Source organism: Chenopodium album, chromosome 13 (assembly GCF_948465745.1).
Source record: "Chenopodium album chromosome 13, dcCheAlbu1.1, whole genome shotgun sequence".
Lineage (NCBI taxonomy): Eukaryota > Viridiplantae > Streptophyta > Magnoliopsida > Caryophyllales > Amaranthaceae > Chenopodium > Chenopodium album.
Genome location: NC_137846.1, coordinates 4,804,084 through 5,048,680, shown reverse-complemented (window position 1 = coordinate 5,048,680; position 244,597 = coordinate 4,804,084). Strand labels below are relative to the sequence as shown.

Genomic DNA, 244,597 nt, shown 5'->3' with positions numbered 1-244,597 from the left:
AGTAAATTGAAATTATTAGAGCTGAACTGAACTAAACTAAACTGAACTGAACTGAAAATAATATGATGAGAACAGGGCCTAATTGTGATTTTTTTTTCGAATAAATTAAATAGTAATTGTGAAATTGTTAATCATGTACATTTGACAAATTATTATAAAAGAATCATGTAGATTTGACAAAAGTTTTAGCTTGTGTCTCCGCATTTGCACCCTATGGGATAAAAGGAACAATTACAACTTTTGCATGTTTTTAAATAATTAATATAATTTCTCCTGATTTTAAATCTTGCTACTCGTAAGTAATAAGTAATAATAATAATAATCATCCTTCTTCCAGACTGTATTCCTTTTTCTTCCTTCAAAATTTCATTAAAGGTTCATAAATTTATATAGTGGTCATGCCTTTTTGTGGGGTTAGTTGATATAGATTGTACTAATGGATAAATTAAATAAATAATGGTCATCTTTAATAAACTATTAATATTTGTTCTGTAAAAAAAAAATAATAAAAATAAAAAAACTAAAAATATTTGTTTATTATTATAGATTGGATCTGTAATAATAGTATTTGGAGTGAGAGCGTGAGATTGTCGTGTCATTTTTGTTTTAAAAAAATATAATTTGGGTCACTTTATATCATTTGAATAGATTGATTTCAAAGAATTATTAAAAAGTCAAAGACTTAGTTTATAATGGGTAGCAAAGTTCTAATCTTCCCTTGATTGTAGGTACAAGACTATGATAACTATAGGATTCACAATGATTAGAAGGTCTTTCACTTGCTAATCAAGCTTTAATTACGTACTTTATAAAATTAAGTAGGAAAAGTAAAGTTGATTTCACTTTATGATTTTGGATAAGATTTTTAACAGGTTAATTATGGTTGGTTCATAAATAACTCTACCAATATATTTAGTAGAATTTGTAGTGCAAAAAAGGAACAAAAATGAATTCGTTATAGACTTATAGTGCAATCAAATTGTAATAAAAGGAATAAGTTAATTCTTGTTATAATAATTAGGGTTGTTCAGAGTACGGTTTAGACTGTATCAAACCATACAATAATTAAGGTTGTTCATAAACGAAAAGTATTAACGTTCTCTCGATCTTAAAATATTATAATACTATAAACCATGCCATATCACAAGTTACTAGCAAAGTATGTACAATTCTAATAAATAACATTTATATTTACGATAAAGTACATAATGATGAGATTGTTGTTTTTACTTAATTTTCAAAACATAATAGATCTAAACTAATTTTTGATAAGATTTGAACTTATTTCTTTTCAAATTTGATTGAGACTAGACTTATGTGAGTGTTAAACAATACAGTGGATTCAAAACCGCCAACAATACACTAATAAAAACAATGGTTGTGATCGAGACCCTTTCTGAAGTGTCAAGTTTAATCTTGGTTGGAATTGGAGCAAAATTTGCTAAGGATATGTGGCCCAAACATGAAACATCACTTCCAAAGTTGTAGCAATAACTCCTCCAAAAGATTGAGACTATCAATTCATAGTTAGTCTCCGTCATTCGTTACATGGTCCTTACTACATCTATATTATTGATTAATCTATCTACACATACTTTGTTTTCAAACCCATATCCCTACTTTGTTACACCAAATAATGTTCCAATAACAAAAACATTTTATCACTATTAATGGTCAATGACCTAATTTAATATGTTAGAAGTATAGATCAAGTTATTCGATATGAAGTTAGCTAGGGCTAATATGATACTTGAAATTCATCAAAGTTATATTCTTAACTATAATGTCACAAGTATACACTAGAAACATAAATTAACATTCAAAATATACATAATTTTGATGAATGGAAAAAATTAATTATGTAAGAATATATTAACATTACTTGATACGACACTCTTTAGATCTTGGAATTTCCATCTTTTATTTTAACTAAATCGATCTCTATCATTTTATATACCACATACATTAGAGTAACATTTCTTTTTATCATTTAGTTACGTTTGTACTTTTCTCTATATTGGTATATTCGGAGCTCAAAGCCCCTACTTTATTTTATCTCTAGACTTTAGTAGCCGGGGATGAAATAACAAGCAAGGGTTATGCATGAATTCGATCAATTGCTAGTCTAGTAAGATTAGAGCGAACAAAACATTCACTCTCACATCACATCACATAGATTACTCAAGCAGAACATTATACGAACTAGGAAGTTATACTCTTTTCTTATTGTAGATTAATTTGGATTTCTAAATTTAAGAATTGAAACGGCAAAGATTTGGGATTATATTAGGTCAAATAGTTAATTAGCAAAGGATATGTGAATAGACTATGTGACAAAAGTAATGCCGTGCCTTAATTTACAAAGTGTTGGAATCATGGCTAATATATTTTATATCAATTTTCGAATCAATTCATACAAGGAAAAAGAAGATAAAGATAAACAAAGCATAATTTTGTTTTCAATAATTTGCAGACACCAAATCACCCCCTTTATTATCTAGGATAGATGTCATAGATATAGGACCCATCGACCAACAAATGAAAACTATAGATAAATGTTAATATGTTACTGTTGTAAATAATTACTATTAGTTTTACAATAAAGTTTTTGTTAACTACAATTTCAGCAAAATAAGAGTATAGTTTTATTTTAATAGATTACATTTAAAAGGCTGATGGTTTCGATTATTCTTGCGAGATGACAAAAATGAGGTTTATGGGTATGTTCTACTCACCTTATATACATTTATATATATATTTCACATATAATAAATTCACATAAGTTCTGTTTAGTTACGATAAAATAAGTTTAGAAAAAATAAAGTTTGATAAAGATTAATTAATTACTCAATTTTAATTACAACTAAAATAAGTTCAAATAGGATAACATAAGTTCAAATAAGTGAAAATCGATCAACTGAATAGAACAAACTCTAATTCTTACATAGTGTGATATACATTTAAGGCATGAAATGTTTGAGCATGCATGATCAGAATTTTTAGTCTAAAGTAATATTCTTTGGTTTATTGCCCTAGTTTGATCGATATATTTGTAAATAAAAAATGTATTTTGAGAAGTTATGTATTGATTATTAAAAATAATACATGGAAAGATTCTAACAAGTACAAATATAAATTAGATTATACAGAGTGCGGAGTATTTAATTTTGTGTTGTGTATACAATATAGCACAAATATTAGCCAAAGTATAATACTCTATAGTATATTGTATTAGTATATGTAATAAATAATGTAATAAGTCATCTGAAAAACCTAAACGTGTGGAGCCTACAAAACGAAGAGGAAAAAGAAGTTTACACGTGGTACCACAGAAGCCAAGTAAGAGATTTTGAAGGTACTTTGATGAAGTGTGCAGGTGTAGCGCATAAGATGAGGACCAGAGCAGCAAATCAAAATTTCCTCTTCTGTTATTTTGTGCATAATGAACAAAGATGTTGCTTCGTCTTGTCATGGGAATTTAAAGGAACTTTCCAACTTAAGCCATGTGATCATATCTTATACGACTATTGTTTTTTAGCCCTTTCTTTTTCATATTTATATTTATTTTTAATTTTATCCTTTCAAATTTCTCGAACCAACTTGTATCACATAAATTAATATCTGATTCAAAATATGTGGTGTTACCGTTACACAAAAAGTTTGCTCTTCGTAGAATCAAATCAAAAAAGTATAAATTCATCGATACCGACAACCACATTATTAGTTAACCTAATAATATACTTCATAATATAATGTATAGTTTCAAGATATATTATGAATTTGCCACTTTTCCCTCGAATATTGTTTTACAACCACTAATCAAACATTGATATATGTAAGTTTCACTAATTGATCATTGTTATAATCACTCTTTGAGAATGGTGACTAATTTCAAGTATGTTACTATGGAGTATTATTTAAGGTGATGATCAATTTTTTAAAAAATTAATAAAATAGATAAGATGCTGACATTCTATATACATTATGTACTAATCATATTAACCATTTCCACTTTGCTTAACATGCTAGAGATGCTAGCTAGGATTTATAAGTAATTTATTATCCTATTGATACTAGTTGTATAACTGTATTTAAAAAAAAAAAAAAAAAAAAAAGGTATGAATTTATTGCTTTTTTTTGTTATATCATTTTTGGATGTATTCACCTCCCAATTTCTTAATTCAAAACAAAACGAGCAACATGCGTGTGTAAGTAGAGCATTATTGCATGCATGAGCTTCATGCGACCGTAAGTACATTAAACTAACATGCATATTTCTCATGCACGTCTCGCACACACTTGCAAACTTATGCCACCATTAGAACAATATTCAATACCATAACCTAATGAGTCTCATTTTATTTCACGTACTTGTCCCAAATTCCCAATATATATGTCTCTAAGCTAAATAAACTCGCAAAATTAAACAAACTCATATAGGCCAGGCCAAGTAGTTTCATTTTGCATAGGGTTTATCTGTTTTTTCTCCACTAATAAAGTAGAACGAAATTAATAATATACTACGTATATAGAATAACTTAAAAATTTATTGTGAAATTCAATTAGTCAATCGGCCTTCGTATACCTCATTTGCAAGACGATGACCACCACTTCTGCTTATCCATTGCACTCCATATCAACACCAAGCACCTAAATAGTGGAAACCTAATGAGCTCGAGGACCACACATGGTCGTGGACTCGTGGTATATGGTTGAATTATACAATTAATTATTATACACGATGTTACAATTTAAATTTCTATGAACAATCTAAAAATATCTTTTCCTAAACAATATTCATCTATGGCAAGGAAATTTAATTGTGACTATATCATATATACTTGAGTACATAAATAATTATCATAAAGCTGGACGGAATAGATAGCTATTACATTATATTGATGATCCGATGAAGAGGTTCCTCACAATAAGATGGAGAAAATTTACGTTTAAATCATAATATTGATGTAGATTTGAAACATGTCAAGTTCTTATTTTCAGTTAATAATTTGTCATGTATAATTTGTTTGTTTAAAATTAAACATTATTTCTTCTTTAGTATTTTTTTTATTAAAGCATTATTTCTTCTTATTTTAGCATGTTTCAACTACATATATATTTTTTATTTTATTTGTAAATGGTATATTTGAGCTTGACTATCTTTGTTACTTAATTTGTCGTACATTGTAAAATTCCTCTCCACCAAAACCTATTTTATTTCATTGATTTTTTTCTTCAAAATATGTTTAAAAAGTCAACTAAAACAAAAATATATTTTCATTATCATTATATAAAGTGAAAATGTTGAAATATATTTTGTCTTCTTCCTTGATAGCAAAGTACCTAGGAGAGAGAAGGGGAAAAAATAAAAGTGAACGTGATGTTCACGTGAGTAAGGTAATCTTTTGCTCAAATATAACTTCATAAGAATATTGTAGGATCTTATGTTCATGTGACTAATTTATAAAGCCATTTTTTTTGTCCCAAAACAACTTTTGAATTGGACCGCCCACTTATATAACGTCTGTCCTTTAGGGTTACTAATTTTACAAAGACAATGACAAGTGAATTTAGGAGACTTGGCATTATAATGTGTTATGTGTATATGCCTTCTTAATTAATTAATGTTTTGAAAGAGACTACCGTACTAGAGATTCCTTCAATTCCATCGAATGGGAGATTATTATAATGGTAACTTCTAGATCTATTGTTCTTGTGTTTATTTTCTCCTCTCTTGAGCTCATCCTAGCTAGTTTGATCTAACATGTTACCAATTTAAGAGACTGATGTAATGAACAACCCTAACGTACAATGGAGTTGAAGTTGCAAAATTTTGTAATTGCGCATGTCGTCTGAGTAAGATGTCAGTTTAAGAGCGTTAATAAAAAGATAAACACAAAAGTTTTATTAACATATATGTGTTGGCATTTTGACAAGATAAAATAAAGTTGAGTTACGACACTAGCTAGGCCAGATAACGTTAATTAGCAGCATGATGACACTTAATCTGGATTAGCTACAGAGAAATTTGAGTTGATGCATTACTATGCCAGGTGTAAGTTCATAATGGGACGAGAGTTTAAGTACATGCCAAGTGTAAGTTCATAATGGGACGAGAGTTTAAGTACATACAAGTCTAATAAGGTTTCACCTTTAAACAACTTGATGATAAATTAATAAGTGGTGTATGTACCACCCCACTAGAGTGGCCAAAGCTTATATGTTACTCATCTTAAATCCACGTACTCTAGCTCTTCCATGCATATGAGATAGTAAATTTGAACTCGTATGAATGTGAGTTACTCAATAATTCACACTATTCCCTTCACATATATGATCTCTTTTTTTAATTGCAATTTATGAATAGCTCTTTTAATTTGAAATTCTAGCATGAGTGAAATGACTCCTACTTGGGACAATTACTTTACTATTATTAGTTTAAATTACTTGTTCCCAGATAGATCTTCAAATTATCTCCATACAATTTTGAGATCAGTCTATTTAAATATATGTTAGGATTGGAAATGATTATTACTTGCTCTAATACCTTAATTAATAAATCTTTAACATACCAATCATAATCCCACAATAAAAGTGATGATGACTATATGCTAGATCAAAACCATTCCAATTCTCTCTAAAACGAGGATGTAAAAACTCAAAGGTAACTAATGAATATATGTAAATTAAAGTTGTTTGCCACAAATTAAATACAAAAATTTAATTAATTAAATCAGTTTAATTAACATGCACATTAACCTGGTGATGAACTAACCAAGTAACCAACCATGCATGCATTTCAATGTACTTATTACTTTACTAAAATATGGAATGTGTTTCTTTTATTTTACCCCTTTTGAGTTATATTCCAACAATTCCAAATACATGTAATATTATGCACAAACTTACATGGCTTAATGAGATGAGCTGAGGCACCACTATGACTTTACACTACCCATATCAATTAATCAATTATTCTTTTTCCTTTTCTTTTCCTCTTTTGGGAAGGATTATGGGGTGGCAAAGGAAAGAAATGAGCACCAGAAATACATCATGTAGATGAATAGATCCACGTAGTTGCATCGATCTAAATTCATTATATCCCTTAATTAGTATGTAATGTCACTTCTCCTAAAGGCATTGACAATTTACGTAATATAGATAAATTCAAAAAAAAAAAAAAGAGATGTATCACACTTTCTGATACAATACATATGAAATAATAATAATGAAGCGATAATAAAGATATATATAGAATTAAGTCATTAAAAATGCTATTAGATCAGATCAGATGACGAAATCCTTGTATTAAACCTGTTACATTCTTAATTATGAAAAGTTAATAAGAACATCATTGAAATTCGAGCAGAAGGCCAGAGTGCATATGTGTATACAAAGCCAGAGAATTTAACCTTTCAAAACTATATATGCCATATTGCCATGCAATAATAATAAGTAATAACATTGGAGGTGCTTTAATTCATGAAACATACTCATATCCAATATGAACTATTCTTGGGAAACAATGAGAAAGACAGCTAGAATTTGCACAACCCTAATTATGGCAAACACTTTGCCACGTACTAGTCGTGGAAGCTTCTTAATTCCTACGATATGATAAAGTTTGGTCCAATCAATCCTAAGATATATATTCAAGGGTTTTGAGGCCTTGGATTTTTTACACTAATAATAACAGGCTATATTTCCTTTGCTTGTTAAATCAGTTAAAGCCATGCAAGAATATAGTTAGCTTAGTACGAACTAGTTAATTTAAAATTTAAAGCTAGAATAATAAGGTATGTCACTTTATATATGTGTTCTAAAATAAGCCAAATTGGCTATGTTTTTATTATAAAGTAGAAGATTCTTTAGTATTTTTGATCCCACTAAGTTTTAAAGTATGGTTGGTGGCATTAAAGATTTGAACAAATAGACCATGATTTGACTTGATTTTGCGTTTCTTGGTTATGCATGCTCTTTAATTTGCATAGCACCACTCATTCAAATGTATACTTAGTACGTATTTAGGTATATACAAGGATCTTGGTACTTAATTGTTTGTACTACATTTAGGTATATCAATTAAGGATCTTAAGTCTAATCGCTAGATTTAGATTAGATTGTCTATTATACTATATACGTTGTTACACAGACATGTGGTTTTAGAGGGGATATATAATAGAATAGTAGCGTAAGAAAGCAAATATAATTTTAGGCTTATGTAAATCTCTGCAAATCACATTTAATTTGTGCGATCATGTTCCTATATGAAACAAATCCCGACCCTTTGCAAGCTAAGGGTATCGAACTTCTAGGCTTGCCTTTTTTTCAACCCAGTTCGGGTTTAGCAAAATGAAGTGAACCGGACTAAACGTGTTACCGAGATAAAAAGGGGAAAGGACGTTCAGTTTTAAATTTAAACAGGGCTGATGCTGTGAAGAATCATCAGTTGTTTGTGGAAGTCCCACTACATAGAGGAAGGCTAACCCACTGCAGCTGACGGCGGATTGAGGCTTAAACTATTATTAAAATTAGGCGCTTGGGTGGGGCTGGGGGGTCCCTCAGGGAAGTACTCCAGCCTCGAGAAAGCGCCTTTGCTCGAGCGATATGCAAGGCGCGAGATGTACCTTGTGGGGGGGGGGCAGCGGTCCCCAGACATAGTCCTTTTAGGCAGTGGTCGTTGGTGGAGCTTGCGTAATGTAGTAGTAGTTAAGGCTACATTGAAGTCTTTCTTTTCTTTTTTGGAGGGGGCGGAATATTGAACTAAGGTAAGGCGGGCATGAATTAACTTTTTTTTGAGTTTAAGCCTCAATCCACCGTCAGCTGCAGTGGGTTAGCCTTCCTCTATGTAGTGGGACTTCCACAAACAACTGACTCAGCCAGTTGAGAGCCCATGGCAACCATGCCCATGGACACATGAATGTACAAAACTTTATATCTTAACTTAAAACCCTTTTTTTGGGCACGTACATAGTGCAAATGCTCACTTAGAGTAAATCCAAATTACAACCACAAATTTATTGTTCTATGAAAAATTAAATTACATAATATGGGCTTATGGACGTTCCTCAATTCAACGTCAAAACTAATTTTTCTCTAACTTTACTTGTATAAATCCTTTTAATTTCCTAATTTGAGCTATGTTTGAAAACTTTTATTACATAAGCAAGTAGTTAACCTTTGAAACCAAAGCATAGGAAAAAATTAATTAGCTAGTTTATATAATAATAATAATAATAATAATAATAATAATGACTACTAATTGACGACCTTAGCAAAAGTATTTCCGTACAAAAAGATATGTACACTTGCTTACCAAATTAAAAAAAAAAAAAAAAAAAAAAAAAAGAGAGAGGGAGAAATCATATATAAAAGACAAACTTTGGCCAATCAAAAGAAATGAAGCATAACAATTAAGTAGCCATTATGGTACGTAGCATTTCATATTGTTAATTTGTTACTCCCTCCATTCTCAAAATTTCGACCCTTTTAGCTTAATTTTAGTTCTAAAATGATCGACTCATTTGCATTAAAATTCCTATTAATTTATAATAATATTTGTGCAAAATTAGTTTCTCCATATAAAATTTTGTTTTTCATGTATTCTTAATATTTTATTCCTCTACTTTTTTACAAACCCCATGTAAATTTATCTTTCCAATATATTTTTATTTCTTTTTATTTAAGTTTCTCAATAACCGCGAAATGAACACGAAAGGGTTGAAGTTTCGGGGACGAAGGGAGTATAAGCTATAGTTGAGATTTGAATTACGAGTACAAAGTTTTTAGTAAGCGAAATAATTAATGACAAGTCCACTAGAACCACCATATTAATTATTGTGATCGGCTGAATCTAAACTAACACGCATGGAATTCCTTTTATCAGCCAAGATAGGTCACTCGCAATATACTACTCCCTCCGTCTTCAAAACTTTGACCCTTTTAGCTTAATTTTACTCTCAAAATGATCGACCCATTTGCATTAAAATACCCACCAATTTACAACAATATTTGTGCAAAATTAGCTTCCTCATATAAAATTTTGCTTTTTCATTTATTTTTAAAACTTTATCCCTCTACTTTTTTACAAATCCTATGTAAATTTATCTTTCCAATATGTTTTTATTTCTTTTTATTTAATTTTCTTAATAATCGCAAAATCAACCCAAAAGGGTCGAAGTTTTGGGGATAGAAGGAGTACTTATATATCATCAATGAAATAAAAAAGGCAAAATTGGCCTCAACAACACGAACTTTTAACAAGGTGCATGTAGCAGCATGAACTTTGACTAGTTGACGTAACAGCACCAACTTCTTCATTGGGTGCACAAAATATCATAAATGAAACCTAGGACCAGAAATTTTATTGAATACGTGGAATCTTTAATATTTTATTAACTTTTTGCAAATTTTGATATCATATTTAGTCCTCAAGGTTTAAATTGACCCAAAACCCTAAACGAAACATTTTTATAGCACGGAAATCGATGTTTTTGTAATTTTTTTTAATAAATTTGATCTCAAAATTGACTAAATTGACCTTTAAAACCTCATTTGATAATTTTTTTCCACATACAAATCGAGGCACGCAATACCAGACGATTTTTTATGATAATAAAATGTTAGATACCATGTCTTCGGTAAAATTTTTGGTATCGGGCTTCATTTATGATATTTTGTGCACCTAACGAAAAAGTTTGTGTTGTTATAGCTACTAGTCAAAGTTCATGCTGCTATTTGCACCTTGTTAAAAGTTCGTGTTGTTGAGGCCAATTTCGCCAATAAAAAATAAGAATAAATTACCAAAAGGATACTTTATAATTGTACCATTACTAGGTCTTTGTCACAAAGGATTTTTTATTTTATTTTATTTTTATTTTTTAAAAGTGGTAATAAAGGATCTTTTTAGAAATTTTCTCATAAGAGAGGACCTTTAACTAAATTATTACTATAACTCTGTAACTTGCACACGACCTTTAAGAAACATCCCAGTACGCCATATCATATTTATCTGATGATTTCCTCGTATATAATCCTTTCTTATCTCGTTTCCCCCAAATGCAGAGACAATTAGCTACATGTAGTTATAATTGTTCACCCTTGATTCATACAAGCATATATCACCATATGGTTGTAGTGTTTCCTATGGCCCTATGGGCAAGGTTCATCTATCTTTATTGTAGTGTATTTTAAAAGAGAGGGGAGAAATTGCTATTATTGGATATATTTTATTCACCTTATTCGGTATGCTACGTACGATAAGTTAAATTAAATAAGGTCTAATAAGAATTAATAAGAGTTACTTAAGTTCAATTCGGTATACTACGTACGATAAGTTAATTAAATAAGGTCTAATAAGAATTAATAAGAGTTACTTAAGTTCAATTTTAGAGTTAAAATAAGGTCTAATAAATAAATTCAGATAAGATAAATTCAAATAGCTAAAAATCAGGTGGATAAAATACACTTATAAACATCAATTTGGATCCTAGGCGGGACTTGCAAATTTGAAGAAATTCCGGTATAATTTGCCAGAATTTTTTTATTTTTTTATTTTTTTTTTTTTAAAAAAAATGCCAAAAAAAAAAAACAGAAAAAACAAGTAACATGAACAAGAGAACAAGCAATGTATATGACAAATTAGCAATAATAGAGCACCTGAAAAAGAAATGCGGGAGATAAGAGGAAAGGATTAGTGTAGGATAGAGATACTCCTATTTGTTAATTGTAACTTTTGTCCAATTCATTTCCAAAGAGATAAGGCCACTGACCTCACTAAATACCTTCCTTATTTGTTCTCTTCCTTCTTTTAGATGATCACCCTCTTTTCCAATTATTATTTTTTTTAATTTGAAATCGATAGCTTGAAATAAATATTATAAACTAGACGTAAAAATATAAAAGATGAAAATGCACAAAAAAAAAGAAAACCGATCATGAATGAGTCGCTTTTCTTGGGAGGTGATTAGGTTAAGGGTCTGTTGGCTCAACTAGTGGTAGATTTAATAATTTAAAAAACTGTTACAAAAATGCTAACTCTAACCTTAACTGTTATCAAATTCACTACTTTATCAACAAGTTGTTACCACAAATTCCATCCCAAAAACCATTTATTTTTGCATTTGGCAATTATTATTAATTAAGTTCAACGAGTAGGGATGCTTATGAGAAGAGATAACTCGTGAACTATTTTAGTTCGACTAGGTCAAAACTCAATTCGAGTGAGCTTAACTCGAGCTTGAGATTGACTTGAAATGTTAATGAGTCGAGTCGAGTAGCTCCTTACTCGACACGAAAGCTTGTAAGAAGCTCGAATTCCTTTATATAATACTTTGTATTGTATTCATTAAAATTTAAAATATTTTGATAAAAAATAAACGTTTTTTATATTAATATAATTAATAAAGTAGCATTATTTTAGTCCTCGTACAATCATATCATCATATGTATATTTCTCAAATGATAAAATTAAAGAGGACAACGAAATGTTACACTAAATAAAAGTTTTACTACGACGGATCAAATTGCAAGATACACAACACCAACTCGGTCAAATTTGATCAAAGAATCGATCAAAGCTCTTGGTCAAAACTCAAATTCATATCATAAGCACCCCTATCAACGAGCATTAGGACCTGTTCAGTTCAGCTTAATTTCAGTTTGGCTCAGCTCTAATCAGTTCAGTTCAGCTCCTAATTTTCTTCTCTCATAAAATATTCAGTTCAGTTCAGCTCCAATCAGTTCAGTTCTCAGTCCTTATTTGTTTATTGAATTAAAAAGAAAAGCACGAGGCAATAAATCAGGTGTAATTGTTCACAAACTCATACCATGCTCAACATATTTGTATTTATGCCTCCTGAAAACCTGCACATGACCACTCCTGCCAAAACAATCTGGCAGGGACCTGCATTATCATTATTTAGTTCCTACTCGTATTAGTTGTGCAATACACTACTCCATCCGTCCATTACTACTCCATATTTCATTTATTTTCAGTATTTTATTTAAGGCCGTCCATAAAAGATTATCTTATTTTTAATTGGATTAATAGAAGTATGATATTTCTCCTACATACAATTTGTTTGGTTCAACTTCTTTTCTTTTTTTATCAACTTTGACAAAATATTAGGAAAATTTATACATTGCAGCCATTTAAAGTTAGTATTTTGCAAATTGCAGCTATTTTAAATTTTTTTTGCAAATTGCATTTCAAAAGTTGTTATAAATTGTAAATTGCAACCTAATTCAATTTTTCATTTGTTTGCATGTCGAAAAATGTTCGGTTAAGGTTTTAGCAGCCATTTTAGTTCTTAAAGAATCAAATTGAGCTCAGAATTGACAAAAAATTAACGCAAGTGCCTCGTTTTTACAACAAAAAATAGTTGCCCACAAATTGATACATTTTGTTACACAAAACGAGACACTTATGTTATTTTTTTGTTAATTTCGAGCTCAATTCGGACCCTTAAGAACTAAAATGACCCCTAAAACCTTAACCGAATATTTTTTTGACACGCAAACCGATGAAAAAGTAAATTGGGTTGCAATTTACAATTTATAAGAACTTTTGGATTGCAATTTGCAATTTATTTTTTTTAAAAAAATGGCTATAATTTACAACTATAAACTTTAAATGATTGCAATTAACAAATTTTCCAAAACATTATTAGGTAAAATATCACCAATCATACGTCGGGTGCATTTAGCAACACAACATTTAGCTAGAGCAATGCAAATCAACACTTACAAAGGATGGGTGCATTTTGTACAAATTTTAAAATGAAATGAAATCTGGCAATTAGTAATCCTATTGGAGTTACTAAATAGTTTGATGGCAAACAATTGGAAACAGAGAGAGTAGTATAGTACGAGTATAATAGTATATTATCAGCATATTATTCATATAAATGCCAATATGCCTACATTATGATTTCACAAAATATAAAAAAAGTTATCTTAAAATTTATGCTCTAAAACCCTCCCAAAGCAATGAAGCTACTGTCTGGTCCCAGGAAGCTCGTGTTGAGTGTTGACCACCTCAATTATAAATTTTTATGGAGTAATTGCTCCCCAGATCAACCACCATCACCACTACTACTCCAAAGTCCAAACTTATGATGTACATGTTCAACTTTTTTTAAATGAGATTTTAGTCATAAAGAAGGTTCACTTTACTTGTCACAAGACTCACTACCAGACTTGTTCAATGGATCAAGACCCCTTGACTTGGCCGATTGGCCCGATAGTAAATGAGTTAGCCTCGTTTACACCTTTTGCAATCCAAACAATCTAAAGACCAATGTTTAACAAAGACTAAATGGACCTAAAATTGACATTGCATGAGGCTTATGTGGTTCGTTGATAACATTTTTTTAAAAGATGTTAATAGAGAAAAGATGACATGTCAATACTTAGTAGAAATGTAACAACATAACACGAAGGTATCGTTTTAGACTTCAAGGGTAGTCATTCTCAATTAATGCTCTTGTGCAGTTATGTACACCATGCTGATGTGGTCAATGAGATATATAATTTACTCTCCTATGTGCTAAAAAAAAAAAAAAAAAAAGAATGCAACTTGTACAAAGTATGTGAATATTATAATTAGAATTAGCCAACCAACTTTAAGAAAAAAGAGGAATAATGAAGGCCAAATGATTGAAACAGCTATACATACAGTGTAGAAGAAATAAGGGAGTATACATCATCTGGGACAAGATATCCAGCCACTGTAAAATGATTGCTTATTCCTGCAGAACAAGGGAACCATTAAAGGTCAGCTTTCAGTTGGCAGGTATTGAGTTATGCCCATACTAGACTTCTTTATCATAGACAAATATATATTAGGTCCACCACCAAGTTGTGAAGGGCAAGTGTAACTTTTGTAACCTGCATCACATAACCAGGCCACTAATGAGACTTATGGAGATTCAGATGTACGCAACTTTACCCCTAGTCAGTATTCCCCCAAGAAAGCATATACATACTTTGGTGAAACTATAAATCTAGTCCACCTTAAATGGACTCACCAAATGCACAATGTTAATGAGTGAATTATTGACAAAATTTGCATTTTCCATGACATTTTGATTAAAACGCCTATAAGATTACAACCCTTCAAACACATGCAATAACATCCAAGTCCTAATTGGAGTTTGATCAAATAATGATTCTCCTTATTAAGATAAATAACGAAGTTATTGTAGTAATCTTTTACTTAAGGCTCGTCGTAGGAGATATTTTAAAGACCAATAATATCATCCAAAGGCTTGAAACAATATTCATTTCATCAAAAGAAAGCAAGAAAAGAGTGTAAATCATTCTTGATAATAATCATAAGCTACTTGTCCCACATGTAGAGAATGATAAGGAGACCAAATTTGGGGTTTACACAAGACATCAACTCAATTACAAAGCCCATACCCAATACCTTGTCCTTTGCACAACAGACACAGATCTAGTTCCTGCCTAGGCTTTTAGGTTTTTCAATTCATCTCCCTTGGTAATAAAAAAAATATCCAATGGAATTGTATAAATAAAAGGTCCCCTTTTATTTCTAAATCCGGACCATCTATTAAGTCAGATTATTTAAATGAAATATCATCGTTACGTGCATATCTTGAGATTAACCTATCATTACGCCATGATACATTGATGTAAGATAACACGATTTTTTTATCATAATGAATAATGCATTAACAAGTCTTATGAGGAAGAAGCTCAGCAGGGTAGGCCAGCAAAATATAAAATTATTAAAGTAATATAATGGTTTCATTTCATCCTGTACCTAGATTATCTTACAGTTGATAGAACCATAAAGAACTAATTTCATTAAAGCAAAGTAGAAGATTGATACCATACATGTCAAGTAACTGGGTCTGTTGTGATGGCAACTCCTTGTTTTCCCAATCATGCAAAGGATACACGAGTTCATGAGGCGGACAACGGTTTGGTTTCACTTAGCTTGATATACGTACTTCGTGATGGAGCTTAAGATCAAGCGTAAAAGCAGCTATGAAAACTGTAAAACTAGAGGATAACACATGCATAAACAAGTCAAAACACAGATGAAAGAGTAAAGGGGTAGAAAGAGATTTACTCAGTGATGTTTTGCTTGAATCTGTGTTTGATTAATTTGATATTCTGATTCACCAATAATCTTTACAGGAACAACAGCCACCAGAAAAATGATGAAACCTATTGACATCTCTAACTATGATCTCTCTATTGAAGATTTCGGAAGCATACTTCATAACTGTATGACAATCTCCACAAGTCCTCATATTCTTTTTTATCCTAATCGGAGCCCCAGCAGGAAGGGCCAGTAGCCCAAATGCAAGTGCTATTTTCTCACTGTGAAGCCACAAACTCTGCTCCTTGTTCTGCTCTGAGTCATTTGTAGCGAATTGGGTCTCAGATACATAGCCTCTTTTCTTCAATAGTTCCTTAAACTTTCTTAGTAGCGCATAAATTTCATGTGTTCTTGAATGTGACTTGTCATTAGCAGTAAATACAAAGGTGGTGTTGTTCACATCAATCCAGCTGCATCCATGCTCCTTTCTCAGCCCTATAACTCCCATTTGTCTCCTAATTTCATTGGCTTCTTCTGATTTTCCATTACGCATGTAAATGTTGGCAAGGATCACAAAATTTCCTGGGTTAGTAGGTTCAATCAGAAAAAGCTTTTCAGCTGCTTCTTTGCCAATTTCAAGATTCCCACGATTCCTGCAGGCCCCAAGCAATGCTCCCCATACAGATGGACCTGGATTTATAGGCATTGATTCTATAAACCTCTTAGCTTCTTCCAAACGACCAGCACGGCCTAGCAAGTCAACCATGCAAGCGTAGTGTTCATGACCAAGCCTCACCTTGTGGACTGATTCCACTGAATTGAAGTAATCAAATCCCTCCTCCACTTTACCAGTATGAGCACATGCAGAAAGAACACATACAAAAGTTCTATAATCAGGCCTTATTCCCTGCTGCAACATGTTTTCGAACAATTCAATTGCTTGGTTTGAGCATCCATGCTGCTGGAAAGCTGAAATTATAGCTGTCCAACATACAACATTTGGGTCATTTACTGCTCGAAACACCCTGTGAGCATCCACCAAGCTCCCACATTTGGCATACATTGAGATCAATGTGTTAGCTAGAGACATGTTTTCCTCAAACCCACTTTTCATGATCAAATTATGTATCATTGTCCCCTGATTCAGAGCTGCAAGACTGGCACAAGCATTGACAGCAGTAGAGTATGATGCCTCATCAGGCAATATGGCTTGGCTCCTCATGAGCACAAAATACTTTAAAGCTTCTTCAAAGTTATTATTTTGGAGGAACCCTGTCATTATCACATTCCATGTAACCACATCCTTTTCAGCAAAACTCGTAAACAACGTAACAGCATCTTCAAATGATCCACACTTGCAATACACATCCATAAGAGAATTCTTAACATAAGGCAAAGTTATTAATCCGCACTTAAACACAACACTATGGACTTCCTTTCCAATGTCTAAACCACCATCCATGTTAGCACAAGCAGTCAAGGCACTCGAAGCAGTAACTTCATCCGGAGTTATTGATTTCTCACAAAGAACCCCCTTGAAACTTAAAAGTGCTTCGTCATAGTTCTCATTATCTAAAAACCCAACAATCATAGAATTCCAAGAAACTCGGTTTCTTTCAGGCATTTCGTCGAACACCTTCTGTGCACACAACATATCACCACATTTTGCATACATATTCACCAATCCAGTCCCAACAAAAACATGATTATCAAACCCATGTTTACTAATCAAACCATGCATTTGAACCCCAGAAAAAAGGTCCTTTAAATTAGCACAAGCAGATACCATTGCAGAAAAAGTAAACTGGTTAGGGTAAACCCCAGAAATTCTCATTTGATTAAACAATGTTAAAGCTTTAATGGGTAAATTATTATGTGATAAATGAGTAATTAGGGAAGTCCAAGTGATTACATTTTTATAGCAATCATCAACATTAGAAAACAAGATTAAACTTTGAATAAAATGCCCAGATTTAGCATATAAATTTAGGAGATTACAAAGGAGGAAAGGGAGGGTAGTATAATGGTTGATTATGATCTGGGTATGAATTTGAGTAGCTTGTTTGAAGCATTTCTTGTTCTGGGTTGCTGTATTTAGTAGAGAATTGAGATGGGTTGGAGTTAATTTCCATTGATTTTGATGATATAATCTGGGTTGCAAAGTATAGAAGATTGTAGGAGAAAGAATTTTGATGTATTTGTGTTTAAACAAGAAGCAAAATTTCATAATACTATTATTTGTAATAATGTAAATGTTTTTTTTTTTTTTTGAGGAATGTAATAATGTAAATGTCAAACATTCAAAATTAAGCAAATTTATAGATTTTGAATGGTTCTTAATGTTACAAGGTTTAAATATTTAATTGACAATTTGACATTGTTATTTTGAAATTTTGATATGGGGCTTAAAATTAGAGTGTGAAAGAAGCTAAGAACTATTGGTGTATTGTGAAGGGCCTGAACCTGACTATTGTCCTTGGCTAACTGGGCTGAGGATATGAACCCACAAAAGGGTGAGTTTAAGAGTGTTTATGTCTTAATGTCTAGAGTTGGTAATTCGGGCCAACAGTACGTGTTCATATTTGATTTAAGCATTATTAGAAAGCTCGTAAAATAAAAATCACAGAGTAAAGAACAAATATATACGCTTTCACTTATATGATCATTGTGTTATGTTGATTAGATTGTTTTGTGTTCATGTCATGTCACAATGTTGAATATGAGTTTCCGTTAAATATTTGTGCTAATTCTGATTATTTTGTAATGTCATCTTTAAGCTTAATTGATAAAATGATAGAAATGCTTAGATTCATCAAGTGTGTGCTACATTTAGATAAAACGCTAATATAATAATTGTATTTTTGTTCACTCTAGTTTTTTCCAAGTTAAGGATTGCTAATTAAAATAATATTACTTTCTTAATCACATAGTTAATGATGTGACCTCTTGATATCTGAAAACTTCTAATAACATGAAATGTCCTCTCAAAGTGTTATATCATCTTGATTCTTGACTAAGATCACCTTAAATTTTTCACTTATTTACTTTTTTATTTTAAGAAGCTTTCACTAGAAATTCGGAAAAATTAAGGGATGATTTATATATTCTTAACATGTCACTTAATACAAATGTTGTCACTAGATAGACCCATGAAAATAAGACATTCAAATCTTGTTTTATTGTTCTTCTTTTGTTTCACACCAGCAAGTCTATCCATTTAGTTTTGGAATAAGAGATCTACTTCAATCAATGTCAACCAAATTCAACAAATAGACTAACTTGTCTTTTATTGTCCTATGTAAAGTTTTAATTATGGTATGTGTTAAACGATAATAACCTCGTCTCATAGATAATCAGAACTATATAATAATCTTAGGGTCCATTTCAAACCGTTGATATTTATCTCAAAGATACATGTAATAAATCATGTTTAAATTGAAAACTAAAGACGATGACCACAAAAAAATTAGGTTTTTTTTTTTCCTTTCCTATGAATTGCGGAGTATGTAATAAAAATTCATTGGACCAAACTAAGCTCATGTCAATGGTGATAACCACAAGTCCTATATACATATATATAATTCCATCTTAGCTACATGAAAATCACGAACTATATATTTTATCATGCTTATATGTTAGTTATCTTCTTTTTTCTTTTTTCTCTAAAGTTGGACAATTAGTCACAAACGACTCACAAGAGTCACAACATACGTACATACACATTACTACATGAGTTCTCTTCACACATAAAACAAGTTATGTATCAAGAATTTCTACACTTAGCTAGTGGTATAGATGATGAACAGTTAAATGTTACGTATCGATAACATATACTAGTAAGTAATTTAATCGTATTTTTAATCATCATCTTTTCCTTAAACTTCTCTTTAATTAACATGATTACACTTGCTTTCCTTAAACACAGGACAATTGTCGAATAGCAAGTGAATTGATAAATAATTTTGTAAAAGTCAAAAGCAACCCTCAGAAATCGCCATGTTACACTGAGACTTGACACTTGAAAGGGGCTTCTATACAAAGAATTTTCAATTTTGTACAACATTAAATTTTGGACATTACATCTTTCCCAAAAACAAATATATATGTTGAATGAATAACATGTTATTGTATGAAATTATTTGATATAACTTGGTCGGTTTTGGATAGTATTTGAAAATTGATTTAGGGAATAGGAGTCTTTACTCCTTTGCGTCAATTGCGTCGAATTTAATAACATTTAGGGGTGTCCATAATTCGGATAAAAACCGAAATCCAATCCAATCCAAACCGAATTATCAATTCGGATCGGATCCGAACTTTAAATCGGATTGGATCGGATTGAGATTTTTTGGAAATTCGGATTTTCGGATTGGATCGGATTTACCCTAATTGGATCCAATCCAAACCGAAAACCGAATTGTAAAATTAAGCTTGTATAAATATGGATTTCTTTATTTTTTGAAGTTTAGCTCAAATACTTACTACTACAAAAAATAAATTAGGGAGACTTTGTATTAATTAATTAATGACTTGACGTTGAACTATTTATTTTACTCATTATTTTAAAGACTTTTATTTGTATTAAAGCTTTATTTTTATAATTGTATTAGGAGGTAAAAAATAATGCATTATAATTCGGATTTTCGGATCGGATCCAAATAACCGAATTTTAATTCGGATTGGATTGGATTGGATCAAGAGAGAAATTCGGATCGGATCGGATTGAAAAATTGAAAACCGAATTATATTCGGATTGGATCAGATTCGGACTAAATCCAAACCGAAAACCGAACGGACACCCCTAATAACATCGTCCACGTTGTCTTTCATTGCCTTAGCTTAGAACTTAATCCATAATGCATGGTGTATGTATGTCATTAAACCAACATATGATTATGATCATAATTATATATATGGCCATATTGTAGGTTTAATATATATGAATACTTGTAATTGAAATGATAATAATGCATGATCGTATTCAATTAAGAGTGTAAAAGATTGTGTTTCAATTCGCTCTATAGGTGGAAGTGGACCATATGTACAATACATATACTATGTCCAGCTTAATAACATCATGATCTGAATTAAGTCTCATAATACATATACTCATACTACGTCCAGCTTAATAATATCATAATCTGAATTAAGTCTGCATTATGAGAATTAAGTAAATTGAAACAAAATTACAGGTAGAATTAGGATCGATCACAATACCTCTAGCTCAATTAACTAGAAAACACAAAATGTGTTATTTCGGGCCTATTCTGATTTATTAGAACCGAGCTGAACTGAACTGAACTGAACTGATCAGAGCTGCACTGAACTGAACTGAACTGAAGTGAATATTTTATGAGAGAAGGAAATTAGAAAGTGAACTGATTGGAGCTGAACTAAACTGAAATTAAGCTGAAGAGAACAGACCCTTCGTATTAAAACTAATCAGTACGTATCACTTTAATTTGTATCCAATTAAGTATTGTCCGTTAGAATAATCTGGGTGCATGTCTAGTGGAACCAAATTAAACATACTTTTTGGCTATAAACATAATAGTAATGTACAAGATCAAGATAAAAGTTATAGATTTGAAAGAAAGCAATTATATAAGTATGATATTTGTAGATGATGATGAGTTGGGGAATAAGCATCTCTTTATTTGACATAATAATGAAGAAAAATAGGAGAATCCACTTGCATTGCAAGATACTCTAATAAACAAAAATATATGAGGCAGAGCATCAGCTTGTTGCTTTAATTTGCACCAGTTGCAGCATGTTTATATGAATGAAGCTCACTCGATCGATCTTAGCTTTACAGTTGTGTTTTTGGATTGTATACGTTTAATTATATACAACCTCTAGATTGCTTAATTTCTTCAATTCACTCCACTATGAAAAAACTTTTGAGTATGAGCTATATGTCATGTGTTATTATTGCATTGATATGCATGCAATGCAACTTACACAACTAGCTAGCTTACAAACCAATCAATTAACTACTTTTGTCTTAAATTAAATCAACTATAAATAATACGGAGTACAAATTATTGATGGGTATGTGTGATTTTATTATGAATTCCTAAACTAAAACCATTTTTGAAATATATCTCTATTACAGCTTATAGTTGCCTTATGAAATGCATATAATATTGCACCCTAAACTAAACGCAGTTATTTTGTAGTTACCCAATCAATATTATAGAGTATTATAAGGGGTTAATTGGCCAATATTACAGAAGTTACTCGGTCAGTGTCACAAGGGTTACTTAGCACCTGTTCTCTTCAGCTTAATTTCAATTCAGTTCAACTTAGTTCAGTTCAGCTCACTTCAGTTCCTAATTTCCTTTTCTCATAAACAATTCAGTTCAGCTCAGCTCAGTTCAATTCAGTCAGCATAATTCAATTTAGTTCATCTCAATTCAGTAAATCAGAACATGCCCTTGATTCTTTTACGACACAAAATGCCATGATCGACAGTTCGGCATGATACAAAGCTTATACTTCATAATCATTTTTTAAAATAACTAAAGAAACTATCACTATAAGTCTATACTTTTTGAACGGTTGTTTTGGAGCGGATTTCAAACGGATATATATGTCCATTAATTAATAAAGTTAAAATCACACTTATGACTTATCATAATCATAACAACGATTAATCCCACTTTACTTAACTGCAATAGACCCAGGGGGCCAAATGACAAGTTGACATGCGGTGCACTGCACTTTCTATGACTGTTTCCGTCAATATATAGCAGCGGGATTAGAGATAATTAATCAATAATCATTGTCATTATACTTAACTCTCTTACTCATTCTCCTAATTAATCAAAACATTCTAATCAATTAACTAAACAAAAAAAAAAAAAAAAAAAAATGACAGACGAAGGCACAGCAACATGCATAGATATCATATTAGCCATATTTTTGCCTCCTCTTGGTGTTTTCCTCAAGTATGGGTGTAAGGTATAATTCCTTAATTTTCTTGCTCGTGTCTTTGCGAGTGCCCTGTCTTATCTTCGCTTGATTTTTATTGAACTGGACTAGTTAAAGGATATCAACGAAATTTTTGATGAAAGATCAATTAATAGTCATTGTTTATATACTTTTGTTCAAAATTCAAGGCCTTTAAGACTAGTACCAAGTATATTATATGTATTTGCTAGAGTTGGATTACCAAATTATTACTTAATTTATATATTTTTTTTAAAAAAATGATTAAATGGGCTTGTTGGTTATATTATTGAAATAATTGTTACAGGTAGAGTTTTGGATCTGCGTGTTGCTGACATTATTGGGATACATCCCTGGGATTCTTTTTGCTATTTGGGTCATCACCAAGACCAAATGATCACTTACTCTTTGTATGCAAGTAAGATTCAACCATCCAATCTTTACACCTTTTATTTCCTTGATTTCCTTTCTAAATAAAATCACTTTTATGCATTTATGTGAAAATATCGGAACTTCGTAATAAATGTTAAGAGTACTCTGCAGTAATAATACAGATAGAGTACTAACAATTTTTCATCTAAGGATCTGTTCTCTTCAGCTTAATTTCAGTTCAATTCAGTTCAGCTCCAATCAGTTCAGTTTAGTTTCTTCTCTTATAAAATATTCAGTTTAGTTCAATTCAGTTCAGTTAGCTTAGTACTGTAAATCAGAACAGGGCCGAAAATACGTTATAATAACAATAAACAACATCGATAGACCTACTAGGTGTGGCGATGAGTTGGTTAGGATTCTAGTGTCTAGGAGTCTTATAAAAATGTATATAAAACAATTTCTTATACAGTTATATATCTACTTTGATTTCATTCAATTGTACACTCTAATACTCTATATCCAACCAATCCAAGATATGAATCCTACCTAATATTAATATCTTAAAGCATTATTGAGTATGTTATCATTAAAATTCGATATTTCGATTCTAGTCTTCTTATTCTACTAATACCGACATCGATCGCACCTAATTACTGTTGGCTACTATGCGTTGGATTGATTTGATAATTACTTTTTTTTTTTTTTTTTGAAAACGATTTGATAATACTCCGTACTTGATTAGTTACACTCCACTTTTAAAATTAAAGGAGCAACTAAAGTATAACACGTTATCTACAAAATATATGTGGGGTTATTATTTGAGAAAAGCATATTAATTAATTAAATACTATGTAGAAAATTATACTACCTTCATTTCATGTTTTCTGCAACTTTGGAATATTTTATATCTCACAAATAATGCCCAAAGTTGCAAAAAACATGAAACGAATATAATACGTATTTCTGATGTTATTTTCTTCTTACCTTTAAAAAAAATAAAAATAACTGAATTAGTTGAGTGATAGATACTACTCCCTCCGTTTTTTATTGTTATTTATGTTTGGAATCTTTTTCTGAGAAATAAATGTTCAACACCTAACACGTAAAAAGGAGTAGAGAGAGTACGGTAATAATTTTGACAAGTTTTAAATTATTTTATTTGATTTTTGAGCAGGTAAGATGTGGAAAAGGATCCTCGATCTCATTGGTGATTAAGATATGCTGAAAGTCGTAAATTAGTTTGATTGGTTATTCATTGTATATATATATATATATATATATATATATATATATATATATATATATATGTATATATATATATATATATATATATATATATATATATATATATATATATATATATATATATATGTATATGTACGTATCAATTACATCCACCTTGTTTGATCTTCAATTTAGCGTGAAAAGTATGTTTTTGTATTTGTAGTGTACTTTACTTTTTATAAAACCTCAGTGTATAACTGTATGTATTTCTAGGTGTATATTAACTAATAAATAATGTTGCTTATAAATTTTGCCTACTATTAATGTTTAATAATCATTTTTCATTATTCAAGTCTAAGAGACTGATATATCAAATTACCACTTACTTCTTACATTACGTATAAATATGTATACAACGGGTGTTATCATTTAGTTCGTTAAGAAATTAATGTGTTTAGCCACTAATCGGCTCATCATAAATTGGGGAATAAGCATCCATCGTATGATGCACAACATATCATATCATAAGAAAAAATATATAAATGTTTTACATTAATATTAAACGAGTATTCCACTAGGTAGCTTTTGCAAGATACTACAGCTTGTACACGAGCCCAGGCATCTTGTTGCACCATGTATGCACCGGCCCAGTTGTTGCATTTATGCAGTATTTCAAGTTATATACGGAGTACTACTTTACAAGTTAACTCCATAACTCCATGTCATATTAATTATATTACGTGTATTTATAATAATATACATTTTTATTATTCGTATAAATTTCACTAGATCCTATATAAGTATGTTTTTTCTTATATACTATTTCTGTATATTGCATCAATGTATACATACTCGTGAAGAAAACTTCACTATATTTCAAATAAATTTTTAGAGTCCACTTCTATTCCATTCTACAAGTGAATTACCTAGAAAATTCACTTTAATTTTCACATAGAATTTTCAATAAAATTGGAGATGGTAGTATAAAATTAGTTGTCACGTAAGTAAATAACCCCTGACCTTATTATTTAAATTTTAATGTAAATTATATTGAGAGTTGTGACTTTGGGGAAGGAGATTGTCTAATAATTGTACCAGTTTTAGTTAGAGAAGAGTAAAAAAGAAGTCAATCCTAGGTATTATTATTATTATGCTACCCATTGACATTAACTAGAAAATTTACTCCATCATATAACAGGCAACATGTCTATTTACACAGTTACACTCGCCTGACTTTAGAGTTACGTTTATGATAAACTCATTTTAAATTTCATGTTGTGCTGTTTTTGCACATATTAGTGGTCACACATTGGAAAAGAAAGACCTATTTGTATTAAACATCTGGTATGTAGTTTAAAATATTATCTCTCTTACTTTGGGATAAAACTTCCCTATCATAAAAAATCTAAGCTGATTTTCAATTTAATTTTGACTATCTAATCTGATCTAATTTTCTAATATGACCTTTTTTTTTTAATCACGTAATTAAATATGTTTAGCGTTATAACAACGCACATATAACGATAAATAATATAAGAATTTATTTTTTCAACTTTCATAAATTTCACATTACAAGTAATAAAAGTTACTAAATATAAAAAAACTCAATCTCATTAAAATACATATAAATTGAACAACTATAACTCTTATACTCAGTACGTAGTTATATATATAAAAAAAAAAAAAAAAATGAACCAAAATGAATTTTATAAAATGAACCAAAGTGAGTTTTATAAATAAAATTGATCAACAACAATGAAAAGAATTAGTGTTCAATTATAATTTCCTTTAACAAGTAATTTTTTTTGTTTTTTTATTTTTTTTTAATTTTTTTTAATTTGCAAATATCTAGGATCTACCAACCAATTGGCCGACATAGTTTATAGTTTATTAATTTAAAAAGAACTAAAATTTTGAAAAGGGATAACGGTTTAAAGGCCCTTTACTTAACCGTGTTAAACCTAGTTGGACAAATGAGCTGTAGACACGTGGTGCATGTCAGTTTTTCTCTATATATACCCACGATTCTAGAGATATTGAGATACTTGTATCAAATATCATTTCTCATAATTATTCTTTTATTAAGTCTATTGTTTAAAACTCTCTCGATCTCAAAATCCAAAAATGAGTACAGCAACTTTCATTGATGTCATTCTTGCCATCATTCTCCCTCCTCTTGGTGTTTTCTTGAAGTTTGGCTGCCAGGTATATATATTTTTCGCACCTACTTTAATTTGTTATGCTCTATTCATTCTCTTAGTCTTATTATTTCGTAAATTGTTTTAAACGGATTAGGTGTATAATTAATGAATTTTGTTTATAACCATAAATTTGAGGAATTAATTGTCTTTGATACATGACACTTTTGTCAATAAGGTTCCAAATTTCTTCTTTAATAATTCTTATGTGATCAGTATTAAGATACTTTCAAAAAAATTATGTGTGTATTGATTGTAATTTTTTAATCATGTTTTGGTGGTTTTGAATGATAAAGAAAAAAAAAAAAAAAAAAAAAAAAAATTGATAAAGGAGGTTATTACTATAAGAAATGGGATTTTAACTTATCTTAGAAGATATCATTCATATCTTAGAATTGAAGATATCATTTTTATTTTTTTATTGGAAAGGAAGAATTCAAAGAAGTAGGTGTTGTAGTGATCTATGAAGTAATTAGGGTTTTTTAATAATACGACGTGTGTCTTTTAAATTATACGAAATACTAGGTTTAACATTTTGTGGTGTTGAACAAGTCATAATTTTTTTAAAGCTCTTCTATTTCAATACTTGCTTAAATTTTTAAAGATAAAAATACGTGATTGATAAATTAAGAATGAGTTTTAAAAGGGCATAAAATTAAAAACCAATACGGAGTATATAAGAAAAGGATAAGTGGCACTCTTTCAAGATTTCTTGTTTAAATATGAGTACCACGTAGTGTAGATTTGATTCATTTGAATCCTTCAAAAGAAAAATAAATACAGATTAATTTTTTGTTTAATTAATTGTTAGAGATTAAATGATTTTGTGAAAATATTTGGCTAAGCCAAACTAATGTTATATTTATTTGATTGATATGAACAGGTTGAGTTTTGGATCTGTTTGGTGCTGACATTATTGGGGTACCTCCCTGGAATTCTCTATGCACTCTATGTCATTCTCAGATGATCTCTTCACTCCTTGTACGTATTTCATTTCCTCTTCTAGCCAATTATGCTTTTATTCTTTGCCTTTTTGGACTTAAGTACTATTTATCACTTTTTTTTTTACCATATAATATGATTTATACGTTAAACAAAATGTAGACCTTAGATTCATCATTGCCTCAAAAAAAAAAAAAAAAAAAAAAAAAAAAAAAAAACCTTAGATTCATCTCATAAAATACTTTCATAATATCAAAACATATCCTTATTGCAATATTATTAGAAGAAAAGAAGTATATAATACAAGTATACAATTTATAATCCATCATATACAATTCCACACGCATCTTAATGACTTCCCCAATCCCCATTAAAGGCATTAATTAATGGTTAGTTCATCAACCGTACCAAAGAATCCCCAAGTTTGCTTACATGTGTATGTTACATTCTTACCAATTCAATTAAAAAGAGGAAAAAAAAATAGGAGTATCTAAAAACATTTTTTATTAACATTAAACAAAAATAAATAAATAAATAAATTACTATAATACGGGTGTACATGATTTCTGCCTATACCGACATAAGCACCTGATGATAAGTATTGGCCACTAGTGTGTCGTGTGAGGGATTTATTTGATGATTAGTTAGTCCACTCTTTTAAATAGGAAAAAACAAAATAATACAAAAGAATAATAAAAACAAAATTGTAACACGCTACATGCAAGATAAGTAGGGTTATGACTCTTATGTGTTATGACTTTGAAAGAAAATGCATTAAAAGATTACAAGAAATCATTTCTTCATTTTCATCAACTTTACTGATATGAGTGGATATAACAAGGACAGCCAAAAAAAAAAATAGGCGTTACTTAAGCATGTTAGATAGCTATAAGTATCTTACGCGTTCATTGGTGTAACCATCTTACAACCCCAAAGTAATAAAAGATCTTTTTCTAATAGGATGTAGCTTTTGCTATGTTTTTCTTATTAATTAATTTAATAATACTTCTAGTTGAACATACATTGACAAGAGGACTATTGTTTTTGAGCAGAAATGGTGTGAAGGATGCTCGTTGTCGATGATGATGAGTATGCAGCAGAAGTTTCTTGTTTAGTTTGATTGGTTATTCATTGAATCGGCCTTGTTTTTATTTTCAATAGTACTTTTTTTTTTTTTTTTAATGTATGAAATTGTTCACTATTGATTTGCTACATGGATTTCTTGATGTAATTAAAGCGAAAATTGCTGATTATGAAATGGTACTTTTATGTAACTAGTTATGTTTATCTAGTCTTGATTTTCTAATTTATTGGCACAAAAATTGGCCAATTGAAAGTTTGAAATCATCGACTTTAGCTTCAAATCCCCATAATTTTAAACGAAGTAACCTCACTAAATCAGTACAAAGTTATAGTTAGTACAAACTTTGAATCAGTCCTCTTTAACTGTAAATCAGGTCACCTTCCCAGATCATAGCAATTGGTCATGTTCTTGCTCATTTTGAAACTGTCTAAAGGTTTCATTTGACTATTTGAGGAAGCTATGACTGGTATTGTAGATGGAATCGATCTCAGGTATCATCCTCAAGCCTAAACAACTAAACATACTATCATCCACGAGATCACGACGAGTCTAGGATTATTTAGTATCTCAGCCATCTGCTACAAGTACAGATAAGTAGTATCTCAGGATCATACAACAAGAACCTCCCTTACAACATCAAGTCACAAAAATAACAAAAAAATATTGCTTGTCACGTCATATTCTTCCCTGTACAGAGAAGACATAAAGAGAGGAAAAAACCAAAATAATATTTACAAACATAGAGAAAAGGACCCATATGACCATAGTAGTATACTTGTTCACAGCATTTACAGGTACAATTCCTCATCTACATGGATTGAAAGAGACTGGGCTCCAATTTTTGACACTTAGTTCCAATTACAGCTCAAATTGGGTAAGGTTTGTTGGCTAATTGATTTTGATATTGATTTTCCATCACTCCATTATGCCACTTGGCTCCTCGTGAATCATTAAACTATAAGAAATTTAATCATGATCAACAAAAAAAAATGTGCAAACTAATATGATGACCTGTAAATTCAATCATCTACCAAGTTCAATCACGTCATTACACCAAGTTACAGAGAAGTTTTGGAATAGCTAACTAAAGCAAAGATTGTGAGTTGTTCCACAAAATAAGATATTGTAATACAAACCACTTGCGTCACATGAACAAGATTGAGTATTGAAGCTGAAACAGATATCACCACGTAAGAAAGGTTAAGAATTGTACCATGGTCATTGCAATAATATGCCTTTTTTCACCAGACAGTGACAATTGAGAAAAGAATGGGTGAAGAAATGATATCAGTCCTTGAAATGCCATTCCCGACGACACATAGGACAATGAGCTTGAGAAGTTTGTGAATTCACCCACTTCAAGATGCAGTGTAGATGAAAAGCATGGTTGCATTGCCCCCAAACTGCAACCATTAAACTTCATTAGACCTCGTAATTGTAAAATTTCAAGATAAGGACACCACTCAAGCCAAACACCCCACACAGAGAAATTGGGCTTACAGAAAACCCATGCACACATGTAAAATGTTACGACAGCTCAGACCACAAACACAATTGGGCTTACAGAAAACCTTGCCTTTTCTTTTTATTCACAAAAACAAACAGAGAATGCTTTACAAAGTTTAACGCAAAAGCAGTTAGTGGTAGGTTCAAGTCCTCAACTGGAACTTCAAAGAGTCTAGAGCTCTGGGCATCGAAGTTTGGTTTTCTTCTAATTAGCCGTCTGACATGGATAAATTCCTCTTCTGGTGAACACCTAACACTGGTCACAACTGATCCCAACTGTCATCCTCAACATGGGACGGGATCCTAGTACTTACAGTTCTCTCCATAATGGAGAAGGCTTGTTCTAGTTCTGAAACTGATATCGAGAAGAGAGGTTGATAAAGGACAAAACACTAGATCAGGCGCATTGATGTCTATATACACATAATGCACTCCATCAGCATATCTATTTGCACTTTTAGGTCTCCTAACTATTCAACAGGACAATTAGAAAATAATGATGTATCAAAAGAAAATGTTTACGCAAAAATATAAAGAAAGTCACATACTTAATGGGCAGTCATCACCAGGTAGTTTGCAATCTGGACAACAACCATCAAAGGCCATTCTACATATTCCGCATGTTTCATCCTGGGCATCCCAGGTCCATGAAGCTACAGCATGCCACTGTAAAATGTTAACTTTCATCCTCTTTACTCTGGGAAGAAGCAAAAACTCAGAACAGTTAGCATAGTGTGCATACTGTGCAATTAACATAGTCAAGCAGACTATAAGCATATATTTTAATTGAATAAAATAAACCAAGAGATTTCCAACCACCCGTCTCGCAATAGAAATAAAGAAAAGGCAGACACTAACCATATATGCTTCAATTGCCAAATACACACAAGTAATTTGGGAGCATCGTAAAGAAAAAATATTCTCTCTTTAAATTGTTGTTCAATATTTAGGGGGTATTTAGGGCCTATTCTCATTTACTGAACTGAGTTAAACTGAACTGAATTGAATATTTTATGAGAGAAGGAAATTAAGAACTGAACTGAAAATAAGCTGAAGAGAACAAGCCCTTAGTCGTATAGCTTGGAATGGAGTTTGTCCCATTTCAATGTTTGGTTGAGCTTTTTTACCCTAGAATTTGAAACCCGACAGATAGAAACGCCCACAATTCCTTCTTTCCTAGTATAATCAATGACAATGGAAGAAACAGTCTTCTGGGTATGTCTAAAAATAAAGCTCCTAACATATTTTTTTCTCATAATAAACCATTTCCGTACAAACTCATAAGAGATATAAAGTACTACACTGACAGCATCAAAAGTACCAAGTCCAACTAAATCATAATAATACATCTAATGAACTTAATGCTACAATAAGGCATAGGTCAATGAGTGATAAATAAGTTAAATACTCACTAGTACAGCGAACTATATTGGTAACAAAAATAAATGTCAGCAACTTATAGTCAAAGATCAAAATCATGATTTGCTAAACTTCAAATAATATTTTCCCTCCATTAGATTTTACAACACCAATCAATCACTGCCACCCACACCTGCATCAAATGAAGCATTTAGAAATCAAGATGATGGGCACACATAAGTGGCATAACTACAATGCAACTATACACTATGCCCAGCACCCCCACAGCTTCCAGCACCTGACCTGCCTGGTTGCAAACACATGCTGCACACCTGTAGAATCAACGGCAGCACTTGCAACAACAAGCACCTGCAATATGCTACCAAGGCCTCACACACACATAAAACACACTTGCACCCCCAGTATCTGCCTAGTAGCTGCATGGTGCCGAGCTGCCTACCCACGCAACCTGCTTGACACTGCTGCAGCCCCGCAAGGGCCACAACCAAAAGCCTCCACCAACCAACTAGAAGCCACCCACTATCCCCTACACTGCAAACCACGATCTTTAGCAGAACTTGACAGCCACCCATAAGGCCATGAACTCAATAAAAATATTACGGAGTAAAATAATTCAATAGGGAAAAAAAGAAAAAAGAAAAAAAAAAAAAAAAGGTCAATACCAAAAAGAGTTTAAATAATTCGTATTACTAATCCATCTTTATACTTTATGAGCTTGAATGAAGTAACCATGTTCAACCAAGACATTCATGATGGCATTATACGACATGACTAACGGTTCACATTCATAAAAATCCATCTTCTCAAACACATCCTATTAAAGTTTCCCTTACTCTAAATAATTCTTCATGCCAATGTACACTCTTTGTACAATCCTATAATCAATATCCATCATATCCGAAAGCAAAGTCGGCATAGCTTGGAATTTCCCATGTGAACTAAGCTTATCTATCATGCATTCATTTTTCAGCAAACTATGCTTAAACCCCTCCTCTATTTTGACTGATTTAAATGTTTCGAGCGCCTTCAAAGAATCTTTCTGATATTTTGTAACAGCTTCTACATGTTTTGCTAGTAAAGGTCTACTAATTACAAAGAACTACAAAAACTAACATACCCCTCCAATCTCCTAAACTTTCAAGATATACTCTTTTCACCATTTAAAACCAATACCATGAAACTGGGCAAAACATGACTATTGTCATTTCATTGAACAAATGGTGGGCATAAGTCCATATAGGAAAAGTCAAGGCATTATCGGCAATAGAAATTTTAATCAGCAATAGCCAGAACTTATTTCTTCTTGATTAAACATTAAATTGAAACTGAACTGATTTTCTTCGGATAAAGAGTTATAAAATGATCAGGAGACAATAATCTATTAATCTAACAGCTAATTCAACTACTCACTTGAAAAAACTAAACTAATTCAACCAGATATTAGCTATATAATTTATTAGTTTAACAACTAGATAATAAAAATTAAAAATTGAAGAAATTAAAATGAATGGAACATTGAATACTTGAAAAGTAAAAAAAAACCAATGTTTCAAATGCAAATCCAGTAGTTTTCTCTAATAAATTAATCATACAAGCATGTACCTCAGTGTACCACTGTACCCCCTTTGATCCGCCATTGCGAATTCAAATGCAGTAGTTTTCTCTAACCAATTAGGGTCTGTTCTCATTGACTGAACTGATGTGAATTGAACTGAACTTATTAGAGCTGAGCCGAACTGAACTGAACTTATTAAAGCTGAACTGAACTGAACTTATTAGAGCTGAACTGAACTAAACTAAAATGAATATTTTATAAGAGAAGGAAATTAGGAGCTGAACTAAACTTATTAGAGCAGAGCTGAACTGAACTGAACTTATTAGAGCTGAGCTTAACTGAAGTGAAAATAATCGTATGAGAATAGGCCCTTAATCATCCAAGCATACACTAAATGAAATAGGCTATTTCATTTTTACCTTCAAATTAATTTCCAGCAATATCACAATAATAATATAGAGCAGAAAAAACCCTATTGGAAAACCCACAGTAAGAAATTAGAAGGAGAATACATACCGTGATACACTAATTCGCCGCAAACACCACCGTTTCTAGTCTTTCTACACAAAATTGAATGATATTATTAGAAAATTTCCGCTTATAATTGAACAATATAACCCAATTCTAAAACTAACCTAGGAATAAACGAAAGTGGAAATGTGTTTGGAAATTGAGAATTCGACAAAGCATATGGTAATTTAAACTACTGTGATATTGTTAGTAAACAATTGACCAAATTAGAAACCCTAACATAAAAACAACCATCACAAATTGGCGAAAATGATCGAAAAGAGGAAATCGAAGCAAGGAACAAATTTGGATAACTTGGTGCATTTCAGCCATTAATAACATGGAGATGAAGTGCTGAATTCAAGCGATTGATAATTCATTTCACAAAATTTCTACATAAAATTGAAATAGTTAAGAAGAAAGCTAACCTTGAAATTTTTCGGAAAACCCTAAAAAAAATTGCTGCGTATATTGCAATTCTTGAAGATATTGAGAACCCAATTGAGTGTTGATTATCAAACTACAAACCCAATAATTTTTTCGACAAGTGGAAGAGTCCCAAAAATGAAGCTCAAATTAAGAACATCAATTTAACAACCAAGAATTTGGGAATATCTATCGAGGAGAGAGAGAATGTTGGAGGGAATGACAATTTTGAAAAGGCTGGGCGTGAGTCAGTGACCATAGAGAGTCATGTACTCGTGCCCCAGTGGTTACGTATTCTCTTTGTCCCCGATTGTTACATATACTATTTTGGGTATTTAAATATAGAAAAATTTGTAAACTACCACTTAAAAAGGGGACAAGTTTTAAAATTACCACCCGTTAAAAATTTTATTTTAAATTACCACCCCTTAAATTAAAAAATATTCAGATTACCACTTTTTTAGAAAATCCGGTGGAATTTCCGTTTGAGGGCCCCACCTAATTAACTTCCCTCCTTTTTTTTCTTCCTTCCCTCGACCTAACCCTCTCACTGACGTATTAAACTCATAAAAGAACTCCAATCATCAATTCCTTCAATTAATTGCTCAAACAGCATCAATCTTTTCCCCCTTTCTTCCTTCCCCTCGACCTAACCAACTTATTCTCCTCCATTTCTGCAAGACATAATCCAAAAACAAAAAAGGAACTAACTTACAACTTGATCCAACAATCAACCATTCAAAACATTCATTGAAAAGAACAACACTACCAACATGTTTGAACTCGAACATGAAAACACAACACATAATAAACAATTAATTAATCAACAAATTGGACACCATCAACTCGAATCAACTCAAATTTAAGAGAAGTGTCCAATTCAATTGCCCCAATAACCCTAATTCCTAAATATAACCATTTGCACCAATTATTGTTGGCAAAAACCCCTAAATTAAGAACAAGTGGATTCATACCTTGGTTGCGAATTGAGTGTCTGCACTTGTGAGGATAAATTCTTTAAACACTAACAGGCGAAATTTGAGAAAATTTGGTTGAAATTGGGGAACAAATTGTGAATTGAAGTTCGAAACTTTATAAACAAAAAAAATGGGGAGGGAGACAGTAAAAAGAGTCAAAGTAGCCGTTACTAGCCGTTGAGTGGGGCCCTCAAACAGAAATTCCACTGAATTTTCTAAAAAGGTGGTAATCTGAATATTTTTTTAATTTAAAGGGTGGTAATTTAAAATAAAAATTTTAACTGGTGGTAAATTCAAAACAGGTTCCCTTTTTGGGTGGTAATTTACAAATTTTCCTTAAATATATACCATTATTTTTATAAATAGTGTGTTGTCAATTATACCCTTTAAAATGTGTATTTGAATATATACGTTCATTAATATGTACAATTTTTTTTTTAATTATATCATTCAAAATGTTTATATATATATATATATATATATATATATATATATATATATATATATATATATATATATATATATATATATATATATATATATATATATATACACACCCTCATCATGTACAATTTTTCTTTTTCATGAATAATGTTTGGACAATTATATCCTTTAAAAAGTTTATTTACTTATTTGCTCTTATTAACATTATTAGTTTGCCTTTTTTTTAATTCTAAAGAATAGTGTGTGGACATTTATACCCCTATAAGTATTTAATTTAATACGAGTATAATCTATCATTTATATTATCAACAACAAGATTTGTGATTTAAGCCCAAATTGATAGAGCTTCTCAAATATAGCGCCCTAGCTATAGCGTGTATCACTTGTGTTAACTGCCCTAATATTTAGATAAATTCTTTATTATAGTATGTAAAAAGAAAATTCATTGTAATTGGCTAGATGAAAAAGATTACAAGGTCGAATTAATGAGAATCAAGAATATATATATATATATATATATATATATATATATATATATATATATATATATACACACTCTTTCATTTGATGGTTTTGCGACTTTTGTTGAACACATATTATGTGGTGATGATTTGATGGCCTTCCTTTATTTTCACTCAATTTCATTTTGTCTGTCTAAAACCAATTAAAAAATAGCGAAGATGCAAATCACCAAAAGTAACCAATTTTAAAGAATTTTCTCTCTTTTTTAAGCTTTGATTTGTGATTGGTTTCGTCACATTATTTTTTTTGGGTTGTGTTTTTGCTTGATTAAGACAATATACATATAATTATGGTGTTAAAAGAATCAAGACAGCTATTTCCCAACTAATGGGCTTAATAGACTTAATAATTGGTACATTCAGACCTACAATTTTTTTAGCGGTGGGCCGTTGTAATTCTCATTAGGACTTAGGTGAGGGCAAATTTTACATGTCAACAAGACAACAAGTCCTACGTGAGGTCGTGAGGGCAAAATACAATAAATTACACGGCCATTCTTGTGGGCATACCGTGTGACCGTTTACAAAATAATAAAATAATTTTATATAATAAAGTAACCTTATAATTCTGACTGAATAACTCTTTTAACAATGACTGAGTAACTCATATAATACTTACAAAATAACCTCTTTAACACTGACTGATCGATTAACCCCTATAACACTAACGAAGTAATTCCGTATGGCTAACCACATATAAGAATTTGTGAAAATCACAAAATATTACAAGTAATATTATTACTTATAACGGTATGGGTCGTTCAACTTTTTTTTTTTTTGGTAATTATTTATACATAAGTTTTTTTTATTCAAAAAATGATCGGATCAAATCATTTTATTTGCGTTTACTTATTGCTAATTTGCTAGATATATTTAAATTTGTAACTGATAAAAAAAAATGAAAAGTTCATGCTCTTAAAATACACATTTATGCAAATCTAATGACATGTCATTTGATAATTTTGTATCATAAAGATTAGAATAATGTCAAATTTTAGTAAAATTTGTAGAAAAAATTAGATCAAATCAAATAAAAAATCCAAACTAAATTAATTGAAATGAACATACTATAAACCATTAAAGTTATCTTGATTCGTAATAAATGGACATTAATCATAGTAGCTAGTGCCCTGCACAAACTAGATTAGTTATTCACTTATTTGAATGAAGGTGATAACCAGTACGTAAGATCAAATTCCCGTATACATTATTTGAACTTTAAAATTTATCGCCCGTTAATACATACCCATAAGACAAATGTTTACTTGCATAGGCCTTATAAAAGATTCTGTCTGTCTATTGTTTAAGCATGTGCCTTTCAATATGATATGCCAAAAGAATGGAAAAGTGATTGGCAGTGATGATTATAAGAAAGAAAAACAGAAAAATATAATCTTCTACTTTGTTGATTTATACTCCTATATGGTCTAAAAACTAAGGGGAAAGGACAGCCCTTCTTGCAATGATGCCATACCAATAAAAATAAAAATAAAATAAAAATGATGTGCTCCTTTCGATTTCATTTTATTCATTTAATTTTGGCAAAATACACAGCAAAGTTTTAATTAGCCCTTTGGTTAACTTTAAAATCATGAATTTTTGCCCTTATTTCCTTTATTAAATAGTGATTTGTCATTTAAATAATTATTACCTCACTCTTTAAATGCCTTTGTAATCTAATACATGATTCTTCAAAAAAAAAAAAAAAACAAACAAATCGAATAGTACATGATTACATATAGTTATAATAAGAAAACAAAAATAGCATATAAGAAAAAAAAAAAGTATGATGAATTAGAACAATTGTTATTACGAGTAAAATTGTTGCAAGTAATGATAAAAAGGAAAGAAATAAAATTATTGCAAGTAAGTGAACCATCCGTTTTTGGTAATTGTTGTAAGTAACAAGAATCGGAGGTAGTATAAGACTATAAAAGGGTATAGACCTTTATTGATAGACAAGGTCGGCCAAAAGAAAGTCTTGGATTATTAGGTTGAGCCAACAAAACATGGTGATTGCTATACCGCAAGGTATGGATGTACAATCATGTACGTGGCTAAGCTATGTCTAGGTGTTGTTATGACCTTGTGATTGTTGTGTAGGTAGATCTTGCTGTTGTTATGACTTTTATCGAGTTATTACTCCGTTTTAGCCACTCCTTTTAGTAGATCTTAGGCTAGATTGGAAGGTCGTGAGATTACAATCATAATAAATATTATTTTGATGTTAGTTAATTGCATTTAGGCTTTTCTAAAGCTATTTTAGAACATCTAGGTTTCTCTAAATATAGAAGCTAAGTATAGTTATTTAGTATTGTTGTGAGAGAAGAGTATACGAAGTGTTTCACGTTTCACTATCTACGTGTGTTTTCAGCAACAACTTTTAAAGTACGGTACCGGACTGTTTAATGTTCAAACTAAGTTAAAATGTTATTTGATTTAGATAAATGGTGGGTGATATATACAGACTAAATTTTATCTTCTAAAGAAGAATAATTACATAAAAGGTAATAAAATTAGTCTAATTTTGCTTGTTGTTTTAGTCTAAAAACAAGCCCCGTAGACTAAATTATTCAAGACCAAGCAATTTTGTATACTTTCTCCCGATACTTATTTCCCGGACCTTGACTATTCAACGTTTTTAGTTTACAATAACTTTGAACCCTAGTAAGAATCATTCCATTCAACATAAAAAACATTCAGATTCTTGTGAACAAGACACATTATAAGATTCCCTTCATTTGGTTAAAAAAATTGATTAAGACTTGACTCTTTCAATCTTGGGTTGAAATTAAATTCATATCATTTGAGAAATCAAGAAAAAGCTAGGCAAAAAAAATCTCAATTTGTTACAAGTTTGTCTACCATTGACTAGCTGATTAACCATTAGAACATTTGATAAAATGGTCCTTTCATTATTATTCATTTAGAATTTTTGAACATGGGAATGTGAGATACCATTCAAAAGGAAATGAACGTTCAAAAATTTGAATTCTTATGAAATAACCCTAACTTTAATAGAGCACAACATAAAGTTATTAGTTTCCTTATTTGGGGTAGCTAGCCTTTATTGCTTTCTTCCTTCGGTCAATTTTATGACCCAAAAATCAAATACCAAAGGGAACACAACGTAATCAATAAGAATAATAAGACATTTAAATCTCTTCATAACGGTATATATTGTCCACTTTAATATTTACGACACTAAAACGATTAAAGAAAGTACTTGTATATGTTTTATTTATGTCCAAAACCAATACATAAAAATTGTGCCGCTATTCATTCCGAAATGGAGGAGTAGAAGGTATAGTCCAACGAAGAACCAAAGAGCGCAAGAACCAAAATCATTTCATTATATTCTAACCTCTAAATTAAGATGATTTCTTAGTTATATGAATTATTTATATACAAATGGAGAACGTGAATCACACCAATAATAAATTAAGAATATGCTGGAAAAATATCAATTAGTATAAGTAATTAATCTATCTAATACCTGTATTAATCAACTAAAGAGAAGTATAAAGATTAGTATACACTTTTAGCTCCTCTAGTGGCATACTAGCAGAAAAATTGTTGCTGAATGGATGGTTTAAAGAGTATAAAGTGTTAAAATAAAAAGCTTGTTCAAGCTTTTTAATACTATAATAATAGTTTGGAGAATTGGGGTTGATCAATAGTGAAAAGGGAATATCTCTTTTGATATCAGTGGAGTATATGGCAGACCTATAAATGTAACTATTGCTAGGGTGGAATTTATTTGAGTTTCATCCAATACCTACTTGTATCTTATTAAAGAGTATAACATGATTTAAGTTGTTAATTTTAGTGTAAGATTCAAGCAACTTCATATACTTTAATTTACATGTATATATGAGAATTTCAGTACTTATATTCATTGAAAAAGAGGCTGAAATTTCGAAGAACTAACTTTGTAACAAAGTTTTACATTTGGACATCACCTTCTATTGATTAAAATGAATACATGACCTAAATTTTTGGTAGGTGATGCCCAAACTAATAAATTAATTTCAATTCAATACAATTTATTGAATTTAGGTGAACTGAATAAGGGACTTAATACTCCAAAGTTGCAACTAAAAAAAAATCGGAGGTAGTAGTTTTAATCCATATTCTCAAAGAGTAAGTGTAGCAACAACTTTTTTAACCAAGATAAATAAGGTAGTAAGAAATAGTTTTTTCTATAATTTGCTGTATTAGTATGTATATCAAAATATTAGCTATATAAGTTGTTCATAAAAAATACTAGGTATAAGTAGAAATTTATATTGTGTTTGAATAGTGATATTGTTCGAATAATTTTATATTACAATCCAATTAATCCATTTTAGAGATGAAAGAAGCCTTTGTCTAATTAATTAATTAGTGTACATGTTAATAAAATCTTAATTTTATATGCTACATTCAAAATAAATTATCTAATATATGCTCAAACAATATATCTGAAGTAAAACTTAGAATATCAACAATTTGTGGCTTAACATTCTCATTCATCCCCCTTTTCCTAGTTAAGTCATAAACTCTTTATATATGCTTGGTTCACTGCCTTACTATATATACATAGTTACATATACACATTAGTTGTTCCAAAACGATTGTCGTGTATAACTTGTGGAAATTTTTTAAACATGTTATTAGCATGTGTGTTAACGACAATTCTAAACATATATCTAAATGTGTGTATATGAGCATGTGTGTTAACGACAATTCTAAACATATATCTAAATGTGTCTAAAGACAATCACACAAACAAATTAATTATATGAGAATATAAAAAAAAAAAAAAAAAAAAAAGAAGTTAATTTTTTGCAAAATAATCTTAAAATGCACTTTGCAAATTTAATTGATTGAAGGAATGGCTAACATATACTCAATGCGTACCACTCTTTACGGCTAAGAATAATATAACACCCTAGAACAACAAACCACTAAGCTAGCTATATACTATAGGGTTATTAGTGAGCTTTAAACCTTGAGCTAGCAAGCACAACTGCACAAGGAAGGGTATAAACAATTAGGTATATATACCTCGATCTTATTCTCTATTAGTTTGTATATTTTCAAATTCATAACACTAGCTAAAAGGGGAAAATATGTATGCTTCATATATTTTTAGGTGTGAAAATCCTAATTGAGGTCTCTTCTTATCTCATCAGTTATTATTAGGTAATTAAAAATGTAACACTATATTTTCCGATGTATTAAAACATCAACAATATGTGGCTTAATTAACATTTTCATCCTCTCCCTTATCCAAGCAGGTAAGGTAACTCTTGATGTTTGATTATGTACACATTAATTAGTCGTTTTAAATTGCTTGTCGCATATACTTGTGGAAACTTTTTAAAAGCATTAACAAGCATGTGTGTTAACGACGAATTGTTCTAAACATCTACGTGTATGTGCCAATCAAAGACATCATATGAGACAAATTATTAATAACATGCACGAGAATAAAAAGCGATTTGTCGCAATGCACTTTGCAATTCAATTGGTAGAAGGAAGGGTTATTATTCAATTGATAGAATAATGTAACACTAGAACAACAAAACCACGTACTAGCTATACACATACATACAATATCTAGGGTTAGTGAACTTAAAACCTTGAGCTAGCAAGCACAAGGGTATAAAAATTTGGGAAGCAACGAACAACAAATTAAAGAAAAAGGATCAAATCGAACGAGGATCATTCAAAAAGTTGAGTCTTCAAATTATTTGAATGGCTCTCCTTCAAAAGCAAAAACAAATACAGCCTGGCTATCTTTTTTATTCTAGTAGAGAATATTATTGTAGTACGTTTTGGAAGAGAGTGCGAAAGAAGTAATCAAAGAAACAAGTATCTTTAGTAGACATCTATCATATTTTTTTTGTACTTTGGACTAGATTTTTACTACATATAAGATGCAAAATTCTTTATAAACATGCATGATAGGTTGAATTGAGAGTATTTTTGTGCACGTAAAGTAGGTTTAGTAAGGTATTGTACATAAGAAAAAAGAGAAAAACAACATGATTTGATCTACCATACCTAAATCTTTGGTGTAAAGGTAGTCAAGTCTTATGCATGCTTCTTATCATTATGATTCATGATATAGTTGTGGTTATAGTCTTATAGATACATTTTGCATATTTTGAATATTGATCGTCTTGACGTCCTGGTTCAGCGAGTTAATATAATGATTATATGTAGAATTGTAGAGTTAATACTCACTTGACAGTCATGTTATATACGAGCCAAATAATTACACCTCTTTAAGGCTCCTAAATAAATATGGAGTAATTAAGATAGGTCGATTTAAATGGGTCGTGTCAAGCTAGACCTAATTTGCCATTTAAAACAATTATAGCTAGTATGCATCCACCCAGAAAGTTGGCTTGGAAGGGGTCACCTACAAACATTAATTTTTTACAACCGTTATAAATTTGGTATCCATATCATTTCCAACTGATGATATTTGTAAAAACTTCCTTCTCTTGCAAACTATACATATTTCCTCTATGTCTAAGGGCCGGGGTTGTGAGAGAGTTGTATAACTATATGACTCAATCGTTTTACTAGGAATTTACTTAGTCCATATTGACGTTGTGTCCATGCAATTACATTCGTGGATTCAGGATACAATTACATTCGTGGATCGGAAAATCATATGAATAAAACGCCATTGGATTTACAAGGAGGATAAAACAATGAGGTTGTATTTTATATTTTAATTGATTGAAACGTTAGATGAATTGTAAAATGTAGTAGGGAATGAGATGCTAAATCTACTCGTCTTGTATGATTCAGCTAAACACATTGAAGGTACAAATGGATAGAGCCTCATCAAGTCATCCTGCAACTTAATTAGTTTAATATTGTTATAGATGATATGAAATCTTAATTCACCTAAAGTCATTAACTTTCCATGATTACAATCTTAAGCTATCACTTAATTAATTATATTACAATTTCGGCTCCTTTATCTCTAAGATATGCTTAGCTTTTGGTTCTTAATCTTAATTACCTTCACATCATTGAACGTGACAAATTCAATAAATCGAAATATTAATTCCATCAACTTGTCTAATATAAGCAAAGTGAGTAACAAAAAGGAATTATTTGTAAAGTCAAATAGTGAAAGAAACATTGGAAAACATAATAATAAAGGATTGTTGCATTGTTTTAACTAAGATTTGAGGTTCAACATTTAAAGTGAGGTTGTCAATTACGAATATTAGTATGTACTTTAAGTACAATCACATAATGTATGTTCCTAATGAAAAACATCTCTTTAACATTTGTCTTAAGATTCTATAACCTAAAAAGCTACTTTTCTGTGTTTCTAGCATGAGAGTGAAGCTTTTCGTTTCACTAATACGCAATGTAATAATTAAATTACAATTAATTTGTATATGAGCTTTGGACAATAAAGGTGATTGATGAGTTTCAATCGCGAAGTAGACAATGGATCCGAGTTGAGTGCCTACGAAAGATCGAGGAGATGTATGTGTTAGCTCCACAACCCCGTGGACAACTCGATCAAGCTAGCTATATATCACCACGTCGTACTATTTGATAGGAAAAATAAACTTCATAAATTTAACAAATGACATTAACTAGAAATTAAATCATACGTACATGACATGAATGTTATTATTACTAATATATTTCAGTATAATTAACATCTACATTAAGACAAGATAATAAAAAAAGAATACTTCTATTTTCAAGAAGACTAGATTATCTAATATATAGTACAAGGAATAGTACCGTATTATTGAATACGGTCGTTTAAGTTTAAGTTTTATAAGTGGTTATCGTAAAACAGTACTATATTTAGCAATGTTTTGCAACTTCCAAATATTTTACAAACTTAATCATTATTAGTTATTAGTAGGAATCGCCATAGATTGAGTTTCAAACCTACGTGCTTCATGAAATTTAGCAATGAAAGCCGATGCTTTACGGTCAATCCCGGGCTCGGCCACCCAATAACCTCTATCTTCGTCGCTAGGGAACACCTTTCGCCGTGGTGTAGGCTCATCCCACATGTTTCTTGTGTTACCCTTCCTAGATTGCTTGCTACTACCGCCGCCCATTTTAATTAATTAATAATCACCTTCTAATTTGTTATGTATAATATGATTATTGAAGAAATAATCAAGAAATAGTTAATGAAAGTGTTTTGAAATGTTGAAGAATGAAGTTTTTTGGTTTAGAATTTGCATGGGTTGCTACATGTATTTATACTAGGGAGAATGTTAAGAAAGAGAGGTATAGTAGAGAATCTAGAGATGTGGACCGTTGGATCAATCATTGTTTGACGGTGGAGATTGATTGTGCTTAATTTGTTTAGTAAACATAATTAGGTGGGCAATAATATTAAATTAATAAATTAACCAATACGGAGTACTTTGTTATGCTTCTACAATTGTTATTGGAGTATTCTCGAACAATTTATTGAGTGGGTTGTTTCAATTAGGAAAGTGGTGAAGAATTTTTTCTATTTTGCATATTTTTTTAGTTACTATTTTTAGTATATAGTACTCAAAAATTATTAAGGACTTTTTAAGTTTTGTGAATTTTGTTGTTATTGTAAATAGATATCTATGCTTAAAAGAAATGTTATTTTTGAAAGGAAAATTAAATTTAATTTGATTTTCAATTTAGAATTGTCATTAAGTCTTTTATCGATAATTTAATCCAAGATAGTAACCTTTACTAATTTTCTTTTTTACGTAGTCAAGTTTGATTAAAATTTGTGATTAGCAAGAAGAATAATATTCGATCTTATTATTAAAAAAAGTTACCATATAAGTAGAAGAATGTAAGATGGTGTAAAATTTTACATGAGTACTCAGTATATATATATAAGATAAAGATTAAAACAGTGATAGAATTGTGTACAAAGTAATTGCTATGGAGTAATTTTTTGCTTATTTTGTGTTGAATGTTCTCTTAGATTATTATCGAGGATAACTTTATCCGGTAGACCTAACACATTATATTCTTTATCCTAGCTAGCCAAATTTAAACTACTCCCTCCGTCCCTAAATTACATTCCTCCTTTCTATTTTTGGTATTTCAAAATTACATTCCTCCTTTCTATTTTTGGGTAAGTTTTTTTTAGTAAATCAACTCTCTTTTTCTGTTTTATATTTAATGCTTTCTCACTCATCCTTACTTAATCTCACTCATAATCCTTATCCCAAGTTACAATGAATATGATTGGTTAAAATTGTTTAATTAAGAGCATGTGATTGGTCCTTGTTTTTTGCAAAGGATTGATGACTTATCATGAGTAATAAATAATCTATTTTTGTACTTCCCATTGCATTATCTAATTATTGTTATTTGTCTTATTCTTCCCTCCTTAATTCCCGTGTAAATTTCCAAAGAGGAATGTAATTTAGGGACGGAGGGAGTACCAGTTAAAGGAAAAGCCTATATTATACAATTAATATATATTAATCTTCTTATTATACGTCCTAATTGATGATTAGCTACGAATCTAATTAAAAATATGTTCCTTGACGTGGTGAGATTTAATTAGGGATTTATATTTGGTGAATTAGAAATCCGTGTCCCCTTAAGCTAGCTAGCTAAAAAGAGTTATACTTGGTATAAACTAGATGAAGCCCGTGCGATGCACGGTTTGTTTGAATTTTTTTTTTTAATTTTTTTTTTGTATTTATGAGCTAAAATTTGTTATATATTTAGATAAAATTCCTAATATTAAAAGATAATATTTAATATTTAATTAATTTAAACTTAAAAATCTCATTCGCCAATTTTGCTTACGTGGCATTTGAATTAATTAATTCTAAAAGAAATTAATAATCTCTTATTTAATTGGCTAATACTAAAATTTATAATCCTACATGGCGCACTGAGAAAATTAGATCCTACGTGGCTCTCTAAAAACTCGGGGAAAAACTCCCCTTTATATATATATATACTAGATGAAAGCCCGTGCGATGCACGGTTTTTCATATATAAATCTCAAGAAAAGATATTTTTGTATTTGATTATTTTACTATATAATAATTTCAGACAAAAAGAAAAAAACACATAATAATTTAATTAAAGTTTTATTGCCTATTACAAAAGTATAATTTTTTTTGTATATGTAATTTATAATGGACTTTATTTATTGTTGTTTTGTATTTTATTTGTGTTTGTTAGTTATATGTCAATTGAATTTAAAAATATGAATAAATTGTAAATATGATATCTTAAAAAAAAATGTAAATATGATAATTTATTAGTTACATATTATGATAAAATTTTTAATGTGAAAAGATATTTTTTTGGTTTACATATTTTAATCCTAAATCATTATTGGTTGGTTTATAAAATAGAAATATTAAAAAGTAATAAAAATATGTATACAATTTATTTCTATTTCTTCATTCACACCCATATCTTTTCCATCTAATAAAACTGGATAAATAAAACATATGTTAACAAAATAAAATTTATATAAAATTAAATTTATAGTCTTATAAAATAAATCACTACATTTATCATGAGTGATTTTTTTTTTGAAATTGATCTAAAAATTGTAATTGTACAAAATCAAAGCTATGAATCGAAATTTTTATTAGTTCCCAATCGCCGCTAAAAATTAAGTTAATTTGATGACTTGAATAAGCTACCTAAATCACAAAAAATTGTTTTAACCATAAAATTAATTAATAAAGACTAAAAAGGTATTAAAAAAAATTAACAAATGTAAACGATTTATACAGATGTAATACCTCCTCGTACTTGAATTTTTCAATCATTTTTGCCTTAGTTTTTTAAATAAATTAAATCCTTATAAATCGCTCTTCGTAAAAAGATAATTTTAGTTTTTTTTTAAATAATTTCGTGGGAAAATTCTTTAATCTTATTCGTCAGTTTTACCTAGGTGGCAAGTGAATTTTTTAATTTTAAAATAAAATAGATATCTAATTTTTAATTGGTCAAAAATATACCTTTGCTTATGTGGCGCGCCGAATGCTCTCCAAAAATGCCTACTTTATTTATATATATTAGATTAGATTTATTAATTTGAGGGAGTATAATTGATATAATTAATAAGTATTGGTCAAGTACCTAATCTTTCTAACTCCTTTTTTGTAGGAGGTAAACAATGCACTTAATCAATTGAAAAAAAATGACATATTTATTTAATAAATGTCATTTTCATTGAACTCTGCTTATTAATTAAAAGAAGAAATTGTCAATAAGACATTTTTGTTGGCACAATAGTGATTAGGATTTTCATCCTACATTCAAATATAAGTGACAACATGAGCGTATAAGGGCAAACGTGATAAATGAAAGGGAGTAATGTCACTTATAAATGCCAAGTTTAAATTATAGAAAACACTATATACAAATGAGTTCATATAGTCATAGTATAAATGGTTATTAATTATCTTGGGTCGTTTGGATCCAATTAAGGTCGGACAGATTAATAGTGAGTCATGTTTAGGGTGAAGAATCGTTCCTTGCGTTAGTTTCAAGTTCAGGCTAGTTTATTAATTAATTTATTAGGGTGAACTAACCAAATTAAATACTAGTACACACATTAAAAGTAGGTCAATTCAAATAAGATCGATCAGATAGATCATGTTATTTAGGGTACGCACATATGTATAATTTATGCTAAAGTTGGGTTATGTTAAGCTAGGCTTATATTGTATTGTTAGCTTCCTATTGGGCTTATGTTTAGCCCCATCTTAGGTTGTATATATATACCCTTACACCGTAATACAAAGACCAGGGATTCACATTCTTGACATGGTATCAGGCCAAAACCTCAAAAACCCTATTTTTTTAAAAAAAAAAAAACCAAAACAGAGCAGAACACTCTGCTAATTTCACGCTCGATCAACTTCATCAATGGAGGAAGGGAAAATTGATCCTGCTTCACCATATTACCTTGGCGCTGGTGATCAGCCCGGAAACTTGATTACTCACGTAATCTTGACAGGAGATAATTATTTGGCATGGTCGAGGGCTATAACTTTGTCTCTACGATCTCGCCGGAAATTTGTGTTTGTTGATGGAACCATCACCAAACCCACCGAGAAGAAGAAAATACTTGATTGGGAAACCGTCAATTCGATGCTTGTTTCCTGGCTACTGCGCTCAATGGACTCCAAAGTGGCTGCTTCAATCCCGTACTTTGAGGAGGCGAAGCGACTTTGGGATTACTTGGAGAAACGCTATTGTATCTCCAATGGACCTCGCTTGCAACAATTGCGAGCAAAAATAACCGATTGCAAACAAACCAAAGGCATGACTGTTGAAGGCTATTACACTAAATTGATGGGCTTGTTTGATGAACTCACGCGAATCAAACCCCTTCACGGTTGTGACTGTGGGCTTTGCACTTGTGATGTTGCTGGAAAATTCGCCTTGGACAGGGACGAGGAGATTTTGCACCAATTTTTAATTGGTATTGATGATGACTTATATGCGGCTGTGAGAACAAATTTGCTCTCTCAACAACCGGCTGCTGATTTGAATCGAGCTTACCAAGCGCTTCTTCAAGAGGAGGAGTCAAGAGGAATTGCTAGGGGGAAGGCCGAGAAGGAGAAAACCAATTATGCTCATGCGTTTGCAGTTCAATCAATTCGTGGGAAGGGGAGTATGGAGCGTCGAGACAAGTCGAAATTATTTTGTACGCATTGCCAAAAATCGGGTCATGATAATGATGGATGCTTTGAACTCCACGGATTTCCTGAGTGGTGGTTCGAATTGAAGCGCAAGAGGTCTGCTAGCTCTTCGAGGCAGCCCACCAAGGCCTCCCCTGCAGCGTTCAAACCTGCTGCTGCTGCCACTCCCTCCCCTGCTCGTGCTGCCCCCTCCCCTGCTCGTGCGAATGCAGTGACAGGAACCCCGCAAGCCACTGATTTGTCCTTGGCAGACCTCAAACCTGATGATGTTCAGGTTTTATTAAATATGGTTAATAACCATAAACAGGATCGTATGCAAGGTGAGCTTCTGTCTTCTTGGATAATAGATACGGGGGCGTCACATCATGTAACCGGTCTTGAATCTTGTCTCATGGATGTTTGTACGATCACGCCGTGTCCTGTGGGTCTTCCTAATGGTGAACAAGCAGTGGCACTTAAGGAGGGTCGTGTACAACTGGCTAATGATTTAATTTTGGAGCATGTGTTATTTGTTCCTAAATTGAAATGCAATTTAATTTCGGTGTCCAAGATGATTGATGACTCGCATTGTTTTGTTCGTTTCACTAATTCTTTATGTGCTATACAGGACCAACATTCGGGGAGCCTGATTGGAGCCGGTGAACGGAAGGACGGACTCTATTATTTCCGGCGTGTTCCTACAGTATGTGCGGTGCAAGTTCCGGAATTGACAGAGTTCGAGCTATGGCATAGAAGACTTGGGCATCCGTCGGATAGAGTTGTCAAGTTAGTTCCTGCTATTCGTCATAGTACTACTAAGTCAATTTTAAATAAAGCTTGTGACGTGTGTCCTCAAGCTAAACAATCTAGGGACCCTTTTCCTAATAGTGATAGCAAAGCTAGTCGTATTTTTGAATTGATTCATTGTGATCTGTGGGGGTCATATAAAACTCCCTCTACTTGTGGTGCACATTATTTTTTGACTCTAGTTGATGATTTTTCAAGAGGTGTCTGGGTTTACTTGTTGAATTCCAAAACTGAAGTTTATTCCGCATTCTTGTCATTTTTTGCTATGATTGAACGTCAATTTGAAACAAATGTCAAATTGGTGAGGAGTGACAATGGAACCGAATTTAATTGCATGCTTCCATATTTCAATGAACATGGCATTCTTTTTCAAACTTCTTGTGTTGGGACACCTCAACAAAATGGCCGAGTAGAACGAAAACATCAACATATATTGAATGTGGGGCGTGCTTTGATGTTCCAAGGAAATTTGCCTATTGGTTTTTGGGGTGAGTGTGTTCTTGGGGCGGTTTATTTGATTAATCGTACACCATCTCGTTTATTACAAAATAAGACACCATATGAGGTTTTGTTTCGCAAAGAACCTAGTTTTGATGAGTTACGGGTTTTTGGTTCTCTTTGTTTTGCACATAATCAAAAAGCAAAGGGGGACAAATTTGCACCTAGGAGTCGAAAATGTGTCTTTGTTGGCTATCCTAATGGTAAAAAGGGTTGGAAACTTTATGATCTTGAGACGGGTGAGATATTTGTGTCGCGTGATGTAAAGTTCTTTGAGAATGAGTTCCCGTTTGCTAATGAAAAATTATTGAATGAGGGCTCTTCTAATGATTCGGCTGCTGCCATGTTGAATGAGGGAGAGATGGGAGTTGATTTTGACTTCTTGGATGACTTAGAGTTGGTTTTGGAGGTAAGGGAGGCCGTGCAAGACCCCCTTGGTGATGCTGCTGCTCCTGCCACGCCTTTGGGTGAGGGTGGCAGCCCACACCACGACCAGGCCGTGGCCAACAGCAACTGCCACGACCAGGCCGTGGGGTCTACTGCCGCTGCTGCTGCACATTCCCCTCCACAGCACAGCACGGCAGCAAGCAGCATGGTAGCAGGCAGCCCCCTTGATAATGCTGCCGCAACAGCTCATGACCTTGGTACTCGACCCCGTCACCCTCCGGGTTGGCACAAAGATTACGTCGCACATACTGTACAAGCAACGAGTCCTCCTAGTTCACTCTCTCCATGCTCCTCAGGTACTCCCTATCCTATAGCACATTTTGTTAATTGTGAAAAATTTTCCTTGCGACACCGTACTTTTCTTGCAGCTGTGTTAGCAGGCACAGAACCCCGTAACTTCAAGGAAGCAATGACTGATGCAGGGTGGAGAGAAGCAATGCAAAAAGAAATCACTGCCTTAGAAGATAATCAGACTTGGGTCATGGAAACTCTACCTCCGGGAAAGAAAGCTCTCGGATGTCGTTGGGTTTATAAAATCAAGTACAATTCTGATGGAACTGTCGAGAGGTTAAAGGCTCGTCTAGTCATATTTGGTAATCACCAAGTAGAAGGCATTGACTATAATGAGACATTTGCTCCGGTGGCAAAGATGGTTACAGTGCGTGCTTTCTTAGCCGTCGCAGCGGCGAAAAATTGGGAATTGCATCAGATGGACGTCCATAATGCATTTCTCCACGGGGATCTTGATGAAGAAGTGTATATGAAACCTCCTCCCGGATTTCATGGTAACAAACCAGGGTTGGTGTGTCGGTTACTGAAATCGTTGTATGGCCTTCGACAAGCACCGCGGTGTTGGTTTGCTAAATTGTCTTCCTCTCTCAAAAGGTACGGTTTCATCCAGTCGTACTCTGATTATTCCTTGTTTACTCTGCAACACGGGAATATTCAACTCAGTGTTCTGGTGTATGTTGATGATTTGTTGATCTCCAGCAACTCTGCTTCTGCCATTTCTGATTTTAAATCTTATCTGTGTGTTTGCTTTCATATGAAAGATTTGGGTGTGTTGAAGTATTTTCTAGGCATTGAGGTTGCACGGAGTCCCGAGGGGATTTTTCTCTGTCAACGCAAGTATACTCTTGATATTATTGCAGAAACAGGCTTATTAGGCGCCAAACCAGCCGGATTTCCGATTGAGCAGAATCACACTCTGGCTCAGTCCCAGGGTGCTTTTCTTGATGATCCCGAGCAATATCGACGGCTTGTTGGTCGTCTAATTTATTTGTCTTTCACTCGTCCTGACTTGGCTTACACAGTTCACATTTTGGCTCAATTTATGCATCAGCCTCGACAGGAGCATTGGGATGCTGCTCTTCGTGCTGTTCGATACTTGAAGGGTTGCCCGGGCCAAGGTATTCTTTTGGGTTCAGACTGTGATTTGCATTTGACAGGTTGGTGTGATTCGGACTGGGCTAGTTGTCCTCTGACAAGGAGATCCATAACCGGCTGGTTAGTTTTTCTTGGTGGCTCTCCGATCTCTTGGAAAACCAAGAAACAGCAGACTGTTGCTAAATCCTCTGCAGAGGCAGAGTTCCGTTCTATGTCTTCTGTTACTGATGAGTTGAAGTGGTTGAAGGCTCTTCTTGGTAGTCTGGGTGTGTCTCACCCACGAGCGATGAGCTTATTTTGTGATAGTCAGTCGGCTTTGTACATCGCGCAAAATCCGGTGTTCCATGAGCGTACCAAACACATTGAGGTCGACTGCTATTATATTCGTGATGCAATACAAGATGGTATTATTAAAACTTCTCATGTGCGGACGACGGAACAACTAGCGGATATTTTTACGAAGGCTTTGGGTAAACGACAATTTACATATTTACTAGGCAAGTTGGGCATTTGTGATTTGCATGCTCCAACTTGAGGGGGGGTGTTAAGCTAGGCTTATATTGTATTGTTAGCTTCCTATTGGGCTTATGTTTAGCCCCATCTTAGGTTGTATATATATACCCTTACACCGTAATACAAAGACCAGGGATTCACATTCTTGACAGGTTAATTGCCCAAATGGGGTAGCAAGAAGTCATCTTTGCCGGTTAGTTCTATTGAATCCATAATCATAGGTTCATGGTGGGTAATAAACCTCTCATTGCTTATGTAATCAATGCATACCTCATCACTGCTTATGCAATCAATGCATACCTCATAATATATCAATGCATACCTCATAATATTGCTTACTTCCTATGTTTGTTTTAACTTAACCCATTTTATTTATCACTATTGTTAATTCACATGTATAATCATCAATATCTTTTATTCTTATTGAGTAAAAATTATAATAATATTTGTTAAAATGATTTAAATTAGATCACACGTGATTATGTTTTTTCCTTCCAAATCACTAAAAATGATAAAAAAGTGAATATATGAGTAACACAAAAGTCATCAAATTTTGTCAAGTAAAAAAGAAAGAAAGAAGAGTGTTGTTAATTGATGGTTAGTAAACTCACATATACATTGTTAATAATCTCATCATTTGAATCATCAATTAATGGCATATATAGTGTGTAAAATGAAAATTTTGTGTAACAAAAAACTCATTAAGATCACGATATCTTAATTCCTATTAAGGATTAATTAAAGTAGGTAAATAAAAAGATAGAATTAACAAGCACTAGTGCTAGTGAATATTGTGATAACTTAGACATGAACAATTAATTATAACTTTTATCTATTCTACGTGTAATAAGATTCACAATAATATCATTAGCACTTTTACAAGAACAAAATTACTTTTATACATGTGGAATTATTAGCAATATATAATTAAACATTTGTTCGTTCTACTTACTCTTTTAGGAATAAATTACAAATTCGATCTTTAAATTATACCACTATCAAATACATTGTATTAATTAAAGAAGTGTATAATATAATAATGCTTCTCGAAATATAAAAGTTCTTAGTAGTACATAATCTCTTTTCATATAGTACTCAAGATCACAACCAAAATATTAATTTTAAATTAAGATATCTTTGCTTTTCTCATGTTTCTTAAGATTTCCTGCTGTATTCACGTTTATTAATTTTAATTAGTATTAGAAAGAATCCCAAATCTTTAATGTATAATTATTCCATAGTTTTTGTTAGATTGATTAAGACGAATTTTGGTTCTAAACGTGTAAATTTTTCTACCTAATTTGGTCAAAAAGATGTTAATGTATTTTTTTTTTTTTTTTTTTAGTTTCTTGACAACTACAAAGTACTATGTATTATTCAGTACGTAGTATGAGTTAGCATGTATGTTGATGAAATAATTCTAGATTCCAACATAAATTAAGGTGTTAGGTCTTAAGAAACTTCCTTCAAGATTTCAATGCATGCATCTAGCTTTTGTTCTGCAGGACCAAATTATTACAATGACTCGATCTTATCTTTTGAATTCGAGTCGAATTATCAACACTAATATTAAAATGTCAAAATGTGTTGGTAATTAAGTAAAGTTAGTGCTGATCTCCGGCGTTATGGCGGAGGAACTGATTGAAAAATGCTCCTCTCTACGATTGGAAGAGGAGGAGGGTAACCTGATTGACTTAGGGAACGTTGAAAGTACAGAATCGGAAGAAAACCTTGCTCTGCTTTTGGTGGGACGATTATGTACTGCTAGACCATACAATATTGAGGCGTTCAAACGAACGATGCTAAAGTCTTGGGCGCCTAAGGAAGGGATGATTGTTAGGGTTTTAAGCCCTAATCTTTATGGCTTCCAATTTTTCCATTGGCGGGATAAAGAAAAGGTTCTTAAGGGACGACCTTGGTGCTGGGACAATCATTTAATTGTTCTTAATGAAGTAAGGGGCGATGAATAGCCGGACAAGGTTGAATTGCAATTCTCACCATTCTGGATTAGGGTTAGCAAATTGCCTTTTAATTGCAGAACAAATAATTATCTCAAAACCCTTATTGTTGGACTTGGAGAAGTGTTGGAAATAGAGGATGATCTCCTGGGATTGAATCGGTACAGAAGAGTTCGTGTATTGATTGATGTATCGAAACCCTTGCGCAGATACCAGTGGGTGAAGGACAGAGGAGGCAACAAAGTTAAGGTGGAGTTCAAGTATGAGCGATTGCCGTATTTCTGTTTTGCTTGTGGTGTCATAGGGCACTCTGAAAAGGACTGTTTGGTAGTGACAGAAGAAGAGAAGGAGAGTCAGTTAGGGTGGGGTTTGTACCTTCGAGCCTCTCCTAGAAAGGGGTATGCGAAGGAGCTTGAGGAGGTGTCACAGGCCTTGAAGGGAAGGAAGAAGCTTTTTGTGACTAAAGAAGGGGAAGTGAGTAAGAAAGGGCTGCAAGAACATGGAAGTGCCTTAGTTCGTTACTTTGACCAATACTGGAGTTAGTGGAGAGAAAGAAGATTCGGTGGGGGCGGGGGTGAATGTGACTATTGACCAAAGAGAGATGGAAAGTGTCAAAGATCCTACACTGCCATCCTTTTCCTTTAGTGCTAAAAATGAAACTGCGATTGCTCCATCGGGAAAGAAACCTTGGAAAAGGATTGAAAAGGGAGTGAAAAAACAGGGGAGTGGGGAGGTAGAAATTAATCAAAAAAGAAGGGTGGAGGATTTGATGACAGGAAATTTGGAAGGGGTTGAGAGGGAGCCAGGGAGGAGAAGAGAACTAAGGTTTTCTTGAATGCTTACGAGGATGATATTATGGCGGAGGTTGGCGTGAACCAACCCCGCCAAGGCCAATGAGTGTTCTATGTTGGAACTGCCAAGGGATGGGCAACCCTTGGTCAGTTCGAAGGCTCCGAAAATGGAGCAATCTTTATGGCCCGGATATGGTTTTTCTGTCGGAAACCATGATCAATAAAGTAGCTATAGAAGGAATAAAAGAAAGGATTGGCTTCTCCAATGCCTTTGGTGTGTCTAGTGTAGGTAAGTTTGGAGGTATGTGTTTGTTTTGGAATGTTGATAAGGTGGATTTCTCCCTTATTTAGTTCTCACAAAGCCATATATGTGGGGATGTGGTGAGGCAAGGGAAGAAATGGAGATTTGTAGGTATTTATGGGTGGCCAGATAGTGCTAATAAATGTCAAACTTGGAGGCTCATACATCACTTATGTGGTGAAGCTCATATTCCAATAGTCCTTGGGGGCGATTTTAATGAAATACTTACTTATGAAGAGAAGGAAGGAGGGTCGGGTCGAGAGAGGAGGGAAATGGCTGGGTTTCGTGAGGCAATGGATGTGTGTCAGTTGAGGGACTTGGGTTTTAGAGGTCAATGGTGGACTTGGGAGAGGGGTGTGACTGTTGCTACTCGAGTCCGAGAACGCCTTGATCGATATATTGCCACTTCATCTTGGATACGATTCTACCCGGGTGCCTATGTTGAACATCTTTTGAAAAAGCAGTCAGACCATACTCCTATTTTGCTGAGGTTGGAGCAACAAAATAAACGAAAAAAGAAGAAGAAAGGCTTCAAGTTCGAAACCGCATGGATGTTGGATGCAAATGACAGGCTAAAGTCGTATCACCTAATCAAAAGTATTACCTAAATCCTCTAACTAAAGTAGATAGGGAAGTAGGGTCGAATCCACAGGGAAACTGGTCTTTCTACTCCTAATTAATTAATATAGTCTAAGTTATCAAGGTAACCAAATTGTTGTTATAATATGAAACTATACTACGAAGATTAAGTTTAAGGCGAAAATCAGATATAAGAAGGCCTAGGGTCACAGGTTCACCAATAATTAATATTCCGGGATAAAACATAACAATCAATCAATCAACATTGCACAAATAACATGATTAACAGGCTCTCGCAATTTATTAACCAGCATAGATCTAACAGGCTCTCGCAATTTACTAGATCTAAGTTCCTATTGAAAATAGCCTTTAATATCAAATTAACATCTGCTCGATTCATCAATTCAATATTGCTAAACATTCACAATCAAATTACATCTGCTCGATTCATAATCTAATTGCAAAGAATTAAACAATTCAATAAGAAATTACCATGCAACATCAATAATCAATAATAACAAATTATCCCTTCATATTAATTATGGATCCCCATAAACCCTAGAAAAAGAACTACTCACACATAATTAAATCTAAACTAATCAAAGCAATAAAATAAAACATGATAGAAGGAATAAAATAAATAACTGAGATTAAGAGAAAAGAAATCGTTACCAAAGTAATCAGAATAAAGAGTTAAGTAAAGAACAAAGTATATAGTGTAGAGAGAGAAAATAAGCTTAAGTAGAGAGAGAAAATCTAAGAAAAAGAATTACAAAAGTAAAGGAAGAATAACGAAGTGTCCAAAAAAAAGAAGATCCCCAACTTGCTTAACAAAAACATATTTATAATAAGCAAGAATCCTAAACTAAAACAAACTAAACGATGCTTAAAAGATCTATCAGAGACACGCGCCCGACCGGGCGCCACACCGCCCGACCGGGCGCGCCTTTTTGTTGCGATATAAGTCTTCTTTGCCCGATCGGGCGGACCATCGGGCGGACCACCGGGCGGACCATCGGGCGGACCATCGGGCGGACCACCGGGCGGACCATCGGGCGGACCACCGGGCAGACCACCGGGCAGACCACCGGGCGGACCATCGGGCGGACCATCGGGCAGACACCCTTGGGCCGCTTGGACTCCTCGTTTAGGCTCGTAACTTGGCCCAAACCAAATATCCTCTTTGGGGCTTTAATCATTCGGTCCAAATGCAACGTCTTCACACAAGTCGAGCCCTTATTCACCGGTTTGATTACTCTAACCGATCTTGGGCTACGAAAGATGGCCGTGCTCCTCCAATGCTCGTAGTTGCTCCATAAAATCCCGAGAAAGTACTCCAAAGGTGCAATTCCCTACAAAACTCAACCAAAACTACGAAAACACTAGAAAACACATATTAGTAATAAAAATGGCTCTAAAGAGCCAAAAACACTACTAATAATGACCAAGGGACGGGGGTAAAATACTACATAAATTAGACATATCAAACTCCCCCAAGCCAAACCTTTGCTGGTCCCTAAGCAAAGAGCTCATCAATGAACATATAAAACATGCCTCAACCCAATAATCAAATCAAGCACAAACGATTCAAAGCAAATCTAATGAGCATGCTTGAATATCAATCAATCTCATTCATCCAATCACTCTTCCTCCCCAACAATTGTCAAATAGAGCAAACCACACGAGCATATAGAATTCAAGACTAGTGCTCACACACTCAACTCTCATTTATGTGGCGAGTAAAAGATGTACTCGATCGCTCTCCAACCACCTTTTTATGTGAACAATGCCCTCCCAAACTCACACACTCGTGTGTTTAAAAAGATAAGCACTCAACCTAATAGTCGACTCGGAATATGTCAATTCATAATTTGCATTGATAAACAACACTTTCACATCCACACAACTCTATGCACAAGGTCAAAAGGTCTTTTAAAGCTTGTAATGTAAGGCTAGGGTAAAGGGTAGGATAAATTTGGGAATATGTGAGAGAAAAGCCTTGCTAAAAGGGAGCCATATCCTAATAAACCCATGACCAAATATAATGATCATACACATCTCCAACAAAACTAACTCCAACACAAATCCACCAAATACTACTCCAAACAACATAAACAATCCCAACATTTACAATCTCACTCATAAAAATATGACAATGTAGAACTTGAGTGAATAAACAAACTTTGAACTCATTCTTTTTTCAAACTTGATACTTTTTTTTTCTTTTGAATTTTTCTTGGGCAACTTTCATATAGATAATTTGAACATATAACAATTTTTTCTTTTGCTTTTTTTTTTTTTCTTTTTATTCCACATTGGAAATTTCAACTTTGAAACACAAATTCTTATTTTTTCCAATCACAAAAATCAAAGAACAAATTACTCTTCTTATACCTCCACATTGTGCAAATAATGCGCACACTACAAATCCCTCACCTCACTAACTATAGCTCCCCCAAGCCAAGCTTGGGACTAGTAACCAATGGGGCTAAAAAGCTTGTAATGTGGCTAAATAAACAATAAAAGGGCACAAGCAACAACATGGGTAGCAAGAAGGGAACAAATGTTATAACAAATGTATCTAATATCGTCTGAAGGCTACCTAAAAGAATGAACGCCTTCGTCCTCCTCATGTGCATAATAGGTGAGTCATGAAATACTACTCATAGTTGCAAACCAATACTCAAATTCATTGACATACTAGGAACTAAACACACATTCCTAACCAAATCAACTAGTCAAGCACTATATTCACAAGTAGTTGGACAAAATTGACGCATGTTTAGGCATCCAAGCAATTAAACTTCAAATCATGACCAACAAGTCCACAATGCTTATCATCAATAACCAAGAATCAAAACAAATTTTCTCAAGTATGGGGGCATAGAGAAGCATGATTTACAATTCATTGGAACGTATTTTTGGATTTTTTACTTTTTCAATTTTTTTTGTATTTTTCTTATAGGAAAGCAATAAAACTACACTAGGAAAGCAGTAAAACTACACTAAAAAGAGAGAGAGAGTGAAAGATATACCATATGAACACGAGAACCTCCCCCCAAGCTAAATCAGACAATGTCCTCATTGTCTTAAGGGGAAGCAAGTAGTCAAGGTGACTACTCTTCATCATCACCACATTAATGTCACCAAAGCCTCAAGATTGCAATGCATCTCTTTGGAACAAAATTGGGCAACAAAGTGTTAGTGGAAAAAAGATAAAAATTAAGTCAGGTGCACTATTCTGATCATAACTTTTGATGTATAATTGATAATTCAATGATTCCAATTGCATTGGAAAGTAGACTTGAAGAGCTTTCCAACGATAGGTCACACGCCTAAATCCGATAAGAAACACAAAAGTTATGGCCTGTCAAAGTTGAGCAGTTTTGCCGATCCGCTCTCGCGCCCGGTCGGGCATCACTCCGCCCGGTAGGGCGGTATAAACCCTCTAAATTCTCTTCGTTCTCGCGCCCGGTCGGGCGCCATACCGCCCGGTCGGGCGGTCGAAATGTCCGTACTCGTCAACTCTCGCGCCCGGTCGGGCGGTCATTCGCCCGGTCGGGCAAAATTGTCAATTTTTCACCCTTGCTCTCGCGCCCGGTCGGGCGGTCCTTCGCCCGGTCGGGCCCGAAGCAATGTTTGGTACGAGAGACTCCTTCTCTTTTTTTTCCAAATTTGACTAACTCTTTTCCTTCTAACCTGTAAAACTCAATAAACTCATTAAACTCTCTCCTCTCTCCTCTCACAAGAAATAGAAAGAAGACTAAAAAAAACAAGAAAAATACGGGTTGCCTCCCGCAAAGCGCTGGTTTATTTAGGTCCCGCACGACCCTCTTACCACATGTCAGGAAGTTAAGCCCCTTGGCCTATCGCCTGGTCGGGTGGTTCTTCACCTGGTTGAGCAATTTTTAAACCACGACTCGGCTTCCTAACACGCCCTGTAAGGCGCCAATTCACCTTATTGGGTGGATCCTCATTGGCTTGAACTGGTGGTTCTTTGCTCTTGTTCGATTGAGAACCCTTTTTGACCATTGATTGCCTCGATTTATCACTTTGTTGAGCTATTACAACACGATCTGGTGGAACTCTCACTATAGGCTTAGTTTCCGCAACTTGTGTACTCATTTCCACCTTCTCATCTTCAAAACCAAGACCTTCACAGTATAAGGCTTTCTCTATTGCGTCCACTTCCTCTTTCCATTGGTTAGTTATACCTGTAGAAGATGCAACACACGATACCGCCTCCAAGGGATCTTTAACAAAAGCTTGGGGCTTATTAGAACAATTACCAACCACATCAATTTTATAACACTTCTCCTCTAGCATGGGGCTTTTAGGGGTATTATTCAAATTAAAAACAATTTTATCATCCCCTACTGATAGTGTCAATTTACCACATTTCACATCTATAATTGCTCCAGCAGTATTAAGGAAGGGTCTACCCAAGATAATTGGGGTATGCAAATCCTCAGCCATATCAAGAACAACAAAATCCACAGGTATATAAAATTTACCTACTCTAACAGGGACGTCTTCTAGAATGCCTATGGGGTATTTAGAAGAACGATCAGCCATTTGCAGAGTAATATTAGTAGACTTTAATTTACCCATTTTTAGCTTTAAACACACAGATAATGGCATGACACTAACACTAGCGCCCAAATCACACAATGCATTATCAATCATTAAATTGCCAATATGACAAGGGATAGAAAAACTACCGGGATCTTTTAGTTTGGGTGGAGATTTATTTTGTAGTACGGCACTGCATTCAGCAGTAAAAGCGACAGTCTCTACCTCACTAATAGACCTTTTCCTAGTCAATATTTCTTTCATGAATTTTGCATATGAAGGTATTTGCGTGATTAATTCTGTAAAGGGAACTGTTACCTGCAAATCCTTCACCATGTCAAGGAACTTACCAAACTGCTTATCCACCTTGGTTTTCAAATTTCGATTTGGGAATGGTAGTTTGATAATTGGTTGTTGCACATCATTACTCCTGTCTTGAGTTACAACCTTCCCTGGAGTTTTACCCTGCAATATAACATCAGAAATATTAGTACTACCCTTTAGCCCTGTAGGGCTAGGATTAATATCCCTTGGTATAAAGGAATCAGGATTAGCAATTTCTGTTGAAACAGGTTCATCTTCTTTGGGCATAGGAGGCCCATCATAGTGTGAACCACTCCTGAGGGTAATTGCAAACGCCTGATCTGTGGGTTGTACTGGTTGCGATGGTAGGGCTCCTTGTGGGCGAACCTGAAGAGCAGCGGCTAACTGTGCAATTTGAGTATCTATGACTTTATTGTGGGCTACAATCGAGTCAATTTGTGAGTCTCTACTCTCCATATGCTTTTGCATACTAGTTAACATCGCTCTAATTTCTGATAAAGCTGGGTCAGAAGGTGGTGGAGGAGTTTGCGGTTGGTTTTTCTGGCCAGCATTGGGATGGTAATATTTCTGCTGAGGTGGTGGTGCTGGTTGTTGTGGAGGTGGAGGTGTGGGATTTTGCACATTACTGCTCCTATAGGAAAGGTAAGGAAGGTTCCGATACCCGGGATTATTATAGGTGTTGGAGTATGGGTTATTTTGCTTGATGGACTGAAAAGCATTGACCTGCTCCATAGAACTCCTACACTCATGTTCCCAATGACCTACAATTCCACAATTTTCACAGAAAGCATCATTAGCATTATTATCAATTACAGAAACATTTGTTATTTTAGAATTAGCAGTAGTAAGGTTATCCAATTTCTGACAAATAGAGGTTAATTGAGATTGCAAAAAGGATACAGAATCGACGTGGTGTTTTCCCTTGTTTGCAAAACCTCTAGGATTCCCATATTGGGAATTATGGATCGCCATATCTTCAATAACCTGACCTGCATCATCAACATTGAGGTTCATAAACCTCCCATTAGCTGCAGAATCCAAAATTGCTCTAGAAGAATTTCCGATCCCATTGTAGAAAGCTTGTATCAACTGCCACTGTGCTAAGTTATGATGAGGGCACTCTCTCTGCAGGTCTTTGAATCTCTCCCAAGCTTCATATAGTGACTCATCTGGCTCTTGGGCGAAATTTTGAATTGCGCTTCTCAATAGAGCTGTTTTCTCTGCAGGGTAATACTTGTTATAAAAATTCAAAACAAGAGTCTCCCAATTAGTAATGCCAAGTGCAGTTCTATTTAAACCATTAAACCACAGTTTAGCTTTTCCACATAAAGAGAAAGGAAAGAGAATCTCCCTTATTTGGTCTTGCGTGACCCCAGCTTGCCTTATAGTGTTACAATATTGACAGTAGTCAGCAATGTGTAGATTTGGGTCTTCACCCTTAGCTCCACTAAATTGCTTCCTTTCTATCATCGTGATGAACTGGGGCTTGATCTCGAATTGAACTCCCTCAAGATCTGGCGTAGGAGAAAGGTGGGGAAAATGCGCCAAAGATGGCTGAGAATAGTCGCTGAGCTTTTTAGGTGGATTTTCTCCCATCTCTAATTCTGATTCTGAAGAAGTGTCTGGATCACTAGAATCAGATGAAGGGTCTCTAGGAATTTCACCACCAGAACTCGCCAGTATTTGCTTGTATAAATTCTTTTGCCTATGGAAAGAGCGCTCGATCTCAGGATCGAAAGGAATGTAGCCTGATCTGGAACACCTGGGCATAAACAAAGAACTAGACAACAGATATGAGAACTGTCCCAAAAAACTTATGTTCTCCGGGACGAAGGAAAATAATCTAGACTACAAAAACAATTAGAAATAAAAAATATAACCGTTTCCCCGGCAACGGCGCCAAATTTTGACAGGCTAAAGTCGTATCACCTAATCAAAAGTATTACCTAAATCCTCTAACTAAAGTAGATAGGGAAGTAGGGTCGAATCCACAGGGAAACTGGTCTTTCTACTCCTAATTAATTAATATAGTCTAAATTATCAAGGTAACCAAATTGTTTTTATAATATGAAACTATACTACGAAGATTAAGTTTAAGGCGAAAATCAGATATAAGAAGGCCTAGGGTCACAGGTTCACCAATAATTAATATTCCGGGATAAAACATAACAATCAATCAATCAACATTGCACAAATAACATGATTAACAGGCTCTCGCAATTTATTAACCAGCATAGATCTAACAGGCTCTCGCAATTTACTAGATCTAAGTTCCTATTGAAAATAGCCTTTAATATCAAATTAACATCTGCTCGATTCATCAATTCAATATTGCTAAACATTCACAATCAAATTACATCTGCTCGATTCATAATCTAATTGCAAAGAATTAAACAATTCAATAAGAAATTACCATGCAACATCAATAATCAATAATAACAAATTATCCCTTCATATTAATTATGGATCCCCATAAACCCTAGAAAAAGAACTACTCACACATAATTAAATCTAAACTAATCAAAGAAATAAAATAAAACATGATAGAAGGAATAAAATAAATAACTGAGATTAAGAGAAAAGAAATCGTTACCAAAGTAATCAGAATAAAGAGTTGAGTAAAGAACAAAGTATATAGTGTAGAGAGAGAAAATAAGCTTAAGTAGAGAGAGAAAATCTAAGAAAAAGAATTACAAAAGTAAAGGAAGAATAACGAAGTGTCCAAAAAAAAGAAGATCCCCAACTTGCTTAACAAAAACATATTTATAATAAGCAAGAATCCTAAACTAAAACAAACTAAACGATGCTTAAAAGATCTATCAGAGACACGCGCCCGACCGGGCGCCACACCGCCCGACCGGGCGCGCCTTTTTGTTGCGATATAAGTCTTCTTTGCCCGATCGGGCGGACCATCGGGCGGACCACCGGGCGGACCACCGGGCGGACCACCGGGCGGACCATCGGGCGGACCACCGGGCGGACCATCGGGCGGACCACCGGGCAGACCACCGGGCAGACCACCGGGCAGACACCCTTGGGCCGCTTGGACTCCTCGTTTAGGCTCGTAACTTGGCCCAAACCAAATATCCTCTTTGGGGCTTTAATCATTCGGTCCAAATGCAACGTCTTCACACAAGTCGAGCCCTTATTCACCGGTTTGATTACTCTACCGATCTTGGGCTACGAAAGATGGCCGTGCTCCTCCAATGCTCGTAGTTGCTCCATAAAATCCCGGGAAAGTACTCCAAAGGTGCAATTCCCTACAAAACTCAACCAAAACTACGAAAACACTAGAAAACACATATTAGTAATAAAAATGGCTCTAAAGAGCCAAAAACACTACTAATAATGACCAAGGGACGGGGGTAAAATACTACATAAATTAGACATATCAGCAAACTGTAAAGCCACTATTAGAAGCGCTTGGGAGGAAGCAGCAGGGGCTGATATTATGATGAAATTGATGACAGTTGGGAAGAAATTGATCTGATGACCTGGAGCCGAGAGAAGTTTGATGATATAGGCACTAAAATCGAAGAGAAGAGCAGGCTCTTAGAGCAGCCCATCAATTGCCAATTTCTCAGAGTAGTTGTGATACTTGCGTGAGATTGGAGAAAGAGTTACAAGAGTTGAATGAGAAGCAAGAAGCTCATTGGTTCATGAGGTCTAGAGTTGCTGAAATTCGTGATGGAGACCAAAACACGAGCTACTTTCACCATAAAGCCTCCCAGAGGAAAGCTAAAAATGCAATTCATGGGCTGTTTGATTCGAATAATTTTTGGCAGACAGATGAGTTGCAGATGGAGAAAGTTATCACTGAGTACTACAAAGACCTTTTCGATACAAATGGGTCTTCTGCCGAGGCTCTTCAGGAAGTACTACAACATGTGCCGGTTTCTATCACTCCGGAACAAAATTTGGACCTGACAAAACCATATACAAAGGCGGAGATTCTTGATGCTCTTAAACAAATGCACCCCTGCAAGGCCCCGGGACCGGATGGTATGCATGCTATTTTTTATCAAAAATTCTGGCATATTGTTGGTGATGATGTGACTAATTTTGTTAGCAATGTTCTAAATGGTCGGACTAGTTTGGATCATGTTAATAGAACTAATATTGCTTTAATACCTAAAATAAAATCACCAACTTCATGTTCGGAATTTCGACCCATAAGCCTTTGTAATGTACTTTATAAGCTAGTCTCGAAAGTAATTGTGATGAGATTGAAATTGATTTTGCCGGGAGTTGTAACAGAAAATCAAAGTGCTTTTGTTCCGGGCAGATTAATTACTGATAATGCGCTCATTGCTATGGAATTATTTCATACTATGAAAAAGAGGAGTAAGGCCAGAAAGGGTACGATTGCTTTGAAACTGGACATGAGTAAGGCTTATGACAGGGTAGAATGGGGTTTTTTGAAGAAATTGTTGCTCACTATGGGTTTTGACGAGAGATGGGTTAACTTGATTATGAGCTGTGTCTCTTCGGTTAAATACTCTTTTATCATCAATGGAAGAGTATGTGGTGATGTGACTCCTTCTAGGGGTCTAAGACAGGGGGATCCCCTGTCCCCGTATCTCTTTATTCTTGTTGCAGATGCCCTGTCTTTGATGTTGAGGAATAAAGTGATAAATGGAGAGATACATGGAGCTAGAGCTAGCCGCAGGGGCCCGGTAATATCTCATCTTCTTTTTACAGACGACAGTCTACTTTTTGCTAGAGCTAACCGACAGGAATTCCAGAAAATAGTTGAAATTCTCAACCAATATGAAGCAGCATCCGGTCAGAAAATTAATTATGAAAAGTCGGAGGTGTCTTTTAGCAAAGGTGTTAGGCAAGAGCAAAGAGAAGATTTGATGAATGTTTTGAGTATGCGGCAAGTGGATAGGCATGAGAAGTACCTTGGCATCCCAACTGTTCCAGGAAGATCAAAAAGGGTGGTGTTCGAAGCCTTGCTTGACAGAATTTGGAAAAAGCTACAAGGATGGAAAGAAAAACTCCTCTCTAGAGCTGGTAAAGAGGTACTCCTAAAAGCTGTAATACAAGTCATCCCAACTTATTTGATGGGAGTATATAAATTCCCATGCTCGGTGATTGAGAAGATTCATAGTTCCATGGCACGGTTTTTTTGGGGTAGCTCGGATACTCGTCGAAAGACACATTGGAGAAGTTGGAGTGCGCTTTGCACCCCCAAGTGCTTAGGAGGTATGGGCTTTAGAGATCTAAGTGTGTTTAATGATGCACTTTTGGGTCGACAAGCGTGGAGATTGGTTCATAATGAGAGTTCGCTCCTAGGCAAAGTTATGAAGGCGAAGTATTATCCGAATTGCTCTTTTCTCGAAGCTTCACTTGGGTATGCAGGGAGTTACTCGTGGCAAAGTGTGTGGAGTGCAAAATCATTGGTGAAAGAGGGAGTGATTTGGCGAATAGGGACTGGAACTCAAGTGAACATATGGCAGGACCCGTGGGTGGCGGATGAGAGTGGTAGGTTTGTTACTACTGCTGAATGTAGTGAAGTTTCTCATGTGTGCGACCTGATTAACTTTGAGTGCATGGACTGGAACGTTGAGTTGATTTCTCAGATTTTTAATTCGAGAGACCAAAATTGCATTTTAGCACTTCCATTGAGCTGGAGAGAACCGAAGGATGCTTTGACATGGGCTTTCTCCAAGGATGGACTTTACTCAACCAAGAATGCATACATGTTGGGTAAAGGCTGCAATTTTGACGATTTTCATCAAGTGTGGGTTTTTATTTGGAGCCTTGAAGTATCACCTAAGGTGCGCCACTTTCTATGGAGAATTTGTACGGGTACTCTACCCACAAAGGCTCTACTTTTGGCGCGGCACATGATTGATGAAGCTTGCTGCCCGTGGTGTGGAGAGGTGGAAACTGGTTATCATGCTATTTTTGGGTGTATGGGTGTTGAGGAGCTTTGGGAAGACTGTGGCTGCTCCCCCCTTCGTGCTAATAATGCAGGAGATCCTTGTGAGCTTGTGCTCAGTTGGAAGAGTGCAAATGTGAAGCTACAACAAAGGGCTGCTTACCTGGCTTGGTGTGTGTGGGGTGACAGGAATAAAAAGGTGTTTGAAGGTACATGGACACCAAATGGAGTGCTAGTGGCTCGAGCTTGCAGACTTGCTGAGGAGTTTGGAAATTACAGTAAGAAAATCTACACTTCAGCCTTGCCGAAAGAGAAGAGGAGCAGTAAGCACTGGAAGCCCCCCCTGCTGGTGCAGTCAAAGTTAACGCTGATGCATCTCTTGCCACTGAGGGATGGGTAGGAATAGGTGCGGTCGCAAGGGACAGTGAGGGGAAGGTTCTTTTCGCAGCAACAAGAAGAGTCCGTGCTTGTTGGCCGCCAGAGATAGCTGAAGCAAAGGCCGTGTGTATGGCAGTAAGGCTTGCTAAAGCTCATGGGTTCAATGATATAATAGTGGAGACCGATTGCCAGGTGCTTGTGAATCGCCTAACAAAAGCTGATGTTTTTCTCTCTGATTTAGATAATGTGTTAGAAGATGTTCTCTCTTTAAGTTCTAGCTTTAGTTCGATTGCTTGGAATCATGTTAGAAGAGATGGCAATTTTGTTGCTCATCATTTAGCCAAGCTTATGCCTAGCGGTGTAGAACAAGTATGGGTGAATATTTGCCCCCCGGAGATTTCACCTTATGTACTCTCGGACACTTTGTCCTTTAATTAATTTATACACCGTTACGTTCAAAAAAAAAAAAAAGTAAAGTTAGTCTTAAAAAAAAAAAAAAAAAAAAAAAAAAAAACCTTAATAACTTGCTTACATTATTGTTGAAATTTGTACTCCGTAATTTCCTCGAGTTGGAGTATTCTCCTAAAATTAATTTAATATATGTGGTGTATAATTAGACCGAATTTGAAGTCCAAGAATAATTGTAAAAATAATTAGAAGTCAAAGAATAGTTGTAAAAAAATTAGACCGAATTTGAAGTCAAAGACTAGTTGTCAAGAAACATCTGTCGTGAAAAATATCTATATCAGAATAAAAAGCTCAATTGTAAATTGTAGTGCAAATTAACTAACCTTTGAATAAACAAAGTAAATACCCGTATCAACAGAGTTTGTGTTTCTTATTTATGAGAAAATATAATTTAGACTAAATAATTCATTCTCTTTAAATAAAATAACAGATTTTAATTCATTCTCTTATTTACTCCTTATCAACCTTTTGTTAGTGGTAAATTTAACTTGGATAAGCCTTATTAACCTTGCTTTATCAAAACTTAAAGAGTATCTTGTACTCTTTCCGCCCCTTAATACAAAACCTCTTTCTAGCATTTATTACACACATTATAAAGAGAAAGATAGGCTTTTAATTTAGAGACAGAGGGAGTATAGAGAATACTTTATCCGATTTAAACTTATGTTTCCTATCTTATCAGAACTTATCATTACAATATATTTTTTTTATTATTTACATACTATCAATATTTATGCTTAAATAATGAGTACATAAAATCAAGTATATCATACGTACATGTTGAAATTGTCCCAACATAAAATTTCAAATACCTTATATTGATAATTAACGTATTCCTCTTCCTATCATTGATCAAAATTGGCACTAACAAATTAAGGTATGATTTATAGAACTGAACTGATGGAGCTGAACTGAACTGAATAGAGCTGAAATAAATTGTTTATGAGAGAAGGAAATTAGAAACTGAACTAAACTGAAATTAAGCTGAAGAGAACAGGTCCTTAGAGGAAGTAATTCTTCCTAAACCTTTTTTTTTTCTCTTGAAATAAGATGAGAACTTTACCAACCCCCCTGTGTATCTTGTTGGCATCAATCATTTGCACGTTGGTAAGAAAAGGAAGGGATGTGAACAAGATGGAAACACTTTTTTTTTTTTAAAAAAAGAAAGATAGCAAAGTGTCACATGTTGATAGTTTCTCCGATGTCCTGTCACAACAAGTCCCATATGAGGCAACCTCCCTATACTTGTGTGTCAACTAATGCTTGTAATTGTGGTGTTTCCTCTATTTATTAGCTTGTTGCGCATATGAAGAAGGCTAATCAGCAACAAGTCTTGTAGATTCAAACGCTGCATGCCTACATGAGTACATGTCAGGAGTGAAGCCAGGATTTGAAAACCGAGGAGGCCGGAACATGACCCATATATATATTAAGAAAAAAAAAAACCAATTCTAGTTAACTTATATATAAGCTTAAAATAAATATCTCTATAGAAACTTTAACAATAAATTCTTTTTCTGTAAGTTGAATTTTAAAAAATAATATAAAAGGTGTTAAATTAGTGATACAAAGTAAGAGAGTAAAAATAAAATAAGACCATGTGCAAGGGATTAGCATCAAACTCATGACTTGGGCAATCAAGAGGTACTAATTTAATCATTACAACCACCTGAGCTATTAATTCTAGCTGACCTAATGCTAGCAAACATTCACCTTAATATATAATCTAGGGGGGCCTAATACAAAAATGTAAAGAGCAGGAAGTTGGGCCGCGGGGGGCCGGGCCTCCACCAGCCCCCCGTGGCTCCACCCCTGGTACATGTGCGATTTGCGCTCGTCTCGTGACAAAGGGGTCTATTGAAGTAAATCAATTTCCACAAGGGTTAAAATGCCTTGCGAAAAAAACCAATAACAACATGTTTCGAACAACCTTTGGACGCCGTAGGGGTGTCAATTCGGATGATCGGATCGGGTCTGATATGGTCGGGTCAAGTCGAGTTAATTTTTAAAGTTAAGTCATATTAAATTGTTATGTCCACGCAAGTCTAAATTTAAATCGGATATTTTTCGAATTAGATGTGTTTTTAACACCTACACTTGGACCCTGTCCCTTGGTATCCCACCTAGCCATAGTATGAGATACGGAGTACGCCAATACGGACATACAAAATTACAAACCCGTTTAACTTAGCATGCGAATAAGATGGAAAACAGACTACAAAAATTGAATATTTTCTGAAACGCTGAGTTTGAACAAATACACACCGTCTCAAAGAGAGAGAACGAGCAAGACGTTGGTCGTTGCTCTTCTGGTAACTTTTATCTCTTACCTACTAATTTTGTTTCTTTTTCATGAATTTCTTCGAATTGTCAATTTGATTTTTCCCTAATTCTTGTATATTGGTAAGATCTGAAATTGTTTAAATTAGGGTTTTTCTCTCGACTACTGTGATTTTTGTTTAGTACTTACTTATTTAGAAGCTGATTCATGCTTGATTTTGATTTGTAGTTAAATCTCAGCTACTTTTTTGCTTAATTATCTCTTGGTTGGAAATTGAATTACCCATTTAGTTTGTTGTTAGTTTTCGTTGCAAAATTTTGACTCTTTTTGATTTGATTGGAGAATTGATGGGTTGAGTATTGATTTTACATCTTATAAAGTTGGTATTAACAACAATAGCAAGTGGTTTGCTGAAAATTGAGGATATATTCTGAGAAATTTGATGGTATAATTTTGAAGTTTTATTATTACTTTATTAGAGTGATCACTGAAGAAAAATTAAACAATTTAAAAGAACTTTAGCTTTAAGCAGAGTTGATTTATGTGTTTCTTCATGCTTTTTTTGTGCTTCAATACATATGAAGAGCAGTATTTAGACTGTAGAGGGGAATATTATTCTTTTTTTCTGGGTATGAGAATCAAGTTTTGATCCTGATAATTGATGGCACGTATTGTTGAGTTAGATGGTATTGTAAATTGTGAGTGGATGGATAAATAAATGGAGGTCATCGTATGTTTGTGTTTTTATTCCAGCTCAGGGATATGTTTGACGACTGAGAACTGCCTTTGATTATTGTAAATTGCGTGATTCAATTAGTTAAGTGTTTGTGACTGGAAGAAGTAGATATGGATAACTTGCACTTGGCAAATCGAAATGTTTCGTATGTTATTTGAAATTGTAGGAGCAGGTTGCTGTGAAGCAGGATTTTCAATTAGGTTTTCAACTGAAACCAAGTAATACCCTGCTTCTCCCACTGAAAGGCATTCTATCACCTGCATATGTTTAATACACATCTCCTTATTGTTGGTACTTGGTAGAGTCTATGGTAGCTCTAGAAATTGACAATATATATGCGAACCAAAAATCCATGGAATATGGCTATACAAGAACTTTTCATAGCTGTCATCTGACTGGCAAGTGTAATGATCTTAAAGAAACCATCTAGAAGTTTAATTTACATTCCATTTTGGGACTAAGGGTTTGTTGCTGTTGGGTTCATATTCCATTCATTGCTTGTTATTGGTGGATTTTAAGAAGGTATTTTATAATGAAAGTGAAAACAGTACAACTTTGTCGGACTATAATCATCACAGGAGTGAATTTCTTTGTATTTTGTTATGATACAGATACAAAATGGATCGTAGATGGAAATACAGTGCAGCAGAGTCAAGCATGCGAGACAAAAAAAACAATAGGGAAGAGGTAAAGAATTTTCTCATATGAGGTTTAAATTGTTAGGGTATTTAGTGTGCTCTGTTTTAACCCCACGTTGATTAATTACGACCTAAATCATGAATGATTATTCCTCAAACCAATAACTGTGTCTAGATCCTTGATAACTTTTTTAGGACCACAGTTAATATTTGTTGTGCCGCTTATATTAGTTATTAATTCCTAAGAATTGCTATTGAGGACTTGATATCTGGTTGAAAAATGTTGGTGTTTAGTGTCCTTTAGGTTGCTGCTGCATGTGCAGCATATCCTTTTCTTCATGCTACTGAGGTATCATTTTAAAATTTGAATTGTTGTTTCTAATTGTTTACCAGGATTTATATGGTGATGATTTCCGTGAAGACTTTCGCTTGTCAATCAACCACAGGCCTACTGAGAATGTTGATTTAGATAATGTTGAACAAGCATCAGAGGACAGGAAAATGTCATCATCTAATATTGGATTCAAGCTTCTTCAGAAAATGGGATGGAAAGGAAAGGGACTGGGAAAGGATGAACAGGGTATGTGTTCCTTCAGATGTACCAATTGTGTGTTTGTGTATTACTATGTGTGTGTGTGTGTGAGAGAGAGAGAGAGAGAAGTCATAAGTCACGAGAATTGATATGTCTACGATTGATGCTGGTGTATGCCTGTTAGGTGCTTAGGTCCTGTTCTTTACCTTAGAAAAATAAGATTCGGGTTAATCTGCACAAGGTGAAAAGAATAGCTCCGACATGATTCATTAAGTTATACTGGATTCAGATTTATAAATCTCCCATAAGTTCTGTTTAAGTTATCTGACCTATTGACGCCACCTTCAAAGACTCATTGAGACCTTATTATTGTCAAGCATTGTTGTACTAGGTAGATCATACTCGGTGACATTTTTTTGCATGGAATGGATGATAGCTTGTTGCAGATTTCTCTCTATTCCATAAACTAAGTAGAGATCTAATATATCATCTGTATTTTCCTTATTGCAAAGCATCAATGATAGAGAATTCTTGTCACAAATGTAGGAGAAAACGTTTTAGTGGCTCTTTATTAATTTCAGTCTTCCAGATGATAGCTTTGGTGCTCGACTATTCTCCCTGAAAAATCTAAATCTTAAGATGGTAGTTTAATTAGGCATGATATACTATAAATCTTATACTTTGTCAAAAGAAGAGACAATTACCATTTTGATAATCATGACTCCAAAGCACTTGGCATGATGGATTACATTTGAGGTTTTTAGCATCTAGAACTTTGTGCAGCAAATTTGTGGTTTTCTGAAATAATTTAATGCTCTGAAAAGATTTGCCTTTTTGTCTGTCGAACTACTGCTGTTTGTCAACGTAAGATTTTATTATCCTTTGACCTCTTCACTTCAGGTATAACCGAGCCAATAAAATCGGGTATGAGAGATCCAAAGCTAGGGATTGGAAAGCAAGAAGAAGATGATTACTTTACGGCAGAAGAAAATATACAACGCAAAAAGCTTGAAATTGAGTTGGAGGAAACAGAGGAAGTTGCAAGAAAGAGAGAGGTATTCCATCATATTGTTAATTTAGTTTGTAGTTTTCCTAATGCAAGTAATAGAGTATAAGATAAAGTGGTTTGATTCATTACTTTTTGTGAAACCTATATATATTAGCAGAAGGCAGCATATAGCATATATGCATGCCTTTTGAGGGGAATGTTATAGGATAAGCGAACATCCACTTTGGAAGCTCTTGAGAATTTCGTGCAGTTTTATTACCTGGTGGGTTCTTCTGCCTGCTTCGTGCACATATTGAAATCAGGTGTTGGCAGAACGGGAGCAGAAAATTCAGACTGAGGTGAAGGAAATACACAAAGTATTTTTCTGTGATCTGTGTAACAAACAATACAAGTTGGCTATGGAATTTGAAGCTCACCTGAGCTCCTATGATCACAATCACAGAAAGGTAAACAGTGAATCCTGCAAATATTTGATACATTGCACTTCATCTCTGTGCTGGTTTCCCAAATATAATCTGTTATTGTGTTTTCAGCGATTTAAGGAGATGAGAGAGATGCATGGCAGCAATCGTGATGATCGGCTGAAGCGAGAACAACTACGACAAGAGAAGGAGATGGCCAAGTTTGCCCAAATGTAGGTTCTTGCAAGCTTTATTTATGTATTTATTTTAAATATGGTTGATCAGCTTTTTGTTATTATGTGACTTATACTAGATCTTTTGTTTATCAGTGCTGATGCTCGCAAGCAGCAGCAAACACAAGAACAGGAGCAAGATCATCCTGGAAGTATTCCAGCAAAAGCCGATACTGCACCTGTTGATATTGATCAGAGAAAAGCATTGAAGTTTGGCTTTTCAGCCAAAGGTGGCACATCTAAAGTATGTAAATTGCTATATATTTGATACATTGCATTGCACTTCATCTCTGGTTAATTCCTAATATCTTTATATGAAGTCTGAATCTGCTTTATATCTTGACAGAGCTCATTCAGTGGTGCTGCTAAGAAGCAAAAAGTACCAGTGGCCTCTATCTTTGGCAATGACAGTGATGAAGATCAGTCATAATGACTTTATATTGCAGTGGAGCAAATACATGGCTGTCTGAATGATGCTGATCAGATAACATTTTCCCCGCTTGTTTCAGTTTTTTCTTTTCTGTTGTTTGGGATTTAGAATACAAATACATGTGTGTGAGACAGAGTTTAGTATCATCAGTGAATGTTATTTAGCTGTTCCAATTGTTGTCGACTTCACCAAATCATGTGCCTTTCTAATATCCATAGTTGTTGCTGAGTTTGTTTGCATCAAAATTACGAGTCCCTTTGTCCAAGATATAGCTACTGTCTTAAATACTTTTATCATTCTATCTGACCAGCTGCCTTATCCAAAATTGGTCAGTAGAATGACTATACTAGAAAGGAAAATCGGCTATATTATATGACCTCAGATGCAAAAATGATATGTTACCAGGGTAGGAAAGTAAGTAAATAGTCTAAACACCTGAGATATTATTTGTAATATTTTACATTTATTAAATTAACAGCCCAAATCTGGAAACTACTCCGCAGTTGTTACAGTACTTGTTAAGCTGTTGCCGAATACTTGAAAAGACAAGGCGCTACAGCCAGTATTGAGCAGAAATGAAGACGCTTGAATTTGGTTACATAGATTATGAGTCTAATAAACTGCTTCAGCAAAACCCACTCGTGGTTTGCTAAAATCAAAAACTGAATGGTAAACTCCCATGAATACATTTCCAAAGATCCTGTGATAAAGGCAACAATCAGAAAATTTGTAGGAAAATTCTATTACAATCAGTAAAACAACTTATATTATAGCTGGCAAGGTAAGCATACCATGCTTCTGGAAGTGATGGTAGATCCACCGCGGAAAACTGGCTCCGGCAGGTCATTTTACGGTGCTTTCTAGTTGTACGTATATACTGAAATTGAGGGTGAAACACAAATACAAGAAACAATTCAAAAAGAGGCATGGCCAGGATTCGCTTATACAAATAAACTAAATGAATGATTAGCGCCCAATAAGTACCATGATCAAATGCTTCTAAAGAGGCATCTATCTAGGATGGGTAGGGAGGTCATAAATTTGCAAATTTACTTTCACTAACACTGTAAGAATTAGATTCTTTGTCATTATTATTTGATCCGTTCTCCATGATTGGCTTCTAATTTCTCGCCTTGTTTATCTTAACCCAAAGAACCAATCGTACCTGTTGAGGAGTGAATGTGAAAGGCTTATTTCCTATTGTGAGTGTCAAGTTTGGCATGAGCGGGATGTTGTCACAAGGAACTTCTACGTCTCCTTGAGGACCTGGAAAGCTAAAGCATAGCTGCAAGGAGTAAAAACCAGATAATCAGATATTAATCCTATTATGGACGAAACTTCAGAAGTTTAAATAAGCAGAAAGTAATCTGCAAAAAAATTATGACCTTTCTAACGTATCTCAGTATTCCGTTCTTTGTTTTTCTCTGTTTCATCTGCTTCTGAATCCAAATCACTATTTTCTGACAGGCACTGCATAGCAACTCATCTGCAAATGATAAAAGTTCTTTTCTGTTTATTCTTTCTTGAACTGTCTTGAGATTGTTCCTGCAGATCAGTTGGGTTATTGAATATGAACTCTTTAGTAGAACAAATCTGCATTGCTCGCTTGAATGTTATCAAGTATAGATTCAGCTAATATCTTGCCAAACTATATATCGTATAATTGTATCTAACAGTAGAAGAAAAGATTAGTGAATGCATTTTCCGAAGTGAAAGTTGTATCCTCAGCTGTCAGCTCTTTGGATTAAGTTAGGTTTCATGTAAGGTTTTTCCAAGTGACTCTGTGGTCCTTATCTAAGTGTATCATTTCGTTTGCAAGTTTATCAAAACATTGTTTCTGAGTCCTTCATATTAATGCTGTTTATTTCAGACATTTGGGTTTTATACGGTTTTCTAACCTCATATGCTGAGCTCCGTTGTTGAGGCACAAGCTGAGTTGCGTACATATATCATCAGGATTTACCTGCAGCATTAAAAAAACCCGAAGTTTTAGTAGGTAACTTAAAATCTTCTCTAACACCTTTTATGTATTGGGTGATTCAGATGAATCAGATCAGAAGCAATTCGGAGGGATAGAAAGGGTAGGGAGATAGACCCCTGATGCTAAAAGATCGTATATCGCCTCTCCATTGTGGGAGACTATTTCTTTGCATTCCTTGCTTTTGACACCTTTTGCTCCTATTGCATGGTTGATCTCAATCACAATAACCTGAAATTTTACGAAAATTCAGAGTAGTTTAATAATTCCTAGTTATAGAATGGGGAAAACGAATGGAAGAGATATATGCAAGGGCATAAGATGTTCAATGCTTTATATCAAATGGATGAAGGTTGCGAAAACATACCGCAGGGCCTGAAAGTAATGGTGATCCTGAGTCTAAAACAGCAGGACACCCGTCCTGACAGTAGCCTATGTAGTATGAATGGAAATTTAGAGTTGATGAGTTTATGATCATAAATTTAGCTTAATATAACTCACTGCATATTATTTGAAATTGAATAACGGTATGATCGTTGAACTATACCAGATGATTGGTTGCCAATGAAGAGTTCTCCGATTTCAATCTGAAGCCATGGTGAACAGAAACTCAAGTCATCAGTATCGTATGTTCCGGAAATCTGAATTATTCATGTTAATGCTGCATATTTTGTCTTTCCTTTACTAACTGGCCTGCCATATACCATTCTGGTTCGGCATCACAGGAACATAAACATGTTTTCCCTTGAAATGATTAGGATCAACTCCTCCAAAAACAACTTCTCCTCCTGATTCTGCTTCTGAATCTGTGTTAAACCAGATCGAGAAAACTTTCTTCTTTAGTAGTTTTTGTTCTTCCATTGTATTCCTGCATGATGATAGTATGTTGATGATGACTTAACATGTTTACCATATAAGATAAGATCAGGAAAAATGTATGTAAAAATTCGTAAGTTTTGAGTTGTTGATCATAATGTTTACCATATAAGATTGGCGTTCCCTTCTGAATTATCTGGAAATGCAAGCCCTACTACACCATCAAATTTAGCATGTACCAATGTTATGCTTTCTTCACTTGTTACTTCGAAGAATATCTACGTGCATAATTTTAAAAACTCATCATTAGGGCAAGCTTAGCGAAAATGTGGTAAAAGCATCAAAATTTGAAGTAGAAATATACTTGATTTTTGACAAGTAGACCTCCAATTTCAACACTATCCTGGCTAAGAAAACCAGTGAGTTTTGCCTCTGTTTCATAAATGATTTCATGTGGTGAATCTGGAATAAAATGTCATATTAGTTACATACTTCGTATTTATTATATCATGGTATAAAATTATACAAAGTATGTCAATGAATTAAAGATAATGAAGCATGCAAATTAAAGTGTTACCTATCTTTGTGTATGTACTTGAGTGGCTTGATTCATATCTTGAATGTAAATGGCAAGCCTCCTACAATGAAATAATTGCTTTAGGTTTTTTTTAACATATAATTATAATTGTTTTCCACAACATTTCCATCACTTTTGAATAAAAAGTGAAGTAATAAAAACTATGATCACCAAAAAAAAAAGTAATAAAAACTATGGAATATAAAACAAAGAAAATATAATTACTTGAATAATCCACATTTGTTCACTTTTACTTTTCCATATCTTATCTTTTCAACGGCCAAACATAACAAACAAAGAAATTTTCATATCTACATCACCTTATTTCCACATTAAAGTTGTTTTAATCTCACAATATGTTTTAATTACACAAACGATCCTTAAGATATCGATAAGAAGTAAAATTGTTAAATCGCAATACAAAATTTCTTGAAAGCAAGCTCCATGGGGAATAATGTAAGCAAGTTACTTTCCCTATTTTGTTCTTTGTGAATTTTTAATAAATCCCGTATTTCATGTATGTCAACCAAATGATCACCAACTCGAACACCAATAGTACATGTACAAAATTGTTATAAACACTTTATCTACAAATTTTGAAAGCAAGTTAGAAATGCACTTACAGAAGAATTGCACTTAGAAGATGGAACCCAAAGATAGGAAACAGCAGTATCAAAAATGACAGCAAACTTTTGAGATGGTGTGCCAATTCCAATCTCTCCATAAAATTGGGAATTCATGTAATTCTTCAAATATATAATTTCTGCACGTTTTCCCACTTCAATTGTACCCAACTTTCTTGCAAATTTAATACTATTAAAAATTGTTTCATGTTGTTGATCAACTCTTTTGAGACTGATTTTCACCAACCCATAAGTTGTTATAGGAAGAAAACAAAAATTTATTAATGCACAAAAACATAAAATTTGAGAGAAAATTTTAGTACCCATTTTTATGGACAAAGACTATAATAGAAATTTCATAAATTTATTAAAATAAGAAATCTTTCATGCAAAATCATTAAAAAGGAATGAGACAATTTTGCAATAATAGAGTATAACAAGAAAAGATCATAGAAATTTCGTAGAAATGGAATAATATGATAGTCAGAAAAACATTAGTATAGATACAAATGGGAGAAATTACAACAATAAATACAAGGAGTATACATTGCAATATTGCATGGCCCAATTCCATACGCTTATATTTGTTGGAGATAAGATAAGGCTGTCTCTCTTAGGGGTACATACTTCGTCCCACCACCGATTTATATTTTGATTTTATAAGAGCCACAAGTACAGGATGAGAATTGATCCCATGATCCCTTGAAATTAAGTGTGAAGCTCGAACCACTTAAATTATTCCTCACTCTTTCCACCCCACCATTTGATTGGCTTAGAATTTATGTAAAAGACCAAGTAATTTTTTTGGTGGGTAAGAAAATGAAGGGGCCTACCAGCTAGATCGCCATTCGCCAATATGCAGATACTACCATACATGAACAAAGAAAATTGTTAAATCAAACGAAAAAACTTCTACTTGGAGCAGAAAATTGGTGTTATGTATTTCAGCATCAACAGGTTTCACTGATAGCCTCATAGTAAAGAGGAGCTGAAACGAAAGACTTTCATCAGACCAGAAAATGGATCACAGAGAATAATCTTAAAGACGATAGTGATATAAACTATCAGAATACACACAAGAGAACACAAGCCTTCACAGGATACCAAGACTATGTGTTCAAGAAGAACGCACAGACTTATAAAATATTCACAGAATTGCTTGGTTCAGTAAAAATAATTTAATCCTATACAGTAATCCTCATCCAATTCAAGCAGAATTGACATATTCTTGTACAATTAGCCAAAATTTATACCGATTTATCCTCAAGAGTTCATGTGAAGTTATGAAGGCAGTGAATTAAGCTTCTTTTCCATTTGTTTGGATCGACGAAGAGCATCCAGTGCCTCAGCTTGCTTACCAGAGCGTTTCAGGTTCAAAGCCTTCACTTTTTCAGCCTTAATTTGGGCTTCCAGCTGAGTTCTCTCTTGATTGAAACTCTCATTCTTAATGGAGTTTGATGTGGGCAGCTCTGCCTTTATTGGGGTCTGTGAGACAACATTATCATCTTGGAGACCAATTGCTTTAAGGGCCGATAAGAGCTGAGGGTCAAAAAGATCCTCAACAGTAGCATCACCACCGGGTCCTTCGTCATTAAATGTGGGAATGGTTGGATTAGGAGGACTAACTTCCTCAAGCTGGGCTTCAAGTTTCTTGGCTATTTCAAGTTCAGCATCTGCTTCTTCAGTTCTACCTTCTCTACGTAGCTTCAAACCATTGCGTTTGTGATTGAGGCACTCGCGCTGTAATTTAAAACGCTCATGGCTGGACATTGGTTTTGGGGCCACACGGGGAGGATCTCTTTCCTCAGGTTGGGTGGAAGTGCTATGCTCCTCCCTAGTAGTAGACATTACAGAAGACGAGACTTCCATGGGTACAGGACCAGTAGGATTCTGGGGTTTGCCATCCTCCAAATTTCTTTCCAACTGCTTTGCTTTCCTAAGCTCTTCTTTCGCTTCAGCCATTTTCCCCTCTTTTTTCAATGCAAGTGCTTTCCTTTTATGAGAAAGAATCTCTTGCTGCACTGGACTTTTTGGGTTTTCTGGCGAAACACTTGGGGAAAGGTTAGCTCCATGAATAGCTGCCTGCACCACTTGGCGTTTATCTGAGGCATCATTGGCTTCAGCTGGTCTTTTCAGAGGTGTTTGGAAAGTTCCTCTATCCATAGGCTCAGAATCTTCAGGCAGATTTCCTTGTATTGCGGCTTCAACCTCAGCCTGGCGTTCAGAGAAATTAGCCAGTATTTCTACTTTTGGTGCTTCCAGTTCAGCCAACTCTTCCTCCAATTTTTTGGCAGTTTCAAGCATTTCTTCAGCCTCAGTCTCCTGTCCTTGACGTCTAAGGGCCAGAGCCTTCCTCTTTAAACCTAAGAGCTCCCTCTGGATCTCAGATTTACTCTTTCTTCGTTTATCAATTGTATCAGTAGCTCTACTTTCCACCAAAGCCTCAGCCTTTTTATTGGATACCTCAGCAGAGGGCATCATACTTGCATTGTCTTCATCCTGCCAGCCTAAGTTCTTCAGGAGAGAAAGATATGCCGGATCATGCAAATCCTGTTCTGTCACATCACCGTGTTCATCCTCAGGAGCAAAAGGGGAAGATAAATCAAGGGGCTCAACTACTGGCTCTGATACTTCATAGCCTATATTTAATTGAGTGTCCACGCTAGCAGGGTTATCCATCTCCTCTAGTTGCTGCTCAAGGACTTTTCCTTTCTTCAGTTCATTATCAGCCTCCTCTAGTTTCCCTTCCCTTCTTAAAGCAAGAGCTTTCTTTTTCAGTGCTAGAAGCTCCTTCTGAATCATGAATCTACTCTTCACCGGTGATTTTCTGTTGTTATTGGGAATTATGTTAGAAGTTCTAGTGTGCAATGTACCTGATTCATGATCTTTTTCAACGCTGAAATCATGTGCGTCTGTGTTAACATTAGACTTTTCAAGGTCTTTTTCAAGAGCTTTGGCCCTCTTTAGCAGTGACATTGCCTCTGCCATATTCCCTGATCGTTTCTGGCTAACAGCTTCTTTTTTCAACTTAAGGATCTCATCTGAAAGTGCTTCTCTATCAACAGAAGTGGACGGGAACACAATGTCATCAAATTGAGTAGGCTCCTCAGTCCAACCTAGTGATTGCAAGGCAGCAGCCATTTCTGGATCGTGTATATCATCATCTGTAACTTCAAAGTTCTCATCAATACCAACATCACCACCAAAGACCGAGAGATTACTCAAGTCAAATGCAGAATCCATATCAAAACCAGCAGAAAAATCCTTTTTCTCATCTTTATCCAAACTACGCATCAAAGCAGAGAGTTCATCATCAGATTCATCAGCATCAGCCAAGAATTCCTGTTCCTCTAGTTGCTTCTCTAATATTTTTGCTCTCTTTAGTTCTTCCTTGGCTTCAGCAAGTTTCCCCTCACGCTTAAGCATGAGAGCCTTTTTCTTCAGGGCAATAACTTGAGTCTTATCAAAACCAGAAGATACTTTACTGCGACTAGTATCACCAGAGTCCTGGATTAGATTAAAGAGCTCGCCTTCTAAGCTAGTTGGGGCTGGGTTCTTACTAGCATCATGAATATCCACATCAGACCATCCAAGTTCTTTGAGTTCTGCTGTGAGATCATCCTTTTCCTTAACGTTGGTGGATTTATCTCTTTTACTTGATTCGGGAGACGTGCCTTGGTTTTTCTGTGTCTCAGATGAGCTTCTAGAAGCCAAAGCCTTTTTCCTATTCTTCCTCAACTGGAGTTCCAAAGAAGCTGCTTGACGTTCAAGTTCCTTTGCCCTTTTAAAGGCTTTAAGAGCTTCAGCAGATTTTCCTTCTCCCTTGAGGGTCTTATAATTGTTCTTTTCATCCAAAGCTTGTTGACGCAATTCTTCAGGGGTAGCAGAATCCATCTCGCTATTACTGCCATTAGATGCATTACCAAGCAGATCTACATCCTCATCTTGGCTAGCAATTTCTTTACCAGATCCCATATTAGCAGATTCTTTCCCATCATTCATCAAGATCTCATTCATAACTTCATCCACACTCCTTGATGCAACTTTTGAGGATCCTGTTCACAGGCAATTGACATTAGCTGAAAACACACCTTTAAGCACCTGTTTGAAAAGGCGAGAAAGAACCTCCAACGAAACACGGTACTTTACTACTTGTCGTTTTATGGAACAATTTCAAATTTGAATCACAATTCACAGTTGAATATGTACTAAACATATAACTAATATAGGATACCTAAGGTTAAGCCATAGCATGTTTACAGAATATCTCATCAGACTGTCCACAGAATTCTACATTGTTGTGAGTCTTGTGATCCGAAACAGCTTTTTAGCATACAGGTATTTTCCCCCCTCCTTACTCAGCAGGAACTACTACGCTTTTGATGATTCTAGTATCATATGTTATGGTATTATGATATTATCTAATGTCAAATCGCCTAAACAAAGTCACTATGGCAATTATGCTAATATCTAAGCTTCTCCCCCCCCCCCCCCCTCTCCTCCCTTGGCTCCCTAAACCCCGAAAAAATAAAAACTCGATTTTTCCATAAGAGAGCCTTGCCACAGGCCCACAAGCATGTCAATAAGAAATGCAAAGCAACACAACTATCAAAACGAAGGAAAACGCCAATCCTACACTAGTTTCATCTGCAACAAACATGCAAAATGAGAGCTAATACCTTTCCCAGCTCGATTCTTATGTCCATGCCGTAGCTCAAACCGAGCAGACTCCTCTAGTTTCTTACAAGCTTCACATATACGAACCGGCGAATCGCCTTGTCCCCTCAACACCATTCGACTCTGAGTGCAACTATTGCAAAACAATCCTCCACATCTTCGACAATGATGCTGGAATAAAAAATACAACAGCACCCTAATTCAAAATAATGATCAACAAAGCTGATACACTATATAACCTAAAACATCATATACAGAATTACAGATAATACAAATAATTGATTTTAATGATCAAAACAACACATAATTAATAACTGGGTATATCAATTATCATCAAACAAAAAAATCATTGAAATTAATAAATTACACAGGATCATATCCAATTTCATCAAATTCAACAAGAAATATCCTATTTGGGAAATACCCACATCAAAGATTCAAACATAAACACAAAAGAAATTGTTGAAAAACATTCAAATAACACAACAAATCAGGATAATCGAATGAAAAGGAAGGACCTTGCGATTGAGGAAAGTGAACTGGGAAGAGCAAGATTGGCAATGAGAAGCATCTAGAACCCAAGTATTACCCCGTAAAGAGGGTTTTGGAGGTAATCCAATCTTCTCTAACATCTTTGTTGATCAAAGGAGAGAGAAGGGAAAAGGGTACTAGGTGCAGGTTTTAGCACTCTGCAACTTCGCGAGATCTAACTTGTATTATCAATGGACTTTTCTCTTTCTTTCTTTCTTTTTTGGGGGGTCTTTGGTTTCCTGTAATCCTGTGGGACTGTGTTGAGTCTAGTCTTTGAGGACTGTGGGACTGGGTCACTGGGATTGTGGATTTGTGGGGGTAGGAGGCTCGGTCACTCGGACCACAAGGTGCCCATACACAAACCCGTTAGTCGCTATAAGGGGTGTTCGAAAATCGGCCCGGACCGAAAAAATGACCCAGGCCGACCTCTGACCGGACCAGGCCGAATTAACTGGTCCGTTCTCTAGGTCTAAAAATTAATTTTCCCCGGTCTTTGGCCAGATCAGATCCAAAACCCCATAAAAATCGGTCTTAGATCGGGCTGATTTTTTTCTTAAATTTATGCATAAAATCTTTGATAATGGTTAATATTATTTTTAATAACCTTTGAAATTTAATTATATGAGCTTTTTTGTACTTAACATAATAAAAAAAGACCCTAAAGTAGAGTTTTTCCCATACTTTAATTTTTTCGAGATTTCCATAATATTATTAAAATTTTAGCATTTTTAAAATAAAATTCTTTAATCTGTCAAAAGCAGCCCGGTCCAGGTTTCGGACCCATTTTTTCGGTCTGATACGGGTTTAGTCCTAGCTTAATCGGTTCGGTCTTCGGTTCTTTGAATTAAAATTTTCAGTTCAATTCGATCTTGGACCAATAAACAACCCTAGTCGCTATGGTTGGATTAGGTTTAACTTGGATAATTTTGAATTCGTGTTTATTTGTTTTTGGATAGAATGACATACAAACATTATAAAGCAATCACCTTTGCCCTTTGGCCTTGTTTGGTTTAGCATAATAGATTAAGGGAATTTAAGACATTTATCGGTTTTTAGTTCAACATTGACAATGCTAAGTAACTTTAAAACATTATTATGAATCCAATTTAAGAATTTAAATTATTTTTATTGATTTCTATTTTTTTTTTCCTTCAAAATTACTGAATTTTACAAAGCGGAAATTATTTTTTATACTTAATAATATTTGTTTAGGGTGAAAAGTTTAGGGTCTTATGGATTATTTTAAATCTAAATACAACTTTATTTTGTTTCAAAAAAAAATACAACTTTATTTGAACTTTTTTTATTATTTTATTTTTTTAAAGCTGTTTAGTTCGTAATCTTTATATTTAAGCAGGTTTCAAATCAAATTTCTTTTATCATACTCCTATCTTTTTAGGTACGGTTTTTTCATCATATACCCCTGAGTTTTTTGTTTATTCACCATACCCCTAAAAATTTTCACATTCACCATATACTCCTCAGTTGTTACAAAAATTCATCATATACCCCTAATGACAACAAGATGAGTGAAATTTGGTTAATTAAGCATTGAAACCACCTTAGATCTCTCCCCCTATCCTTGAAACCACTCCTCTTCTTTCTCCAACCCCCGAAACCACTCCAAATTTTCTTAACCACATCCGTTGTATGATTGATTTTGAAGATGAGAAAAGGAAGTTTGGGGTGGTTTTGGGGTGAAAAAAAAAGGAATGTGGGTGGTTTCAATGGGCTGGGAATGTATTTAAGGTGGTTTCGGGTCATAATTAACTCTAATGACCGACGAACTTAACAATTATTAGTCATCAAGCGTATATGGACATATGGTGTATTTTTGTAAAAAATCGGGGGTAACGTATATGATGAATTTTAAAAAAGTTCAGGGGTATATGGTGAATAAACAAAAAAACTCAAGCGTATGTCGTGAAAAACCCGTTTTAGGTATTTTTTATTTTTTTTTTTTAGGCATACGCATGTGTGTAACTTGTGTTGCCTATTTTCTAATTTATCTTCTTACATCATAATTCATCAATTTAATTGTCTAGAAATTTTTATACTTGAACTATTTCGAAAAAACGTTTTCAATGAATTTTATTTTCGAACAGTTATACGAAATTTGTTTCATGGAAAACTATTATGAAATATATTTGACACTGTATGATGTTCAGTTCAGTATGTTCTAAATTTCTACAATGTTTTTCCGAATCGGCCACATTCCACATGAGCATAAACATTTCTTAAATTCTACTTTTAAAAGTTTGAAATATTTAAAAAGTGCAATTATTCCAAGTCTGTTGTGAATTTTCAATATAATAAAATAGGAAATCAAACACATTAATTTTAATTAAACTGATCAAGCACGCAATATTGAATCACAATAAATATATCAGAGGTTTTTCAGTGTGGCAGGCCACATGGTGCGGCAAGGATTACTTGTAGGGTGTTACTGGTTTTGTCAAAGGATACTTGTAGGTGTTACTTGTATTTTAGGGTTACTTGTAGGTGTTACTTGTATTCTGAGTAACCACTACAAGTAACCCCGGACCAAACCCACATACTAAACCAGTATCACCTAACCAAAACCAGTAAGACCATATAAATACAAAAATTTGTATAAATATATATATTTCAAATATTAACAAAATTAAATAATTTGATTTCATTTGAATAATTTTTAACTTATCGATAAACTTATAATTCATCAATCTATATAAAAATTAACAAAAACAATCCGTTTTTAACCAATCATTCACAACGCAATTATTTTTACCAATAAGATCTTTATTACTCATCACAATAGCATCCATACAAACCTACATAACTTGACTTCATCAAACAGTCATCTAGTAAATCACAACCCTAATTACCTTCATTCTTAAAAAAATTTCTTATTTAACTTTTTTTTATTATGAAGTAGATTAAGAAAATCATAATCCTCAAAAGTTTTTCGAAATAACTTAATAACATTAATTCGATCTTTCACACTCTATCCGACCACCAAGGATTAGTTTCAATTCCTATTCAAATATCATTCTCTAGAATACTATCACTTAACGCAAATATAAATATATCATACAGAGTATTAATTAGTATCACTTGATATTATCTTTTTAATATTATTTTTGTTAGATTATATTATTAAGAAAGATTATTATTGTTGTAATCTTCTACTTATGCACCATCTAAGTTATGCCTTCTCCATTTAACATTTTTAAAGATATTAGATAAAACAATATGCTAATTCACTCAAATAAGTTTTAATATGGAGTAAATATGTGGTTAGTTGCCAAAAAAAAAAAGTTTTAATACAATTTTAAAACTTGTATGTTTTCAACTAATGAAAATACTAATTGATTATCCAATCTATTGATAATACATTTTCTTTAGATGAAATTATAGGTTATATAGTTGGCCTTTGTAGGTGATAGTAGCAAGTGGCTTAATATGATGATAGCATTCACCTTGTTATCTTTATGCAATAAAATGTAAAGGACAAGTGTATGATAAGTCACATCTTCAAATTTCCTACCCCGTTAACTTGTATAGCCCTTGGCTCATTTGAACCAAGAAAAACATGTATAAAAAATATAGACATAAATCTTGATTATAGAGCATTTAGTATAAAATTTTTTTAAAAAAAATAAAAAATTGTAACCATAGCCTATTGATAAGTAGTATATTGTGCGTGTTTTTAGAGTCCATTTAGGTAGTTTTTGAGTCTAGAATAGTTGTTCATAGCTTATTTAAGCTTGATTTGATTTGGTTGCAATCATATTATGCTTTTATGGGTAGTTTTGTTGTTTTTGATGTATTTCAGGATAAACGAGACTAATTTGGATGGTCACAAGAGTTTGTTACGATGAAGGAGTAGTATCCCATGTCCGCCCTGGCAGGGCAACATTACCCTGGCAGCCAGGGCGAAAGAAGAAGAAGAGATTAGCAAAGTAGTACATAGATGTTTCTTACCCCCATCGCCTTGGCTGGCAGACCGGGCAGGTGAGATTATCAACATTATAAGATTCGAAAGTAAAAAAATCTACTTGTTGCTTCTCACGCCCGACCCAGGCGGAGATGCCCTGGCTGCCTGGGAAGAGTTTTGCGAAGTGTATTTTCACTATTTTTCGGGTTTCTTATTTTAAGGGATATAAATACCCTTTGTAAACCCCGACTGAACGGACTTAAAGCCTGTTCTGATTTACTGAACTGAACTGAATATTTTATGAGAGAGGGAAATTAAGAACTGCACTGAACTGAACTGAACTGAACTTATTGGAGCTGAACTGAATTGAACTTATTGGAGCTGAACTGAAAATAAGTTGAAGAGAACCGACCCTTAGTTATAATTTTCCAGCTTTTAAATCTTCATTAGAACCCTAATATTCTCTCTAGATCTAGATTAATTTGCACTTTCAAGTTTTGATCTTTGTTCATCAACAATTGGTACTTTTCTTCATTCAAATAATTGGTATTCATTTTTTCTTCTTCTTTTGCTTTTATTTACTTATTAATCATGTTTTCTTCATTGAATATCGTTTTTGTTTCCATTATATGCGTGAGTAGTCTCTTAATCCGGGATCTTGCGGATCCCGAATATGATTGATGCCTGAATTAAATCTTTAAATTCTCCAATAATAATCCTAATTGGCATGCTTAATTGATTGTGCTTATGCTAATACTAGATTAGTTAATTAGTGTTGTTATTTTTCCTTTGTTTTAATCGCAACGAGAGTTGGGTTTTAACGGAATTGAATAGATTAATTAAGGGTTTGAAGTTCATCATGAGAATAGTTGAATGAATGGTTAGGAATCTAGGTAATATGCTTAATGTCTCTAATTTGCATGACTCCATGAGAATAGGTATGATTGTGATTAGAGAAGCCATTGATAACTCGAGAGAAACCTTTGGTATTATCAAGGGATTGCTTTTCCTCTTGTTAGATTTATATATATTGGGCGTAGAATTATTATTGCACTAGGTTAGGTCCCGTGCCATGCACGGTAATATTCAATAACTGTTTTTAAAATTAACACTATATGAAAAAATTCTATTAAGAATAATCAATATGTGTTGTTCTTCGCAAATCTTATTGAAGTATCCATAGAGTATTAATTGATTGAAATTCTAATCATAAATTATTCAAGGAAATGACAAAAATATGTATTTCCTAAAAAAAAAAAATACTCCATATGTCACAAATTATGTTAAGATTTTTATTTTTATTTTTATTTTTATTTTTATTTTTTTATGCTTAAGTTATAGTTGTCAATATGTTTTTTTTGGGAAAATTATATCAATTTTTTTTTAATCAAATCTTCTACGAAGTATTATACTTTGTATGTAACTATTACGTATATGTAGAAAGGTTTAATTTATTTCTTAAATAGATTTATTTTTTTTTAAAAAAAAAAAAAAAAAACTAAGAACGCATCATAAGATGACACGTGTCATTGTTGGTGTGTCTTTTAGTATATAACTTATTGATGATTGATTGTATTCGTGGTAATGCTTCATCTTAGATGTCTTTAGTATTTGATTTATCATACTCCCTCTGTCCCCGAATGATAGTCACTTTTGCCATTTTTAGTGACCCAAAATGTTAGTCATATTTGCTTTTTTCAAGTACCATTAATATTATTTTTTTTATCAAAATTCTCTAACTTTTACAAAAATATTTGTGCAAATTTAACTTTCCCATGTAAATTTTAATTTTCCATGTACTTTAATTACTTTCTCTCTCTACTTTTTTACATACCCAATGTAAATTTACTTTTTCGATGTACTTTCTTTAATTCTCCTTAATTTCCGTGATTTTTCTTCAAAAGTGACTATCATTTGGGGACGGAGGGAGTATTATTTAGTTTAATCGTCATTCTTGATATTTAGTTTTTAATTCTCAGTTATTTGATTTGGTTACTTGCTTAGTAGTACTTGAGTCAATTTAAAGTTGATCATAGTCTCTTGGGATCCGACCCTTACTTGCCTATCTACATAGTTTTGGTCTAGTTAGGTTTATTTTTGTTAGGTACGCGACACGCCTATCACCTATAGTATCATTTAGTTAGTATTTCAACAAGTACATTTATACTTGATTTTTTATTAATTGCTGTGACAATTTGATTAAGCACTTTCTTAACATTTTTTACCATTAATATCTTAAGTTATGCTTTTATAAAATTTATAGTAAAATATAAATTAAAAACTAATACTACGTATATTGAGATCAAACTCAATAACTAAAAAAAACTTATATAGCAGTCACTAGTCAGTATTAGTATACGAAATTAGGAATGAGGTAAATAGTTGAAAGGATTTAGCTATTTATCAGGTATTATTAACTTGATGAACCCAAACTTCACCTCTAAAGCTTACACTTTTTTAGGCTTTGGCCAAAATTTGACTCTTCAATCTTTAGGTTAGCTAAAAGTGTAAATATTAAAGTATTTAACCATAGCTCCACACCAATTGTTGGAGATAGTGCTACTCAGACAGTCAGCAAGCAGCAGCTAGAATCGACTTGCCTTCAAAAATGTGTAGGCGAAGAACAAATTAAGGCGATAGGGGGGGGGGGGGGGCTTCAGCGCTCCTGCTCGGATGAAACCAACATATAACCTATTTTTGCTCAAAAAAATGAGCAGCAACTTGCCAACTTATGATAAGTGGTGCCATTTATTGGTGTCAGCAGACTAAATTTGCATCAAACTGCATTGATTTATGTTACATGAAAGGGTGCAGAACACCAGCAGCACATAATAACTATAAGTGCTGTATTCTCCCATCCTTAGTTTACAACATCTAAACAACCACTAATACTATTACACAGCTATAATAACATGTAACAAGCAGGGATTCGGTAAGCCAATCAAGCAGCTTCAGCAAAACCTAACTGAAGATTACCGTAGTCAAAGACAGTGTGATAAGCTCCCATGAAAATATCTCCAAGGATCCTGCAAAAGAATAAGCAGATCATTGTAAGAAAGAAGCAATGGAAAGTCCATGCATTGTTGTATGATGATCTAAGCAAAGCATACCACAGAGGACCCCTGGGAGGAGCCACATCAAATGCCATGAATCCGCTAAGACAGACAGTTGCAAAACCTTCTCCGGTTTTCATGATGTACTGCGAGTTCAGAATATGGTGTCAGTGATGAGTTTAGGACTTCATATGTCAGTGTTTCTTAATAAAATCATAGAAATACATCAACCATTCAACATCTTTAGGCCAATTTACACGAAACAAGACCTTATCATATTCTCCTAGTAATCAATGCTAAATTTTGATTACAAGCTCTCACCACTCCAGTATGAAATGCTGTATCTAGTACAATTAAATACCGATTGACAAGACAAAATTGCCATTGTTTGAGGTTGGGAAATTTTAGACAATTGTTGCTGACATATATATATACAAGTTGTCCCACATTAAAGGTGCCATTAATTTTGTCAACAAAATTGATAGGTCACCATTAGTTGGGTTTATGTGTTAAATTTTTAAGAAAATTAAAAGATAAAAGTACAAACGAAACCAAACCTGTTCAGGAGTTAGGTTGAAAGCTTTATTAGCAATTGTGAACGTCACATTTGGCAAGAGAGGGATGCTGTCGCAGTCGATAACTGATTCTTGGTTTGGACTTGGCAGGCTATTGCAAAGCTGCACAAGTAAATATTTTGTTCAGAGTCAAGTCTTGTAAAAAGGTAATAATGGATAGTGAGGCAGATTAATACTTCAGCAAACGGTTTGTCAGGAACACATTACCTTGTTCACATAGTTGAGTACAGACTCCTTGGTCACTTCTTCTCTCAATTGGTTCCTAATCCAAACCACAGTCATCTGACATGCAGTGCAGAATAAGGGATTTAAACTTGAGACATCCTTCTCGTTCTCTCTTTCTACAACTGATTCAATACCAGCACTGAAAATAAAAATGGTTCAATATGATGAGGACTCATTAATTTAAAGAGTTAACTGTCCTAACTGAAGGAATTTATCTTTCTAAATTCTTCTACTTAAAAGGCTTAATCATACGAATCTGATATTGTGACTGGAAAGTTTGCAAAGACAAATGATACCAATAGTGTCTGTCATCTGAAGGGATGCTCATTAAGTGGATTCTCATGGTTTTGGCAGATCAGAAAAAAAGAAACAGTAAAAGGGTAAAACAGTTCCAAACTTGTCAACAATCTTTCTAAGATTTCTTTTTATCGTGAGGTCAATAGTGCTCAGGGAGTCACAAACAGCAGTGATGTAAATAATAATCAATCCCAGGTCTTGTGCATCCTAACTTAAGTTTGATGCTGATAATAAGTAGTGAGTAAAAGTCATGAATATGTTGGTTGAAATATCCTAACCTGTTTTGCATGGTGCACAGGTTAAGCTGAGAGCATACTTTATTTGGATCTACCTGCACAACCAATGCTCCAATTAGGAATGTTTTCAGGTTATAAGAAATTCTCCAAACCAAGTTAAATAGAAGGGAAACGGTGAACAAACCCCTGCCACCAAAAGATCCCAAATCATATCTCCATACTGAGCCACAATGTCTTTGCATTCGTTGCTTATAACACCTTCAGCCCCAATCGCATGGTTGATTTCAGTAACAACATGCTAAAATAAATAGACTCATGAGGGAAACTGATTCAACAAAAAAATAGCAGCAATAAAAGTTTCTGAAGGAGATTTAGATTAAGTGGGGGAAGGAAAGCAATAACCATAAGAGTTTAACCAAGACATAATAAAGGCTACTCCCCCCCAGTCCAGTATTCAAGATATCTACTTTTTGTAGGGAGATGATGGAGAGTGAAAAGGCAGGAACAAAATATATTAGTATGGGTCCTGAGTTAATAAAAAAGTAGAAAGAATCAAACAGCCAAAAGTAGATGGCTTAAATATAAAAATTCAAAATGGAAGATGTTATTTTAGATATGGGACAAAGGGATACTTTAGAGCAAAATATATTACCGTTGGTCCTGCAAGTAGTGATGTTCCTGAGTCTACAATAGCAGCACAGCCCTTATCACAGAAACCTGAAGAAATGAACCATAGAGTTTACCACGATGCTAAAATATTTGAACATTCAAGAACGATAATAGTAGGAAGAACTCTTTCTCCCAAAATTTCCTTTTAACCCACTAGACGTGTAAAAAACTAATTGTACCATATGGATCATAGCATCATTTGAACTTACCTGTTGAGTAGTTTCCAATCAAGAAATCTCCCATATCAAACTGAAATGACGAAATGGAAGTGCACGTATTAAAAACAATCAAGTATACATGGCATAAGTCATCATTAAAAGAAATATGTAATGAATCTCAGTTATTTTTCTCTCTTACCTGCCAGTAACCTTTCTCAGTTAATGGCACGTAAGTATGCTTTCCCTTGTAATGTTTCTCATCAACTCCTCCAAAGACTAATTCCCCGCCAACTTCTGCTGTTGTGTCTCTATTGAGCCAGAATGAGAAAACTGGGTCTTTTACGAGTTCTTGTTCCACCATATTATACCTACATCGAATTTTGTAATCAAGACATCCAGTAACCCACCAGAAGAACGAGAAAGAAACGCTATTTTTGGCTAATCCAATTTAAGACATGGGAGCTTAGTGTCGAAGGCATTAGTCTGTAGTTTAATAGAGGTTGGCTTGCAGCTTACCATACAGGAGTAGCATTTCCAACTGAAATTTCTTGAAACCCAAGCCCAAATATGCCATCAAATTTTGCAAGTAGAAAGGAGATACTTCCTTCTCTAGTTGCTTCTATGAAAATCTGATCCTTAACAACTTGGTCTCCAACTTGTACATCATCCTGACTGAAGAAACCAGAGATAGAACCCGAACCATACTTAATATGGCAAGATTTACCTATAATAAAATATCTGTCAGACAAATGATGTACGTACTGAATGGGACAAACTTGGACACTATGAAACATCAAAAATACCAATGGCAGTGTATGTCCTTGACTTCCTAGCACTGTACTTGGAATGGAAATAGCAAGGAATCTGCATGATTATAGTGACATGTCATAGTTCAGAAGTGTTATAATAATAGTAGTAGACTTGCAGTAGTATTACTTATCTTCAATACTTACAGAGAACAAGCATTTCGATGATGGAACCCAAAGGTTAGAACTTCCTGTATCAAATATCACAGAAAATTTTTGTGGAGGTGTACCAATACTAATCTCTCCGTAGTACTGAGCACCCAAGTAATCCTTCAAATACACAATGTCTGGATCTGGACTGCCATAACGAGATTGAAGTGGATTCCTAGCTTCTCGATCCAATTCCAACTTCCTTCCAATTCTCATTGCATTTAAAGTATCACGATCAAGAGCACGCCTCTTTAAAGCCATTCTCATCAAGGCTTCAGTGGATGGAAAAAGGTAAGGGCTTATGAAAGCCAAACAACAGAGAGCTACTAGTAGCTTCTTGAGACCCATTGTTGGAGTAAACTCCTAGAAACCTGGAAAAAAAAAAGGTTTTAGCATTCAGATTAGAACAAACCATAGCAAATTTCTGAATATGTATGAGCACGACAGACAAATGTATAATATGGAGTATATGCTTTGCATAGCAAATTTTTCGAAACCTCATATCCATCAGCCCACCAATGAAACAAGTAAAAACCCAAAGCCATCAAGAAATGAGTACAGCTAATTCATCATAATCATTAAAACCTTCATAATTCATCACAACCATAGCAAATTTCTGAATATGTATGAGCGCGACAGACAAATGTATAATATCGAATATATGCTTTGGACAATCAAATGTATGAGCTTTGATTCTTATGTTAACCAACCTCAACAGAAAATTAGATACCGGAAAGAAACACATAGAAGCGGAAATTGGCATTACCAGCAATTTTTTGCAACCTCATATCCATCAGCATACAAATTGTAATAAAGGCTCCAAGGACTAAAAATCAGCCCACCAATGAAACAACTCAAAACCCCAAACCATCAAGTAATTTGAACAGCTAATTCATCATACTCATTAAAACCTTCAGAATTCATCACAATCATTAAAACATTTTGCCCTTTACAGAACATTTCCTGATCACCTCCCTTAGATACACCACGTGGCTATGCAACCCTCTCGCAACCAGAGCAACTTACACACTACAGTCTACAAGTCCAAGTAACAAAAAGAGGAAGAGGTCATGGAATTTGACCATTCACAGTAATGAGTTCAAAGTTCTGACTCCATATAACTCAGGGTTTCAGTGTTCAATTCTTATATGCCCTTTGTTCAATTCCTAAACCGAAAAAAAAAAAAAAAAAAAAAATCTTTGTAAAAAAATCCCTAATCGTATTTGAATTAGTCAATGAAATTGAACAATTTCCAACTATTTACCTATTCACACTTCACAAGAATCACAACAATAATACTACACCATTTACCTAGATCAAATTAAGAATGAAAATTCTGAGAAATTACTTATCATATTTCAAATGAACTTCACCCCTACAAAGTATAAGTTATTAAAATTCGATAATATTACAAGTATATTTTTGGGGTTGAAATATTGAAAAACACAAGCTTTCTGAATTTCTGGATATTTTCACACAAACCCAATAAAAAGGAAAAAATAATTATTACATGAAAAAGCCATGAAAAGCTAATAATCGAGTAATAAAGTTAAACCTAATGATCTTAATCAATAATTGCGAGCTATAATTCATTTAAACATGATCAAATATACTTATAGAAAAAGAAAAGAAAAAAAAAAAAAAAAAAAAAAAAGATTCAAAGGAAAAATGAACAAAATTATTTGAAAGGGTAAAAAAGGTATAATACCTTCCTCAGCTAATCAGCTTGCAACAAGCTCTCCAAAGTTGTCTAAAAAATCCAGGAAAATGGGAAAGAATCAAAGAAGGAAGAAGAGAAATGATATCCTTTTGATTGTCTTTCTTCCTCTGTCTTAAAAAGAGCGGAAATAGTCAATAACTCTACTATTATACTTGTATTGGGTCCCACTTCCGAAATTTCCCCCTTTTTTTTTCTTTTTTTTTTTCTTTTTTTTTTTTTTTTTTTTGTAGAGCCTTGTTTCTTGTGGTAATTTTGTCTATTTGACACCTTATCTATTTTTATTCGTTCAATTGTTGTAACGATAAAAGAATCCAAATTTATTAGATTATATTACAATGTTACAATAATCATTTATGAGTTTTTTTTTTTTTTTTAACAAACTATGTGGATAATTCTATTAAATTATCTTAAAACAATATTTTAGTTGCCTTTTAATTAGTGAATAGAGCTAGTACTCAATATTGGTACGACTTTAAGGGTCTGTTCGGCATTAACTTTTAAGGTATCTGTTAGCTTTTAGACCTATTCAAAACACTACCTTAAAATAATATTAATGTTTGGTGAATTAGTGTTTTAACTAGATGTTAGAGGTAGAGGTAGCTTTTAAGTAGCTGTTGTTGAAAGCTAAAAAAGATAGCTTTTGAAATTGTAAAGTAACGTTCAACCCTTTTTTTTTTTTTTTTTTTCCTAATGAACTTTTTTTTTCTTTTCTTTTTGACTCAGTATTATTTGTTTCGGTCAACCATAATATCAAAATTTTCTATTCCATATCCTTTTTTTTTTTTTTTTTTTTTGTTTCCTTTCATTATGAGGAGTATTTTTTTTTCTATCTTATTTTTAAATTGATTATTTATTAGCAATATATGTTATACTATATAATATTTGAAATTATCAAACATATGATACATAACACGTCACACTAACTATATCTATAGTTTCAATCGCTACTTTTACCGAACACTCATAATATGAACCGCTACCTTGACAGCTAATCTCTAACAGCTACTACTTGACAGCTCACAGCTACCTCTACAGCTCACGGCTACTCAAAAGCTAACAGCCAACAACTACAGCTAGTTTTGCTGAACAGACCCTAAGTGATCAAATGATAATGTAACTTTCTTCATTGTATTAGAATATTATTCTATTAGACGTATTAGTCAAATGTTCATGTGAGTTCTTTAATAATTTTTAAAAAATAATAATGATTCTTGTGAGATATCTTATCAATTTACTCTTCAATCTAAAGATATTTAATTAATATCGATGCCAACAACGATATTATGGAGTACTCTTCTTGAAAATACTATGGCCTCTCATTTTTACTATATTTAAGCACATTTTTATCTATTAATATCTTTGATAATGCAGTTTATAAAAAATATAAATGTTCTAAAGTTATACATAGATTAAAATTTATTAAATCACGTTTTTTTTTTTTTATCATATACTCATATTTTTTTATATATATAATTATATACTCTTTTAGTTCCTTTTTGTTGTCTCATTTTTATTTTATCTTTTAACACATTTTTCAATTCGTATATTAGAACAATAATTCACCTAAGCCTTATAAAAATAATAAATACATAATGAATGTTTTTTTTTTTCTCTTCTCATATTATGAATTATGAAATGGTTTTTAAAATTAAAGTTTGTTTCTTTTCAAATTGAAGATTTAAAATAAAGGAAAATGAGTACTATCCACATAGAAATTGAAACAATAAATAATACTTCGCACGAAGTACTTCAGAAGTAGTAATAACACTATCAAAGCTAAGGAAGATAATCCATGAGAATCACGAGGGACAGTGTTAATGGTCCCATTAGTAACGAACGATTTACGAACATGAGGAAGCAACGTGGAACTTTCTTTATTCCTACTTTCTAGTTTTGCTTTGCCTTTCTTAATTTGATCTTTTTATTTTTGGTGGGTAATTCATAATTCAATAGAAAGATTGCAAGATATTTTGTCCCCTTACGCTTTATTTGGATAACAAACTAGGAAGGAAAGGTAAGGAAGGGAGAAATTAAAAGAAGGGAAGGGGGGGAGATAAATTCCATTTTCCCTTCAAATCTCTCCAACTTTAGTGAGATTATGTTTATCAATAATGGAGGAAAAATTGATCACACTCTCTCCTTTCATGAGAAAGTCCTAATACAACACAGTTAGACACAACTATTGAGAATGTTCAGTATACTATATTACCTCTCAGTATTACTCTCAAAATGTCACTATCAAAATATCACTATTTACAAAGTTATCATTGTTATGTATTTGCTTGTGTCTAACGGTGATGTATTAGGATTTTCTCCGCCTTTCAATCCTTTACCCAAATAAGAGAATTTGTTCCCTTCATTTTCTTTTTTCTTTTTTTCCTTTCATTTACTACTATCTAAAATAAAGTGTAAAAGTGTCTTTTTTATTTACAAAGATAGCTATAACATATAGTGACATAAATTTAGGGGTTGTTTGGTTGACTAAATAAAAAAGGTGAAGTGAAAAATCATGGGATTTTGTAATTTGGATAGTTGTTTGGTTGACACAAAAAAACAAAAATGGGAGAACTTGAAATTCATGGGAATTTCCACATCCCACAAAATATAGGAAGTAAATTACCTAGCCCACCGTTGGTCATTCAAAATTCATGGGATTTCCAACTTCCCATTGCACAACCAAACAAGTTAAAGAAATATATAGGAATTTTATTTGGGAAATAATTTCCCATGAAATACAACTTACTACGGAAATTTATTTCCCGTATCAACCAAAGGGACCGTAGTTTAATTTTGATCCTGAGCCAACTCAAAATATCAGATATAAACAAAATATGTTTATGTCACCAATTCTTCCTCTAAAGCACAAGCAAATACAGTTATACAGTCTTCTTCATCCATGAAGGCCACTAACGTCGTTCATCCACCATACACATAACTATTTTCTTCTCTCTCCTCCCCTCCCATAGCCATGTCGACGATCGACTATTTATATAAACTGGTTGGCCAGCCTGTTGAACAAAAGACATCCTACAAAGTATGTAAAGTGGGCCCTATTAACCCCTTAGGAAAAGGCATTTGCTCTTGCAGTTGAAGACGATGAAGCAAACTTTTTTTTTTTTAAACTGCAAATTAAACAAAACTAATGCACATAATGACATTAACATTTCCTAAAAGCTTCAAGTTTACATTTCAATTAGTTTCAACCAAACCAAATTTATTTATTTTTTTTTTTTTCAATCAACTAATATCAACTCCAATAGTTGTAGATAGAGGCTTGCTTGTAGTTTTAAATAATCCTTTACTACTAGCTTGAATTGACGCTAGAAAATGCAATTATTTTGGCCAAGCAAATTAGTTTTGCAAACTAAATATAATAAATAAATTGAATTATAGAAAAGTTAATTAAAAAATTGGGATTCATTATAATAGTAGGCAATTTTTTTTTTTTTTTAAACCATAATAGTAAGCTACTTTAGCCGGTGGTGGGGCTGGGCCGGTGCAAGGTAGGCGACGGAATAGGGCCCTCCAAAAAAAGGCTCCGAAAATTAGTATATACTCCCTTCATTTTTAAATACTTGCTCCATTTCTATTTTTTGCACTATTCATTTGTTCTTCTTTGGCTAATGTTTGTGATTTATACATAAGAAAAAAATATAGCCTTGTGGGTACTTGTTGGAATCGTTTCAATGAATAGATTATTAATTTTTAATTGTTAGAATTTATATTAAAGATAAGCATCGGCATACATGCCCAAGAGAAATGAAGCAAGTATTTAAAAACGAAGGGAGTATACAATTTCTTTCACTGGCGTGTTCGGCGTTAGCTTTTGGCGTGTTCGGCAAAATATAGCTGTGAAGGTAGCTGTTAACTGTGAATGTAGCTGTTAGCCGTGTAGGTAGTTGTTAGCTGTTAGCTGTGAATATAGATAATTTAAGGTTGAGTGTTCTTTAAAGTAGAGGTTGACTACCTGTTACATATAAAAATCAATATTTTATTTTTAAAAGTATAGATTAAATTTTCAACAGCTACCTCAAAAGCTATCTTTACTTTCAAAAGCTAATAATACTAACTTTTCATAAAAGCTACTTCTACCACTAAAAGCTACCCTAACAACTACTTTGCCAAACGCTAACATTTTTTGTTAAGTAGTGGTTTAACCAAGTCAAACCACTAAAAGCTACCTAAAAGCTAAAAAACACTAGTTAGATCAATGGTCATGTTATATTTATGATAATTTTAAGACTAGGGTTCAAAACTCAATTGAGTCTATTTGAACAGGACCCCCAAAATTGTAGGCATTTCTAGTCCCACCCCTGACTTTAGCTAGTCATTAAAGCTCAAGGTAACAAAATTGACAATTAATAACTTTAAAAACTTATGATGACAATTAGTTTGCCATTAGAGTTACTTTAATAAAACTCTACCTTTAAACATGGGTTCTTGTTCGTATATTACAATTACTATACAATATCACTTTATAATAAGGCATTTAAGAATGGATTGCAGTATTGCACTACCATGAGACATGAGTATTGACATAATTTTTTTTTTCTTCACAAACTTACTTATAAAACCTGAAAACCATTATATCCCCCATCCTAGAATTATTGACATAATCAAACTTGAAATACGGAGTACATGCCAGATACATTAGTTGACTTAAGATATATATAATTAATAAATTAAATATTAGTGTAAAATATTAAAAAAAAAAAAAAAGTTAACGTTGTGAAAATTCATATTAATACCTACTTAGATCCTGTTCACTTCACCTTAAAAAAAATAATATTCAGTAAAAATAAGTTCAGTTCTGTAAAAATAATTTTGATTCAGTAAAAATTAGTACAGTTAAAAAAGAAATCTAATAGAAAATCAGTAAAAATAATTTCAGTTAAGTAAAATTAATTTCAATTCAATAATATTAATTAAAGTTCAGTAAAAATAATTTAATTTAAATAAAAATAATTTTTAATCCATAAAAATAATTTTACTTTAGCAATAGAGCAGTTAATGGGCGGGACGGCCCACTAAGCCTTCCCAACCCGGCCCGCAAAAAGGGCGGGCTTGGACAACCTTTTTGAAAAAAAATTGGATATTTGGGCGGGCTAGGCCCGACCCATTAAAATAAATGGACGGGTATGGACGAAAAAATATGTATTGCGGGCTAGCCTGCCCAACCCGTTTATTAATATAATAATAATATTTTAATAATTTTATTTAGTTAGTAATTATGACAAACTTTGTGTACTTTAGAAAATAAATACAAAGAGACTATATGGAACTATAAGTTTTTATGAGTTACAATTATTTATTTTAATTTTATATTTTATCATTAACACTTACTCCCTCCATCCCCCCAATTGATAGTCCCTTATGGGCATTTTTTACGGGAATTAATAAACACAAATAAGAATAGTAAAAGTACATTGAAAAAGTAAATTGACATTGGGTATGCAAAAAAGTAGAGAGAGAGAGAGAGTAATAAAAGTACATGGGAAAACAAAATTTATATGGGAAATTTAAATTTACACAAATATTGTTGCAAATTGAAGGGAATTTTCGTAAAAAATTAATATTAGTGGTTGTTGAAAAAAGCAAATGGAGTGAACATTTTGGGACTAAAATTTGCCTATAAGGGAGAAAGTATTAAATAAGTTTTTTTCTTCATATATTTATAAAATATGTCATAATTTCAACCTTTTTGTTAATTTCTATTATCATTTGTGAACAAAAAATTTTAAGACAATTCTACCAAAATAATTTTAGCAAAGGTAAATAATTAAAAAAAGATTAATTAGTATTATAAAAAATTTTAAAAAAATTTAAGGCCCGTTAGCTCATGGGCAAGCCCGGCCCGTTTAATAAGCGGGTATGGACAAAGTATCAAGCCCGCATAAAAGGGTTCGGGTTTGCTACATAAAGCCCGTTGGACAAAAAAATAAGCATAAGCTCGCCCCGCTACCCGTTCAAGCCCGCAAATGATCACCTCTATTTAGCAATAATAAGGTAAAGTAAACGGAGCCTTATATAAAAACATACGGAGTATTTCTATACAAAATTTGCTTTTAATAAGTTAGCATAACATGAGGTCAAAGTTAGTATATAAACCGTGATTAAAAAGTCAAAGGTGTATAATGGACTATCAAATGGGCCTTACGAGTTCATTCTATACACCGTGGTCTTGATCGGTATCGGGTATTGCTTCCCATTTATTTTCCACTCCCCACACTCTCTCTATGTCCAGTTCTCCATTTGTTGAGATCATTTCTGGAGGTAGAGCTTCTTCTCATTTCAGATTTTGTTGAGATCATGTCTTTTTCCTGTAATCAATTTGCATTTTTAGTTGCATGCACTTCATATTTCCTTTTCTATAATTTGCAATTACAGAGGACATATTCTTTGATTGAGAATCTGGTGTATAATTTATTAATTTTACTAGTGTATTGCTAATTGAATGATCAATCTTGATTTTAGGATGAAAGAAATGAATCTAGCATAGGTAATGAGGTGTTAACTCTATGGTTGTAAACTTATAATCTGTGCTATTCCGAATTATTGAAAGGTGAGGTTTTGTAGAATGCACGACAGGTGTTCGATGAAATTCCCCAGTGGAAAATGAAATTATGTGAATATGAATATAGTGGCAATTGCTTCTGTTAATTTCAATGAAGTCGTATTATTAAGGAAATATTAGGTTACACAACATAGATTTTAATTGGAAATTCATGTAGCTGACCTTAATTATTGGTTGGTGATTAATTTAGTATGATGTTTGATTGTTTGTTTTAGTCTAGCAATCTTAAAGTGGACATTTTTTTGATGGGGAGATGTATAATGCATGATCAGGTACCTCAAAAGACAAAATTTTGAATGAACAAATCAATTGACGAGTTGGGATTAAAAGAATTGATTAGTTGATGGCGTTGAGACGAGCACTTGGTTGGTCTGATGGTGAGCTGATGCGATCAGATGCAAAGCCATGTTCAAGGTTAATGAGACAGACAGCTGGTATTTTTACAGTTGGTGGAGCATTGGGTTTCTGGGTTTTGTGTAGATTGCACTATGGTACGTTTGTTTTGTGTTCAAATGTCTTGTTAAGCTTCCTCTAAAGTATAAGTTGTATAACTACTACGTACGTCATATATGCTTATTGCTTTGTGGAATAGGACATATATCCATTTTGGACTTGTTAATCACTTTTCTGTCTTGCCCCAATTTAGAATGTCAAGGAATTATGGGTAGCTCAAATTGCGTGTATTGCATTCTGTTGAATCTGATAGCATTGCATCACTGATATACAAAGATATACTAGGAAAATCTGCATTGCATCACATATATGCGAAGAGAAACTACCATGACAATGGCTAACTTGCAACAAACTGTACATATCAGCAAACACATACCTTCTAGATAGCTAGCTAACTACTATAATGTCAGCCATATACAAAAAATACAATCTTGTTACCACCCCTTCAAGCTACGATTAAGGAGGTTGAGAGACAATTTTGATGTTGGTCAGCTCCCAAGGATTTGGTCCTGAAGTCGGCTAGTTGCAGTGTAGATTTCACAAGAAAAGTGTTGCTAGACTTGGACATTGTCTCTACCTTAGTGTCGGTCAATCTTGAGCAGCTTTGTTCATTTATAAGATATGTAGTTGTCAGCAATGTGTATTGTTAAAGAACAAATTAATAGGTATAGGAAGGTTCAATCTACAAATTATGCGTTGATCCTTCAAGCCAAGCAACCTCACTAAATGTCTGACTTATCTTTCTGTGAAAACTCTTTGAGACATTGTTTTGCCTTTGGGTTTTCAAAAGATTTTCAAATAAATCAATAAACCAGTGACTAGTGGCCGTAGTAGGTGACCTTTCAGAAAGTAACAAATGACACCAGTCAGATCACTTTACTCTGAAATCTGAACTAAGAATGAGTAGGGTAACAAGCCAAGATTATGTGATCCTGAAAGGTATCTTAAGGCAAGTTCATAATTTTAAAACAAATGATTGTCTATATGTTGAGGAGATATGGGTTTTGATTTATTTGTTTACTTTAGTAATTTTGTAAGATAAAGCAATGCTGTCCTGGTGTTTAGCACAATCCTGTTTCGTCTTTTTTTTGTACCTAAGCAATTCCCAGAAATTTCCTATGACCTGTTTGTTTCTTTCACTCATTTGGTTTATTCATGGCTGTCAGGACCAAGAGTTACAATTCCTAGAAGTCTCAGATGGGCAGCTTGTGGATCTGTTTCTGTTAGCTCAACCACAGCTCTTCTGGTCCGCCTTTTCAGTCCAGAATGCGAACCCCAGAACATCGTAGCTTACGACAACTAAACCGACAGTTTCACTTCACTTCCATGTTCATAGGGACTTATTGTTGATAATTGAGCCATGGCTCAAGAGTTGATGATATGGGAAATCATCAAAATACTTGTAAATGTTATGAGTCCATGAATTTCAGCATATGTTTTTGTATGGGGTTGGGTTTCAGTTGCTACTTGCTAGTAATTGAAATTGGAACTCAATTTATTGCTTGTAAAATTCACAATAGTGTATAATCTTTCTGACTCTAAGAGGTGTAAATTTGATTGGAAGTCCTATGCGGTAGTCCTAGAAAGGCTAGAATGGTCATCGACGAGAGCTATTGGGTCACTCAACAGGAGGCATAGAGCTACTGAGCTAGCGAATTCTTCATGCTGTTGTTATCTGGCAAAGGACACTTGATAAAGCAAAGGAAAGAGAGCGAGCAATGGCCATATTGATTAAAAGGAAAAAGGGATAGATAGATAGCTAAATTCCAAAATGACACGGCATGAGATTATTAAAAAACATGCACTCAGGTCTCAGCACTCGTGAAACCCAAATCCAATATGCAAAAGACGCCCCATTCAAAGTGAATATAAAGGGAGTCGTTAAAGCATTGTGCACGACGTTTGGAAGTAACAAGAGGTACAAGTGGGGGGTTCATAAATCGGTCCGGATTGAAAAAATGGACTGAACCACCTTGGATCGACCTCGGACTGGACCGAATTATTCGGTCTGGTCTTCTTTTTCCAGTTTTTGGTCCGGTTCGGTCCAAAACTCTATAAAAACCGGTCTTGAAGTGGATCGATTTTTTGATTAAAAATATACGTAAAATCTTAAATAATGGTTAAGATTATCCTTAATAAGTTTAGACAACTTTAATGTTATGAGTTTTTTTGTACTAAACATACAAAAAAAGGTTTCAAATTATAGTTTTTCCTTTACTTTTTTTCAAGTTTTCCATATAAATAATAAAAAATTTAGAATTCTTTTTAAAAAAATTCTTAATTCGGTCCAAAGCGGTCCGGTCCAGGTTTTGGACCGATTCTTTCGGTCCGGTTGGGTTTGGTCTCAGCTTAATCGGTCCGGTTTTCGGTTCTTAAAATTCTAATTTTCGGTCTTCGGTCCGGTCTTGGACCGATGAACAGCCCTAGGTAGAAGTGTACAACTTCATACGAGTAGACGAGTAGTAGCTAGGACATGATCTGCTCTCGTCACCTTATTTAAGATATTTATTTTTTTAAATTTTTTTTTTTACCCTACTCCATAGTTTTGCAAGGTACACATACTTGAGATTATACTTATGTAGACTAATTTTTCACTTAACATATTTCAACAACGGGAAGTCTACTTCTCTAACACTCTAAGGGACTATTCTATTCAGTTTAATTTCATTTTAGTTCAGCTCCAATCAGTTTAGTTTACTTCAACTTTAATCAGTTTACTTCAACTCTAATCAGTTTACTTCAGTTCAGTTCAGTTCAATTCCTAATTTCCTTCTCTCATAAACAATTCATTTCAATTCATTACAGCTCTAATCAGTTCAATTTAGTAAATCAGAACATACCCTAGGTAACCATTGATTCATTGAATATGAAAATTGGAAAGTATATACTACACCGTACTTTTTAATTTTGTTTGAAAAAAAAAGAAAAGGATCTCGATATTTGGGTTCGGATCCAAACCTAGATCCCAACTCCCAAACCCCCAACCCAAGCTCAAATCCATTTTCTCTCTCCTCTACCGCCGGCCACTCTTTCCCGTCTGACGTGTCCACCTTCTCCATTATCTTATCACCTCCCATTTTCTCTCTCCTCCCATCTCTTTCATGGCTTCCACTCTCTCACTCTCTCTTCCTCTTCCCTAATCTCCCCCCATTTTCTCTCTCCTCCCTTCTCCCATGGCTTCCAACTCCTCCGAAAATGGGTCCCACCCCAAAAAACCCAAACTCAATCACCAACAACAAACCCTAATTTCCCCCTCCGAAATCGCCGCCGAATTCTCCCACCATGATCCCACCATTGCTCGCATCAACAATGGCAGTTTTGGGTGTTGCCCTTCCGCCGTCATCGCCGCCCAACGCCGCTGGCAGCTCCTCTTCCTCCGACAACCCGATTTGTTCTACTTCTCTCTCCTCCGACCTGGGATCGATTCTTCTCGTCGTCTTCTTCTTCCATTGATCAACGCTTCTCGTCTCGATGAAATCTCCCTCGTTGATAACGCCACCACTGCTACCGCCGTTGTTCTTCAGTACGTCTCACGCGCCTTCTCTGAACGACGGTTTTCTCCCGGTGATGCTGCTGTTATGCTTCATTACGCTTATGGGTCAGTGAAGAAATCCGTGCATGCGTATGTCACACGCGCCGGTGGGCATGTCATTGAGGTACCTCTTCCTTTTCCGGTTTTCGATAGCGGTGAGATTGTTAGGGAGTTTAGGAATGCGTTGAATTTGGCTAAGTTGGAGAATCGTAGGGTTAGATTGGCTGTTATTGATCATATTACTTCTATGCCTTGTGTTGTTTTGCCTGTTAAAGAGTTAGTTAAGATTTGTAGGGAAGAAGGGGTTGATCAGGTTTTTGTTGATGGGGCTCATGCAATTGGGTGTTTAAAGATTGATATGGAAGAAATTGGGGCTGATTTTTATACTAGTAATTTGCATAAATGGTTCTTTTGCCCGCCTTCGGTTGCGTTTTTGTATTGCAGGAAGAAGGAGAGGAAGGAACAGGAAGAAGGGGTGGAGTATGATGATGTGCATCATCCTGTTGTTTCGCACGAGTATGGGAACGGGTTGCCTGTGGAGAGTGCGTGGATTGGGACCCGGGATTATAGCTCCCAGCTTGTTGTGCCAGAGGTTTTGGAGTTTGTTAGTCGGTTTGAGGGTGGGATTGAAGGGATTATGAAGAGGAATCATGATAAGGTTATTGAGATGGGGGAGATGTTGGCGAAAGCTTGGGGGACTCAGTTGGGATGCTCCCCTGAAATGTGCGCGAGTATGGTTATGGTGGGGTTGCCTTCCTGTTTGGGGATTCAGAGTGATGACAATGTTATGAAGTTGAGGACTCATTTTAGGGAGAAGTTTGGCGTTGAGGTTCCGATTTATTTTAGGCCACCTAAGGATGGTGAGATTGGATGTTTGACTGGGTATGCTCGGATTTCTCATCAAATTTATAATACAGTTGATGATTACTATAAGTTCAGGGATGCGGTTAATCAACTGGTGCAAGATAGTTTTACCTGCGACAAACTCTATGGCTAGACAAGCCGACAAGGTGTGATTCTACTCTTTTCTTGAGCTTCTTACGAATTTTGTAGTTGCCAATTATTTTGTGCGCTGTATGGATATTGCTATTGTTATGAAGAGATAGAAGGGGGGAGCACCAAATCACCAAGTCTGTTATGATGTTAGTTGATTTGGTGTTCCCCCCCCCCCCCCCCCCCCCCCCCCCCCTCTCTGCCCTTTAATCTGTTGTTTTGGAGCAAGTTTTAAACTTTTACTGTTCTATTTTCCAACTTATACTCAAGTCTGAAGGTATCATGCCAGATTTGACTATGTGAATTGTCAGACCCTAGATAATTGCCAATCTTGCCATGATCCCATACTATAAGCATTACTTGAGTGCCTCTAACAAAGCTTCCAGCCGTGGAGTTGGAGGTGGCTATTGGGATCATATAATGCATCATGCACCAAATAAGTATGTAAAAACTGTTGATTGGAGTTGAGACATGTGGACACTGGTTCTTCCCCTGTAGTTTAACGAAGACAAGTTTTGATTTTTGAAAACGTTGCTTTTACTCATCAATTATATTCAATTTTATGTAACTGATATATACAAAAATATACTTGCATGTTAAGAGAGGCTTACTAGTAATCTATTCATTTCTTACTTCTAAGCATGTTATTGGAAGTTAGATTCTACTTGGCTGGTCTTGTTGAGATGTAGAAAAATGCTAATAGCAATTGGTGTCTGTTATCCAACATAATTTACGAAGAGAATGTAGGGTGTTTCTCTAAAAGAGCACAAGGGGCTATTTTGGTTCAACTTGAAGGAAAGATCCCCCCCCCCCCCCCCCCTTCTTCCCCTTCCCACTTCTTAGAGTGATTGGTGAGAGGGGAAAAGGGTTGCCATTGCGCTCCTCATACTATCTCCTGTGGCCTGTCTTCTCAGTTTTCAAAGATTCAAACCATGACTTCCACCATACCAATTTCTGCTGTAGTGTATTGCAACAGCACTGCCACCTCCCAACCTTGTTTTGAATCCGCCACAAGACTTTGAAGAAAAGCTTTTGCTGTCAAATTTGATAAAAAAAACTCCTAATTTGGAGCTTTCATGGTTAAATTTGATCACTTAAAGCCAGAGTTTGACCTTTTGAAGCTGGTATTCTCTCCCGCAAATCCTCTTTTATCTCGTACATGTGGAATTGCGTTATTGGTTGTGGGAAGTGCTGAAGTGGTGAAATGTGATTTTGGTAGCTGATCGTGAGCTGGTAGGTGGTTTCGAGCTTGGACAGTATTGGTAGATGTTTGTGGTTGTATTTTGGTAGGTGGCTGTCTGAGTGTGGTAAGTGTGTATTTGGTGGTGGTTGTAGGATAACATTGGGATTTTAAATTTGACGGGGTTTGAGATTGTATAGGCTGGTGGAGGCTGTTGATGACTGGGCTGAGGTTAGGACAGTGGTCAAGGGGTGGAGCCATGACAGGACTTTAGGGATTTTGAAAAACCCGGGGGGGGGGGGGGATGAAGGGATTTGGGGAAAGTCTTAAAATTTGAAATGGGAATATCTGGGGAAGGAATTCTTATTTCTTTGTAATTTTTTATTTTTATTTATTTTTTATTTTTTATATCAAACACCATCAAAGAGAAATGTTTCCTCATTGCAATCTTTCTTTATTGCTGGCAACAATGAGCAAGAGAGTGATATTATATCAAAATTTGAGCTGCAAATTTGGGACTTTACCTTGTGGTTATTGTCCATGAAGTACATTTGCTGACAGATAGACATACGATATGCTCCAACTTAACTGACGAGTTCTCCAGGTACATGACCAAATAGATTTCATACAACTGGTGACAATAAAATTTGCACAACACTGGTTAGGCATGTGCACCTAATTCAGCAATTAGTGGCATAGAGGCAATTTCTGATTCTAAGTAGAAACCAAAGCATGTAAATTGCTTTGTCCTGCTGGTTGCTGCTATCTGAGAAATTTTTGTTTGCTGTATGTTTTAGAAGCTGGCTCTAGTCATGTAAGGATTTTTCCTGTACTAATCTTTCCTTTGAGCCTCTGAATAATTGCTCCCAGATTAGTGTTTTTGAAAGTCTTTACACATGACTGGAAGAACATCTTGGATATGCTCTAGTTTGATGTCTGTAAATAGTGTTCTTATATGTAAATATTTTGGGATAAAGTTACCCTCTTTCACATTTTAATATATTGTTCAAATACTTTGCTTTTATGCTCTCTGATTAATAAAGTTGGAGTTCCAACATTACCGCATGTAACCTGGGTGATTTCTGTTTTTCTGTGTAGGTGAATGGTGAATATACATAAGCTTTCATGAGTAATTTGTATTTACCCCATGCCAAACTTTTCATTCTGCTCTCTGATCAGGACAAGGCTCAAGGTGTACTGAACTAGCGATGAATCCAATTGTATAGCGCTTTCAAGAGACAGATTAGTTAGCCCTGTTGAAGCCTTGAATGGTGCTCCTTGGCCCTGTTGAAGCATTGAATGGTGCTCTGCGGCCCTGTTTGATGCTCTGATGGCCTGAGTGGCTCATGTGGAGCTTGTGCTGAGTTGTGTAAATTAGCTGCTTTTTAGGACAATTTTATTTGCATTTTTTAGTCTACTAGTTTATTCTAGAGTAGACCAGTTCCTTAGGTCTGGCTTAATAATAAATTAAATTATCAGGTTAACTGCTGTAAGAATTTTGCATTTGTTACAATTTTCAGCTAATGTTATTGAAGAAATAACTATCAGCCACTTTTTAGTTATTCTTGTTGCCATGATTGAGCTGATCTCGGAGCAAAAAAAATTTTTTGGGGGGGGGGGGGGGTGATCAAGCAGGATCTGCAGAGAGTTGATTTATTATCACTGCAAGTCCTATTAATCATCAGAGGTAAAAGACACCAGGAAGAGCTGCTACTTGCTCCTGCATATAATCTTTCACTTAACGATGTGGCTAATCACAGAGCAAGGATACGAGTATAATGTTGGGTCGCCAAATTTCTTAACCATAACTTTCAGTCATAAAACTTTGCCCGACTTGAAATTCCAATCATTTAACATACTATCTTGTGTTAGTCGTATTACTAGTACTATCACGGTCACTCCTTTCCTCTAGAGCTCGAGCAGCCTGCTTATCATCGTTGCCTTATCCTGTATCCACCGTGCTATAACCACTACAGCCATTCAAAATTAATACTCAAGAATTTATGTCACAAATTCAAAAATAATTGGAAAAAATTTGTCAATCACAAATTCAAAAATAATTGGAAAAATTTGTCAATGGAACCATAACCTTATCTTTCGTATTGTGCAACTTTTTTGGTTAACATGAAGGGCCTTACCCCACTTGTGCAACTTTTTTGGAACCATAACCTTATCTTTCGTATTGTGCAACTTTTTTGGTTCATGTTAGCCGACCCCACTTTTGGGATTAAGGTTTTGATTGATTGATTGATTGATTGATTGAAGGGCCTTACGGTCCAGGTATTCAGGTCAACGCTTTCTACCCCCAATCAATCTCAAAGTCACAGAGTTTCACACCAACTTCACCAAACATTTCGTTTCATGGTATTCGTAATTGTATCCGTATATATATATTCATAATTGTATCCGTATATATATTCACATTTGTATTCCCATCGTTATCCATTTAAGTATTCAAGAATCCTCGTTAAAACATGTAATCTTTTATCAAACGTTGTGGCTTTTGCTAAAAAAAAAAAAAAGAACCAGTTCCTCAGTTTCCCTTCAGAGAGTCTCATCGCTCAGTAGCTTAAACCACCATTAACATTACTAGCAGCTAAATGTTGCTCAACAATTTCTTGAAAGGTTCACTCTCTTCCTCAGCTCTTTCTCTCTCTTCCCTTTTGAGATATATGTTGTTTATTATTGTTGTAGTAATTGCAGTTAGTGTAAAGGAGTGAATTTCTGTATATTGCCCTGTTTTTTGGTAGAATATGATGTCAGTTTGATATTTGATAGGTACGCTCTTCCTTGATTATTTTATACAGAATATGCAATATGAATTTCATAAAATTCCCAAAAATTATACTTCGAAGTATAACGAATTTTTTTGATTTGGCTGAAAAATTATGCTTATATTGTGTTTAATAATGAGATATCATGGTGCTGGGAATGAGCTATTGCTAGGGTTTGTTTAATTTATCAAAGCATGTTTATGTGTGAAGAATTGGTGAGCAATTTGAGGGAAGAAGAAAGACTGTAGCCCAAAACCCTGATGTTATGTTAGTTGTTTTATCAATTTAATGTGGATTATGGACTTAATCTATGAGTTATATTATTGGATTTTGAATTTAATACACACAAGAGAATTATGTTTTTTTGTGGGGAATAGAGCCACTCATTTGCTGTTTTGTTTAGGAATTGCTGTTTCTTGAATGGAAAATGGGAAGCTGAGCACGGTGGGTTGAGGCGGATATTACTCGAAACAGGTTGTTGTAGGTTTGCATTAGCTCAAGCAGTAAAAGTGTGGATAATACGAGTAGTAGAATAGTGTTCCAAAATCTTTAGAATTTGCCTCTTGAGTTGTTGGTTTATAACAGCTGTCCTGACTCCTGAATCCTGGTCCAATGCTGGACTGCTGTATTTTTGCAGGAATTGTGGCATTTGATTGAGTACAATTGAATTTCTTGTAAAATCCAGTTAGATTGTATCTAGCTTCCTAGGAAAGATGTCTGTCTGTCCTACTCACTTCTTTCCTCAAGATTGTCTTTCTTTCGTTGCTTCAAAAAACGTCCTACAGATTCATCCACAATATTTGTGTCGCCCCACTAAATTATCTGTTGTTCGTCATAGCATCCGACATTTCCAGCATTGTGTTGCTGCAGTGGGAAAGTCTGATTTTGTATCCAACTCTGAGGCAGATTCTGACCCCAACTCCAAGCCTAAGAGAAAAGGTCGATTGAAGAAAACCAGAGGTGCTGAAGCTGAGCCAGACACCAATTCAAAACCGTCACCAATAATCCCAAGGAAGCCAAGGCGTGGTCGTAGGAGTGAAGCAGTTGCTGTTGAGGATTTTATACGTGACTCTCTTGAAAAAACATTTGCTTCTATCCAGGAGCAAAATCCTGATGTATTTGTGAATAAAGAGCAAATTCTTAAAGAAAGTAACAGCAAGACTCTGTCTGATGATAGTAGTGAAGAAGATGATGATGATGATGACAATGGTCAGACAGAGGAGCAAATGGTTGTTGACGACGATGATCCTACTTGGCCAGTTGATGCTGAAGTGGGATGGGGCACTAGAGCATCAAACTATTTTGAAAAGTATCCAATCAGAAACATTGTTGGAGATGATGGTACTGAAATTGATTGGGAAGGTGAAATTGATAATAACTGGGTACAGGAAATCAATTGCCTTGAGTGGGAGAGCTTTGCATTTCACCCAAGTCCGTTGATCGTTCTTGTTTTTGAAAGATACAACAGGTATTTTTTTGAACTTTTTGACTACAATTACAACAACATTAGTACTATGTTTTTTAAGGGATTAGAAAATTACCTGAACCTGCACTTCCTTTATTATGTAATGACTAAGTTATAAAATTGCTTAAAAAAGATATGAGTTGATAAATTAATCATTATACAGGATAGAAGAATTACTAATAAGTGCTGAAGCATTTTCAATTTAATTTTAATGTAGTACTCATGCATGAAGTGGTGTAGACAATGTGAGCAATTCATCTTGTCTTGTTAGCTTATTATTGGACCTGTTGGTTAGAGATGCATAAGCAGTGGCCCACTAGTAACCCTAAATGTGAAGAAATAATGCTCGAGATAACAAATAGGCTATGTTATATTCTTCTTGTTTATCTATTTATAGATTGCAAACCCTTGGAACATGCATATTTGAATCTCGTTTCTGCCTTAGATGCAATAATTTTTGTTTATTTGTTTATTCTTTGATTTTATAACATTTAGAGAGCTAATTTGGTTCAAATTTGACTCTTTTAGTGAAGTATTGTGTTAATTATTCACCCTTTTTGTTAACACAGAGCAACTGATAACTGGAAACTTCTCAAAGAGTTGGAGATGGCACTCAAGGTTTATTGGAATGCTAAAGATCGACTTCCTCCTCGTGTATGCTCTCATTAATTGAAATTCCTCTTTTTTGAATATACGAAAGGATCATTAGCCATTAGTATCAGAAAAATAACACCAAGTGCAATTATCACATAAATCCATCATAAAAATTTTCATTTCCTTTCTAATCTGTATTCAATGCATTAAACAATCTCCGTTAGCCATTTGTTTTGAATATTTTATACCCTTAGTTGAACAAAAATTGAATTTTCCTGTATTCCATGTTCCCTCCTACTTAGGAAGGCAATTAGTAGATCTTTGGGACATGGCTGGGGTAATTCTGAAAATTGAGGTTAAATGTAATTATGTTAAACCTAATGGTTCACTGACTGAAAGTGTTAAATCTATTAGATTGGAAAAACTTAAGAGGTGGTTTCACATGATATTTACTCCAACAGGTGGGGTTTTTTTTATTATTATTATTTTTATTTTTTTATATATAAATGGCCTTGTTTAGGGATATTCTTCTGCTGGTGAATCTTTTAAATAATACTTCATATTTGATTTTCTATGACCCTCTATCAAGTTAGAGAGGTTGTATGTGACCGAGTCAACTTTCAATGGACAACATATCTAGCCTTCACTATAACTTCGAGATGGTTGGCTGGCCTCTTTTTGCGAATTGTCTTTTCAACTAAGTTATCCAAAACAAGTTCTTAGGGCTCGAAAAGGTCACAGATTCCAGCTTCCTAGGAAGTGGTTACCTGCAGTACTTTCTTAGCCTTGAGTTTAGGAAGTATTGTTAATATCAAATTGTATTGAAGCCGCATGGCAATAAATTCCTCCTTAATCTGAGAGAAATCTGATCTGGCTCCTACTTATCAAATAAGTCAAGCAAGATAGTTCTCTTTTGCTCATAATTTATAGACCTAATGTTAATTTTGTGTGATCAAATCTTAGGTACATGATCATAAATTTCTTGTAACAGGCAGTTAAGCTGGATATCAATATTGAGAGAGACTTAGCATATGCTCTTAAAGTTAGACAGTGCCCGCAAATACTTTTTCTACGTGGACAAAAAATTTTGTACAGGGAAAGCGGTAAGAGCTGTAGCTTCTTTTCCTTCTTTCCATAGTTTATGTGGACATGCTGAGTTTGATTTGTTGTTGTTGCAAACTTGGAATGTGACTGTTTCAACTCTTGGTATGCAGATCACAGAACTTCCGACGAATTGGTTCAAATGATTGCATATTTCTATTACAAAGCTAAAAAGCCTTCATGGATTGATGAAGCAGCTAAAGCTTTGTAGTGTCAGACTGTCAGTGCAGGTGCATCATCTATATCTCATCTAATACTTGACCCAACGCTGATTTATCAGTCTATTAATTTCATATTTTAACTTTTTTCCCTCTCTGTTAATGCAGGCATGAAACATAAGTGGGAATTAAGTAGGTTAATAATACAGCTGCAGCATTACATCATGTATGTTAAGATTGTCTAATTTGAGTGCAACTATATTTGCTGTATATAATGCCTACATATCTTTCAACACTTCTGCAGAAAAGCTAATTTAGATGCACTTGCATTAGCTGAGTTTGCTATGAGATTCGTTATACATACTGATTAAATCAATGTTATGTTGTAGCCTTGTAGGGATATTTCACTTTGTATAAAGATCAATAACTGTTAGTACTTTGATAAATCAGCATTAACTAGCCATAGGCTGAAGTCTCCTTTAGGTATTGATTGGGTTAGTGTCTACTGATAACAGTAATGAGATTGATTACTATATTTTCAACACTAGTAGAACAGCGGGGCTATATGGGTAACTCTTAGCTACCTAACACTTTATAAAATGATAAAAATAGCTAATGCTGTCACCAGCTAGATGCTTAGTACTACTGTTGCTAAAATCATCACATGCTCTAAATGCTGAAACATCTTAAAGTTTAATTGGTGCATTTTTAAGCTGGCTGACTTCCGTTAATCAGTTAATCTTCTAACCTATTTTACAGGTATGGTGATCAAGTTGCGGGTAATCATTTGCAATTTCATGCAGGAATGGGGCAGATGTAATATTGATACAGGATCTTATTGCATGCCTACCCTGTTCTTCAAATAATTTTGTTGGATTTAGGACTAGGAGTTAGGAGTAGAATCTTCAGACTTGTATTCTACTGTATAATTTTTGTCAACTAGGAATTCTTGTACCTTGTAAGTTGTATTTTAATACATTAACAATGATGTTATGTACACTGAAATGATGGTTAAGTTCTCACCTTTCATTACAAAGATCCTCTTTGTATTTTGAACATGTTTAGATTATTGTAAGTTTGTCATTTCTTTTGTCTCAATTTACTCGCTACTTAGTCATTTGCCCAATATGTTATGCAAATGAAAAAATAGTGATAAAGAATTGGGTTGATGATTTGGGGATCCAACAAAAATTCTTAACAAAAATTTGAGTCAAAAGTAAAATGAAACACTTCAAATTTAATTAGGATGGAATTTTCATTTGCAACAACGTTTAACATTGGGTAGTGTAATTTAAGTTAATTTATACGCCATAATTAATTTTATGTAACTTGTAACCGGTTTAGGGTAACTATAATTTGTTATGATTTATATTGTAAATCAAGAAAATCGAAAGTGAGACATATTATAGATTATGAGTGATTGATGATTTTTTTTTGTAATATGAGTATCTTTATCTATGCACTATGGGCTAAAGTTGCTTTTTACTCTTGAAAATTAAAAAAGAATACTCCGTGATAAAGGTTACTTCGAAATTAAAATTAGTAGTCATGACTCAGATTAAAAATTTGATTTCCTATGACCAAAAGTAACACGAGACAAACTTCAAAAAAGACGGACTAAATTAGAAGTCTTTTCTCGTGTAAGCTGCACCCCCTCCGTTTCTCTTCCATTGAAAGCGGCTTCTGAGCTTTCTCTCCTCCATTGAAGCAGTTTCTGAGGTAAGATAGTCTATATTTAATCATAGAATATCAATTGCACAATCTAGGGTTTCGTTAATTTGATTGTCAGTGCAGTCAATTTAGGGTTATTGGTTGTTATAAATACTGCAAGAATTTAACATGATTTTTCGAGATAATCAAGCCAATTTAGCATTTGTTCATTGTTAAGACGGAATTATGAAATTGGAATTACAATTAGAGGAGTACATTTAGATCTTGATAGCCTGAATTTCTAATTTCATACAATTCAGCTGTATTATTTAGAAGCCTTGATTAACTAGAATGATAATAAATATAGTGATTATACAAGGTGGATCTGCGTATTTTGACATGTTGGTGCAGTTGCCGCCTTGCCGGGATCGTGTCGGTTCAAATTCAATGTGTCACCAAAGCTCATGTCCATGTGTAACGGTGGAAGAGGATGTTGCTGCGGAGGAATGTCTTTTAGTATACTGTAAACCAGTTGAATTATATAATATACTTCAACGCCGAGCTCATCAAAATGTAATGTCAGGAGAATCACTCAAAACTTATTACCAATTTTGCTTAATTTAGCTCCATCAAGTTGTGTACTATCTTTAATTTGATTGTTTTTAACTTTTGTGCAGCCTTCATTTCTTCCTAGGTGCTTGAACTACAAAATTGAGGCAAAATGGAAAGCAGGGTATGATCTTGTATAGCTTTTTATGTTAATTGAAAATTTTTAGTCTGAGTGAATTGCTAATCATCAAGCATATTTTAGAGTGCTGTAACTATATTTGGCCGGTTTGGTAACCGAGAAGGATGCCTCCACTATGGGTTGGGGTATAGATTGCTGGAAGGAATGTGCAGATAGTTACATCATCGAACATATCAAAGACTGTCGTGGCTATATTTGGCCAGTTTGGCATCCGAGAAGGATGCCTCTACTAAGGGTTGGGGAATGGAATGCTGGAAGGGACGTGCGGATAATTAGATAGAAACATGCATGGATGTCCAATTTAGAGGATTTTTTAGTGTAATAATGTGTAAAGAGGAAGTATAGAGGGACAAGGAAAAATTAAAATCCTAATATGAAGGAGAAAAGGGAATTTAAACATAAAAAGAGGAAGGACTAAAGAAAGACAGAGAAGAAAAAACTTTGGTAGGAAGGGGAGAAGGGGAAAACATAAAAAAAAAAAAAAAGTCTCTGCCCAAGTTGGCTGTATGAATTTCTTTCAACATTTTTTGCCTTTAACAATCATCACTCTGTGTATGTGTCAAAAAAAACATTAAAAAAAAAAAGTTGAGAAGAGAATCAGAGATTATATTGCTTAACTAAGGAAATACAATGAAAGAGTTGATAAGACTAAGTAACTTAATCCTTCTCAACTGCTCAAAAAACTCTTTAGAGACCATTGCCAGAAAATAGAACTAGAGAAACATAATATGTAAATTCAAGATCGTTCTTTTAGAATAAATTTTTTGAAAAATCATTGGCTTTTTTATGTGTAGATTGATGGATGGAAATGTAATCTTCAACTACAGGGACCACAGCAACTTGCTTAGAAAGACCGAAGGTGTGCTTCTATATTTAAAATATCTTGCTTATTACTCCCGTGTCTAATTTTTCTACTAATCAGGAATCTTTATTTGGTTCCTTGTTAATGTGCAGTTACAAGACAGTTTTCATGTCCTTTTTGTCTGATGAGATGTGGCAGCTTCAAGGTATGTATGAATCTGTTCTTGATTCCAAATTATAAAATATAGAAGACTCCACCTCACTTTACTTGATTTCACAAAACTACATGTATCTTGGTTCTGGATAACTTTAAGTGGTTGTAAGATTGGAGCGAAATTACTTTTTAATTGGAGTTAAATTTTCTTTTCCAGTATCCTCTTGTGCTACTTTACCTCATAAGATTACTGATGGTGGCATTGGAGAAGGTAGATATTAGTGAGTTATGAGAAACTTTAACCAACTTTGTCCTTTGGGGATAGAGGGTGGGGTGGGGTGCGAGACAGGATCTGGTGTAAAATTAGACACGAAAAAGGCAATAAAGATATCTTAGTGTCAATCTTAGTGATTGAAGGTTCCTTAATGAGGTTGCTTCATCATGGTATCAGTCTTTAAGAGAATGGTTAGGTGGAACTGTGGAAGTGGGGAATGGTAATGAGGATTAATATTTCATGGAAGTTAAATCATTTTATGTAGTCTTGGTTGGATTAAGTTCTCCTGTACTTCTATAATTCTTTGAATCGCCTAGGGTATCCTTGAGATGGTGGAGGGATTTATTACAGACCTTCATTGGATTTTTCTCTTTGGGGAGTTGGGGGGGGGGGGTGTGATTAAGTAATTTTGTGAAATGGGATCTAGTATAGAGATACCAATTTAGGTATTGAGGTAACTTGGTGTCTGACATTGTCTTTTATTTGGTGAAGCTGTATTGGAAAGTTGTTTTAGAAATTTGCTGCATTAGTGCATTATAGTTAGCAGTTTATCCCTACCTGTGGTCTTGATGGGAAACTATGCTTTGGTTTGTTGGAAAAATAAATTTGTGCTGGTTGTTTTACTTTTAGTCAATTGATAAATTTTGAATGTTTGTATTCTCTTTGTGATGGTGAAGTTATCCTGAAGAGATCTAAGAACCATAAAATAAACCAGAGTTTCAGGTGTTTGACAACCTTTGCTAAATTTTATATAGTTGACATGTATTCATATCATCATATGCCTACTTGTAATTCTCTCTCTTTTTTTTTTCTCACAGTATGCTGTTTTCTCAAAGCTGTAAGCTACTGCTCTTACAAAAACTGCAACTTTGATCTTCTGTTTGCAGGGTCTCCGTTCTCATCTGATCACGTCACATGACCTTTTTAAATGTGAATTTTGGGTTAGTTACATGAATTGAATGCTATTGCATTAATTGAAAATTTGAATTTTAATGTCTTCTGGATGTATCACATTTCATTTTTTAGGTGACCGAAGAGTATAGAGCCATTAATGTCTCTGTCAAAACTGATGCACTACATTCAGAGGTCAGAATATTCTTCTTCTTATTGTTCCAAATATCCAAGATTTTTATTAAGCATTTCTCAGAAACATTTTTTTTTTCTTTCTCTAGTTTAGAGTAGATTAACAGGTAGTACTGTAGGGCAACCTTCAGTAGTTTGCTGCTTATTGTACTTTGGGGCGATTGGGTTGTCTTTATAGAATTGTAGGACCCCTAAACTTTTCTTGAAATCCTGGGATAAAAGCTTTATATAAGAACATTGAGAAAAGATGCTAATCTACCTGTCAATATATTTGTCATGGTAGATTTTTGTTTTTTTACTCAAAAACGGCACAATTTAGTCATGGGAAAAAAACTTCCCTTGTAGAATTCCTAGAGACTTAGCTTGAATTGTTTGGTTGGCTATATGGAATTTCCATTTCCTAGGGATTGATTCCTATGTTTTGTTAGGTAAACTTGATTAATTTGCCATGTAATCTAACTAATTTTATCACAATCATTTTTTTTTTGTAAGAACCTCAGAGGGAAATGAGAGAAAGTAAGTCATTAAAGGGATTTTGTGACTTACCAAGGAGGCAAGGAGTGGGTTGGGTTAGTCGCTTCCCCCTTTTTAATTCCAACCAATGTACTAACAACACATCATAACTGCATTTTGAAACAAATCTCAATTCCTTTGTACCTCCAACCAAACAAGCACTAAGAATGAGAGGCATTTACAATATATTTACATCATTCAAGTGAGAGCATGTTTTGGTTCCAATTTGTTTTCCATCTTTTCTTCTTACATAGTTTTCTGAGTATTATCAGTCATTCCTGCAGAGTACTGCTGGTGGAATTGAGCCTCGATTGCAATTATTTGGTTTCTGGTAAGTTAAGCTGCAGGTTGCAACTTTTGTGCAGTTTAACATTGCCGGTTGCAGCTTATGGACGATGCCCTTCTGCTAACATTACTTATAAAGTAACCATCTTTGAGCAGTTCAAGGCCCCAAAAGCGCAAACGTCCAGAAGATCCTCATGAGAATGGGAAATATGTATATCCCCACGTGTTGGAATCAGCCTTGCCTGCACTGGCCACTGGGAGTAATGAGGGTACACATTCTTTTAGATTCCTGCAAGATGTAAACTATTTACTTTGTGAATATCTGAACTAATAGATAATATATATTATCTTCAAGAAGTAATCAGCAGATACTGAATTCTTGCTGTAGGATCTGCTTTATTGTTTTTATTTTTATTTTTTTTTCTCAATGAAGAGCAGCTTTATATCTGTCCATTTGTCTTTCTCTTGAGTCAACCATCAATCCTTTCCTGAGGCTCCTACCACCCTATGTTCCTACCTTATGTATACTTCAGTAGTCAGATTTGACTTTTACACTATTTATATACTTCACTTTGACTAGCTTTGATGATTTTTTGTTACGGAAAAATAGTTATGTAGGATCTTGTTAGATTTGTCTCAATTTATACTTTCATTATATAAAATATTTATATTTTTACATGTTGATAAATTATAATATTAGTGATTGAAAGGATGCATTGCCAAGTGTGAAATGAGAAATGCTACAATTAAAAGAGGGGGGGGGGGGGGGGGGGGGGAACTGAGTATTTAACTGAACATGGTCTTAATCTCTTATTTCTGGAAGGACTGGAACGTGATTGTACATGGTTATATTCGTTTTTAGAACTTTCTCTGAATGGGTCCTTTAAAAACTCTCATTATTAGTCTCAAATGATCATGGAGGGATGGGATGTATCTTGAATATTCTCTTTCTAAACCCTGCCATGGGCAGATTATCCTGAGCTGCTGCTGTTCTTGACTGTACCTGCAAGTACTAGGTATTGAGAGAATGATCTGTTAACTTTTGTTCATTCCTTTGTTATTTTTGTAGCAAAGTATGTAGTCTGTCAACTCTTCTCATAATATTTTCATTACTCTTATTAAAAGAAGTCCATAAGTTTGTTTTGGCAATACTTTGATAGTTTGATATCCTATTTATCTATTGTTTATCCAGTTTGCAGCATTTGAATATATAATTTTTATCCTTTAATATAATCTTCATGTATTTAATATCCTTTTTTGGACCAAAAAATACGCAGCTGTATGACTTCTTTTGTTTTAATTGTGTTGTAGGTGAGAAAGATCCAAGTGCCTGTCCAATGTCACATAATCCAAGAACAGGAGAGTTGTGTTATTCTTATGAAAATGGTAATGCAAATGGCATGGATTATGTTGTGGCCAACAGTAATCCAGGGGTTCCAGTAGCTAGAGCTCTGTCCCTGGAAGACATAGACTGTGTTCAAAGCACATGTGGAGACAAGATGATGTCTTTGACGCTGCTTCCAGCTGCAAAGTCAAGAAAGCTCTCATCTGAGCGGACTGAGCCTAGAAGGTATATTGTTAAATGTGATATTTAAGCTACTTTCCTGCTATTTTAGTTATCTGAATTTTGAGGAAGTGTCTTTCTTGATGTCAAGATGTAGCTATTGGCTAAGTTTGGTTAAAAGGTGGGGTCCATGGAGGCTGTCTTAGCTAGGGCTAGTCATTTTCTTCGACTTGATGTATTTTGGCTTTACGATAGATAGTATAAAACCGGTTAGGGCAGTGGGCATACTCGTAGAAACATGTTCATTAATCATTACTCAATAGAGAATTGGTGAGTATTGTGTGTCTCTAGTGTAGTCTTCCCCAAATAGGATACTATATTAAATCATCCAAGGCATTCCTATATTACCAAGATTAAATAATCACACCTCTCTCTCTCTCTCTCTCTTGATTTATTAACTCTTTTCATTTCTTACTTAGAATGTTATCTTCTCATTGGATACATCATATATATATATATATATATATATATATATATATATATATATATATACCCAATCTAATTGATTGGTTGTTTTTCTTTAATGTTCAGCACTTTGCTCCTGCAGAAGCGGCAATTTTATCATTCTCACCGAGCTCAGGTAATTCTAAGAAATCATGTTGTGTTTTACGAAGATTCTTATTTCTTTCTAGTTGCTCTTTTATTCTTTAGATAATGACATAAAGGATTTTGTCAAGTTCCAATTTAATGGAAGCCTGATACATAAAACATTATGGTTTTTGTCGCTCCTAGAGCTGTCGTATTTGGTGTTCAGTTCAGGTCGGATCCTATCATGTTATGGTCAAGCTGTTTCAGGGTGGTTGTTTGGGTCAAAGTCGGATCAGTTGGGGTCACTTTGGATGAAGCTGGATCATTTTTCGATTCTGGCATTGGGTTTATTAGATTCAATATTAGGGTTTGGTTGATTTTGTTCAGGTTGGAAGTGGGATATTGTTTTCCTAAGTTTAGCACTTGCCTTCTAGATTAATCCCCTCAAAATAAAAATTATTGGTATATGGTATTAATCTTCTTATGAAGTTTTTCTAAATCATGGTAGACAGATGCACAATTATGTTTTACATCCTAGGCAATAGCGAGTTAGATTGGATTTGGTTTACTGACAGGTTTAGACAGATCATCTTGGGTTATGTTCAGATTCTCTTAGATCGTGTTTAGATTATCTCGGGTTGTGTAATGTGTTAATGAAGTCAATAATAGGTTTCGGACCTTTCGGTTGAATTTGGATTTTTGTTGGGTCGGGCTGGATTGAATCAATATAGCTCAGGCCGAACCAGGATTTTTGTCTTGTTCAGTTGATTGCAGACTAGTAAAGGGTTAAAATGTTAAATAGGATTTGGATTGTTTCAATGCGGAGTTGAGTCTCGAATTCTGGGGTCAAATAGGGTGTTGGTGTTAATATACAGAGTGGGTTCGGGTTCAGGTTCCTATTTCTCAGGTAAATTTGGATCAGGTCGTTGTCGGTTATAGATTGGTTTTGTGGATTGGGTCATCTTGTGATAGCTCTAGTTGCTCCCAGTTGGTTGATTGAAGTCATGACCATGACAACTTTCAATTTTTTGCTCTATACTATTATGTAACTCTGCCAACTGTTGTAGGTTCTTGGACATTTAACAGGCAGAGGGAACTCTTTAAGTTTCTGCCTTTGTTTTATCAATTCAAGTGCCTTTAACTTCGTATACCTGATGGTACCAGTTTACTTTCGGGTCTTCAATAAGAAAATGCTAGTAAAGGTGGAGAAAATGATAAAGTCTAGTAATGAGAGTGATTAGGATTTCAATTTTTTTGTATCTCCCTTTTCTCTTTTAAGTCTAAGCTCTGTCTTAATGAATACAGTATTTTTTTTGTACCTCCTTTGTGTAGTAATGCAAGCATTGTTTTAGAGTTTATTTTTTCAACACAGAATCGTCATTGCAGCTCCTTTGAAATGTTTCTTATTTGACTGTCAATTTCTTGGACTTCACATTTAAAACTTGTATTTGTATCATGCTTCAAATATATCACGATGATAATATTGACGTATTCCCTTTTGCATCCTAAGCCAATGGCTCTGGAACAAGTATTGTCAGACAGGGATAGTGAGGATGAAGTAGACAATGACATTGCTGCTCTTGAAGACAGAAGGGTATGCTGGGTTATTTTATTATTCTGAATCACTTGCATGAATATATGACTATCAATTTTGACAATTATGTGAACAGTTAGTCTTTGTTTCTACTTTATTCCTTGAATCCCTGACTGTGTACCTCATCCCTTGGTACTCTTTGCTCACTAAACTGTGGATGGTATTTGCCTTGCATTGCAGATGCTTGATGATTTTGTGGATGTGACCAAAGACGAGAAACACCTAATGCATCTATGGAACTCATTTGTTCGAAAGCAGAGGTAGAACACTTTTTATGCAGCTCTTAGCTCTCTCATTTTCTGTTTACATTGTACATGTCAGCATCATGGCACTCTTATGACTTAGTTTTACAATGCTTACATGCTTTTGTTGTTTGGCTTTGCTCAACTTATTTATTTTCATGGAATAGGGTTCTGGCTGATGGTCATGTTCCCTGGGCTTGTGAAGCATTTTTGAAAGTTCACGGCAAGTTGTTGATTGAATCGCCTGCCCTTTTCTGGTAAATTCCATTACATTTTGTTCAATATGATAGTATCTGACAAACCATGCCCTTGGAATTAATCGTCTTTTTTCTCTCTCTCTCCTCTTTTCTCAGGTGTTGGAGGTTTTTTATGATCAAACTCTGGAATCATGGTCTTCTTGATGCTGGTACTATGAATAATTGCAGCATACTTCTTGAGAAACAACGAGATGAAGCTTCCACTGATGGAAATTCGCTCAAACACCAACAAAAATAAGCTGAAGGAGATGATATTTGTTCATGCTCAAAAGTTAGGGTAATAGATCATCTGGCCTCCATTCTGTACATTCCTTTGTCTTGAGAAGCGTTTACATCCGGAGAAGGGGTGTTGGACTGTTGGCGCTCTGTAGGCAATCGAGTTATAAAGTTAGACTAGCAGAGGCTTTCCATATCCAAAGTAATGTAATCATTGATTCTAAATATAACTTACCAGAATAATATGTACGCGTTTATGCTATTTATCAATTGACCACATTCTTTTTCTGTATCAAACTCTTTAATCTTCATGTGTTCTATTAACCCATTGTTAGATTATAGACCCAGGAGCTACAATGTAAGATTGTCATTGATGCTCTCAATCAATGTTCTATCTCATAGTTCCATTTTCTTTATTGTATGTTATTTATAACGAATGATATATTGTTTAAGAATAATGAAGATGATATATGTCAAATTGCGCTAAGGAAACCGATCTAATTCTTACAGACTCATACAAGGTATTATTTTAATTCACCAAGGGAAATACATATACTACCTCCATTAATTATTATGTGCAACTTTGGGGTATTATTTGTGAGGTATAAAATATTCCAAAGTTGCACATAATAACTAACGGAGGTAGTAAATAAAAAAAACATAAAAATAAACTCAAACTAGTAATGCACGAGATCTAGTTATCCATGAATTATGTATTTAATAGACGGAAGAATCCTTAAAATCAAAGTACTTTTTTTTTTTTTGCCGAAAGTCCCAAAAAAAAATTGTCTACGTTCCCTCTAGGTTTTCTCCTTGGGAGGGTTTTTCGGTTCCCTATAGGGTTTCCCCTTGGGAGGGTTTTTCTAGCCTCCATTGCTAGACTTTTTCTGCTTTTTTGAAGGTTTTCCTTCACTCTTTCATCTCTTTTCTTCTGATCTCCATTGTAATTTTTGTAGGGGCTTCCACCGGTGTTTTTACTGGTGGTAAGCCCCAAAAAACTTTTTTAATTGCTTTCAATAAATGGATCTCATCTTTATGATGATGTTATTCAATTAGGCTTATTCCTTCTGTTTGTTCGTGTGGAAAGATTGAAGATCTAGGGTTTCATCGTCTCCGAAAGTATCTAGAAGGCCATATGAGTTTTTTCACCCAAACAACTACTCATCCGTGAATCTCAAGCCAAATTAGTGCTAATTCACGGATTGTATTGCTCCAGATGAAGTTTTTTATTAAGGCGATTGTTGATCGATTCTGCAATGTAACTATTTCTAAGGTGATTTGTACAAAAAAAAATAGACGGAAGAATCCTTCTTGTTGTTGTTGTTTTTTTTTTCAAATTATGTAATTGCCTAACTTGAAAAGATCTCTAAGCAAACTCTCTATTTCCCTAAATAAAAAATCAAAATGCCTTGAGAATAATGAGGTATCAATACATTAACTTGAAAGGATCTCTAGACTCTAGATGATGTGGTGTCATGTTATTTTTTGAGTAGTTTTTTTAACCTCTAATTTAAGAGGATGTTTTAGGTGATTAATCACCACAATTATTGTCTTGATAAGTAATTATCCTAACCCCCAATTTAAGAGGATGTTTAGGGTGATTATTCACCTCCCTTGATGTTTGGGATTTTTCTTTTATGTTCTTTCATATTTCTCTATAAATAGAAGCCTTTTTCTGATTTTTAAACTTGAAAAATACATCAAGCACAATAGTCTATTTTTCTAAACACATTCTCTATTGGGCATAAGACCTTAAGTTACTTGACTCAAACCTTCCACTCAAAAGTGTCTTTGTGTGGAAGTCGTGTGTTAACATTAGGATTCGTTCCGACGTATACAATTGAGCACCTTGATTGCACTGGAAATTCGTTTTCAAGTCACCGATCGATATTGTTCCATTGTTTGTTAAATCATCTTTTTTATCTTACTTAAATATTTTCATATTGTTTGTTCTAGACTACTTTTTTATTTACATCAAATGTAACTAAATTAATCTATATTTGTATTTCATTACATAATTTTTATTACTACCTCCGTTAACTTTTATTTGCAACTTTGAAATATTTTATATCTCACAATAATACCCCAAGTTGCAAATAAAAGTTAACGAAAGTAGTATAAAACCTCATTTATAATATAAATATAACGATGCGGGGCATTGTACGGGATAAAAACTAATTAATTTTAGAAACCTCAAATTGAGAATTATCAAAGTCAAAAAGAGTGGCGCGAATGAGCCTATTATACCGGGCTTATTCAAAAATTTTAATTTTCGTTTTCTTCAATTGAAAATATCAAAGAAATGGCAGAACTGGAAAAGGAACTTGGAGAGAGAATTCCAGAGTGAGAATACCACACAAATAACTTGAATTTTCAAGCTTCACATGTTATGAAAAATCCCAGATCTCAGGTACCCATTTATTAATCTGTAAAACCCATCTCAAATTCTTCATCTTTATTTCTTATCATGCCTTTTTTTTTTTTTTTTTTTTAATTCAATGTTTGTAATTTTCTATTAAATCGTCTGAAAGTTTGCATCTTTGCTCCAGGTTTCAGGCTCTTCAATTTCCCAAATTTCAGGTGATTTTTTCTTATAAATTTTGGGGTTAATCTTGCTTAGCTGACATATTTATTAATTTTATTATGTGGGAGTATCATTTTTCTGAATTAATTTATAGTTATTTTAATTTCTGGGTACCTTTAATTAAAATTTGTGGGTTTTTATTTATTTATTTATTTATTTATTTATTTATTTATTTTTCTTTCTCTTGTTGGGTAATTTCTCATTTTTCTGTTGAATAATGCTGAAATTGATATTAATCTGATTTGCCTAAAATTGGTTGATTTCAGAGCCTCCTGACATAAAGCAGTGGTTTTCAAGTTACAATTACCTATCTCCTGAATTAGACACAAATGAAGGCTTCTGTTTATCTCAGGGGATTGGTGATGAAGAGAGGGGATTGTATATTGAGGACAGTGAGACTGAAGATGAAGGAACATGTGAAGATTTCACAAAGATAAATCGCTCTGTCGCCATTTGTAAATCCACTGAGGAAGCTAAGAAGCATGATTCTCCAACTCTTCCTGCTGTTGAGGTATTCTGATTTATCTTTGAATTATTAATTTCCTTTATACAAATAGTTTTAAGGACCATGATAGGTTTTTTTTGGGAGAACCTTTTGTCAAAAAATTGTTTGTTTGACTATCTAGGAAATCTGAATGAAAGTTCCTTAACAGAATACAGATTTACAGTTGTTTATCTGTCCTGAGTTCCTGACAACAGTAGATCTTGTATACAATAGGTGTATTTGCTGTATACAACAGTCAGCAGACTTAATGACCCAAAAGGTCGCCAACATTTGCATTATCATCATTTGATTTAGGGATTTGACATCAAATCACATAAAAATTACTTTATTTGAATAGGGTGATTAAATATGTTTGTCATGTTGAATAAAAGTTTGCTCATCTTTTTTGTCATGAGGATGGCTTTATTTGTAAGGCTTAAACCGCATGTTCAACTGTTGTATCTGGCTACAGTTTACTTCAGGAATAATTTGGTTACTTCAAGAATAAATTGGTTAAATGGTAGTCTTTTGTTGGTATTCAACAATTTAGTTCTGCATTCCTGAAGTTTAAAGGTGTACTTGTATAACTCCAGTATTATTTTACAACTTGTTGAATCTTTGGACTTTAGATTTTTGAAGGTATATTGGTCTGTAATTTGCCTCTCTTTGTTTTATAGGTTCCAACCAATCCAGACTCGTTCTCACTTCTATCTGGTTTGTGCTCATTTCTTTTTGTTTATCAAGCAAACTTCACGTATGAGATATAACTATTGATATGAAAATTAAACCCTTTTGCTTGCATGTGCACTTCAGAGCCTCCTGACATCACAAAATGGTTCTCAAGTTATGTGTACGAATCTCCAGAATTAGATAGTGCTGATTTTGATGTTTCACTTTCAAGTGTCTGTACTTCTGGGAATAAGAAAGAAGCTAACAAGGGAAGGGTAGATCATCTAAAGGAGTTTCCAGTAACAAAAGTCAAAGATGAAATACTTAGCTGCAGGGAGACAGTTACAAGACCTAGTGGAGCTGCGAACAACACAAACCCTTCTACTCCCCAGGTATGCTCTTTCATGAGGATGGCTTTTGTAACAACCGTAAGGTGTAAGAAAGTGTTGTATAGTTGTGTTTGTAAAAAACCACATTATATATGGCTACACTTGAATATATATTGGCTACTTGATAGTCAGAAACAAAGTGAACTAAAAATATGCACTGGAGTGATATTGTGATTTTAGTATATTAAGGATGTCTTTTGTTGGTACACAATAACATAATTATGCGTTACTGAAGTTTTAAGATCTACCAGTTTAAGTCCAGTACAATCTTACTACTTGTTGAATTTTTGTACTATAGGTTTGTAGAAGGTATTAGTTTGGTCTTAATCTTCCTCTTTCTTTTATAGGTTCCATCCTATCCAGACTCGCTCTCACCTCTATCTGGTTTGTTCTTCTCTCTCGTTGTATCATGGAAACTTCATGTATAAGTTTTAACTATTGATTTGATAATTTAAAACTCTTGCTCTTGCATGTGCACTTCAGAGCCTCCTGACATCACAAAATGGTTCTCAAGTTATGTATACGAGTCTCCAAATTTAGAGAGTGCTGATTTTGATGTTTCATTTTCAAGTGTTTATACTTTTGGGAATAAGAAAGAGATTGACAAAGAGAGGGAAGATCAATTAAAGGAGTTGCCTGTAACAAAATTTAAAGATGAGATACTTAGCTGCAGGGAGACAACTACAAGACCTAGTGGAGTTCAGGAGAACAAAAACCCTTCTGTTCCCCAGGTATTGCAAGTCTTTATCCCAACTTTTGCTTAAAAGAAAGTCTTTTTTTATTGCAAATCAGTCCATAATAGTTCATAGAATGTCACTACTAAGGGTCTGTTCTCTTCAGCTTATTTTTAGTTCAGTTCAATTCAGCTCCAATCAATTCAGTTCTTAATTTCCTTCTCTCATAAAATATTCAGTTCAGTTCATTTCAGCTCCAATAAGTTCAGTTCAGCTTAGCTCAGTTCAGTAAATCAGAACAGGCCCTAAATATTTTGCCAAGTGACCAATTCCTCTAATTTCTGTTTGAAATGTGCAGGAGGATGGTTCAGAAAGTAGTAACTTGTCTCTCAAGAACAGTTTTTGTCTTAAAAGAACTTCTGATCAAAGGACTTCAGGAGTAAAATTGTTAAATAATACCTTCCCAGATAAATCTGTTGCATGGGAAAAAACTATAGATGAACAGAGTTTACCAATACAGCAAGACAAGCAGCAGCTGAGCAACATAAACCATTTGAGATCACCTGCAGAGGCTTCTTACTGTAGGGATAGGGCATGTACTGAAACTGCTGAAGAGAAGACGGAAAAGAAGTTTCTAGCTGCTGAAAATGATTCTGGCTGGATCTCGCTTAATCATAAACCAAGAGAAGAATATTCTAGAAGTATCACAAAGGAGAGGGGATGATACATATCTGCAGAAAATCAGTTAAGTTCAATGAAGAGCAAAGCAAGACCAAGGATCAACAAGGAAAATTCTCCTGTAAATTCGCTTTATTCTTCTGATGGGCAAAAGGATAAAAAGTTGAGAAGAGAGGTCCTTAAAGAAGCAACTAACTTTGACTATTCTCGTGTGCCAGAGGTTGCTGGGAAATGGAAATGCCCACAGAGATATAAACCAAAAACTGGACCTCCTCTGAAGCAGCTCCGACTTGAAAGATGGGTTTATAAGATGTAAATTGTTGCTACTGTCACTATGATATACAGGTCTGAACCGTCTGATGATATGTAATGCAGTATGATAAGCGTTTCTAGCTTGTACAATATTTGATCAAAAATGAAAATTTTGCAAGATATACATTGAGACTTGAGTGCAAAATGTGGGATTGGTAGTGATACTATTGTCTGTATCACTGAATGCGCCTTCTTATTTCAGTGGAAAGAAAGCTTTCTTATTGGAACGGTTTGAATAGTTGCATCAGCCTAGGAGCAAACATTCTCAAAGGACCATGCATGATGATTTGTGTATGGGGATATGAGGTCTGCCAAGGAAATATGATCTTCAAGGATCAGTTGACATTGTGCATTGGATAGCCTGTAATTCTATGGCAAGAGAGCAGGCAGTATGCTCTTGAAATGCTTGGTTATACTTTTGTATATACAAGGAAGATATTATTTCCTCTAATTCTCCTATTCTAACACTTGCTAGGCCTAAAGTATTATGAAGATAATACTTCGTAATAAATTAATAATCATTAGTGAGTAGATATTATACCGAGCATATGCAATATGAAGGTAAAATCATAGCTAAAGATGTTGATTAAAAGTATGAAGACCAAAATACATTTTTTTTATGCATTATCAATTTTCATAAAGGAGGTACTCCCTTTACTGTTAATTAAGTGCCCCCAATTTAATTTGGCGAGTATGGCAATGCAGAAGTTTGACCTATATTATTTTTAATTATCAATACGTATGAATCATAAAAAGTTGATGTTTGAAAATATATATTGAAACGTACAAGTCAGTCCCAAACCTGGATAAAGAAGGAGGGTTACGGTAGGCTAGTGACAGGTCAGTGTAAACCTTTGTCACATCGTTTGACATGAGCCACAATGAATGAGAGTAATACTGTGATGTATGACCTCTTTGGAAGTCTTGTTGTTAGTTCATGTAGTCAACCCTACTTATGGGAATAAAGCATTCAAGCGTAAGAAGAAAAAGAGGGTTGATATTATGTGGTCCTTTATTGGTGATTATTCCTTTGACTTCCGTTCTGCTTTCAATCAAAAGATTTGGGTCCTTCGTAGTAATTTGTAATCCCACTTGATTCCTTTGACTTCCGTTCTGCTTTCAGAAATTTGTAATCCCACTTGATTTCTTTCATGATCAAAAGCTAGTCATGCACCCGACCATGGATCAAAGTATTAAAACGTGGAGAACTTGGGAGTGTTTACAAAGGGGAGCTCCATGATGGGACTAAGATTGTTGTTAAGAGGATGGAAGCTATAGCTATAGGCACCAAAGGATGAGTGAGTTTTAAGCTAAAATTGCAGTCCTTACAAAAGTTAGCACAGGCATTTGGTTGCCCTTTTAGGTTTCTGCACCAACAAGCACGAGAGGCTTTTGGTAAACGAGTACATCTCATAAGGAATCTAGGAAAACATCTGTTTGAGTGGCAATAGCTTAGATAACAGTTCAGGTGTGATCAGATATCCATATGTTTATATTTAATATTAATTTAAAAAATAGTATAAACATACTTAAGTTTTCTAATTAAACTTAAGTATGTTTATTATAATATGTGTAATATATGTATAATATGTGTACAAACATTGTATTGCACATATACTATATATTGCACATAGTATAATAAACATACTTTAAGTATAATTAGAAAACTTAAGTATGTTTATACTATTTTTTAAATTAATTATAAATATGTGGATAACGGTTCAGGTGTGATCATATATTTATGTTGATGACGTTGCTCATAACATTCACCCACAAAATAAGTAGCTTAGTAGCCTAAAGTCTTGCACATTAGTTTGATTAGTTTCCAATCAACATACAAATGGAATCATAGATTCTCACAAATCAATTAAAAGAGTTCTAATTTGGTAAACAAAAAGTGATTATTAACAGATCTAGCAAAATTGAGAACATAATTTTCAAAATCTACTCAAATTAAAAATATGCTTCCTAAAAGAGAAAGAAACTTACGAAAAATTCAAAGTTTATGAAATACAGAGTAGTATATCTTATTAGCCAATATTAAAATAGCAAGACATAGAGAAGTATTACGAAGAATATCTGAACAGATGCTTACCAGCATATTCAGGTGCAAGGTAGTCGAACGTTCCAGCCAATCGGGTCTCCATTGAATATTTTCCATTAGGAGCATTCTTTACCAAACTGAAATCTGCAACTTTGGCCCTCATATTATCTCCCAGCAAGATGTTAGAAGGTTTCAAATCTCTGTGAATGAAACTTGTTTGTGCCAAACTCTGTAGATACTCAACTCCCCTGGCCACATCCAAAGCTATGGAGACTCTCTGCTTCCAGGTAAGAGGGGGATATCTAAGCTCTTACCAGTCACACAGATGTTGTCCCAAGTACCCTTGTGGCATGTACTTGTATACTAAAAGTCTCTCCTACCCATTGGTGCAAAAACCTAAAAAGGCTACCAAATGTCTGTGTCTAACTTTTGTAAGGACTGCAATTTCATTTTGAAACTTGCTCATCTCTTTGGTGCCCAAAGCTGTAGCTTCATTCCATCCTCTTAACAGCAATCTTAGTCCCATCATGGAGCTCCCCTTTGTAAACAACCCCAAATCCATTATCTTAATATTTATAGCACTCTTTTTGTTACTTAAAAATACATGTAATTAATTCAAGTAGGAAAATTTGTCAATTACAGCCATTTAAAATTTGCATTTTATAGATTGCAACTATTTTTAAAAAAAAAATTGCAAATTGCAACCCAAAAGTACTAATAAACTGTAAATTGCAACCCATTTTAATTTTTTCATCGATTTGCATGCCGAAAAATATTCCGCTAAGGTTTTAGGGGTCATTTTATCCATTAAGAACTCAAATTGAGCTCGAAATTTGCAAAAAAAAATAATGTAAATGTCTCGTTTTGCGAATAAAAATTTTATCGATATGTGTGCCACTATTTTTTGTCGTGAAAATGAGGTTCTTACATTAATTTTTTGCCAAATTTGAGCTCATTTTGGACCCTTAAGAATTAAAATGACCGCTATAACCTATATGGAACATTTTTCAACACTTAAATCGATGAAATAATTGAATTGGGTTGCAATTTACAAATTATTAGCATTTTTTGGCTGCAGTTTGCAATTTTTTTTTTTTTTAAATGGCTGCAATTTGCTTTGCAAATACAAACTTTAAATGGTTGCAAATTGCAATTGGCAAATTTTCCATTCAAGTAAGGTGATATTATCTTAATGGTTTTAAATGAGTGATAATAGCCTAATAGGCACTTGATAACATGTCATTTTTTGCTGCTTCAACTAAAGATATGCGTACCAATTCTTTTTGAGTTTTTTTTTTTTTTCTTCTTCTAAAAACTTGAATATTTTTTTACTTCACAAAACACATAACAAGATTTATTATAAATCTTAATTTTTTTGTTATAACTTTATCGTATATCAATTTTAACACCCGCCTCTCAAAGAGTCAAATCTACCCGCCTAACTATCTAACCACTCTATAGCATACACGAAGTATTCTTGCAGGGGTAAAAGCTCTCCACCCCGACACTTCAATTCTCCAAGCGGAAGCAATGGGCCTAAGAGAACGCTTAGAGGGAGCTAAATTCCTACGCATTCGTAATCTGATTATAGAAGGCGATAATTTGGCAGTCATAAATGTCATTAAGAGGATGTGGCAGATCCCATGGGAGATCTACAACATCATTTGTGACATGGAGGTAGCTTTGAATACTCTTGATTCTCACTCCATTCACCATTGTTGCAAAGAGACGAAATAGCAGTGGACTACATGGCAAAGAAGGGGCACCACCATGAAAATTTACTTTGATCCTTTAATAATTTTGCGTCTTTCCTCACCCTTATCATCTAAAAGGATGCTTTAGGTATCCTCAATCAAAAAATCTAACCGCCTAGCTTTTCTCACTCAATCAAAAAAAAATAAAAATACACGAAGTATGATTCAATACCCAAAATCCAATCATCAAAAGCCAATCTTGATTCTTGAAACAATTTGAGGTTGAAATGAAATGATGAACTTGACTTCTAAACTCTCAAATTCGGCCCACCTCAACTCACTAACTCACAATCACAACATCCAATCTCTCGTCTTTCTCACGTAAATCTCGCGTGCCTCTCTCTTTCTCTCTCCTCTCTTCTCTATTTCTCTCTCTACGATCTACACTTGAACATATGCAGACAACACAGACTCCTCTTTCTGCAAATTTCTGGGCTAAATTTGCTTCTGCAATTCCATCTTTACCCACTTTCTGAATTTCAAAGGTACAATCTCTCTTCTAATTTCTATCTAATTTATAATTTAACTCACCTTTAAGCATTATACATGCTTAGAAATTGGTGTATAATTGTATGAATTTATTAAATTTTAATAATTTGGTGCTTTATCATGTTTACTTGATCATAATTTATCTGATTTTTGAGTACCCACATGTTCTTTTTCTGTTATATTGTTAATATTTTGATAATTATAGAGAATTGTATTTGGGTTTTTGATTTTGTATTGTGTATATATGTTGAATTTGGGGTTTTGAGTTGTGGGTTTTATTTTTCTGATATGAGAAATATAATGTATAATGTTTAATTTTGGTAGCTATGAATATCTTCAAAAATGTATTTTTGTATTGTATAATTGAATTTATATGCAAGAATTATGTTTTCCTAGGGTAGGTCATGGCTGGGAAGAAGCTAATAGCTATATGTCAGGCCGGGGGCGAATTCGAGACCGATAACGATGGTAGTATCACCTATAAAGGTGGTGAGGCTCATGCCATTGATATTGATGATGAGATGAATTTTAATGCCTTTAAGATGGAGATAGCTGAGATGTTCAATTGGAGTACTGATATAATGTCTATGAAGTACTTCCTTCCTGAAAACAAGAAGACTCTCATTACAATATCCAATGATAAGGACTTGTTGCGCATGATCAAGTTCCATGACTGTCGTGCAGTTGTTGATATATATGTCATAATTGGAGAGAACCTTGCTCCTGAGGAAGTCTCTAACATGCCTATCAGTAGGTATATGTCTTGCAGTTCTATTTCGATATTATTTTCGAAAATTGGCATTTTAGTTTGGTTTTTTTAGTAAATGTATTGAGGAGTGTTATATGTAGGTCAAGCAGAACCTCTTTATCTCAGGAAATGATGCCTCTTGATGCCCCCATTGATGTGGTGGAGGATACTAATCATCCTGATGATGTGCATTTTATTGCTCCTCTTGATATTCCCAATACTGAAGCCCAAATCGATATACCAACTGAAATATCTGCTGTAGTGCCCCTCACTAGCTCCGGTGATGAGAAACTTGTGAAAGCTGCTCATCAATGGCAGAATAATATTACTGGTGTCGGCCAGAGGTTCAATAGTGTCACAGAGTTTCGTGAAGCATTACGTAAATATGCCATTGCTAATCAATTTGCATTCAGATATAAAAAGAATGATAGTCACCGGGTGACTGTCAAATGCAAAGCAGAAGGTTGTCCGTGGAGGATTCATGCATCAAGGTTATCAACTACGCAGCTAATTTGCATCAAGAAGATGAATCCTGCACATACCTGTGAAGGGGGTGTTCATACTACAGGATATCAAGCAACTAGAAGCTGGGTGGCGGGTATTATAAAAGAGAAGTTGAAAGTGTTCCCGAATTACAAGCCCAAGGATATTGTCAATGACATTAAACAGGAGTATGGAATTCAACTTAATTATTTCCAGGCATGGCGTGGAAAAGAAATTGCCAAAGAGCAACTGCAAGGTTCTTATAAAGAAGCTTATAAGCAGCTACCAACTTTCTGTGAAAAGATAATGGAGTCAAATCCAGGTAGTTTAGCTACTTTTACTACCAAAGATGATTCTAGCTTTCAGCGTCTCTTTGTCTCATTTCATGCCTCATTATGTGGATTCCTGCAAGGCTGTCGGCCTCTACTTTTTCTCGATAGCATTTCTTTGAAGTCTAAATATCAAGGAACACTTCTAGCTGTCAATGCTGCTGATGGGGATGATGGTGTCTTTCCAGTTGCATTTGCTGTGGTTGATGCTGAAACTGATGATAATTGGCGATGGTTTTTATTGCAACTGAAATCAGCTATGCAGACACCTGGCTCAATAACATTTGTGGCAGATAGACACAAGGGGTTGAAGGAGTCGATTGCTGAGATATTTGAGGATTCTTTTCATGGTTACTGTTTAAGGTACTTGACTGAGAATCTTACTAGGGACTTGAAAGGGCAATTTTCTCATGAAGTGAAACGCCTCTTGGTTGAGGATTTCTATGCTGCTGCTTATGCTCCTAAGCTTGAAGGTTTCCAGAGATATGTTGACAGCATTAAAAGTATCTCCACAGAAGCTTATGACTGGGTCATGCAAAGTGAACCTGAGTACTGGGCAAACGCTTTCTTCAGGGGTGCAAGATATAATCATCTGTCATCAAATTTTGGTGAGATTTTTTATAACTGGGCATCAGAGGCGCATGAGTTGCCCATAACACAGATGGTTGATGTTATTCGAGCTAAGATACTGGAGTTAATTAGTGCACGGAGATTGGAGTCAGCCAAGTGGTTAACAAGGCTAACCCCATCTATGGAAGAAAAACTTGACAAGGAAACCTTGAAAGTCCCTCCCCTTCAAGTTTTGCTCTCAGCTGGTAGCACATTTGAGGTGCGTGGAGACACCATAGAAATAGTTGACATTGATCAGTGGGATTGTAGTTGCAAAGGATGGCAGTTGACTGGTTTACCCTGCTTCCATGCTATAGCTGTTATTGGCTGTATGGGAAGGACTCCGTATGAATATTGTTCCCAATATTTTTCAGTTGAAAGCTATAGGTTGACATATTCTGAGACGGTGAATCCTGTCCCAAGTGCTAATGAATCGTTACAAAATGATTCATCTCAGGCTGCGGTGACAGTAACCCCTCCTCCTACACGTCGGCCTCCAGGCCGGCCCACAAAAAACCGTTTTGGTTCACAGGAGGTTGTCAAACGTCAGTTGCAGTGTAGTAGATGCAAGGGTATGGGACACAATAAATCAACATGCAAAGAAATTTTAAATGAACAGTAATATCGGTAAGCATAAACTGACAAACAGCTATATAGAAGCATCTTCACTTATAGTAAATAATTTAATGTTTATAATCTGTGCTTGTTGCATAATTTGCTGCATTTAATCATCTCCTTTGTGTCTTAAAAACCTTATTAAGTTTTTTGAAGGAATACATTGTGGTATTCAAAGGAACTTTAATGCTGGATCTGTTGTTGGTCTGCTTGTGAGTGTTGGATGAAAGAATAATTTCACATGACTACTGCATTGTGGTAGATGTAATGTGGTCTACTGGTCTAGAACCTATTTTTGATGTTTGATGGGTGTGCTGTGGACATATAAGATACTATTCCTGTTGATTCCTTGTTCTTGGCTACTTTCATCTCTGGTATTAAGCCTATGGGTGCTAGTGTTGCTATATCCTGCAGTTTGCTAATGAATACATTTTGCAAAAGTTGTGATCCTTATCTCAGCTGTGGATTTTGCGAGATGCTTTGATAGAGAACCTACGTAAATAGATTCAGAATTTTTTTTGCATCTCTGTTGTTTTGACTTGAGTGAAGTATCTTTTATGTTCCGAGGAAACAAGAATTGCTTGTGCTAGCTATTCTTGAGGTTTATTCAAGGCTTTGTCAACCCCAAAACAGGGATAAACGAATATATTTAAAAAAAAAATAAATAAATAAATGATTTCTGTTGTAGCATCTCATGATTTCCTTCAATTTTCCTTTCATGTCCTCTATGCTAGTCATATGAAGAGTCAGATCAAGAGAGACATGCATGCATTTTGAATACTTATCTTGTTGAACCTTAAGCTCAGTTGGAAGATTTCATATTGATTAATAGATCAATGCCTTTTATGCTGTCGTATTAGCTTTGACTGGTTTGATGTCTTTCTTATGGAGTACAAACTTATTGCTGTTATAGTTGTGTTCAGCTACTAGAATGTTTCAGTTTTGTTTCCTTTTCAGTTGTTTCCTAGATTTCATCAAATCGTCTAACCATAATCATTTCTATGCTTCAGGGTGGATCCATGATTATCAGAATTTGGAATAGCCGAGGAGTAACAGAACAAGGCTCCTAATAAGAACAGTTTTCTCCTCTTCAGTATCAGATTCTATGTTAGATCTTAATTTACTCAACTCTTAGGGCCTCAATTTGTTTCTTTGCTCGCGGCTTTCTCGTCAGTGATTGGCTTCTATGTATATAATAGATTTATTTGGCCTGTATGATCTGGTGGAAAGAACGTCTTTAATCTCATCTCGTTGTTTAGTAATCATCTTTAACACTGAGCTTAATTTTCTTTAGTGGGCCCATATTTAGAAAAATAGACAGAAATCTATACTTATTACTTGACATTTCTCTCATTAAAGTTTGTATATTTAGTTGGTGTGTTCCAACCTGAAGAATTCAACCAAGAGAAACGTGAAGATACAGCTCATTTTTTGATCTACTGCTAGTACATCTGTATTAAAAGTACTACTATTACAAGATTGTACTGCATGAACTTTAGAAGTACATCTTTTAATATGGTACTTCTGCTCTAAAACGTTACTTAGGTACCAGCATGTAGTACAAGCAATCATGCTTCTGGTACTTCCCCGTTTCGACTTGTTTATATATAGATCTTGTTGATCGAGGAAAGGCAACAAGAGCTTTAGATTACTCTAAAATACCAAAAAAAAAAATCACTATTTTATTTTCTGTATTGAGCCACAAAGTACGGGATTTGATCCTAAGTTTTAGGTATCATTTATGGAAAAAAAAAAAATCATCTTACATTTGTAAGTGTATGTGTGAACACAAAAGGCGAATTCGTCACATTGTTGGTAAGGTGGTCATTTTTACAAGTTTTGTGTCAATGTTTCTTATGTGAGAGCTAGAAGCTAGGGAAGCGGTTGAGCATGAGATGGATCAATCAACATTGTAGATATTGATGTTGTTGCTCTTCCCATGCACTGCCTCTTCCCTGGCTCTCTTCTTTATCTCTCTTTAACTTCTCTATAATTGACACGTTTTTACCTCAATCTCAAATTATCAAAAATTTAAAAAGAATAATCTAACCTTTTCTCCATTCTCCCAAAATAATCCTACCTTTGATATCCATTTTCTCATAACAACCCTAACAAGTCACTCTACCCATACAACCGGTTGCCAATCAACGTGTCACTTCATTATTGGCTAAATTATTTTTGATTTTAATCTTTTAATTCTATTAATTAACAAAAAAAAAAACAAAACAAAAAAACGAAACTAATTCCTTTCTTCTTTCTCCTCCTATCTCTCTCCCCTTTCATGGTCACCATTAACACCATCCACCACACCCAGATAGGAAAAAAAACCCATCCTAACCACGACCATGACCCACCCTCACCCAACACCAAAGCCACCAGTACCTCAACCACACCACCTCACCAAATCGGCAAATCCTACACCCCGCTTTCTTGCACCACCAACCCACAACCACGTTTCTTAACACCACGAACCAACATCAAATCACTAACATCAACTTCTCAATTAACACAAACAACAATAATGAAACTAATCCAACTAACAATTACCCACTTTGTTCAAATAAGAAAGAAAATCTAATATTTTAATCCAACATTAATCACATCAATCAACAAAAAAAAAATCAACAAAGAATTCTAAAACAAAACCAGAAAACCAGAAATCAATTTAAGATTTTTCACTTTCAATTCATATAAATTTTTCAAATTGTAGGGGTTTGGATTTCATTACTATCATTAGTATTGCAATTAGTTGGGGTTTTGAGGTGGTTTCAGGCCAAATAGGGCAGCGACGGGGGTGGGTTGCAGTATCTTAAGGTGGTCGGAGGAAAAGTTGGAAAGGGGGTTGAGGGAAGAAGAAGATGGGTGGTTGTGTTTGAAGGTAGAAAGGCATTGAAGAGAGGGAGGAGGAGGAGAGAGAGGGGAAGCCATTGTTATGGTTGGGGCTGCCATGAGTGCCATCCATTGATGTTAGTAAGGAGACAGGAGGAGGAGAGAATAAAAGGAAAATAAGGAATCAAAAAAAAAAAAAAAAAAAACAATAAACTTTCCTGATCTTCAGATAACCGGTCACATAGGCTTGTTAGGAGAAAATGGGGGCATGTTCACATTTACTTAATTTCAGTTCAGTTCCAATCAGTTCAGTTCGGTTCCAATCAGTTCAGTTCAGCTCTTAATTTCCCTCTCTCATAAAATATTCATTTCAGCTCAGTTTAGTTCAATTCAGTTCAATTCAGTTCAATTCAGTAAATGTGAACAGGCCCTGGGTAGCAAAGATTGGATTATTCAGGAATAATCCTAATCCAAAAGTGGGATTACTTTGAGAGAATGGGTCAAAAGTTGGATTATTCTTATTAAATTTTCCTTATTTTATGTGCATTTTCTAGTTTGTTTTATTTATTTATTATTATTATTTTTATTTTTTAATATTTTTAATTTTTAATATAGACCACTAATTTTACCATTAATTACAATTAGAATTTAGAAGCATTTATATTATTTCTTCCATGAAACCAGGTTGGATCAAGTAATTATTTTATACTTCTTCTGTCCCAATACAAAGTCTATCTCATTTTACACGATCTTTAAGATATACTTTTGACAATCAATATTCGAAGAGTAAATAATTGTCTTTATGTTCAATATGTATATTGACCCGTATAAGGTTTATGTTTCTTTGGTACCAATAATGTCACATAAGGGGAAAAAAAATTACAAATGTAACATAATTCAAAGTGTTAAATCATACATGCATCAACAGAGTTAAGATCAAATACGGTCCCTAAACTAACATATTTGTAGCATTTTAATCCCTCAACTATTGAGTGAGGCAAATTGGTCCCTCAACCACCAAGGAGTACTATTTTCGGCCAATAGTTTAGGGACCTTGCCTTGTCATCAACAGTTTAGGGACTATTTAAAATTATGTGGCAATTTTTTTTTTTTTTTTTTTTGCCAACATGGCAATATTTAATTAATAATGACTTTTTAAAAAATATATATAAATAAATAAATAAAAGAAAAAAAATAATAAAAGACTATTGTTTTTTTTTCACGAGAGAAGCAGGGGATAGTATTTGGGAAGTTGGGACTTTTGGGAGTATTGAAATTTGAAACAATTTCTTCCTAAAAAAAAAAAAAGAACGACCACCATTGTAACTTATGGTGAGATTTGGGACTATCATCTGACCAAAGGGGAGGAAAATCTACGAAGATAATATCAAGTAAAGGTAAATTTATTCTCAATTTCATATTATTTTAATCTTTCTTCAGTTTATGCCCCTTTTGATTTACGAAAATTGAGTTAGGGTTTATATTTTATAGAGTTGTGATGTGAAATTTTTGCTATTAATTTATTTAAATTATGCTTATATATGATTTTTTGACTATCTTATAAAACTTTGTGAGGTATCGTTTGAATTTTTTAAGAGTTTGAGGCTAACTTTTTTTTTTTTAATAGTTGATTAATTTTAATTATGCTTATTTATGATGTTATTGATGATCGTATGAACTTTTGGGAGGATGGTTTGTATAATGAGGAGCAGATCAGATGTGTACAAGATCTTGGTTCTAGCCGGCACTAAGGATAACGCAATAACATCAGGATTATTTTTTACCTTGAATCTAGTTTGGGACTGTGATAAGCATATAAGCTAGTTGATTTTTAATCAACTCTTATAAATTCTTTTTTGAGAGGAAAAGCAGTTATAACTACCTTGTAACTGTTTCTGTTATGTTTCCTTATTCTTTCTGTTAAGTTGTTTGGTGATTGAAGTTGAGTTGAATTATAAATTCAGGAAGTTCCTGAACCTCTGGCTATGCTGTTAAAAATTATCTTTAAAAAATTCAAAAAAATCATGCTATTCATATTACGGTTCCTAATTGATATAATTATATGTGTAGGTACTTGGTATTTGAGTTCGTGCGAGAAATTTTTTAAGCATATGAACTTTTTGGATGATCAACAACAATATGAAGAACATACAACAACAAATTATTTTTATTTATAATTGCTATTTATTTTACAGATGAATTTTTGGATAATTTGCTGTACAAATATGTTGATACATTAAATGCAAATCCTTAAACTATTGACTGATTTAGTTTTTCAGTTTTTTTTTCATGTAATTATAAGCATTTTTTTATGGAAGTCCCTAAACTATTGATGACTAAGCAGGCAAAAAAAAAAAAAAAAACATGCAAAGTCCCTAAACTATTGCCAAGTATGCATTGCAGGTCCCTAAACTATTGATGATTAGGCAAGGTCCCTAAACTATTTGGCCGGAAATAGTACTCCTTGGTGGTTGAGGGACCAATTTGCCTCACTCAATAGTTGAGGGACTAAAATGTCACAAATACGTTAGTTCAGAGACCGTATTTGATCTTAACTCTGCATCAACACGTGACAAACAAACATAACATCACGCGTATCTAACATCAATATGAACAAGTCAACTTATCATGTGGGATACGGTTAGATAGGTCGTGTAATTGCACAATATTCATTTCAAAGTGCTAACTCAGACATGTGTCAATGGTCTCGACCCATGACACGTAAGCATATTGTCATCTGTATCTCTCAATAGTCTGAATGTACAGATGTAATTGGACGGTATCCAATTACATCTATACATTCATATCCATTTTGAAAATAAAAATGGATGTGGTCAAGTTATCTTTCCGATAGCTGCTAAACGATTGGACCAGACAGGTGCCGATAGCTTAACCGCCAAAGAGACAGAAGAATCCCTATCAAAAGCTTCTGCAAAATTGGCATATTGGAACAAAGGCAAGACCGTAGGCATTCCTCTACGATCGATAGATCGTCCTTATCGAAGTTCTGTTCAAATATCTCGATCTAATCAGAGTCGAACTTGGATTAAAAAAAAAAAAAAAAACCTAAAAGTGGCTCTATTTCATTATATTCCATCCATATCCCAATTTCAGATTGAGTAAAATAAATACTACGACTTCGGTATTTTTTAGTATAATCATCACAAGCCGAAGAGAAAGAGCTAGAAAAGCATGCCGAATTCGAGAAGACGCAATTTCTTTCCGGGATGTGATTCAGAAAATATCCCCCAATCTCCTCGATCGATTTAAGTTCGGTGGTTGGGTCAAGGGATATTGGTTCGAATCCAATTCATGATCCCCATGAAGGACTTCATTCAATATTCAAGAGTCAACTTACTTTCTTTTCGCGACTAAGCCAAGAATTGGCTTGACTCGAACATGTGTCAGCGGTCTCATTCCATAACACGCAAATATAGTGTTTTCTGTATTTCTCACCACTCTGTACATAATCAGTTGTCCAACCCATTATAGGAAATAAATAATATCGAATCAAAATATATCAATTACCGAATATCGAGATGCAGTGAAATAATATTTTATTTTATCATATTCTTTTTTTTTTCACCATTTTCCTATGTCTATAAATAATTAAGATTTTTTTTTTTTAACAATACCCTAAGTCAAAAAAATCACTCAACGAGTAAGAAAGAAAGAGAGAGAGGGAGAATGACCTAAACCTAGCTCCCTCCCAAGGCAAACCCACCCTCTCAAGAAAAACCCCTCAAATCCCTAAAACAAAGAAAACCCTAATTTCATCCCATCCTCTGTTTTGAGTGTTTTCCCCTTGATTTCGAAATCCAAAACCCTAATTTTCTCCCTCTATTTTTCATGCCATAAATTCAATTCAACAATGTCCCAAAACCCACCTCAACAACCACCCCACCATTCTCTCTCCTCCGTCAACGCCGCCGTGAAAGGCTGCTACGGCTGCAACTCCGACGACCACTGGATTCTCCACAACATCAAATTCCGAGACGAAGAATGTCGAAAACTCTGCACTTCGTGTGTGTTAAAGAATCATCCGACGTCGTTTTGCCCTCTTTGCTTCAACCTCCATGACCCCAAAACGCTAAACCCATCTTTGCCATCTTCATCTTCTTCGTCATCGTCGTCTTCTTCCTTGAATCGCATCCTCACATGCTTGAAATGCAGTTCTGCCTCTCACATCGCGTGCATCGATGCTAAAACCCCGAAATCCCCGTATCTTTGCCCTCCTTGTTCAAACCCATCTTTCAAATTCTTTGATTTGAAGAAACCCAGAAAAATTCGCGATCAACCGCCGTCTGACGGTGGTTGTGGCGGCGGCGGAGGTGGTGGTGGTGGTGGGATCCCTTCGACGAAGGTTGTGGAAGAGATGAAGCAGTATATCGATGAGAGAGCGGCGAGAGTGTTCTTGTTGGCGGCAAAGATATCGGCGATGTCGATGAGTAGGGCGGCGAGTATTATGAGGAGTGATGCTGAGAGGAAGGCTACTGATGCTGCATTGGCTAGGAAAAGAGCAAAAGAAGCAATTGATTATGTCATGAGTTTATCTAATTGGATTCCCAATTTTAAACACCAGAAGAGGGATGTTCTTGTGTCGGGTTCGAAGCCGGGTTATGAGGCTGTTAAGATGGAAACCAATGGTGGGGTGCACAATGTAGGTGGTTCCGGTGGCACTGGTGGTAGTGGGAATGGGAATGGAGCGGTGACCGTGGTGCCAGGGCCGCAGAGTAATGGTGGGAATAACAACCATGTGGGTGGTAATGGGAAGGAGACTGCAGTGTAGCTAAGGAATTTTAGTGTTTGTTTTTCATAATTTACAGGTTAAATTTTGGTGGGGTTGATGAAGATGATCATTTGTTTTGTAAAATTCAGTGAATTTTGTGTAAATTGATGATCCTCTGGATTGGTTTCTTGTATTATAGTTGGAAATGGAGGTGATGAAATTTGTTTGTAATTTGAAGAAAAGAAAATTCAATCTGTTTTATGCCAAATTTGGTGGTGTTTTTAGGAATACTATTGTTAGTAGAATATCCAATTTTTGCAATTGGTGAAGAATCTGTCTTGAATTGCTGTTTTACTTGAAAAGGATAAAGAATTCTATTCTTTTTAGTGGGACAGTAGACATAATTTTATCTAAATGTACCATTTTTCAAACTCAAATGATGTTGCTATTCGTTCATGCAATAATCACATTTCTCATGTTCAACATGATCCGAGTACACGGTCTGAAAGTGTGCTGCTGCTGCATTTTAAAAGTAAACGAGGAAATAACTGCGTGTTGTGAATGAACGCGTACATGAACAAGTCTAGATGGAAGAATAAATCGAGAGGATCATAAACAATAATATTTTTATTTTTTTATATTCACATTATTTACAATAGTTTTATTGACATTTTAGTGTAAAAAATACTTTGTAATAGATTTACCAAAACTAAAACACATTCTGTAATAAACAGAACAATTTCTGGACCTTTAACAGGAAGAATATATGGACTGAATGACTAGCCTCTTTTTTCAGGGCCAGAAATATTCCAGAGTACATATATTGTCAACATAAGTAATGTAATGCTTGATCAGCATGATTAGTGCCTTGTTACCAAGTTTACTGTGGCTGAAATTCCGAATGGCTGAATGTCAACTAATTGACAGGCAAATGGTTGACTGATGGCAACTGGCTGTTTCTACCTTTGGCCATACGTAAGAGTTAATAGCCAAATCTGCATCAACACAATGAAAGAGCTTATAAACCAGTCATGGGATGTAGGAAACACTTAAACTTGTAATTATCATGCATCTGTCTTGACGATTTAATATAATGGACAGCGAAATATCTCTCTAAAACAGTCAGTACAAGATAGTATCTGTTCTGCTGTTTGGCAAACATACCTGAAGACAGAGTTTGGATTCAAATATAAGCGCCTCTTGATGTTTAATCAAAGGCAGAGTTTCATTTCAAAAACAACACACAACAAAGGAGCTAACTACATGCAAGTTGAAAGGTCAAGGTGCATGATATTGTCATCAAATTTAACTGTCACATAATTGGGGCTGCTTCCACAAGGCACGCCTCAACCACCTTAGACACTCAGGAGAGCACTGTGGCCCAAGCACAGACAATGTAAGTCTAAAAAAATTCACCAGACTGACTATGTAATCAAGTCTCAATGTCTATTGATGTCACATGTTAAACAAGAGAACCTCTACCCTTTATATTAAAATCTTAGTCCAAATGATCTTACAGTCATATCCTTCTTGTAAATTCACCTTACAACTCATAGGGTGGTAGATGTTGCATTACCATATTGGACTCAAATTCCAGTAAAACCATATGGCAGTGCCATAACACAGAGAAAGTGGTTATGCTCGCTTGTCAAATGCTGTAGAGTGAGTGTCCAGTTATATATGATCATTTTGCATCAGAATTCATAAGTTACAAAAAGGCCAACCAATGAAACAGCTTGAATAAATATGTTACTTTCCAAATCAAACATATCACAACTAGAAGTACAACCTGCTAAAACTTATAAGTAGAGACAAAACACAAACTTCTTCAAAGCCATAACCTATTCACCTCCACATCAGACGAGGACTGCCAATTCAAGCAAATCACAGAGATGCTTAGGGAATCTAAGATAATTAAAGAGGGGTAACGTTGGTTAATATAGGGCCATATAATGCTAATTCTGATATAAATTTAAAGTATTTCCAGCAGACAGTTGAAAAAAATAAAGCAGCTGAGCACAAAATAATACTTTGTGTGATGAAATGGAAATCTATACACGCAGCTTAAAACTCCTTACCTACCAGCATATTTGGTGCAAGTGAATGGGCCAGAGAAACATTCTAGCAATCTGGAGCTGTAGCATAGCTATATGGAGTACGCTGTTCTTTAAACTTCCCCTAATCCCTCAGAAAGTATGCTACTAACTTCATCCTGCATGACTGAATTGACGGCCATGTCAGGTTCTAATATTTGAAGCTCTACTTCTTGATTAGAGACAGTTCCAATCAGCCATCCATGCGTACTAGCATCTGGAACCCAACCCTTCTCCAACATTAAATCAAGTAGTTGGCATGCCTCAGATCTATATCCCTCTTTGCAAAGGCCATTAATTATCAAGTTATAAATTTTCGGTTCAATAACCTCAGTTTCGTGACAAATATTTTTAATTGCTGCCCACATTATATGTAACTGAGAGTGATCAGCTAAATGCGACAAAAGGCTAGAAAGTATTTCACTGTCAGGGAGTAAGCTTTTGTTAACCATCTCATCGAAAAACAAAACACAATAGTTTGTTTCTCTTAAAGCAATCATGCATTGAATGAGGATGCAATATGCTTCCAAGTCCAGAACCAGACCACGCCTTAGAATTTGCGAGAGGAAAGTTAGGCCCTCATATGGCCTATTGAGTTTCAACAGACCATGCATTATAGCAGTATAAGTCATGGTGTTTACAGGATTCAGGCAATTTTGACCAAATTTCAGCAACCTGATTGCTTCATCTACCCTTCCAGTAGCAGAAAAACCCTTGATCAAACTGCTGAATGAAGAGGAATGCAGGGAACAATTTCTTGATGACATGAACATGAACACTTCAGAGGCCTCTTCAAACTTTTCTACATTGCAAAGTCCTTTAATTAGCTTATCATAAGAATTAGGATCCAGAATCCAATCTTCTCCACTGAATAGTCGAAATAGCTTTAGAGCATCCTCATACTTGTTCAAATTACAATAGCCAATGACCAGGGCAGAGTAAGTAGCAAAGTCAGGATCATAGGCCAAAACAATCATCTTTCCAAGAATAACACAGGCTTGCTTAACATATTTTTCATTGCAAAGTCCTAGAATAAGGACATTCCAGGACTGATGATCTGCCACATCCAAGTTTAGCATTTTTTGAAGTAGATTTTTGGAAGCTAGGAAGTAATGAGCATCACAGTAACCTTGAAGGAGCACATTGTAAGGAGAAGGGTCAACAACATGACTATCATCTAACAAAGTTCTTGCCTCGTCAAGGCTCCCGAGTTTGCAGCTTGCACTTAGAATGTCGACAAGAACATCAGTTGAAGGACTAAACCCAGCATTTCTCATCTCATAGAAAAGCTCAGTTGCTTTGTTGAGGTCTTTCATGCACAAACATTTGACCATAGATGAGTAGATGCATACATCAGGCTCAAACTCTAAAGTTCTCATCATGTTGAACAACCTCATGGCTTCTCCCGGCTTATTCACTTTACATAATAGTGGTATGACACTAGTATAGAATCTCAAATCAGGATTCACGCCAATTTCAAACATCTCATTCATTACTCCAAGTGCTTCATCCCCAAGGTTTGTGGCCACGAGACCATGTATAACAATCTCAAAAGTCCTACAATTAGGAGCACACCCCTTCTTCTTCATCCTTCTAAATTGATCCAATGCCTTATCAACCATCTTTGCATCAAATAATGCTTTTATCAAACTATTCAAAGTATCAACATTCGGAAGAGTCCCTGATTTCACCATCTCCTTATAAACCAACAATAAGTCACGAAAACCTTTCTCCCGCTCTACTAAAGCACCTAAAAGATCATTCCATTTACCCAAAGAAGGCATACCCCCACTAGAATTCATAACCAAAATCACCCTAATCGCTTCATCTAACCTACCATCACCAACAAATACGTCCACCAAAGCCCCAAGAGCCTCCGCCGCACCGCAGCACCTATCCCTAACCATCTCCCTACAAAACCCCTCCATTTGATCCACATTTCCAGCAAAACCCAGCTTCACTATAATCCTAGAATAGGTTTCAGCAGTATGTCTATACTGTTTTTGAAGAGAAGCCCATTTGAACACCTTAAGAGCTGAATTCAAATCATGAGTACTATCCAAAACCTTGATCAAACTATCCGGGGACAGCCCATTATCATTTTTCAAGTACTGTATTCTAGGATCAATTTCACTCCTGTTTAGCCCATTTTGGGGGGATTTTGATAAATTTTGAGCATGATTTACACTAGAAATTGAAGAGAGACACTTAATTGAAAATACCCATCTTGAAATTTTACTAGAAATCATCAAAGATGCAAACTTTACAGACATTCTGAATCAAAAACATTGCAATTAAATCAAGTATAAACAGAAGCTAACCTGTCTTGCGATTATAGTGATGAACTGATGAATGAATACTTGAAGGAATTTACAGGGATTGAAGCAAAACTGTAGAAAAAAAACTATCTATTTTTGGAAACCTGGAAAAAAGGTTATTAGGATTCTGCTTCGCCTCTCGTTTCGGCGGTAGAGAAACCAGGAAGTGACTGGGGTTGCGGAAATGAGCCGCTGAATCTTGCAGATAGAGAAATACTCCATCTGTTTATTTTATTTGCTTTTTTTATTTGCATGACCGGTATATTTGTCGAAATGCAACTTTAACCATTAAGGAGGTGTTTGGTTCACATAATTAAGGTATAAGTTATGAATTTAGAATGGTTTAAACCCATAACTTAGGTTTGTTTTATGATTTTAAGAGTTTCAAACCCATACCTCAAACCCCCAAGGTATGGGGTTTAGAAACCTCGGGGGAGGTGAGTTTGCTTATTCCTATACTTTTAGGTAACAAATAAAAGAAAAAAATTGCATTTCATAATCATACCAAACATATGGTATTAAAAATTGCTTATTCCTATACTTTTAGGTATCAAATAAAAGAAAAAAATTGCATTTCATAATCATACCAAACATATGGTATTAAAAATTGCTTATTCCTATACTTTTAGGTATCAAATAAAAGAAAAAAATTGCATTTCATAATCATACCAAACATATGGTATTAAAAATTGCTTATTCCTATACTTTTAGGTATCAAATAAAAGAAAAAAATTGCATTTCATAATCATACCAAACATATGGTATTAAGAATCAAGTTTCAAACCCATACCACTATGGTTTCATTCCTGATTCCAACTCCATACCACTTTGCGAACCAAACGCCCCCTAATATATTTAATTGTCTATTAGTAAAAATCATAACAAAATTATATTATAAAACTAGACATTATGAATAATCTAATGATATATTATATAATAACATTTATTTATTTTATAAAAGGTGAAAAAATTGAGTCAATCACAGTAGGTAAATAGTGCAAAAATCAAAGTGATGCATTAAAAAAAAAAAAAAAAAAAAAAAAAAAAAAAACAGAGGGAGTAACTGAAAAGGCTTTTGCTCGCAACTTTTCTTTTCTTTTTTTTCCCCCTAAAACACTACTATTGTTACACTTGTATGGGTCATAAAATCAAACTGTACATTGTTCATAGAATCAAAATTGAATAAACAGTATGACCGATGATGTACTTTGTTTTCTCAAATAAGTTACCGTTTATAAATTATAGCCATTTTACATTTTTAAATCACAAAAAGATTTTACCATTTACATTTTAACAAGTATCACCCTTTTTAATCCAATTGACCGTTGCATTTTGGCCATTTTCTCTACTTCACGCCTTCCATGCTACTTTTTGCTTCTTTTTCTTTTTTTTTTCCTTTTTTTGTTTGTTTTTTTGTTCCAGTTTTGGCTCGTAGGACAAGTCAGCTTTTCCTTTCCATAAAAAGGATTGGGTATTATCCTCTCATTAAAAGGATCCTTTTAGCAATAATCACATCCATGAGGAAGTTAAAAAAGGAATCAAAAGGAGAGCTAAAAGGATTAAAATCTTCATTGCTGCTGGTGCTCTAATGCATGAGATTAATTATAAAATTACTCATAGTTGATTTTTCTTACATGTTTGATGTAAGTGTAGATATACAATATGTTTGAAAGGTAAATTGAGGTTTATAAGTCTTGTCATATTGTGTTTAAAATTCAAAGATTTTCTCTTCTTAGTGGTATACGAAGAGAGTAGAGCATCAAAATAATGAATTTGAAAATTGGAAGATAGTTTAATCTCGAAGATTGACTTACCACTTATTCTGATATAGGTAAACAAAACGTTATGTTGGCAAGTATTGTACGAATTATCTACTAATTTGACTTTTAACGCTTTTGTTTACGCAAATGTCCTATCAATACGTACTGTTAAATCTTATTACATGTATCGGGATCCCATCAAAGATTATTCAAGAGTAAGGGCCTGTTCTCATTGACTGAAATGAGCTGAACTGAACTTATTAGAGCTGAACTGAACTGAACTGAACTTATTAATTAGTGATTTTTAACTACAAATTAATGATCTTTGATTATTTATTATTATATATGTGTGTATATACAAATATACATATTAAAATATTTAAGAAAAAATATACTATATAATTAAAATATTTATGAAAAATATATTAAAAAAATGAAACTCCAAAACATTTTAAAAACATATACTATATAATTAAAAAAATAAAATATTAAAATGACAAAAGAACACAAAACACTTTTTAAAAAATTCTCAAAATGAAAAAAATAAAATAATTATAAAAAAAACAAAGAGTTGGGCCGGTTTTATTTAAAAACTAACTTGATCCTATTTTTACTCCTAGCTCGTCAAATAATGAAATATGGTATAATAGTCATTAAGTGAAATATGGTATAACCGTATAATAGTCATTATTATTATTATTATTATTATTATTATTGTCGTTGTTGTAATATAAGCTTAAAAGTATGAAATTTGGCTTTATATCATCATCAATATTATTAAACATGAATTGAATTGAACTGAACTAAAATTAATCTAATGAGAACAGGCCCTAAGGGTGGCTGGCTGGTTAACTGGTTATATTTGAGATTATACTCACCATATAGGCATGCCCGCAGCCCGCATACAAATTAATTGGCAACAACCAATACTACCGGACCATTATCATTTAATGTCCCATAAATATTTTTTTTGACAAAAATGTCCCACAAATTAATCGTGCTTCTACTGGATTATCTCTTCCTATCTTAATTACACTATACAAATAATTAAACTTCATTTATTAATTGCTTACGATCCTACTACTCCGTATTTGCGAAAAGTCAAAATTTCTTCAATATAAAAATATGAATGATATGATTCTAGGCATTCTTGCTAAGTATGAGTTTGCTGTGTTTAGCTTAATTTCAGTCCACTTTAATTTATTTCAGTTATTTTCACTAAATTGGAACATACCCTTAATACTTTTAAATATACAAATTAAATTAAAGATGTCACAACAAAAAGTATAAGACAAACTTTGATATTTTTAATCCAAAAATGAAACAGGATATAAAATAGTTCATTACACGATATTATTATGGAATGTTACGTAAAATTTGTTGATTTTGGCATCAACTAGCCGTCCTCTCGTCCCATTATGACGAGTTGTTATCGGGGCATTGGCAAATTGGTATTTTCTTTTTCTTCTTCTTCTAATAATAATAATAATATTAATACACTCATACTTATATAATAAATAATTTTAATAATGTTTCGTTTGTAATTTTGTACATATAATAAAGTAAAAAAAATGGTGGGGCAGTTAAACAGTTAGTATTAGATCACCCAACGTCGTGCATGGCGTGAATACAGTTAATACACATACAACTATACAAGCTTCAATTCGTATGGCAAATACTGACGCTCAATTTATTTTATGTCTCAATTTATTTTATGCTATGACATGATCCTACCCGTATATTTTATTTATTAAGTCCCCTGCAACCTAAAATCTTGGCGTATTCAAGTACTTCCTCCGATCCACCCGCTACAGTTGCACTATTTTTTATTTTATACTACTTTCGTTTTTTATTAAGTGTAATAAAGGGGTATTATTTATGAGACGTATAATATGCATGTCAATTGTATTTACAAATGAGGATTGGAGCATGGTTTTTATTAGATTACAAAACTAATTGATTTTGCAATGAATATAATTATGTAAATCAACTAATCAAGTGTAATGAAGTTCAATAATGATGTTTGCGGTGGCATGGTAATGTATACACAAATCCTTCAACGTACTCAAGTGATTCTAGTTCGACCCTTACCACAAAGAAAAAGAATACTCATCATACAAATAAAATTTCATGGGTTCGTTTTTTATTCTTTTATGTTACTTTGTACTCCACATATGTTATATCTCCCCTTTGTTTTCTGTGTATGATCACAGATTGAGGTAATGAAATACGAAGTTTCATTTAAAATCCATTCAAGAAGTTTAATAAGATATGGGGTCGTGGTGGTCTATTTTAAATTTGTTTCTATATCTTGATCTCATCCTTATTATCCACAAATAATTGTATTACATTTGAGGGGTGTTATAGATAATCCGTCTGATCGAATACATATTATTATTCAAATAATGTATGATAATGCGATCTTTACTTCATACGGAGTATATTATTTTATTACTGCAACAATTAAATTTTCACATGAACTTTTTACACATAATCTATTGTCATTTTTACGTAAGGAATCTTTTATCTTGTAGAGTCTTGTTAATTTCATCATTATACTTTCAAATTATCATTATTGTTAAGTTACGTGCTAGAAAACTTTCCTTGCAATTATACAAGACTAGCTTAGAGAAGTACGAATAACTTTTTTGTACTTCTTTAGTTCTATGAACAAACACTAAACATGGATCTATACTACAATAAACAATACTTGTACGATTCTGTCAATATATAAGTCCTCACATGGGTCAAACTAAATTAAATTTGAATAGAGAATCTATATGATATCAATTAATCTTAAATCAAGCGTGATTACATAATAAATCCATTAAAACCATTACCAATTATGTATAAAAAAAAATCATAATCCAATCCAATCTGATCCAATCCAATTCGATTCACACCGAGTTGATACCATAATCAAATCATTGTAATGGTGCAAAATTAATCACCCTTTAACATCACCATTTTATGGGACCCACTTTCCCACCATTCACAGCTCACTTCCACACTTACGTGGAGGAGAGAGAAAAACTTAAACCCACTTTTCATTGTCCAAATTTTGTATTTTGCCGCGCTATACCCCTCTTAACAATTAAAAAAATAAAAATAAAATTTGAAAACCACTTTTTTTAGGTTCGAAATTTGTCTCTTGTTCCAAACCCAAGGTTCGGACATTTCTCCCGAACCTAATCTCTCAAAATCAAAATTCCCCCCTTTATTGTCACTTCACACAGTTCCCTCTTTCCTTCGTTTTCTCTCTCCTCTTTCTTTCACCTCTTTCTCGTGTCAACCATGCCGTTTTCTGCAACTGTTTATTTCTCTTAAAATCTTGAAACTTCCTACAAAAATGTCAATTATTTTCATCAAAGATTAAATCTTTTTCAATCTCCGATGTTTGGGTTTTTTTTGGAATGCAAGTTTCTTGATTTTTCATGGTTCTATGAGCTTTTCTCTCGGTAAGATTACCCTTTTAAAAAAGACATTTTTTTTGTTGTCTAGGTTTCGTAGTTGTGGTAGTTAGCCATGGTCGTAAGCTCGTAACTAATCAAATGCTAATTGCTACCTTAAACACTACCTTACCGCTGAACACGGACCGAGTGATGGTGGTCATGGTCAGCGGTAGAGAGGAATTTATGGATGGTCTTGGTTGTACCACATAGTAAAGTAAAGTGTCAATTATTGGGGGTCAGTTTAATTAATTACATACAATGAGATTAGACAAATATCAAGCTAGTTGTGAATATTTTTAATTTTAATTTAATTGTAGTCGTAGACTTACTCATATTAATTAAGCTATCTATTTTGATTCTCATTGTTATTATCTGAATTAATTAATTAATTAATTCAAACTGACGTTCGTTTTTTCTTGGTGTTGCAGGTACTTTGAATTTAAAGATAATAAAAAAAGGATAAATTAAATGCAGAGATCAACAACCTCAATCAAATTCACATGCATCCTTAAAAATTGATTAATTTGTCGACCCTTCATTTCTCCTGTTACTCCATTTTTTTTCTTAATTATCACCCAAATCACAAAATTTCAAAAATTAAAATTCTCCCATTTTTCTTCCACCACTCCCAATTTTATTCAAATAATAATAATATAAAAACCCACTGAATTATTTTGATTTATATAGCTTTTGAAATAATTGAATTAGGTTTTTGTCTTTGTTATAAAAAATGGGTTCAATTTCGGAGGGACCCACATCTTCTTCTTCATCATCTTCATCTTCAAGCTCAAATGGCAGAGAAATAGATCCATTGTTAAGGGATTTGAGTGAGAAAAAGCAAAACTTTAAGCGAAACGTGGTGTCTTTGGCGGCGGAATTGAAGGAGGTTCGAACTCGTTTGGCAGTGAAGGAGCAATCTTATGTTAAAGAAACCCTAACAAGGCAGGCATGTAGTTTGGCTTTGGATCTTCTTTTTGTATTTCGTTTTATGTCAATTTGATTTTGATTAGTGAAATCATTTCATTTGAATTCACCACTTTTTGTTCTTTGTTGAATTGAGGTACTTTTGCTTTGTGGGTCCTTTTGGATTTGATATGATTTACAATTCTATAACAAGTGTGTTGTATACAACATGTTTGTCGTGTCAGATCACGTAAAAGTCATCCCTTTGTCAGGTGTTCTGTATCGAGTTTGTGTGAAATTGGTGTAATTGAGTTCATGTCAAGTGAATGATTGTTAATTTGGTTTATTGAAATTTAATAGGAAGCCGAGGCGAAGGCGAAGGGGATGGAAGAAGAGGTGTATAGATTACATAAAAGCTTAGAGGAGAGAAATAAACAATTACAAGCATCAGCTTCATATGCTGAAAAGGTACCACTTTCTCCTGATTCTGCGTTTTAGTTAAGCTTTTGTTTAGCCATTTTTGGTTCATTTATTATATGTATATCAAGATTAATAATACAAAGTTTAAAGCTTTTAGCTTGATTCTGGGACACTTTGGTTTTATTACAAGAAATGTGTTTGACTGTGATTTTAATATGTTAATTTTGTGGTTGTTTTTTGTTTGTTGAACTTGCATACATCATTACCTTATCTTTTCAGGTAATCCTTTTGGTTTTTCCTTTGTGTTTCATACTGGAATATGTAAAAAGCTAATTGCCAAGTAGGTATCAACTGATATTTTATTATTGTCTTACTTTAATTGCGGTTTGATTGATTCAAGGTTGTCTCTACTCTAAAGTGCGTTTTGAAATTGCGCCTTTTATTTGTATTTTTCTTGGTGCAATGTAGAATTTTCTGCCCCTAAATTTAGGTGTTTGTGTTGCTTTAAGTCTATAGCTATTCCTTACTACTCTCTCTTATAGTCCATTGCTTATTATTTGTTACATTCTCTGTTCGGGAGTATGTTTATTATTAACTTTTACGGTGATTTCTTACTATTATGTAAAACTAATTTACCGTTTTGTGGTATGAAAGTTTGGAGAGCGAGTTGTGAACAGGTGATTAGTTATCCCGGAAGTGGTCTTCCTTTTCTGGGATCCCTTTGTGGTGGAAAATAACTAAGCTCAATTACTTGTTACCTTGCTTTTCAGTTATGTTACTAGTTTTTACACCCAAAGGCATGGGTTGTTAGCTTGTGTGGAATTTGTATACATCTAATGCCCGTAAATAGGATGTAAGTAACAATATACCTATTTTAGGCAACTCTATGTTTTTCTACTAAGAAGAATATGGTCTTGTACCGCTGTATAGCTTAACAATAAAGACTATACCATTAAAAGTAGCTAATTAAACTGATGGTAGAGATACAAGAGGAATACATGTAGTGGACTAGAAGTACCAAGGTTGATGATGTATTGTCACTTAAAAAGTGCACGAAACCTCATTAATACGCTACTGTATTTTATTGAATGTGTTATGTTATTTTTTTCCCCAAGACTTCTAAAATTTGGAAGGACATGTGGATAGAATGGATTTTTATTATAATACTTGGTACTTTGTACAGATTGTGGTCAAAGTTGAACATGCCAAGGTTTTCTGATTCTTGGAGGGAAATTGTAGTCTTACAGTCTTTATTTAAACATTCTATGTAAAAAAAAAAAAAAAAAAAAAAAGCTATCCCATGTGATAATACTAAATTTCCTGTACTTTTCATAATTACTTTAATAATCTGTCTAGATGTTGGGTGAATTTTTGTAATGTTTTTTTTATTTTTTTTTGCTGTTAATTGAGTTATAAACTTATAACGTGTAAACATAGCTGAATTTGACTGTGAGGGTATACAAATTAGTTGAGGTTCTATGCTTGTTTCTTCTTGGGTTAATGTCTAATTCTGTACCCTTTTAGAAAAATTAGATTCTAAGGTCTTTAGGGATCAACTGCATGGTTAGGATAATAGCTATACATCCTGTACTCTTTTCGATCCTGAATTATTGTAATTTCAGTAATTCCTTTTTGTTCAAGATAAGTGTTGTTTTAGATTTCCTTTGTTTCCCAGTCTACCCTTCTTTTGAAACTTTGTTATCAATTCATTTTTTTTTTTGGGAGAGTACTTTGGTAACTTTATTGAGCATCATATACATGTCTTATTCCATGTGCACAACTCTGAAAAAGACCATTTTATTTTGGATTTGAAGGGCAATGATTCTAAACGCTTTATGATGAATAGCAAGAGAACTTAATTACTTGCACTTAACTTTGTGACTTTGATCAAAATTTAATAATAACAATTTGGCTTAACAAAACTGGCAATATTTGAGCACCATCACTCTTTAATCAGAGTTTTGTGCAGCTAATTGGTCATTTTTTTTTTATTGTTTGGTAATACTTCAAAGAGGGTTAACTGGTTAAGGGAGGCTAAATTTAGGCACTGCATGATGAAGTTTCTTAAAAGTGGTTCTAATAGGCTCACTAGAGTCCGTTTCTTTTCCCCTTATTTTCATCAACTTCCCATTCTGAAGGAAATTATGTCATTCACCCTATGACATTGTCTAGGATCCTTTCTTAAGGATTTAGTCAAGGTGGTGGCGTTGCTGCTTGTTGGAAGCTGATTTCACATATTTGACTGATGGTCAGTAGACTGTAGACAACTTTCGAGTCTTGATATAGGATAGTGCATCCCTCTCCTGTTAATAAATTGTAATATTTACTTGTCTAGTTATTGCCATCCAACAGAGCTTCTGACAAATTTGAATATTAAAATTGGACTAAGAATCTTGCATTGGTTATAGCCATATTAGGCATCTTGCATTTTCTATCTTAATCACTTTATAATGTACTTATGCTGTGTTATTGTGAGCATGTACCTTTATATCGTTTGCTAGCTGCATATCTTTATAGACATTAGTTTCTTTATGAACTCAGCAACATTTTTATTTGCTAACTGGTGATCTTTATACATAGCAGTACCTTAAAGATCTGGATGATCTTAGAACTCAGCTTACGATTACTCGAGCTACAGCAGATGCAAGTGCTGCCTCAGCTCAATCAGCCCAACTGCAGTGTTTGACTTTGCTGAAGGACCTTGATGAAAAGAATAATTCCATAAAGGAACACGAAGATCGTGTGAAGAGGCTGGCAGAGCAATTAGATAAGCTGCAGAATGATCTTCAAGTGAGGGAGTCTTCACAGAAGCAGCTGAAAGACGAAGTCCTGAGAGTTGAGCATGATATCATGGAAGCCATGGCAAAATCTGGCTTTAACATGGACTGTGAACTGAGGAAAATATTAGATGAGGTTTCCCCCAAAAATTTTGAGAATATGAACAAGCTTTTGTCAGCGAAGGATGATGAAATTGCCAAACTAAGGGACGAGCTTAGGAATCTGTCTGCCCATTATAAGCTAAAGGTCAAGGATCTGGAGACACAGGTAGATGACCATTGATGTTGAAACGTCCTCTTATAATTAAACAATTTTAATCATAATGATTTTTAATTGGAGTTTTGTTTCCTAAATAGATGGAGAAACATCGAAAGGCTGATCAAGAGCTGAAGAAGCGAGTTCTGAAATTAGAGTTCTGTCTCCAGGATGCTCGTTCTCAAACAAGAAAACTTCAGAGGGTAATTTACAAATTCCTTCTATTGTAATGAATTAAACATTCCAGTCATCTTAATCTGCATTCCAAACCAATATCTGCAAACAATCTTCTTAAAATGCTTCTCATCACCCCATGTTATCTTACCTGATATTCATTCTTCTTTTTACACCATGCCTTTTCTTTGGGGGTAGAGATGATGATTCTCTTAAGTCTTTGGTATTATTTTTGAAAGGAATGTCGATCATTAGTACTAAACATTATATTATGCATACTCTCCTATAATTGCTTTAAATATTCTGATATTTTCCAGCAGAGATCAGTATCACTTTTATTGCCTTAGTGGTGCTGATCTACACTAAAGTTGTCATTCTGCCTGTTCTGCACATTGTCCTTTGTATTTAAATTTATTATTTTTCAATCTGCCTCTGGCAGGCGGGGGAGCGAAGGGACAAGGCTATAAAAGAATTAAGGGATCAATTAGCTATGAGGCAACAAGCTGCGGCAAAGAGTGATGAGAAGCAGAATAATTTCTGGGAAAGTTCCAACTTCAAGATTTTGGTTTCCATGTCAATGTTGGTCTTGGTGGTCTTCTCAAGGCGGTAAATTAACGCTGTTAGTAAGTACAGTTTGTAGAATGCAAGGGAATCTTATCTTAGGAATCCATCTTTAGGGTATTAGGAAGAACTGCAGAGGCTCAGTGTCTGTAAAAAAAAGAAAAGGCCTCTTTTTTGCCCCCATTTTACAGTTAGTACATCGGCAGAGAGCATCGTTTTGATGTCTCTATAAGTAGAATATTCCAGAGCTGGAACATGTGATATGACCACATGAATGTATAATTTAGATTATATATTAGCATATATTAGAGGGAAAATTAATATTATGAGCTCGATTATCTCTTCAATTATTGCCTTAATATTCTGCTATCATTTCGGAATCTCTCTTCTGCTGCCTGCTGGACTGTTGTTGAGAAGAGAACAAAGAAACTTCATGAATCAGTCAACTAAGTTTGGTATGAGAAATTTAAACCTGTTTTCTACCTACCTAGCATGTGGTAACCCAAGGGTTTTTTAAAAAAAAAAAATTCTTGATTTAGATGGGGACAGTTTCATTTGTCTGATTGTTTCATATGCAGACAGTTTTGATGTGCTAGTGTTGAAATTAATGGTGGTAATTGTCATTTCTATACTAGATCACCAATCTACCATCACTCTGAAACTGCAAGGCGAATTCTATACTGCGTATCTTTTACTTGAAACATGGAAGCAACGCCATATTTAGGTTCCGAATACAAGTCTATGACTTGATTTTGAGTAGCCTGAGACAACTCTGATCAAATCTCTAATGATCATAGAGGGTGTGTATTAGTTTAAACTTCTAATGATGTCAGAGCAAGTGCAGTAAAACATTGCAAAATGTGTTAGTTTAATTACCAGAACAAGTACATTGCTTAAAAGAAACCTGAAGTAACTATACCATTTACTCGTAGATAATTATATAACACAAGAAAACTCTCAACTTCTATTACAATTCTCGTGAATCTACAGATCATGGGTTTCCTTTATACAATCTTAATCTGCTGAGCGAATCTAGCTATTTCTAATCTAGAGCATCTCATATAGTAACTCTCTTACCTACAAACTGTTATCTCAGAGATGATGGCAACTGATGTGGTTTGGATTTCCGATCACTAACTTTTTAAGTACTCCTAAAGCTAATGTAAATCTCACTATCATATTTCGTTGCCTCGATCTCATAGGTCTAAAAGATCTGTACAAGAGCATAACTTTCTTTTACCATTAGCTAGGATCCTTGTTAACCTTGTGATTTGAAAAAAAAACTCATGTACTCGGAATTAGTTTTCCTGTGAAGTAGAAAACTACCAGGGTGATGAAACAGAAGTCGGGTCGCAGAGCAGCTGAACCTGCAGGAAGAGATCCAAGTGGAGGGCTATCAGGTCCATAACTTGCAGGAAACAGTGAATTTGGGTTGCCTGGAGTTGAGAATGATGGTGATCCAAAGGTGCTGCAAGCATATAATAAGAAGATAAAAAGTATTAACTCAAGTGATTATTATACTGTCTCTATCACAGTTTCATACATATTTATGAAATTTGAAGCATGCATCACGTGTATATAGATCTAGTTAGTTAATAAGATAGCATACCCAGATGATGGACTCCCATATGGCATTCCAGTAGTCCCGGGTGAGGATGTTGTTGTCGGTGTTGGAAATGTTGAAGAAGGTGTCTCTGTTGTTGGAGGAGTTGTTGATAAAGGCATAGCTGTTCCTGTTCCGGTTCCAGTTCCAGTTCCAGTTCCGGATGCTGATGATGGGTAGATACAAGAACCAGTACCTACACACCCAAATCCCCACATTTTAAAACACTTAAGATTAGTTCACACTCATAATTGATGCAAAACTCATGATTCATATCTCTAAAACCCTCTTTAGCTAGAAACTTACTAAGATTAGCACACATTTACATATGATGCAGAAACAATACCCTTGTGCTAAATCTTACTACTTACTAGTAATAGTAAAGCACTCATTTTTCTTTTTTGGGTTTATAGAAAGTCGCAAAAAAACAATGATGTAGACAATAATTGATCCTGAATATTGGGTACCGCTAAAACTTTACCAACTAAGCTAATTGACATCGACCCATTAAACACACACATGTAAATTTTGCAAAAATCATAAAAAATTAAAATGAAAAAAACTTACTAGGATTAGTGTTAACCAGCTGAGCAGCACCCCCAAAATCACAACTAGTAGGCGAAGGATTCTTCTGAAAATAACTATTAAATGCATAAGAAGCATGATTAGCAAGACTGTTAGGATTATAACAACTACCCCCATCTTGAATTGTTGAACAATCAGCTCCATTTCCACAAGCATAATCTAATGCACTCTGCAGTGCAGTCTCTGAAGCACCACTATTAGCCACACACCAACTCTGCCCTGTGCTACCACCACCTGTGGGCTGGCTAGGCGGGTTCGATACCGGCACGTTTCCGGTATTTGCAGGATTAGTGATGGGTGTAGGTGTTGTTGGGGTGGTTGAAGCAGGGATTGTGGTTGTTGCTGGTGGTGTTGTTGGAAATTGGTTGTTTTCTGGGGTGGTGGGGTTTGAAGCAGGGACTGTAATAATTGTTGGTGAGGGTGTAGATGGTGGGAAATTTGCTGGGTTTGTTGTAGAATCATCTAATCTTCTGACAATTTTCTGTTGTTTTCTCTGTGTTTTTCCTGTTTCTGAATCCATAATTCCTCCTGCAAGAAAATTACCATTTCTAGTAAATTTGAACGTTTCAAACACATAATAATTCCGTTTTTTTAATAGTAAAATCGATTCATTAATGAAACATTATCATACGACATCTGCAATAGATAGTTGAATCTAATAAACATGTAACATATTGAATTGATCTTGCACGGTGAGATATCTCTTAAAACTAAAAGTAAAGATAATGTACTTACCACATTTGGAGATGGTTATGGAGAGAAGCAAGATGAAGTATAGAGAGTTAAGTTTAGCCATGAGGAGGGTTTTGGTGGGTTTTTGGGAAGAAACCTAAAAATATAGGAATGAATTTGCAATAATTAAGCTATAAAAAATTAATGAAATGATAATGATTTAAGAAGATTTATAAGTACAAAAATGAAAAAAGAAAGGTGAATATAGAGAAGGTGGGGAAGAAAGAAAGTAGTATAATAAAGTGGAAAAAGGGAAAGAAACCTATAATATATGGTTTTGTGCAATTTGGTGAAATAGAAAAAAGGAAAAGACATTTGCTTTGTCATGAAAGATGAAGAGATGCATGTTCCTTTGCTTACCAATTACCAATTTTATTTTCTATCTTTTTTCTAATTTTTTTTTTTTTTTTTTTTTTTTTTTTTTTTTTTTTTTTTTGGGAATACATAGAGAATCAAATACAGAGCATTATGTAAAAATTTGTATTGTTTATAAAAGAAGAATAAGATGGAGAATATTGGAGAAAAGGAAATCTGAGTAGAAGAGATTAGAGGTTTTTGATGCTCATATCATATGCATGTACAACATGGGGTAATGGGTGATTAATTGATTTCACGTGCTAGTGATGGGAACTCTACAATGGAGTTAAAAGGCATGCAAGACGTATGATGTACTTCTTCCGTCTATGGGTAATTTATATTTTCTTATACTCTATTCGTTCTATTAAAAAAAAAATCTCTTTTCTCTTTAATAAGTTTTTAAACGGGATGTTTGGATTTACTACGTGTACATAAGATTTAAAATTGTGGCTTTTTGTTATATTAGCTTTGATACCATGTTAGAGAACTAAGGGCCTTTTCACTTCAGCTTAATTTCAGTTCAATTCAGTTCAGTTCAGCTCCAATAAGTTCAGTTTAGTTCAGTTCAGCTCCAATTAGTTCAGTTCAGTTTATTAAATATGAACATACCCTAATTCAACGAACCAAAAAATTAAGCTAATGATTAAAGTTCATGATATTGGATTTATACTCTGTCAAAAAATTATCCAAAATTGTTAGTTGTTACATTTCAAATAAGATTCAAAATTATATATCATACAAGTTGTATAATGAAAACAAAATTAGCCATACTTATACAAATCATCCAAAAATTAACAAAAGAAAATTAACGACTTAAACTGATCGATCTCTTTTTAATTGTCAAACTTTGATCATAAACTTTTATACAAAATGTGCATTAATCCATCATATATGAAATAATTTCAATTAGATTTGTATTATATATAATTTATTATAAATCAAGAACTTGCAAATTGCAATAATAATGTACATATAAAATAAATTTATAGAACCTTCATAAACAAGAAATGCAGTATGAACCTTAAATAAAATTGAATGATAAACAAATAAAGACAGCCGACAAGGCAGACAGACAACAGTTCAGGGCCTAAACCTTTTAAGACCAGTTAATTAACCTAAAAGGGTTTAATTAAAAATTTAATTGCAGAGGTATTTTATGGTTTAGGTTAGTGGACAAACTTCTTTTGCATCCACTGAAAAATTATAAGCTAAGCACAAATAACAAACACTAGGATGTGCTTAACATTTAACATTGTGTTATCTTTAATTTGTTTGTTTTATATATTCAACTTTTGTCAAGATGATAGAGCCAAAAAATCGTTCATTATTCTTTGATTTTTGAGAATAAATTCATTAAAAAAAAAAAATCAAATTAGAGTTTGTTTGACATTGTTTTTTTTTTTTTTTGAAATTAAATTGAAACTTAAACAAGAAACATTAAAAAGGTGTTTCCACTTTTTGGTTGACTAATTTTTTTTTTTTTTTTTTTTTTGAAGAAATGACTAATTTTTATTCATTATATGATATATATCATATGATTTTAAAAAAACAAAAAACTAAAAAAAGAAAACAACAGTGATGCCAAACAAACTCTAAAGTTTTTGTTTTTGTATCTATCTCGATAGTATTTTTTGTGTAATTCTAACACTATTTTTGACAATTACGGACATTTTCAGACTGAAATTTGCATGATTTGTCAAATTCGAAGATTGCTTTACCCTTCCTCCATTAAAAAAATAAAAATAAAAAATAAAAATCTGCCCTTAAAATTTGTCATGATAAAAAAAAATTTAAAATGAAAAAGTTCTTCCATATATCCGGGACGATATAGCTTAATGCTAATGATACAATAATTATAATATCTTGAACAATTATATCAACTGTAATGCAATTACTTTCCGCCTTCTTATAAATTAATACTGTCACGTTATTATTTTTAATGTATGTGATTATAAAATGTTAAGCTAATCAACAATAACATTTAAATAAGAAAAAGATGTCTTTTTCTCCCTCATAAAAGATACCTAATAACGTGTAAAAACAAAAATTGCGTAATATATTTGTACAACATAAAGTTAAGATGACATGTTTATGATCGCGATCTCCAATTTGACCCTTCATTTGACGGCAGCCTCATGCAAATATCTTATACACGTATAAACATTGTTTAGGAATTAAGTAAGCTTCGTTCTCATCCTAATTAATCTTGTTCTTTAGTATTAGGAAGCATTATCGAAGGTCCAAGGAGATCGAGCTCATACATATAATAAATTTTAGTAAATTTGGATGATATTTAATTAATTTCTTAGCTTATTGCCAAAGATTCTATGTTTTATATAATCTTCATTTAAGAAATAATAAAAATTAAGTAAGCTTGTCATGCATCCTAGCTAATGTTGTATTTTAGTATTATTAGAATGATAGATCGAGGGTTATCCAAGGAGGTCGAGCTCAAATAATTTATGACTTCCTCCGTTTTTTTTAGCTGATACCGTTTGACTTTTACACTATTCACACAACATGATTTGACTCGCTTTTGTGGTTTATAGATACAATAAAATATATTCACGTGGTATTGTTTGAATCGTTTTAATGTATATTTTATAAATATCCACTTTTTATAATTTTAAAATATTGATAATTAGAGATATCAATCATTAAAAACATGCATTGGCAAACATGATAATAAAAAGGTGTCAACTAAAAAAAAAATAGAGAAAGTTTAAAATAACACAAGTTCGAATGTTATTCACTAGCAGAATTTGTACCAAAAAAAAAGAAGGAAATAAGATTTTTTTCTCCAATTCTCTAATGAAATCTAATAAATAAATACCTTATTGATAACAAAGAATCTGTCATGTATGTATTATCAATTATGTAAAAATTTCTGCAAATTCAATATAATCATACACCCTATACATACGTGCTCCAACACAATAATCACACATGACACATGCACTGATATTTAACGCGTGTACGATATGTGCCAGTTCGATCTTCTTCCATCATAGTATAATATGATGATCGAACATCTACCTACAACTATATAGCAAGAATGAAGAAAGAACATAAAGACGACGGCAGTAAAGAGGGATTAAAAATATGTTATCTAGGGAACTAAGTATCGGACAAAATAAACAATGTACAACTAGTGCAAAACCAACGTCACCAAAGTTAACTTGATAAGGAAGGATGAACTAACCATATCATACACTGTATAATAAAAACGAAATAAACCATGCATGTTTTTTTTTTTTTTTTTTTTTTTGGCGCAAAGTTACACTGCTCCATGCACCAAGAATTGTAAGTGGCCAAATCTTATTTAAGATAAAGTTTTATCTAAAAATTATTTTACTTTCATTGATTGTCAAAAAGGCTTCTACAAAGCCAGAAAGTAAGTCCAAAAGATGGCTTAATTAAGCAATCACAATTAAGCTAGCTTATTATTTTTAGATGATAATAATTTAGACCCAAAAACAAAGGGAGTCTTTACATCAGAATTATTATTAGACCCCAAAAAAAAAAAAAAAATTAAGATGTGATTAACAGATAATCACCCACTAATAAGTTACTTTTATACCAGAATAATCTTGGTTTCTTAGTGCATGTGAGGATGTGATACTTTATTTGGAGCTAGATTAGTTTTGAGTCTCATCAACTTCTTTGTTTTTTAACAAGTTGGTTGAGATTTGATTATCTTGCTTGCTTTCTTATATCTTGTTACTTCCATCATACATGCATGAGATGGAAGTATTAATGTATTATTTAACTTTTGGGATATTATGATTATCATACAAACTGAATTTTGTCTACACATAGAGAAGGCTAGGCAAAATTATTTATTATATAGAACGTTATTTTGTTTGAAGGGAGAGGCATGAAAGCTAGTTAAGAAACGATCTTTCAACCCAACGTTCTTTATCAACTCTCGGATTTTGTTTGTTTTGACAAAAAAGATTTCACATTTTCTATTATTTGACCTTTAATGGGTGAAAAAATTCTCCTTTTGAAAAGAAAGAATATTACATTCTTACTCTTAGGGTCTGTTCTGTTCAGCTTAATTTCACTTCAATTCAGTTCCTAATTTCCTTCTCTCATAAAATATTCAGTTCAGTTCAACTCATTTCAGTAAATCAGAACTGGCCCTTTAATTTCTTTTCCTTTGTAATCTTTCATGTAAAAAAGCACACAAAGAAAATCTATTTTTACAATTGTGTATGTTTTCCCTGAATTATATATATTTTCTGTCAAAATAAATGAATCTTTAATTAAAATGCGGTATATATTAAATGGGTTGCAGGATACATCACAAAGTTGTAAAATCTAATCCCTTCTTTATAAACTTGATGGGTGGGTGGGTGGGGGAAACAGGTAATGAAAAGGAAAAACTTTGGGCAATGCCATGCATGTTCAATGTCACCACTAAAAAGTATTCCTGGGACTTATCCTCTATTCCTTCTTTTGACCAAGCAATCTGATTTGGATGATGGAGACTATATGGGTTTATGCTCTTTTTATTTGGATAATTTGATGGCCAAGTTTTTAAATTGGAAAGCAGCCAAAATATGTCAAGACTGTAAAAAGTATAAACCCTACTCTCCATTTGGTAGCCAGGTACAAATTGTCATGCAAGTATCTCATTTTCTTCGTAAATTTTCATCATCATTTAGTACGTACTAGTAAAGAGGTGTTTTATGGGAAATGTTTTTTAAGAAGAAAGAAAGAGAGTTAATGTCTTAATGATACATCATTTCTTTACCAATTTCATATAAATCCATTATCGTTACTGCCTACTCCACATCATATGAATACTCTGAGTAAATAACTAAATTCATAAGAAGCCTTAACATCAATGATAAGCAATTGAACGTGCAGCATGCAAGTACAAACTGAAGAAGAAAAACAAGGGTTAAATTAAAGGACTGCCAAATTTTACAGTCAAAATGATTTCATTAGAGTTTAAATAATAGGAATTAGGATAAAAAGATGAAAACATTACAGTGGATGAGTATATAATTACAAATACATACATTTACAGCGTGATCAAACTTGACAAATGAACCAAACATTTACAGTCTTACAGGCTTCTCAGTCTTCTCACTAAGCGGTGAGAACTGTCATACACTCACCTCTCTTGGTAAAATTACTCGGTGTTTTTAATGATTTGAAGCTGTTATGGCAAATGGCCTAAAGCAATGACCCTTGAGCTTTACCTCAAGCAGCGTGACCAACAAACATATCACTAAAGATAGGATCTGAAAGCGCTTCCTTTGCAGAATTGCAACTGTTCCATCGCTTCTTCAAGGATCGTAACTCTCTTTCATCTTTTCCACAACGTTTCTGGAAACAAAATAACATGAATGATCTAGTCTCCCATTTTAAAATTCAGCTGCCAAGTGAATGAAGAAGGACTAATAACCGTGCACTTATTCAAATTAGCTCAACTAATAGTGAACATTGATGCAATATATCCTATCCGTCTATTGATTATGAATGCATCTTCAAGCCCAATCAAATGGTTGGCATTGGCCAATATATTAGATAATATAACAGGGTAGATTAAGCGCTTACAAATGATTTCTTCAGCAACAATATATCCACCAGATACTGTAACCATAATACGTTTGTCTTTGGAAAACTGCCAACAGCAAATTTCAATCAAATTAAGCATTCAATTGAACTTTTTCATAGAAACTGATTATTGATCAAACTCCCAGCCCTACAGTAGATTCAACATAATTAATAAAACCAATCTTAATAACGAAATATACCTTCCATCCCAGCAATCATCTGTGACCTCCCTCATTTTCCGATATGTTTCTGCCTGCGCAAGACAATTGAGAATTCAATCACAAATTCATTTTAATAGGAACAAGTGGTAGAACTGGATTATAAATATTTTTCTTACTTGCTTATCTCCTTTGGGACCTTCGAAAAGCTCAGGATCCGAGGATAAATTCAAATAGAGAATTGTGTTGCCTGTGTGTATTGCATATCAGTGAACCAATATGCCAAAGATATACAGCAATGTGTTGAGTTCATAGACAATTACCTGTATTGATCCTTGAAAGGGTAAAATCAATTATGGAAACCAACAGCCCATGTGTTCTTATGGATGTCGTCCTTCCTTCAAGAGTAAACTGCAGCACAGCAGTCTCTCTTCTGCTTAAAAGAATGTTTCCCCTAGGAAGGGATAAAAAAAAATGGGTAAAGAAAAAGAATTTATAGACTCAACTGTAGCACAAAAACATATTAGAAGATATTCACATGTCAAGACGTTCTTAGAGTTTACCAGTGCAGATCACGGTGTTCAAATTCAAAAGCAGCTTCTGCAACAGCCAGGGCAGCTGTTACCTGCAATTCATAGTGTCCAAAGCGTTTTAAGCAAAAAATTTAAAAAGAAATATAAAAAAAATAGTATAGTACAAAAGTCGTTTTATACCTGAACTAACAAACTCTGCGCTTCATTGAAGTCTAAGAGAACAAAACTTTCAAGATCAGTACCACCAAGCTCAAGGATTGAAACGAGATAACACTGTAAACAAGATAATGATCAAGTAGACAATTTTATGGCACATTGCAGCTGAAAGTCTAGAAAGCTGCATGCAAATGCCAAAAATCCCATAATTATGCATATACTCTACTACAAATTGAACTGCAAAGACCACAAACCTGATTCTCAGGAAATTGCTTAGGATGGTCATTCTCTGAGCCATGCTCTGTATCCCAATTTTCCCAAGCTTTCAATAGAACGGGATTATAAGGACCTTGACAAACCTTAATACTGAAAAACAGAGAATTAAGAACTTATTATAAGATTGTTAAAAGAAATTCAATCCTCAAAAGCATAAATCTAGCATCTTTGCACATATAAGTTCTTGGAACATACATAGTACTACGTAAGTCGGTAAGTGATTATTCATTAGTGGTGCAAGCTAGCAAGTAAACTACACGAACAAAGCCTTAAAAATATTAGATTCATAGGCTGTGTTGAACTAGTGAACTACTGGTCATCTACAAAATTCCAGATCCTTTTAAGTTGAAGTTATAACTGTTGTCTTTCTACCTATTTCTGCATTTATTGTTCCTTTTCATTTGTTCTGAGTTATTGCTTGCTGGCTAGAAACAGTCAGTTGAGTTGAACATAACATGGTATGAAATACTCGTACTATATGGCTCTGTGTGTGTGTGTGTGTGTATAAAATGTAAATAGATGATTAGCTAGAAATCTCCTATTTCCAAAACTAGGGCACAACATCTCAGACTAAGGACTAAGGAGTCCAGTTTGAACTTAGTAAGAGCACCTATTTCATGTCTAAATGAGCAATCAGAAACTTCTAGATTGTGGCACAGCCAAAGAAAAGTGAGTTCTCAATTGAACATACTCTTTTGTCTGTATAAATGTAGTGGTAGCATTATCAAATAGAACCTCACTCCCTCTTAAGCGATTAAGTGTCCGTGACAGTATCACTTCTTCCAGCAACTCCATAGATCTCTGTAAAGCATTCATAAACAAGAATACATATCTTCAAATATATAAGAAGTATAATTCAATCGAAGTTTTACTTTAATGTATAAGGTACTGAATAACCCAGTTATAAAAAAAAATGGTTTGAAAGTTTAACATATTTTGCAGAAATCCTGATGAACCAAATGTGAGCAGCTGTCTAAAGCATGATTGATGTGTTATTTAGGCTTTTTGCCGCAAGAATAGGAAATTCTGGTTAAGCTCGTCTCATTGCCTAGAATAATATCCTGAATGTTCTAAAGCATAAGCCAAGGAAACATTTTACCTATGACTGCTGCTCATAGTTGTCTGATGCCAATGCATGACCTACTCAGGCACAATGAGCAAGGAACACAAAGCAGTGATAAGAGATATTGCTTTAAAGTGTACCTTTTGTATTTCACCGTTTACTCTTAGTTCTCCATCAATAGGAACAATTTTGCAAACGGAACTTCCAGCAATAAAAGCCTCTCCAAATGTGCCTTCACCAATCTTAACGATACTTCCTGTATCACTAAATTCCATATTTTCAAATCTCATTAGGGAATAAAGGGCTTCTATGCTTGTGAATTCATGGCAAAAACACAAGAAAATGCAAGATGAAATGTGGAAGAAGCCTTATCTTTACAATATGGCCTTTCAGGCGCATATGATACTCATAACAAAAACAAAAATCAGAAATAAATTTTGTCCTGATGATTAAATTTGAAGAATGATATAGTTGCTTGAAAGTGCTCAGTGCTCAGACTGCTCACAGCTCACCCATCAACAGTCAGCCCTTTACAATAACAAGAAAAATAACTGATATATCGAGCAATTAAATCATGTATGAGAAGTACTACCTCCATCACCTAAGCCACCAAAGTAAAAAGACAATCAATAATAGCATACTACTTATATTATCTAATACCGTTTTAATCATTCACTTAACTTATACTTTCTCTACAAAAAAATTGTGCCTAGAAACATAGAAAACTTGGTTGCATAGTGATTCTAAATTACCATGCGTTCTTGCCAATTATGAATCATTTACAGCATTAGCACTCCATAATTTTAAGTTCATCACATTTGGTTAAAAAGGATATACTGACATGTATAAATTGTGTATGGCTAAGCTAAAAGTAAGTTGAATTAAGAAAGCAGAAAGAAAATAATCCTGTCTACATGAGGCAGACTCTTAAGTAAAAACAAGTTTTGTGCAGTTCAGCAGGATAATTTTCTACCTGTCTTTTTACTATCTTGATAGAATTTTTACCCATGTTTTGCAGCTTATGTGACATGGAGAAAAGTGACTATAATCAACAAAATACTGACCAGAGGTTGGAGAACACTTCAAACAACGTTGAAGGAGCTGACTGTTCGCATTCCTTCAGAAGTGCAAAAAACGCCTCATTAGCCAAAGAACTAGGCCGCGATGCTAAAGAAAGCTTTTTGATCTCAGATTCTATATCATCAAAGTCCTTGTCCTCTAGGTACTCAAGATCAATATGACCCTTCCCTAAATGTGTGAGCATATCTTGCACTGAGAGTGAACCAGATATACTGCGCAGACGAAATTCTTTAGACTTTATCAGACACGAGGAATCAAACCCATCATTATTATAAGGAATAGGCTCCAGTGCCCCCCCATCTGGAGTTCTTAATATGGTAGACAATGTGCTGGAAGGAATTACATGCTGCTTCTTAGCATGTAGCCACTTTTCGAGCCTTGAGCAGAGTGGAGGCACTCTTATATTGTCAGGTTGAATTCCCATCACCCAAGCAACTTTTTTAGGTGAAGGACTTTCTTCCAACAACTCATCTGCATCAACTTCTTGGAAGTATGCTCTCTCTTTCTCAAAATTCGGGGCCTGTGTAACTTTTCCCTTAATGGCAAACAAACAAAACTTTATCACTATGAAAGCCTTTTTTTCTTATTTGGCACAAGGGAGGGAGTGTGAAAAAGAAAGAATTGATGAAAACATATAGTATAATGATAAAAACTTGATAATTTGATTACACACAAGCATTTTAATACTACTTCCTATGTCTGAAAATGATAATCACATATGATATTATGGGATTTTTGTTAAAAGTGTTCTCTTTTCCTACAAAGCTATCTGGCTATGAACTAACTCACTTAACATTAGACTATTCAATTTAAGACAGCCGACATACATGGAGTGATAGGGTGAGAGTAGGAATGGTCCTACTAGTATATTAGGAAAATTATGTCACGTCCTCAATGATTAGATGTAAAAAAAATGTTTGAAGACGAAGTGGATATATAATACAACACATACAGAGATATTCAAAATAAAAAATGCTTAAAAACTACAATATCTTAGACCGTTATTTACAAAACTAAAAGTCTTAAACATCATACTTCCTCCGTTTTTCAAATTATTACACCACTTACCTTTTAAGGAAGTTTCATAAATATTGCACCATATCCATTTAAGGAAACAAAATGTCTCTGCTCACGCTATAAATACCTAATATATCTTTACTTTATGCTTACATCACATAGCTAATGTTGTACTCCTACCCTTCTATCTCTTCCTGTTTTCCACTACCAAAAATATTGTGCCCAACCTATTTGATGTGATAATAAAAGAACGGAGGAAGTATTACAAAATAAAACACCCAATATTTGAACTCTTGTGACCTAATGCCTCTAAATGTAGGAGTTAATATAAAGAGATATATTTTCTGCCTAAATTACCAGTCAAACTGCTCAATCAGATTTCCCCCACAATCAAGCCCATTACTGATGATTGATGAATCATGTTATAGTGCAAGGGGAAGAAAAGATTCATACTTTTATCTAGAGTATAAGTAGCCGCAAAAGGGTCGTAATGTAGACGAGATTCAATCCCATGTTATTTGTACCACCAAGCACTGCCAAGACATTAACCAACTAAGCTAGCCGACACACCCAACAGACGAAAAGGAAAAAAAATCCATACCTTAGGAAGAGGTGGTCTAGGTTTCCTCCTGGGTGCCCTTTGTTGCTGCTCCTTGTAATCCCCTACTGCTAAAATCGCAATACTTGCCCTTCCTCTGCAACAATAATCAATCAAAACAACTTAAGCATAACTTTGAAAATTAAATAAATTCATCATAATACCTAGTTCACTATATACTTAAAAATTAAAAGACATTTTTATGAACAATATAACATTATTAATAATAACCCAACAAATTATCATCAAAACAAAATCATGAAATGATTTAAATGGGCAAAGAAGAAAACCTGGTTGAAAGAGAACGATTCCAACTGACTCGTTGCGAGTTATTATTAATCGCCACGAAACTCACCCGACTCGCGAGACTTCCTTCCCTTGAACTACTGCTTCCCGACCTATCAAAACAAACCCCCATAAAAACCCCTAAAAATCTGGGGAAATGGCGATAAATTATACGGAAATTGAAGTAAAAAGAAGAAAAACACCAACTTTCGCAAGGGTTTTACAGCAGCAGCGTCATCGGATTTGTGACGTTGATAAGTGACGACAATTTGAGGTTGTTTTTGACGATTAAGATTATGATGATCTTCTGCTATAATTTCATTCCATAAATCGTTTTGAATTGGGGATTTTCTCTCTCTTCTAGGGTTTGAACCCATGATTAATTTGAAATTAATTGAACCTAAAACCTGATTTTGGAAGTTCAATTTTCGAGAAGAGTGACTCAGTGAGTGAGTTGAATGAGAGACAGGAGATGCAGAGAGAAACTGGAAAAAAGGAGAGAGAAAATTTCAAATTGAAGATGGAGGCGGGAGAGGTAAAACGATGACGTTTTGAGTTGGATTTTGTTGGGCTTTGGATTGTGGGTTAGAGCATGGGCATTGGTGAGTCACAAGCCTACTCACAACACTATCTCTCTTCTTCTGAGCTACCTTACCATTGCATACGGTGACTCGTTACATACTCACAAAGAGGGGAAGCAACGTCTGCTGATGCTCTGATGAGTAACTGACATATGCATGGGCTTTGCTGACTCTTTTATAAAGGAATCTCATATTTATTTGTTGGTCCAATTACCACATGACAACTCATCCAAATTGCTGAACATTTGCATGAGATGTTGTTTTAGTCCAACAGCTCTCCAACGGCTCTATTATTTGGAGCCTTTCGTGTTGATATTATTACTCTAACGGTAATTTTTCACTTCATTTAAATATATTTCCAAAAAATAATTTCACCAACGGTATAATTATAATTTTATCTATAAATAGAGCCTAATATTGATATAGTTTTTCACCCTTAAAATTTCACTCTTCTTTTTTTCATTATAAAAATATTTTGTGATTATGGATCTTAATAATCCTAATTACGGAAGTGGTTCCTCTCAAAATAATCCAAATAACCAATCTTCCAATTCTCCAAATTTTCAAAGTAATTTTCATTTTGATCCAAATAACCCTAATAATCCAAATGCTCAAAGGATGTTATTTTATAACATTCCTAACCAACCAACGCATCCAAACCAACAATTTGTACAACAATTCCCAAATCAATTTCCAAACCAAAATTACACCCAACAATTCTCAAACCAATTTTTAAACCAAAATTTGCAACAAATTCCCCAAAATTATCCTTCCGGTTTTATGTTCCCAATGTCGCAACATTATGGTGTGAACCAAATAATTCAAAACAGTCCAGCAACTCCCGAGGGAGAAAGAAGCAGTAACTTAACCCCACCCGATGATCCAAGGGTTCCACAACAAGCCAATGATGATGCTGATGGTGTTGGTGATGATGATGTTGTTCAAGGTCCCCACGGGAGCAACACTAATGTTAGGGCAGAAAAATGGGGTGCAAAAGAAGATGATGCCCTCGTTTCGGCTTGGGTAGAATGTGCAATTGAAGATCCAGAGACGGCAACTGATCAAAGTTTGGCCGTAATGTGGAGGAACATAAAATCCCTTTATGATCAAGCCAGAGAAGAAAATCCATCCACCATGCGCCCTAGAACTTTAAGATCTATTAAAAGTCGGTGGGCAAGAATAAATAAAGATGTGAGTATATGGGTTGGTTGCTATAGTGAAGCGAAAAAAAGGTATAGGAGTGGTACCAACACTCATGATGAAATGACCGAAGCTCATGAAATATATAGAGGTACGTGTAATGGTTCACGCTTTGGTTTAATTGGTTGTTGGGAGATGTTGAGAGAGTTAGACAAATGGAAGCCAATGGACCTGGATTTACCTTCTAGTGATGGTGGCAATTCGAAAAGATCAGAACCAGATACTCCAACTGATGAAGGTCCAAAAACTCATACTCGTCGCCGCCGTCCTGACGGGGTGAAAGCATCTAAAAGAAAAGGTAAATCTGTTGTCAATTCTGTAATTCAAATTGGGAGTAGTTCTGAAATTAAAAATTTAGAGTCGTTTACTCAAGCCCTATCAGAGATGAATGTAATGAAAGGTCAACACAAAGATGTTGATGAAAGGCGAATTGATGTAGCAGAACGTATGCTAGAGTATCAGAAGGAGCGAGATGCCATCAAAGCTAGGAAGAAACAAGAAGAAAAAAGGTTCAAGCTATTTAGTGTCCTTCTTGCAAAACCAATTCTATCTGAAGAAGAAAAAGAAATATATCTAAAATTAAAGCAAGAATTTGCACATCTTCTAGGCTAGTTTAAATATCAATTAAGGTAGTCAAACTACATGATGCTCTTTGTTTATTACCCAATAAATTATATCTTGTAAATAATAATAATATAAAATTAGCTCAATAATGAGAAATGTTGTAAAATATGACCGACATGCAATGCTACATTAAAATGTCACATGTTGACAAGAAATCTGTAAGCAATAATATCAGAGAATCTCATCTTTTACTGTTTTGCGTACCCATACATTGAATTTAAACTCCAGAGGTTACCTTCAATGTCAACGGAAATACATACAATATGGGTTATTATCTTACAGACGGTATCTATCCGAAATGGGCAACATTTATCCCAGCAATCAAACATCCACAAACTGGTAAGCACAAATTATTTACCAAGAAGCAAGAGAGTTATCGAAAGGACGTTGAACGTGCCTTTGGAGTGTTACAAGCTCGATTTGCAATAATACGTCAACCAAGTCTAGCATGGTCGACCGAAATTTTATGGAAAATTGTAATGGCTTGTATTATCATGCATAATATGATTGTTGAAGATGAGCGAGATGGATATTTGCATTATGATGCAACTGAATTTATCAATGATCAACCGCAAAATGTAGCTGAATCATCAACTAATAACAACAACCAACCATTTACTGTGAGAAGTGGACGATTGGATAGGCTCAATCTAAATGGTTATATGGAAAATAGAAATAATGTTCGTGATAGGGAGACCCATACTGCACTAAAGAATGACTTGGTTGAACATATATGGGGACGTTTCGGCAACGAATGAAGAAATGACAAAAGTCGCTGTTAATGAATATTGTATTTTAAATTTTAATGGATGTCTTTGCTAAATAAACTATGTTATTAATATATTGTATTATTTTTGTACTTTTCATTTCAAAAATTAGAAAAATTTTTTTATTAATATTGTACTATTTATAATGCTCTAATTAAAAAGAAAAAAAATTAAAAATGTCTAACTTTTTTTAATTAATTATGTAAGTTCAAAAATTACAAATAAATAATAGAGATTAATACATGTTTTAAAAAATATAAAATAAAACAAGAGTGAGAAAGATAAAATGATGGGGTGGTTAGGAGAGAGAATGGTGAGTAACCTCACCATTGTAGATAAATAAATAAGGTGACTCACACTAGTAGCTTAAGATAGTGGAAGGTGAGGTGGAAGATGATTTGGAAAAAAGATAAATAAAAAAGATAGTTGAAAGTGAGGTGGAGAATGGTGAGTAACCTCACCAATGCCCATGCTCTTAAGGATGTCTTCTTGTATCAGCGTTAACATTGGCCTTTTGTGGACGAAGACACTTTTTTATCATGTTTCGGCAAGTGTTTTGCCGGGATTATGATGCGCATTATGATTTTGAATTTATCTATCTATTTTTTATATACTATACTAAAAGATAAGCGCCTCAATGTAAGACTGACAAATGTTACTCCCTCATTTGCTTATCTTATTTATATAAATACTAGGTGTTTTGTCTTATTTATATAAAGGTGTGAAGCACGCCTTTATTTTTAATATTATTTTAGATTTGTTTCGACATTTATTATTATTATTGACAAAATTATAAAAAAAACAAAAAAAAAAAACCAATGTGTGCTTCAAATAGAATTCTCTCTTCTACACATCTATGCAGAGTACTCTATTCTTTTTTTGTAGTTTTGATTTATGTATCTTGTGTCTCCTGTGAATGACGCTGACAGAATTATCCTATTCCCTTTTTCAGCCCTAAATATGTATTGTGTAGAGTATATCGTTTCTTTGTAATTCTGGTACATATTTCTTGTGCCTCCGATCAATGACGGTGACAAGATTAATTTTTTTCCATCTCCAACCTTAGTTGTATCTTTGTTTACCATTGCATCCTCGAAGGTATTATAAATTTCACTTTGTGTAGCCATGAATCTTGGGATCTCCGACTATGAAAAGAAACAATTAATATTTTTCTATGTATTGTGAATTAAATTAATGCCTATTTATAAGGAAATACAATACATCATATCTTCTCTAAATAAATCTTATCATTCTTTATAAAATCCTTTTTAATTGTTATCCATATCAATGTTGTTTTTATTAACGACACCAATCACATGAATATGCCACGGTAATTTATCTTGTTAATTTAAAATTTTATCATTTTTTTTACTTATTATCTATATGAATAAATTTTTTTATTTATTTTTTGTTTTTATACATATTACATTTTTTACGTGATTTTGGATATTTGGGATAACAATAATCATATATTATGATTTTTTGTAATTATGTTTTTTTTTTTTTAATATCACTTTTTTGAAAGTCGGTGAAACTTGTTAAAAGGATTAACATATTTTATTTGAAATAATTAGATAAATCATTAGATTAGTATGATAATTTTAATTTTTCATTTTTTTTTTTTTGGTATAGTTCTTTGAACCGTGGAAAGATAATGGTAGGATAGAATTATAAATTTTTAAAGGATTAACATATTTTATTTGAAATACTTAGATAAATCATTAGATTAGTATGATAATTTTAATTTTTCATTTTATTGTTTTTATTTCATCCTACATGGCACACCTAAATATGTGGCGCTCTATTTTTTTTTTTAAATAACAAAATCATACGTGCCTCTCTAAAATCTCTGGGTAAAACTCCCCTTTATATATATATATTAGATTAGATTAGATTTCTAATAATTATTATTTACATATTCAAGCATAATTATTTTTGTTAAACTTCAAACTTAACCACTAAAAGCAAGTTCTATACATGCATACGATATTCATGATTTCCTAACAAAATTTTGTATTTTATTTTTAGCAATAAAATAAATATACTCTCTGTATTGTAATTCTTAAATGTTACTCGTAATTTTTATAGTGTAACTATGTAGATTTACTTAGGGTTTGTTCTCATCAGATTATTTTCAGTTCAGTTCGGTCATCTCTAATCAGTTCAGTTCAGTTCAGCTCCTAATTTCCTTCTCTCATAAAATATTCAGTTTAATTCAGTTCAGTTCAGCTCATCAGTCAATGAGAACAGGCCCTTACTCTAATAATACAAATAACTCATAATATCTTTCCAACATTTACTTCATCTATGATTACAAATGTCATCAAGTTACGGAATAAATAATTTGAATATAATTTAAGTGGTATAAGAAAACAAAATATTTCGTATATTGAAAGCCTAATATTGTTTTTTTACTGAAAATTAAACAAAATTATTGGTAGACTTTAGTTTGAGATCAATTATGGAGTCAATAAAGGTACAATATAAAATAGTGCTATAATAATTTTATCGGTTGTTTTACTCCTAGACAAATATTGAATATTAAGTTGAAATGTTACTTAAAAAAAATTAGAACTTTGAATATAAATATAACTTTAATTGTCCTTTCAAATTCTGTACAATGTCTCTTACAATGACATTTTTCTTTTTTTTGTTTTTTTTACATAAGAAAAATTGAAGCAAAAATTAGTCTAAACGAGAAGAATATAAGTTAAATTAGACATTTGATAGGAAAATATATATAGGAGTAAAATGTTTTACAACAACTACTCGTGTTTAAAATTGTAATATTCGAATATTGACAATGCCATTACTTTTAAGTATTTCGAGAAAAAAATATTATTTTGATTCAAATTAAAATTGTGCATTGCACGGGTGCGATACTAAAGGAGGGGACTGATGATCGACAACTTGTGGGACCGACTCCCGACCAGGAATTACCGGCAGATACTCAGCCTTTTTCTGATCAAATATATAACCATTATAATTGGCAATAATTTTATGTTCTATATATTCTAATGTTGTTAATTAGAATATTCTAATTTAAATCAAACAATTAATACATTATACTATAAGACAAACAAATCAATCAATCACTAATTCGTTTATCTTATATTTGTAATGAGATAACAAAGACTTGATATATTTTATTTCATATTTTTTGGTTAGTTTCTGTTATATAAATTATATTAAATTCAAAATATTATTGACTTTGATTGATTCCAAATAATTTATTACAAAAAGTTGATCAATATGTTCCTAGCCAAAAATATGTCAAAAATTTATCTATAGTGTGTAAGATATAAGGTTAGTTATTATTGTGTCTATAGATTTGTTGACTGCCACGGGTAAAACAAATATTAGATTATATTATTACTGAAGCGAATGATATGACAAGAAAAAATTTAGTTTTTCATTCCTAACCAGGGATAGGAAATAAATTTGTCTATTTCTCTCATATGTTTTTTGATGCTTTGTCTATTTCTCTTATATAGTTATGCGAAGCATTATTCATTTATATTTTTCAATTAATAAAACAACAGTTTAAAAAATAAAAAATAAATAAATAAAAAGCGAATAAAATATTAAAACAAATGTCAATGACATAAAATATTTTTTAAATCACATTTCGTAATTTCTGTATCGACCATTACTGCGACTAAATAAAATTTTTAATAATTAAATTGTTAGTGAAAATGAGCCCTTTATTAATAATTAAATTATTTTTGTTTTTTTCCTGTGAGATTCATAATATGATTTATAAACCGTGCATCACATAGGCACTATGCTAGTGGTAAATAGTTTTAAAATAGTTTCAAAAATAAAGTACGAATAATGAATAAGTATATCAAGAAGTATAAATTTAAGTTCATAACTACGAGTTTATATCAGAGTAACTAGATTAAACCCTGTGCAATGCACGGTTATTAAATAATTCTAATGACAATAAATTTTACCAAAAATAATGTATATAAATATTATAAATAGACTTAGGCCCCGTTCTTTAGAGCTGCTCTGCTCAAAAGAAATCTGCTCTGCTCTGCTCTATTTTCAAATAATAATTAATAATAACAATAATAATTAATATTCAATAATAATAATTAATATTGTATTGATGATAATAATAAATTATTTTAAATAATTATAATAATTATTAATATTAAAAAAAATAATAATAATTATTAATATTAATAATAATTAATATTTATTAATCATAATAATAATTATCAATAATAATATTTCATAATTCAAACTATTAAGAATTAATATTTAATAATATTATTAATTAATAATTTCTAATAATTATAACAATTCTTTCAAAAAAAAATAAATAATAATAATAACAATTTCTTTTTATAAACATTTGATATTAGAATCACAATGTATAGAAACATTTTATGTGGGTATTGATTGTTAGTTCATTGAGTTGAATTATTTTTCAAATCTTTCCATACATTTTAAGAATTAAAAGAAAAGAGGTTGTTTTCAAGTAGTACTTTGTATATCATTATTATTTTGAAGGTTAAAAATATATGATTAAGAAATATTTATAAGTAAAATCATTATTACTCATTAAATCATTTTATTTTAAATTTTTTGTGAAATGAATATAAGTAAATTGTTCTCTTTTATCTTTATACTATTAACATATGTTAAATACGGTACACATTTATTTATGTTTTCACTCACCTATCAATGGCATATGCACTTAATAATAATAATAATAATAATAATAATAATAATAACAATAATAGTAATAGTAATAATAATAGTGATAGTGATAGTGATAGTGATAGTAATAGTAATAATAGTAATAGTAATAGTAATAGTAATAGTAATAGTAATAATAATAACAACAACAATGTTAATAATAGAATTAATAATAATAATAATAGTAATTTCACTCACCTAAATCAGTGGTATATGCACTTAATTTTAATAATAATAATAGTAATGGTAATGGTAATGGTAATAGTAATAGTAATAGTAATAGTAATAATAATAATGTTGAAATCTGCTCTGCTCGGCTCTGCTCTGCTATCCTGAAATCTGCTCTGCTCTGCTGAAATTTAATCTGCTCTACTCTGTCCAGAAGCTCAAAAGAATAGGGCCTTAGTAGTAAAAAGTATGAAATATTGTGAAAGAAATTAATTAAACATATAATAGTTATAATGGGCAATTTGATATTTAAGGACATTTATTTTAGATTTTATACAAACTAAAAGCCATAATTTACAATAAGTTTTTTTTAGTAAGTGATTTTGGAGGGAAAACTTTTTATAATATTTTGCCAAGTGTTCTCTAAGTTTCGCCTTTAGTATAATGTAATTGATTGTTCAATTTCGTTGTTGTTATGGGAAAACGAGGTCAACTTTCTTTTAATTGAGATTTTTTGAATGATTACAAATGTGATTAGTTTTGGAAGGAATTTTTGTTTATGAATAATACAAGAGCCATAATGTTAAAAGTTCAGTTTTTTTTTTTTTTTTTTTTTTTTTTTTTCAAATTAGAAGTTAAATGTTCATATTTATTTATGCATACTACGGAAGTGCGGACCACGGAATATATGATCAATAATGAGTTAAATGTTCGTACAAATGTGAATAAAATTTTAAATTTTTAAAAATGTTTGTTCATTTGAGAATTGAGATTATGAACACTTTAGTGAGATGGATTAAAATTTGTTGGTGCATGAAAGTTCCGAAATTGTAAGCTTAAACTAGCAATCATATGACTGTGAACATGTACACCTTAAACATCTGCCGGGCAATTTTACAAATTATTCTATTCAATTTTATAACAATTAGGATGAGAGTGTAACCTAACTACCTAAAACTGATCCTCGAATTTGGATTAGTTCAAAGGGTGAACCAGGTGAAATACCAACAACAAAAAAAAATAATGTAAGGAGCATATTTAATGCATGTATCCTAATTAATAAATGTTTAAAACATGTCATTAATGTTTTGTGGCAATAAAAACAAAAATACTTCCCTAGTTAGCTGAGACAAAATACATCTCTCATAAAGTTGATTAAGTAAAAAAAAAAATAAAAAAAATAAAAAAAAATTAAATGATACTCTATCGAGCTACTCAGCTACGGAGGAGTACTTAACTATTGTCATGCTAGTATGGTATCACCACCGTACCACTTATCCTTCCAAAGAGAGAATCAAGGTTAGTGCACTAGTTGGAGACCCTCCTCCCGCCCCTATACAAAGGGTTTGATTCTCACTTCAAGTAAGATGGCATACTTTCTCTTAAATCTTAATAAATGACAAGCACTCAAAATAAATTTGAGCAATAAAATCAAAAGCATGGATTGATGCATTATGCATATGGATTACTAGTTACTAACTTACTACTATGTAGATGGACATGTGGTACTGCTAGTAGACGAATGACATTGACAATAACTCAAAGTTGGGTAAAGTTTTGGGTGAGACGGACTCACGTAAGTCCACCATCTTCATTCTCCTTCTTCCCTTTTCTCTCTCCTCCCGTCCATCAATGGCGGCCAAATCCTTCACCACTCTTCGTCTCCTCTCCCGCACCTCCCAACTTGCCGGCGATGAAGAATAATCAGATGCAACTTGCTTTGGCGATCAGTGCTTCGAATTCGGAGTTTCGAGATGATCTGGAGAAAGACCAGATCTGTGCTGCTACTCTATTGAGTTTTGGGAGGTCGAATTCTATTGATAATGGTCGAGATAAGGAGGATTTTGGTGAGGCGGCTTTGTCGCGGCGGTTTCGGGTGAATTTGATTAATTTGATTTTGGGAAATTTGATTGTGGAATTGTTAATTGACGATGAATTGTAGGAGTTTGTTAGAGATGATGTGAAATCTGAGGGTTGAGGAGAGAGAAAATATTGTAGTCACGGAAGAAGAGGGTCGGTGAAGGAGAAAATAATGTCAGGTATTAGATGTTTATTGTCAGGTACTCGTATTAGATAGTGTCAGGTATTAGATGTTTATTGTTTGGTATTTGATTGTTATTGTTTGATATTAAATGTTTATTGTCAGGTATTAGATTAGTATTGTCAGGTATTAGATTAATAGTAATTGGTTTAATATTTGTCATGAATTAGAAAGTCCGGAATAAGATTATTTTTGTAAGGAATAAGATAATTTTTATCAGGAACAAAACTATTTTAGTTAGGAATAAGATAATTTTTTCAGGAATAAGACAATATTATCGATTTTACAAAATATTGGTGCACGGGCTTTGATCGGGTTTCTTAGACCCGCGTCTTTTTTGTTGCTGAGTCTGATCTCACGTGAGTCCGTTCTACGAAACCTTCTCATAAATTTGACATGATATCCGTAGTATATTATTTAACCAAATGTACGATCCTAATTAATTGTATGACATTAATAATTAATAATATAATTATACAAAAGCATATGTATAATTAACTACTAATATAGTTTTCTTCATTACCCATGACGACCAATCATATATACGGAATATAGATATTAAGTTTCAAATTATTATTAATTCTGCTAGATTAGGCTTTAACTCAACATCATCCTTTCTAATCACTGAAGAGCGAGGCGAAATAAGACGGTGCTTAATCTTACGTTGATCATGATTTATGAAATGGATTATTATGAAAATTAAATGTACATTACCGACAATAGATAAGCTAATTTCTTCCACTTGTGTCATTTTCCCCCTTAAATTAGTCGCATCTTTGTATTTTTTTTTATTTTATTTTGTTTTTTTGTTTTTTTTTTTTTGTTAAGTTAAAATATTTGTGGACCGTTTTGACTTAAGTCTTAGCTTGTTTAATGTTTAGTTGTATGTTTACCTCATTTTTCAGTTATTCTAAAAATATTTTAATTTTTTGAAAATTTCAAATGCTCACATGGATTATTAAGGGTTAATTGAGTTCAATAATACAACTATAAAGTTTTAATGAACTAATAATAAGTTTAAATTAGTGAAAATATGATTAATATTAGAATGCATCTTAATAGATCGTGAGACTCAATTAACTGATTGAATTTGGATTCCGACTTGTATATTATCAACCAAAAATAGAATAGAGAATTAGAGAGCAACAAGAGTTATGTCATAATTAGTTGAAATATTTCATTCAAATAACAACCATATTGTTTATACAAAAAGTCAAAAACTAGTGGAGGAAAACTTTAATTTTGCTTTAGATATGCTCTCAAGCAAAGCTTTGAACCAAACACAAAACCGCACTTCTGCAACCAATTGAATTGGCATTCCTAGTATTCAACTCCATGCATCTCTTTGTCGTGACGAGCCGCTCTTTAAATTGATTTCATAAATTCATGAAATATATGACCATTAAAGTGGTATGAGCAACCCTAATTTATTTGTCCTGTAATACTAAATGTGCACTATTAAAGTGGTATGTGGTATGAGCAACCCTAATTTTATTGATAATATTTCATTACCAAGTAATTTTAATTCCTTATTTTTAAAAAAATATACGTAGTATAAAAAAACTGGTTTTTAAAAAATATATATATTAACATATATTTCGTATTATATAATATTTCATTCTTACGAATTAGTGTATAGATATAGTCAAATTTTAGTCAAATCATACTAAGTATTTATCATACATTCACACTATATCATTAGATCAAGTGAACTAAATATAACCTTATACTATTAAAATCTTACTTCCATTTTTCATGAAAAATCTTCCCATCAAATTTGGATGCACATATTAAGGAATTTACGTTGCATATATTGAGAAACAACAATATAGTAAATCAAACCGATCACATTCAAGGGTTTGATACGGCACCTAAGAACGAATTGTCACACGTCATAGAGTGGCGAACATTGGCTTGTGAGTTGTGAGTTGTGAGTTGTGAATTGTGATACTAATCTCGTGAACACTCGCTCCCAGCATTATCATATCACCACACATGCATATATGCTTAACACATCATGCCCATAATTTGGTGGCTCTACGAATACTATAATAGGAGCAACAACCTTACCATATAAAGAAGTATGCATGTTTCGTACACCAAGTGGTTGGGAATTAGGACTGCATAAACTGAGATATATTTATTCGAATGAAGTATGAATGTCCTTAAATTAGTGTAAGAAGATATAAAATTATATTTTACTGCAAAGCATATACTCCACTAGTTGAGTAGTTAGTGGAGTAATGTCAGAAATTATACTCCCTAAATAGGATTACTATATTAAGTAGGGATAATTAATTAATTATTTTGCATGACTTTTTTCACGTCCCACTAATTTGATACCCACAAGAATGACATGCCTCATTTTCTTGCTTTTTAGGGGTCACGGGGCATATTCCATATATACACATACCCCATAAGGCCATAACGGCCATTAAGAGTAAAATTTAAGTAATTTTAATTTTATTTGTAACACTAGCTTGTAGATGCTTTAAGTAGATAGGGTAATACGATATATAATACCGTAATATATTATGTTATCATAAAATAATCTTACTTTGTAATTTAATAAGTATATTATCATAAAATAATCGTACTTTTATTTTAAACTACATTAAACCCCGTGCAATGCACGGTTGTTAAATAATTCTAATGACAATAAATTTTACCAAAAATAATGGATATAAATATTATAAATAGACTTAGTAGTAAAAACTATGAAATATTGTGAAAGAAATTAATTAAACATATAATAGTTATAATGGGCAATTTGATATTTAAGGACATTTATTTTAGATTTTATACAAACTAAAAGTCATAATTTAATTACAATAAGTTTTTTTTAGTAAGTGGTTTTGGAGGGAAAACTTTTTATAATATCATGCCAAGTGTTCTCTAAGTTTCGCCTTTAGTATAATGTGATTGATTGATTATGTTATCATAAAATAGTATTATATATGGGAAAAATCGAAAAATATTTTGATGAAAGCTGCACTAATCGCCGCCTGAAAAATGGGTCACGATGGTCGCGATTGTCTACTGTGTTTCAATATTATTGTTTATAATTCATTTTTGGGAATTTCAAAAAAAAAAAAAAAAAAAACGGTTTGGGAGTTTTTAACAATAAGTCTTTCAAAAATCATTATTCAAAAAATTCTAATTCAATTAAAAAAGAATGATTTGGGCGTTCTATAACCCTAAACCTTAAACCTAAACCCTAAACCCTGGCCTAACTAAACCTTAGCCTTAGACCATTAACTTAAAATAAATCCTAGACCCTTCACTAACCCAGTCACAAATTTTTTTTTTCTAATAAGGGGTGTATGATGTGTGATCGGAGTTCATTATGATTTAATTTAACAATTTTCAAAATAATTATGTTTGTGAAGAATTTTGCAATTATTTTGTAGATTTTGAAGATTCATTGAGTTTGCTAAGAACCTACATTATCCTATAGGCTTTAGGGGTTTCAATTAGGATCTTTATTTATTTGTTTGATTTGGTAATGTTAGGATAAAAATATAAAATTAGTAGTTGGTTATAAATATAATTGTTATTTTGTAAACCAAAATGAATTAGATTTACGATTAAGAAAGATTATCTGATTATGAGATAAATTAGGATTTAAATTTCTAGTTAATTTTACTCTAGGATTATGATTCTTGGTTTTATATCTCGTCTAATCTTTGTACGAATTTTCATTGTATGTAAAAATATGGGTACATACCAATTAAGTTTTTAAGTGTATGTTTTGTTGAAAGTCGGAGTTGCCTTTTAGTTTGACTGACGGTCTGACCACCCACACTTGGCTGATGCTTAGGGTCTGTTCTGATTGATTAAACTGAACTGAACTGAACTTATTAGAGCTCAACTGAATTGAATATTTTATGAAAGAAGGAAATTAAGATAAGAAATGAATTGAACTGAACTGAACTTATTGGAGCTGAACTGAACTGAAAATAAGCTAAAGAGAACGGACCCTTAGTCCCCTACTAGTTTAATTTTATCAAAATGAATGGGTACCACTGCCAAAATCGCGTACAACTAAGTCTACTAGTACTAGTGCTAACAAGACACTTTTGAGCTGTTATTATATGCCAGTTGGACATCCTATCCACTTGTACTAGTCACTAGCTTTGTCATTAGTCTTGATTATTAATTTTAGTTATTCTGCACAATTAGTTAGCTTTCTAATAACCCAGGCTTTATAGCCGAGTTAAACATAAGAGAATGACTTAATATTTGCATTTTTTCACCTCTAAGGACCTCCTACTCTTTTTTTTTTTTTTTTCACCTTTAAGGACCTATGGTTAGAAATCAGGTCACTTTAACTCACCTTTAACCCACCTGAGCACCAATTAAAAGGTTAGTGCCTTAATTAGCAAATGTTAAGTCCTTGTTAGCATTTAATAAAAAAAAAAAAAAAAAAAAATCAATACCTTACATCTTAAAAAATAAAAAATAAATTAAAAATAACAACCACTATACATACTTCTTCATAACATATCAATTGCCAATTGATATCGCAGTCATTGCCTTTGTCCACCAAGAAAAAATTAAACACCTTCCCAATTCCACCCAACTTAAGCTTAGTGTATGAAAGATACTTAGAACCCCGAATTTGTTTATCCCTAATTTGCCTATTTCAATATTGTTGTTATATTTTTAGTCAGAAAACACCTACTACCACCCAAAACACCACTTGATTTCTACCAATTCATGCCCCAAATCTGAATTAAAATCAGCCCCAATTTCGAAATTTAGGCCACCATCGCCATATCTACCTCTACTAATGATGAAGAAGAGAGAGTTAAAATCAGAATCAACCCCAATTTCGGAACCAAATCAATTGACAAATTCCCAGTTGCATTTATGATATTAAATTGATACGATTGACTGTTTCATCATGGATGTGTTCCGAGTTTTTTTTCATATAATTTTGTAATTGGATATAAGTTCCTCTCTAAAATTGGTTTGTTATAATGTCAATCAAACATTTTGAGTTCAAGTATAGGAGATTTAATTATGGATGCAAGTTTTAGAAGATTAGACAGATTAAAGAGGCGTTGGTGCTTCTGGGAGACATGAAAAGTAACATAGAAGAAAAAAAAATGGTTTTCTTTTTGTTTTTTTTGTTTTTTTTTTTTTTTTTTAGTGAAGCTGAGAGAAAATGGTAAATTAATAAATAATATTATTTTGATTTTCTTTGTAACAGAAAAATAGTTAACCCAAGGACTTGACTTATTTAACCCAAGGATCTAATTTTTTTTAACTGTAGTTGTTAATTTTGGTCGGAAAAGTGAACATAGGTCCTTAAAGGTGAAAAAAAAATGAGAGATCTTTAACGGTGAAAAATGTGAAAAGTGAGGTCCTGATTGTATGCTTAACTCCTTTATAGCTTAATATTTTTACTTGTACTTTTTATTCATAGCTTAACATTTTTTCTTGTACTTTTTATACATGTGCTTATATGTACTCTATATAATGACATTTTAGTTTATATAATTACTGAAAAAGAACATCAATTTGGGATGATTTGATAATGCATCACCGTAAACACCACAAATGATCTTTATTATACTATATTTATAATTACGGTTTATATCAAATAAAATTTGAATTCATGAGGTACTCGACCTTTTAAGTTTCAATACGCGAAAAATAAGTTATTTTTGAATATATGACAATTATCAACCAATATTGTAATCGATCTTTGTTGTCACACGTAATTTTATAATTAGTACGGCACATATAATTGTCCCTTTTTCATGGGAGGTAAGTAAAGGAGGAAATGCAAGACTAAAGAGTGAGAAAAGATACGTCCATCAAAGTAGTGACGCTATTTGGCGTAAAATTCATAAGTATACGTATACCTTTCAATTGCTTGCATCACTCGATAGACTAGAATACTAAATTAGTGATTAACTAGATTGCATTGTCACCTTTAATTTGTTCTTTTTAGTGGAATTTGGAAGCTCAAGATTTATAAAATAATTTCACTTTTTTGCCTTTATAATTTCGCCGCTCCTACGAGTCATCTTGGTAATTATTTAAATTAATGGTGTGTTAGACTAATAGAGCACTAAACATCATTGTCATCATTAAAGTTTGATTTCTATGACGTTTGACCGACAATGTTGTAACGGCATAAGCTCGCTACACTGTTTTTACTGCCTCTGTAAAAGTGTAAAGTGTAAAGGGCCGTAAAATAAATATCAATGAAATTTTCATCCCAAAAAAAAAGAAAAATTACATTTTTTAATATTTAATTTAATTTACTAGGGAGAAATGTGGCGTGAATAGATTTGGTCAAATTACGATAGCTTAACACTTGTCAAATTAATTATTGGTGCATGGTCAATGTACCATGTTTAACTTAATACAAGTACTTGTCAAAAAAAAAAAAAAAGTTTAATACAAGTACTTACTCGTCATTCACCCAAAAGAAAAAAAAACATAGGAGTATAAAAAGGCAATTTTGATCCCAAAATAGCAATTACGGAGTATGAGTCAAAGCACAGGGTTTTGGAAAACAATTATTGAGAAAGTTATACTCGTAGAGTCGTAGTTGCATGCTGTTCACATTCTTATAAGGTTTCGGTTTTTGAACATGTGTACAATTACTATTGTCATAGAGGAATGAATGTTTTAAAACCGACTTGAATCAGAAAAATGATCGGATTGCGCTTAGATGTATATAAATTATGTATAAAAACCTCTAAAATGATTAATTTTATCCTTTAATAAGATGGGAGTCATTTTTATATATCGGGAGGATTGCCCTTTCAATTCGAAGTTTTTTCCTTATTAGGCTTTTAAAAAGTCATTAGATAACTGTTTTTCTTCTATTAGCTTTTTACTATTCAATTGCAGAATATAAAAAATCAAAAACAAAAACGGTCCAATTTGGTCTGATCCGGCTAGGTATTAGACCAACTTTGTCGATTATGTCAGGTTTGTGTCCAATCCATTACACGAGTCTTCAGTTTTAAATTTTCTACCTTCATTTTGATTATGTTAGATAGTTTGATGAACAAACCTAGTTATAGACAAGTTATTAGGATAATAACTATATTTTGCAAGTATGGTGCAACACCATCAGTACTTTTCGTACTTCCTCTCTTCCATTGATTCAAATTGAATGACCATTTATCATCCTCAATTGATTATACTTTGCATATTTCACAGCCACATTTAAGCCATCTAAAAGGACCGCCTCAAAGCCTTAAATCACTCAACTCACCCCGATTTACCGGGTTTATGTAAAACAACATTTTCGACTTTTCAAACCCAACACATTCTCTCTTTTACCAGGGTGAAAACTGAACACACACACGAACACAAGTACACAACCAGAGATTCAATTAGAGCATAGACCCTTGAATTTCCAATCCTACAATGAATTAACACAATGACTTAAATAATGAATTAGGACGATAATCAGTCACATTCCAAAAGAAGCAAAAGCAAAGAATACCTTCCAATCCAATCTCAATACTTCGCTTTTACTGTTTGTGACCCCAAATTTTTGTCTCATCACCTACCACTGATAACTCCACACCCACCACTCTCTCTCCTCTTTCTCTCTCCTTCACACAGCCATTTTTCACAGATATACTCTCACTTCCCTTTAATTTTTATTTTTATTTTCCCATGTTCCTGTTCTTCCCACCTGAAAAATACCACCTTTCTTGTTGCTATTTCTGGGATTTTAGGGTTTTTACTGTTGATTATTTTTCCCAACTAGTGTGGTGGGAGAAAGCTCCATTTCAGCTTAGATTTAATCAATTTTTGCATTTTCTGTCATACCCAGGAATTATTTACAATAATATATAATAAATTTAACCTTCCCTTTTGTTTTAAGTAAGAGGTTTCTGAAAGTTCATTCATTTTTGTATGAAGGTACTGTAGTTTTAATGGTTGCCCCACTTCATGGGCTTTGCAGAATTTCTTGTTGGAGATCCAAGTTGGGTTTTTTTTGGTGTGATTAATTGGGTTTTGTGATCTTAATTTCACATTTCAGGTAATCAAGCAATTTAACTCTTTATTGAAGTTTATTTAGCTTTGCTAATTTTTAATCTTTATGGTGTGTTATTATAGTTCATGTGGGAGGCTGAAAGTTTAATGGGTTTGTTTTACCTGCATTTGGATTACTAATTTTGCTAATTGATGGGGTTGCAGTTTATAGTTGTAGTATAATTTTATTTACGAGTATTAATTAGCAATTTTAGCATGTCCAAGCAGTATATGATTGTTCACTTCGTTCTTGGTTTACTGTGCTTCTGGATGTAAGGCTGAAAATTGAATGTGAGTGTATATATATGTTCAAGGGTTTTGATATCCGTATTAGGAACTCGTAAGGGCTATATATAAGTATTAAATACATTTCCGAAGATAGTTAATTTCAAATTAACTTGTCTGTTGTTGCTGCTGAGTGATATACTATTGGTTGTTGCTGATGAAATTACTGATTGGCATTTGTTTGGAGCATGGATTCTAAGTATTTGGATTTGCTTTCCTGAACTCCTGAATTGTTATTAGGTACTTCGGCTTCTGGAAAATGGGTGATCTTAATGCTCAGTTATCTAAAAAGGTTTTATTCGGCTTAAAGGTCTGGGAAGTAATTGGGATTGTTATTGGACTGTTCATCATTATTATAATTGCCCTCATACCTCTATGCCTTCGCAAGAAAGCTAGGAGAGCTAAAGGAAATATTCCCGTCATTCAAATCCCTTCGGTATCCAAAGAAATTAAAGAAATTCGGGTAGAGCACATAGCAACGAATGCATATGTTCCTAATGAAGGGAACTTTATGACACTCAAAGACAAATTCAGTGACAGGGAATCTGATAAGGTGGCCGTCTATGGAGATTCGGGGAAAATGAGAAATGGAGATGTTAGCAGCCAGTCGGGATCATTTCATCGTCTGGAAACAGGTGGTTCCATATCAGGGGATGAAGGGGGCTCTGGGTCATATCTTATGTACAAACCATCTTCCTCTCATCCAATCACAGCTCCTTCTCCACTTTGTGGTCTGCCTGAATTTTCGCATCTGGGTTGGGGTCACTGGTTTACGTTAAGGGATCTTGAGGTTGCAACAAACAGATTTGCAAAGGAAAATGTCATTGGTGAAGGTGGATATGGAATAGTATACAAAGGATGCTTGGTCAACGGTACCCCTGTAGCTATAAAGAGGATTCTTAATAACCTGTGAGTCAGGAAGTGATCTAATTGTTTATTTCTCAAGCTCATTAGACCATGCAATTTTACATGTGTATATATGAAGAGTTTTCTAGTTCAAGTTACTGAATTTTTTATTTTATTTTATAGAGGCCAAGCTGAGAAGGAATTTAGAGTTGAAGTTGAAGCCATTGGTCACGTTCGTCATAAGAATTTAGTCAGACTGTTGGGTTATTGTGTTGAAGGAACTCACAGGTACTTCCTTGGTTTTGAAATAATTGTGTAACATGGATTTGGTCCAGCCATATCATAGTTGATTTGTATATTTCAAAAACCACCAATATCTGACATCATCCTCTTATGAGTTTCAGGATGTTAGTGTATGAGTATGTTAATAATGGCAACTTAGAGCAATGGCTTCATGGTGCCATGCGTCAACATGGATATCTAACTTGGGAGGCCCGGATGAAAGTGCTGCTTGGCACAGCAAAAGCGTAAGTTGATCAAAGTTTGAAATTTTGAATTGGCTTGATGATTAAAAAATATGAATTGCTTATCTGCTCCTAATTTTCCCTGGTTGGAATTTAAGTCATTTATAAGGAAAGAACTCCTGGTCTCACTAGACCTTGTTTAATTTACTACTTAGCCGCACAAATTGTAGCATATTTGTTTATGTAGGGTAATGCCTGCCAATGGTAAGAATATTTGTTGGCAGAGCTGCTATGGATATGTGTGGCAAATCAATAGATTAGAATTACAAAAGGTGCAAAACCACCACCTAATGGTGGGTGTACTTACTCCCCCTTGTTTCCCCCCCTCCCTCATCCTATGGTCTTCCCCCCTTTTTTATTTTCTTGTCAGCTGCCAGGTTTGATAGTGGCCTGCAAACATCCTCCGTTTTCCACTTTAGGCCGGTCTCAATAATGACTACCATTCCACTATTGACCTCTTCTTCCCTCTAATGTTTTCTAATTCCCTTTCCTTCCTAAAGGGCCCTAACCATCATTTGTGATACTGCTGCTCCTTTTTGCAATTGTGAGTCTACCTCTTCTAGCAGTTACCTACTTTATGCCACTCCCCCTAATGTCTTCTAAATTCTTTCTTTAAGGGGATTAAACCATCATTTGTGATTTTGCTAAACCTTACTGCAATTTTGAGTCTACCTTTTTTAGCAGTTATCTACTTCTATGCTAGTATGCAATATTGTGGTTTGGTGTGTTTAATTCTTTCAAATCTTATGGTGACTCGATAACTTTCCATTTTATGGGTTAAGTTTTCCCTTTTGATTTTCTTGATCAATGCTTTTTAGCGAGTACTTCAAGCATCTTTAAGTAGTATGAATTGATTTTGAATCAGGATTTCAGTGAAGCAGTTATCAATGGTGAAGCTACGTGTTTGGCATCTATAATCCCCCCCCCCCCTCCCCAATATGAATTATCATCCTAGAAGAAGTATAATATAAAGTAGATTAGACAATGGAGACTGGAGGGGAGAGCAGATCCCTGGTAGATGTTTGGAGGAGGAAGGAGGGTGGGGAAAAATTTGGATGAGTGGGATAGGACTCATAGGAGTAGAGGAGAGGTACCATTGGGTTGTTGCTAGTTTGCTACAATCTGATTTTATACTCATATTAGCTGGTGATTGATTGGATAGTACTATTGTTTTATATCATGTGGGCCTCTGTAATGCTTTGAATTGCAGATTTACCGTTTGAAATGTTTTTCTTTTTTTGCAGTCTTGCCTATTTGCATGAGGCAATTGAGCCAAAAGTTGTACATCGAGATATCAAGTCGAGCAATATTTTAATTGATGTAGATTTCAATGCAAAGGTGTCTGATTTTGGCCTTGCTAAACTTCTTGGTGCTGGGAAGAGTCATGTAACGACTCGAGTTATGGGAACATTTGGGTATGGTGCTTATACATTGTTGACTTTGTTTCTATACTTATATGTCCTGTATCCTGACTTCAAATGACTACTAATAGCTGTGCATTCTTTTTTTATTCTATTGCCAACTGTTAGAAAGATGCTTGACAATTAATCTGATCTCCATTGTTCTTCATCTTCAGATATGTGGCACCTGAGTACGCAAACACTGGACTTTTGAACGAGAAGAGTGATGTCTACAGCTTTGGGGTCTTGGTCTTGGAGGCAATTACCGGAAGAGATCCTGTGGATTATGGGCGTCCACAGCAGGAGGTGTGTAGTACTGTGTGTGTGTATGTGTGTGTGTGTGTGTGTGTGTGTTTTTTTTTTTTAATGTACTTTCTGTTGCAGTTGCTGCTTGAACTTCTGTTGGATGAACTTACTAATACGAAGTATTTGCATAGTAATTTTTGATAGGTGCTTTTGGTGTTTTCATTATTGCCAATTTCTGTTTGGAAAATTTGGCCAATTTCTTGTTGCCATTAAGAATTATCGGTTACTACGTTACCTGTTGATACTTGGTAATTCTGTACAGCCAAACTTCCTATGATAGTGAAAGTACGGAAACATGCCACCTTATGTCTTTAGTTGAATTATTTCTTGCATTGTAGCTTCACTTATTGATCTAATTGTTTCTAGGTTGGTCGTCTATGAGCTATCAAGTGGCCTTGCATTTTTTAATATTGGAAGGCACTTGTTAGTGCTACTAGTGAACTGTCATAATTCAGCCAAAAGCAGAAATTTGTTCTTGTTCAAATTAACATACTCTCTTATACTAACAATGTTTTTGCAAGTTCAATTCAAGGTGTCAGGTGATAATTTAGATGGACTCATGATGGTTGCAGGTAAATTTGGTTGATTGGCTTAAAATGATGGTGGGAAGCCGGCGGTCTGAGGAAGTTGTGGACCCAAATATTGAAGCAAAGCCGTCAACCAGGGCACTGAAGCGTGCTCTGCTCACTGCGCTGAGGTGCGTTGATCCAGACTCCGACAAGAGACCCAAGATGGGCCAAGTTGTTCGTATGCTTGAATCAGAGGAGTATCCCATACCTAGAGAGGTTAGTTATGGCCAATTCCACCTTAATGTGGTTCTTAAAGTTACATGCACCCTCAACATTTTTGTGTGTAAATTAATGACTTGAAATTGTGTTTTCATAAGTGTAAGGACATTGTTGCTCTGTACTGCACAGTTCTCCTTAGGTTTTTACTTGTTTTGGTGCTGTGTGGTACATTCTACTAACAGCTTTCCAAATCTTGTCATGTTGCTTCAAAAGTCAAAACCATTGGGGTGTCATCTGATGATATGATTTATTTGGTAGCTTCCAGCATCTATTCTAGCTCCTTCCTCCCCCATCCCCTCTCATTAAAATGGAGAAGATAATAAAGAGAAACAAAAGCAACTTGTATAGAAATTCTCATCACCAGTAGAGCTGTAAGCCTGACTCAAGAACAACCTGATCAAACCCAAAGTGACCTAAATCCTGATCCACATGGATACACTGACTCCTCATGGCCCATATTCGTAATGATCCTACCTCCTTAGGGCTCTCTCATGACAAAAATGAGAGTTGTTCTCTTTATTAATGCCTTGCATATGTTTGTGCTGTTTGAGCGAATATATTCCATTTATTGTTGCTACTTGATTGAACATGAATATGCTTCTATACTCTGAAACACCTTTACATTTTAAAGGTTTAATTCAACATATGAAGTAGTTTGCACATATTGTTTGGAATTATGGAGTATGTTAAACCTGATCTTGCCAAACCTTATTTATTGCACTACTGAGTTAATATATCTTTGCCAATGAGTAATTGATAATTCTGAGTTGTTTGCTGTCACCTTAAGTCAACCACAGTTGATTTTGATAAACGTAGGAAGTTCTTTTTGCTACCTCTTGTGATTCCAGTCTGCTCTATCATCTGTATGATTAATTAAGTTGTTGGCTGCAGTAATTGCAATTTCTTCTATTTATGTCTGTCACCCCAGTCTTGTTACACTTAACAGCGATATTTTGCTCTTCAATACTATCAGTTTCTTTAATTACATAGTATGCATGTAGTCTTTAATTCTCATGTTTTGCTCATGGTGCAACCTTTTCTTCGTTCACTAACACATGCTCATTGGATTTTATTTTATTTTTTCTTTGTATTAGCTTCTTGATGTACTTTGTTTAAATTTAACTTTTACTTCTATTGCCTCCTTTGTTGGCTTCTTGTTGAAATTAAGGCCTTTTTCTTGATTGGAATCTAGCACTCCCTGTATGGCTCAATCTTGATTTCTTATTTATTTAGACTAGTTCATGGAAATTTAAGTTTAAATTAGAGGCATTAAGTTAGTTAAGTTCATACAAGGGCTACAAAGTTCATTTACTGCCACAAATTAGTTTATATAGTGTATTTTTTTTTTTTTTTTTTTGAAAGGCTAGTTTATATAGGTTTAGGTAAGTTAAGATTAGCTAAGCTGTCAAAAAGAAAAAATGTTAAGATAAGTGCAGACATAGATAATTCAAGTGAAAGAACAAATCTTTACACATGACTTCTGGATTTCATACATGAAATCATTATTAGCCGGGTCACCCGTACCCAATCAGAAAAAGCTGTGGTACTGATTTTTCTAGAATGCCATTGGAAATTGACAAAATTTTGCAAAATCTTAAACTGAAGTTTTAGTTAGACTAAGTTAGTTCTGGGCTGATAAGTTAAGTTCAATACATTTCAAGGCTAATAATTTAATTTTAGACTACAGGGCACGAAAGTTCTGTTCAACTCAACTGTTTAAAGATAATGACATCAGTTTGAATAAGATCAATTTTAGGGCCACTAATTTGTGTTCAGGACTAGTAAGTTCAAGTTGGTTCAAATAGTTCAGGGTTTTATTTGAAAAGAACATGGCTTACTATCAGATGATTTAGTATATGGAGTGTTGGAGTAGAATGATTGCCATGACTCATATAACAACATGAAATTTCTTCGTTCTTTTTCCTATCACATGTTTTAAGGTACTTTCTACTGCATTCCAGGATCGCAGACACAGAAGGGCTCGGGCAAATAGTGCAGAGATTGAATCCTCCCAGAGGGATTTATCGGACACAGACAAAAGTGATAATCCTGACTCGAAGTCAGATGGAAGAAGGCTCCCACGAGCATCAGGTTAAACTTGCACGCTATTCATGTAAGAGGATCATGATGGCCTGATTCCAGTGATTTTGTCACTCAGATGCTTACGGCCAACAACCGGCACTGCCATATATATATATAATTTTTTCTTCTGTTTCTTATCTCAAGCGCTGGTGGAGGGGGAGTTCTACTGTAGAAGTCTGTATTTTTTTGGTCTGTATCATTTTTTCCCCTTGGCTTCTTAATTTTTCTTCCCTTTTTGTTAGTATTAGGTAGACATATTAATTTGTGTATGAAAGTGGTACGGCGAGAAGTTATGGGGTGGGGAGGGGTTGTACAGAAGCACAGTCATTCTAAGCAATTCAAATTTGTTTTATGTACTGTGCTTGTGCTTTTTTTCCATTGAGATTTGAGATATGAATATGATAGTACTCGTATTAGATACGATTTCATCAGTAGTGATAAACTGATGGTGTCAAGCCAAGAAAAGAGTGATTATAATCCAATCTTTTATCTTATTTTATTTGCTTGTATTCTTAAATGTTAATAAATCTCCTCTATGTTGAAGGGATGTCATTTGGCAAGTACAGATTATCTGAGAAAGAGGACTTGTTAATACTATGTAAGCTACTTTCTATGTTTAGGTTTAAGAGTTTTCATGAGTTATACTCGTGTAGGCATTGCAAATTTGCAATGGTGGGGCTGCTCAGGACAAGAATGGTCTATTAATTCTGGGCATCTTGCTGCATCCTTATGCCTCTTCCTTATGCTGTGGACTTTGTGTTTAGTGATGAGTTCAACTTTTTTCGAGTTATCATTTTTTCTTCGTGACCAATCTTGCCATGAATGCTATATTGTGGCTCATAGTCTTGCTTGTTTAGGCGTGTCGAACACTCGAACCTTTCAAATTATATGAAACCCCCTTTTTAAAAATGAGATTACTCGTAGATCACAATTTTAACATATTTTTTTTTTGACCCCTCTTTAAAATGAGATTACTCGTAGATCACAATTTTAACATATTATTTAAGAAACAATTGCAATTGACAATAATGTAAACAAGATTTTGAGATCAAAGGATATGGTGATACTTTACGTATTTTGCAAGGGGTGAGAATCAAACCTCTATCATAGATTCATAGTAGGTGTGAAATAATTTTAACTACTAGGTCAACTTTGATTTGAAGTACTTTAAAAAATCAAGTGATACTAGCTCTAGTAGTTGTGGAATCAATCCAATTAAGAGCTATTTTAGGATGGAGATTCTCTTATCGTTCCTAAACTTCCTTGAATCTATATTCGTTAATTTGGGGTTGAGTTAAATCTATATAAACGAGCCAAAAATATAAAAGCACAACTTATGCCCATATTTCAATTTCTAAGGCAACAAGCCCAACACCACTTCAGAGAAGCACAATTAAAACCAGCTCAAAATCTCAAATTTCGCTTGAACTAATGAACTTCATTGCGATGTTGAAGACTTGAAGGAGCATCTGATTCTTAATAATCGGTAATCAACATTCATCAGAAACTAAATTATATACTTTTTTTTTTTTTTTTTTGTTTTTGTTTTTGTTTTTGAATAGAACTAAATTATATACTTAATTAAAAGTTTCTATTGACAGTCAAATTTCATTTCTAATTTCTGCATTTTTTTCCCTTGAATTACAGGCGGAATATCATTTAGCAGTTTCAACAAGATTGTGGGTCAATCAAATTTCAAATTTTGCAGGCACATTTTACAATTCCTTACTTCAATTTAGCTTAATCTCAATTTCTTAAATTTTCATGATTAAATTTGCTGTTCAAATTAATGTACTTATTTTATGAGTTGGGTAGTGTTTTGCACGCAAATTATTATGGGGATTGCAAATTCTCTGCTTAGTTTTTGCTTGAAATTTGAATACATAAGCAAATGTTTTCAACCCAGGAGAAATTTTTGATTAGTTTATTGTAGCATTACTCCCAATGTAATCCACCAATAATTACAGTTAGCAGTAAAATATACTTTGTTATTGACAATTTAGTCGTCAAGGGGTATTGTGACGGTGCTTGACTTAAACTCTCTTCATGAGGACGTAATTGTCGCGTTGTCTCAACCCCTTGTTATTAATTAAGAGTATATGCCATGATTTTAAGCTGAACACCCTATGTAATACGATTAGTTGTCATTTTTGTTCATCCCCAAATTAGTTAATCGTAGTAGTTACATTACCGGAATTCCCTAGAGGTGATCAAGGATCGGATCGAACAGAGTTTGGGATAAGTTGAAGGAAAAAGAACAACCCATTAAGTTAGGCTGGGCCAAGGTTTAGGCCCAAATGCTTACACAAGAGGGTCAAACCCCGTAAAATTGGACTGGGCCTAACAAGTTTTGTTTGGGCCAATTTAAGTCAGGCCAAAAATAACTAAAAATATTAGAAAGGCTTGTTCATATTGCCCAAAAAAATTGGGCTGAATAAAGCCATCCAAAATTGGGCCGAGTTCATCTTTTTTTTTTTTTTTTTTTTTTTTTTATTTTTTTATTGGTTGGTAAGGAGAAGGAATTTATTGGGTCGAAACTTCTCACAAGTTCTTCCAACCCTGGTTAGACACTTTGAGAGTGGGGGGAATGGTAAGGAAATCCCCATTCCAAAGTTTCTTCTAATGAGATTTGATCCTACAATATCAATTATAAGATGCAAACCTTACTACTAGCTTGGTCCGAGCTCATCTTGATTGCTTCTAGGGCCAAAATTTCCTTACCCCTCCGTGGCCCGTAAATGTGGATCAAAAAAATAATATTGTTAGGGTAGGATATTAGGATTTGACCTCGTGATTTGAGATTACAAGGTGAATTTCTCACCAACTACGTCAACTCTTGCACTCTTGCTACTAGGGGTTAGGCTCGTTTAAACGATTGGTTTACCGAACCGTTTAAATTAAACGGTTACGATTAACTTTTACGGTTACAATTTTAAGCAAACGATTAACCATCGGCTCACCGTTAAAATAAAAATATATATGTTTTTATTTAATTTTTTAGGAAAAATATATAATGATCAATTTGATCTTCAAGCTTGCTAGTCTGCCAATATGCCATGGTCTTAACTTGAAGATGCTAAGTATGTACCACATATAATATCATTACTCCGTAGATTGTATGTCTTGTTATGCTTGAAAAAAAAACTTACTTGCAGTAATTAAAATTTTGTAATGTATTTGGTTTATCGGTGTGTACTCTTAATTGGAACATGAATTTTATTGTTTATTTTAAAATTTTAATTCAAATACAATGTTGAGTTTAAATTCTTTAAACGGGTAGCGGTTAACCTATAACCGCACCGTTAAGGAATGGTTAACCGGTAGCGATTAACCGTTCTTTAATGCTGACATAACAGGTAACCATACCGTTAAGGCTAAACGATACGGTTAACCTTTGTGCTCAGCCCTACTTAGTCTTTAACGTATACACTTGTACTCCGTACTATCTAATCCCACGTAAACTGAAGCCTAAAACCAGGTACTCTGTACTTACGATTGAACTTATACTATGATGATGTTGAAGGAGCGATTTATCTTTTAAATATCCTATTTTCGCAATTCTTACATAAATATCAATTACACATTTACACATACTCGTATTTTATTAGTAATCGGTAATCTAAATCCCCATCAATTGAATTGTATCTTGAATTAAAAATTGTCATTGATTACAAATTTCATTTCTAATTTCTGCATTATTTTTCCTGATTTACAGGCGGAATATCATTTAGCAGCTCAACAAGTTCGAGGATAATCAAATTTCAAATTAAGCAGGCTCATTTTTTAATCTCCTTACTTTAATTAATAATTTTATCTCAATTTCTTAGTATTACTTGATTTTATTTGCTTTTTAAATTTATCTGCATATATTAGGAGTTGGGTAGTATTTTGCAAGTAATTAATGAGTACGAAGTATGTGGATCGCAATTTTTCTGTTTAATTTTTGCTTGAATTTAGAAGGATTCTCCTAAGTCAAATGTATACACCCCAGGAAAAATTTAAGAACTTGATTAGTTTATTAGCTTAACTTCCAAACTAATCCACCAATAATTACAGCTAAGCAGCAATATACTTATATACACGGAGTATCTGTATTATTAATACTTCGTAGTTGACAATGTGGTTGTCGAGGGTTATTCTTAGGGTGCTTGTCTTGTACTCTCTTCGTTGGGATGTAGTTGTCACATTGTCACAACCCCTTGTTATTACGAGTATGAAATGATCTTACCCAGATATGTAATACTTCGTATTTGTCATTTCTATTCACCCCCCCAAATACTTAATTTTGATCTTATGCGTAACAAATAATTTTGGACGAAGGGAGTATCTGTCCATTGAATAAACTCAAGAATAAGCAATACTTTTGCTATATTTCTACTTAAAAAGGAGTTAGGTTAGACATAAGATGGGTATTAATTTTGATTGTTTTTATATTTGATGATTTGACTCATAGAGATCCTCTTTGGATATGCAACCCTTTTACCTTAAGAATCTGTATGGGAAATGCTGTTGATTACTTGTTGCAACGCAGTGTTCAATCTGAGAAATCCTAACACTTTCTTTCACCAAGTATTGTTCAATACTTGTCAACTTATGGCAATTTTGAAAGTTTAATGGGGGCGGCATTTGGTTCTCTGTAGCATCATTGCTTACATAACTAAACACACTTTTTGTTATTTTTTTCGTTTAACATCAAAAAATAATATTGCTATAATATTCTCTTAATTATTATGTATAGGTTAGATAGATAACACCCTCAAATTTTAATTATTCAAGTTGATTTCTATCTACTATACTCCACTTTCTTTCTCTCCTTGTATATTTTAAATCTTTATTTTTCATTTTGAATATATGGATGTTAATGTCTTGCCAATGCATAAGACGACACAATTACTCTGTTATTAGGCTATTAACTCTTAAAACTATAAAATGTCAATTATACTGCTGCAGCCTGCAGGTCAATAGTTTAAATGTAAGTTCAATGCACAATGTACTTTATACTATTTTATATGCAAGTGAAATGACCTTTTTATTAATTATCAGTTCAGATCTTGAATTCTTAATTTATTAAGTACGTAGCTTGATTGCAATTCATTTGTGTTAGAAAGCTTAGATAAATTATCTTGTGCAGCTGTACTCAGATCATATAATATTCATTTTCTGCTTTTCATTTAGATTGTTCTATGCTTCTATGTCAGTCTTATGTTATTTAAATTAAGTGATGGTCATGTCGCATGTCATTCTTAGTACATGCATCCAACCAGTGTCCCATATGTGAGAGTCAAATTTGTATTTTTTTGCAGATCTGAATTTTGTTAGACACTGGTGCACTTGTTATGTTATTTTTCTGCATGTGTATAAAATAATAATATAACAGTTAAATGAATAGATAAACCCCTCTCCTATTTTCCATTGTCTTCTTTGCTTCCGTGTGTCCTTTCTAGTGCTTTGCTATGTCTCAATTGTTTGGTGATGAAATTGAACCTCAGCATTCTGAACTGGCAGAGCATGGTAAAAGCTCAAGATTGTCATTCCGGAGTCACACGTCCAGTTTCAGAAGAAATTCATCTTTGGACTCTTCAAAAGATGTCCATGATGAGGAGTTTGTTCAGGAATGGGCTAAAATTGAGAGGTTACCAACTTATCAAAGATCAAGGATGTTATTGTTTGATGAATATGATGATGGAAGCACAATTAATGCCAAGGGAAAACGGATGATTGATGTCTCTATGCTTGGACCTCTAGACCGTTATCACTTCATTGAGAAGCTCATCAATCAGATTGAACAAGATAACCTTCGGTTGTTGCAGAAACTTAGGAAAAGAATGGAAAAGTAAGTTTTATCACTATTATGCATGATATGAGTAAAATATGTGTACTTTCTCATTGCTATATATTTGCCTATTTAAAATCTAGTACTTCTATTGTATTGGTATTTTTTTTTCAACGGGAGGGGGGAATGTGGTGATGTTAGGTTAGTTAGATTAGCCAAAAAAGCCAAAGAGACTTTGGCCAAATATCCAGAATATTTAGATTTTGTGACTGCTTGTCTCACTAGATTCCCCTTTACTTACCTTTATGAGTACAACTTATGTGCTTCTCTTTTGGATCTTGGAGGATGGAGGGTGGGTGGGAAGTTATTCCATTATGGATTTTTAGATGTCCTAAGAATGTTTGCAAGATTTCATTTAATATATTACATTCTCACATCTATGTTTACATTTACTTTTAAATTTCCACTTGTTCTGTGGTGTAAATAATGCTAACTAGAGCATATCCTAATCTGAATGGGATTCAGATTAGTGTAAATACTTGCAAAAATGGAGTATTACCGAATCAATGGCTGAATTTTTTTTCTAGATATTTTAGTAATATTATCTTTGATAATGTAATCTATATACTTGGTTTGATAAAATGGCTAAAATAAAATCAATTAGGGTAATATTGGAAAATTAAAATAATAACTTCAATAAGATTTAATTAATTAAATCTAATTACTGGGATAAAAATTAGAAATTTATAGATAGTATGTGGTCTGGGCATATACTAATTTAGCAAGAGTGGGTTTCTTTGTGCCAGTTCGATTCAGCTCCCCTTTTTTTTTTTTTTTTTTTTTTTTTTTTTTTTTTTTTTTTGTAATATATTATGATAAATATGGAACTCTGGCTAGCTGCAGGTGATATTTTTGGTGGAACCATGGAATTGTGATTACCATTGATAAAGAAGATAAAGCCTTTTCGGATTAACAAATATGTTTCTTGTGCAGGAGTTCTGTTGTGGCATAAAGCTGATTTTTCCTTTTAATGACCTATAAAAGTAGTGTGCAAGTGCTTCATGATCTTTCTGTCTACTTGAAGTCAAGGGGTTGCAGCATATACATATATTTTCTAGTTTGTATACTTGCAAAGGTGTAATGACCCCTATGGCCCTATGTACCCATTTGTCACAGAATATAGGATTCACTGTATTTTATAGTTGTAGTCCTTGTAGAATTTACATCTCAAAAGCACGGAGTTTAATAGTCTTTGAAGTCATATTGCTTGCCTACTGTTTAAATTATTTAAACTAGCAGCTTACTTAGTTACCTGCATGTATTACACTGATTATGATACACCCAAAACTAAGTGGATGTATCAGATTGCAGCCACTAGAATTGATTGAATGCAATACTTTATCACTTTTTGAAATATGGTCTTCTCTAAACTTTTGCAATTTTTCTCCTGTGTAGAGTTGGGTTACAATTTCCTGCTGTCAAGGTGAAGTATAAAAACCTTTTTGTGGACGCAAGGTGTAAGGTTGTGGATGGCAAGCCCCTTCCTACTCTGTGGAACACTTTTAAAAGCAGTCTTTCTGTAAGTGCATGAAGAATTTGGAAAATTTCATATGTAACCGTAGCTCTTAGTTGTAACTCGCATCATGTATTTATGTAGATCAGTCATTGTTTGGTGTCTGGAGACTCTGGACTATGACTTCATTTACTAATATTTAACGAATGCATGAAGCTGAATAGATGCTAATATTATTAGAAAATAGACATTGTTATTTTCTAAGCTAAAAAAAAATGTTGAATTTACCAAAAGGAAGACTTTAGTCAGTGTCTCTGAGTTATCTATTGCACTGTCCTGTTATACAGGTCTTTTCCAAGTTAGCAGGGTCTCGGCTGCAAGAAGCAAAGCTTAGCATTATTAAGGATGTCAGTGGTATAATCAAACCTGGGAGGTCAGTAAATAATTTGTCTACATTTTGAGTGTTTAACTTTGTGCTAAAAAGATTCAGACAGACCAACTATATCATGTGTAGAAGCTTGTATGTGGTCTTCCCTCATTTGGTGCTAAGAATAGCATGAAAGAAAGAATTACTTTTATGTGAATAAAGTTGCGTGGCTCTTCCCTTATCTGGATCGAATATTATTTTGGTCAAGTGGTGATCAATGTCACGCTGCTGCTACATAATATGATCTTCAATATATATCATTTGTCAGGGTGCTTTCAGTATTATGCTCTCTCCTTGATAAAGTTTTGTGCTGCTTAATTCATATCAAAGGCCAGTATGTCTTATTGGTTCAAAGATGATCACATGAAGATAAGTTGGTACACTATTCATTTTCGGTCTTGTGGGTGGCGTTTCCAACCATTATCACAATTCACATTAATGTAACATTCTAATTCTGCTGGAAGCATGACACTACCTGGCTATGGGGATTGGGGATTGTAGATGTTTTGTAATATTCTCAGACTGAAGTGTTTGAGACAACAGTACACTACCATACTCCTTTACTGCTAGTCTTCTTCTAATCCAAGCTGGTAGAATACTGATGTTGTCTGTCATAATTTATGGGTTTGCGATTCCCTTTTCTTCTTTAGATGTGCTTAAAATGACGTATCACTAATCCTATGTGGCCAAGTTATATGGAAGCAAATTAAACAGACATGAAAGGGGAGTGGGGAAGACACAAAGTGTAAATTCCTTAATTCAAGCTTTTGCCTCTTATATGGGGTCTGCTACTCTGCTGTATAGCCCCATAAAGAACTTGATGCTTAGGCTTCAATTTTAATGTTACTTGTAACTTTCGGATTTGTGATTTTTAGCTTTCAAGAATTCCTATTTTTTAAATAGCTTCAGTTCTCTATAAGGAGTAGCACAGTAATACATCTATGATTCTGCAGATTGAAGTTTGGAGAGCTTTAACTAATTGACAGTGTTGAAAGCTATGATATCTATCTCTATGTTCAGAGTAACTATAAGGTTTACTAGCTTTGAGATTCTGTGGGATTAAAATGCTGTCAATTCTCAGCTCTCCTAATAATTACATAACATCTATAAGTCTGTGCATCTTATTATCATATGTACCCTAATCTGTTTGAGTAATTCTATTTTTTCTTGGGGGATTAAGGTGGGTGAGTTGGAAGGGTTGCTAGCGTACAATAGGTGAACACTAAAATAGTTATATTAGAATTCTTAATATCAACTCACAGATCTCTAGAGTATCAAGATGTATTACGTTTATCTTTCCAAAAGTTTTCATGTAGTCGCTGGTGTTTTTGCAGGATGACTCTACTACTTGGTCCACCTGGTTGTGGGAAGAGCTCCCTTTTGTTGGCACTTTCAGGAAACCTCGACAGCTCTTTGGAGGTTATATATAATTAAATATTATGACCTTTCCTTTTCTCTTATACACTTGCATGATATTGTCTAGTGCAGTTAAAACATGCTTTTTACTTCCGTATTTCCTTATTTCTTGCATTTTGGTTCTGGAAATGGGAGGTTTTTACTCGAGGTTTTACTGGACTTAAAGCTGTTAAACCTCATTGTTATCAAATGCATGATTCTATTTTGAAAGAAGGATCTTAAATCTTAAAAGGGAGAGACCATGAATGGGGCTAGTAGGAGTTTCATTTTAATAGAACCATTGTTTTGCAACTCTTACACATATTGTTTCTTTTTCTTTTTTTGCAGCTTAAAGGAGATATAGAATACAATGGGCACAAATTTGAAGATTTTATTCCTCAAAAAACTTCTGCTTATATAAGTCAGCATGACCTGCACATTCCTGACATGACCGTGAGAGAGACAATTGATTTTTCAGCTCGTTGTCAAGGTGTGGGTAGCCGTGCAGGTATGTTTTATTCTCTTCCTTATTAATGTTTTTTTTTTTTGAATGACCATTCATTAAGTCCAAGTAATAATGGAAGTATTTTGCCCCTTTAGACTTGTTAATTGAGGTCTGTAAACGGGAGAAGCAGGAAGGAATCATTCCAGATGCTGACATAGATGCGTACATGAAGGTATTTCAGCTATGACTTTGTCTTTGCAGTTTTATGTATGCTGTATTGCTAATCTGATCCCTTGCTTCCTTCAATTAGGTATGATCTATATCTAATAAATGATACCTTTTCTATTGTACTAGTTGAATCTAAGTTAGAATTTGACAACTCACTATGTTTTCGACTTAGGCAAAATAGCATTGCAATTGCATCATATTATAAGTTGAAAGGTTTGTCTGTGGTTAAAGATTAGTAGGTAATTATCCTGTTAAAGCTCCCTGTGATATGTGAGCTATGAAAATTACCTCAGTTTGGCATCTTGCTTTGCTATATAAATTTAAACACTTCATCCTTTTTTTTTTTTTTTTTTTTTAATTTATTTATTTATTTTTTGATTCATCACTTTATATGTATGGAAGTTTCAATTTAGATGTTTCACTTTCCTTTTTAGTTAATAAATTCTCTCTATCTCTTTCATATCACATTATTTCTCTCTATCTCTCTTCTCCAAAAATTGCCTAGGGGTCTGTGATTTTAAAAGTAATGCATCAAAAAAAGAAGAAAGAAGGAAGTATCAATTTAATATAAATCAATGCCAGCAAAGGAAATGCTCTTGATTCTAGTCCTTCATTTGATTATTTTCTAAGATTTGATTTTGGTTGGCACAGACTTTAGTGGTGATATAACCCTGTCATTTTGGTCATTGAAGAAAAGATAACTCCCACAACCTCAACAAGTTAATGAGTTCTTCATCCCTTGATCCTGAGTGTATATTCTAAATAGGAACTCCTCAAGAGATTGCTGTATCTTCTTATTCCTGGAATCTCTCCTCCTTCACGATATGAGAGTATATGAGGCATTTGCTTATTTTTGTCTATATTTCATTCAATTACCTAATAGTGGAACTGACAGTGCTCTTCATCCTTTCCTGCTAAATCTCTAAACTAAGTGTTTAAACTTTACATAAATGATTAAAGTTAAGCATACATGAGATGCAGTTTGAAAAAAGAAGCATAAATTTTTTTGGTAATTTTGATCTCTGATTTTACTATCATAATGCTTTTAATAATTTTTATTTTCTAAAGTACCATACTGTTTAGTACACGTGTGTATTGAATCTATGTTTACACAGGCAATAGCTGTCGAAGGATTAAAGAGTTCCCTGCAGACAGACTATATACTAAAAGTAAGTTTTTTGGAAAACCTGCTTCAAATTTGATTTATTTAGCTTGCTGCCAATCATGCACTCGCTACTTGCCATCTGTTCTCTGGCAGATTCTTGGACTTGATATATGTGCTGACACTATGGTAGGAGATGTTATGAGGAGAGGTATCTCAGGTGGTCAAAAGAAAAGATTGACTACAGGTGCTTCATTGAATTGTGCATAAAACAACTATTCTGTAACTTAAATTAGAACATACCCCATCAGTCTGAAGATTTGTTGTTATAATGGAATTTTATAGGTGAGATGATTGTTGGGCCAACCAAGGCATTGTTTATGGATGAGATAACGAATGGTTTGGACAGTTCTACTGCATTTCAGATTGTCTCGTGTATTCAACAGTTGGTTCACATAACAGATGCATCTGCATTGATTGCCCTTCTTCAGCCAGCACCAGAAACCTTTGATCTTTTCGATGATGTAATTTTAATGGCAGAAGGAAAGATTGTGTATCATGGACCTTGTGATTGTGTCCTGGAATTTTTTGAGACCTGTGGTTTTAGGTGTCCCAAGAGAAAGGGAATAGCTGACTTTCTTCAGGAGGTAACAATTTTCAAGTCTGGTATATGGTGATGTAGACTTATTATTATGAAGTGACTGCAGAGGTGCAATTTCCTCCACTTTATACCCTTTTTTCTACAGGTTATTTCACAAAAAGACCAACCACAGTACTGGTTTCGTGAAGAACCTTATGGCTATATCTCTGTAGATATGTTTTGTGAGAAATATAGGGTATCTCATGTTGGAAGGACTTTATATGAGGAGATTTTGCAGCCACCCGTGAAGACACAGGTCGACGATTACGCCATCTCCTTTTTCAAGTTTTCTCTGCCAAAGGGAGAACTCTTCAAAGCTTGTATGTCAAGGGAATTCCTGCTTATGAGGAGAAACTCTTTCATATATATATTCAAAATTATTCAGGTAGTGTACAGTGTGCTTGCTCCTTTTCTTTGTTCTCTGGAATTTTTGTTTTGACCGATAATTTCAATTGTTGCTTGCTATTCATGCATTTGTCGTGGAACGCCTGTATATGTTTGTTGTGTGTATACGTGTGCATGTGCGTATTGTTTAAAACATATATATAACCTTTTCTGGCTTAGTTATATAAGTAGCAGCTATAAAACTATGAGGTTATTGATTCAAACTTCAATTATCTCCTTTACTCCTTCCCTTAAATGTCAGATTCAATGTTCATTTTATGTAGTGTGTATATATGTAATAGCTAAATGTAACTGCAGCCTAATTAATTTTTTTCCCCCTGATATTTTTCCTCTTGCAGTTGGTCATTATAGCTCTGATAACAATGACTGTATTCGTACGTACACGGATGCATGTTGACATTCTTCATGCAAATTATTATCTGGGCGCTCTGTTCTATGGTCTTATCATGCTTCTTGTTGATGGATTTCCAGAACTGTCAATGACTATCATGAGACTTCCTGTTTTCTTTAAACAGAGAGACTTATATTTCTACCCTGCTTGGGCTTATGCAATTCCTGCCACTATCCTGAAGATCCCTTTGTCCATTTTGCTAGCTGTTATCTGGACCTCACTTACTTACTATACCATTGGATATGCTCCAGAAGTTGGAAGGTTAGTTTTGAGGAGTTTTGTGTTGTGTACCAAAATTAGTCAGTATATACCTCAAGTAAGGATGCTTCATCACAATGACACCATATATACATGAATTCATCTACCCTAATCCATTGCGGTGAAGTAAGTTTGTCTGGTATAGTTCCTGGTGAATTGGTGATCTAATTTGAATTTTAAAATTGACTTTCAAACTGAAGTTTTTTATGTAGCTCAGCTTACCTTATGCAAAATTGCAAACAGCTTTGTCTACGAGTCTTGATTGGTTAGGAGAGAGGTTGCTTACATCTATACCTTCTTAAACACTTTTAATGCTAGGTTCTTCCTTGGTTTTTACTGTCATTGTTTGGTTGCTGTGTCTGAATCTAACACTCATCGATCTTAGTACTTTTTAAAAAAACTGTGGTTAACTGGTTATTGGTGTAAATTTTGAGAATTTTCTGTGTATGTCAGGTTCTTTTGCCAAGCTCTTCTATTCTCGGGTGTGCACTTGGCATCAATATCCATGTTCAGGCTCTTGGCTTCTCTGTTTCGTACCACAGTTGCTTCCACTTTTGCGTCCGTCATCTTCATACTGTTTGTTTTCATATTCAGTGGATTCATAATCCCACGATGTAAGAGTACTTGTGAAGTTTTACCTAGTAGAATTTCTGATCATCTGAGTATATTATTTACCTGTGTGTTAACTTGCAGCTTCGATGCCAGTATGGTTAAGATGGGGATTTTGGGTTGTGCCACTTACTTATGGAGAGATTGGTCTCGCAACTAATGAATTCCTTGCTCCAAGGTGGCAAAAGGTAAGCTGTTAAAGGCATGAAAATTATGATTGATTTGACCTGCTAGATTAAACAATAGGATTTATCTCAAGGATATATCAAGAACCTGCTACAAGATTATCTTGGAAATTCTTGTTGTGTATCTATGTGTTGGGACTGATTATTGACAACTACAACAGCTAGTTGGCTATCGGCTCATGCCTTCTTGGGTAATGATATTCTAGCTAGGAGTGTCATATTGTCATCCTCTCTAAGTTGAACGAGATCATTTGATGGGCATCTGCTTTCAATGCCTAAAGCTTTGGCTTTAGGCTATGGGCCTCTGACACTTCAAAGCGTTGCTGGTGTTTAATACTTGGTGTATGCTGTCCTCAGCCGTTGCTGATTCTTATTCTTATCTGTAGATGCTTGCTTCAAATACAACGATAGGTCATGAAGTTCTTCAATCCCGTGGACTACTGTTTGATGGTCACTTTGTCTGGGTTTCGGTTGGCGCTTTGTTTGGGTTTTGCGTACTTTCCACTCTGGGGTTTACTCTAGCATTAACTTTCTTAAAGGGTGAGACTGTCTTTTGTCTTTTCCCTGAAAAAAAAGTCATAGTAGCATTACTGATTTACAGTTTTCTTGATTATATTTGTAGCTCCGAGAGCATCTACAGCTTTCATCTCTAGAGAAAAGCTTTCTCAATTACAAGGATCAGGAGATCCATATCAAGTAGAGAACGAGCTAAAGAGCTGTGGGAAGAAAAGTTGTGTAGAAGCTAATAAAGGTTAAAAACATTCATCTGAATTTCCAGTTAATTAGCATTACTCGTGTGGACATTTTTCCTTGTAACATTTATTGCTATCCTCGCAATTTTTTCGACCAGCATTCTAAAACATCTGGTAATCATGGCAGGTTATATGATCTTGCCATTCCAACCCTTTACTGTAACATTTCAGAATGTGCAATATTACATTGATACCCCAATGGTAATATCAAAACTAAATTTTTTAAGCTTGAGGTCCCCTTCTGCAATAAGTGGTTCATAGGACCCAAGGAAGTGGATGTTTTATAATAAATTTTCTTCTCTTAGGAAATGAGAGAACAAGGCTTTACTGAGAAGAAACTCCAACTTCTGCATGACATCACTGGTTCTTTTAAGCCAGGTGTCCTTACCGCGTTGATGGGTGTCAGTGGAGCTGGAAAGACGACTCTTCTTGATGTTCTTGCTGGAAGGAAAACAAGTGGAACCATCGAAGGGGAAATTCGTATTGGAGGGTATCCTAAGGTTCAGGAAACATTTGCACGAGTGTCAGGCTATTGTGAACAAACAGATATACATTCTCCAAATATTACCGTTGAGGAATCACTGATCTTTTCTGCCTGGCTTCGGCTTCCTGATAATGTTGATTCAAAAACCAAAACAGTATGACCTTAATTCACCTGGAAAGAGTTGCATTGCAAGTCTTGTTCCTTCTTATTTTGAAGGTTACCTTACAATATTCTTAATTTCATTTCAGGAATTCGTTAACGAAGTCCTACAAACTATTGAGCTCAATGAAGTTAAAGATGCCTTAGTTGGCTTACCTGCTATTAATGGTCTATCAACTGAGCAACGAAAGCGGCTCACTATTGCTGTGGAGCTTGTGGCCAACCCATCAATTATATTTATGGATGAGCCTACAACAGGTCTGGATGCAAGAGCAGCTGCCATTGTAATTAGAGCAGTACAGAACGTTGTTGCTACTGGTAGAACTGTTGTTTGCACCATCCATCAACCAAGTATTGACATATTTGAAGCATTTGACGAGGTAGGATACGTAGGATACTTGTCTCATTGATAAAAATACTACTGATTATATCCTTTGAAGCATTTGCTTGCACCCTGATATATTACCACTAACTTAACTTTATTGCAATTCATCTACTAATGAACTTCACCATTTAAGAGTGAATGGAGTTATACAAGATACAATAAATATCTTGTTGTTACAGTAATTCCTCTTTGTCTAATGTAAAGACCTATCTACTGATGAATTGATGATGAATTTTCAATTTTACATGATGTAATGCATCATTGATTAATTATTATCCTGAAGTAACTGAGACATTTGTTTCTCACTTCATGCTCTACTTCTACTGTTTAATATGGAATTGTTAGGCGGGAGGTTGAATTTTAATGGTGTATATGTATTGTTTTACACTTTTACTGCAGTTGATGCTTTTAAAAACTGGTGGGCGCATAATCTATTCTGGACCCCTGGGTCAGCAATCAAGAAAAGTTATTGAATATTTTCAGGTTGTTCTTTCTAAAATATCCTAATTTTGTGCTAGATCTTTTGTTTCGCAGTTAAATTGGATTTTCACTGCCTCATAGATTTTTCCCAAGTCTTACCGTGGTAATTTTTTTCATATATAATTGAATAGACAATACCTTCTATGCCCAAGATTAAAGATAACTATAATCCTGCAACATGGATGTTAGAGGTCACTTCTGCATCTTCTGAAGTTGAACTGGGAATCAATTTTGCCGAAGTTTACAATAACTCTGTTCTATGCAAGTAAGTGTATTGTCATTTAGTGATTGTGGTACTTCTTTCCTTATCTATTATATTTTGATTTATCAGTTCTTTATGTATCTTCTCGCGTCATGTTGACTCCAGGAACAATGAAGAGATTGTACAGAAGCTAAGCGTCCCTTCTGTGGACTCTAAGGATCTCCATTTCCATAGCCGCTTTTCACTATCTGGTTGGGAACAATATAAATGTTGTCTTTGGAAACAACAACTATCTTACTGGAGAAGCCCTTCATACAATTTGATGCGCCTCTTGTTTTCCTTTGTGTCATCCCTAATATTTGGATTGTTGTTCTGGCAACAAGGGAGGAGCATGTAAGTTGGGCAGTTTCTTTAGGAATCTAAGCTTAATCCACTGTTTCAATCACTAGCCCTCCTACAACTAGTGTCAGTATGGAAATATAATATCCTGAAAAGATGCACCTATTGTAGACCTAACTATTGGGTTGAGGCGGGGTCAATGTGGTTCAATAAAAGGTCACCTTGTCATTTGTCAGGATAGTCAAAGTAGTCGCAGACTTGGATGTCGATAGTGGGTGTGTTAATAAATGAGAAGAAAAATTAAAAAGGTGAGAGACAAAAATGAACACAAGTGAAAACGAAGCTATACATGTAATTTTTTTTTTTGGATTAATTCGTTTACAAATTTATTGGGCTATTATTTTGGCCCTATATTGACCACCCTTTTAATTTGACCCTAACCCTATACATTGGGTTATCCTATTTATTAGCTAGGTCTACCTAGATATCTGGTTTTCATATATCCAAATATATGCATGCCATATGGCAGACAAATCTTAGAATTATTGCAAGGTTTTCATGTTTAAATTTACAAGTATATACTTTTTGTTTATTTTGTTATATTATTTGCTTTTATTGTTTACTCAACTCGTGTTTTGCCAATTTTTCCTTGTTTTCGTTTGCTACAGTTTTCTCAAAACTTTATGTTTTTCACTCACATGTTTTTCCTCTCTTTTTTATACCCTTACCACTCTTTTTAAACTCTCGTAAATTTATTAGTATACTCTTTCTGTTTCTCATTTTACACACTTTTTTCCAACTTTCATTCAATCGATTATTTTGTTATGCTCTTTTTCCTTTTCAGACGGTTCTTTATGATGATCATGTTAGCCGACCACAAATCATATTGGGACTGTCTTTGTTGTTATTGGTGTTGCATTGCAAGGTTTTCATAATTGTACAGAAATTTTCTATTTTGCCATCAGTTATGTGATTTCCTGAATTTTGAAGTATTTTTCAGTAAGAAATATTTGGTTACAATTGTTTAAAAGCTGCTATTCAATAATATGTGATGTGTGCTTGCTAACTGCTACATTTTGGCTTCCATGCCATATTATATTATGATTATGTTCTTTAAAATGTTGCTTACATATTTACATTAGCAATATGTTCATTGAAATGGCAGAAAAGATGAACAAAGTATGTTCACGATATTTGGTTCGATGTTTGCCTCTGTAACATTCTTGGGGATAAACAACTGTTCAACTGTCCTTCCTTTCATCTCAACAGAAAGAAGTGTTGTTTATCGGGAAAGATTTGCTGGGATGTACTCCTCGTGGGCTTATTCTTTTGCACAGGTACAATTCTTTTTTTCATTCCTGGTTTCATTTGGGACATTCTGCAGTCACTAGAATTTGTTTAGTTCCAATATATCCGTAAAAACAATTTTAGCTCACAAATAGCAATCAAAAACCTTTTTTTTTTTTGTGTTTCATCTTAAAGAGCATTATTTTTTTTTATGCATGCAAACAAGTATTCAGGTCAAACTTAGTAGTTCTCCTTGTTTTATGTCTTCACACATTTCCTTTGAACACCTTATTTACTTCTTTTTTTTTTTGGGGGGGGGTGGGGGTGGGGAGGGGCGGGCGGGAAGGGGGGTTGCTTCCTATTGTGGACAGAATACGAAAATCTTGATTTTCTTACTCAATTATTTTGCATATCTTTTTTGGCTAGTTTAACTTGTCCAGCTGCTGATTTACAGGTCACCGTTGAGCTTCCTTATCTTCTTACAATAGCTCTAATATTCACAGTTATTTCATATCCGATGATTGGGTATTACTTAACGGCCTACAAGTTGATCTGGTACTTCTACGCCATGTCCTGTACTTTGGTGTATTTCAATTACTTGGGCATGATGCTTGCATCATTGACACCAAACTACCAGGTGGCTTCAATCATAGCATCAGCTAACTATGCGCTGATGAATTTGTTTTCTGGATTTCTGATCCCTAAACCGGTGAGTTATTTATTTCAAATATGCCCTTGACATCAAAAAAATCTTGGAAATGTCTTCCTTTTTTCATTAAAGTAACATATACCTTTCCCACAGATGACTTTGCTAAACAGATCTAGGAAAAACTTTGTTGCATATTATTAAGCATATACTAAATGATTTAAGCATTAATAGTTGATCTTGTTATGACTTCTGTTAGATATATTAGTCACTTGTACTATTTTGGAGTGTTAAGAAAGGATAGCCACCTTCGTAAAAAAGTGCATTATAGTCAGATTTCCTAGAAATATCATCAGTGATGAAGAGAAGAATATGGCATAACAATTATAAAGGTATATAAAGTGTAAACTATCTTGTAAATAGTGAAAGTTCAGAGAAAAGGGGGTCTTTATCTTTTCTTTCTGGCTAGAAGTCAAATTACTGGACTAAATAAGGAAATGGTTATCGAGTTTCTGTCTGGTCAGAGCTTCTTGGTTATATTAGAGTAACAGATAATTTGCTGGCTGATCAAAGGTCAATTAAGGTTAACATGGCAAGGCTGTTCACATTAGGCTTCCCTCGTTCTCTCATGGTTTGGTGCCTCTGTTCAGACATTGGGAATTTGGGATAATGTTGAAGTAATAGCTGTAACATCCTGTGGCTATGGCTGATCTGCCTTATTTTCCATCCAATTTTAATATATCAAAGCGCAACTGTAACTGAAGAGGTTTCAGTACTCAGATCATTTAGATGGGTTGCTTGTGATTAGTATTCTTTATAGAGGCAGAAAATAGGCCGTTTGGATCGTGTTCGACTCAGATCATAATTGTATAATGAGTCATTCAGTTCACGTTCATTTTTTTTTTTTTTAGGAAGCCCCACGAGGGAATTCCTAATGTATAGCTCACGTTCAGGTTAGCTCAGCCTTTTTGAGTCTCTTGTTAATTACTCTGTAGCTTTTAATGATAAATCAGTTTATATTAGTCACACTGATTTCAGGTCAGTAAACTCTGTTGTGTGAAATTTTATTGTTATGCAATCTCGCAAGTATGGATCAGATAATCCAGCACTAGTTAGTATTTGCTAGATCTTTTACACATAAATACCTTTTATAAGTTGGAAAACTAATATTGCAGTGGTATTCATTGCAGCAAATTCCCAAGTGGTGGCAGTGGTTATTTTATTTGTGTCCAACTTCTTGGACTCTACATGGTCTTCTGTCTTCCCAGTACGGTGATATACATGAAGAAATCACAGTATTTGGCAAAAGCACTACAGCCGCTTCGTTCATAGAAGTCTACTTTGGGTTAAATCATAATCATCTTGGTCTTGTTGCTGCTATGTTACTTATCTTCCCTCTGACTTTTGCCTCTCTATTTGCATTTTTTATCGGGAAACTTAACTTTCAGAGGAGATGATTAGCTGTAAGGTGCGGATTTGATGGGCTCATCATTTTGTTAAGGTTGGATTTCATTAGTTTGGCTAATTACTTGATACTTGATTGGTTAATACTCGTGTTTTTGTTTTTTGTGTGTTTAACAGGGATTTGTTTCAAATTGTCAGCAGTAAACGCTAGGAAGGGGTAGAATGGTAGTTGCATTTATATATAATTATATGTGTTGAGCTTTACTGGATTCATGGAAATTTAGTTGCTTCTTTTGTTGTTTTTACACAGGAAGCAACCAATTTTTCAAGTGCTGGAGCCAACGTACAATGTATCAACTAGTCAACCTGCTGTTGTTTAGAATATTTATAATTAAAGCATGTATGGAGAATTTACAAACAACAATGTAACTAGTCGAAATGAATTTCCGAGATTGAACATACTCCATAATTGTTTTTCCGGATAATATAGTTATAGTTTTCGATTATTTTTTCTAGTATGTCATTAATTATATGAATTGATATAAATTTAGTAGAAGGCATAAACTATTTAAGTATTATCAATGGTACTTTTTAAAAAAAGTCTTTTTTTGTTTTTTTCCGAAAGGAAGTTTAAATTTTATTTGAAAAGGCAAAGAAAGCTGCATTACTAAAATAAAGTGACCTTGAATAAGATTATAAAAAAAACTTAATTAAATAATTCATATTATTTTTTTTTTTTATTAAAAAAAAGGTTTGCTTAAGACTTAGCATATTTGCTTATTATATGATCTTTCTATTTTGACTTATAATAATTTAATTATATTGGCAATGATCTCCTCATCTGCACATCATATATATATATATATATATATATATATATATGCTCTCTTCCTTGCTTGTACAGGGATATACACGAAAAAGACCACTTTGGATTATTATCGTTTTTCTTAATATATTACTCCGTAGATAAGGATTGACAAATTATGCTAAGGTATGCGTCAAATAATTTTAAATAAGTGAAATTCAGGTGAAAAAATATTCACTCTTAGCATTTCACTTTGCGTATTTTAGTGGAAAATGGACTTTTCAAAGGAGATGATTTAAAGCCTGCAACAAACAACATAATTAGATATGTTCATTTTTGTGGTAGGTAGATTCAACCAATTTGGTGTTTGGTCATTTACGACTACTAAGCAACTTTTGATAACTTGAGGGGCTTTGCGTGTTTTGTTTAAAATTTGATTTCAGTGTTTGACTCATATTGCTTTCCTTTGACTGGTGCGACTTTTGTTCTAATACTAATTGTCAAAAGACAAAATTTTGGTCAGCACTTGCTAAGATTGAGTGATTACCCTTCTTTACTCTCCTTTAATCTACATGAAAAGTGGGTACTTCAGAATGACATATTAGAGCACGTTTATTTTGAGGTATAATCACTGAGTAAATCAATAATTATTAATCATTCTGCTATACAATCAATACTGTTAACAATGTGTTCACTATTTAACATATTCTAAAATAACAAAGTAAAGATTGATGCAGAATAAAAAATTTAGGTCCTAGTAGAAAATGTTGGTTAGTTAAACTTAATTATTCTTTTTTGTTAAATTTTAGATTTACTTCCTATTAACGATGGAATTAAAGTCTAGGGGTAGTTAAAAAGTCATTGTTAGGATAGCCGAGTTGGAGAGTGATAAAGAAAAATATACCAGGTATAATGTTAGAGAATCAAACGGATAAGTTCTTTGAAAGAAATACTGTTGAAAGGATATGAAGGCAAGATAGATGAAATTTATTAGATGGAATTAAAGTCTACGGGTAGTTAAATACTCCCTCTGTCCTTTTATTACATGTCTGTATTTCTTTTTTGGGTCATCAAAATTAAGTGTCTATTTCTATTTATAGGTTGTACTTTTTTACAATATTATTCTCTTTTTTAAGATTTGTCATCCTTTTTCTTTTTCTTTTTCTTTTTCTTTTTTATACTTCAATATCAAGTCTTAATACTTTCTCTCTCCTACTTCCCAACCACTTTTTTTTTCTCTCTATCTCTCTCTAACCCCACATGCATATTTATAATTTCAATTATTAGTTTTAATGAATCTTTTAACTTTCTTAATTCCCGTACAAAATGAGAAATAGGCATATAATAAAAGAACGGAGGGAGTAGTAATCTAGTACTCGTACAAAGTACTAGGCAATAGGCAATAGGCAATATTAATTAATTACCTATGGTTTGCTCATTTAACTAGTACTAGTATCCCACGTAAATAGATAAAGGACAAAGATACTGGTTACAAATTTAATAATAAATGGACACTGAATGCAATATCTGTAAAAATTGAGACAAAAAAAAAAGAAATAAATAAAATTATAACCTTGAATATATTCCACTCAAAAGAGAGAGCATGGAAGTGGGAGTGTTGCTTGTTGGCCTGCAGCAGTAGCTACTGAGTGGTGTTTAAGACTCGTGAGACTCAGACATCTCACATTTCACAACATTTCCATGTTTTTTTCGTACATACCAATTTCTATGTTTATGTTTCCATCATAAAAGCAAGTTAAAGGACCCATATGGTGGCCATACCTGCCTTCTGCTTCATTTTCATTACGTGGTCTACACCAACCTAAACACCTCCCAACTATAACCTGCCTTCTGTTCTGTGTCGAAACTCGAAAATCAAATAATAGAAACAAAGCCTTCTGTTCTATGTCAAAACTCGAAAATCAAATAATAGAAACAAAATGGGAAAGGCTTGGTAAAAACGATACACAAAAGAACTATGCCTGTATGTATGCAAGTATGAAGAAGACGGTGAAATTATTTTTGTAACGCGAATATTTCATTACTACTATCAACGAGCACACATTACATTTTTTTGGTTGCTGCTCGGCAGCTGAACCCTTTCTAGCATTGTAAAAAAACATACATATGCAGCTCTTTTACAAACATAATGCTGCCATTTTACTACTAACAAAACCTCCCAACAACCATAATCTGTTTCTCCAACAACCAACTTACCCGCAAACAAAGAAATAGAAAAGGAAAGGGAAATAAAAAAGACATTAAAATTGTGGCCCATACAAAAGCATTTTATATATTCCTTTTGGTTAGAGAGCAGCTGCAGCCTGTGGAGGAGATCCGGGCACTTGCTTTATTGATCAAAAATATTAATCAATGAATTCATAGACTTCACTCGACCTTCTCCGGTTTAAGCTTGGGGCTTCTCCCACTTGAGGGGCTTGACGGTCTCCCATGTGAAATCTTCGTCGTCCCTACCGAAGTGTCCGTAGGCAGCGGTCTTCAAGTACCTGCTGCCACCCTTTAGAAGGTCAAGGTTGATGGCAATCATACCGGGCCTGAAGTCGAAGGTCTCCTTGACAATCTTGAGGATCTCCTTGTCGGGGATCTTTCCGGTTCCGTAGGTGTCAACGAACACAGACAAGGGCTCGGGGACACCAATGGCGTAAGAGATCTGGACAATGCAACGGCGAGCAAGGCCAGCAGCAACAATGCTCTTGGCTGCCTGCCTGGCGATGTAAGCACCACTCCTGTCGACCTTGGTTGGGTCCTTTCCAGAGAAAGCACCACCACCGTGGGCTCCCCATCCACCGTAAGTGTCAATGATGATCTTACGGCCAGTAAGACCAGCATCACCATGAGGTCCACCAATCACGAAACGGCCAGATGGGTTAAGGTGGAAGATGGTCTTCTCGTCAAGGTACTTCTCTGGGATAACAGGCTTGATCACATGCTCCTTCAAGTCAGCGGCAATCTCATCATTGGTAACAGTCTCATCGTGCTGAGTAGAGATAAGGACGGTGTGGACACGGATTGGAACCATGGCACCGTTCTCGTTGTAGTACTCAACAGTGACTTGGGTCTTGCCATCAGGCCTCAACCATGGGCAGGTACCATTCTTACGGACCTCAGTGAGGCGGGCACCAAGCTTGGTGGCAAGGACGTGACTGAGGGGCATCAACTCAGGGGTCTCATCGGTGGCATACCCAAACATGTGACCTTGGTCACCAGCACCAATCTCCTCAGGGCGCTTGGTAAGGTGACCGTGGACACCCTGGGCGATATCAGGGCTCTGCTGCTCAATGTAAACCAAGACCTTGCAGTTGTCAGCATCAAGACCCACATCATCAGACACGAACCCAATGTTGCGGCATGTCTGACGGACAATCTTCTCGTAGTCTACATTTGCCTTGGTGGTGATCTCACCAAAGACCATGACCAAGTTGGTCTTTGTGCAGGTCTCACAAGCAACCTTGCTCTCGGGGTCTTGCGCAAGGCAAGCATCAAGCACTGCATCAGAGATCTGATCACAGAGCTTGTCTGGGTGTCCCTCGTTCACGGATTCGGAGGTGAATAGGAAGGTGTCGACTGCGGCGGCCATTTTTCAAACTGTAACACAACAAGAATCATTCACATCAGCCCGCACACACACAACTTGCAGCATACTTCACGACAAATATCTAAGGATAAGAGCATAAATAAAGCTCCAAATCAAAATTCCTTAAAATAAAGTTTTATTCCCTCACTAACACTCCAAGAATCTCAACAATCAAATGGTATAAAGAATCAAAACAAATGCCATTATATATTGTTCTCCAGATCTACAACTCACTCCCAACAAATTACAATCGAGGATCGAAGACTTTATTCCATTCCTAAAAAATTCTCATTCTTCCTTTCCATTCAATATTTAAATTTAAATCACTTCACCAGATCTAACAAGCTCAAAACGTTTTCATCATAGCAACAGACGAGAAATCAACATTTGAAATAGCATATAATCAAATTAATTATCATAAATCGACAAATGAAAACCCTAATTTCCCAATTTAACCATTTTCAATCAAAAATTACTCCATTAACATCCAGATCCTTTTAAAATCAAATCATAACACCAACAAATCCTCCTAAAATAGAATTAATTCCTCCAGAATCACGAAAAAAATGGTAAAAATCAAACGAACATGCTGGTCTAACATTTCATACAACAATCATTTCAATTAATTCATTTCAAACTCCAGATCTCAAGGTAGTAACGATAAATAACCAAGATCTAACAGAAAAAACGAACGAATCAATCATTTTTCAGCATTTCAACATCACATCATAGATCTAGGAATTTTCAATCAATTTATTCATTAATTCATCAATTAATTCTCAAAAAAGGTCAAAAGATGATAATGACGACATAGAAATGAAGCTCAAAAATCCAGCAAAAGGTAGGTTGTTACCTGGAGAACGAAGAAATCCCCGAGTAGCAAAAGCTGGAAATGAGAGGAGAGAGAAAGTAGAGGAAGAGGAGAGAGAAAGTCCGAGTCTTGTTATATGATTTGCAGACCGGTGTAAGGCGAGTTGGAAGGGAAGACTAAAGGGGGTATTTATAGAGAAATTAGGAGAGAGAAAATGAGTAAAATCTACCAAGCTGTTTGGAATGGGTAATCTCACCCGTTCAATTTTTGGGGTGGATTGGATGGTCAGGATTTAGCGGGGTCGGTGAGAGAAATTTTGTGGGGTCAATTGAAATGACGGTTTTACCCCCCTTGGGTTAGAGTGGATGGTTGGTTTACCAACTTTGTATGGTTAAGGTTGGTGGCTTGACGGCTTGGCGCCGTCGATTTTGTGCGAACGGTGTCGTTTTGAGGAAAGGATTATAATATAATAATAATTGAATCTGGACTTATATTAGTGTAACATACAATATTAGTTTAATGTAAGATATTGTGATTTTCTAGGAGATTTTTGGGTTTTTTATTTTTATTTTTTGTTAATTATTGGACCATTTATTATTATTGCATCAATAAATAGAAAGTGGTAATATGATTTTTAGAATTTACTCTATGAATGGATTGATATTCCACGTACCTGTATAATTTGTTTCCTTTCACAGAAGAATATTTTGGTAATATACTACGTATTTTAAATATCAAAAACTTTTGCATGCCCCCGGTGTACAATAATTTTATTGTACATCGAAATTTTTGCGAAAAGTGACCATTTTTCTTAATAAAAGTGACCCTTTTTTTTTTTACAAAAGTGACCCTTTTTTTCTCACAGAAGTGACCTTTTTTCTCACAGAAGTGACCATTTTTTCTCACAAAAGTGACTTTTTCTTTTTCTCACAAAAGTGACCCTTTTTTCTTACAGAAGTGACCCTTTTTATCACAAAAGTGACCCCTATTTTACAAAAACGCACTAATATCCGCCGATGTCCCTGCCATATCCATTGGTGGCGGGTTGCATCTTTGTCATTGCATTTACATTAGCAACACAGTAATTGCAGTACAAAAATTTAACAAAACAGAGAGATATTTTCTTAAAATAGAAAAAGAATTAATCGCTCAAAATGATAATGCAATGTGTCTACAAATCCAGAATTCAATATAACATAAGTAATTAAAATCAGAAGAAAAAAAATTACATACAGGAAGAGGTTACAAAATCATAAAAGGCGAAAGAAATTTTGAAAAATAATCAAAATACCTCCATCATGAACTTTCAAAACAAGCATTTTAGCTTAATTAATTCAGAAAAATCAAAATCAGATCAAGTACTATTAACTAAATAACAAAAATCAATAAATAGAAAAGGAAAAAAAAAACCTTTGAATCTGAAGACATATAGTGATAAATCATGGAAGATGAAGAGAAAATGAAAGAGTAAAGAAAAATGAGAGAGAAGAAAAGTAAGAGTAGAGAGAGAAACTGAAAGTAGAAAGAAAGATCCAGAAAATGAAAAATAAGGAAGAAGGTGCTTACTTTATTTGAGCTGATTTACAATAATGTTACTGTACACCGGGTGTTTTATAATATTTGTATTTAAATATTTTAAGAAGTTATATGGTGCTTATTACATACAGTACTTTTTTTTAATTTTCTATTATTGGTAGAATTGAAATCTTTACTACGAAGTACGAAGGATAAAACCATCACTTCTTTTTTTCTGCTGATGTAGAATAATATTTTGATGCTAAGCTTTGACTAGAACATGGTTAAGGGTCTGTTCATATTTACTGAATTGAGTTGAACTGAATTGATTGGAACTGAACTGAACTGAACTGATTGGAACTGAACTGAACTGAATTGAGCTGAAATAAATATTTTATGTGAGAGAGAAATTAAGAGCCGAACTGAACTGAACTGATTGGAACTGAACTGAACTGATTGAAGCTGAACTGAACTGAACTGAACTGAACTGAAATTAAGTAAATGTGAACAGGCCCTAAATTACTCACTAGAAGTTGTTTGGGTAGTCAATATTACCTTATTGTTGTGGTAACTCAATTGTAAGGATTATGTGTACAAAATCATTATTGATAACAAATGGGGTGGTGTGTTTATGCATGTACGATGTACCTGATCTATATACGAGTACTTGTTTTATTTTATACTCCGTACATTCATGTCCTTGTAAGCAAATTTTGGCATTTCACTCTAGTAAATTTTTAAAATAATACGAAGTATGGAGTGTCAATTAGGAAACCACAACGCTCAATTCATGCACTCTATATTATTTGTACGGGTTGACTTTTTTTGTCTCCGAATGTAGCTTGGCATGATGCTCAAACACCGTTTTTGTGTGTTTTAAAACTTTGTACTCCGTATATAATTAGCTCTAGGCAAAAAGCATATATGATCACCTTTTGGTTTTTTATTTGAAAGGATTTTAATAAAATATATGTTTTGAACACTCCGGTGTATAATAATGCTATTTTAAAGAATCTTTTCATCGTTTTGAAGTAGGTGGGAAAAGGAACTGCCGACCTCCTTTCACTCCATTTGACAAATGTTTAATTTTAATCACTAAAACAATATCCCACCAAAAAAAACACCTGTTTGAACTTAGGAGAAACAAATGATATGATGATATCTAATATAATTATAAGTAACTTTCTATGCAATTTTTATTTGGTAAAGGTTGGTAATTGCCTAACTCGTTAAGTGGTCAAGAAGTAGAATTTTGATAGAAACATGATGGACAGATTCTTACACCAAACAATTGATTCAGCATGCACATAGTTATATATGCATGTGTAGGTCAATTTATTCATAATAAAACATAACACGTATAAAATGCTTTAAAAGTTATTGTCTGTTCATATTTACTGAACTGATTGGAGCTGAACTGAACTGAACTGAACTCAACTGATTAGAATTGAACTGAACTGAATATTTTATGAGAGAGGGAACTGAACTGATTAGAGCTGAACTGAACTGAACTGATTGGAGCTGAACTGAACTGAACTGAATTGATTGGAGCTGAACTGAACTGAACTGAACTGATTGGAGCTGAACTGAACTGAAATTATGTAAATGTGAACAGGCCCTTACTCTGTAAAGCAGTTCGAATTTCTTTGCTAATAACCAAGATTAAAGCACTTTATAATATCATCATGCAAAAGCAAAACATTCCAATTGTTTGACTAATCCCAAATTTTCCTATTTAATTGCAAGCTCATAAAATCTTACTCCTTTGCATAATTAAATCAAATTCCAATATGTATAGATGCATATCTTTACTTACGTGAAACCGCATTTATAGAATCAAATCACCTTTATTTACTTTAATCTACTCGAATTCCTTAATGTGTGATTGGTGCACCATGCACATGGTGCACCCGGAAAGAACATTAGGTATATTTAAAAGAATATGGGCGAAAAAAAAAGAACATTATAGATATTTATAAAGAACACGAGTATAATATGTTCTTTAAGTTTGATTATTATGTTCTTTGAGTTTGAACTATATGTTCTTTACATTATACAATATGTATTTTAATGTATGTACATAAAAAATAAATAAATAAATAAATCACCCGAGTAACCACAATAAAGAACATGCTCTTTAATGTTTTATCATGTTTTTTTTTGTAAAGACTTTATATTCTTTAGTTAGAGGTGATCGAAGTTAGACCGCCCCAACCCAATTTTGGACGGGTTTTGGGCAGAATTCCCCCCCCCCCAAAATCAGGTCAGACTCGGCCCTTAAATTTAATTTTTTGGGCGGGTTTGGGAATGCGTTTTTATGCATTTTAGTTAATTTTTTTTACTTGACCCAAAAAGCCCGCACAATCGAACCAGTTTGGGCACAAAAATTTCGGCCCCAAACTTGGCCCGACTCGATAAGTGAGCTGATTATTTAACCTTGGACCAGCCCGCCCAATAATCACCTCTATCTTTGTCAAACACAAACATGTTCTTTTTTGTCAAATATAGTGTTCTTTTTCAAACATGTTCAACCACTCGAGTAACCATGAAAAATAACATGTTCATTTTGTAAAGACTTCATGTTCTTTGTAATGTCATGTTCTTATCAAACACAAACATATTCTTTTGTCAAACACAGGTATGTTCTTTTTTAAACACTAATTTTTTTTATTTTTTTTTTTTTGTGCCCATATTCTTTAAAATATGTCTAATATTCTTTCCGGGTGCACCATACTATTTTCAGAATTCCTTAATTAATTATCAGTTGTCATCCCGTCAAATTATCATGCGAAGTATTATTATATGTTGTTGAAAGTAAATGACAATAACAATAAGTCATATTTAAAGCCGACGGTAATAGATTATGGACTAAGAAAGAAAGGGTGCAAGAATAAAACAATTTTGACAAATTTTAACTCCAATGTCTCACCAATCCATAATACGAATCCAATCATCCATTAAATTGCAAACTAATTTATTGCTATAAGATATACTAGCTTTAAAGGGCGCATTCCATAAGTACTTACGTTACATAGCATTATTAGATCTAACATTGTCCAATATAAGAAGAAAGAAGATCTAAATAAAAATATATAATAATAAAAACAAAATAATTTAGAGTCAAAGAATATGGACTGCTCCTATATATAGTCCTACCGACACTAGTACACTACTTTAGTATTGAATTAATTAAATATATTTTGTACACAAACATTATTATGAATTTATTAAAATTAATCACTGATTAAGGGATGATTCTGATACTGTGATATATTGCTGATCCCTAATCAGTGTCTTTTGTAAGTAATGGAAAGTGAGTTATTTGCACTTTTAGAAAGAGAAGAATAGAAGTAGGAACTAGGAAGTAGCATATGAACAGCTATAGAGTAGGAAAAAGTAACAAAAAGTTCTGGCAAAAACAATATTAGGATTAATCCGATCGTAATATACTTGGTATTAAGCAGTTAAACACAGGTAATTGGCAGGTTGTACCAGGGTGTCACTTTGTTTCAATGTTGTCCTTTTTTTTCAAGTGAATCTCAGATCCACCGCTGGAGTGTGAATGAATTAAAGACTACTCTGATCTAGTGTGCTACAGTAGTGTATATCTGGGATACACTTGACACCCCGCCTTCCCGCAGTCACTATGGCGTTTAAAGGTAGGCACGGGCCATGTCGTGTAGGTCCACACGTGCCATGTCAACTTACTTTATTTTCAAGTGGATCGGATTATGTTTTAAACAAATTAAATAATAGCCAGGTTGTGTCAGATTTGAGTCAATCTTTTATAAATAAAGCTCATGCACGGCTTAACCCACACGTGTATTGTGGTCACCGATGGGCTTGTGATAAGATCATGTCAAATTGAGTCATTTTCATGTTGCGTCTAACTGACTTTTGATTTCAGTTCGACCCATGCCCAACTTTACTAACTCTATGTCTTAATAGGTAAACTTGAGGTGCCAAACTAGTCATTTGCTCTATGTTTGGATTTGGGTCATGTTCGGGTGTGATGAGTCATGCAATTTGGTGGGATCCAAATATGTTTATTGTTCTTCCCAATTTTTGAATTGTCCTTGCTCAAATAGAGAGTAACTCTTAACTTATTTAAATTAAATTATTTTACAAGTTAAATTAGATTTTATTAAAACTATTATTTCATTATCTAAACTTATAAATTGATCATAAAAGTGTGTAAAACCTAAAATACATATGAAGATGGAAGAAGAACTTAGGAAACCCTAGTATATATACTAACTAATTTTACTCGTAGTACTCTTTGTAATATCTTAAGCCTTAGTTGCTTGATTATACATTATTTCTCGTAACTAATTATTTTAAGTTATTTGAAGATATATAGGGTTTGTTCTCTTCAACTTAATTTCAGTTTAGTTCAGCTCCATTCAGTTTAGTTCAGTTCAATTCAGTTCTTAATTTCGTTATCTCATAAACAATTCAGTTCAGTTCATTTCTTAATTTCTTTCTCTCATAAACAACTCAGTTCAGTAAATCAGAACAGGCCCATAATATAAGAGTGGGGTTAATAACTAATAAGAGTTACTCATTTATTTTTCTTTTTTTATGCAAAGAGTTACTACTCAAATTTAATGTACAACCAAATTAAGTTTGTAAAAAAAAAAAAAAGTGAAAATGAAATCAATTGTGTGAACAAAAAAAATTGAAATTGTGGCAAATTTTTTTTTTAATGAAATAGCCAATATCCATAAAATACCCTGTTCATATTACTGGCAAGTTACCGTTATTATTTCTTAATGGCAATTGGCAACATGTTCATGGAGCTTAAATTTAATAATTTTACATGTGTTTAACGTTCATAATTTTGTTGTTTCTACTTTTGTCTTTAACAATGTACGAGTATCATTCGGCCTATTAATCTTATTTTAAGATTAATTAATGAGCCAAGTTGAGAGGTTTAGCATATGAAAGCTTGGGTTGGATGGGTTAATTAAGGACTTAATGACATGACATCCACGTACGAAGCAGTTGATTAGAGGGCAGCAGTATTAAAACGACTTTTATTTTATTTTAAAATAAATAGAATGCTTCAAATCTTCAATAATCATACGAGTACTACTGGTAGTTGACTGCATTTGTATACCTTAATAATTTCTTAAGCTGGACCTTCTTGACCAACTTCATACCTACAACATAGTACAATTATAAAGTATGCTAACGTGCATGTTATGGGCCTTATGAGAGTAAGGGATAGCTCAAGTGGTCAGAACTTCTTTTCCGATTTCAAGGGATTCTGGGATCGATTCTCACCCCGCCTTTGTGATTCTCTAAACACCAACAAAAAAAATGTTATGGGCCTTATGGCCTTTGAATTCAATATTAATCACCTTCTTAATTTTTTGTGGGCGGATTATTCATCAACACCTATTTTTTTTCTCATTGATTATTAAAATCTATTTTTTTCAACCTCATCTTAATTACTTATCAATTCTAAAATGAGAGGAAATAAATTAATGTAGATACTCGGAAGTTTTTGACAAAATCGCGTGTTGTTAATACAAGTAATTATCATTACTAGTATTGTTTATCAATCAATCAATTACATAATACTAAAAGCGAATAAAAAAAGACACTTGTCAATATTGCATTAAAAATTTTCCCTTCAAAAGTACCTTCTTAAAATAAAAAAAATAAATCAAAAATCAATTACATAATACTAAAAGCGAATAAAAAAAGACACTTGTCAATATTGCATTAAAAAATTTCCCTCCAAAAGTACCTTCTTAAAATAAAAAAATAAATCAAAAATTGTATCTAAATTATGATATTTGTTTTATATAAAATATAATTCCTTTCCAAAAATATTAAACTATCCATTATAAATGTTACATGTAATTTAAATATTTTCTCTTGCAGATTTTTATTAATAATATACACCTTTTAATATATGAGTCATTCTATTTATATAATTTTTATAATATTATTTTCAAAAGTGTTTAACAACCGTGCATTGCACGGGATTTAAGCTAGTTATATAAAATGGATGTCTTGCTCATGTGTATAAGCAATTGATTATTCTAACAAAGCCATTTGAGGCTTGTAAATCGATTTATAGACTAGCAAAATATCCATTATTCTTATATTGATGAGGTTCTGTCAATTGTTTTATACAAGTACATTAAAAAAAAAAAAAAGCCTTTAATATTCCGTAGTTCAAAATCAAGCCATTATCTTTTAAATTATTTGTCAGTGTCAAATGACTTCAGTTTCCATGTTCTTCTAAAACAAACAAATAAATAAAATTAAATTCATGTAATTCTTTTTATACTCTTTTTTAAATTTATTTTTTGGATGACGAGAGGCTAAAAGGAGACCTTGTTAACCAATTTCATAAGTATTTCAAAGATTTTTTTCACTAGTTACGCAATTAAAAGATGACAATCCTAGGGCTTAAGGTTTGGAGTTTACCTAGAATACATGATTAGTGATGAAATTAGAGAGATAGATACATCTACTCATTAGGGTAGAATATCCACTCCTACTTAACAATTTAAATTAAATTTTTGTTATTGATTAATTAAATACCACCATCGAAAGTCCATTAATCTGTTCAATTCTAATTAAAACAACTAAAATAATTTAAATTCAAATATCCTTCTTTCTACAAAAGTTATTTAGTAGAATGAAGAGTTGGTTTGAAACCAGCCCAAAAAAATTTTAGTTTCCCACTAGCCTTGGACATACAATTTTAAGTTTTTTTTTTTAGTTATATTTTGCTCCAAAAAAAACTGATTAAGCACAATTTAATTTTGCAGGTTTTGGACAAGTATTTTCGATTCGAACTTTAGGTAGACCTAACCAAGCTAAGTGTAATTTTTACTCTTAGCTTGGTCCGCTCTTTAAACACCTCTACATAAGTGCACCTATCATTTCCATTTGACTAATGTACAAGACTATTATGACTAATATAGAGTCCCATTTGTTGGGACTTGGGATTTTGGGAGTAAGTGGAGGGGGTCATATAGAATTTTAATTTTAGTGCTTTTATAATGAGGTGGCATTTTTAGTGCTCTACTTGTAATAAAGAGTATTCCATATCAAAATGAATTTGAGATGAGCCAAAATCATTTTCCCACACATTTACTGAAAATAGTTGCTATAAATTAATAGTCAAAATCACAATTAACTATTACTAGTATTTACAAATATTTTTACTATTAATTGATACATACATTATTAATCAATCAGATACCAACTAATTACTATGGACACAAAATAAATCTAGTACAATTTTGATAACTTAATAAACTTGTAACCATAAAATAATTTTTTTTTTTTTAAAAAAAAAAAATGGCTTTTGCAAAGAGCGGGAGGACACCACAGCTTTATTATAAGGACACATGTCATATGTAACGATCATATAACTAGAAATTGGCCCTTTATGTTACCCGCTGTTTAAGGACGATTTGCTTATACCCGTTACTTCAATGGCCCCCTTTCTCTCTGCTTTAATTTAATGACTACCACAAATTGTTTTTATTTTTCAGTTTTGTTCTTGGATGTTTTCTCAACTCCAATAGCTTCTTGCCACATCCTTCAAATCATTCTAATAGTAGCATTGTTTTTTTTAAGCATAATTTTGCTTAATCCTTCTAAGTTATTATGTATACTATTTTAGACTATTGGATAAAGAAATATGGTGCCTAGGCGCCTAGCTCTTGCTAGGACAAATGATTTGTGATCGAGGAACTCAAAGTATGATTACTAAAAAAGTAAGGAACCTGAGTGTAAAATGATGAATACCATTAGAATTAAAAATGAGAGTAATAAATTTTAGTAACGAACTTTTATGCCATACACGTACTTCATTATATATGGTTGAGATAATATAATCTTGTTTACAAATGAAGTAATTTTTAGAGTAAGACTTGCATAATTTCATCCATTTAATTTATTGTTGCATGAAAAACAATATAAAATACGGAGTATAATATTATCTTTATTACATGAGCAAAAATTTGATTGATTAGTTTGACATCCATCCAATATATATTTCCTTCGTTTTTTTTTTTTTATAGTTGCAACAGTTTGACTTTTACACTATTCATGTGTTTCACTTTGACTAGATTTGACGGTTTATACTTAAATATAAATATAGTCTTGTGGGATCTTGTTAGATTCGTCTTGGTTTACACAATTTTAATATCAAATTTTTATAATTTTTACATATTGATAATTAAAGATATTAGCAATTGAAAACATGCATCGACAAGCGTGAAAAGAAAAGTGTTGCAAGTATAAAAAACCAGAGAAAGTAGTAATTAGAATATCTTATTTTATTCCTTTGAAATATGATTTTTTCAGTATTAATCTAATCTTATTATTCATTTATTACACATTATTATACACAGAGTACATAATAAGTTCTAAAAATAAAGAATTGTTAGTCCGTCTCATACAAATTATTTGTAATTTACGAGTATTCATTCGGGTCCATGTCAATGTTTGTAGTGATGCATAACGTGCATGCTTACAAGAGTGTCGAAAGCTTTTTAAAGGAAAATTGTCTAAGTAAAGCATGCAACCATGAAAGCTAAGGCTTCGATTTGTTTTTATTTACGAGGGAGATAGCTCAACTTTTTTGAACTAGCTCCACGTGTCTTTACATTTTTTTTAATTTTTTGTAAAAAAACAAAATACCGAAAAACAAAAGGATGAAAAAATTATTTATTTATTTATTTATTTTTTATAACCCCACTTTTTTAATCTTGAGGTCACCATTCATTCACTGAACGAAAAATATAACGAGTAATTCAAAATTGTTATTTTATATACGTAGCATTATGAAATCCTACCTTCCATCTGCATAGATCAAAGTTTTGACCATAAACTGTTTTTTGATAAAATTAAATAAACAAATTAAACAAAGTTGACTAATACAGAGTAGTCACAAACTCTACAACTTATATCACAAAAAAAAAAAAAAAAAAAAAAAAAGTCTAAGACCTATTATTTCTTAAGTCCTTAGACTTTATGCTCCATAATTTTAATGTCACTAAATTAAAATAAGAAAAAAAAAAAATTGTAAACTGTATGTAAACGAAAATGTTTATTAAGTTGTTTGAGAGAAAAAAGACAAGTGCGTAATTAATAAATTAATAGACAAATATATATGGTTGATTTGATGTGATATAGAGAAAGAGACATATATAGTATAATTTATAAGGAAGATTATTTTGAGACGCTCAATATTAAATAATGCGTGAGACAATAATTTTGAGATACAAAATGATAATGGAACTCCATTCTAATTTAAAATTCCTCCTTTACTTATAACCTAGCTACTTATCCATCGCTTAAGTGATAATTGTTAATAATAAAAACCGGCCTTTAATTAAAAACGCGGTTCTTTATATACATACTGGTAAAATCAAGTGTGGGGCTAGTAGTCCGTTCTCATGGTTGAATAACATATTGATGATATAAGCACCTGGGTTGAATTCCAGCAATAAAGTTTATCAAACATCATTATTCATTTAGTGACTGAGAGTTGGTGAGAATCTAAATCATCATATAGGAATCTTCTATCGGATTCTTCTTCTTTCAGTTATATTATTAGTAAGAGATTCTAATTTAGAATTTAAGATTTTAGTGTATGATCTATGATGTGTGCATTGATATTGTTATTATTAATATTACACTCTAGTTGGAGCAGCTAATTCCGGGAATAATTAGGAACATTTAATATGATTATTGGTTAAGATACATTATTCTGGCTAATAATTTTGGCACATATATTTACTAAAAAAAATAATTAGTAGCATGATGATGATAAATATGCTGATTTGCCTTAATTAGCTAGTGCGTAAGTATATAGTAGATCCACCATCTAATTCCATTTTATTGAGTTGGTGAGATCTTGACATAATACTCCATAATTAGACTTGAGTTATTTGTTGTTGAACGTTAGATCTGGTTTTCCAACTGGTATTCATTATGAGTTTATGACAATGAATATGTAACTAATCTGTCATCACAATATTATATACCGCAACAGTACAAGTAGAGGTCGGTGTTAATGAGTTTAGCTAGCTTGAAAATTATTGAAGCTTGAGTAAATTTGTTTATGATGAGATTGAACACAACTAAAAGTTAGACTTAAAAGCACATGAACAAGCTCAAAAATTCAAATTACTTCTTAACTATTTATGTTACCTAGTACTCTGTATAACATACAAGTGTAACTTAAAATTGTGTGCTCTGTATTTGACGTATTTTCATGAATTTCCCAACAACTAATTCTCAATCTATACCGCACCACCAAATACATCAATTGTGATGAAAATTGTGCTTGTTAAACTGTTTATTAGTCAAAATTAGATTGGATTGGAATGAAAACCAAAAACCACAATTTTGTAAACTGTTGACAGATATGCAAGCTCACGGAGATACTCCTGATGTTTTCTCGTATAATTCATTGCTTGATGGGCTATGTAAAAGTAAAAAGCTTGATGAGGCAGTGGGCATTACTTGAAGATATGGAGGATAAAGGTATCAAGCCTACTATTGTCACTTACAATATCCTAATGGACAGCTTGTGTGAGGCTGGGCAACTTGAAGATGCAGCAAAATTCTTCTCTGATCTTGTGTCAAAGGGTCTGCAGCCTAGTTTTAGAACATACAACATATTAGTTAAGGGCTTTTGCAAGAAGGGGTTGATGAATGAAGCTGTTGATGTTTTGAGTAAAATGGAGAAAGATGGTTGTTTACCCGATGCTATTACCTACAACACACTCATCAGAGGATATATTCTCAATAATGACTTTTCCAAGGCATTATACTATCGTGATCTTATGGTTAGCAAAGCCTTTGAAGCTGATGCACACACTTTCATTATTTGTTGACCTCTGTTCTTCCAATAACTCGAGTGATACTTCCTAGGGCTTGCTTCAAAAGTTTATCAAATGAATAATAAGTTTCCTATGACTGGATAGTTTAGACCTTGGATATCAAATTTACTGTTGATGCTATAGAGAGATGTACCTCCATTGTGGTCTGAAAACGCAAAACCATTTGTGAATGGTATGAATTTTTGTTTCCTATTTCACGTTCCAGATTTGAATATCAACTCTGCTGCATATCTGTTATCCTAGGCGTTGTCCTTAAGCTGATGTCGGCCTGTTAGCAATTTCATTTGTTACCATTGTTACCAGACATGCTGGTCTTCAAATTATTGTTTTGATCCTTAGCTTAAGAAAAAGGGCTCAATGATTTTGGAAACTTATCGTGCTTGATTAAATTTTGCTGGATATTTAGCTGATTTAGTTTCTGGTTCTATCATACAAAGCACAGACTGTTGAATTTGGAAACACTCTTTTTTATCACAGAAAAAGATAGAAACATCCTGATTTTTTATGCTCTATATGTGGAAGAAATAAAGAGATTAGAACTGGTTAGCTCTCTGATTGATACAGAGCAGAAAAAAATTGCTGGCTCAGTGGCTATTAATATGGAACTTGCTCACTTTCTCTTGCTTCTCTTGGTGGACAGCATACATGTTCATTTTCCTTGTTCTTCGCGAATTAATTGTATTTTATCTCTTCATAGTTAGATTGTAGATTTGTAATGGCTATATGGGCTTCACTTCGATTGTAGTATGTGATGAGAAATAGTGAATCTGTTTCATTTGAGCTAAGTCTGAATGTACTTCACAATTACTGATAGGTTCTTACAAGAGTCTCTGAACTTAAATTACTGTGGTCTATATTTCGGGTTGGTTTTAAATTGGAACTTTACCATATCCTTAATTATAAATATGTTTATAAGCAGGGGGGAAACTGTGAATTGTAAACTTCTAGCAAGAATTCTTCATTTTAAGCACATCTAAAAATTTAAGAAATAGTACTCCGTATCGCTTCGTTATTTTAGTGTCATATGTTACATACTCCGTATTTAGCTTGCGCCAGGACTTATGAAGTTACATCACAGGTACAATATAGATTTATAACTAATTCACCATTCAAGGCGTATGCGATTTTTCATTATTTGGCCTTCAGGCAAGAACTAATTCTGAGCTAACTCGCCAATTTCAAGTTTTAAGTAAAAATCAGTCCAAAGTAGATGCGACTAATAACCTTTGATTCCCCTTGAATGATCTCAAGTGTTTTGCAATCTTTGAACTTCAAGAAATAAGAAAGGCACTTCTAACCATCTCCCTGGTTTGTTACTGAATACCCTCCTGATTTCTGAGCGAAAAATGCTCAAGTCAACATCCATGGTTCTCTATTCATTGCTTTATGAACAAATGATCAACTTTGATACACCAAGGGCAAATAGAAATAAAACCTTATTTGACATTAATTGATTTCTTATTTGTTGAGTATCAATTGATTTCTCAATGATCAACTTAATGCCTTCTTATTTGTTGAGTATCAATTGATTTCTCATACATCCAAGCTTATTACCAAGTAATTTGTTCATTATATTACGAATGACAAAAAAAAGTGAGGCGCAACCATTGAACCATAATTCTATATCACAACATACACTTCCGATTAGGGTTGGCTGTTACTTTCGGTGATAAATTACAACCAGTTAGAAATATAAACCATAGTAAAAAAAGACAGCCACATTCAGGTCTTGTGCAGGACTTGCAATTGTTCATTTCTCTCTCTAAAAGCTGCTTTTACAACATAGGGTGTAAGGGGAAAAAAAGATACTAACACAGAAGGGGGCACCAGAAAATATGTAAAGGAGTAAAAAGGAACAGATACTTAGACTACGAAACCACATCTTCCATAATAATAATGATTTCCTCTGCTCTTCATAATCTCATCAAATTTGATTTCACAATCCAAGAAATTGACACTGCTTTCTTGCATGCTCGGGGATCAATCGGACAACTGTTTCTGCTGGCACTCCTTTCAACTCTGTAGTGTTGCGAAAAAGGAAAAAAAAAGTCAACTCAAATCTTAGATAGAGTAGTGGCACAACAACGTAGTCTTTCCTTTGATCAAATCTTACCATGAGGCTTGAAGTTAAACAGCAGGGGTAGAAAGCGTCCATTTGGCAAGCGGGTGTTTAGGTCTCTAAGCTCATCAAAAAAGGGATGAGTCAAGGCATCCAGCTGAAATTGAAGACAAAAAAAAACCACTTCAGAATATCAGAAGCACATCAGTCACTGATAGAGAGGGGACTAAGATGCTACCTGGTGAATGAGGTATGAACAAGCTTTAAAAGAATTAAGAAACTAAATAAACACACGTTTACTAAATAATGTGCCAAGACTTATAAATAAACATAGAATAATAGAAAGCAACACAATCAGAAATCATGATCTTCTTTCTTTAATGCAGCTTTGGCACAAACAATTAACAAGCAAAACTCAAGCTCATTCATTCATAGAAAAAAATGAAGGGAATATATATCATCCATTTTAATAAACTTATAATAGCTCACTCAAACAAAAGCATGACCTGCAGGGCTGCTGGAGAATACTACTGAAGTGATGCAGGAAGGAAAATGCCAATGAATGAATTAACGTACAAAGTTTTTAAATATGGCACTTACAGCTGAACATCGGAGATTAGGAGAATACTGTAGGAGCCTAGAAACCAAGTCAACAGCCTCAGGAGGCATTCGTTTGTGAAATATCTGGTGAAAAAAAAACAGCACTTAAACAATTTAATTAAAAAATAAAAAGAAAAGAAGAGAAGAGAAGATCCAAAATTTGGTCTTGAATTCAACCTTGTGCCATGGATGAGCTTTAATTTGGGGGAATTTGAATTCCGTGTAGTTGGGATTCATACATTTGATTTCTTCTCTCGTTGGAGTGCCCAACACCTGAGAAAGTTTTAGGCAGGCATTGTCAATAGACATTCAAGAAGCACCACAGCGGAAATGACTACCAAGTTTCAAGATTGACAGAAAAATGCCTATATTCCACTCCCCCAAAACTGACACATTTAGCAACCCAAGAAACAACAAAAACTTAAAACACCATAGTCAACATAGGTGACAAGGGAAGCCACCCTTTGAGGTGACCATAAAGGTTTGTCTATACCTTTATAATCTCAACAAGCTGATCAACTCCACTCTCGCCAGGAAATAGAGGCTGAAAAATAATATAAAACAGATTATAAATATACATACACATAGAAGGTGCCAACCATTATGTAAAAATGGCAGAAAACTTGCAAGAGTATCAAGCTACCTGTCCAAGAAGCAGTTCTGCAAGCACACAGCCAGCAGACCAGACGTCAATAGCTGTAGTGTATTCTGTTGCTCCGAATATTAGCTCTGGTGCTCTATAGTATCTAGAGCAGATATAAGATATATTAGGCTCGCCTTTTATCTGCAGGTGAGGAGAAGGTAATTAGATGTGGCATAACACAACGGTAACATACATTTGAAGTAATGGGATGACTAAACAAATTTACCCACATACCAGAACTTTTGCGCTTCCAAAGTCACAAAGCTTCAGCTGGTGCGTATGAGGATTTACCTACATATAATTACAAATAAAGCCAGTAAGAACCACTGACAGAAGTATCCAATTCATAGGCTATAGACAAGCAGGGATGCAACCATGTAATGAAAACGTCGAGTGTATAGATGTTCACATCGTCCATAATCAGGGTGTAGTGTACATAAAGTAAAAACAGCACTAAAAGCTCAGAAAGCTAAATAAAAAACAAAATTTTCATTGCTTGCAAACTTACCAGGAGATTTTGCGGCTTAATATCACGATGACAAACAACAATAGAGCGATGAATGTATGACAAGGCTCTGAAAATCTGCAATCATCAAAGAATTTCGCAAAGTCCAATGAATTAGCATCGAGTAAAAACAGAAGAACAATGCAGATAAAGATAAACATAGTTACAAGCTTTTATTTAGATTTGGTACCTGGTAAGTGTATAGTTTAACATAAATCAGAGGCATCCTCTGGTTCATTTTATTATAGTGCTTGATCACTCGATGGACAGTTTCCGGAACATACTCAAGCACCAGATTAAGGTACAGTTCATCCTTATCCGTTGTTGAAAAGAAACAATGTTTCAAAGACACGACATTTGGGTGGTCAAGAAGACGCATTGTCTGCAACTCGCGATTTTTGTACCTCTTGTCCTGAAGAACCTTTTTTATAGCCACAGTTTCCCCTGTTTCTAAGCACTTTGCCTACACGAATATAAGAACACAAATTAGCAAACTAATTACGCGGACAAGAGACTGTCAACAGTATCTCACATGTCACGAGGACGAAAAGTCTACCTGAAAAACAACCCCAAAAGAACCATGTCCAACAACACGCTCTGCCATGTAGCTAATAGTCTGAAATGAGCCAATAGAATAATAATAATAGATGAGCAGCTAATTTCTAAATGTTTGATTTGTAACCTACAGATATACCTATTGGCATTATAACATAGCACTCTACCTGCTTTGGCTGGCCATTCTTCCCGCCGATTGTTGTCACTATTATATGCCCGGTCTCGGTGCCATTGCCATCAACAACTGTTGGTTCCATGTCCTAAAACACAAAAGCACTTATCAGTAACTAATAACAAACAAACAAACAAACAAAAAAGAAAAAAATCAATCATTCACCTTATCATCTCTAATTTTCATGTCATTCATTTCCTCGGGAAGCTTATCAACACCATTACCACTAGAGTCTCTAATACCAGTAGTAGGTGCAACACCTACTGAAGCCATACTTGCTCACAACGTTCGTTTAACTCGACTCAATCACTCAATCATCTACCAATACAACACAAAACCACAATTAGCTTAACAATACATCGCCACAATCCATTTCTCCATTAGATTATAAATAAAGGCACCTCAAACATTACTGATAAGATTAAAAAAACAACCCCTAATAATCGACGAAATTTGTTCACATTAGAATCAACAAAATATGCATAACAATTAAGCTGCAACAGACACACATAAACACACATACACCAGCACCACAACAACAAAAAAAAGGGTCAATTCAAGCATCAATTACCAAGTTTGAGCTTCAGATCATTCTTATACTCTCACTACGACCAGTAAAATCATTTTCTATTTTTCGCTAATTAATGTAATAATAGCATGTTAGCAGCTTCTCAAGTAACTTTACACATATGCAGCTCAAAATCATGCTTGTTAAGCATTCTCCAAACTAATAATTACAAAGAAAGAAAATGACTACTTTTTATATCACTTAGGTCCTACTGAAATTATCTTTGAACATGGATTACAATCTGTTAAAACCAAAAGAAAGTAATTAATGAAGAGCTAAATCATTATATTTTTTTTTTTTTGGGATTATTGGAAACATATAAAAAAATTAATTATTAAAAAAAAAAAAAAAAAAAAAAAAAACTAACTTAGCAAAACAAATTATGAAAAGAAAAACCCACATCAAAGATTGCAACTTTCTACAATTTCATAGCTTGAACTTAGTGGAATCATTGCCTAATTTTACAAAATCCACAAACTTCATTTTATTTCTATCCAATTAAAAAAAGGAAAAAAAAAAAAACATTCTCGACAAAAAATTGACAAATAAACGGTCTATAATAGCCACAGAGATTAACCCAAAAAAAACACAACATCAAAAACATAAGACAGATCCAAATAAACCAACAAAACAAGAAAAAATGATGCATGAAAAAATCAAAACCCTAGAAATGAAACCCACTAAAAATGAAAAAGCAGCAAAATTTGTGTAAAATACAACAAATTAGCAGAACCCAAGAAAGAAAAACAAAGTACCGATCAATTGCGAAATTTACAGGCAAAAAACAGCAGATTTCACCAAGAAGAAAGAAAGGAACAGAGGTTTGGATCAAAAAAAATAAAAAAAATAAAAAATAAAAATAAAAAAACAAACAAACAAAATAGGACAGAGAAAATTAGAGAGAGAATGAAAAAGGGAAGAGCAGATCCATACGGAGGAGAGAGAAAGATGAAGAGGGTGTCTGAGTGTTTTTGTTATTTTCCTCATATTTTTATTTTTAATTTTATTTATTTTTTGGGTCCTTCTTTCTGTGTTAGTGTCATAATGGGTTGGGTGACAGTCAAAGATGAAAGCATAAAAATATTGACATTGAAAAGATAAAGGAATTATTTATTCATTTATTGGCATTTTTTTTTTTCCAAAGGTATAAAAAATTCTAAATAATGGTTACTTAGAGTTGAATATTGGTCTTAAGTCTTAGGGTATGTTCTCATCAGATTATTTTCAGCTCAGTTCAGTTCTAATAAAAGCAATTTAGTTCAGTTCAGTTCAGTTCCTAATTTTCTTCTCTCATTAAATATTCATTTCAGTTCAACTCTAATAAGTTCAGTTCAGTTCAGTTCAGTTCAGCTCATTTCAGTCAATGAGAACAGGCCCTTACTCCTTTCGTTTTTAAATACTTTCTAGTTGCTCCACTTTCTTTTTTCGGCCGTTTTTAAATACTTGCTTCATTTCCTTATTTGAAAAATTTTTATAATATTTAATTAATTTCTCTCATCAAGTGGACCCAACAATATTAATTTCATATTCTCTCTCCTTCAATTCTCTCCACTACTTTTGATTTTTTATAATTTTTTATTCTTCCACCAACCCCACTACCTCCATATTTTATTACTTTCTCCAAGTTGTCCTAAAACTCCGCGCATGAAGAAATGAAGCAAGTATTTAAAAACGGAGGGAGTAACTCTTTACTTCATTTGTCCCCCATTTATTATTTGCCCCAAATAAATGGGTTAACCTTCAAATTTTTGACCATAAATTCTTATTAATCACTATGGAGTAAGAGATAATATAGTCATATGAGTTTTATTAAATTCATCTCACTATATATTTTATTAATACGGAGTGTCAAGTTTTTATATAATTTTAACGCGTATGAAATTGGAGTTATATATGTTCTAGAGTACGTTTTTGAGACCATAAAAAGTCAAATAGGGCAAAAAAAAATAGGGACATAGGGAGTAACAACCAAGCTAATTAGCATTTACATTAAGGTTGTGCTTTGATACTTAAAATTTTTACGTTGAATAAGCTATTGCCAATGTTAAGAATAGACCTTTCAAGTATCACCACATATAAGGGTCTGTTCACATTTACTAAACTGAACTGATTGGGGCCGAATTGAACTAAAATGAATATTTTATGAGATAAGGAAATTAAAAGCTGAAATGAACTGATTGGAGCTAAACTGAACTTAACTGAAATTAAGCTGAAGTGAACAAGGCTTAAGTATCCCACATTGGTTGAAGAAGAGAGAGCTAGTCAATTTATAAGGCTAAGGGGTTATTTCTCCTGTTGTCATATGTGTATATATAAATATATTTCTTATCATAATTAGAACAATTATATGAATTTTAAGCTACTATTTTGTGTCAGTTTAATAAGAAAAAAAGAAGTTTATTTCTATTTGACTACGATAATTATAGGTTGGAGTAAATTAAAACATAACTTTTACAGTTATTTTGTTTAAGTATCAATAATCAATATTGTATATAGCTTTATGGACGGTAATGATAACTACAGAATGGATTGGCTAATGTTAATTGTTAAGGGTGTCGTTACTCGTTACTAAGATTATTATTTTTTTATTTATATTTTAAGGACCGTTCAAACATTTAAAATTTGTGCTAAAAAAAAAATAGTGGAGTAAAAAATTAAATTAGGAAGTCAGAGATTTTCAGTGTGTGGATGGGAAAAGATTGGCGCCAATATGATGACAATTGAGACGGGCACCCACTTTCCTCATATCCATGATAAAACCAATTATTTACACATTTTTAATTTTTTTATTACGAACCTAACATAATTTTCTATTATTCATTTATTAATTTCCAATTTGCAACAGGAAATTAGTTGTTGTCTCAATTTGTCGTTATTTTAAAAATTATTATATGCCTTATGGTTATATTTTTAATAATATAGTAATTATTTTATAGTTTTATACTACTAACATTAAAATATCTGTTAATAAAAACTTTTAAAAAATGGCAAAAGTTAATGAGCGTCTCGAGGCGTTAAACAAGAGAACTAAAAATGATAATATTATAATAAAACCAACATCAATTACACCGAACGACGCGTGATTTTATCATGCATTCATAACTTAGTTCTATTTTAAGCAATATGTTCATTAGTGATTTTATCAATATTTATTGGTTAATGACTCGTTACCAAGATCCTTAAAAAATTTACTCTGTAATCGTATATATATTAGTAAAAAAGTCATACAATATTCACAAAAAAAATTGCAGTAAATTTAAAAATATCTAACAAGTGTTCCAACTAAAGGCTTGTTCTCTTCAACTTAATTTCAGTTCAGTTCTAATTTCCTTATCTCATAAACAATGCATTTCAGCTCTATTTAGTTCTGTTTAATTTAGCTCCAATCAGTTCGGTTTAACTCAATTCATAAATCATCGAAATATTAAATAATATTTCTTCACCGGCGTTGCAATTGTTAAGATCTTAAAAATTAAAACTGAAATATTTTGTACATTACTAAATTTGTAGTCTAGTGGAAAGGGGTATATGCTTTGGGTATCCTGCTTTCAAGCATTTTTTATCTTAGGTTGGGGGACAAGGTAAGTGTGAAGTAATGATTATGCATAAGCTTCTTGGTGATTAAAGAAGTATTAGGATCTCAGAAGATTGTGGTACCAATAATTATTACTGCTGTCACTTTTAGAGCTCCAAGTATCAAATATGAAGGCATCTTCTTTGGATTATCATTGTATGAATGTATGATAAGTATATTGTAGTACAGTATGATGTTTGAATCTCCTTTTTCTCTTTGTTCATTTTCCCATTATGAATTTAGTCTAGCCAATTTACAATCTATTGTGTTATTAAAGTCTCTTGCAAAATCATAATTCTTTTTTTCTTTTCACTATAATCCATTGCGTCATACAATATTAAACCACAAAAAGTAGCGAGTGTTTGACTAGATTTGATTACATGTCTTGCTAATCCCTTATAATTAAACTAATTGATATCCACATTTTATCCAAATAGCTTAGATAATGAAATATGTATCAATCAAAAACCTATATATAGTCAATTGTTTGCATTTGACAAAAGTTATAGGTTGATAGATAGATCATTTGATACAATTCCTACCATCGTACAGCACATAGTATCAAATAGTCATTGACATTTGCTTTCCTCATTGGGTGATGTTTAATTAGATATGTGAAAGAAATTTCCAAACAATAATTTTGTATGAGCTGAATTAATGATGAAAATCAAAGCTTCTCATAAATTAAAAGTAGAATTTTAGGTGAAGATGCAAAAATTGTCCAAAGAATCAGCTGCCTACTCTATGAATCTTCTAGTTGGGCTTATTTGGACAATTTCTCTCTCTCAATCTAAAATGAAGGAGACACTAAAAAGGTAATAAGGCTAACTAACCAATAATTGCTTAATAATATTTGACCAATTAATCTACACCCACAGACATATTCCAACAAGATTTAATGCTCAACCTCAAACGTCAAGAACAATATTATCTACCCATATATTTATTTATTTTCACATTATTTAAAATACATTTTTAGTTGAAAAGGACATCTAAAGTACAGGTTTATTAGCAAATATACTTCAATTCAATTCAACAACCATTTAATTTTTATCATGAGAATCAATGAGTTAGCTAGAATGACATGGAAAATGGAGCTCACAAATTGAACTTCTCGATGGAATTCAATGGCAATTGGCAAGTAGTGTGTTAAGCGTTGTTGTCCAAATAACATGCTTATAATTATTTTCTGGTGTAGGCTATAAATAAAGACCGATCTATTTTTGTCAAGACAGCGTGCCTTAATGTTGACTAGCTCTAGGTCAATAGCTACACGTTATCTCGTGTCACAATTTTAAAAGGGCAACCTAGACACGACCCGAACTCCATAACTCAGTGTGTGTGTGTCCAGCATGCTTGATCTTCATGCCTACTCCAATTTTACTTGTATTGTTTAAATCCGAAGATGAAACAATAAACTCAACCACTAGACCAAGCCATCCTTCGAGTTTCAACATAAAAAGTTTGGTAAATACCGGAGTTTATCAAAATCTGCCCAAAAACCACATACACTACTTAAATGTTTTTACACAATTTGGCAGTTGTTTTCATGCGATGTAAAATCACTTTAATGGAGATAAGACTT

The 244,597-nt window shown here is 33.6% G+C and overlaps 20 protein-coding genes, 1 non-coding gene and 4 pseudogenes across 34 annotated transcripts; 15 read left to right on the top strand and 10 right to left on the bottom strand.

The window, feature by feature from the left end:
- Positions 1–14,613: 14,613 nt before the first annotated feature.
- LOC145576064 (putative pentatricopeptide repeat-containing protein At3g11460, mitochondrial pseudogene) lies at positions 14,614–18,299 on the bottom strand (annotated as a pseudogene). The gene is made up of 2 exons (XR_014098318.1): positions 15,862–18,299; positions 14,614–14,750 (listed from the first exon to the last, which is right to left on the bottom strand). The product of XR_014098318.1 is annotated as a putative pentatricopeptide repeat-containing protein At3g11460, mitochondrial pseudogene (transcript).
- A 35,795-nt stretch (positions 18,300–54,094) lies between these two features.
- Positions 54,095–54,970, top strand: LOC145575077 (uncharacterized). The gene is made up of 2 exons (XM_081633003.1): positions 54,095–54,367; positions 54,440–54,970. The coding sequence occupies exons 1-2, from the start codon at positions 54,095–54,097 to the stop codon at positions 54,968–54,970; spliced, it is 804 nt and encodes a 267-aa protein (XP_081489129.1).
- A 350-nt stretch (positions 54,971–55,320) lies between these two features.
- Positions 55,321–67,697, top strand: LOC145575076 (uncharacterized). Its single transcript, XM_081633002.1, has 4 exons — positions 55,321–55,519; positions 55,718–56,009; positions 64,584–67,204; positions 67,282–67,697. Exons 1-4 carry the CDS (start codon positions 55,321–55,323, stop codon positions 67,695–67,697), a joined length of 3,528 nt encoding a protein of 1,175 aa, XP_081489128.1.
- LOC145577201 (small nucleolar RNA R71) lies at positions 62,097–62,203 on the top strand. Its single transcript, XR_014098673.1, has one exon. It is a non-coding gene; the product is annotated as a small nucleolar RNA R71 (small nucleolar RNA).
- A 2,279-nt stretch (positions 67,698–69,976) lies between the features above and the next one.
- LOC145574352 (uncharacterized) lies at positions 69,977–74,238 on the top strand. Its single transcript, XM_081632121.1, has 9 exons — positions 69,977–70,039; positions 70,911–70,962; positions 71,356–71,431; positions 71,776–71,962; positions 72,815–72,969; positions 73,226–73,369; positions 73,457–73,557; positions 73,654–73,801; positions 73,904–74,238. Exons 3-9 carry the CDS (start codon positions 71,363–71,365, stop codon positions 73,985–73,987), a joined length of 888 nt encoding a protein of 295 aa, XP_081488247.1. The 5' UTR covers positions 69,977–70,039; positions 70,911–70,962; positions 71,356–71,362; the 3' UTR covers positions 73,988–74,238.
- A 172-nt stretch (positions 74,239–74,410) lies between these two features.
- On the bottom strand, positions 74,411–78,587 carry LOC145574351 (cyprosin-like). The gene is made up of 13 exons (XM_081632120.1): positions 77,982–78,587; positions 77,359–77,419; positions 77,146–77,243; positions 76,947–77,059; positions 76,659–76,833; positions 76,513–76,552; positions 76,333–76,397; positions 76,083–76,196; positions 75,886–75,950; positions 75,373–75,532; positions 75,153–75,272; positions 74,779–74,864; positions 74,411–74,687 (listed from the first exon to the last, which is right to left on the bottom strand). The coding sequence occupies exons 1-13, from the start codon at positions 78,306–78,308 to the stop codon at positions 74,600–74,602; spliced, it is 1,512 nt and encodes a 503-aa protein (XP_081488246.1). The 5' UTR covers positions 78,309–78,587; the 3' UTR covers positions 74,411–74,599.
- Positions 78,588–78,945: 358 nt separating this feature from the next.
- Positions 78,946–83,433, bottom strand: LOC145574349 (uncharacterized). Its single transcript, XM_081632117.1, has 3 exons — positions 83,177–83,433; positions 82,661–82,829; positions 78,946–82,036 (listed from the first exon to the last, which is right to left on the bottom strand). Exons 1-3 carry the CDS (start codon positions 83,288–83,290, stop codon positions 79,263–79,265), a joined length of 3,057 nt encoding a protein of 1,018 aa, XP_081488243.1. The 5' UTR covers positions 83,291–83,433; the 3' UTR covers positions 78,946–79,262.
- A 6,404-nt stretch (positions 83,434–89,837) lies between these two features.
- LOC145574350 (aspartic proteinase-like) lies at positions 89,838–95,127 on the bottom strand. Of its 2 annotated transcripts, none has more exons than XM_081632119.1 (13): positions 94,986–95,127; positions 93,275–93,648; positions 93,125–93,185; positions 92,838–93,045; positions 92,521–92,689; positions 92,373–92,412; positions 92,147–92,211; positions 91,679–91,792; positions 91,537–91,589; positions 90,944–91,100; positions 90,719–90,838; positions 90,219–90,307; positions 89,838–90,134 (listed from the first exon to the last, which is right to left on the bottom strand). In XM_081632119.1, exons 2-13 carry the CDS (start codon positions 93,623–93,625, stop codon positions 90,050–90,052), a joined length of 1,512 nt encoding a protein of 503 aa, XP_081488245.1. In that variant the 5' UTR covers positions 93,626–93,648; positions 94,986–95,127; the 3' UTR covers positions 89,838–90,049. The 2 variants fall into 2 exon arrangements, with proteins under 2 accessions (XP_081488245.1, XP_081488244.1); XM_081632118.1 differs by having other exon boundaries at positions 93,275–93,640; positions 94,986–95,115.
- A 6,019-nt stretch (positions 95,128–101,146) lies between these two features.
- LOC145576063 (uncharacterized) lies at positions 101,147–103,566 on the top strand. Its single transcript, XM_081633852.1, has 3 exons — positions 101,147–101,270; positions 101,844–102,062; positions 103,191–103,566. The coding sequence occupies exons 2-3, from the start codon at positions 101,915–101,917 to the stop codon at positions 103,325–103,327; spliced, it is 285 nt and encodes a 94-aa protein (XP_081489978.1). The 5' UTR covers positions 101,147–101,270; positions 101,844–101,914; the 3' UTR covers positions 103,328–103,566.
- Positions 103,567–105,065: 1,499 nt separating this feature from the next.
- Positions 105,066–109,279, top strand: LOC145574348 (putative L-cysteine desulfhydrase, chloroplastic pseudogene; annotated as a pseudogene). Its single transcript, XR_014098046.1, has 2 exons — positions 105,066–106,566; positions 108,828–109,279. The product of XR_014098046.1 is annotated as a putative L-cysteine desulfhydrase, chloroplastic pseudogene (transcript).
- A 919-nt stretch (positions 109,280–110,198) lies between these two features.
- Positions 110,199–114,904, top strand: LOC145576062 (thioredoxin-like fold domain-containing protein MRL7, chloroplastic). The gene is made up of 8 exons (XM_081633851.1): positions 110,199–110,354; positions 110,907–110,977; positions 111,141–111,971; positions 112,538–112,622; positions 113,554–113,665; positions 113,777–113,893; positions 113,990–114,047; positions 114,581–114,904. The coding sequence occupies exons 3-6, from the start codon at positions 111,217–111,219 to the stop codon at positions 113,872–113,874; spliced, it is 1,050 nt and encodes a 349-aa protein (XP_081489977.1). The 5' UTR covers positions 110,199–110,354; positions 110,907–110,977; positions 111,141–111,216; the 3' UTR covers positions 113,875–113,893; positions 113,990–114,047; positions 114,581–114,904.
- Positions 114,905–115,408: 504 nt separating this feature from the next.
- On the top strand, positions 115,409–124,064 carry LOC145574347 (polycomb group protein VERNALIZATION 2-like). Of its 2 annotated transcripts, none has more exons than XM_081632116.1 (15): positions 115,409–115,540; positions 115,883–116,044; positions 116,149–116,204; positions 117,014–117,078; positions 117,174–117,226; positions 118,336–118,389; positions 118,475–118,534; positions 119,329–119,375; positions 119,486–119,598; positions 120,641–120,899; positions 121,425–121,473; positions 122,932–123,015; positions 123,196–123,275; positions 123,425–123,514; positions 123,611–124,064. In XM_081632116.1, the coding sequence occupies exons 2-15, from the start codon at positions 115,919–115,921 to the stop codon at positions 123,750–123,752; spliced, it is 1,278 nt and encodes a 425-aa protein (XP_081488242.1). In that variant the 5' UTR covers positions 115,409–115,540; positions 115,883–115,918; the 3' UTR covers positions 123,753–124,064. The 2 variants fall into 2 exon arrangements, with proteins under 2 accessions (XP_081488242.1, XP_081488241.1); XM_081632115.1 differs by having other exon boundaries at positions 115,433–115,540; positions 115,851–116,044.
- A 1,963-nt stretch (positions 124,065–126,027) lies between these two features.
- Positions 126,028–129,644, top strand: LOC145576061 (uncharacterized). Its single transcript, XM_081633850.1, has 8 exons — positions 126,028–126,140; positions 126,280–126,310; positions 126,581–126,825; positions 127,476–127,512; positions 127,612–127,859; positions 128,204–128,240; positions 128,340–128,587; positions 128,889–129,644. Exons 1-8 carry the CDS (start codon positions 126,120–126,122, stop codon positions 129,252–129,254), a joined length of 1,233 nt encoding a protein of 410 aa, XP_081489976.1. The 5' UTR covers positions 126,028–126,119; the 3' UTR covers positions 129,255–129,644.
- A 1,942-nt stretch (positions 129,645–131,586) lies between these two features.
- On the bottom strand, positions 131,587–132,126 carry LOC145575075 (receptor-like kinase TMK4 pseudogene; annotated as a pseudogene).
- Positions 132,127–133,631: 1,505 nt separating this feature from the next.
- Positions 133,632–137,915, top strand: LOC145574346 (uncharacterized). 2 transcript variants are annotated; one of them, XM_081632114.1, is made up of 4 exons: positions 133,632–133,803; positions 134,209–134,561; positions 134,657–136,603; positions 137,602–137,915. In XM_081632114.1, the coding sequence occupies exons 2-3, from the start codon at positions 134,212–134,214 to the stop codon at positions 136,596–136,598; spliced, it is 2,292 nt and encodes a 763-aa protein (XP_081488240.1). In that variant the 5' UTR covers positions 133,632–133,803; positions 134,209–134,211; the 3' UTR covers positions 136,599–136,603; positions 137,602–137,915. The 2 variants fall into 2 exon arrangements, with proteins under 2 accessions (XP_081488240.1, XP_081488239.1); XM_081632113.1 differs by having other exon boundaries at positions 134,204–134,561.
- Positions 137,916–143,127: 5,212 nt separating this feature from the next.
- LOC145576060 (uncharacterized) lies at positions 143,128–144,529 on the top strand. Its single transcript, XM_081633849.1, has one exon. It carries the CDS (start codon positions 143,292–143,294, stop codon positions 144,207–144,209), a length of 918 nt encoding a protein of 305 aa, XP_081489975.1. The 5' UTR covers positions 143,128–143,291; the 3' UTR covers positions 144,210–144,529.
- A 284-nt stretch (positions 144,530–144,813) lies between these two features.
- On the bottom strand, positions 144,814–148,749 carry LOC145576059 (uncharacterized). Of its 2 annotated transcripts, none has more exons than XM_081633848.1 (2): positions 146,228–148,749; positions 144,814–145,144 (listed from the first exon to the last, which is right to left on the bottom strand). In XM_081633848.1, exon 1 carries the CDS (start codon positions 148,513–148,515, stop codon positions 146,317–146,319), a length of 2,199 nt encoding a protein of 732 aa, XP_081489974.1. In that variant the 5' UTR covers positions 148,516–148,749; the 3' UTR covers positions 144,814–145,144; positions 146,228–146,316. The 2 variants fall into 2 exon arrangements, with proteins under 2 accessions (XP_081489974.1, XP_081489973.1); XM_081633847.1 differs by having other exon boundaries at positions 146,232–148,749.
- A 4,812-nt stretch (positions 148,750–153,561) lies between these two features.
- On the top strand, positions 153,562–159,234 carry LOC145576058 (nuclear envelope-associated protein 2-like). 2 transcript variants are annotated; one of them, XM_081633846.1, is made up of 6 exons: positions 153,562–153,778; positions 154,201–154,718; positions 155,036–155,143; positions 157,679–158,140; positions 158,230–158,331; positions 158,742–159,234. In XM_081633846.1, exons 2-6 carry the CDS (start codon positions 154,503–154,505, stop codon positions 158,910–158,912), a joined length of 1,059 nt encoding a protein of 352 aa, XP_081489972.1. In that variant the 5' UTR covers positions 153,562–153,778; positions 154,201–154,502; the 3' UTR covers positions 158,913–159,234. The 2 variants fall into 2 exon arrangements, with proteins under 2 accessions (XP_081489972.1, XP_081489971.1); XM_081633845.1 differs by having other exon boundaries at positions 157,676–158,140.
- A 492-nt stretch (positions 159,235–159,726) lies between these two features.
- LOC145576057 (uncharacterized) lies at positions 159,727–161,909 on the bottom strand. Its single transcript, XM_081633844.1, has 4 exons — positions 161,787–161,909; positions 161,034–161,579; positions 160,473–160,662; positions 159,727–160,331 (listed from the first exon to the last, which is right to left on the bottom strand). Exons 1-4 carry the CDS (start codon positions 161,845–161,847, stop codon positions 160,148–160,150), a joined length of 981 nt encoding a protein of 326 aa, XP_081489970.1. The 5' UTR covers positions 161,848–161,909; the 3' UTR covers positions 159,727–160,147.
- A 5,239-nt stretch (positions 161,910–167,148) lies between these two features.
- Positions 167,149–173,327, bottom strand: LOC145576056 (serine/threonine-protein kinase haspin homolog). The gene is made up of 14 exons (XM_081633843.1): positions 173,085–173,327; positions 172,883–172,990; positions 172,596–172,689; positions 170,962–171,512; positions 170,038–170,161; positions 169,526–169,635; positions 168,813–168,924; positions 168,583–168,675; positions 168,433–168,494; positions 168,193–168,323; positions 168,049–168,119; positions 167,912–167,964; positions 167,712–167,778; positions 167,149–167,480 (listed from the first exon to the last, which is right to left on the bottom strand). Exons 1-14 carry the CDS (start codon positions 173,252–173,254, stop codon positions 167,355–167,357), a joined length of 1,872 nt encoding a protein of 623 aa, XP_081489969.1. The 5' UTR covers positions 173,255–173,327; the 3' UTR covers positions 167,149–167,354.
- Positions 173,328–175,545: 2,218 nt separating this feature from the next.
- LOC145575074 (uncharacterized) lies at positions 175,546–176,040 on the top strand. The gene has a single exon (XM_081633001.1). It carries the CDS (start codon positions 175,546–175,548, stop codon positions 176,038–176,040), a length of 495 nt encoding a protein of 164 aa, XP_081489127.1.
- Positions 176,041–190,498: 14,458 nt separating this feature from the next.
- On the top strand, positions 190,499–197,572 carry LOC145574345 (putative receptor-like protein kinase At5g18500). Its single transcript, XM_081632112.1, has 8 exons — positions 190,499–190,991; positions 191,510–192,178; positions 192,299–192,403; positions 192,520–192,642; positions 193,884–194,054; positions 194,216–194,345; positions 194,918–195,130; positions 197,095–197,572. The coding sequence occupies exons 2-8, from the start codon at positions 191,529–191,531 to the stop codon at positions 197,227–197,229; spliced, it is 1,527 nt and encodes a 508-aa protein (XP_081488238.1). The 5' UTR covers positions 190,499–190,991; positions 191,510–191,528; the 3' UTR covers positions 197,230–197,572.
- Positions 197,573–200,775: 3,203 nt separating this feature from the next.
- LOC145574344 (pleiotropic drug resistance protein 3-like) lies at positions 200,776–217,230 on the top strand. 4 transcript variants are annotated; one of them, XR_014098045.1, is made up of 27 exons: positions 200,776–200,829; positions 200,931–203,048; positions 204,444–204,567; positions 204,849–204,934; positions 206,263–206,347; positions 206,672–206,831; positions 206,924–207,000; positions 208,112–208,165; positions 208,255–208,345; positions 208,444–208,745; positions 208,845–209,123; positions 209,482–209,795; positions 210,246–210,406; positions 210,486–210,589; positions 210,973–211,126; positions 211,209–211,337; positions 211,466–211,539; positions 211,644–211,976; positions 212,071–212,361; positions 212,766–212,849; positions 212,978–213,111; positions 213,214–213,441; positions 214,553–214,724; positions 215,129–215,383; positions 216,511–216,788; positions 216,902–216,941; positions 217,035–217,230. XR_014098045.1 is itself a non-coding variant. In XM_081632110.1 (26 exons), exons 2-25 carry the CDS (start codon positions 202,669–202,671, stop codon positions 216,775–216,777), a joined length of 4,338 nt encoding a protein of 1,445 aa, XP_081488236.1. In that variant the 5' UTR covers positions 200,776–200,829; positions 200,931–202,668; the 3' UTR covers positions 216,778–216,788; positions 216,902–217,230. The 4 variants fall into 4 exon arrangements, 2 of the variants coding, with proteins under 2 accessions (XP_081488236.1, XP_081488237.1); XR_014098044.1 differs by having other exon boundaries at positions 216,902–216,949; XM_081632110.1 differs by having other exon boundaries at positions 216,902–217,230.
- Positions 217,231–219,545: 2,315 nt separating this feature from the next.
- On the bottom strand, positions 219,546–222,109 carry LOC145574343 (S-adenosylmethionine synthase 4 pseudogene; annotated as a pseudogene). The gene is made up of 2 exons (XR_014098043.1): positions 221,978–222,109; positions 219,546–221,135 (listed from the first exon to the last, which is right to left on the bottom strand). The product of XR_014098043.1 is annotated as an S-adenosylmethionine synthase 4 pseudogene (transcript).
- A 13,821-nt stretch (positions 222,110–235,930) lies between these two features.
- LOC145574342 (shaggy-related protein kinase alpha-like) lies at positions 235,931–240,504 on the bottom strand. 3 transcript variants are annotated; one of them, XM_081632108.1, is made up of 13 exons: positions 240,372–240,504; positions 239,036–239,188; positions 238,866–238,958; positions 238,700–238,759; positions 238,334–238,606; positions 238,147–238,221; positions 237,873–237,929; positions 237,639–237,779; positions 237,489–237,539; positions 237,173–237,268; positions 236,996–237,079; positions 236,450–236,552; positions 235,931–236,355 (listed from the first exon to the last, which is right to left on the bottom strand). In XM_081632108.1, exons 2-13 carry the CDS (start codon positions 239,141–239,143, stop codon positions 236,273–236,275), a joined length of 1,224 nt encoding a protein of 407 aa, XP_081488234.1. In that variant the 5' UTR covers positions 239,144–239,188; positions 240,372–240,504; the 3' UTR covers positions 235,931–236,272. The 3 variants fall into 3 exon arrangements, with proteins under 3 accessions (XP_081488234.1, XP_081488233.1, XP_081488235.1); XM_081632107.1 differs by lacking the exon at positions 240,372–240,504 and adding an exon at positions 240,194–240,364; XM_081632109.1 differs by lacking the exon at positions 240,372–240,504 and adding an exon at positions 240,214–240,364.
- Positions 240,505–244,597: the final 4,093 nt, after the last annotated feature.

What these genes read in the sequence shown, in the direction of transcription:
- LOC145575074 (XM_081633001.1), top strand. Translation starts at nt 175,546, where the DNA reads ATGGGTTATTATCTTACAGACGGTATCTATCCGAAATGGGCAACATTT.
- LOC145574345 (XM_081632112.1), top strand. Translation starts at nt 191,529, where the DNA reads ATGGGTGATCTTAATGCTCAGTTATCTAAAAAGGTTTTATTCGGCTTA. An exon ending in TGTGTTGAAGGAACTCACAG is followed by an intron (nt 192,404 to 192,519) that starts GTACTTCCTTGG and finishes TATGAGTTTCAG; the next exon opens with GATGTTAGTGTATGAGTATG. An exon ending in AGTATCCCATACCTAGAGAG is followed by an intron (nt 195,131 to 197,094) that starts GTTAGTTATGGC and finishes ACTGCATTCCAG; the next exon opens with GATCGCAGACACAGAAGGGC.
- LOC145576058 (XM_081633845.1), top strand. Translation starts at nt 154,503, where the DNA reads ATGGGTTCAATTTCGGAGGGACCCACATCTTCTTCTTCATCATCTTCA. An exon ending in AAGAAACCCTAACAAGGCAG is followed by an intron (nt 154,719 to 155,035) that starts GCATGTAGTTTG and finishes GAAATTTAATAG; the next exon opens with GAAGCCGAGGCGAAGGCGAA. An exon ending in CAGCTTCATATGCTGAAAAG is followed by an intron (nt 155,144 to 157,675) that starts GTACCACTTTCT and finishes CTTTATACATAG; the next exon opens with CAGTACCTTAAAGATCTGGA.
- LOC145575077 (XM_081633003.1), top strand. Translation starts at nt 54,095, where the DNA reads ATGGCGGAGGAACTGATTGAAAAATGCTCCTCTCTACGATTGGAAGAG. An exon ending in ATTGGCGGGATAAAGAAAAG is followed by an intron (nt 54,368 to 54,439) that starts GTTCTTAAGGGA and finishes GGCGATGAATAG; the next exon opens with CCGGACAAGGTTGAATTGCA.
- LOC145574346 (XM_081632114.1), top strand. Translation starts at nt 134,212, where the DNA reads ATGGCTGGGAAGAAGCTAATAGCTATATGTCAGGCCGGGGGCGAATTC. An exon ending in TCTAACATGCCTATCAGTAG is followed by an intron (nt 134,562 to 134,656) that starts GTATATGTCTTG and finishes TGTTATATGTAG; the next exon opens with GTCAAGCAGAACCTCTTTAT.
- LOC145574347 (XM_081632115.1), top strand. Translation starts at nt 115,871, where the DNA reads ATGTTGGTGCAGTTGCCGCCTTGCCGGGATCGTGTCGGTTCAAATTCA. An exon ending in GAGGCAAAATGGAAAGCAGG is followed by an intron (nt 116,205 to 117,013) that starts GTATGATCTTGT and finishes TTTTATGTGTAG; the next exon opens with ATTGATGGATGGAAATGTAA. An exon ending in ATCATTCTCACCGAGCTCAG is followed by an intron (nt 121,474 to 122,931) that starts GTAATTCTAAGA and finishes TTGCATCCTAAG; the next exon opens with CCAATGGCTCTGGAACAAGT.
- LOC145576061 (XM_081633850.1), top strand. Translation starts at nt 126,120, where the DNA reads ATGAAAAATCCCAGATCTCAG. An exon ending in CAACTCTTCCTGCTGTTGAG is followed by an intron (nt 126,826 to 127,475) that starts GTATTCTGATTT and finishes TTTGTTTTATAG; the next exon opens with GTTCCAACCAATCCAGACTC. An exon ending in CTCGCTCTCACCTCTATCTG is followed by an intron (nt 128,241 to 128,339) that starts GTTTGTTCTTCT and finishes TGTGCACTTCAG; the next exon opens with AGCCTCCTGACATCACAAAA.
- LOC145576057 (XM_081633844.1), bottom strand. Translation starts at nt 161,847, where the DNA reads ATGGCTAAACTTAACTCTCTATACTTCATCTTGCTTCTCTCCATAACC. An exon ending in CATAACCATCTCCAAATGTG is followed by an intron (nt 161,580 to 161,786) that starts GTAAGTACATTA and finishes ATTTTCTTGCAG; the next exon opens with GAGGAATTATGGATTCAGAA. An exon ending in GCTGGTTAACACTAATCCTA is followed by an intron (nt 160,663 to 161,033) that starts GTAAGTTTTTTT and finishes TTGGGTGTGTAG; the next exon opens with GTACTGGTTCTTGTATCTAC.
- LOC145576063 (XM_081633852.1), top strand. Translation starts at nt 101,915, where the DNA reads ATGGCGTTGAGACGAGCACTTGGTTGGTCTGATGGTGAGCTGATGCGA. An exon ending in TTTGTGTAGATTGCACTATG is followed by an intron (nt 102,063 to 103,190) that starts GTACGTTTGTTT and finishes CATGGCTGTCAG; the next exon opens with GACCAAGAGTTACAATTCCT.
- LOC145574351 (XM_081632120.1), bottom strand. Translation starts at nt 78,308, where the DNA reads ATGGGTACTAAAATTTTCTCTCAAATTTTATGTTTTTGTGCATTAATA. An exon ending in GTCTACTTGTCAAAAATCAA is followed by an intron (nt 77,060 to 77,145) that starts GTATATTTCTAC and finishes TTATGCACGTAG; the next exon opens with ATATTCTTCGAAGTAACAAG. An exon ending in AACGGAGCTCAGCATATGAG is followed by an intron (nt 75,533 to 75,885) that starts GTTAGAAAACCG and finishes ACTGATCTGCAG; the next exon opens with GAACAATCTCAAGACAGTTC.
- LOC145574350 (XM_081632119.1), bottom strand. Translation starts at nt 93,625, where the DNA reads ATGGGTCTCAAGAAGCTACTAGTAGCTCTCTGTTGTTTGGCTTTCATA. An exon ending in TCAACCTAACTCCTGAACAG is followed by an intron (nt 90,308 to 90,718) that starts GTTTGGTTTCGT and finishes CTGAACTCGCAG; the next exon opens with TACATCATGAAAACCGGAGA. An exon ending in CCTCCCAGGGGTCCTCTGTG is followed by an intron (nt 90,135 to 90,218) that starts GTATGCTTTGCT and finishes ATTCTTTTGCAG; the next exon opens with GATCCTTGGAGATATTTTCA.
- LOC145574342 (XM_081632108.1), bottom strand. Translation starts at nt 239,143, where the DNA reads ATGGCTTCAGTAGGTGTTGCACCTACTACTGGTATTAGAGACTCTAGT. An exon ending in CTTTTGGGGTTGTTTTTCAG is followed by an intron (nt 238,607 to 238,699) that starts GTAGACTTTTCG and finishes ATATTCGTGTAG; the next exon opens with GCAAAGTGCTTAGAAACAGG. An exon ending in TTAAGCCGCAAAATCTCCTG is followed by an intron (nt 237,930 to 238,146) that starts GTAAGTTTGCAA and finishes AATTATATGTAG; the next exon opens with GTAAATCCTCATACGCACCA.
- LOC145576059 (XM_081633848.1), bottom strand. Translation starts at nt 148,515, where the DNA reads ATGTCTGTAAAGTTTGCATCTTTGATGATTTCTAGTAAAATTTCAAGA.
- LOC145574352 (XM_081632121.1), top strand. Translation starts at nt 71,363, where the DNA reads ATGGATCGTAGATGGAAATACAGTGCAGCAGAGTCAAGCATGCGAGAC. An exon ending in AAAAAAACAATAGGGAAGAG is followed by an intron (nt 71,432 to 71,775) that starts GTAAAGAATTTT and finishes ATTGTTTACCAG; the next exon opens with GATTTATATGGTGATGATTT. An exon ending in ATGATCACAATCACAGAAAG is followed by an intron (nt 73,370 to 73,456) that starts GTAAACAGTGAA and finishes TTGTGTTTTCAG; the next exon opens with CGATTTAAGGAGATGAGAGA.
- LOC145574344 (XM_081632110.1), top strand. Translation starts at nt 202,669, where the DNA reads ATGTCTCAATTGTTTGGTGATGAAATTGAACCTCAGCATTCTGAACTG. An exon ending in TTGCTCCAAGGTGGCAAAAG is followed by an intron (nt 210,590 to 210,972) that starts GTAAGCTGTTAA and finishes TCTTATCTGTAG; the next exon opens with ATGCTTGCTTCAAATACAAC. An exon ending in GGGCTTATTCTTTTGCACAG is followed by an intron (nt 214,725 to 215,128) that starts GTACAATTCTTT and finishes GCTGATTTACAG; the next exon opens with GTCACCGTTGAGCTTCCTTA.
- LOC145576060 (XM_081633849.1), top strand. Translation starts at nt 143,292, where the DNA reads ATGTCCCAAAACCCACCTCAACAACCACCCCACCATTCTCTCTCCTCC.
- LOC145574349 (XM_081632117.1), bottom strand. Translation starts at nt 83,290, where the DNA reads ATGTTAGAGAAGATTGGATTACCTCCAAAACCCTCTTTACGGGGTAAT. An exon ending in TCACTTTCCTCAATCGCAAG is followed by an intron (nt 82,830 to 83,176) that starts GTCCTTCCTTTT and finishes TTTTTATTCCAG; the next exon opens with CATCATTGTCGAAGATGTGG. An exon ending in TAAGAATCGAGCTGGGAAAG is followed by an intron (nt 82,037 to 82,660) that starts GTATTAGCTCTC and finishes GCCTGTGAACAG; the next exon opens with GATCCTCAAAAGTTGCATCA.
- LOC145576062 (XM_081633851.1), top strand. Translation starts at nt 111,217, where the DNA reads ATGTCTGTCTGTCCTACTCACTTCTTTCCTCAAGATTGTCTTTCTTTC. An exon ending in GTTTTTGAAAGATACAACAG is followed by an intron (nt 111,972 to 112,537) that starts GTATTTTTTTGA and finishes TTGTTAACACAG; the next exon opens with AGCAACTGATAACTGGAAAC. An exon ending in AATTTTGTACAGGGAAAGCG is followed by an intron (nt 113,666 to 113,776) that starts GTAAGAGCTGTA and finishes CTTGGTATGCAG; the next exon opens with ATCACAGAACTTCCGACGAA.
- LOC145575076 (XM_081633002.1), top strand. Translation starts at nt 55,321, where the DNA reads ATGAGTGTTCTATGTTGGAACTGCCAAGGGATGGGCAACCCTTGGTCA. An exon ending in TAGTGTAGGTAAGTTTGGAG is followed by an intron (nt 55,520 to 55,717) that starts GTATGTGTTTGT and finishes ATATTCCAATAG; the next exon opens with TCCTTGGGGGCGATTTTAAT. An exon ending in CATACTCCTATTTTGCTGAG is followed by an intron (nt 56,010 to 64,583) that starts GTTGGAGCAACA and finishes TTCTCAGAGTAG; the next exon opens with TTGTGATACTTGCGTGAGAT.
- LOC145576056 (XM_081633843.1), bottom strand. Translation starts at nt 173,254, where the DNA reads ATGGGTTCAAACCCTAGAAGAGAGAGAAAATCCCCAATTCAAAACGAT. An exon ending in AATCGTTCTCTTTCAACCAG is followed by an intron (nt 172,690 to 172,882) that starts GTTTTCTTCTTT and finishes TTATTGTTGCAG; the next exon opens with AGGAAGGGCAAGTATTGCGA. An exon ending in GTCCCAAAGGAGATAAGCAA is followed by an intron (nt 167,965 to 168,048) that starts GTAAGAAAAATA and finishes TGTCTTGCGCAG; the next exon opens with GCAGAAACATATCGGAAAAT.